Here is a 288358-nt window from a genome sequence, read left to right as displayed (position 1 = left end):
GATTGTAAATTATAAGGAAAAGGGGAGTGGGTAAGTCTGCCATTTAACCCTGAGCATAAATGTTTTAATTGATGAGGTAGCTAGGAATGTAAAGCTGACACAGATGTACTACTCAAAGAGAATGGAAAGGGGTGTACAAGAGACTAAAAAGGCAGGAATTTTTAGTCCTCTTCAGATTCAAGCCAAAGAACGTCTCTAAAATTTGTAATAGGGATATGGGCTCTAAAAAACCTCAGTAGTTACTCAGAAGCATTAAGTTCAATGATCAAATTGGAAGCCATAAAAACCAAACCAGAAATCAAAAGCAAACATCAGTAATAGTTCAACCATCTTGACAGAAAAGGGAACATGGCAAATTCCTCCTATTCTTGAATTTTTAAATCATGACATAATATGCTTGTTTGTTCCAAGTTTCTGGACTGTGGGTGCTGACCCCCTCTCTTTCCCCAGTGTCAGAGAATGCAATCAGGGAGTTGTGAAGCATTGAAAATTTACTGTGCTCTTCCCTACTCTTTGCACACCTTTTACCTTCAAGGTCAAGTGACTTCCATCCACCTCTTAAACTCTCCCACATTATATAGATTTACTGTCACCAATAATTCTTACACTATTTTATAAAAAAATTGGGAAAATCTAACTTAAATGAGAAACTTCAACTTAAGAAACTCTAAAAGGGCTTATCTAGTTCTGGTCACTATATTTAGTGATAGAACAGGGAAGCAAATACATAATTATACAGATTAGCTAATAATGTATAGAGCTGTGAATCTTATGTTTTAAGTAACTACCTGTAAAGAAAATGAAGCACAGAAGTATTTTCATGAGGAATAAAAACTTACATTTGGTTAGGAAGGAATTTTGTACTTGGCTGTTTCTGTAGCAATGTATAACTTCTACCATGGCCAAGTTTTGTGGGTACTGACTGCTTTTGCTGCTTCTGTCTTCATCTCTGCTTTGACAATAAGTTATGTTTCCTGTGCTGTTTGGATTACTTTTGTGTTAAGACACTTAAATCAGGCTGTAGGTACCACTTGAGCCATTTGTTAGAGATTCAAATAGTAGTTTATTTTAGAAACCTCTTAACTAAATTCACTGACGTGTTAAATGTGCATGATAAAGTCTTAAATTATCTTGTATATATTGCAGCTAAATGTAACAGGCCTCATAAAGTTTAAATATCATATCTTAATCCAGACAGTGAAAACTTGTAATTACATTGTGTATCCTGGGAGCTTGTTTATTACAAGTTCACTAATGTCTTTGTACTGATTAGGAGCAAGTAGTTTTTCCAGAAAATCCTCCTTTTTGTCTGACATACTGTTTTCCAGGACACTAAGTTCAAGATCAGACACGTTAGATGGCAAGTAAGAGCTAACTTTAGTTACTGACTTTTCTTCTGCAGAGGTCTGCCCCTTTCCTATGATCAGATCAGTAGCAGATTTAACTTGTTTGCTTGTCGATATTTGTTTAATATGCTGATCACCCCTACTCTCTTCCTTACTGATCTGTTGGGCTTTCTCCTCTTCATCTAATAATGATGCCTCCATCTGAGCAAGGTTAAGTGAGTCAGAGGATTCAGCACTAGTTCTTTTGCTGGTTTTAAAGTCACGGTTTGTCCTCGAAGACTGGACTGGAGATGAAGCTGAAGCAACTGGCACGAGATCTGAAGTACTTTCAGCTTTTTGACTTGTCTTTGAAATTCTAGACCTGCAGGATTCTGGCTCTGTATCTGACCTACCTCGCATTGGGCTTTCAAGACACAGAGGTTCAGGACTGCTGTCAAGAGCTTCTGAGTCTGTACACTCAGCACTGGTGAAATCTTCGGAATAAACTGTGTTTTCAGGACTAGCAACAAAGTCATCCGAGTATATGAATTCAGAATTGTTTTCAACACTCCTGCTGAGGCTGGGTTTATGAGCACTTATAACAGATGTGTCATCATGCTCTGTAGTTTCATGATGGATTAAGTGTATTGCTTCCTCGTTACTTCCCTTTGCATTAGCATCTGATGGGAACGCTGCTAGGAGTTGAGCTTTTGCATACTTTTCCTCCTGAACAGATTTTAACACAGTTTCCTCCGGTAAGCAGGCTGTAGTTACTTTGTATGGATGCTCCTTGCTTGCAATTGCATCGTTCCTCTGTAAATTTGCAATAGTCTGTTCCTGCAGGTCTGGGGACACATCTACTGTCACAGAAATGGACTCTGAGAGAACACTGTTTTCTAATGAAGTCTGGACAGTTTTATCCAACTGATTATTCCGCTTTGAACTGTCTCTCTTGCTACAGTGCCTGCAAGAAACCACATGCTGTTCTCCGGCATTTCTGAGCAGCTTTCTGTTGAGTAAGGGGCTTCTCTCCTTCAGCATCTCCATTTGCTTTTTTCTGTACTTCTCCCTCCTTTCATGAATTATCAGCTTATCGGGGTTGGTCTGCTGCAGCCGTAGCCTCAACGTATTTGTCAGCCCATACAATAATTTCTTTCTGGGAGGTCTGTTCTCCTTGGCTTTGCAGTTCCTTTCAGCAGCTGGCTGTCCCTGGAGCACAGCTTTCTTAGGTCCTCTCCCAGCACCAGAAGATACTGGTGGGGTGGCCTCTTGCCTGCCTGGTTTGAATCGGGGGCTCACAGCTCCACTGCTCCCACCAGGCCCCACAGGTGCCTCTGCAGGCTTGAGGGCAGCAGAGGGGCTGGGAGGCCGGGACGCCCTTTCACCATTCCCCGGGGCCTGGTAAAACCAGGCAAGATGTGGGTGGACAGCAGCAGCAGGCACAGCGCTGTGGGTGAGCACCGACAGCTCCGCCAGCAAGGCCCTGAGTAGCGGCAGCTGCCCCAGGGTGTTGGGGAGCTGTCGAGAGCTGGCGGGGTGCAGCAACGAGGGCCCGGCACTGGGACGCGGGGGACTCTGGCCTTTGTCTTTCTCCTGCGATCTCCTGACCTCGACGCGCTCCCATTGCGCCGCGGCCGCCGCTGCTGGGGGCCGCTGAGGCTCAGCCGGCTCACGGCTGTAATAAAGCAGCGGAGGGCAAAAGACGTTGCCTTCCAGCTCCTCACTCTCCTCCTCCTCCTCATTCGCCTTCTCCTTCTCCTCTTCCTCGTCCCCCGGCTCAGGGGAGGTGGCAGACGGCGGCGTGGCAGCGCGGGGGCTTGCGGGGCTCGCCGGGGGCGGCTCCTTGCCGGCCTCCAGGCAGGTGAGGCGGTAGCCCAGGACCAGCTCCCCGACGGGGCGGCCCGCGGTGTCTCGCAGCGCGAAGCGGCCGCGGCGGCCGCACGAAACGGGCGCTCCGGGCCGGTGCAGCAGCTCGGCGGCGGCAGGGGCCAGGGGGACGGCGCAGCTGCCGAGGAGCCGGGGGGGCCCAGGGGCGAGCCCGGCGGGCAGCGCCAGAAGCAGGGCGCGGAGCGGGCGGCGGCGAAGCGCGGCGCTGAGCGAGCCCCGGCGCCAGCGGAACAGGCAGCGCTTGCCGCGGCCGAAGGGGAAGGGCTGCCCCGGCCGCAGGGGCGGCGCGGTGGCGGCGGGGCGCAGCACCAGGGTAGGGAATTCCAAGAGGCGCAGCGCCACGGCCGGGTGCTCCGCGGGGGCTGGGTGCTCCGCGGGGGCTGGGTGCTCCGCGGGGGCTGGGTGCTCCGCGGGTCCCGGCCCCGCCACCCGCACCGCCTCCACCAGCAGCTCCAGCGCGAACAGCCCCTCCATGCCGGCCCGCGGGCACAGCTCTCGCGAGAGCTCTGTCTGTGTAGTGTGAGGCGCGTAGGCGAGGAGGTCGTTCTCTCGCGAGAGTTGCGCCGCGGGGGCTCAGCTTTCGAGGGCGGTCGTTCTCCGTCGCCGCTCTCTGTCCGGCGCGGGCTGTGCCGTGGACGCCCGTCTCCTGGTCACCCCGCAGCGCAAGGGGAGACCGTTGAGATCATCGAGTCCAACCTGTGACCCAACGCCACTAAGTCATTTAGACCATGGCACCCAGTGCCACGTCCAGTCTTTCCTTAAACACCTCCAGGGACGGTGACTCAGCCACCCCCCTGGGCTGCCCATTCCAACGTTTAATCACCCCGTCTGTGAAGAAATTCTTCCTAATGTCTCACCTAAACCTCCATGGCACAATTAAGACTATACCCTGGTCACGGGAGTATATTTCTTTTCAAAACAAACCCCAACATTTTGGGTTTCAGTTGCAACTCAGAAATTAAAAAAGCGTTTTACTTTACAACAATCCTGGTTTCTACTAGCCACCGTTTAAAGGAGACTGGTGATAAAGACTTCAGGTTGCATATTACAGAAGACTAATTTAGGAAACAGGCATGGTGCACAGGCAGGGTTATGGAGCCGTGTTTCGTTACCTGCTACCACCCCAAATACCACAGATATGTATTTGGATCTCCATTAGTTACATTTAGTATTCTTTTTAAAATAGCTCTGGTCCTTCTCAGTCTTCCTTTCTTAGAAACAGACTTCAAATTTTTTGCCTTTTTTTTTCAAAGACTGGAAGACGGAGGAATTTTGCTGATTCAGTGAAGTCTTTCACTGACTTTGTTCATACCTTGAAGTACTGACATTTTGTCTCAAAAAATCCCAACCCAGACAATTGGTATCATTAGCAGCAACTCAGCAACTTTGGTTTAAATCTATCTTTTGAAGGCTCTGAAATGCCTTTTTTCCTCCCTTAATTCCTGTACAATTTCAGATTTATCAATGTCTCAACACAAAGAGATATGTCTGTACAGTTTCATGCCTGTTTATAGATGAAGTATGACAAAAAAAGGAGATCTTGGAAAAACATGGATTTTTCTGGATTCACAATTAAATCTATTTATTCTAGTGTTGTTCTAATGATTGCATTTTTTACAGCTCAAATGCTGGAGTAAAGAGCTGTTGTTCACCTGGATATAAAATTGATCTTCTCTGTGAAGAATGTGCAGGGCGATGCTTGGAATTTGTGCAAATATTTGGCCTGGTGGCACTCTGATTCAGAAAGGAGTCAGACAGTCTGTTGGAATATTCAGCTGCAACATAATAGCAGTTCTTAAAATACTCCAGCTTAAAATGCCACCCAGAGAAAACTTATTTAGTCTTTTCTCAGTTGTCTGTTGAGTCAGCCACTTGTGAAAAGGCAATAAACAGGAAGAAATTCAGGAATTAGCATGGCAGCCTTCGATAACTCTCTTCTTCAGTTCAGAAAAAAATGAAAATTTATGAAATACAGAGGCAAGGCATTTGAGGGTTTTTGCAATATATTTAGATTTCTCTGTTGAAGACTCTAGAAAAGGTTTTGAAAAGGAATAAAGTCAAATAAGAAACCTAAATCTCTTCAGAAATTACTGTTTACATATGTTTCTGTATATTGTGCAGAGTTTTGCAGGGAACTTTGCTGTTTCCTGTGTTCAGATTCTACTTTATGATCCTTAGTTTCGTGCTGACCCAGATCTAGTGATGTATGGAGCAGTCTAGGAACAGTTGCAATGGTATTGTTGGCATAGGCATTTTGATATCTATCAAAATGAAGGATACTGTGCTTTTTCCCTGCTTCTCAGGGTGTACCTTCCTATCCACAAAGTGCCCCATCAGTTGGGTGGTCAGAGCAGCTGGTACAGAACCTACTCAGACACACAGCTCCAAAATTCCTCCATGTTGCCATCATAAAGATGCTTGTTAACTCCTCTTACTTCAGTGTGATAGCTCTCACGTTTATTTTCATTCTCTACTATCTTTAGCAGACTTCAGGACTGTTAAAATAAACATTCTTTGCCTAGTAATGTGGCGCTTCTCCATTTGGCAGACATTTGGCAAACAAAATTTCATTGCTGTCCCTAGTATTTTATTTTTTCAGAGTGATGAGAATTACAGCTTATGGCTGAACTATGTCTACAAAGTCAGCAGGGGTAGCACACAGGGTTGTTTTCTCATTACCTCGTGGAGGGATGAGGGAAATTGTTGGCCTTCGAGATGCATGTGAATCTGTGGCTTTCACAGCCAGCTTAAAAATATAACCTGTGCCAGCTTGTCTTCTGATTCCAAATTTCTTCAAGGATTAATGGGACTGCGGCAAAACACAGCTTCTCCTTCTGTACTGAGCTGTCATCATCATCTTTCTTAGATCCAGTGAAACTCGGTGAAACTCGGTGAAACCTAAAAGAAACATGGGAAAATCTGGCAAATACTTGAGAGAGAATGATACTGTGAGACCCAACAGGAAGCAGAATGTCACAGATACAGGAGCTCAGACAACTGTATTGAACATAATAATGAGACATATCCATAAGGGTCACATATGAGGTCATTTCCTTTATTTAGAAAAGTTCTTATTAAAGGCAATAGATGATTTTGCTTAAAACAATAGTGAAGGGTCAAACTCAGGATTCAGCTTATTGAATTTTCTTTGCATAATACCCAAAAACATGCAAAGCCAATTTCCTTAAATAACTAGGTGTCTTGAGCACATGCGAGGCTTTTCTATCAGTTTTTTATTTTATATAAACCATCGTGAACTCATTTGGTATTAATGGAAATCCCATGTGTTCACATGCTGTCATTTATCATTAATTAACATGTCATTGTTTAAATTGTGTTACTCCCCATCCAATATCTGTGGAGCTCTCAAAAGTTCTCAAAAGGAATAGATTTATTTTCTTTGGCTCCATGGTTGCAGCCTGTACTTGTCATGCACATATATACTGAATGAGGAAAGGATTCCAGGTGCTTAGCCATCCAAAGAAGACAGCTTAATCACACAGCAGCACATATGCCTGTATATGTTTGAGAAGCAGACAAAACCTGCAGCAGAAGTTTTCATCAAGGTATAGGGATCCTTACAATTCCTGTTGTAACTGCAGAGGAGGAGAGGTCCTTGGCCCCTCTCACAGACATTCTGTCTCTAGGCAGTGATTTTTCAGACTCATCTCCTAAAAGGCTATGTTTACAGCATTCCTCTAGTTAAAGCTGGGAACCATTGGGGGCAAATTGCAGTTCAAATATCTGACAGAGCTTCTGACAACAAAGGCTCTTTTGAGCCTCAGGATGGTTCTTAAAGTCAATTCAATAGTTAGATGAGATTTCATTAAAATAAAAATTGAAGATATCTGCAAATATTTGAGTAGGAAACAGCTAGTGTTGTGTGCATTGTACCATCACACTGATGACACTCATTGTTTAATCTGTCACAATTACCATTGTAAAGTATGTTTTTTCAGAGGTTTTTTTTTCAGTACAGCTGTTTTGTTCGGTGCCCACTTTCAACCTTTATGCTGTTTCTCTTTTTCCCTTTAAAAACAAATTAAAACTAATTTGACTGTTTTGAGAGCTCTCCTTTAGAGAGAGCAAAACAAAAGAGCCAGGAATGTTGCTATTCAGAGCGGGACCAGATTCTCCTCACGGATGTGCACAAGGCTGAGTGACAGCCAAGTGCCTTTGCCCAGTATAAAGGAGACAGAAAATTTCTATCCCACTTAGTGATATGAAGGTATGAAGGTATGAAGCAGGTATGAACCTGCTTGTTGAGGCTGCAAAAAGAGGTATCAATTAGCCCTGTATTTTTCATGTCCCTTCTTGTTTTCCAGGGAGACGTGGTTGAAGTCCCATGGTTCAGTAAGGCAGACTGGGAGAGAGATGGCTCTCTAATGAATGCCTGACTTGCCTGGCAGTGGAATTTCCACTCAAAAGTTGAGGTCCTTTTCTTGGTTAACAGCTGTGTTTCTGGGATCTCAACAGTGATGTCCCTCTTTCATGCTTTATCCCTTAAAGCTTCTGTCCTTACTCTCGTTCTGCCAGGCAGCAAGCATGGTGTACTTCCCACTGGTGTCCTGCTAATGTCTATAACTTGCTGACTTACCATGGTGGTGGCTGTGATGTGACACTTGAATATATGGGGACAGGACAAAATCATGGCCTGTTACATGACTTGAGTGATTAGAAGGAAAAAATAAACTGTATTTTAGGATGATAAATGTGGGAATCTGGAGATCTAGCTTCAACTCTCTCTTTTGACATAGATTTCTTTAGGAAGATTTCTGTGCCTGAATTCCTCTCATAAGACATGACCAATGTTTCACAAAGATGCTGAGTGGATAAGTACTCCCTGGAAGGGAACAAATATCTGATTTGCAGCACTCCTGCCAGCCCTGCAGGCCCCTTCCCTGGAAAGTGGTGGCAAGTGGCTATCATCTGGATGGTTTTGCTTGCCTCTGAAATGCAGTACCACAGCCCAGAGTGAGACCACCAGCCCTTCACAAGCAGTGAAGACTAGCTGGAAGTGAGCAATTCCTTATGGCAAGACCCAACCAGCTCTTTCCCACTTCAGAAGTGGGCACTGCAGCACAAGGGAGCACTGAGAGGCCAGTGCCTCTACAAGGTTCCCCGTGGTTCCATGCAGGGCTGTTAGGCCCTGAAAATGTGGCATCCTGTCTGAGCTAATTATCTCCCTGGCTCTTGAGAGGGCGAGTCCAGGCACGGCACTGTGCTGACACAACTGTCCTGCTGCTGGTTCCTTGGCTGGTGCTGTCTGGGGGATCCCAGCGCTGCACTCCATTGCAGAGTGTAGCTGTGCCTGTAGGAACTTTTCACAGGTAATCATGGTGCTGGAAAAGTATTTAATTCACTGCAATGCGAAGAGCCCTGTGGGCTACAGCTAGGGAGGAAAATAGGCTTGTTTCTCTTGTGCTACACCATGTATTCTGCATGGGCAGGAAGACACAGTGCTGTCTGTTGTAAGCCCCTGACACATGGTCAGATGAGAGCTGTGCCATTGCAGAGGCCTGGCTGGCCAAACTTCCTTGTTGCTAACTCCACTGACCTTTAGTGAGCTGATTCAGGGGTGTCTTTGGCCAAGTAAGTTCAGCTAAAGCATCTGTGATTGCCCTAACACAAAGCTTCCTGGTTTCACGGGTATATATTTTAAGCTTATTGCTATTTTAGTGCAGTTTCTTGCACTTCCTATTTGAACAGTTCCTGTCGGAAGCATGTATTGTTTGGAAAGACATGGCATTAATTACTGTGTGAATTATTTGTTGTGAGGGTACCATGGAAGAAATAGATGGGAACTATTCCAAAGGGTCTTTAATGAGTTCAGTCATCCAAGATCCTGATTTCCATCTCATAAATAATAAACTCTCCTCACTATGCTAATTCAAATTTGCCTTTAAATTGCTTATTTTAATTTTGCAGGGGAAATAATCATGAAAAAAAAGTTCTGAAAATGCAAGCCTGCCCTGTTTCTGTGCTAGGTCGCTCAGAGGTGCAGTGACTTGTCCTCTTCTTGATGGTAAGTCTTGAGACAGTGAACGTGTGACTAGGCTGGTAATGGTTTCATGTCGTGAAGAATGAAATTTGAAACACGATGAATGAAAATATATATGAAATCTTTGCTCCATAAAGGAAGGGTCCTTAATATAACCTTATGAAGCAAGCTCTTTGACATCTTCTTTTGATGGGATCTCCGATCTCAATTTCCACTGTGATCATTTGCGGTCGGGCCAATGGAGGCTAGAAGTGTCGCTCTCACAATACACTCACCCTCTGGCAAGGTAATAATGTGTGCTCAGCAGTGACCTATCTACTTCATCAAATGCAACATCAACAGACTTTTAGACAAGTCTCATCTAGTCTTGCATTAGGGGGTGAAGGTTTTTCAAAAAGCCTTCTTATATTTGCGGGCACTTGTACCAAGGCATGAATGTACCAGTAACTGGACTAATGATTTCCCACTCTGCTGACTATAAATAAAAATATTTCTGCTCCAGGAAAGCACATCATTACACTCAGAGGGTTTGGTATCAATATGACAGTTACCCAGGAGATTTTTCTGTTCTGAAAACATCCTCTTCATTCTCTTTTTTCTTTTTCTCTCCGCTCAGCATTTTATCTTAAGTAAACACATATGATTTTACATGAACTTGTGGTCTCTGGGCTGTCTGTAAGTTCAGACTAAACAGTAGTGCACAACATAGCAAAAATACTTCAAGAAAAGAAAAATAAGTGTATTTTTAACATGTATTAACTGATCGCACATCATTCAGTTTTGTTAAGGTTCAATACCAGATAAATAGACAGGAATAGGTTTGGATGGTTGTGCAGGCACGTCTTACTGGAAACACAGTTACCAAAATTTCATTTCTAGAAACAAACCAGTGAAAAAGCCCAAACAGGTTACTCTGTTTCCTGTGCTGGAAGGAACAGGAGCTTTTTGAAAACATTAATATCCTCAGTCAGGCATCACAAATATTAGTTCTCAGTTCCTTCAAGGGGTAAGAAGAGATAAAAATAAAAGGCACTCTGAAACCTCCCAGAGGCTGACAAATGCATTCATTCATTTCTTTATAATGACATCTTTCATGAAGGCCTTAACACTGGAAATTCTCAGAGGAAGATTCCTTCCCCCCAATATTTTCGCACTTCTGTTGAAAGATATCTGTATCATTGCAAGCAGGCGGGGGTAAAATACTTTCTGAAAAATCAGCTGTGTTTCTGTAGGCTGATCTTAAATAGGAAAAAGGTTTATTCTACTGAGTGCACCGAGCAGATGGTGCTGTGACCCGAAATGGTGTGAGTGCCTGGCTCTGATGGGACAGCCCACGAGAGAGGGCACGAGGGCACGTCTGCGTGTGATTCTTAGCAAGGGGTGAGCAAACTGCTACACCTGTACCTCACATTTGTGTGTGAGAAACCTGCTGCACAAAACAGATGTTAACTTTGCAGCAGCTTTCATTTCACTCTCTACACCTCTCATTTTTATGTCTTTCCTGTTCATCTCTGCTCTAAGGCCTGCATTTATCTTGCTTAGTGGAGGCAACCTAGTCACATTAGCCCTCTGCTGCAGGGAAAGAGAGATTCTTCCAAAGGTGTCAGATCTTCAGATGAACAGACTCCCTCTCTGAGGAGCCTCTTGTTGTCTGTTAGTTTTACAGGAACCAAGAAGACTTGTTTAGCTGGCTTGCTTAAATGTCTGCAATTGAGTGGGGTGACCTTGATCTCTACACTTCAGTTTTTTGTAAGGTTGGCAGGCAAACAGAGCAGTCAGTTGCTTTATTTTTCTTACACTAATTTAAAAGTCTTTTTCACAACCAGAGTGTAAAGCAAAGCCCAGCATATGGACACTGGGAATTCGAGATGGAGCCTGAAATGGTACTGTTATTGCAGGTGGTGCTTGTCTGACCAAACTCAGACTGAACATAGAGATGAAAAGATATGAACCCCGACAGATTCTGTTTCACTTGTCACACTATGAATGAACCTAGAGCCAATAGCTCAGGGGTGGTCATGTGCATATCTAGAGATATGTGGGTAAATTGCAATACCTGCAGAGCTCCCTCCATGGCAGTCATTCCAAAGCAAGGCATTAGGCACACAGGTGAACTAAAGATACAAGACTGAATGACACCACCTGAGTCATCCAGTCAGCGCCTCTCAAAATGCAGAAAGCCTTGCTGCAGATGCAGAGTTATGTGCTCTGTAGCTCATCTCACTCTGGGATGCTGTACATTTCCAGGCTTCTCTCAACAGACTCTAAGTCTGTGCTGGAAGACCAAATGCCACAATAATTGCGTCACAGGAGGAGAACAGGAGAGATCAAGGGCACTTCTAAGTCCTCCCAGCTAGCAGGAGATTTGCTGTGTGACATTTGCAGATGCTTCTGGACTCTGCACAATGCTGCAGAGAAAGACAAACAAAATCCAGCAGTCTCTGTGGAGCTAATCTGAAAGGGGTTGCTCTCCTGTTCCAAATCTGGTGATTAGATCAGCCCTGAGCATGTGAACAAGCACAGGCAGCTGATGGATGCTGATACCTCAAGGAGCAGCATGATGAACCTTGCATCTCTCAGTGACCATGTTTACACCCTCAACTGATCCAACATGTTAAATCCCTGTGAAAAAAAGATAAAGGGGATCAGGAAAGAGTTCAAGAAAAATGTCGGCCCTGCAAATATATCCTGAATTATTAAACTATACTACTCTAATTTTACTCCTATAGTTTTCCATGTACACAAGATCTCCAGTGGGGGGGTTATTTTTTCCTTTAATAAACAAGGGCTTTGCTTTGTAATGTACTGCTCGTTGGCACAGTCGCTGCATAATATACAAAGGCAGATCTTTAAACAATGTGCTGTGATCTTATCTGATCTGCAAGCTGGAGGATACATCAACAACATAATTTGTGGCAGGATAGTTGCGCAGAGTAAACTGTGTTAGAAACTCCTCTGAAATCACACAGGCAAAAAGGAGACAGTATTAGCTTAAATAAGCAAGGCTATCAGCTTAACAGCTCCGTGATTATATGTTCTTTCTAGAACAGGGAATCGCAGTTTGCAGGTACTTACACCAGCTAAGAGAAAACATGCTGATTATGATTTTTGGTCACTAACATGTTGGATCACACAGGGAACCAGTAACTACCTACAGAGATTTTCAGCTGTTGTTCACAGATTCACTTGTGGCTCTGTAGCTCCATCACTGGTATCAAAAGGCTGTTTTTGGCACCAGAGAAAGAAGGACTTGAAGGGCTTGGCCTCAGAGAAGGGGGGCTGCTGCTCTGAAGTTGTTAGTAGTCAAGAGGTGGCTTTCTGCAAACAGCCACTGCTGCCACAAAAAAAATAATTGGTTCCTCAGCTGGTATTCTTGAAAGGATGAATGAGCATTGCTGGTGCTGTTCAGAAGACCAGGCTAAATTATCATTATAGACCATGCTGGCCAAAAATTCTGTGCGTCACTGAGAGGTACTCCCTTTGTGTCAGGGTCAAAATGTATATTAGTATAATTTAGGCACCAAGTGCAGTTCATGGTGTCAGTGACTCTACTTATACTGTGGATGAAAATATACTTTAACTTTTGAAGCAGCGATTCCAGCCACTTTCACATACTCTGTGTTTGCTTGAAGGAAATAAAGTATGCTGTACTGTTCATAATAAAGGGCTTCTCTTTCCTAAACAGTACTTATAGTTGTAATCTAGTAAGAATACTAGGGAGGGTGGAAAAATCAACTTTGCCCAGAAAACCAAAACTTTCCTTTATATTGTGGAAGTGATTGTACCTTCTGGAGCCCTGATGCTGTAATGGGAGGTGTGAAGGCTAGAGATGAAGTCTGGATCTAGAATTGAAGCTTCCCCAGTGTGAGGAGTGTTGGTATTGGTTATGCTCCTTGTCTAGCTACTTTTTAAGTTACAAAAGATTTCCATGTCTTATATAACACAGTGTAAAAAAAGAGCATGCACTGACTTCTCTTGTTAAAATTCCTTTCAGTTTCTTAGGTTTTCTTCCCTCCTTTGTTAGTTAGGAATGGTAGAGATCAGTGGAGCTTTGTAAAGGACCATTTCATCAAGGGTGAAACATATTAGTCATGTTGCAAATCTTGCCTGCTGGCTGATAGGGTGCCTCTCTGTGCTGGTGTACAGACCTGTCAGAACGCTGGAGGAGCTGTATGTACACACAGGCATCTGATGTATGGGTTATCTTGCAGGGATGGAGAACAGCTGAAAGTTGACAGAGTGAAAAGCAACAAAGTTCTACCAGATGCAAAAAGTAAAAGAGTAGAAGGAAACACAAAACTACTAATTTTTTTTGTCACTTCCTTTGTTTGTTTCTTTGGACAAGTGTGATATCCAAGTTAACCACATTGCCTTTTTTTTCTTGTCCTTGACTGTATCTGTATCTTTGCATTTATTGTTAGGTTTTGTCATGTTATCAGCTTCTAAGAGTGGTACCCCAAATCAGACATTTCTGCTCAAAGCTGTAAGTCTGCAAATGAGACAAGTAACTTTGGTTTCTTTTGTGAAAGTTAAAAATGTCCTTGCTTGCTACTAGGGTCCTCCATGGACTGCTATTCTGGTTAAATTCAAGACTTTAGTTCTGGAGTCTTTGCTCCATGAGGGAGATCAGGCTTCTTTCTTTGAGAGCTTACTCCTGACCTGAATAACAAAGGAATTGAAACAAGGGCAGGATGAGGCTAGTGAAGGTTTGCTCAGTGATGTAACTCATTAGAGAGGACTTTGCTGCCTTGCTACTAAGCCTTTTGGTTCTGCCAAGTTTCTTGACAAGAGCTGCAGCAGTAACAATGGAAAAGTAGGTCAGGAGTAGATCTTGTAAATCTACTCAGAAGGCCAAGAGCACAGTTCATGTAGAAGAAGAAAAGGGAAAGGAAGAAAGAAACATTTTAGGGTGAAGGCAAGGACAGGAAGGTCAGAAGGTTAGGTAGGACTTCTTAAGTGAACCCTGATGTGTAATTATACATCTGATTACAGATAGCTTTCTAATAGTGTCTGAAATGTTCTTCAGTTTCTTCAGCAGGTCTTTCATTAGCACTTCAGAATCTGTTATTCTGCAATTGCTGTTAGCAGTAAGGCCAGCCTGCCTGCTTCCCTGCTGGGATTTTGACTGTACAGTGGGTGAGCAATGTGCTGGCCTGCTATATGCACATTTTAAGTGTGTAGCTGCACCCCTACTGAGACTCAGGGAAAAGCAACAGCAGAAAAACAAGAGCTTTTGCAGGATGGACAGTTTCCTTTGAAATGTGGTAGGCATGTGATTTCTTTAAAGGGAAGAAAAAAATCAATAGAAGGATTTTTTAGGTTGGAAGAAACACCATCACCATTGTTGTCTTTGGGAGTGAACTTCAAAACACATCTTGGTTTGGGCAATATGCACTGATTATCCAGCTCACACACAGCATACACTTCAACTTTTTATTCAGCTGAACTTCTTGCCATGCTGGCAAAATTTCTTATATATAGCTGGTGTCATGATTTTTTTCATTTAGCCCTAAAATCCTAGGAGGTTTCTGTAACACACAATTTAACCTGCAACACATTGAACAGTAATCTGATTTTAAGCAAAATCTGACTGTGACTTTTCCACCACATCCATAATTCCAGCTAGCTTCCAGCAAATATTGTATATATCTACATTATATGTGTATTTCTTCTACTTCATATTAGAACCCTTGTTGAGTGTTAGGGTTTTAGATGTCCATTTTTTTTTTAGTGCTTTTAACATTTCACTTTTGTCTTCCTAGCAGTTAGAATATGAGTTTATAAAGCATGCTAGTGCAATACACCATTTCAGCTCAAGTAAAAGCCCTTTAGTATAGGCATTTACTCAGAGAAAGTGGGACTGAGAGAGGAAGAGGATTTATTTTTACAAGTGTCATCCTTTGATGTAGAAATTTTGCCTTAAAAATGATTTTGCATTTGGGACAGCTTCCTATGAATCAGGCACTTTCTGCATTTGTTGTGAGAAGCCAGGATGTTTGCCTACCCTCAGTCTGAGTGCATTGCTGCCTGCTGATTTTCCCCTATCAATAATTAATACATCAGTTGATAGGCAATGAACATTTTATAAAGGCCATTTTAACAAAACAGAACAATGTCTTCCTTGCATCTATCGATGTGAGACTTTTCCATCTCTCTTCTACAAATTCTCTCGTTTCCCTTCAGAAAGTTGGAAACCTCTGCCAAGAAAACACAAACAGAAGACTCTTAATTATGCTCATAACACAGAGTTTTGAAGGAATGCTCTCGACTTAAGAAATCTATATTTCTGCCTGAAATGTTTTACCTCCTAGTGTTACAGGGATGGCATGAAATTCACTGAGAGTTTAGGGAGATAGATTTCTCCGTGTTTTCCACTTTTACTTCCTCCTTCTGACAATGGTTTTCTCACCACCTGGCCTCAAGGTTTGCCTACAGCCCAACACCTGTCCTTGTACAATAAGGGCACATGCCAGTTTTAAACATAGAGGTCCAGAGCTCCAATATGTGTGCAAGAATCACAGGTGTACAGCACTGAAGCTGTTTTGAAATTAGGACTGTTTTTTTGTTTCATTTTTTAGTTTATTTGAAAATCTTGGTGGTTACTTTTTAGACAACTCTTTACTTATCTGGAAAACAGGTCTGATGTGGGCAGGCATAGTTCTCACCCACAAATTCCCTCCTCCTGCAACTGCATGCTACAGTGTGACCTGAAGGCCTCTGTAAAGTCACAGATATACCATGGAAGGATCAGGGAAGTTCCTCAGGAAGATCACTGAGAATTTAATAGCCTGTACAGAGTGGTAGGATGGATAGGAGCTATTTATATTTTGGGCAGTGACCACAGAACGCCACACTGTAGAGGCCTGGGACCACTGGCTGTACTTGTTTCTGTGTTGAAAGAGACCTCAGGGAGAAGCACACTGTGAGTGACCTCACAGAGTTGGCAGAACGAACCAGCCTTGTGAAAATCTTCCTGCATATTCTCACTCTCGCTACCATGAGTGACAAAATGCATATTTACTCTACTGACAAAATGTTCTCTGCTAAGGTGAAAATTTGAAACACCAAATTTTTTTGTTTGGCCATCATCTGGACTTGTAGCATGGCCACAAAGGTGCTGTGTGCTCTTTCCAGACTGCTGGAGGTATCTGACCAACCTGCCTTTTGTTCCTGTTCCACATGCTCTTGGTGTAGAACTGTTTATGTGTTTTTTGGTCCACTCTCAGCATTCCCACGTGCAGTGCCAGTACCTGAGCTGAGTCACAGGTTTGTAAAATTCTCACTGGCTGAGTGTCTGGACCATCATGTGCTTCAGTGTCCTGGCAGAAAAATAAAAATAAATGCAGTATATAATCTGATCTTTGCAACAAAGGATTTAAGTAATTTATTTCTTGGCATTTTATGCTTAATTTTTGCATGCTTTTCAAATAAAATATAACAGTTTTTGAACTACATCAGATGCTTTTCCATTTTTGTTATGTTTTATGTCTTTTCCTCACACCATCTTCCAAGGGCTAGCATTTCCCAAGTGTTTTTTAAGGGAGCTGTAAAATCTTTTGATTATAATAGGTCTATAATGTTAATGCAGTTTTACATAACTTGCTATTTGTACTGTACATTAACTTAATGCTCCTTATGAGTTACAAAATGGTCTTTAATAATGAATTAGGTACCTTACTGGATCAGTTTTATTTCCAGGGAGCTCAATACTGGGTTTTAGTTAGAGAAAACCTTGAGTGTTCATTGTCTTTCTCGTTCTCTTTTGTTACTGTAATTTGTAGGTTGTTTTCAACCAAAACATCGTGGCAGGACAGTGAGCAGTTAAGAATTAGATAAAGCAGAACTGATAAACCAGCTTCTATTTTGGGGATAGGCACAGAAATATTTGGAATGCTATCAAGCAGTTGTTATGGTCTTTTAACCCCTCTAAGCTGGGAGTTATTTGCATAGGGGGAGAATATATTTTTTCCCCTGCAAGTGGGATAGTGCGTGTATACGGATTGCTTACTGATATGATTCAATTGTATGAGCAGAATAATAATGACCTTACTGTGTTCTCACAGGAGTATTCCTCAAAGATTTCCTATATACCTGAATTTTGTCCCCCATCCTATTGCTCAGTCTTTTAATTAAATTTTACCCTGAACTGATTACATCTAGATTTTCCCATGGGGCCATAGATGTGAATTTACTTTTCTTGTCCTATCTATAATGGTTGTTGTTTAAATCTTTTCTCTCTCTTTCTCTTTTTTTAAGAAGATTTGCTGATTGCAATTTGATTACCTGTTCACCATTTTACAAATTATGTTACTCTAATTGAAGCCTAGAAATAGAAATCAAATAAATGGCTCAATTCAGAAATGTTTGATTTCATATTATTTTATGATTCTATGTTAGAGTAGATGATGCTTTTTAAGCCTCTCTAGAAAATACTAAACTAAAAAAATAACAAAGCAGAATACTTGCATTTATTTGGTAGCTCTACTTAGAGATTGCAAATGCAGACAGATACTGAGTCCATTGTCATTTTCTAAAAAAGACAACTGTTATCTTGGTGAAAACTGGGACTTCTTAAGTCACATTTTCAAAACAACTCATAAGGAGTTTAGAGGCATGAGTTTCATTCAAAGGCAGATTTACGCCAGCTAGAAATTCCTCTTATATGAAGGGGGAGAGGGCAGAGGGAGGAAAAGCAAATACACTTTGTATATATCTCTGAGCAAATTTTGCTTGTGGGCAAATCTGGCTATGTACAACAGAAACGTGATGTTTTTAGTGCTCCAAGCTGTCCCAAATTCTCACTTCAACGTTAAGTTGTGCATAAACACTTGTCTGTCAGGAAAGGCTTTTCTTCACAGCATGCTTTCCCAGTGCAGTGGTATCAGCAGCACTGTCCCCAGGAGAGTGTGTCCCACATGTTTCACAGAGCATCATTTCCACATTAACCATGTGCTGTGGAATGCCACAGCATTGGCTGCTCTCTGGCTGTTCGCCTTTCAGTCCCATGCTCCTCCACCTTCTGATGCGTAGTACAGAATCCATGTACTTTGCTGCAGCTTAACTGAATTACTCTTCTGTCACCCAGGCTCCATAATGCTATAAAGGCTGGTTAACATATATATGAAAACCATGGCTCACCACTGCACTTTCATTGACACATGCTCTTGTCAAAGGCTTTCATCACACAAAACCATTAAAAAGTCATGACCGCTACTGAAAAGATCCAGAGACAGGACTGACAAGTTAAGAAGTCAAGAAATGGCCCCACCTTGGGTTTTGAATAGGGAGGGGAATCTCTTGTTTTAGTCACTTTATATTTTCTGTGCCCCCTCAGTGCACGGTGCTAAACCAGTTAATGCCTGACTGGATTCCTGCGGAAGGCCTCTTGCTGCCAAACACCTGCAATCAGTAGCTGACCATTTGGCTGGGAAGTCAAAGGCAAGACATATGCAAAGCTGAAGCTGCATCACCCCCTTCACCAAATGCCACAAAGCTGCAGGAGGGACACCCAGCAGTGCCTTGGGGTATGCAGTAAGTTATAGAGCACATGTTGGTATTGCATGCACTCAGCAGTTACGTACAGAGAGTCTCTGCGTAAAGTATTGCGTCCTTTAGGATCACAGGTAGCATACTACCTCTTGTGAGACTAGGATGATGACAACAATGCTGCTAAAGCACACCAGAGGGCCATTTACAATTATTGCTCTTATTGTTCTCTTGAGCAATTATTATAGTCCATTTGCCTGTAGATGTGCTTTCTGTTCTTATACCATTAACCTTAACAATGTCAATGTGCTTCCCATATGCGGTTCCATTATAAAACTTCACAGGGTTAGAGCACAGGACATGTCTCTTATAGGGAGGAGTGTTCACAGGCCCAACTTTGCTTGTGCCTGAGGAGAACAGCAAGTCCTGTGGATGAAGTCTGGCTGCGGAGAGGCACTTGCTTTGCTGCAAAGGGAAATGAGGAGCCATTTAATCTGACGCAGAGGAGGGAGGATTTTCTGCCAGAGGTATGAGTCTTGGTAAAAGGCCATATCCCCAGGGAGTGATGGTGCCCACAGGACAGTGGGGGCAGAGCAGCTGCAGCAGTATAAGGGAAATATTTCTTTCCTCTTGCACTCAACGGCATTACTCCCAGTTAGTACCTGTGGAAGTGAGAGAGGAGATGAACCATATTTTCAAGGTTTTGTGCTTTTCAGAGTGCTGTGCATGCAAAGTGGTTGTTTTAAGGCTGTTAACCACTTACAGATATAGTAGAAATAAAACAATGCAGACTAGGAACTTCAGACTATTCTTCACAGAGGTCCTGTATATATGGAGAGTCTTTACAATCAGCTAAAATGTAGCAAAAATATAATTTGTAAACATAAGCTTTTCTCACAGTTCACAATATTGCAATGAATTGTTGTGGTTTTTTTCGCTGAAGTAGGAAAAAGCTTAATACTGATTCTCTTACTCCCAGATAACCCCCCTCAAAATGGTTTCTATGTAAAGATGGCCATTATTTACTGTATTCAAGAGGTCTAAATAGATATAATACTTACTTACCTAAAGCGCTAGAGGACTCTGGCTCTTTTAACAAAAGCTGTGTGATCCTGAGGTATTTAAGAGATCACTGAGCAGATGTCTTTGGCTAATAGAGTAAGAAAAAGGATGAAATTGCTACCCAAAATGCAACAAGACTGCTTTGCTCCCAGTGTCTAGCTCACACTGCAGCAAATAGTGTGCTTTCATCAGCCATACTCTGACAGCCTCTGTTAACCGCACAGAATTTCACGTTGCACCTCTGGCTTGGGGCTTGTTTGCAAGTAAGTGCCTGCTGCAGGATGATGGGGGTAGTTGCAGTTGCTTCTTACACCATTAGTAGTAGGGATAGCCACTAGATATTCAAATACTGTGAAGATGGACTGCAGGCAGACCTGAGCACAATGCTCCACAGTTTCCTGCTTTCACCTCTTCCTCTAAGATGTTAATGATTTTTCTTGAAGTGTCTACATAATATTTCTGATATATGGGAGATCTGTTTGACCTCCTATGAGGGGTTTCCATACATCACCCATTCTCCATGGACTTCGTTAGAGAATTACTAGCCAAAAGCTGACTCTAGTCACAGCTTTTGTTAGATTTACTCTGATTTTGGACAAGATAGCCACAAACTTTGAGCAACAAACTCAGGGTGTGGTGGGGATTTGTTCTAAGACCACTCCATGCCTAACACATGTGCTCTGGTGTCCTTGTGTTTGCTTTATCTGGGTTGTTACTGTCCCAGGAGTCAGCCCCATTCCTCTGTCACTTACATCGCCAGCTAAAAAATGGTGATGGAGTAAACCAAGAGATCTGTAACTACATCAGGTGCTTGTGTAGGTGTTTCAGTGTGAACTGCTATTTGCTGCTGGTTTACTGTGCAGGGTAGCACAGGCCAGGTGCTCATCTGCCTGTTGCCATTGGCTGAGGTGAGGGGGTGTATGATGGAAGGGAAAGTTGAAGTGGTTTGCCTTGGCTTGGGGAAGACCCTGTCCTCTAGCCCAGACCTTGACTTTAGTCTCCGCACGGTTTCTATCTATCAGCTCACTCTCTTCTACCCAAATGCATGTGCAAAAATAGATTAAGAAGTTTTAACTGGCCTTTCAGAAGGCCAGTCACTTGGTGTTATCATCAGACAGTTGACCATGGACACATATGCTGGAGACCTGCAGGAGAGCTGAGTCATCTTTCTCTCTCTCTCATTTAGCCTCCTGCAGATAGATGCTTCAGCTTTCATGCGTGGTTGCTGCAGGTGTCTGGATGATGCATCTGAGTGCAGCACTACCTATGAGCAGGAGGACTGAAGGGCCTGAGCGAGGTGTCAGATCCCCCTCTGCTTAAACCCTGTCTGATGAGGAGGCACTGGAAGAGGTTGTCCAGAGAAGTTGTGGATGCTCCACCCCTTGAAGTGTTCAAGGAGAGGCTGGATGGAGCTCTGAGCAACCTGGTCTAGTGGAAGTTGTCCCCGCCCATGGCAGAGGTGTTGGAACTAAATGATCTTTAAGGTCCCTTCCAACCCAAACCATTCTATGATTCTATGATATTCTTAATCCCATGCTGTTTCTCTTGTCAGTGGCAAAGGGATTATTGATGAGATTCTCAGGGCTGACTAGAAGGCTGAGCTATTTAGCTGCCATTGAAATTAATGACAGTTGCAAGCCTGAACCTGCCAGCCGGCTTTGGGAAAGCCAGCTTCTCCCTGTCTGTTTACAGGAGAGCACTGATGTAAGAAGTTATAAAGTAGCAGAGGATGCAGTAGTGTTCAGTTGCTGCAGAAGCTAAAGAGAATTAGATGCTCTTTTTTTTTTTGGTCAGATTTCCCAGCTGCTGTAAACTGGCTGCTCTGCCGAAGTCAATAGAGCAATACCAGTTTGCTCCAGCTCAGGATTTGAGTCTTTCAGAGTATATGCCACTCCCTTTGCAGGAAAGTGAAACAGCAGTGAATAAGGAAAAAGATCTTGCAGGTAGGGAACTTTAATAAATAAAAATATATTAACAAAAATCAATGCAGGGCCTTGCCTCTGTCAGCATTTGTTCTGTGTTTGTGTGTCTGTCCTGACCCATTCCTTCTTTGTTCACCGAGATTGCATCTGCATCTCTATGGTAACTAATGAATGATTATTTAATTTACCAATCTCTGGATGCAGCAATTTAGTGTTTAAAATATTCCAACACTGTCTGTCATACATATATGCACAACCACATACAATCTGTCACACAGGAAATACTATAGGTGCTTGATATTCATATTTTAAGCTAAATCTGTTTACCTATCTCTCCAAATGGGACATGCGAGCTTTATCTGCTGTGGTGATGGCCACAAGCTAAACAGTATGTGCAGATAAATGTAGTTTTATTATTTCATGTTTGCTGTCTGTATGTGTCAGCTACCACCCAGTACACCTCAAATGAAGGCAGCACTGTGTACATCCCAGAGGATTTCTGCCCAACTCCCAGGTCTTAAGAGTTACTGAGTGTTCACAGGAAGTTTTCAGAAGAAAAATGGTATTTCATGTTTGTAAGAGCCAATCTAAAAATGTTATTTTGGAGGAATGGAAAGGAAAGGACAATTGTCAGTCACTAGCTTTTCAAAGGGATGGTGTGCCTTCAGCCATCTGAGGTCTTCAAGAAAAAGATAAGTAGTTGCTGGAGGAATGCTAGGGCAGCTACATGCTCTTCCTTGGGGCTGATGTAGGTGAGCACTGACTGGGAAAGATAGATCAGCATCTGCTTTCATTGTGTTTTCTCTCAGCTCTCTGCTGATTTCAGTCTTTGACGAGCTGGAGACTTTCAGAAGATCCCCAGACACCCAGGCACATTTTTACTTGAAGGGGACTTGGTTTTATTCTATCCTAAAGAATTGTGCAGCTGACTTTTAATCTGCAAAGGGAATACATTCTCAGTACAATATACTCCTGCTACAAGTGAAGCAGATAGTTTTAATGAAGTTACTGGTTTGGTTGTTTTTTGGTTTTTTTTAATCTTGACTGCTTGAGGAAATGGGCGCGGAAGGGTGAAGGGACAAGAGTCACAGTATACATCCAGGCATTATATGGTCTTATGTCTGCTGAGTGGCTGCAAAAGAAGTGACATTTCCCTCCTGGACCTGACCATTTCAGAGGCACTTTGCTCAGGGCCTGGGGAGGGACATTTGCCTGGGCTTGAGGAGAAGGAGGAGATTTCAGATACTCTGGGAAGAGCTGTGAGAAGTTTAATGCTACACAGTCCTCCAGCTCTGCTCAGGTGGGAAACCACAGCAAATTGGACTGCACAGATACCATGTTGCCCATGAGCTGCAGAAGGTAGCCTTCTTTTGACCATCTTTTGAGCAATCCTGGGATACTCACAGGTAAAAATTCCAGGCTGCAGGCAGTTGTTCCTACATCACTTAGCTGGATGTGTGTAGAAGTATGTATGCAGACTGTATTTGTAATGGCACAACTCAGAAACAGCTGGTTTGGATACGTGCAGCTGAAATCTTCTGGGTACACTCCACTTTGCGCAGCTAAGTGGCCCTAAGAGTAGCTTTTGGCATGGTGGATACACTTCATTGCAGTTTCATTTCTGAAACAGCAGGACCAAAGACTCCTATATCATGTTGATATATAAGTGTGCAGTGATCCAGACAGGTAGTTTTATTGCGGGTTACATGAAACAATAACTGGTTGTATGATGGCCCCCAGTTAACCTGTGGTACGGTGAAAGCAGGGGCACTAGAATAGAATGAACTGTTATATCCCAAGGTTGATTTAAGGTTAAAATGGAACCTAGATCCACCCAAACTGCAAAACTGTGTGGTCCCTCTGCAATAAATGTTTCATTTCATTGCCCATATCCAAAGCAGGCTGCTTTAAAAAACCCTCCTGTTCGTGAATCCTGATCCTCGCTGAGCATGAAGCAGTAGAGCTCTGGTAAAAAGATATGCAAAGTACAAACCTTGCAACTTCTCAGCTCCTGCAGCTTTCTCCAAGACTATATTAAACCTGTATGTCTGTTCCCAAACTCCAAGGAGCCTCATTTACTCTGGGCTTGCTTTAGAAGCCCCTACAGTTCAGGGCATGCCCATTATGTGCTGCACTGAAGCTGTGTGCTCACTTGGAAGCTATTGAGTGTCCCAAAAGAAAATTACAGCCATCTTACAGGGATGAGTCATCTCATACCGCTGTGTGAGACATGATTTTCTAGTTGTACACAACTTTGAAGTTTAAAAAAACCTCAAGCCCTTTTCTGTTCTGTATAGGGATGAAACCAAGATCTTTCTATTTTAATGGAAAAAAATGCAGAAACAAAGCAAGATCCTCACTTAGCATAGCAAACAGTTCATTAATCAACTCACTTCAGGTGAAAAAGATTCAACATTGCCCACCTCCCACATTCCAGAAAAATTCTGTGACCACAGAAATATTAAGGATCTCCTTCACAATCTTCAATTGTTTTTTAAATGCAAAATGGAACAGTGCCAACCTGTGAAAGTCAGAGGCTGATTTGGTAGGTAGTTAATAGCTTGGTGATTTATGGTACCTGCCTAGTACACGGGGGTCCTAAGTTCAAGTCTGTGAGAACCCAGGACTTCAGGCTATTGTCAATTCTAAGCCTCTCTTGAGTTTTGACCATAAATCACACCCTAGAGATGAAAAATCTTTCCTGGCAAAAGTTCTGGCAATGCTACTATGTTTGCCTGCAAAATGCACACTTGTTTCAGTCACTTTCTAGTTTCTGATTAAAAAACATTTCACTGAAAAACTTTATGAACTATCTCAAAGTGTTTGACAGCATTGGATCTTCCAAGAAACTCAGAAAAATTAAATGAATTTTACGGTATTTTGGATTTCAAAGTCTTTTGGTAGATGTTCATACACCCTTTTTTTTTCAGGGTGGTTAATTTTTTATGACTTGATAGTATTTGCACTGTGTAGGATAAAGAAAGAGAATTTCTGAATCATGAAAAATTTACACCTCTTTGTGGATTAAAAGTGAGAGGAAATAGCTATTTCCTCCCATTTTTAGTACAGCAAATTAAGAGAAATCTAATAGAGTACTTGATGCCACAAAAGCATCTCGGTGGGCTGATGATAATTTTGATGGCTTTACTAGCATTCACGTGGGCAGATTAAAAATTGCATCAACTATAAAAGCAGAGAGGCTGTTCTAGTGCCTGTGGTGACCTCTGGCATAGCAGAGACCAGGGGTTCTTGTGCTGACCTGGTTGGTAAAGGTCTACTGTAGCTCTTCTTGCTCCTAAGCGAGCTGCCCCACTCGTTTTCTGACCCAAAGGCTCTCCTCTGCCTTCAGAAGAGACATGTCTTCTCAGAGAGCTCCTGTTTGAGATTTCTCAGCTCTTAAACAAATAAGAAATGTTGATAAATCTTTAAAAAATCCTTCCCTTCAACTCTTTGTCAGACTGAAGACATAAATAACACTGGCAGCCCCATTCCAAGTGCTTTTGCCCAAGACAAGTCCTATCTCAGCTACTGAGAAGTGGCATTTTTCATTTTGCCCAAGGGAGTCACTTAACCCCTTCTCAGCTGCTGGCTGCAGCCTGTCACAGAGAATTTGTGGTCCTGATTTCAGCAGATCAACACAAAGCTGACTGAGGGCTGTAAGACAATGCTTGAGCCTTACTTTTATGAATAAGACTAGTAAGTGAAAAGCATAAAGAGAATTTAATCTGCCTGTCTGCTTGTGGATACTGTACCAATGGAGAGAAAATCAGTTCAGGTGGAACAGTGAAGATGCTGTAGTCAGGCTGAATCAAGGAGCAAGAAAGTGTGGTCTTGGCAGCAGTGCTGTAAGTGCTGGCTAGAAGGATATGTCAAAAGGACTGCCTGCATACAGTGGATTCAAAGTGGGAGCATTTCCTTCTCCCCACACTGAAGCTGTCTCTGTGCAGAACAGTAGCAAGGTGGTGCAGAGATGGCATGGTGGTGCCTCAGCCCTGCGCCTGAGAAACATGCACTTGGCTTGTGTCAACCAGGCACATTAGCACAGATGTTGCGTGCCCTGTACTCCCTGGGCCTTTGCTGCCTCTTGAGCTAGCTCAGGTATCTCTGCTGCACACCTCCCTGCACAATGGAGGCATTTCCTTGGGGCTAAAGGAAAACCCTTTGGGGACTGTAGCTTGCATTGATCAAGGAAATTGCCTGCATGTGGACGTGGGTATACGACTGTTGTGTGTGTAACTAATCTGTTCTGTGCCTTGAGATCATGCCTGAACTGTCATTTCTGTGCTTTTGGTTTCTTCCTGTGTTTGAGAGTGAGATCACTAGCTTATATTTTTATCTCTACTTAAATATCCTTAAAACAAATTTTTTACTTAACTGTCTTTACTCAAAACTCCAGTGTTCATGACTAGAGTCAGCATTTTTAGTTAGTTTTCCACTTAGGAAGCACTGATAAAATATGAACAAGGGCATAAGGGTCCTTTTGCTTTCTGAGTACGAGCTAGCAGAGCTAAGCTTTCTTTGTGAGCTTCTGAAGTAGCCAGGGACACAAGAGAGATGAATACACTTTAATGTTGTTCCTCTCAAGTGTCACCTTGGGGTGACTTCTTACTTATAAAACTGCTTGGGGTTCTCTCAAGCTAAGATCACTCCAAGGCAACACTTTTGATCAGGGATGACAGTGAAGTACATCCACTGAGGCATAATGTTATATGTGTCCTGCACAATAAATAGCAGGGGCAATCCACAGCAAATCACTATGGCTATCACACAGCACTGCTGTCTGTCCCATGGGCCTCCCACAGCAGTCAGGACGTGCTAGTGGCCTCCCCCAGTACCATTTGTCAAACTGGGGTTCAAGTTTCAAAGACAAAAAGAGCAGTGTCCTGAAATGCTGGTTGCGTTTTGTCTGTCTGTTGGACTTTCATTTATTTCCTAACACTCCAGCAATAAACAGCTTTGCTTTGTTTTTCCCTGTTTTCACTGGCTGTCTATTATTGCCTGGTATGAATATTTTCAATACTCTTTCCTTCTTCTTGCCAAGCACAGTCACAGGGGAGGTGGAACAGGCTTAGGCTGGTAGCAGTCTCTCTGTGCCTCTGCTTCTTTGCAGAATGGGGAAATGATGCCTCTTTCTTTTGCCATTTTTTGCCACATCATGTTGAATTGCTGCTCTATGCTGCGGAAAAAACAGACTCTCTTAATTTTCTCTTTTTCCACTGCTAGGCTGTAATACTGAAGTGTAAAAATCTGAGTCTGTTTCCAAGCTGATGGGAAGAGGAATGTACTGTCCACTCAGGATGGTGTATACTGAGCACAAATAAGGGTTGATATACAGTTTAAACAGTGTATTTAAACAATGAATCCTGTCTGAACATCAGAAAACACTTTTCTTTTACTGTGAGAATGACTGAGCACTGGCACAAGTTGCCCAGGGAGGTGGTGGAGTCTCCATCCTTGAAGATATCTAAATGCCATCTGGACATGGTCCTGGGCAATCAGCACTAGGTGGCCCTGCTTGAGCAGAGGAGTTGGACTAGGTGACCTCCAGAGGTCCCTTCCAACTTCAGCCCCTCTAGGATCCTGTGATTGCAGACTTCAGGTTATTTGTTATAGCCATAATTCTATCAGGTCAGAAGGGAGAAAAGGTTTGTGAGTAGAGAAGTTTTATTTTTAATAGACCAATAATGTTAGAAAAAAAATGGTCAGAATTTTGGATACATGCTTTCATCACCTTCTGTGCACCTAAAATATTGGACATTTTTATAAATACGGTATTTATTTTAACAAAACATACTAACTTAATCCACACAAAATTTTTAGCTTAATATAAGCACATGCCTACAGTGCAGATCCTGATAGCCCTCATAATTATGGAGAAAGGTGAATCCCTTCATAACTTAGGAACGTGAGCCATGTGCATCTGTGCCAGAGATACCTGTCCCTGATACCAATAGCTGCTTTTTCCAGAGGAAAACCCTCAACATTCAGATGTGGAAGTGGAAAGCCCTCAGGAAACAAAGGAAAAAAGAATGTTCACTGCCAGTTTGGGTCAGTTTATCAGAAAGTTGCTTCTGGTTAATATGTTCAGATATAAATGGTCTGAAGGAGTAGGGAAATTTTTAGCAGAATTGTTGGATTAGGCTTTTTGGATCATCTAAGATCCCTATGACATATGTGTGACCAGAAAGATATTCCAGTGAACAATATGAAATTACAAGCATGAAGCACTTGCAAGATATAAGCGAGTGAAAGGCTCAGTCATGAACTCTATAAAATACATAGCAAAGCAGGGGCTACATTATCCTTTTCAGATCAGTGTTACTGGAAATTGCCTCATCTACAGCCAGTCATTGGAGTCTCCTCTTCCTCAGCCTTGCTGTTTAGTCCCATACTGACCCAGTGTGTTTCTGACATATTTCCACAATGTTTAAATAGCACCTCCTCTCAAATATGAGCAGTTTACCAGAAAGTGATGCCCCTCTCCAGGAAAAGCTGTGACTTGATGCTAAAAAAGATTGACTTAGTGAAATGCACCGAGAGATGCAGAGGTGTGGAAGACAGGAAAAGAAGAAAAAGGTAGAGAGGCCATTTTGTGGCTTGCAGATTGACTTATTTAATGACATTTTCATTAACAGTTCTTTCTGCTAAATACCATGAGTTTCTCTCTTTAGAGCTGTCTACATTAATAATGAGTGACTCCACTGGGAAGTGATTTACATAAAACATGCTTCTCTTGTTATAGACAGGAGCTTTGTACTGGGCTAGAGAGACGAGGAGAGGAAGGTAAGTGCACTCTGAAAATGAAGGGCAGTTTCCTATGTTGAGTCATGAGCACCCATGAAAAATCACCATCCCCCATGCTACCACCTTGGCCCGAAATGTCTCCCAGCTCAGAGTCCTACTGCATCGAGGTGGATGTTTTTACACAGGTGTGACACAGAGTGCTGTGGTGGAAAGGTTGGGATCAGCCGATGCATATAAACTCTGCAGAGGAGCTGTAGACAGGAGTAAAATCAGCTTTCCCCGAAGAGCCTTTTCTGCACATTTTGTATTACTTCTGCAGTGCAAAGCGATTGGGGCCTCTGATCACAGCCTTCTGCATTTCTTCAGCCTTAAGTGTCAGAGAAATAGGTTCATATTTTGTGATCTGTCAAGTTCCAGACAGACACCAATGTGAAAATGTGACAACTAGAAAACAGAAAATGAAATACCACTTTTTTTTTTTTTAAATTCCTAAAAATTTATTTGTTCAATTTCTTCCTAAATGTGACTGAGACATTACGTTATGGCTTTTTCTCTAAGTTGGATACAAGACAGTCTGGACCATTTGTTGCTAAGTCATCCCTGATGTGTTTTTTCTTATGGATGAAACAGTCTATGTTGACTCATAAATAAAGAGATGTACAGCTTCTGAACTTCTTCCCCCAAAGTTACAATAAATTCATAGAAAACATATTGCTGAGACTGTACTCTCAAAGTGGATTCCAGTTAAAGTAGATAACAAGTGAGATCTCAGTTAAGTTGAGCTTTCTAAGAGTTAGTGACCTAAGCTGTTCAATGTATACTTTCTTAGAGGACAACCTACAAAATGGCTTAGCTCTCTTATCTAAGCCACCTATTTTAGGATGAAATTTGGGTTCTGAGGGTTCTTATCTCTCTCCATTGGCTATGAAGAAAGCTTGGTGACTTAGCTTAGAACCTGAAGAATTTCAAAGGCTATCTTGGTAGCTTGAGACATTTTTTAAAGAGAGGACAGAATAGTTTGGAAATGGAAGTATAGCTCCCATGAGTTTAGTTAAATTTTTTTATTTTTATTTATATACATATACAAGTAAACTATATACAAATAAGATATATACACTTAGCATGCTTTCAAGGGAAAAATAAGATTGCCCACAAAGAATCTTTGAAAAGGCAAAAATGATAATATGTTACCTGTGGTGAACATTTATGTCACTGAAATGATTTGTAGATACAGTCAAGAACCTTGATTTCTGCAAAAAGAACATCTTAGACCACTGGAAACCTACTTAGAGGAAAATAAGGCATCATTTGTACATAATTAAGTAAACATTTTCTATTCCTCACATCTCCATGGAAATAGATGTGTTGTTCATCTCATTTTTCTGGTGCTTCCAAGAGAAAGACTAGCCTGACAATGCCATTAAGAATCACAGAAGAAATCAAAGACTTTGGAAGGTAAGAACTTTTACTTCATGGACGCTGGTTAGTTTGATAGTTGGAAAATAATGACTGTTGATGAAAACTTATACTGGTACCTGGATTCATGTCACATAAATTGCCAATAAAAATTCAGTTTTTGCTTTTTAATTGATAAATTTCATTTTGGAGTAGTTAGGAGGGCAGTCTTGTGTTCTCAGTCATGATGTCTTCTGTGAAATTACATACAGACAAAAGAAATTTGTCCAAATATGTTTATTTGCTGAGTTTGAGCTTGTATTGAACCCAGACTATCCTTTCAGCAAAACAAATTACAAGAGCTGCCATTCAAATTGTTTTATACTTTACCTTCCTTTTCTTTCTAAATTCTATTCCAGCTAAAAGTCAAAAATCTAAAAAGTAAAGTATTCATGATTTTCGGGGGGGATTGTGCAGATCAACATTTCTGGTAAATTGACTGAAATGTAATGTAAGCTTCTGATTCTTTAAGTAGCCTCGATGAAATGTTAACAGTTCTTCTGTATTGTATCTGTAACGAAGTGGGAAGATTAGAAGTGAGGTTTGGCTTCAGCAGATCGTATTGTTGTCTTTTAAATTAGTTTTGCTCTGGGCACAGTGCCTGTAGTTTTCTTAATCTGTTAAACCTTTTTTGGTAAATTAATAATTTGGACAATGATGAATATAAATAATTTACATCTACAGCTTTCATGTCGTATGTTTGCTGAGCTGGATTTACAAAGGCATCAAGCCAGGATGTAATTCCTGACTTTATTAGGTTATGAAACAGAATCTAGCCAGAAGATATAATGTCCTTAAGCTGTAACATCAGCAGCAACAGACAGACCTTAATGTTGCTGGACCTAATGGAATTAAATTTCATGTATGCTTAATGAATGCAAATGCCACTTAATTTTTACAGCTCGAGTTGTAATACATTGCATGTGACACGTCTGCTCCTGAAAAAAATATTCAAATGTGTGATTCTTACACCCAGTGTCCAATTTCAGCACTGTAAAATGTATCCTCTTAGGGAAGAGGGACTGGAGAAACATGCCAGCAATATTACTGCATAATTTAAAGCAGCCACTAAAGAGAAATGTTAAAATATGCACCAGGCAATTACAAGTGTTGTATATGTTTTTATTCTCCTTTGCTGCTGTTCAACAAGGAGTAGTAAAAAGATTTAGAGCAAGTGGCAACCATAGCAACAAGAAATTTTTGGTCCAACCTGGTGCTGTATAATTTCTGGCAAAGAAACATTTCTGCATACTCTGTAAGGTGTTGATATCTGTAAGATATGTGCAGTGCTTTCAGTTCTGCCTCTCAGGAACTAGTCCCACAGAGGTACGTGAGAGCCAGTTTTGGTGCAAGCCCAAGCAGAAGTGATTTACAATTGGGTTTTACCAGAGCTGGTCGTGACACTTGTATGGTAGTCCCTTGGGTTTGTTAATTATTGATAGAGATAATAAGTCCCATTATGCTCCCTGTGAGAGAGAAGGGAAATAGATGTGAAGTGGAAGAAGGTTTCTATCCCTTACCAGTCCCCTTCTCCATCCAGCTGTGGCTGTGAGAAAACCCAAGCAGAGCTTTGTTCTTCAGACCTGATCACACCAACTACCCTGCTCTGGGGGGTATGAAGGCCCCGTCAAACACAGCTCCCCAGTAGTGGTAAATACCAGAGTGACTCTGTCTTTAAACTTTTTTGTTTGCTTGCAGACAGCTAAGTGGGCAATTACCCTAAAAACAAGTAAGTGAAAACTCAAGGGTGAGATGCAAACTCAATTTTATATGTGGAGAGCTCAGAAAATGTATTCAGTTGATTAGTTGCTGTGCATTTTATAAAACAAAGTGGGTGTCATGATATTGAAGATTATGGCAGACATAGTAGTCACAAAGAAGTCTAGCTACTGACTGTAAACTAAGCTGTGCAAAGTCAAAAGGATCTGAGATTCACACTCAGAGAATGTTGACCTTCACAGCTAGACACCAAAATTAAATATCCATCACTTCTCATGACAAAGAGTAAATTTGCACAGTTAATTCTGAAATAAAAATGGCGACAAGATTACCATACAATGAAGAGTATGCAATATGAAAGATGTTATTCTAGAGAACATGTTAGAAACAACTGTCATTAAATGTCAGGTTTTTTCTATCTCTTTTGGAGGCAATCCTTCTACTTTATAAGATAGAGCTGTTCTACACAGTGACTTAGAGTAGGCTGAGGGCTTTTTACTCCGATTTGATGGGACAAACACATCCTCCAGTAAAGGTACTGAGGTCTGTAAGCCTCTTTTGTTCATAGCCTTGTTTTCCTTAGCTTTTCCTCTTTCACATACCCCAGGTCTGCAGATCCCAGGCTGAAAGCAACTACATGATGAGGTGCCCCTTGAAAGTCCCTTAACCAGGTATTAATTCCTGCTATTTAGTAAGTTTTACAAGCTATTTGCCCATTGCTTTTTTCCAGACGTGGGAAATTGGGGATAGGTCCCAGAGATGGTGTACGTGAAATACACACCTGACCATTTTATCTAACATTCCTTTGAAGGTTACTTATCACAAAATGCTGTGATAGCACATAGACCTCCTCCACTTCATTACACCTTAATTTGGGATCCTGAGACTATAAAATTGTTTCGTAAATTATCTGGAAATAGCTATATATGACTCTGCATCCCAGGGGAAGAAACCTCTTGCCCTTTGGCAAGACATATGAAGTTACCTATGATCAAGGCAGCACATTTTTAAATACCTTATCTCTGTATTTGCAATCGCTGTATCAAGTTACAAGGGTAGGAAGCGGAAGAAAAGCATTGCCACTTTAGAATACAGATGTTTAGAAAGGAGTGAATTAAGTGAGACAGAAATCTAGGATCTTCTACTTTCATTTTTTTCACTAACACTATTTCTTTGATAGCCTGGGATAAAAAAGGCAGAAGGTGGGTAGTATTATTTGAACAAAGATCTCAGCAATTATTACATGTGGATAGCCTTTGTATTGTGCAGATTGTTTTCCTCCACACATATTTTGTTTCTTGCATTGAAGCACTTAAAACATATCCAGCAGAGTTATACATCTGTATAAATATTTGATAACTCTAATTGTGCAGCCTGAACCACACTTTCACCCTTGGGCATGTAGTGCAAGTAAATGTGCATAGCACCTGTATATAAGTTGTTAAGGTGATCAAGGAATGTGTGAGCTTGCCTGAAGCATCAATTTAAAGCAACAGCTCTATTTGTGCTATTTCAAAATCAAGGGAAAAGTATGTTCTTATTTTATAATTAAAGAGAATTACTGTTAATGATTGCACATTACTCGTTAAATTAACATGAAAATCATCAAGTTCTCATTGTCACTTCTATTATAAACACCTGTCCTGCTAGGAATCTTTCACATGCGAAAAAGTATCAGACATGTAACAGGGTAAGAAAGAGATTTCCGGCATAAGATCATCTAAATACCATTTTGGTTCTTAGAAAAAGAATTGTTAATCATGGATTTAATTTATTTTGGAGAGAGGTGAGCTATAATTATAGCTCTTAGAAATGCATATTGCAGGATTTCTGTCTTTTATTTTCTGCTAAATGTCATTTTTCATCTGAAAAAGAAAAGCTGGCTATTTTTATTTTGAAAAAGCTGCCTCTGACTGTATATCAATAGACTCTATTCTTCATGAATTGTTGACAAATTGAAATACTAATATAAGAAAGAAAAATCTCAGTTTTTTTCCTATCCATATCCATCTTAAATGCAGAAAACCTGAGGTTATTCTTGTAGGCAGGCATAAGACCAGGGTTTCCATCCTTTGAAAAATTCTGATACTGCTAATTTTAATTCCTCATGACTTGGAGTGAAAAGTTGAGGTAGTTTGGGGGAATCACAAACTCTCCAGTCTCACAATTAGTCATAGCACTTGTTTAGTGCTGAAAGAAAAGGCTTCTTGTAGTCTTTTCTTTGTTTGCTTGTTTATTTTTACCTTCAATGTGTCCAGAAGACTGAGAATATGGGTCTTGTGGGACATTTTCTTCCAGCTCCTCTGCTTTCAATTTTTCTCCCCAGGCTGAGTGTTTTGATTGGACTGAACCTTCTTGGCCACACCACAGCCATGCATTGCCCACCTATGTGTAATGTTTCAGCCAAAGGGGCAGCATGAAAAGTGTCCTTATGTGAATGCTTATGTTGTGCTGCAGTCTTGTGTGTAGCACTGCAGCAATTCAGTTGGACACAGCTTAGTGTTGAACTGACACTCCACAAATTCATCTGAGATGTTTCTATCAAGGCTGACATGATTCAAAGGCATTTCATTTCCGTGTCTGATGAAAAAGTGAAAAATTACTTTTACCCACAGAAATTTTGATTCACAAAGAGTTTCAGTTTTAAGGACAAAGACATTTTTCCCGAACAGCATAAATCAAAGTTGTTTTCCTGTTTACAAACATCCCAGCCTTGCTTACTGGATGCCCTCCTATATTTTAGTGTAACTGCTCACCCTCAGCTGTCCTTCTCAGCTTGGTTGAGGGTAATGGAAAAGGATCCACATTAAAAAATAATAATAACACTAATTTATTGCTTTTCAAAAAGAAAAAGAATGTATGTGACAAGTATAATCTGCTTCTTTACCATGACTCAGATAATCTAGGCCAAGCCCTTGGACTTCTGCTTGCATATCTTCTCCTTCAATCTGTCATAGCACCTGGGGCCATTACCAAAATGAAGGCAGCAGGTGCCCCCAGTGGGACTCTTCTTGCTGAACATGAAAATCTCCAGTTTCCGTGAGCTGAGCTGATCACCTTGAACACCTGTTATTGTTAAGGGAAGAAATAGGCCCTGTTATGGCTCAGGTTGTTTGCTCCATCCTGGCACCTGTATCAGGACAGCAACACCATGCCCTGCAAGTGTCCTTTTGCTCTGCTGCCTGTGCAGACTCAGGGCAGCTGTCACAAGGATAAAGATCTGCGTTTTGTTAAATCAGTCAAGGAGCCTGTGAAGATGTCTTCTAACTCCAGACATAAGGAAGTATGAGAGGTATTTTAAAACTGGTAACAATCTGTCATTATAAATGCTTCACTGAAATTGGTTTGTTAGTTGTTATGCCTTGTTACGTTGACATTGTTATACTCTTAATGACACACTCTAAGCTTGAGAAATGTTAATAGCTGTGAATAAGTGAGATTCAGATCCAGGAACCATCAGCTTATGAAAGTAAAACATCTGCTTTCAGCTTCAACAGAGCTTTTTTTATAGTAAGACTATCTGGATATACAAGGCTGGACACCCATACATATATATATTTTATATATATATATATATATATATATATATATTATACTGGGCACCCATAAGTAGTTTCGGCAAATGTCTAATTTCTTAATGGCCTGGCCTCTAAGAAATTGGATCCAAGACCCATCAGAACTCTTGCACATGCATCCGTAAATCTGAGAAGGTACATTTATAGGCAGTTATATCTCTGGGGTTGTTAAGATTTTTTATTTTTTTCTAAGGGTGAAGGCCTCAGTGGCAGCTCAGAACTAAATTATATGGGCTGAGGGGTTTTCAGGTTTTTGACACAAAAATGAACTTAGCAGCTAAGGAAATGTTCTTCTGTCCCTAGCATAAAATTGGCTTTAAAATGAAGCAGAGTGAGAGAGGGGTTGGTATGGAGTCTCCAGGGATAATTAGCAGAGATTTTTTTATACTAGGAAACTACCTGCTCTTCTTCACTGGAAGAAACAATATTTGTGAAACCATTCAGCAATTTTCAATCATCTAGAATCACCTGAGATACTTAACAGCATTCTGCTTAGCCTCCTACCTCTCTCTCCAGCAGGCAATGGTCTCCCAGAAGTCCTGCATCAGATGTGGCTTGGATGTCCTAGGAGGTCTCAAATGGTGTTAGAGATGTTTGAAATACTATACATCTCACTCCAACGGAAAAAGTCCAAACCTTTCTGCTTGAGACAAAGAAATGGCATTGTAGCATCTGTGAAATGCTTTTTTTAACCATTCACCATCCTTCATAGTATCAGTAATATTTTTCTTGTATTAAAAGAAAACCAGTAAAAGCAAATGGGATTTCGGTGAATTTTTATGCATATGAATTCTAAATCAAATATTCTGAGTACACCAAATGTGCATGTTTTACTTGAGAATGACAAATATATGAGGAAATGTTAGGTTTTCTGTGGCAGAGGAAGAAGGCAGACAAACCTCTGAAGTAAAACAAACCTTTAAAGACTTTTATTCTGTAACACCATGTTTGGCTTCCTATAAAAATTACTGTGAGGAGTGCAGTTGATAAGTAGGATGTTTCTAAAAGCATTCGCTGATGTACTGAAGCATAATTTGCTGGCATAGACTTCCAATTCAGCACCATGGTGCAGCCTGCAGTGCACTTGGGTGATATTTGCAGGCCAGGCTGCCTGCTGCTGGCTGGATGGGGAGGGTGAAGCAGAGGTAGGTGGGGGTCACTCCCAGTTGCCTCCCAGCTGGGTTTGTGATTGGAATCATCCAGGGTGCACTTAGCATCAGCTAGAGAGGAAACAGTTGAAAGAAATAAGAAATTTGGGCAGAGATTTAGGTACATGTTGTTCTGTGATGAAAATATTTGATTTGGGCAGACTGCAATAGAGGTTTACCACTGCTCTGTACTTTACTATATGATTATTCTGGCAGGTTGCCATAGCTGCAGGTGCCAAATAATCAGATTTTTTTGTTTTCCATGAGGACTCAAATTCTTTGTCTAAAGAAAGAAAATATTTTTTTTTTTTCTGTCACTTGCAGCAGTAGTTTACATCATCATTACTGAAGAGTACCTAGCAAGAAGTGATTCGCCAGTACCAAGTATAACAAATATAAAGACAGTCAAGAAAACTGTCTAAATTACATAGACTAATGGAGAGGTCTGATTTTACACTGCCTTGCTTCTACGCTGTATTGTTTGCAGGACAGAATTGTATAAAGATGAAAGGCCTTTTATTCTGTGTTATTTTCTCCATACAATGTTTTTTTTCCAGTTCCACGTTGCACTAGTTTAATAAATAGTTCTTGTTTCCGAAATTCATTTTGTTGGACAGTGACAGAGCCATAATGATAACAGCCTTCTTGAAATCATCACTCTGTCACAGTTGCCTCAAGGGAAACATTGCAGATCAGTGACTAAGGAGGGAGTTTTACCATCACGTTAACCAGAAAGTCACAACCAGTTTGAATTTACACTAATGTAAATCAGAAGTGAATCAGCTGTACAGCAGTGTGATTTCAGTGCCAAGCACATTGTTAATCTATGTTTCTCACATTGACTGCTCTAATATGCTCACTTATTTTCCTCCTGTAGTAAAATAAATCCACATTTCTCTGGGAAATCCTTTTGTATATACGGTTACCATGCATATTATGTTAACTCATTGCATGGATAAAATCAACAGCTAGTCTTTTGCAGTTTGTTTGCCCTGAGACAGGATGTATTTTTACCAGCATGTTCAAGATATGTTAAAGTAAGCAGTCTTGAGCAGATATAAGTCAAATCTGTGCTCCAAACCAATTCAAGAGATGGGTTTTTAACCCTTGGTATGATGTAGTTTGTTAAAAAGCAAACATAATGGTAAGCTTTAGGTGGATGGCTAGGAACATTTTGCTAAAGTAGAAATGATGGAGAAAATAACTGTTCAGTCTCTGAAAGTTTTGTAGAACAAACAATGGTAGAAATGCAGACATTTTATTTTCCTTTACTTGTTTCACTAGTTTTAGACAGCTGACTTAAATGAAGCCAACTTTTGTTAATATTCGTGAAAGAACAGGATCAAGCTAGATTTCTCTTGTAAAGTAAACTTGACTACTTCTAGACCAACAAAGCCAACAGGACTTAGTGTGGATGGTCATATAATAATCTAGCCCTGCAGAGATTATAAACCTAAAAAAACCCCAACCAACCAGCCAAAAAAACACAACTAAGATTCTAGTTCTTGCCACACTGAAATAAGGAATAAAAAAAACCCCATGAGCTGAAGGGGGAAATAATTTGCAATAAGAAAGCAATTTCAGTTTCAAAAGGTTTGTTTGTTTTGACTGAGTGGTCTAATTTCTTTTTAATTATGAAGATTGAATTGGTGAGTTTCTCCTAAGCTTTTTGCATCCTACAATGTATTTCAGATGGAAAGCTGAGTAATCTTATGTTGCTTATGTCTGAGGTGTGAACTTTCTGCCTTTCTTTTTGTTTGAATCAGCAAATGCTAAACACTAACTTACTAAGAGAGAGTTTCAGACTGGAGAAACCAGCCCCATCAGTCCCATGCTAATCAGGCATTGCCCCTGCTTGCTTGCCTCTTGCAGAGCCCTAGTGCTGCTTGCCTATGAGTGGGTGCAGGAGCCAAGCACTGCATGGGCTGTTCACATTCAGTAGTCAGTCACTCAGAGACTCACCCATGGAGGAGCTGAGCCCTTGCTTGGGTTTGAAATTCACCAGATTTCCGCACTTTTTTAAGTCTAGCCATGGTGGAGCTTGCTTCTTTTCAACTTTGACTTCACTGACTCTTTTTCTGGGTCCTGAAAAGTCTTGTATTTTGCTCAGTGATACTGACTGTTCTTCCAACTGCACTGCTGCTCCCTGCAACATTCCTTAAGATGCACTGCTTCTCTGGGTCTTTGATCACTGAGGCACTCCTCTCCCACTGCCTAAAGTCAAGTCTTCTCAGTGACCTGGCTACAATATCCTGCCCCTCGTTCAGCTGCCATCTTCCTCCAGTTTCTGCCTGTGACAAGTGTCTAATGCTCCCCTTTTCAGATGACTGAAATGGTACATTTTCTTCATGAACCAACTCATTGGTGCCAAATACCCCTGTCTGCACTCCCTAATTGTGAGTGTTACAGGCCTGTCAAGTCTTGCACATCTGAAACTTTGCACCTTGAGAGCTCTGAAGTGGAAAGAAGCAAGTTCGTTATTAATGGACTCTGCTTTCCCCTCCAGAGCTGATTCTTCTGGATGACCTACTGCGGCATTTCTCTAATCTTCTGGCTTGCCTTCACCGCTGCTTTTGAGACATGTGAGTCCATCAGTTTGACTGGTACATGTTTGAGAAACTATGGATATTTCTCATCAAGCCTGGAAAGGAGGACAAACAGGTAACGAGCTGCAAGGGTGTAGAAGGAGGAATAGAGAAGATATCTTAATAACTTCTTTTCATTGAAATGAGGAAAGGGTGTATTTTATCAACATACCTCTTATTGTTCACAGTCTGTGTTTTGAGATACAGAAATTTGTATGATATCATGTTGGCCCAGGTGTCATCAGGTGATAGCCTCATCCCGATGATCCCCTTTTTCTGTATGCATTTGCTAAGTCCTCCTGGTGAAGGTAAAAAGTTAAAGACCTTCTAAATTCAGAGGGGACTGACTACATAGCAACATGAATAGAGCATCATAAATCAATCTTTCTTCAGGAAAAAAAATCCCTGCAGACTTCAGCCTGCTTCAGGGGGAGCATAAATATCTTTTAAATACAGGAAGCAGATCACGTTTCTGGAAGAAACTTTACTCTCCAGAGTTTAAATGGTACGGATCTTCTTTCACATAAGCTAATGTAAAGCTGGGCTAAAATTGTTATAAGTGAGATCAGGCCCTTTGTTGTAGGTTGAGATATTTATAAACAGCTTTGTCTTCAAACAATGTGGGCCATCCATCATGTGTCTCAGCCTTAGAAAGTAGTGCACGGTTCTGAGGAGAGGGACTGGAGTTTAGTTTACTTTGAAGGAAGCAATGTTCAAAGAAAAATGTCTTCTTTGCTCAGCGAAATCATTCTGATTTCCATGGTACCACACCAAGCATGCTCTAAGGGGATTGTTTCTCTCCATTAACCTTAGCCAGTGCTGCTGCTTCATCAGCTGTGTGAGGGCTCTTATTGCCGCAAATATATTAAGCTACATATTTCTTCCTGGAAAGCCCAGGTCAGCTAAGAAAATCAAAGGAATTCAATAAGTTAAATTTTGGAAGGAAGTGTGTCATGGCCATAAAAAAAGAACTCCCTACAGAAATATACTTCCAGCAATAAATTCTGAATGAGCTATAAGAAGAGATATTATTTATTAAATGGATAAAGAAACAGTGAAAATTAGGTAGTGCCATGGGGTGCTTTCACTGGCAAAAACTGGTTAGAAAATAGAAATTCAAGTATTTGAAAATTGATATTCTAAATAGGAATCAAAGTTTTAAAAGTATTTAAAAGGAAATTCCTGCTTTAAAATAATTTGAAAGTATTTAATCATCTCCTTCTGGTCACATTGCAATAGTTTAATATCAATTATTAAACATAATGCTTTAGTATTTTTAATAGAAAGCCAAAATAATCAGGTTAAATGTAAACACTTTTGCAAAACAAAACCAATTTTGCATTGCCAAGATGGAATGGGCAAAGTAATTGCAAAGCTGTGGAAATTATTTGTTTAAGCTTTTGCTTATATGTAACTTGTTCCAAATCACTGCATTCCCTTTCAGAGTTTCACTTCTGGAGAAACTTTAAAGGAAAGTTTGGCCACCAAATATTTTATGACCGACACTAGGGTAATAATTGTGTCCTACCAGTGCACGGTAGACTTGGGGTGTTCTTACCACCAATCTGGCTGCTCACGATTACTCTGATTACAAATGGGCAAGTGTTAGGTGCCCTTTCACCAGTTTGAGATTCAGCCTCATGGCTGCCCCTCCAGAGCAGTAAATCATGGACCAAAATTGTTTTACTTTCTGCAAATAGAGGTTGTCTGTTCAGGCCTTCAAACTTGTCCACACTTGCAATAACTTAAAGTCTGACTTGGCTTGATTCTCTCTCAGAGCAAAACACAGGCTAAACAGCTTCCTTTCTGTTAGTTACAGTTCACTGTTTCCTATAAGTGTGACAATTACCAGCACTCACAGAAAGAAATCCTGCAGATTACTTGGACTTTAAATAGTAAATGTGATAATCCTTTCATATTTATACTTCTCTTTCTAAAAGGAGATCCTTGAATCTGTGGTAGTGTTCTCTTTTTCCACACAGAAAGTGCGAACAGTCAACTAACCTTCAAAGCCAGGTTCAGTGAAATGACCAAAATAGACTTCTGATGAAAGAATGGAGTAAAAAATAGTTTGCAACCCCCTCCTCAAACCTGCAAGTAAGAAAACTGAAGCCCTGGGATACATCTCCTCTGTTCTTCTCTGGGGAAGAAGATCTTTATGGGAGCAAAGCATGGGAGATGTAAAATAAGCAGATATACTGCCAGTATATGTTCTGTTGAATATTAATATGTGTCTTTTCACACGGATAATTTTCTCCAGGATTTTATGGAATTAAATATGCTTTATTTGCTTTTTTTCCTTTTTTTTCTTTCATTTTTTAACATGGCATAAAAAGTCATTTCAAGAACTTATTGCTTTAATAGATTTTATAGGAGCTTCTATAATGGAAATATTATTTCTTCTGTTGCATCATACAGTAAGCTTTAGCGTATTTTTATTTTCTTTTGCACTTTACTGCCTACAAAATGAAAATAGCATGTTACCTCCTATGAAAAGCAGTATACATGGAGCAATATAAAAGACCAAGATATTAGTTCTCTTCCTGTTTTTATCCTTTCTGACGCAAGTGTTCAGCTAAATATAAAGTACCATGATAGATTGTTTCCATAGCTGGAGAAAATGGTGATAGAATCAAGGGTTTCTTTTAATTTCTCCTTCTTTGTCAAGACAGAGTCTTATTTTTCTGACAGCACAGGGATTCCAGCTGGTTAGTGCCCTTGCCTGCAGTGTTGAGTCCCTTTAGGCTCAGCATGTAGATGTAGAAGTTTCTTTGTTTTAGTTTTTCTGAGGACAGTGCACCTAGTGTTGTCCTGACTCTGATCTGGTGTTTCTTGGCAGCCTTGTCCTTTAGCTTCTCTGTTTCTTTCCGTGTTTGTAATTGATATTCAAGTCTTTGCAAATAGAGAAACTTTTCTGCACCCGTGTCTGTTTAGGGAGACCTGAGTTTGCCTGTGGGACAGGGGATACCTTGTGCTCTCTGATTCCATAAAGGCTCTCCTGGAACTCTCTCTGAACTCTGTGGTAAATGATGGGCAACAATTACAAGCATTCTTTAGCATGATTTTAAGGGGATAATTATACCTATTGTAAAAAAAATAATTATCAATGATACCAGTGCAGCATTTGATCACCTAATTGCATATTTCATCTTCTGCTTATATAAATAGCAGCCATGAATGAAGTATAATTAATACTGCAACTAGGAAAATGTTCTAGTGGTTGTAATTAGGGCTGGATAAATCATTAACTGTGAATAAATAGTCCAAAGCATTCTTGATCCTTTGGGTTTGTGAATCAATTAGGGAGTTCTAATTTCTCTCTTTTCCTCTCTTTCTCTTTCTTTTTTCCCCTAAATGCAGCTCTTAATAGTATGGCAGAAAATATCACATTTTCATGGTGTTCAAATTAGCTACTTCATGGGGTAGAGTTGTTTAACAAAACTGCATGGTGCTGATGGGTAAAACTTTCTGAAGAGCGTAAGAAATCAAAAAACACCAGTAATGGGAGGGCATGGGTGCAAATCCTCATGAGGTATGATTTTTCAAGGCAACTGAAGATGTAACTTCAGGTGTCATTGGTGTCTTTGCCAGCATAGAAGAGTGAGCACTGGTCAATTTTTCCAGGGCTTCCCAAGCTTTGAGGTGAAATGGACTCTATCGTAAGTAGTAGTTAACAGCAGAGATGTGTGTGGTCAAGATGAGCTATGTTTGGAGTTCAGGTGAACAGCCATCACTGCAACTGGCCTGGATTGCTACTGCTCTATATTTTATGTTGGTATTTTTACTGGCATAGAAGGGATCCTGTATGATGTTGCAAAGTGGGAGAGTCATTTTAAAATTTTTTCCTTGGCATTAGTATCTCTGTAAAGTCCAGGACAGTGAAGAATTTGGCTGCACCACCATAACATTTAGTTTAGGTCTGGTGCACCCAGATTGCACATGGGCACTGCACCATGTTGGAATTTGAAACTCAGTTTACTCTTTTTTCTCTACTTTTTTCTTTAAAACTATCTAGATCACCAGTTTTTTAGAGGAAAGACACACAGAAGGGTACTCAAAATTTACCGAAACTTACTGAAAATGCTTCCTAAACTGTTATTGTTCTGCCACAGTGAACCCATCCCACCAGTGACTGAGTAGGTGACTGGAACCACTTAAAAGCAGATGTTGCTTCAGAAAAAATTTAGTCTGCTAATAGTCAGTCACGAGTCCCTCCTTTCCTCCAGTTTCCCACAAAGGTGAGATTTCAAACAACCTGCAAATAACATTGGCAGAAAAGTCATAGAAGTTCTGGCTGTCAGTTGGGAGCACTGGTTTGTCAGCAGTCAACCTTGAATTTTGCTGTTGTTAAGTACCAATTGGTCCAGCAAGATGCAGAAAGCATACTGCAGCATTCTGTTTGTTGTTGCAATTGCTGATATAAATTGGCTAAACTTCTAATTACCCAAATATCAGGACTAATAATTTACTCTATTTTCCACTCAGTAAAATTTATTTGAGACCCAGAGGAGTACAAACTCTAGCTACTTAAGTGCAATTTTGAAAGCCAGAGGCTAACTACAAGTACTTCAACATATGTATGGGGGTGTCAGAAGCATTCAGGCTCAGCCTTGAGCTGACTACTCTGACTTTGCAATTTAGCCTAGAGCTTATCTCCTAGTTTTGGCAGAGGCGACAAAATTTATGATCTGTCCTGGTGACATTGGAAACAGCCTCATGAACATGTCTGAGTTGTTTTGTTAGCTTTGCAAATTCATGGCTGAAAAGATCGGGTCTCACCTTGAAGAAAGACCTGAACAGATCACATTTCAAGGTTCTGTAAAAATATCAAGAGAGTAATCATATTTTTTTATGAGAGACTTTAGGCAGGCTATTCTGCAGAGATAGGAAGGATATTACTATGGTGGTGGGACAGGTGGTGAGAGATGCTAGTTGTATTGATCAAAGACATTGTGACAAAGAAAACCAATAGAGCTGTCTCTTTGCCTGACCTGTGTTCCTTCCTCCTTAATCTAAACCACCAGCACTGCTACATTTGGTATTCAGATATGAATGTTTATTGACTCTGACGTGATTACGAGGAAGGGAATGGTTTAAGATGTGACCTTCGCTACAAAGACTGCTGGGTAGTTCAGTCTGAGAGATCCATCATGTGTGCTTTTAAGACTCAGCTACCCTGCCACTCACAGTGAGGAAACTCAATGAAACAAATGAAAACAAAATCAAAGCAGGTGCAGAGAGGATAGTTGATATCATCTTGGCTTCCTTCACATTGGCATGTTTAACATTTTTACATAAACATGCATTTGTTGACATATTCTAAATAACATATGAAAAATGTCTGCTGGGTGGGTGGTGAGCTGTACTGTGCAAACAGAAGGGTGGCAAAACACAATACTTAAATGTTGTTCAATTGCTCATCTTGTCCTTCTGAGGTGTCTTGTCTTTGCCTTTACTTGTAATGGGGTGATTGTTTCATGTACCATCTAGCACAGCATTACTATTGGCAGGAAACGGGTTAAAAAATACCACTGCTGACAGTTTTTAGCCATTACTGTGATATGAATATCTAATATGCTTTCATGGGAGCTTTGGGGGTGTGATGCCCCATATACTTAAAGGTGAGTGTGTGTATGTCAATGAAATTACATTGCTAATCAGATAGGATTTTGGTCTTGATGGTTCCTGGACTACTATAGCATCACAGTCTAGGCTCCTACCTATTCTTTCTGTCCAACAAGTCAGACATTTCTTGAATCAACCTTATATCTTTCCAGATTAAAATTTCTTGCAACACTCTGAAAAGAATGTGTATCAGACAGTAGATGTGATTTTCTGCAGAGGGACTCTCCAATGTTTACTGATTTTTTTCTGAGTCTATGATAAAAGTTTTCCTGCCTCACTTCCAGCTTTCAAACTGAACCAAGAGAAAATTCAATATGGTTGAATGTTTATGACTTTTCTATATAAAAAAGTTCCAGAGCTGACATAAGAAAAAGCACAGTTATGAACAGGAAGAGAGAGTCTGTATAACTGAAGGTAGAGGCACCGCTGTTAAATTTCAGCCTATGCAAACAGTAGCTATATTGGAAATCAATAGCAAAACCCTTATAGACTTTGATAGGAGAACAATTAGGTCACTGTTGGTTGTCTTTGAATTCCCACACTGGGTATATCTATTGTTTCCTTGGCTGGCATTGTCTTGAGAAAACAGATGCATTTTCTTTGTTCTGGGTTGCTTACATATGTAACTGCAGTAATTATTATTCTAAAGCCTACTTGTAGTGGGCTGGAATAGGCCAACTTTTAAATTGTATAGGACTTGTTTGCTGGCCCTACTGTGGTTCAAAAGACTGCTAGCACAGCAAAGTGTTCATGAAATACCTTGCCCAGAGTTAATAAGCACAGTTATTTAAACCTTACTGTGCTTTCCTGTATGATTATTGTGAAAAGAAGAAAGATAATAGCAGTGTGCCATGAAGATATGAAATAACCCTCCTTTGAGACACTTTTAACACTATCTAGTGGTGACTTGCACCTGCTTATGTTATCCTCACAGGTTCCTCAGGTGTGGGTAAGAAATGGACCAAGGGTTGTGGATTTGCTCATCTGCTGTAAAGCAGGGTGTGTGGACTAGGGCAGGTCCCAGAGACTGCGCTGTGTCAGCATAAGAACCTCAGCACTATGAGTTGGATTGGGGAATTGAAAGAGTTTACAACTATTTCATTTTATTTTATTTTATTTTATTTTATTTTATTTTATTTTATTTTATTTTATTTTATTTATTTGATTTTTCTCAGCTGGATCTGCCTGTTTCCTTGGTTGCCCTGCAGCCAGATGATCACAAATGGCAGAGCAGAGGAGAGAGTGGGGTGTTTGGTGAGGTGGGAAGGAAGGTAGGCTCACCCCCTTTCACAGCAGCCTTAAAGCTAAAGTAGGGTTTATCAAGGGTGTAGGAGTCTGGGCACCGCATGGGAGGGTGCAGAAGGACCCTGGTCCCCAGTGGAGTGGTCCCAGCTTAAGAGGACTGCTGGGATGGCCAGAGGCTGGGCTTGGGCTTGGGCTGCTTGGGCTCCTCCCTTGGTGTTTGGTGCCTCTTTATGGCTGTGTGAAACTCAGCACTGCTGAGCAGCAGGGGGAAGTGTGCAAGAGAGGGGTGGTGGCCACTCTTGCATGGGTGGAAGGCACATTTTCACATGTGGGATTCCCGCTTTGCTGATCTGATCTAACTGGGCCCTTTGAGCGGGGGGTAAACTGCAATGCCTTCATGTTTTATCAAGGCAAGGCTTTGTGGTTGGCACTGTGGGTGCAGTTCCATGGGGGTGAGACTGAATGTAACAGTGTGGCTAGGCTACTGGGCTCTCATCTCTCTAATGTGCATGTATTTATTGTTTTCCTTTGTGCCTCATGTTTTTTGCATGTCCCGAGTGTTTTTTAAAGCTCACACAAAGCCTTGCTCTGACACTGCCCTGGAATTAGGAAAGAAGATAAGAGAGCTTCCTCTTCAAAGATATGGACAAATGTGTCTTGGTGTTTTTTATTGCACAACACCCTCTTTCTGTGTGCTTGTTTGGAGAAGCTGTTCTTCACTTCTCCTCTAAAATGCATTGCTGATGCAGAATGGTTACCACGTCCCCTGCGGAGGGGCTGATTGATCCCTACATATACACGTATATAATTTGTTGAGTGATTCTTCACAATAAGAGGCACTTTGCAGAAGTAAATTATTATTACTATCGTACCATTACTTCACTCCTTTGGAATAAGGCCATTTTCCCCCCACAAACTATCAGCATTCCCTGCTAGACAAATAGTAGTGCAGATACTCTCAGTATGAGTCACTGGACTGTTGCAATAGAAAGGCAGCTCATCCTCAGATAAGAAGCACATTACCAGCCCAGTGTGTCCAGTCACCACTGACTCAGAAACTGGAATTCCAAGGTTGCTTTTGAGTCCACATTGGTATGTTTTTGTCACTACGCTGCCTTAGCTTGCCTGAGTTTTTCACTTACGATGATGTCAAAGCAGGACCTGTGTGTCTCCAGTGGACTCTGAATGACTACTCTAACCCCATTATCTTAGTGAAAATAATTCTAGTCTAGGAGCTTCCTAAGTTCTCTTGGTACAGAGCCACCCCATGGGTGAAATGGCAACCTGAGAGTCATGCTATAAAAATTAATCTTGGAAGTCATACTTTTACGTCTGATTATATAAATAAGTGTTTGTCCTGAAGGCACCAGTCTCGGCAATGGGATGTCCATGGCAGCAGCTTGGTGTTCTCACCTCAGATATCCCTTGCTGTCCCCTGGAGCCTCTACAGAGTCCTGATAAAACCCCTAAGGAGTTATCTGCAAACCATCATCAGTCGTCCAGTTCTCTCAAGGATAAGCACAACTCATAAACAATTTCTGGGCCTCATTCAAAAACTCCACTGGCTCCTAGTAGCTTGCAAGCAGCTCTTTTGGAAGAATTTGGAGTGGGGATGTGTTTCTCAAGTAATCCTGTAGCAGTAGTATCTGCTTTAATGTATACTGAGGAATATCTTTAGATCTTTACTTCCTCTTGACTTGCAATGACCAGGGCTTGGAGTGTCATTAATTTTCAGGTACCTTTTGTACTTGGAAAAACTATGGATTGAGCTAAACTGGGAGAGCAAAAATACTTCTCTGAGGGGTGCCTACCTTTCTCATTGTATTCTCTTTAGTCACGGTGGCATATGAGAGGGTGCACTGGGTCCTGTAATGGCAGGATTCAGTGCAGTTCAGTGAGCTGTGGTGTCTGAGCCATAGGTGGCAGTAATCAATCTGTACCCAAAGGCCTTGGCAGACAGCAGTATGAAGACTGAGTGCAGGTAGGTACCTGTGCATGTTTGCCTCCTTTGGGATGTGATAAAGGACCACATCTCTATATCCAGAGCCTTGTACAAGTATGTAATGGAAATTACCACAGTGTATAGAACAAGCCTGTTCTAAGGTGTATGACACACTGCTTCTTGCCATCCAAACTGCTGAAAGGTTTGAAAAAGCTCTTGAAAACCATATGCAGAAACCAGTAATAAATATGAAACCTGCTTGCCCTTAGGAATTTGGCTCATTTCAGTACCTTGATTTAAGAATCAGCAATAAAATAGAAGAGGCTAGACCCGCAAGGTGGCACAAGTCAGTGCAATTTCACTGAACTAAATGTAGCTGTGGCAATGTGCACCACTGAGCCATCCAGTTCAAGGCCTTAAAAGCTTTAAGTTGATGGATATTCCCTGCTGATGACTGATTATTATTGGTACACATTGGTACAATGCCTCTGAAGTGCAGTACTCTATCAGTTCAGCACATTACGTGAGCTTCAGGCTTGCTTCACTTTTTTCAACTTTTTTTGGGCACGAGAATTCACTCTCATTTCATGGTAATGTAAGTCTGGAATAAAGCCACAACACACTGCCAATGCTACTTCAGGTACCAGTTTGTGCAAACAAGCATTTGTCCCAGTCTAAAAGTACTTGCTAGTTTGAGAAGTTGGATGCTTTTCAGATTATTTTTCTTTCTTTTCTTATTGCTCACTCGTTACAGCAAGAGGGCTAGCCACACTTAGAGTATATACAGATGTACATGCCTTCATCTCAGATTCACTGCAGGCAAATGATGATAAATGTGGAGGAAAAGAAAGATGGCTTTTAGAGAATGACCTTAGGAAACAAAATCTGCAAAAAGTAGTTGCTGTGCCTCGTGTATTTCATCTGTGAATACCCAGGGAAATAACTGAAATGCAAGTGGGAAATGCATCCATACCTTTGAGTAGAAGAAACTGAATAGTTTTTGCACAGCAGCTGGTTCTTTGGGGCCAGTCTTCTACTGATGCATCCATGGGTTTCTCCATTGAAAAGAGAAAGAGGTCATTGCTGGAAGATAATCTAAATGAAATATTGTGGTGGGTTGACCCTGGCCAGATACCAGGTACCCACTAAAGCCTCTCTCTCACTCTCCCTCTGCAACTGGACAGAGGAGAGAGAAAAAAAACAGCTAAGAATTTATGAGTAGAGATAAGACCAGGGAGAGGTCAGTGACTGATTACCTTCACAGGCAAAACAAGACTTAAAGTGGGAATAGTACTTATATTTATTACTAACAGGATAAGAGCTAAAGAGTGAGAAATAAAACAGTCTTAAAAACACCTTCCCCCCACCCCTCCTTCCTTCCACGTTCTCCCTCCTCCCCCCCAGCACTGCAGCGGGACAGGGAATGGGGGTTACGGTCAGTTGTTGTTTCTGCCACTGCCCAGAGAGAAGAGTCCTTCCCCTGGTCCCGTGGGGTCCCTCCCACAGGAGACAGTTCTTGATGGACCTCTCCAATGTGAGTCCATCCCTCGGACAGCAGTTCTTCCCAAACTGCTGTCCCGTGGGTCACTCCTCCATGGGATACAGTCCTTCATGAATGAGCTGTACCGTCGTGGGTTCCCCACAGGGGCCACAAGTCCTACCCGGGAAAAACCTGCTCCAGCGTGGGCTTCCCTCTCCACAGGCTGCAAGTCTCTGGCAGGACCCTGCTCCATCTTGGGCCTCCCACGGGGTCACAGCCTCCTTCATGCATCCACCTGTTCCAGCATGGGCTCCTCCATGGGCTGCAGGTGGGTCTCTGCACCCCGATAGTCCCCCATGGGCTGCAGGGGCCCAGCTGCTCCACCATGGTCTGCACCACGGGCTGCAGGGGCCTCAGCTCCGGCGCCTGGAGCATCTCCTGCCCCTCCTTCTGCACTGACCTTGGTGTCTACGTTGTTATTCCCATGTTCTTACACCGCTCTTCCCTGGCTGGAATTTCTTCTGCGCAACAGTCTTCTTTTCTTAAATATGTTATCACAGAGGCATTACCATTACTCCTAATTGACTCGGCCTTGGCCAGCGGCAGGAAGTCCATCCTGGAACTGGCTGGCATTGGCTCCATGGAATAGGGGAAGCTTCTAGCAGCTTCTAACAGAAGCCACCCCTGTAGCACCCCCTACTACCAAAACCCGGTCACAGAAACCCACTACAAATATCAAATGTGTAGTAACTCTTTTATTGCCTAGTAGTCCTCATTTTTCTTATTACTTGATCTCCCCTTGGCTTCAGAAGCAAGTATCTTCTGAGGTCAGTCTCCATTACACAGCACTTGGATTGTTTGGTTAACTGTTTTCAAGACTTACCTCTTCTTTTTCTTTCTGTAAAACACCTTTACATTGTATTTGGCCTGATTGCCTTTGGCATTGATTCTGAATGGTACTTGATCTAGCAGGATGGTTGCATTATTGAATATTCATATAAAGAATTGATATTTGTTTCATTAGTTCCCCAACTGACTTTGGGATTCTGGAGTAAACCTATTGTTGCCTTCCAGAGTTTTTTCTAGAACATTTTTTTGCACACAATTTCTGAGACTCTCCTTGTCAAATAGAAGAATGAAAAAGTGAAATAACTACTGACAAAAGCCTAACAGAACTTTCAGTTTGAAAACTCACTTTTATTTAGGAGGACAGTTGTTCAATGGAGGTTAGCTATGCACACAAGGAGATAATTTTGCCTTGCTCTTAGCAATGGAGGTAGAGATGCCATCATTTTCCTGTGCTCCCTTTGATCTCCGGTGTCACCTGAACATTTCAAATTTCTGCAAGCTCTGCCATTTTCTAACTGCCATTTCTTTCTGAGGCTGAGAATTCTGCTGAGGCAAAAGCACATTTGAATCATGGAAACTTCGGCTTTTTCAGAAGGCAAAGAAGGAGGGCCTGAAAGTCATGCTGAGGGGTCTTGAAAGTAGGAGAGAGAGAAATAGTAGGCAATATAATGAAAGCTGTTTCTGACCTTCTTTTTAGCTTGTTTTTAGTTACCTTGACTGGATATAATCTTGCTTGCTGTTGGTCTTATAGACTGGATGCTTGTCTTCTTTGAATCTATGTCACTTTACATGTGTCTATAGGAAAGTAAATTCCATCTTCTAGGTAATAAATCTCAGCTTGTGCTGGGCTATGAGAAATCAATAAAGGTAGTTCATAAATTAAACTAGGGAATAGCTATTCTGAATAGGTATCTCTGAGTTAGTAACCTTAACTTCTCTTTAAAGTCAAAGAAGAAGAGTTTTCCTTTAATATATCCAAAACGGATTGGATGACTCATTCCCTAAAACTATTTATTTCTCTCCAAAGCTTATGAAGAGAACCTAGCTTAGCTTAGCCCAGTTGTAAATGTATGTTGACAGATGCCTTAAGGTCTGGTGAATCCCACTCTTGATAGCTCTAAGGATGCAAAGGGGAGCTGAGGATACTTACAGTTTGTAGGAAGTGCCAAAACCAGATTTAGAACAAGGGAATAGCTGTTGAAATTAGATACAACTGACAAATCAGCCTTAATTCAGCAAATTGCTAGTAACATCACATTCAGTACTAAAAGAACACGATGTTTCCTGTACTCCATAGGCTTTTTTAGACATGGGAAAAATTCTGATATAGCATAAAATTGCCACAGAAGACTGCATATGGCTGATACCTTATATAGTTTTAAAGGAAATTCCCATGACTGCATTTGACCCTCTTTTTTTTAAAAAAAACCACAATCAGCATCCATATAGTTGTGCATCTGTGTATTATCATGTGCTTTGCATATGATGAAGCTGATGAGTTATGTTAAAATTGGCAGGATGCAACTTAATATCCCCACCAAGGCAGGAGTAAAAATAAGTTGTCTGTAAAATATATGCCTTCACTCTAACAGACTTGGTTCAGCGATGGCATAACAACCCATCAGACTACTGAATAAAATGGTAATTTCAGTGAATACAGAAAGAGTACCAGAGTGTAGTACCCTTGCTTACTACTTTCTTCTGGGAAATAAACATTGTCGTGCATGGTTTGTTTTGCTAGCAATTCATTTCATTTATTCACCTGAGTTTCATACAGTTCAGTTTTAATTCTGCAGAAGGAAAATATTACCATATAAAGGATGGAATCTAAGCTACTGTTTGACTACACTGCAAATCATACTATACCTCAAATAACAGATTTTTTTGTACTTATTAGTTCTTTATACTTCAGTGAAAAGAGTAGACTACATGAATAGTTCTCTTGATTGATAAACTAGGGCCAGAAGGCCAGAACCTTGTGGAGTTGAGTATCTAGACCCAATCTGACAAGATTCATACCCACAATTAACATCAGGCACTGTGTACAATCTTATTGACATCTCTGGAGACGGATGCCCAGCATACAGTGAAGAACCTGTAAAAGTCTTTGGCCAGCCAGAGTTTTAAGCTTTCAAGTTGATAAATGTATATTTTAAAAGCGGCACTGAACCCCACAAAGGCTGGGTTCTTGTTTCCATTCAGCTCTAGATCAGATGTTACCTCACCTGGGAAATGAATCATATCTCAGAAGGAAAGTATGCTGTTTGACTAAATTGAGCAAATTGAATGTCTAGGATAAATTATACTCAAAATACAATAGACGCTTCTATAAATGTTTTGAATTTAAGTAGGAATAAATCACATGAAATCAATTGGCCATTTATTTGTTTATTTATTTATTGACAGGATTGTATTTTTGGTAGTGAAGAGTAATCCATACAAGTAATGCAGCACTTCATTGCATTTGACAATTATTTTCTTTCTAAATGTTTTACCAAGTCTTCTTGCAGCTGCAGAATTTCTAGCTGAACACTGGGGACACATCTGGTCTCAGCTGCTGCAGTTAGTAGTGTCATTGTCACAAAAGAAACAGTGATCAAGTACACGTTGCCAGTGTCAGGCTCACATTTTGATATCTTTAACAGCATGGGATCAGAGGAAGGATCCTAAGAAGGATGGATGACTAGAGACAAAAGTAGGATCTGAAACTATATCAAGGAAAAGACAAATGTGATTCCAGGTCTTTGTGTAAGAGTTTCCTCCTGGAGAGAAAAAGAGTATCTAATCTTACCTAATGTTAGACAACTGCAGTGTAGGTATCTGCCTTTGGGATAACCTCCTTCGTAAGTAGAGAGAAAGAGGGGTCTAAGGGTCATAATTGATTTTCCCTGTCCTATCATCTGTCTTAGGATGAGATTGATCACAGCTGCACTTACAAAAACCTGTTTCTCCATTGACTACAGAGAGACCTTGAAGGATAGTTGAGATGTACATGTCTACACTGCAATACTCCGCAGTTAAGGGAGGTGCACCTCTTGTCTCAGGACCCTTCCCTATCCCTGCACCTGAGTAAGATAGCAATGTTCATCTGCTATGAAGTACTTTCCTACAATTTTCTCAGTCCTTCTGCTGAATTTTCTCTAGCCAGCAGGTGACATGAAAATATGCTTTCAAGAGGCCCAGTTTGAATCAGGTACGTAACTTAAAGCCAGGCATATATTTAAATTACGTGTTGAAGTGATATCTCATTGATTTAGACATGACTTATTCACCTTTAAGCAGACTGTGGAACAAAACACTCAGACCAACCTATCAAACATTCATAGATATTAAATAGTACATTGTAGGTAGAATGATTTCAAATTGTTACAAGCAGTAATTGGACAGTAGTTCTATCTATTATTATGGAGAAACTGTTGGAACCAATTGTCCAAAGCCTTTGTTGTAACCACATTACACTATTATTTTCTCAGAAGGTGGTAATGAGGATGAATAAGACAATAATGCAAACCCCTTTGAAAATGAAAAATAACACATAAGATCATTGATTCTATGCCCTTTATTTTAGCCTTTGCAACAAGGGATCTAAATCTTCTTCCTCTTCTTTCCAGTAGCCTGTCTCTTTGCACCCTTAGATTTATTAGTTCCTCAAGTTCATAAATATCATGCAAGTGGTAAGGATTGTAAGAGAAAAATCACTCCATCAGGTGAGTTTACATCATTCCTCCTTGTTGCCCTTGTGTTCAATTATTTTCATCCTTAATGGTCTTGTTTTCCCTATATATAAATCAAGCTACACAGACATATAAAATTAAGTAGGAGAATAAGCTGTTTGCTTTATTGCCTCATAAGGATAGGATACAGAGGTATTTGATGCTACTAGAATCCAGGGAAAAGTACCTGAAAAAGAGTTAACTGTGCAAAATTTTCTTGATACTGTTTGCGCCTTCTAAGCTACATCTTTAAAAAGAAGGTCAGTGTGATCTTGTTGCTGTTGTATTGGTGTGCATATTAGTGGGTACCTTGAACATGCCAGGGGAAGCTGACAGATATTAGTCAAAATTCCTTAACTTCTGTGTCTCTTTCCCATCGAAACACTTGCCTTTTAAAAGATCCTCATGTTTCACACCAGTAGGACTTCCTATTTTGAGCTATAATTATTTTACTTTGCCATTTTTCATAAGAAACTTAATGGGCAATCCTGGAGAGAAAGGACATCTTAATTTATCCTTTTTACACATGAGTTTTCTACTCAGTAAGTTGAGTTGGAGTGTAAAGTTCTGCTTTTGGGGTTAGTGGATATGATTGCTTAAAAGAACTGGCAGGTTTTCCTACTCCTTTACATTTTACCAAGTGGAATGGTGTTTCAAACTTAGCCTGAAAACTGTTGGTATGCTTCCCAGTTCACTCGTTTGAACAGCCTGATGGTGTTGCCTACTCATTTGATTGTAAGCTTTTTGTGACCCATTTCCTTTTCTTGTGCATTTAAAAGCACTAAAAAGAGCAGGATCCTGATTCTGGTAGAGGCCCTTGGGCATTGCTACATTAAAATCACAATAAATGTTCAACTGCTGCAATCCTTCAGACTGCAACAGAGTAGGTCATGTATTTGAACAGAGGTAGGAAATGTTAAACGACACATTGATTTAGAAATGGTATTTGATAGTCTCAAAACATAAGACTGTGTTTCAACTGCTATAAGTCATACCTTTTTTTAGGTCAATGAGTCTCATACTGTTTTAACTATTGCTATCCATTTGGATAGTAATGGCAGCTAAACATTTTTCTACTATAGATGATATCTCTTCTACATGATTTGAAAAGGACCAAAGCTTAGAAGGAAGGAAGGGCAGAGAAAATACAATAATATAGGCATGAGAAATCAAAGCACACATCTCAGAAGGAAAACAAGATTTGTGCTCAGGTTTGGGACAATCTAATTAGAGGAAGACAAAAGCATGACTGTTTAACTTTGTGCAAATCACTGGATATTTTGTATACAGAGATCTTGACAGCAGCATTCAAAGAATATTTGTTTGATTTTTAAGAAATTAATCCTTTTTTTGCATTGTTAGTGCCAAACTATCATTGCATGCAGTTCTCTTGGGAAGCTCATTCAGCTTTGTCACTCACTGGCTTTGATTTGCCTTCTTTGGTTTGTTTATTTAAATTCTTCAATTTTCCTTTTTCTGCTGGGGTGAACTTCATGCTTGTGCTTCCTGGTCCATGATACTGATCTTTTATTTATGCACAGAAAGCTGTGACACTGGCCACATAGGTGCAGGCTTCCATGTTCCATCTTAGCATTTTGGTTTTGGTCACCACTTTCCATTAACCACACACCTCTGTCCTCTTAAGTGACCATTTGACAGTGCCAGGGAGCACCTGTTGTGACAGTAGTTTCTGCATCTTGACCACCTATCTACTTTGTATTGGATTGACACTACCAGTTTATTTAGGGCAGAGCTTCATATAGGCACACAGCAGTAAAAATGTGTTCAGTTTATTTTTCTGGAGCTGTGACACTGGATAAAATAATCTGTAAGCCCATAGAGTCATCCATACGGTCCTCTTCTGATTGAGAGGTGCTGGTACAGTCAGCACCTGGGAGGCTGACATTCACTATTCTCTCTCCATACTTCACTGCTCTGATTATTTACTAGAGTTCTGTGGATAAAACACTGCACTGAGATCCAAGAGAGACAAAGTAACTCCTGCCTCAGCCATAGAGGTTCCTTCTGATCTTGGAGAAGTTGTCAGTGTCTCTGTGACTGTTGTGAGCAAGAACTCTGCCCTGACTTACAGGAGTGTTCACAGAGGGTAACTCGTTTCCAGCAAATAGATCCTGCTGAAATTGTGTATTGGTTGAAGTGCAGGAGGCAATAAATAAGAGGGAAGGCAGAAAAACTGCTATAAGGGATAAGATGAACACAAAGGCCCAAGTCAACCAGACTACATCACTTGGTTTTGTAAAGATAAATTAATTAATCCTTATGAGGTGCCGAGATATTTAAAATCCATAGAAAATCCCAAATATAAATACACTGAATAATGGAATATCTGCTTGCACTTCTATGAAAATCCCTGCCAGTTTTGGTGGTTTCTTTTTTTTTCATTTTTTTTTTTTTAACGAAACCTTGTGCTTACTGAAAAAATTTTTAATCTGCAGAATTACACAACGCAATATTCAGAGATGGGGAAAAAAGATTAAATTTAAATAAACCTCAGGATTGAATTTTGGCTATAAAGCAGACTGAGGTGAAACTTAATTGCATCCTTGGAAGCTAATCTAATGGCCATTTGCAGTGTGAGGCACATTAGGGAGTTTTTCCCATTCACAGCTTTTTTTCCTAATATATATTCAAATGAAAGAGCAACTTCTCACTTTAGAAATGCATCCATAAATAAATAAATCCTATTTCACCAGTGCAGTAACAGAGCAAGGTCTGGGGAGTGAGGAGTTACACTTGCAGTTCTCCATTTGCTGCTTTTGAAGGTGTCACCTTCACACAAAGCATCAATCTGTTCCACACTGCAGAGGCCAGACTGGCCTTTGCTACCTGCAAAACACACCATGCTTCTGATGATCCCCTGTTTCTGCACTAATCAAAGTTCTTGGCATTGACTTCTTTAATTGCACATGAAATTTGAATTGAAATGGATGTCTCATTAGTTCCAATCTGACTGATTTAGCCTACAATAAGATTCTCTCGATTTTTGAAAGCACTCAGTGTCCTTTAGGGTCTTAAATGAATGAGTCATTTTTCCACAAGTACTCTTCAATTAGAAAGCACAGTGATGGGGTGAGGGTTGTCTGCATTTTTCTGAACATCCAGCTAGAGACATACATGAAAAAAGTCATCTTCCTGACTGATGAAGAAAGCAACTCCCCCCACCTACTTAGTTTATACTTTTGATGGTGTTTCTGGGAGGTGATGTACATAGCGTGGCATGCTAATGAGTTGCATCAGTAACTTAGCTCTGGGGCTCTGCAAATGTGCCAAAGCTTTTGTAGCATGGGAACAGGTGGCTCACAGTCCATGAGCACCTCTCACCTGGAACAGATAAGCCTACTGCACTTATTCCTTTTATCTGTGTCCTGATCATACTAGCATGAAAATTCCATGCATTGGTTTTTTTTAGTGAAAAGAGGCCAGTTTTAATTGCCATCTTAAACATAGCTGCAAATTCCAGCTGAACATTTGAATACCTGTTTGAGACCGGTTTTCGTAAGTGAAGAGAATTTCACAGCCTTGATTTCTACTGTTTTGACACTTTCTTTTATGAAAGTGTCGGTCTCTGACTTGTATATTATTGCCATGACACCAACACCTGTATATTGGTGCTATTAGCACTTCCATTTCATGTCCTCTAGATAAGGGCTGGCTCTTGGAAATCCTTCATTTGAGTTATTTGCCTCAGGATGTGCCTGCAATGCAAAGATAAATAAACCATAGGATTCCTGGCTTTTTAAAGTTGAAATTAAAATCTTAGTTATCTTTATATGTGACACATTCCATGCACACCAATTTTCAGTTGAAACTGCATTTGCTATAGGTGTTATTTAATATGTGGTGTTGTTTGAGAGACACAGAAGACTAGAATAGTTCATATTAAATTCCTGCAGGAAATTCCTCTTTAAAATACAAGAATCAGTTCGGATTGTGGCAGTGGGTACAGAATTTGGCAATGGCACTTTCTGGCTGACTAGCTCTATGAATTTGTGGTCTGTCAGCCAGAACTGGGAGGGAGAAGTTGAAAGACTGTCATGAGATTCATTGGCATTTTCCCCACTAAAATGGCACAACACAAGCAGCTGTCCTGGAGGGGAGCAGAAGAAATGCCCTTGCTGCGGAACTTCCAAACAGGGAGGAATTTCTCAGTCTCTCTAGGACACTATGTGAACTATAGCAATAGAAGTTGTCTTAAAAGCTAATTAAAAAGAAAAAAGTTTAGATTTCACTGAACATGTTGCTTTAAATGGTCACTTTAATCTGACATGAACTTGTGCTGCCATTTGTGCTGCCATATGGGCTGCCATGGGGTCATGTTTCACCTTGTAACCCTTACTAACTACCTGTGCTTGCTGATACCTCCTTTGTGGTGACATGATCGTTGATATGATTCATGATGAATCAGGTGAGAGAACAGATGGAATGGAAAAGTGCCTCACCTGAAAGTATGATCTGCCGGGTCACTTGCATGTGCTTGCCCAACACTGGTGTTGGTACAAGGGAGGGACCGAGAGCAAGGAGACATAAAGAAACTGACTGGCCTTGGCCTTGGTTCTGCATCACAGAGAATAAAGAAAGTGTGCCTCTGTCACAAATATTATCAGAAAGAGTTTAACTGGTCCTGTTGCAGAGAGCAGTTTGAGTACAAGCTTGGTTTTTCTAGTCAGAAGAGTGGGTGAGGAAGAGTCAAGGATCCTCAAGTCCTGATTCTCATGCCAGTTCATGACTCAGATACACAGAGGTGTACCAAGAGCAACAGCAAGCTCAGACCTTGTCATGATGCTCATCATGATTCTCACTAAGTGCTTAGTTCAGTCTGAATCAGAAGCAACTCTTTCATAGTCAGCAGTTATGCTATCATAAAGCCATCATGACAGGACAATCAAGTCTTATGTTGATAATTATCTGGTTTTTTTACTTTGAGCATTCCCAACCATTTTAGCAATGCTTTCCACATCTTCCTCATGTCTTGTTATCTTGTCTGGCAGACTGAGGTGGTTTGATTTTCCCCTGACACCAACCATTGGTCTCAACATCGCTTTTGTGGCTTTGTTTGAGGAGCAGAGGGCTGCTAGTGCTGCAGGACGGGTTGGCATCCTCCCCCATGTGTAGCCCATGAGAATAGACAGATGATACCCTAACCATGATATGGACAAGGAGGCCTGGTGCTCACTCCTCTGCCCTGACAGGCACTCCAGTGGAAGTCTCTAATGTCCTCCCATCTGAGTTGTCCTTTTGAACTCCAATTCCATGAGTTTGAAAATGGTTTCTGTACTAATTAGTTGTTTGCTCCTCTTGAAATTTTCAAATCAAACAATTGACAACAAACACACATGCAAACAGAAAGGCATCTATGCTTACTCATTGCTATTAATAATTTTTTAAAAAAATATCCTGGGTAGACTGCAGTTTATGAACCTACATAATGTACCATAAAAAGAGGATAAAGTAGGAGTCCTAATATAAATCTCTTTTGCAGAAAAGTACATTCCTTGAGGCTGAGAGCTGCTGAACTGGCAAGTTTTGATAAGCTTGCATCCACAATTTTTTTATATATGTCTTCCTCTTTCCACAGTGCTGGTTGTGAAGTTTATTTAACAAAATATAGCGTGTACACATTATTCTCCACTCCTCACAGCCTCCTGTCAAAAGAGTCAGTGTTCATCTCAGAAAATTCAGAGGTGCGTAATCAGAGTTGCTATGGGGTTTTTAGTCAACTTTTTTGAGAGTTCATTGAACAAATTTTTTTTACCTGGAGGAATCATCAGATGCAACATAGCAGATGGCCAGATATTAGTGTCATCTGCTGCTTTGCCTCAGAATGCTTTAGAGACAAAATACAGTGCCTAGCTTTTTCTTAATTTTTCTTTTCCTTTTTTGGGCAGCTTAAGCTACATGAGAAGATTGTACCCACCATAGCTTCCCATTGCTGCCAGAAGACTGAAAAAGAAAAGCTGAAGCTAAATTTGGGTGTGCTCGCTCTTTTAGAATACATTTTCTTTCTCAATTCAAGCATAGATTCTAAAGCATATCTGTGAATCACACTTAAAGCATCAGCCATGTCCATTTCAAAGCATTAGCTCCTTAACAAATTCAAAGCAGATTGACCTGTTTCCCTATGCTAAAGCAGTTTAACTGATTTGTTAATTTTAATTTCCAGACAGAAGCTTTCTTACCTCTAGAGCCTGATGGATCTGATTTTGATGCCCTCAAGTCAGTAATATTTTTCCCTACATATACTAACGTACCATTAAGGTTGAATAAGAGTATCACCATCAAGCCTTATGTAAACTTGTTTCAGGCTCACTCAGTACATTTTATTCTGTGCTCTCCTCATTCTCATTTCTCTATTCCCCTTTGATTTTCTGATAGCCCTGTTAGTTGTTTGAACAGTAGATCCTGTCCTCTAGAACAGCTTTCTGTTACTGCTCTTTGCCTTTCCAAATCATTCCAGATGGAGCCTTATAGTAGCGAAACGTCTTGTCAGTCAGGTGTACATTTAGGTACTATTAGAGAAGCAACACCTGTTAGTTTTACATCACCTCGAGGTTCCTCAGTGCTGGCTGGTGTTCCAGAATCCAGAGCCTACAGATGTGAAGCTGGTAGAGAGCTGCAGGAGGTTGCTTATGCAGTTACACTATGATAGAAATAAAAATAGCCAGGAAACTATTGTAGGTACTGAAAACAACATAATGTAAAAAAAAAAATGCCAGCACAGAGCTGGTCTGCTGCCTAGAGCCACAGGAAACTTCACTGTGTAGAGCAGTGTGTCTCAGCAGCTTTGTGCAGCTTTCTCTGCCCAGCCCTCCTTCTGCAGAGAAGGTCCTTACTGGATCCCAACACTGCAGTCTGAGAGAGGGAGGAAGCAAGGTGAGGCACGGAGACCTGTGTTAAGTTCTCAGCTGTATCAGGGATTTACTTGTCACCTTAAATATGTCCTTTACTATCTTCTGTTACTATTTTCATCTATAAAATAGGGAGAACATGTTTCAGCTCCTCATAGAATAATTGTGAAAGTAAATCCAAGAAAACATTCAAATACTATTATAAGTGTTATATATATAAGTACTTATGATTAAATATATTATGAGTAATAATGCCAGTAATGCAATTTATGAATGTGGTAGAGCAGAAGTTCCTATTTCTAAAGAGGGCAAAGCTTATAGAACAAGATCTCTGCAGGCCTGTCTTGAGGAGATGCTCTCTGCTCAAGAGGTCCTTGCACTTTCCTGCTTCGAGTGGAATGCCTTGGGCCAACTTGTGAGTAAGGCTTGCCACTGTGTTTGACTTCCTCAGGAGCAGCCCATGCAGAAAAGGGTGCTGGCTCACACTTTTTCTTCACCAGTGTGCAAAGCAAATGGGCGCCTGGGTTGTCACATTGCATCCAGTGAAAGGAACTGTGTTCCAGGAGCGAGACAGAGATGGCAGAGCTAAACCTGGGTTAACCAAGGTGAGCCTAAGTTTGCATGAGGAAAGACAGATCTGCTCAGGAGTATTTAGGAGTATGCACAGCAGCATTATCTCATGTTACTGTGTCTTCATTATTTCAACAGTGGCCTGTTTCAACCAGCTGTAAGACAGCACTTCATGAGGCATTAGGCATAATTAAAATTACGTTTCAACTGCCAAAACAAACAGTCAGACTAAATGCATTTTCCTTTCCATTTTTTTTTTTTTTTGAGTTGTCTTTGTTCCTTTACTGAGTGGTACAGTGGCCCTTCATAACAGTTTTCCCAGTCCTTCTCAAGTTTGGAGTAACCTGAAGTAAAGAACATGTGATCATTTCTCCATTATCTGGGCTTAACTCCATCCACAATAAGAGTCGATGCAAAATGAGGTGGGAGTTCCTGTTTGGGGAAGAGTGAAAGGCACAGTGCAAAAACAAAAGCCAATTTACAGCTTTTCTATAACTCACCATGGAGGGACATTGTTTTGACAGGTGAGAGGCAGTATAGCTCACTGTATCGAGGAAGATATTTCTGAGTAGCGAGAATATCCCTTTGTAATGTGTGTGTGAAAAGGAAAGTAGGCCAGCAGAAGAAACAGTTCTCTCCTAGTACAGTCATTCTTGCTCAACAAAACTTAGAAGATAGTATCTACAGAAATACCAGCCTTTCAAAAGCAACAATAATTAGGAGATTACCTGAATGTCACTACCTCATTTACTGAATCTGTGGAAAACTGTCTGGAAACTTGATCCACATGCTTGCTCATTTTTGGCTTTTATGCTGAAAGTAATTACATTACCAACCAACCAGTAAAACAGGCAAAACCCCATGGTGAATGCTACCATTCCACTGATCTATTTAATGGATGAATGACCTTTTCATTTCATCTGCATCTGACTTGGAAAATAGAGTAAAAGCAGAAAAAACATGAAAAAAGGGGATGGAGATGTTTGCATTGTTCTGTGAGGTGACATGCACTTTTGACGAAGTTTGCACTGATAAATGTATGTGACTAAATATAGCCCTGCATGGACCTCTGTGCCCTGAAAGCAGCACAGCCCTGTGATTGTTACCCTACCAGAACTCCACAGACCTACCCCTCAGCAGGGCTTGCTATTTTGGGTACTGCACTGCACTGCTTGGCTGGCAGATCTCCTGTGCTGGCTCTTGGGCAGCCTCCCTGAGTTTACACCAACTCCATGGTGATTTGTAAATGTACCCAAACTCTGAACCAGTGTGACATTTTTCATGCAGGGAAGAGTAGAGAGAGGAAAGACCTATAATGTCTGGCGTTTGAAAGCTGTGTACCTTACATCTTTTTCCTTTTCTGTCTACAAGCCTCTTGCTGTAAGACTCCAACAGAAAATGCACTGAGGAAAACTAAAAGATTCCTACAACATCAATAAGCTTTCAAACAAGCCAAAAGAACAGGTTATGTGATTGTCTGGCTGCTCCAGTTCTCCGATGTGCACAGTGGCAGGCTGTCAAATGTAATAATCCACATAAAATAAGCTTCTAGAATAAAATGGAACAAGCAAAAGGAACAAATGATAAAACTGAGGGGGAAAAAAACCCTCACAACTTGATTTGTTCTTAAGTTTCTCGATTACCCACGTAGTTAAAGATCACGTAGCTACAACTGAAAGTATCAAGGCTCAACTAAGACCTTGTGTGTCTGTCATAACCCTCCTGTGGTGCCCCACCAGTGTGATCAACCAGCCCAGAGAACCTCTTTTCCAGTCCTGACAGAGTGAGTGTGTCTCCTAGCGACTGGATCATTTTTCACACTCTAGCCACCTGAGTAGCTTGTGGGTAGCAGAGCTGCTCCAGCTGCTCTTGGGTTGACTAACTTGGACTTTTACTGTTCAAGCCTGTTGTTGCCTCTGCTCAGAAAGTCTGTCCAGAACAGGCATACAACTGAGCAAAGCTGCTGTTGCCCTGGCTCTCCTCTGCCAAGCCTTGCTGCCAGAGTAGTGCAAATAACTCATTGGTGTGCAACAAAATCAGATCTGAAGCACTTATAACTTAAGCTCAAAGAAGCTGGAGGGTATTTGCAATGTTTCTTCTGTGGCCTGCTCATTTCTGAAGCAAAGTACTCAGTGAATTCACAAGTTTTAATGCAGTGTCAGGTAGTATATTACTCCAAGTACCAGGTGAAGAGTCATAGCAGAAAAACAAACCTCACCGGACTGTTAGATGTCTCATGATAGATGAGTCAGAAACTCTTTGTTTCCTGCTATAGTGTTACCAATTTAGCAGGCTGCAAAACGAGAAAATGAATCTGTGGATGACAAAGAAGAGATAATTTGTGAAAAAATGCCCACAGCTTGTGGGCTAGATGAAAGACAAGATACAACAATTAAAAAATACCAGGAGACACACTGTATGGGTACAGGGAGTGTCCAGGTTCCTCAAGCATTTACAAAACTGAAATCGAAGTTATCATTCTTTCCAGTAGTTTTCAGTGAGCAGAAGCAGGTGCCTTCTCCAAAGATCACTAGTAGATACATCAGATATAAGCAGCGTTCGGCACCGAATTACAGACAAACATTGAGGCTTTAGTGATCCTCAGTGTGCATACTTAATAAATTCTGATGGGAGAAAGTGTTTTCTGCTAGGAAAGTGTAGAAAACAGTGCTATCAGTGGGATGTCACAGCACGGAATGAGAGCAGAAGTTCAGAGGTTATTAGGAGGCCCAGGTTCAAGAATATTCACATTTGCTTCTCTCGTGTGAGCCAGATTTACCAGTGAAATGCATTTCATGTATGTGTGATCCAAGAAAGGCTTCATTATCTACCACATAACCACAAAGATAAAGAGTTAAATACTGCTTTGAGCCATGTGTGAACCATCAAAAGTAAGTGAATTTGCATTTTGATTACACTAGACAGAGTTCGGTGGACTAAAACTATAAGGTTTGTGAATCCTCCTGTGAATTAAAATGTTCCGTATTTCCACTCCAAATGGTGGTCAGCAGAGCAATGCTATATAATAGGCCCACACTATAAATTGAGGTTGTTTCCTGTTATTCTGCTGTTTCAAATAGAATGCTTTAAAATGAGAATCGGGAGATGTGAGATAAAATGGAGCTTAGATTCTAATGGCACAATTTGAAAAGTAATGGAAACAGTTCAATAGCAACTTAACAAAGATCCTTGCTTGAGGAAGGCATCTCCCTGCGGGTCTTGACAGTATGGCTTCTACATTCTCCTGTATTTCAGGAAGGAATTTAGAACGAGCTCAGGGGGAAAACAATTCAGAGAAAAGCCATGAGACTTATTATGGGAAATGAAAAACAGATCATAGCGAAAAACTCTCATTGCTCTATCTATCTCCTTCATAAAAGAACTTATTGAGGAGTAACAGAGATACTGTCTGTATGTACCAGCCATGAGCACACAGCATGAATGAACTTTTCAGTAAAGTGGACAAAAGTATAACAAGATACATTAACTGAAAGGCAGACAGTTCAAACTAGCAATAAGGCACACATTTTTAACAGTGAAAGTAACTGAAACAATGTACCAAGGACTTCAGTGAATTTTCCATTAGTGAGAATATGTATAGAATGAGTGGAAATTTGTCTAGAAGACACCTAGTTGAAACAAAAATTAATTAATGGAAGTTCAATGGCATGTCATATATGGTAGGTCAGACTAGATTATCAAAAATGGGCCTTTAGAGCTTTAAAGTCTAAGAATTAATGGAACATTGAAAAGGTATTAAGAAATTTTCTTCCAGTAGAATGTGCTTAACTAAGATCAATTTCTCTATTAATGGATTTTTCATACTTTTCAGCACTGTCTTAGGTCTTTCCCAAATAAATTAGTTTGGTGTAGTGGGGTCAATAGTGATTTTATAGTGCCTTCTCTTTTTCAGCCTGCCTCAGTTATTGAAAGAACTATCTAGTGTAAATAAATACAATCTTCTATTCCATTTGAGAAACATCCTACCCAATTATATCTCATTACATCATCTTAAAATGGAAGTTTAACAAACATAGTAAAACTGCCAACTAAGAAATGCCAAAACTTTAAAACTTCTTAAAAAATTAGCTCTGAACATTTTTCTATCAAGAGCTAAGTATTTTTACCAAATAATTTTGTTTACAGTTTCTAATTTCAGATTTTTCTGAGTTAGTCAAGTGCAAAAGTTCTGGTCAAGCCATGTGGAAAATAATCTTTGCATGCTTTAACAGCTCTGCTGATTTTCTTTCATCTTTCAAAACTTGTCATGTGCTAATACCAAGTCTGGAAAATGTCAGTCCCAGAAAACAAGCCTGTCAAATTAATGGCTACAAAAAAAAAAAAAAAAAAAAAAAAGAGAGGAGTGGTCATGTTAAAAACTGAACTCAGTGATAATTGTAATGGAATTTTGGTGCATATTATCAGTTTGCCTGACCTAAGATGCAGACATTAAGAGACCTGCCAGCAGAAGTTGCCCTGGAGATGTGCTGAAGCAGCCTGTCTTTTGATGCCTAGTCTGTCATTTCTCGCTGGCTGACTTCATTCACACGCCTCATCATGCCAATTTCCTCCAGTCCTTTCCCCTCCTTTCTCAGCAGTTTGATGTTGCAACCTATTTACAGTGAAGAGATTCCCTTACTGGTTGAACTTTCTGTTACCTGGCAGAAGAAATTCCTTGGAAATTAATACAGTCTCAGTATCTGTGAAACAGCTAAGTGATTAGAGATGTCTTTTCAAGAGACTGAAGGTTTCTGATAAAGACCACAGCAGCATTTTGCCAGAAGTGCAGAAGAGTACTGATGCCATAAAAAACTAAGGAAGATATTTTGCAAGTAGAAACTGAGCATCTGTGTTAGGTATTGGTTAATATTGCCCCAGTCCCAGTGAAAAGTGGTGTATGCACTGGCTGCAAATTTCATAGGCTTTATGCAAGTTTACCTACACTGCTGCAGGTGGCTTATGTGTTACCCAGAATGACAAGGCATAAAGAATTCAGACTGGGAATATCCATGGTACAGTGAGATCAGCTGTGCAAGAAGAAAACACCTTTTTTCCTGCTTCGGTCTGCCTCTCTTCTTTCTCATTTATACTCTTGAGGTTTTGTGTCCCCTGAAAGACCCTCAGGTGGAAACTGTGGTAGAAAGGTATGGAGCCACACTCTTGTCTCACTGCCACTAGAAAGAAGCCACTTGGTGACTTTCTGATAGCTCCTCAGAAGAGCAGAACCTACAGCTGCCTTGCTCTACCATAGTCTTACCCTTGGAGATACATCCACTCCCAGGACACCCTGCTTCTGCTTTCTTTTACATTCAGCTAGAGTGAACCTAAGTTATTGTCTGAAGTGCATTTCAGTGAAAAAAATAAAATAAAATAAAATGGCCTGTCACAAGTGAAATACTTCAGGAATATTAGTGAAATATTTTGGACTCAAAAGAATGGCTTCTTGCCACAGTGAATGAAGCCCAAAACGTCTGTGAATCTCATTTCAGCATCTAGCATAAAAGCTGTCAGCCTGGTTATAGTAAAGATGATAATATTATGTTGTTTAATCTTATCTGGATATGTCCCCTCCAGTGGTTTCCTGCTGGTAAACCACAGAGAAGAGAGGCAGTAGTAAGTAAACTAGAGGAAGTGAGATGAATTATAGTATGCTCCTTTGGTTAATAAGGGATTCATGTGAAGGATATTGCTAATTAAAACCAATAGTATTTTCCGCCATCTGGGCTTTCAAAATCAGTTTCAGAGGATACAAAGGATGTTTTGTTTCACTGAATTGCTCCTATCTTAGGAAAACCACTGGGATGAAATATTAGTATTGCAGTGAACTATGCTTGTGCTTGAACATGTGAAATAGGCACTTTACAGAGTGTGGGTACATAGTTTCACCCACGCAAAGTTCAAATGAAAAGGTAGCTTGGTGTTAGAAGAACAAAATCCACCCTCAGCCTACTTCGAGGTACAAGAAACTGCCAAACTGTAGTGGTTACTGGTATAGGAGCTCTTGTGTCCCCAGGCTATGCATGTGTGGCTCCAGGGCTGCTGAATCTACAGAAGCACAGAGTCTGGGGATTTACTTGCAGCACTGACCTTTGCACCAGCCTGTGGGTAGCATGGTAATTCACTGTGTGTGAAGACAGTGACTACCTTGCTGCTGCTACTCACAGGTTTCCTCTGGTGTGACCAGAGGGAGCTGAAGTTGCTGCAAAAATCTAGCCAGAATTCCCTTATAGAGCACCTCACCTCATTAACTGCATCAGGACACACTGAGCAATGTCAGCAAAAAGATTTGTGAGTGAGATGACATCTTCATGCATTGGTGAGATCTTGTGCTCAGCCCTCGCTTACTTCATCTGGATTCTAGGCTTGTGCCCAAGACTGAGGAAACAAACCTAAACTTTCTTCAGCTTACCTATTTGTGAGTGCCTTGTGTCAGCAAAACGAGCCTCGTCATGTGGCTACTGAATGCATTCTCCACCTCCTGCACCGCTTCCAAGGATCCCACTCAGACCTACTTCCCTAACAATGAATGGAAAAGTCCACTTTTTTTGTTAGAGTTGTCTTTATGTTTTTGGAAACAGTTTGTAGGTGATGTTGGAATAATTCCTTGTGTATTAACATTGTCTGAAGACTAGCTTCAAATGTGGCTGAGCTAGATACTTTGAAAGTAAGTATGGACAGGAGAAGTGAAGAAAAGATACCAAAGGAAAAAGCTGGCACCCATCTTAATCAGAGCTCCCCAACCTGTGGCCTGTGGAATGTCTTACATATAATTTTGCTTGTATGTTATTTGGACTGTAGCTGAAGTGTTGCAATATGCATACCACAATATGTGTCCATATTGTCAAAGGCTGAACTGTCCTGCTGTGACTTATCCTAAATCTGTGGCAAGTGAGTGTCCTTCAATAGATAACTCAAATAAAATACATGCATACTGGAAGAGTTAGAAGCTGAAGGGAAAGTCAGTTTCCTCCTTTCTTCCCATCCTTTTCCATTATATCTTTATTGGTTTCTAGTTTGGGCAAGGGATTCCTCTTGCTTCATTTGCTCTTGTGTGCTTGAGGCTTGAATATCCCTTTATTAATGCAAGAAGCTCCTATTTACCTCTTTTCACCTGTGTTCTGGTTTCTGGCCCTTGTTATTCTCTTGTTGACTCCTTAAGGATACACAGATGGTAGCCTGGAAGCCAAAAAGAACGATACTGGAGGAGTGAGAGAGTGAGAAGGAAAAAAAGTAAGAGAGAAAGAAAAAAATAAGAAGTAAAAACAAAACAAAACAAAAAAACCAAACAAAACCAAAAAACCCCCCTGTGATCACAGTGAAATTCCAGATTGTCCTAACAGCAAAACCCTAATACATGTTGGTGTGTTGGATTTTGTCAAGATGCAGGTAATAATTATTTTTGGGAATGAAACCTAAACAATATTTAGTGTGTTGGCTGTAAATGTTTAGACCTGTTAAGTAAGGTGTCACAGTTCTATCACAGAGTACATTCTGTCAGCTGAGAAATAATTTCTTTTATTCACAGCCAATACCATAGTTAGTCTGTTCTTTAATAGTGCACATCAGCCTTGGAGGTACCATACAGCAGAATGCCTAAAAATTTCTCACATCCAAATTAAGCCCATTCAGACAGAATAGTATGCAGAGGGCTGAATTCACCCTATGTGCAGGAAGGAGTTAATCTCACCACTGCAGTCGGTAGAGACTGAGTAGCATTTTTTCAGAGGATAAGGAAATGCCATGACTTACAGATAAGTTGTCAGGTTCTTTTAAGCATAGTGTTCTTTAGGATAGTAGGTGAAACACCGAAATATTCTTGGAGGAAGCTGATTTGCATCCAAAGTGCTTTATAAAACGAGTCTTTAAAAGAAAACAGAGTTAGTATATGCAAATATTGTTCTTAGCATACAAAATATTACAGCTGTGTTAGCTATTAGTATAGTGCGCAACCACCTTCCTAAGTTTGCACATGAAACGTAGCTAAGCTTATAAAAGAACCATTTAGCTTCACTGACGGTGCGGGCAGCAGAAAATCAGCCGCATCAGAGGTGGGTCGGGCGCTACACGGGCAAGTTTAGCAAAGCGGGGTGAGAGCGCGGCCCCGGGGCGGCGGCCCCGCGCTGCTGCCAGAGGACACCTGGCGGCGGCTCTCGCTGAGCCTCGCTCCGTCCTGACAGGGGCTGGAGAGCAACGGCTCCGGTCATCCAGCTTTCCTTCGGCGCAAGAGATGCAGCATGCTAGAGGAATGACAGCAAGGAGGGGAAATTCAGCGATTGCTGCAGAGTCTGAACTCCCGAAAGGCAGCCTACCCTCGGAGTGAGAGAGACTTACTAGAACAAGCAGCCAGAGCCCACCAATACTGAGGACTCTGCCAGCATAGAAATCAGAGGCAAGCACTGGCTACCGTATTCTGTGCCCGCTTACACCTGTCCTGATTCCTTCTGTTTCCATCAACATTTTCTGTCGTACCGTCAGAACAGTGAAAAATACACTGCTCCTTTCATTTGTGGTGTTTTTTTTCTGAGGCTCTTTGTCAGGACCATAGTAATATTATTCCTGTGGTCATGCTTTGGTAGAGAGACAGTCTGCTCCCTAACTGAACTAGTGATTTTGGGTAGAAAAGATAACATTCTAAAATATAATTTTAACCAAAACAATAACCCTCAATCAGGCATCCAAAACCTAACTAGTGAATGTAATGTTTGCTAGTGCTTTTAGAGTAAATGTTGACATCTTTAAGTTTGTTCTAATAAGTGTGTATGAACCAATGCTTAAATTTATGATTGTGGACCGTATTTCTTGATGTAAAATGTGCATTAAAGGACCAGTTAAGTGCAATAACTCAAATTTTGGCCTGCCCTGGGTGTTCTGGATCTTTGGCATATTTGTGGCAGTTCCTTTCCATTAAAGCCTTCTGCTCTATTTCCATCAAAAGGTAGGCAGTGAGGAGAAGTTTACTAGACAGCAGAATACTTGTAAATGTCGACATTCAGCCTGCTCACCAGAGCTGAGCAAACTGGTACAACCAGAAAGTTACATACCCATGACAGGTAGGTATGGGCGGAGGGGAAAGCAAGCGAGAGACGACTGGAAAAACATAAAAGAATCTTGAATTGTTTCTGTAGGGTTCTGTAGGAGTAGACTTTATTCCAAGGATATTGCAGGCCTCGTAATTTGGGGTAGCAGATGGGACCAGCCACATCAGTTCTGATAACATCTCCTATTTTGCAACCTCTATGTAGAAATGAGCCCTATGATTACAGATATGGTTCTTTACAAAACTAGCTCGCAGAGTAAAATAGGGAAATTCAAATTCTAAAACCAGCCTTTGGTTTGCTTACCAGAACACGTGGAGGAGGTGGAGGAAACGTGGATACCTAGCCATGGCTTATTTGGCAGGCAAACTAAACCTGCTCAGGGCTGCACAACACAGAGGGAAAGCACCACGCTCCTGATCATGTGCAACTTAAGAGTGGTACAGAGGAGACAGAGCACGCAATCCCAAGGACTCCACTGCCATGTGTTTCATCGCTATTAGGTATTTCCACTTTAAACCTGTGTTAAAGCACAGGCACTGCCGGGATGCGGACACAGCATCCCCGCCATAAGCCCGGAGGGTCTCAGATGGGCATTCACTGAGACAATATAGAGCCTGGCAGGATGAGTCCTGGTCACCCCGCTGCTCGCCACTCCCTAGCTTCCCGTGGGAAGGAGCCGGGGGGCTCAGGAGCCCGGGGGCGGCAGAGAGGCAAGGGCCGGGGGCCCGGGGCTGAGAGGCGTTGTCCAGGGTCTTGAAAGCGAAGAGGAGCGCCCGTGCAGGGCAGGGGGAGGGGCAGGTGCCAGGGCGCTCCGCCTCGGCTCCGCTCCGCCGGGGCTCACCTGGGCACGAGGGGCTGGGGGGCCCGATCCCGCTAAAGGACCGGGTGCTCAGCAGCTCGTTGCGGAGAGGGCCCCTCCCGGGGACCCCTCACTCTCTGCCTCGCTCCGTCCTTCACCCCACCTGTTGCTCGCTCCCCATCCCAAACCGGCCGCCTGTCCCGGAACACCCCGTGATCCCCCCCCCGCGCCGGGCCGGGCCAAGGGCGGGGGCGGGGGGGGCGGTGTCTCGGCGGGGGGCGGGGCCTGGGCCTTGCTGGGAGCGCGACAGCGCGAGCGGCCAATGCGGAACTGGCGCTCCCCCGGGGCCTCGCCGGCCCCGCCAATGGGGGCGGGGCCGGCGGCAGGGGCGGGGCCTGCGGGCGCGCGGGGGCCGGCGCGCTCGGGTGCGAGTGTCGGGGCTGCGCCCGCCCCGCCCGCCGCTCCCGCCTCCCCGTCCGGCCGCGGAGCCGCACTCCAGAGCCAGCGCCGGGCAGAGCGCGGGGCAGCGCGGGGGAGAGAGGAGGACGGGCACGAGCGGCACCCGCAGCCGGCCCGCAGTACCCCAGCGGACGCCCCCCGGTTCCGTGCAGGGCTCCGGCTCCCCGCGGGTGGCGTGTCCCGCGGGAGGGAAGAGGAGAGGAGAGGATTGCTCGCCGCTGGCGGAGAGCGGAGCGCAGCCCGTGTGCGCGTGGGGGGGGGCATGGGGGTCCCGCGACTGGAGCAGCCGGAGCGCGGGCAGCGGCGGCCGCGGCAGCGGCGGCACCAGGTAAGGAGCGCCCGGCACCGCGTCCGTGCCCCGGGGGCGTGCGAGTGCTCTCCGTGCCGGGAAGGGCTCGGGGGCAGCTTGGGGAAGGGCGTGAAGGACCCACGTCCTCTCCCCTCAGGTGCCGTCGGGAGGGAGGCTCGGCTGCTCCGGGCTCCGCGGAAGGACGGAGCGCTGGTGCAGGGAGCGGGGAAGCGGCGAGGAGCCGCGGGCCCCCCTTCCCCGCCAGCCCGCCGTCCTCGCCCCGGCCGCCGCTCTGTGCCCGCCGCGCCGGGGCGGAGTGGCTGCGCTCGGGATGGGTCGCTCCCGCACGTCGCCTTTATAAATAGCGCTCGGATCTGGCTCCCGAGTAATGGCCGCGGGGGCGGCGGGGGTGTCCCCCGGGTCGCCGGTCACCTGCGGGGCGGCTCTGCCACCGGCTGCGGCAGCCGGGGCTCGCCGCTCCCCTCTCCCGGTCTCGCTTCGACAATAATGGCAATTACGGAGTAAGTTTGCTTGGATCGGACATCCGTGGGGTAGAGCTGCTGTTCAGAGCTGAGACGGTTCAGTGGGGATCGCCGAGCGCTCGGGGTGGCGGAGGGAAAGGATCTTCAGCCCGTGCAGTTTCCTTAAATGATTTTAATGCTGTTTATTTAGTTACTGGATACAAGGCGCAACCTGCATCCTTTTGCACTCTTTGTTATATTGTAATATTCTGATAGCTGTTCAGTGGTCCGTTCTCCAAACTTAGCGTTCGAGTTCATTAAATGGTAGATAGCTGGGCTCAACTTTGCTTTAGATTTTATGTTCCTGGCTCCGCACCCCTTCGATGTTCCGCTGCAGCGCCTTGCTGGGCTGGTGAGAGCCCCTGTGAATGGGGAAGTAGCGTTATGCAGGCTTGACAAAGGCAACTCCGGAGTCGACAAGTTTCAGATATGGCTGTTAAGGTTCACAAAGTAGGTCAGTAAACTACCTTAGTACTTGGTGCTGCATTATTTCAATACATCAGTAGTTTGAATACTTGCTTTCAACCTGGCTTTTCTAGAGGAAACGAGTTCTATTTTTTATGATGCAAAAGATATGCAAAGTTGAAGAGAATTGCACATGTAAATTTCCGTGAGCTCTTTTGTGCGCAATTTTCACTTCTAAAAGTTAACACTAGATGGCTTTCTTATATCAGCTATCCTACAGGGAAGGAAAGCATGTAATCTGGCTCTGCAGCCTGCTATTTCTGTATTTGTCTATTTTTTTTTTCTTCACGTAAATAGTAAACTATGTTCTGGTCAGTTCTGCACTGATTAGACCCGAGCAAAATTTGAAGTTTGCTTACTAGCTGACATAATTTATTGTTTTGATCAGCTTATCTTGCTGCTTAGGCATTATTTTACATATGTGTCACTGATATCTAAAGAAAGTTTTAGTTGAAAGGTAACTCTGCAAAATATTTACGATGCTTTAAAGGAAGGCAACTGCATAAGGCAGGATGTTTGAAAATTGAGAAAAGCCAATAATTCGGTCTTATTTGTTACTTAGTTTCATGGGCTTATTTTAAAAAGGACCATCGTGCATTGATATTGTCCAACTATTTTTTCCCAGATTCTGTACCTGACTATCTTAGACTGAAACATTTTGGAATTGGATTCAGAAAGGTAGTGCATCACAGCCTGCTGGATATAGGAATGCCTGGCCTTGATGCCGTATTACTCTATTTCTTGTGGGTTTTTTTCCATAACTGTGCCTGTTGTCAGTGGAATGTGTTATTTGCCCTCCATTCACTTTTTCGGTGGCAGCTCTGAAATACTTCAATCTTAAATTTGATCTTTGAAATATCTTTTATTATTAATGCAAACATGTTTAAATCATCAAGAGCTCTAATGCATTATAGATATTTAAACATCACTTAGGGTCCACAACAGTTGATTTATAATTTATGTAGCATTCATATAAAGCTAGATTTAGAGAGGTCTCTGAATGTATTGTCTTGGTTTTGCATGCCCAGTGGGTTACCTTACCAGGTCATGCAGCACTTCGATGTAACAAGAAGGAATACTTACTTGTAAGGATGCCAGACTGTTTCACCAATCCTGTTGTATCAGTTAAAGATCATTTCGTTTGTATATGCCAAGGATATAATGCAAAGCCTAGAACTAAATAAAACCTCAGTTCCTTCTAGCTGGTATCTGCTTATTGTGCATACAGTATTTTTAAAGGTTTATATTTCATTTTCCTGAAAGAGAGATAATGTGGTCTTCTTTTTGTAGACATACACTGACATGCCATTACTCAAGTGCATTGTGAAATACTCTTGCAAATGAAGAGAGTCAAATGAGGAACTAGGCAAAGCAGTGGTCAAACAGGCAAAACCATCCCTTTTGCTGTTTTTGACCTTTACAACTGAACGAAGGCAGTTCATTTTTTCACTTTCAGCTTCATAGGCATTGTACATAAGCTTTTTATCTGCAGATCACCAGTTCGAACTGCAGGAGAAAGTAAATATTTTCTCCTTGCCTTGGCTGGAGCTAAGATCATATTTAAACGGTTGGAAGTTAAAATATTTTGAGTAGGTTCATACCTTTTACTGCTTAGAGATCTGATTTGGTAATATTGAGTGAGAAATGCTATGTTATTATGATAATATAAGTTACAGATTGTGGAAAGAGGGTGGGGCACTGGGTTATCTAGTTTCTCACGTTAGTCATCCAAAATTACCAACAGTAGCTGTTTTGACAGCTTGAAATGAAATCAGGGTTTTCTCTTTCCATGCAATTTTTGCTTTACAATTTAAAATGCTTTGCAATTTTAAAATGTTTGGATAATCTGGGTTGTAGATCAGTGAAGTGAAGATGGCTGTTGTTTTATATATGTTGCAATATTGTACTCAAAGTAGAAAATTTTCTTATATTAGGAGACATAATTTATATCAAATTCTTGAAACCCTTATCACTTGCTAAGTCAAGACCAACTTCAGTTTATCTCTTTATTTTCAAGAGATTTTTCATCCTCATAAATCTGAACAGGAAGTTTAAGGTAGAGGTGTCTTGACAGTCTTTTTCTACCCTGGTTTTTCTACCTGAATTTTGAGGAAATACTGTGAAGGCTGTCTACCATATCCAAGAATCCAGTAAGAAGAATTTATGAGGGAATTTGTATTTAGTAATTGAAAAGTATGTTTCAAAGTTGTTTGTTTACTTATTTGTTAAACATTAGTTGTTCACATAAATGGCATTAAGAATAACAGTAATTCCTCATGACATTCAGTGATGATGCCATATGACTGGTTAGATTTTTAAGAATTGCCAGGACTTCACATGACTAGCTGTATTTTTTACTTTGTTTTGAAAGGGCAGACTTCATGTTAAACATCTGATTTATCATGACAGAAGTAAATGAGAGAGAACCTGTCTTCCTTTGTAGTAAAGCACTGACCCCAGATTTAAAGCCACTTTCATGCATAATTGAATGAACGGAAGATTGAAAAGGATTATTATAATTGGTGATGCTCTTCTAGTTTTTAGTTAGACAGGACAGCAATAGGCAGAAATGTCATTGTGAATATTTTGCACCATAGTTCTTACTAAAAGGATGTGTAAGCTCTTGTTTGGATCATGAAACTGTAATTACATCAGCAGTTAGCTACTCAAGATTTATAAGTGGATTCTTCTGGTTTTCTAGAACTTCTTAAATAATGAGCAGTCTATACATAATTAAAGGTTTTGTTTAAAAAAAGTCTTGAATCCTTATGGAGGTAGTCTTCTGAACATGTAATAAATGTAAGCAGCTGCCATCCTGTCTTTTTGGATCTGCAAGCAAACAGCTTTATTGGATCTGATGCTTGTAAAACATTTTAAGAATAGTAAATGTTTGAATGAAGTAGACATTTGTTTTAGTTACTGTTAACTGGGGATTCTGTTTTCCTTACAAAAATGACCTGTACTAAATTTTTTTTTTTAAAGTTACGACATGTAATGTAGAAAGATACCATCACTGTTTTGAAAGTGAGGGAGTCTAGAAGGAGGCTAGGTAGAGGAGAGATAGTAAATTGGCTTGTAGTAGGTAGGAGGCTGGAAGATAGCAGTAGCTGAAGTTGTCATGACTGCCCCTCCCCCTCAACAGCTTAAATAAAATTCTGAGCACAGGACTTGGAGTTTTGCCATTGAGTTTGAATCTTTTCTTATATAATGCCTTCATTTGTTGTCCTCAGTCCTGCAAAGTCCCATATTCAGCTCTGCAGATATTTGTCTGTATTATTTGCTCTTTCTTCTTTCCTTCCCCTCTCCCTTCACTGCTCAAATTCTCGCCTACATAGTGGCTGTGGATTGTGATAATGCGTGCCTTTATTTATGTGTAATATGTGTCCTCTAACATAAATCCCATCAAATCATTTTCATATAATTTCAGACTGAAAATTCATATTGTGAAATACCTATGATTCAAAAGCTAAAAGATGAGACTTATAAAGCTCTCATAAAACTCAACAATTTGCTCTTCCATTTCCCTTTAGGTTCACTAACTTTTATTTTAAACCTGATACAATCTGTGATGAAATTATAGAACTGCTTTACGTATTACAGAAGCAACACATTATGGTACTTGAAATGTTTTTATATGGAAAGGTACTCTGAGAACACTAGAGGTTCTGTGGCAGGTTAATTCAAATGCAGCAAAATGTGTTTTAATATTTTCATAAAATTTTTCTACTGGTTTGATTTGTTTGTTTGTTTTGTTTTCAGGGTTTTTTTGCTGACACTTGTTTTACTCTATCTATATGAGAGGGAGAGGAGATTCTGGGCCACCTTGTATTTAATTTTGGATTTTTACAGTCACTTCAGTCAAATTGATAAATTGTGAAATGATATGAGACTAAAACAGCAATTAAGATGAGTGGGGACAGAGTAAAACTTTCTATAGGTGTTAGTAATGTACATACTGTTAAAATATGTTTTGGTATTTTTTTCCCTTTCATGTAGGGGATTAAAAAGAAATACTGCAATTAATGCGTACTTAGCAAAACTGTCACTGCAAAAAGGAGTTCTGTCTCCTCTATTTTATGAAGAAGGTATTTGTGAAAGATGGGAACTTTCAGTCTGTTGGTTTTTTTCCTTTTTTTTTTTCTTTCCACCTCAGTGTTACAAATTATTTAATCATGCTTCTCTGACTGTTTTCATTTCTGGTTTCTGTTCAAAGCTAATTATTTCCTATTTTTAGGTACATTCAAGGAAAAGAGCACTCCTAAGTGTTTTCCTGGCCTCTCAGCACTAAATATGAATACCTGGCATGTTTTAGAATGAAATCTCATTGTAATATTTGTGTGACACAAAGTGGGGGAAAAAAGATCAGAACACTGTGGCTGTGTATATTCATACGTCCTCACGCCTAATGTGCACATAATCTACAACGTGTAAGCAAGCATATGTATTTTGCTGTGCTGATCTTCCTTATTGCAGTGGCTGTCTGCTGTTGAAGAATTAGGAGCAGTTTACAGTGATCAGGTTGTCCTTGCTGTTCTGCTGTAGTAAAGTAAGCCTTGGTTTTACTTTGTAAGGTTGTCAGGACAACAGCTTATTATTATTGCTCCTCGTGGTTTTTCTCTGTAGCAATGAAGGGAGCTGTTTCAAAGACAGTGGCTGCCTTGCCACATTGGGCTGCAGGATTGCCAGCTGTGATTTGAGTTCAGCAGGATGCTCTGGGTTTGTCATGTAAAAATTCTAATTGATGATGAATGTGAGGATAATTTTGTTCATTGGTCTAATGCAAAACAACCCATTGTATTTACAAACCCATGGCCTATTTTCTCCACAGGATTGTCATTACTCCTCTATTCTCTTCCATTTGAGACTCAGAGAAAAATGTTTGAAGTTTGACAATATGGAACCTATGATATAAGCTGATACAAGGCAGGAATTAGTTTAAAGCTATGTTATGTCAGCGTGCTACAGTCTGACACTGGAGCTAACAAGTGAAACCACTGGGGATTTCTGTTAGGTTTAGTTTGTGATGTCTTTGACAAAAATATTGTATGAAGTTGGTGTTCAGTGATAAGCCTCATAAATACTAGAGGTGTTGTCATTTTGAAGAGCTACTTTACTTGTTACATGGTAAATGAGAAAAATAATGCAAGTTGTTACATACAACAAACTAAATGACTACAAAGGTGCTTCTCTGAGTGTGGTCATTATATGCAAGAGGTGCAGTATTTTCAACTGCAATAATTTTTAGATTGTTGGGATGTTCAGGGATGGGAAGATGTTCAATGTGCAGCAGGGAGAATTATATGAGGAAAACCTTCAAATAACTGAGGATTTTTTTTTTTAATTTCATGAAATACACCAACATGGGACTTGTTTTGGCATTTCCATAGATTCTTTTATATTGCTAATATAGAGATATTCCTTAGTTTGATCTTCAGATTATTCAATCTGGGTTGAGCTGTAGTAGCCAATCAAGTGCTGTCCAGGTAGTTAAAATCCTTTCATCAAAACAGTAACCTTCTATGTCAAATTCCCTTTTCAGACAACTGAAACAACAGTCTATTCACAGAGTAATTTGGCAGAGATACATAGGCATGGGTTGCAGCTGTAGGTATAATACTAATCAGTTAAATTGATAAATAAATTCAGTTTTCATTTAAGTAGGTGTTTGTATTGCTTTGTTTCTTATAGTGTGAAGTCTTTCCCATTTCATGATTCATGAAATGGTGTAAGGTGGGTAATGACTTTAGGTTCCCTTGGTTGGGTGATGAAATTAGTTTTTATTTTCATGGACTACATTTACAGATTCTGAAACTTAAAACCCTTCTATTTCATACATAAACACATTTTTCGTTAGTCCTATGTTTTATTCCTTAATAGGAAGAAATCTAATGCAGTTGTTTTGATTTCGGTCTTGTTTTTGTGTTTAGTTTTGGTTTTTTTTTTTTCCCCTAAGCAGAAATTAAAATGGCCTTGTTTGAAGTTCCTGAGTATCTTTTATATACTTATTCATAGTCCTGGCACCTTTATATATACACTAAGTATATATACTAAGACCTTAAATGCCATCAGATGAGATTTAATATTGTTTATGGCAGTTTGCCCATCATTTATCTTGAGTTTATCCAGGCTTTGAGATTGGTTTTGATAGCATCTTTCTTATAAAGTTGCAATGTTATGGTTTGGATGGGAGGACTGGCTTGATTGTCAGGCTCAAAACGTAGCAGTTAATGGTTTGTATTTCACCTGGAGACCAGTTAGAAGTGAAGTACTGTACTGGGACCTATTGTGTTTAGTACTGTGATCAGTGACCTGGAGGAGGAGATGAAGTGTTTCCTCATCAAATTTGCATGTGACATCACATTGTGAGAGTAGTTGACATGTTTGAGGACAGTACTCTGCAATTTAGAGAGGCTGGTGGCATGGACCATGATGAACCTTGTGACATTCAACAAGGATAAATGCATGTTCTTATGCCTTGCCACAGCAGCGGGTGGGGAGTGATTGCCTGGGAAACAGCTCTGCTGAAAGGGACCTACGCATTCTGACAGACAGGAGTCAGCATGTCAGTCTTCACTCACATAAAAAAATGCCAGCAGCATACTAGACTTCATGAACAGAAGCATAGCCAGTGGATTGCCAATATTCAGTATTCCTTAGACTATACAGGATATACCCCATTCCAGTTTTGGTTCCCCCAATACATAAGAAATATTAAGTAAACTGAAGCTAGTTCAGTGAAAAGCCAGCAAAATGAGGGGCTTGTGGCACAGAAGGGGAGGCTGAGAGAAACGGCTTTGCATAGCCTGGGCATCAGAAAGCTCAGGAGATACTTAATAGCTGCCTCACAAGGTGATACCTAAGAGATTATTAAGAAGACAGCCAGGCCCTTTACAGAGGTATGTGACAAGAGGAAGAGACACAGCAGTCACAATCTAAAATAGATGAGGTTCTGATTTGGCACTTGCAAATAAAAATCACCCTAAGGACACTGAGGAATTGGAACAGGTAACACAGGCAGGTTGTCAAATCTACATTCTTTCCATTTTTTTTAAGACTAGACTGGACAAAGCCCTAAGCAAGTTGGTCTAAATAAAGTGCTATGGTGGCTTCCTGTGTGAATTAATCTATGAAATATGACAAGCTTTTTATGGTATCAGTTGCTCTGATAATTGAGAATTTTAGTTGATATTCCAGTGTACTATTATTCCACTTTATTATAGTACAGAATTTGTACAGAATATTTCCCTATGATAATATTGGGAAGATCTTTTTACAAGACTAAGAAATAATTACTATGAGCTCCTATTATATATTCTTTGTTTAAACCAGTTGACAAGAATTCCCAAATAAATTATTAGCACTTAAATATTTTATTACTATAGTACTTAACAAAAGAATAAGTGCTTAAAGACAATAGTGTCCTCTCAGGTTTGGCTTCAGATATACTTTGCTCACCTTGTCACTGAATTTTAAAACATGATTAGCAATACTGGAATTTCAGTGTGTGAATTTCTGTTGAGTGGTTCTGTTGGATCTCTTCCAAAAGATTGTTTTACTGTTAAAGAGCAGGATGCAAGTTTGAAACTGGCTCTCAGCAAGTCAAACTTACATTTGTATTTAGTTCTTTTGCTTTGACTACTAATTTTAGTCCTGTGGAACTCCTGATAACCTAAGCTAGAGTTACTCAGACAAATCACAGCCTTTTTTTCCAGCCACATGGGTATTTAAAAATCCAAATTGAAATGGTTCGGTTCTGAAAACAGGTGCTGTTTGCACTTCTTTATATTGTCTTAACCTCTTAGTTTAATTAGCTATAAACAAGAGCCTGCAGAACCTCAGAAGCTTGAGATGATTCCTATTCTTGCTCATCCAACTTCATAGTTGTTACACTTTTAAGTATTTCTATGTTTACCAAAGCATGAATCAGACATATTAAGTGTTTAAAATTTCAGGGGTTTGTATAACATTTGGCTTCAGTATGAAAGAGGTTGCAAATGCATGCTGAGATAATCATAACAAACAGGAAAGGGAATGGAAAGAATTTCCTTTAGGGTAAAATTCCTTAAAGTGGAAATAACCCTGATAGATAGTACTTGTCAGTTCGCAGAGAGGGTTATGACTTGCCTTCTGAAGATATTTTCGCTGAAGGTGAAAGGATGTGGAGAAGCTCAGTCAGATGTCCTATCAAACCATCTTTTCAAAAAAAGGAGTTAAACCACTAATTTTGTTAAACTAATGGATCTCCAAAATTCTTGAATTAAGACTGTTGATAGGTACAGATAAACAGCCCAAGCCCGAAACCTCCTTTGCCCTGAACTGAACTACTTGTTTCTTTTATGATCCAGTTGCTATAGAAAATAACTACATCATTGATCTTTCTCATAAATCAGTTGCACTAAATTTTGATTACTGATGGGTTGCTGTTTTGGTGTTTTGTTGTGGTTTTTTTGTTTTGTTTTGTTCTGCACCCTTCCCTCCCCCCCCTTGTAGTAGGAGACTGTTCAGGGACTCAGTTCACTGAGGACTAAAATTTTCTACTAATCTGTATGTGAAGCACGTGCTGAGGTTGCAGCCACTTGTTTGATTCTACCAATATCCTTGTTTAACCTAAATAGTTTGTCTTTCTTCCTGATACTTATGGACAGCTTGCTTTGTCATAGCTCGGTTTTCTGAGTTTGATCCAGTTAAAGTTTTAGTCAGTCTTTAAACAAGACAAACACTTAGATGCTTCTTGTAGAGTATGGTACAAACACAGTGGCTGAGGAACAGAAGTCCCTTCTCTATACTTGTTTCATTTCCATGTTTTCTTATGGCTAATAAGAATTTAAGTAACATTCTACACAAATCAAAATTGTATTCTGTATATCTTGAAAGAGTGATTCCAAACATAAAAGGGGAAGTAAATTGTTCATCAAAACTTACTTTGTTCTTTCTCAGTTATATTTTTTACCTTCTTTTGCAATGCCAGTGCTTCTCAACATGGTGTTGTATTCAGATTCATTAGTAACCTTTACTTTGTGTCAAGGTCCTTACTGAAAATATGAGATGAAACTGATTCCAAGATTGACCTTAGACTTCATCTAATAAACTGCTTTAGGTGTTTTTTTTTCAGGAGAGTCAATTGTCTCTTTACTTGTTCTCTTTTCAGTATGGTACTGTATCAGGTACTTCCTTAATTTCGGGTTGTACCTTAAGGATTTTTCTTGAATACCATTGATGAGCTGATCTAGGGAATCTTTCTTCTGTGTAGAGCTGCAGCTCTTGAACCAGCTTGTCCCTGATGCTTGTGGGAACCCAGCTGAAGCAGTAGCTCTTGCTGAGTTCCTAAATAGGTTGACTATGGTTTATGTACCAAGCAGTGACAGTAATTTAAAATACAATCTGCATAGAATTTTCATAGCTGTGATATGTGAGCTTCCTTACTCTAAATTGCGTTCTTTCATGCAGTCCAACATTAGCACAGTTGCTAATGGCATATGCAGGAGAAAGCAGACCTTCTTGGAACCTTATGTCGAACCAAGTTCTGTAGCTGGCCAGTTCTCAAATGAGACAGTGTAGATTTCCTGCTTTTTGTAAGTAAATGTGTCTTATAAACCCTTGAGAACTAAATAATTCATTAGTGAGTTTAAAAAGTCTGTTCACTGGCATTTTATTTTCAGAGCAGGACTCAGCTTTTGAAATTATTCTCCTGATCTTCCCACTTAAAAATATTTTGTTAGCATGATAAAGTAGTTTCAGATAACGTAAATTATATTTCTTTGTAATGAAACTAACCCAAATAAGATATTGACCGTAACATAAACTTCATTTCTAATTCTGAATGCTATACAATGTGACTGAGTAATTGAGACATGGAAGTTAAAAACAACAGTGCTGAAGGTGATGTGCTGTACAAAAATTTCAGGTGAATATGTGAGAAGAAGGCAAATAGCAAAATGAAACAAAGTTTGTGGAGTAAACTCTTATTTCTCAGTATTCAGAAAGTAAATATTTTCTCTAACTTGTTATGACTTGGACAGAATTATAAAAATATTGTGTCAGTTTTGTCAAGCTCACTCAAATTGAGTTTAGTCATCTGAGATATGTTAACTCAGTGGGGAAGGGTACTTTAACAAAATAAACAAAACAAGCCAACAAACCCGCATTATTAAGGAAAGTGATCGAGAACTGTTGTTCCGGAGGTTTAAAAGCATTACATCAGCAGCTCCTACTTTTTGAGGTGGTTGTGTTTTTTTTGTTTGTTTTTGTTTTTTTTTTGATGTTGGTCTGGAGGTGGAAAAAAATATGTATTCCTCAGGCTGTCCCCCCATTTATCTTCCCTTTTCTCCTCAGGAAGGCACTATGGCTGTTATTTAAAGTTTTAATAGAAAGATCACAGATCACTATCTTGTAGTGGTTACTTTTTTCAGTGTTTATAATAGTTTGACTCACAGATTTGATCACATACCAGTGTTTTGGTTACATGCACCAAAATAAACACAGAGCTTGCTATATTTGCTTTGTATTTTTCTATTTCTTTATTGGGTTTTTTAGTTCATTTAAAGTAGATTTCAACAAAATTGCAACTAATTGCCAGTAGCCCAGCTGATTTATAGGAACAGTATAAAGATTCTCATAGCTGAACTGACCACAGTAAAACCTTGCAGTTATGTTATGAAACCTAGAATCTGAGCTTCTAATAAAATGTTTATGGCCTTCAACCTCTTTGGCAATAAATTAAAAAGAGAAATCTGTTTCAAGTGCATTTTTTCCTTAAACTGTAATGACATAACTTCTACTCTAATGCTTTTCTCCTCCCACATGCAGTCTTTCATTCTACAGTAAAAGTTTTCATGCCCTTCACTCGTGCTCTATTCTGTCTCCCACACCCCTCTACTGACTTGCCATTACCCACTTCTGGAACAAAAAATGACTTTTCTATGTTTAAAAAGCGTAGGCCTGTGGCACAACTGCATAACCCACTTAAACCCTGGGTGGTTTACTGTGGCCAAGGGGGCCCAGTGTGTGGTTTGTCTCTCTAGAGGCTGGAGGCAGAGCATAGCTCTGATGAAAGACAGCTGACTGTCAGCTCTTGTGCACCTTCTGGATGGGAAGTGTGTGGTCAGATTTGCTTCCTGCCCATGATGTTTTGAGGTTTATTGCTGCCAAGAGGACATGCTCTCAGCACCTGAGTAAGACCAGAGCACAGGTTGCCCCTTCACCACTGGCAAATTAGTGGAATTCCTTTTCCAGCTATGTGTTTTAAAGGACATGTACAGTATGGAGTAGAGGAGTAGATGGACTATGTTTTTTCTAAATTTATGGAGAACGTTCTGTCCTTTCAAACCAGTTAGGCTTTAAATGACTTTATCTCATCAGTTAGAGGAAATAAAAACATTGCAAGAGGTTCTAAAGACCAAAAGTCTGTATATGGTTCACAAAGATGATGGGGGGGTAGGTGTGGGTTGGTACACTTTTCAGGATACAAATCTTGGCCTTCTCTTTGTTGTTTTTCCTGTTTAATACCTATAAGATTAGCACCTTTTGTCATACTGATGAAGTATTAAAATAAATAAACAGTGTGACATTCAGTTAAGGCAGCAATGAAAGCCTCTTGAGCTCTGTGTGTGGTCAATATTTTGAATAATTTGACAGAAGGGTTTTGTTTCAGGTAGAATCATGGTTCTTTACTTTTTTCTTATTTTAACATCTTGCCTGAAACATACAGTAAGTATGTACACTCTGGAGGTTATTCATTAGTTTAATGATAACTCTGCTATCCTTGACAGAGATACCTTTTTCCCCTCTCCTTTGTGACTACCATAGCCACTGGTATGTTTTAATATTATTTTTATAATCAAAGATGAACAATTGGTAAAACTTAGCTTCTCCACGTTGAGTAGTTTCTAAGTTAATAAAGATTCCATTATCTTATTAGAAGAGTTGAAAACATGTTTAAGAGGTAAGAAGGTATAAGGTTGTGTTTTCTGGGAAGTTAATATATTAACAGCAGTTTCTCTCCACAAACCGATGAGCTGTAGAATAGGTGGATATATGTTACCTTCATGATGCTCCTAATTAGAGGGGGAGTTAGAAGACCAAGTGAATGAAAACACAAGAGGAATATGAAAATATTTATTATGAATACCCTCCATTTGTACGAAATGGTCTCAATTTTTCTGTTAAAGAATTGTTCATCTGAAAGAAAATAAATCACTTCAAGCTTCATTGTTAGATATTAAGCACTAGATTATATGAATTTATATAGTGGTTTTGGTTTTTATTTTCCTTGTATCACAACAATCTCATTCAGCTTTTTCCTGACTGCTCTTTGACAAATACAGATGGGAGTACAGATCTATATTTTGTGATCATTTATATTTTGAGTAGAATACTTGAGAATTTGGGCTGTATATTAAGTAAATCTCAAGTTTTCCTTCTTTGTCTTTCCCTATATTTTCCTGTGGTGGGGTCAGAGAAAATTCTGGAACACAAATATTCTGCTCTCTTCATAGTCCAAAGTATACAAGATGATCTTTTATGTTCCCTTTGTTTGTTTGTTTTTGTCTGTACTTCTTAAAAGTAGTTTAACTTGAAAATACTTCTGTTTTTTTTCAAAAAGCAGTTGTGTACCTGTTTCGTTCTTAAAAGTATGAGATGCTTTAAAATACTACAGATGATAATCATGACTGAAACAAGAAATACTCTCCCTTCGTGGGAGGGGGAAAGAAATGCTGGGTGATACTTAAAATATTTGTGATAGCTGCAAAGCATGTATACTGCAATTGTACAGTTGTCTCAAGGATTTTTGTCCTTCTGAAAAGAAATAAACCAGCAGTAATGATCTTGGGTTGGGGAGTGGGGAAATCTTTGACAGATGGGAGAGGAGTGAGTGAATCAATGGAGTATGTATGTTTGCATGCCTGTGCACATATCTGAAATGTAGAAAGAGAAAGAAAACATAAGTGAGTAACTGTTTGTTTCAGGGGGAGGGTGTCGGGTTTTTGTTTGGTTGGTTTTGGGTTTTTTTGTTGATCTTGGCTTTATAAATCAGTAGAAAGAGACAGTTTATCCTTAGTCTGTGATGTTTATGATTTAGAGCTTTTTTTTTTTTTGATTGCTAAATGTCTGTTCCTGCTGGAAATGCTATGGTGTTTGACTGCTAATTTTCATTACTCTTTTATTCTACTGCAGTTTTTAGAATGAAATACATTGTGTATCCTTAATGGGTATGAATTGTTACATAAGTGCATTATTGAGATAAAACTGTGGGAAGGCACATGCAATTTCAAAATGTGTTATAAATCAGTATTTTACTCCAACCTTCTTCTTAGTAGCAATTGAAGCTTTATAAGAGAAGGGTTTGTCTTGGTTTAGTTTTGATTCAACAGCTGAGATAAAGGATGTGTTTCTAGAACTTTAACAACCTTGAAAGTTTGTTTTGGATTAGGTTAAATTCCTCTAAGTTACTAAGAATTTTTTCACAAGAATAAAAGTCTGTGTTCACAGCAACATGGAAGGTTGTGAATGAGGCACTGAATGTATAAGGGAGACTTACTTTTGAGGCAGAAGATGTGGCATGCAATGGTGCCAAAGCTGTGCTCAACCTGCACTAACTAGCAGAATGCATGGAGATGCAGAGCCTTGCTGTCTTTCTTAAATAAGATGTTTAGGTATAAAAGACAGCAAGAAACTTGGTGTCTTTTTAAGTCCCAATCACTCATTACTTTAATTTGCATTCTTTCCTTTGAACGGACTAGGAGCGTGAACCTCAAATGAGAGCCATTATAACTAATGTTTGGGGAAAAATATTAAAAATTGTGCATTAGAAAACATACATTGAGAGAATGAGTTGCTCTCGTTAAAAAAAGTGTGTTAATTTAAATTTTTTTTCAGAAAAAACTTAAATGAATATATAAAACTATATTATCTTGATGTAGTCTCCTAGTTGTATATTTACATTTATTTTGACTCTCTTAAATAAATATGTTCAAAATCTTGCTTTATTTAGAAGTGGATTAAGTTTTATCTGAATCATGTTAAAATCTGTTAAGTCTTAACTGGTGGAGTTTTAAATTAAGATTGTAAAGGCCTTTGTAGCACTTTTTATTTCTGTGATATGTGATGATACCTAAACTGTGTAACTGTGTGCAGAAATAAGGGGAATGGACTTGTCTCCTGGCCAACTGTTTGTTTGGATTTTTTTTTTTTCCTGATCTCAGGTGGCTATTACTCCAGTTTCACAAATACTGACTATCTGTAACTACTCCACACTTAAGGACATTTTTGTAAGTTCAGCCTTTTTAAATACACAAACCCAGGGCCTGTGCTACTGAAGAAGAAGATAAAATTACTCTGTATGGCAGATGGCAAAGTGAAACTGTTATCCCTGCTAATTTTTCACTAATTTAGATATGTTGTATTTTTTCTTTTCCTCAGACACTGAAGTCTAAAAAAGTCCATGAAAAATACTGCTTCACATATTTCTGGTACAGCAAACATACCTTGTTTTGAGTAATTTTTTGTTTTACAAGAGGCAGGCCTTTCTGTGCCTTTCCTCATTTCTCTTCTCATGCAATAGAGCCTTTGGGATGCTTCCAGTTTGATTGGCAGGCTGGCATATTTAGGCATGGTGGAAATACAAACTGTGTGTTTTTCATTCAGAACCACACAAACTATGCCGTATTTGAAGTAAGTTATTGAAGCTCCATCTGCAAGAATAATGGCCTTAAGAATTTGAACTGGTGTTAGTTTTTTTTTAAATACAAGAGAAAAAGTATCTGTCAAATATAAATGTAAAAGGAATCAAAAGGAGGCAATCCTGACCAGAAACCAAGCTTTACTTTTAAGTTAATTCACTGACTAGTCTTCTGATTTGCCATTCAGTAAAGAACAAAGGGCTGGGAAACAGCAGTAGAGGTGGTAATTGTAATTGCCTGTATTAAAAATGCATTGTGAAGGAGCCTTCTCTGCAGCTATATCAGGGAGATGGGGGATGGAGAGGAACGAAAACAAACAAAACCCCCACAACTGAAACAAACAACTTCCCCAGCCCCCTAACAGGTAAGATTAATTATTTATTTAGTAACAGTTCAGAAACACTGGATGAGTGGAAGTGTGGTGAGCAAATTTTTTTGGGGGAGGTCAGGCAAACAGAATATACCCTAGGCTGTAGTGTAACTATACTGGGCTCTAGTTGCAATGGGAATTAAAAATAATGTAAAAACATTTCCTTAGTCAAAGTAATCAAAGAAGAATTAGTTTATAATTTTGTAAAGTATGTAAAGATCTATGATCTCATTTCAGCTTCCCAAAAATGTTTATTTATATCAATGTTATTATTTTAAATTTACACTTAAATGACTTCAAGTTTTTTTAATATAAGACAGCTACCATATCCTGAAACATCTGGTATTACAACCTTCAAAAAAGGTATTCTTTTCCCCAGTTCACTTAATGGGTGAAATCATAGTGATTTTTGTCTATGACAAACTTTCTTTGACTTCAGTGAAACTAGAATGAACATATACCCAAAAATCTGTCACCAAATCCTGTTGACCTATGGATGTGGATTAATGTTATTTGGGATGCTGAAAGCTTTGGGCTGCTCCCAAGTTAGTCCCTCTTGACTTAAAAAAGGGATAGTGTTCTTGTTACAGTATGTTGTAGTGTACTTATCAGCTCAGATGATGGCTCAGGTCTCCGTACTTCTCAAAAGGATCACCATTAATTCTTTATTTTCTGTTGGGTATTTGCCTTGTATTCCTCTTTGTTTTGTGTGTGTTTAATCTGGTTTATTTCACTTAACTGTTACACCATGTTGACTATGGTTGTTGACTATAAAAGCAATGGTAAATTATCCAACTCATATTCTTGTAATGAATTTGATGACCAATTATACTATTTTTGTCTCTGATATTTGAAGGGAAATGGGAGACATTCAAATGCAATTCTGAGCATTGTCAAGCTTTTCAGTGTTGTTTCAAAGTAAGAGAAAGAGGACTACAGAATTTTCAATAGGGTTCAGTGTGTATGGAAAGCACTAAGAGATTATAAGTGTAACGAAGAATTAATTTCTAAATTCTGCACATTTATTTAAATTACTAGATATTTCAGTAGGAGAGCTGGATGAAATGTTAAAAATCTTGATTTATGTTAAATATCTAATTTTGTTTCGTGTATTTCAAGAGGGATGTTGATAAACTGGGGAACATCAATAAGATGGGTGGAAGGCCCTTACTTGGAGCAAAAGACCTGTTGGAAGATGCTGCAAAGCTTGTTCAGTCTGACAGAGAGGCAGCTACTGAGTGACATAAGAGAACCCCATAGCTTCTTGAAGGGTAGTTTCAAAAATGATAGAGGTGATTTTTTTTCTAAGTCACCAAATTGGCCACAAACTATGATATGGTGTATGTTTGGGTTAGACGTGAGGAAGAGCACTACTCAATAGTGGTGGAGGGAGGCCTGCTGGTGGAACAGACTGCCTGGAGAATTTTCCATCTTTGGAGGTCTTGAAGACTCAGCAAGACATTGCTGAGTCAAGCATGAAATGGTCATGCCTGACCATTTCCAGCTGATGACAGTCCTGCTCTGAGCAGAAGATTGGACTGCATGACTTCCAGAAGTGTCTCTCAACCTAAACTGATTATGTTTTTGTTCATCTTCTAGCCCCTTTCTTTTATTACCTCATTCTAAAATGAAATGCAGCTCATGTTTGTTTGAAAAAGCAAACAACACTGTCAAAAAGCATATCCCTTCACTGATGTTGTTTGAAAACCATCTTACTTTTCACTCTAGAGGAAAACAGAGCTGATAAAGGAATGTTCTAGGGTTTTCTGTAGTACTTAATATCTTGCTTTCCTCTCAAAAAATTACAAAAAGTATTTTTTCACCCCAGACAAATGTTAATGGTAAATAAAATATTACACAGACCCATGGGAGCAATATAAAAAAATATTCATCTTATTTCTGTGAATAGCATTCACAACACTGTAATTTAGTTATGGTTTTTTCGCACACATTTTATGACCTGTGAGTAATTTTTGTATCTTTCTTGCTTTTAAGCAATTGCCTTAAGTCAGTTGCCATGTTCCACTTATCTTTAATTGAAATGGTCAGGTACTACCTCATTGTCTAGCTGATTTTTTTTCTTCTTATCTGCTTTTCTGCAATGATTTCTGCCTTGTTTAGTAGCTTTGGTTCCAGGCTGATAACTCACCTTTATCATTAGTATTTTCACCATTGATATTTTCATGAGATTTCTCTTTTTTTGTGTTCAGGTGATATCAAAAGCACTGCAAATGTCTTACTGCTGTACTCTGAAAATGCAGGGAATTTGAGGCCCTATCTCTTTGATTGTGGGGTGTGGTACTCAACTTTGCTGTAGTTATACCAAACCACTCACATTTAAGCTCTTTATCTCTTCTGTGATGAAGTCCGGCATTGTACAAATTTAAAAAAAAAGGGGGGGGGGGGGCATGAGGACTAAATGTTGAGCTATTCCTGGTAGAAAAGAGAAAAACAATAAAACCAAGGATTGGAAAGTAGCTATACTGTTTACTCTATATTATTTACTGTATTTTCTATAATTTGTGGTCCAAGCATGATATTTTGCAGTGCCAGAATTGGTATTATTTTGTGCTCTCTTTGTGATCTTGCTTATTACATACTTTTGCTGTGTTGTCAAAATGAGGTGTTGCAAAGGGAGAAAACAATGCCTGGAGCTGAGTATGGTTTCATGGAAGAAAAATAAAGGTAGAAATGAAGATGATGTGTTCACATTATGTATGTGAATGGCAGTTTGCAAAGTGTCATGTTGAAAATATAAATTATAAATATTTAGCTCTTTATTACCTATTATTAAAGATACTTACATTCCATATTAATTGTAGATTTATTGTAGGTTAAAAGACATTATTGAAATAATGGGCAATGCAGACAAAATTTCTGACAAAATCATTTTGATGTAAAATTCGCACTCTTTCCCAAATGAAAAGCAAGTATGGTAGAGCTATCTCTGTCTTACCTTTTCTGTTTTCATAATGAAGAATATTCATTACTTATTCAAAATGTGATAGAACTCTTCCAGGTCAGAGCATGGTTAGTTTATTTCATATTCAGGATAAAGCTATAGTTACCTCTGCACATGTATAAGAAGATTCTGATGGCCTAAGGATAGGCCTATTTACATTGCTGCTTATATTAGAGAGTGTGGCAATAGTGCATATTTCACTGTTCGCTTTGTGTGTCTTACCATGTGCTCTGTGTTATTTTTTTCAGAGAAAGCATCATCCAAAGTTGCAGTAAATCTGAGACTTAAGCAGACAAAAGATAAATGAATATTGCTTTTAACATTAGTAACTGCTGTGTAATTAATTGCACTCAATTAGCAAATCTTTAAGTATTCACACTGCAGGAATGTAATTTGTTTTCCCAGGTAGCTGATCACAAAATAGGCAAAGCTGCTTTTAACAAACTCGAGTAATTGCATATTTCATTGAAAAGGTTTTGATTGAAACAGTGGTGACTTACCTGATGATCCTCAATCTCTCTTGAGCCCATTCAGTTTTTCCAGCTGGCTTACTGTTGCTTTAAGACATGAGATGGGTGTTTGGATGGTGTGCTCCCTGATAATTGAATGCTGTTCCCTCTGCTAGTCAACTAGATACTGAGAGTTTGGAAGTGCATCCACTGGGGAGACATCCCTTCTTGGTTGCATGCGCAGGGACTGGTATGTAAAATTAGGAACAGTGTTTACTGTGATGAAATACCTGTAAACTGACCTGTATCTGGTGAGGTTCAGCCACCCTGGATCAAATACGATATCCCTTCTATAGGGGCAAATTTAACTTTGTGATAGTATTTTTATATTGTACATAATTTTATATTGTGACAGCAGTTGTGATAAATATACTGTGAACGTATGTAATAGTGATAAAGTTCTCAAATTCCTTTTAAACTGAGTGGTATGTGTAGCCTACAACATGATTAGTGCCCTCATCTGCTTGACTTCTTTTAGACTTTGAATTTTCCACATGCCACTAGGCTATAGAGGATTACAGATCTTAGACAGATGAATGTAATCCTTACTATGATGGATGTTAGTATTTAGTGAAGCTCACAAACAAGTGTACAAACTGAGGTGTCAGGCATCCTGAACCAACATGAGTTATTTTTTATTGTTTGTGTGGCTTTGGTTCAGAATGTGGAGTCCAAGAAAAATCTGTAACTGGGGAATTCCACTTTGGGTTTTAAATAGACATTGTAACATTGCAGCCAGCATTGGTATTAAAAACAACCACCTTGTCAAATAAGGGAGAAGTTTGAAGGTTTTTTGTTGTGTTTTTATTTGTGTTCTTTTGCTGGGTTTGGGTGTTTGTTTTTTTGTGTGTGTTTTTTGTTTGTTTGTTTGTTTTGTTTTGTTTTTTGCAATGATGATATCTGGAACATTGATCTATACATGTTTAGCTGGGCAGCATAAAATTAAGAAAGAACTTACTGATTTAGAAGGAAAACCCAGTTTACAAATCAATGTGTAAAATACGTGCTGTCCAAAACCAGGGATTTCACAAGTTTTAAAGCAATGGTTATTGTATATCTCTGTTTTGTTTCACAGTAAAGCATGCTGCTTCTTTTTGAAATACAGACTGAGAAATAGAAAACAATAAGGCTAAGGAAGTAGCAGCATGCTTTCTCTCTGAAATGAAGAATTACAATGAATTTCTTGTATGAAACACCTGCACAGTAGGAAGTGAAACAGAACTTTTTAGCTCTCACTGTTTTATGGCAAGATTTCTGTTCCTTTTCCTTCCTGTAAACAAAAGAAGTCACTTAGAGAGTGGGGAAATAGGCTGTTTACAGGATATTTTCTGTATGAAAGGAAGGAAAAGTGCCTTTACAGAGATCAGCCTATTGTGTTGGCAATATGGAAAGTTATATGGAGTTAAATTGAATTTAGTATCTGGAGGGGAAATACATGGCAAAATACATGTAATCATTTCAGTCTTGATGGTGAAAAGTGCTAGATGCCCCCATTAGTTGCTGAAATCAAAGCAGGAGTTAGGACATGGAGTGCTGTGGTTTGGTCCCAAATCCTGTGTGTATCCTATGATCTTTGTAAGAAGTAAATCAGAGACAGATTACACTTTGCATAATCTCTTAGCTTTTGTTTTAATGTGGCTTTTATTTATAAACAAGCGCCTTTGATACTTGTACTTTTAGATACATGTTCAAGTTACTTTTGTACATCTGTCTTCCAGCTGTCTGTCTTTGGAAACCATTACTTCCATACAATTATGACACTTGTCTAGCAAAGACAACTGTATTTCAGTGTGTATATATTTTCAAAGTTTTGCTTCAAATGTGAAATGTATTAACTATAATTCTGGCGTAAATCAGGTTATCTTATTCTTGCCTGTATTATAAAATTAATTACTGTGAATAGCTACTAAATTTTCATTTACCTTCTGTAGCACCAGCAAGAACCTTTATTATCAGTAAGAAATGTGGATTAGGTATTTAACTCCAAATTCTGCTTAAGCATTATGGAACAATATTGCTTTCTTGAAACCTCACGTGTATGAGATGATAGGACTGACAATAGCTTTGCCACTAAAACTGAGCAGGTAGGGAAAAATCTGAATACAAAGATACTTGTCATTAGCTGTATCTCTTTTATCTGTAGTTCTTGTACTTAAGTCACACTTGAAAATTTATTGTAGCAGTTTTTTGTGGTTTCTTTTGTTATATATTAAGTTCAAGTTGATTCCTAATACTTGAATATCATGAAAAGGCAATTGTAAGTATGGCAAGTAAAGAATCTTGTTTGCTTAATGGGTACTGAACTCCATTTTTGTGGTACTTAAGTACAAAAAGCTTTAACAGCAGTGTTACCTGTTAAAGAAGTGATTTTTTTTTTTCCCCTGCATGATGGATCCAATTCCTCACACAGAAATCCTAATGTCTGGGTATTTCAGCCTAATTTGGCAAATAAGGCCGGAGTATGTGCAAGTGTGTGTGTGTAAATGGCTACTGAGAGTGATCTGTCTTCTGGTATGTCTTGGCAAATCATAGAATCGTAGAATCAGCCGGGTTGGAAAAGACCTCTGAGATCATCAAGTTCTGTAAGTTGAGTGTGCCCAGGGTACATCAGACTTACTGTGTAGATTGAACATGGCAAGTTGATATTCTGGACACACTGAACTTGCTGTGGAGCTTAGCTGTGCAGTGACCATCTGTGCAGAGTTTTTAGAGCAGTAGGAAGCCTGCTACTCAGGAAAGCTAGGCTTTCCCTGACTAGGATGCTGCCTATCTGCTCATTCTTTCTGGAATCAATTTCTTCTGCATAGCCAAAACTTTTTGGGGAGAGAAAGAAAATTTGCCCAGAGAAAATCAGATATCAGATACTGATATTATCCTCTCTTTCTGCTTTTCCTACAACAACAAAATAGGAATAAAAATATTGAAAGATTTCAACATAAGTAATACCGACTATTCATGCAGAAGATGAATTTTTAGTTGAAAATGAGGTGCAGTGTAGGGCAGGCCACAGTTATGATGTCTGAGCTTTGGCCAAACAGGACTACTAACAAAGATTGACTTTCCTATTCAGGAATTATTTCTACCTTCATTTCAGGTATCTTTTAATGTGAACTCTTCTTTACCTTATCATTGGCCAGCTTGACTTCCTCAGTGACAATCTCTGTCAAAACAAGGTTCTAGTTTTCAATTCCGGTGGACATTTAGATAAAGATTAAGGAAGCAGCGAATGAAATGCATATATTACTTCTGGGAGAACAAAGCAACCCAGATGTGACTGTAGGATCAGTTAAAGATGAGGCGTCCAGGAGAAACAGATCTATGATACTCGCCTAATGCACAGCTGTCTTATGATGTATAATACTACAAATAAGTTTTAAAGTACGTGTAAGAAAATAGGCATAGTTACTTCTGGTTTATAATTTGTTACTTTGTGTGAGTTTAAAGGAGCATACATTACATGAAGTTGTGAGCTTTTTCCATTTGTAGATCTTCATGAATGTACGAGCAAGATGTTATCAAGAAAATTTTTTGAATGCTGGTAAAATAATAAATTATGTTTAAAATATATTAAATTATGTTTCTTCTCAAATCTTAAATATTTTTTTTCCTGATGCAGTGTTCTATATAAGACCTTCGGATTAAAGAAAAAAATTAGTATGTGGACAAGGCCTAATGTTTTTCCATTTGGCTGCCTCACAAAAAAGCAACGTAATCCTCTAAATCCTACTTTACTCTGAGGATCAATTGATTCTACTTTTTACTACCGTAAATAGACAGTCCAGAAATTGTCTTTGAGGCAGATATTTTGAAGCTTGGTCTTCCAGTGATTTGAAAGTATGAAGACATTTTTTTTATGAGAAAGACAATGTTAATAAGGATAATATTCTCATGAACTTATTTATAGAAAATTGAAAGCAGTTTCTTTTCAAAAATTGACCAGATTCCGCAGCCATTCTAAAACAATTATTTTCCATTTTTGCAGTTGCTTTCTTTTGCAGTTGCATTCTTCTCATGTTTTTACTTTTGATCTTTGGCATTTACTGTTGCTTTAGTTTCAGATTTTACTAGAATGACATTCATGTGTGAAATTTATCATCATCAGGTGTAATTTTTAGGTTAGGAATGAGAAATTTCTGTTTAATGTCTTGGGTTTTTTTAATTGTGTCTTCTGTTGGCAAACAGATCAGTTATCTAATGATATTGGTCAACGCTTCTACTGATACAGTTTTGTTTTAGTTCTCCCATGAAAGCCTCACTGGTGAAAGCATTTACTCCAGTTTTTGGTTATAACTACACCAGGAGGTTTTTTGCTACTGTGAGCAGACTGGTAAAGTAGATTCAAGCATTTGCCTAGTTTTGACTAGGCCTAGAATGAGGGAAAAATAGTAAACTGTCCTGCATTCCGTCTTTATGGGCTTTTTGTTTGTTTATGTTACTGGTGTCTATCAACCTTGATTTGCAGTTGACGTAGGATTTTGAGACTTTTTGTTCTTTTCCATTGTATACACTATTCTGTAAAATACTTACAATTATTATTTTTATCCCTATGGTGGTGATTTAGTACAGGAAATAACATCTGTTCCTGCTCTATGTGTGTCCTTTTTCCTTTCTTTCAGTATGAATACAACATTGTGTATTTTCCAGCTAGATTTTACTATCCAAGATTATGCTAAAATGAACTCCTTTTGAAACTTTGTTAAGGCTGATATAAAATAGAAAGCCAAATCACCTTATTGGTACGTGATAGTTTTATGATTTATCTCTCTGTAATGGTGATCACGCAGACCTAGCTAAAATATTTTTATTTTATATATGTTTTTATTTGCCTTCACTGAGAAGTAAATGTAAAAATGTCAAATGTAAATTTTGCACTGTTAGGTACTTTCTTGACTGTAAGTCATCCCACAGATTCTCAGAGCATGCTTCTAAATTTTTTTGGATGAACTTACTACTATCTTCTTTCAAAGCATTTTATGGAACTTCATGAATTTTTCTCATCCTTGTAATTGAAAATATTATTAAGCTACTTACCTTTTATAATACAGTTCAAGGAATAGCTGTGGACCCTTTATTGTGACCTTTGAAGCAGGTCCATAATGAAACAGTCTGTTGGTTCAGCACCTACTGGTTCATGACCTCTTGCCCCTAGCAATGCTTTTTTTTCCAGTTATTGGCAGGAACTTGCACAGATAACACCTCTAAATTCTCTTTTGCAACACGTACATATGGTATGTGTTACACTGTGCTGAATTTTAAAGCCAATGAGTTGTTCTTGATATTTTATTTGCATGTACAAAGCAGTAGATTTTTATTTTACACAAGTGTTCATTTAAAACTTCTTTTCTTATGCCTTAGTATCATAAGTGGATATGTTCATCTAAAAATAAAACCCACAAACATTTCTCATTTGACTTGCAGGTATCTCCATTTTGCTGATATCAGAAAAAGAGTGACTTAAGTTGGCATCCTTGGGAATCCTTCTAGCCAAAGGTAAGCATATTTTGTAACCAGTGGAAAATATATTTTTAGTGTGTTTGTAGTATTTTTAAATACTTTTAAAATAAAAAGGCAGCTCTGCTGCTCTGTTTCTTGATGTTTGACATCTCACAAATTATATTTCTTTGGGATACCTAAAGCACCTTAACAAACCCATAAGAGAATCCTTTATATGGTTTGGCATACAAGTTAGTCCTAGAATGATAGAATGTTTTGAGTTGGAAGGGACCTTGAGGATCATCTAGTTCCAATCCTCCTGCCATTGGCAGGGACACCTTCCACTAGACTGTGTTGCTCAGGACCTCATCCAACCTGGTATTGAGCAATTCCACCCACAACTTCTCTGGTCAACCTGTTCCAGTGCCTCACCAGTCTCACAGTAAAGAATTTCTTCCTAGTATCTGATCTAATTCTACACTCTTTGAGTTTAAAGCCATTACCCCCTCATCCTATCACTACATGCCCTTGTAAGAAGCCTCTCCCCAGCTCTCTTGTAAGCCCCTTTTAGCTACTGTGAGGCTGCTATGAGGTGTTCCCAGAGCCTTCTCTTCTCCACGCTGAACAAAATCAACTCTCTCAGCCGGCGTTCAGAGGAAGTTCAGCAGTTTTCTTAAGTCTGCCACTTGACAGATTGCCTCTCATTAGTATTGAAGTGTATGGTACCACCACTTTGAGGCAATGTTTATTATACAGCTGTTATTATGCAGAATGATGATTGTGTTCCTCAATGCATCAGATAAGCCAAAAATAAAGTCACAGTTTTGATGATCTGGAAGTTCTTAGCTTGGTCCTCCTCTAGAGAAGAGCTAATATGATCAGAAATAGGCACTAACATAATACAAAGAAAGAATGGTCTTTGTAAGGGCTAATTAGGCTGCGTGTAGAAATTCCCAAGCCCCCAGTTGTAAAAAATCATGGCATTTTCATATTTTCTGCACCAGGAATTGAGGTGAACTCATCCTCCTATATCTCCTGCCTTTACAAACTTCTTCATCTGGTCCAGCTGGATTGTTTATGGTTTTAGTGTATGGCTCATGTTTAGAAATACTTTATGTTGACTGAACACAATCTGTCATCTAAAGACATTTAGTGTAGTAGGTTTTTTTGCATGTCATATTAATGACACCAGTAAAACTTTTAACTTTCATTTCTGACTACATATTGTTTCCAGGAGGAAAAAAAATTCTGAATCCAGAATTTTTTAAGTTTTTATTTTAAGTTTATTTTGCATTAGATATTTGTATGAAGTAAGATAACTGCTTTTGGATTCTTTACAGGCTTGTCAATCTATTCAAAGAATCAAATTTAGGAGAGTCTGAATAACATTGACATTCCTTGCCATGTTTGCCATATGCTTTGATGCAAGAAACCAAATTGAACTTTCTGTCCAGCTACCTGAGCCCCTCTGCCCTCCCTGTGCTACAGCAGTTAAACTAGGTGGATGTTTAATAGCTACATATTATCATTTATCAGATTTTAAGTAGCTTCCTTTGCTTACATCAAGTTAATAGTTTCTTTCCCCTTCTCATCTGAGACTCCATTTCTCAATAAATAGTTCTGTAATACAAAAGATCACTAGACTCCTGTGTTACTGAGCCTGATGAAGTTCTGCTATATTAAAGGCAGTGTATAACATACCTCTGAAAATTTTGCCTGCTACTTTTCATACAAACAGTGTGTTTTGCTTCAGAAGTACTCTGATTGAGAGGACAATATTGTAACATATTTTGTATTGTGTGTTGTCAGGAATATCTGCATTTGAATAATGCTAATGTAGTACAAGAGAGCTTAACACTGGTAAATCTTGTCTAGAGTAGTGTGCTAACCACTTCTAATATTGCGTTTGCTTTATCTTTTGGCTGTATAGTTAGCCAAGGCATAGTAGATGTTTAAAGAAGTCTGGAAGAAACTGAAAAATACAATTTTTAATTTTCTTTTGCTCTCTTTCTGTAGTTCAGAGTAATAGTAGTTGTAATATAATAATGCTGCAAAAAGAATGAGGGTTGCAGATGTTCAATCTTTAATGATGTGCGTTGTTTATCTACTGATAAACTGAACTACAAGCTAGTGAACTACTATTCCTTTTATATTTCTGATAGTTATTGTATAGGGACATGTGTACATGGGATACCCTATCCAATCTTGTGGTTTGGTGTTTTGGAAGTATGTTTGTGACCTTGTGATGAACCAGCTTCTAAAGGCTTATATATTCACGTGAATTAATGAAAACCTAATCTATTGACAGTTTGTATATGGTATTGATAGTTATGATATGGGGGTAGATAGAAGAGTGTAGTTTGTGCATAAACATACCATATATTCAGAAACTAATGCAAACAAAAATGTATAGCAGTAAATTTGATCTAATAGTATATTTACAGTGTGACACGACTTATGGAAAACATGGCATGCATTTGATACAAAGAAAATTGTTTTCAGAACCTGAACTGTATTGGACAAATCATAAAATTTCTGAGTAGGACAGGCACCTCTTGAGATCAAGCAGTCTAACCCTCCTGCTAAAGGATGATCAGCTAGAGCAGGTTGCTCAGGGTTAAGTCCAGTCAGGTTTTAAATATCTTCAAGGGTAGAGACTCCACAACCTCTCTCAGCAACCCGTTCTATTGTCTGACTCTCAGTCAAAAAATATTTTCTTATGTTTAAATGGAGGTTCATGTGTTTCCTGTCTTATTGCCTCTTATCCTGTCATTGAACACCAATGAGAAGAGTCTGGCTTCCTTTTCACTGCCCCCAGTTAGGCACTTGTAAGATCCCATCTGAGCCTTCTCTTCTCCAGTATGAACAGTCCCAGCTCCCTTAGCCTTTCCTCACATGAAAGATGCTCCAATCCCTCAATCTTTTTAGTGGCACTTTTCTGGGTTTGCTCCTATCATTCCATGTTGGGAATCCAGAACACAATACTCCAGATGTGATGAGGGAATAATGATGGAATTTTAGCTCTAACCAGTAAGTGAAAAACAACTAGCTAGAAATGCAGATAGGCACATACCAGTTTTGTCAGTAGCAATGCACTATGTTCAATAATGCTGTATGGTCTTCTTAATCTCCAAACTGGTATCCTTTAGTTCCTCTGTGAGAAGTATTTATGCCACAGTCCAGGGGGAAGGAATGGGACCGAGACAGCAATAAGAGTCACAACACAAAGTAGAAGGTCGAAGCTATCTCCCTTTATTGAGGGTGGACATGGGTTTATATAGGGTTTGGGTAGAAGGAGCTGGAAAACTGGGAGGAACATGGGATAGACAACCAGGGGAACAAATGAGGGAAAGAATTTGGGAGAAGAGGGAGGAGTTTGGGAGGAACTGGGGAAGACCGAGGACCAATGGGAGCTCACTCCAAACTGCGGCATATTCCAGCCAATCAAAGGGAGGAACAGGGAAACAGGGAACAAACAACTCAGGGCAAGTTTGGACATGCCCAAACAATGCACATGAATGGGGTGTTATATTAAGTTTTTAAATTCCTTTGAAACTTCGAAAGTCCATGTAATAAATTCTTCTCAACCATCAAAAATTCTGTGTCCTCCACATCTTCATACTTAAGTATAAATAAAATATCAAGCTGCTTAATTTTTCAAGGCATGTATGCTTTAGTCTTGGAGAGGTCCATAGTCTTAATAGTTGTTTCGTCTACCATCTGGGTGGAAAGGTCATAGGATAAGTGAACCAATATTTTTTAAAAAAGTTAATCACATACTGCAGAATACTAGTAATGCTGTGCATTATTTCTGTTTTTGTAAAATCATACCATTCTGCAGAGTTGGTCTTCCTAGTCTGGGTCCCTTCTGACTGTCATAAATGTAGCAGGACTTACCAGTTGAGGCAGAGGACTATTTTGGTTCCTAAAGGCAGTGAGCCAAAAAAAATACCTGTGCTATGTTCTGTCTTTCTGCACTGTGCTCTATGAAGTGTGTGGTTCTGGGAAGATTTGTTAGTTTGGCTGGATCTTTCCATTTAGCCTACTGGAGTTTGGAAAGAAGTAGGATTCTCTCACCTCTACAAATGCTGTATCACTCTAAATAACAAAGAGATAACAGTAAGAAGCACTAGTTGACTAAGCATGCATTATTTGTGAGTTCCACCAAAGTAGAAGTCAAGGTAACGTAACATGCATGTTAATAAAACAGAAGAGCTTACTAATGTGCATTTCATGTTAGCTGTTTTGGAGAGGGCATGGGGGAAAAAAAGAGGCAGTGTTGGCAGGTTGGGTGGGAGAGTTAGGGTCAAGAACTAGAGAGTGATGAGTCTTAGAAGGGAAAGAGACAGCTAATTAAAAATAAAAATAAGAGAAGCTAGTGCTAAACTTCCTTTCCCTAGCTCTTAGCAAATGTTATATATATTTTCTCTTTGAGGAAGAAGCTGATGTACCACTGGTGCTAACTAAAGAGATGTAAGAAAAAACAACAGATGTCTTAATAAGCAAATAAAAAGAATGAAAGAAAGTTGTTCGGAGGGAGGGCAGAAAGGACACACACTATCCTGATCTCTTAATATAATCTAATTTATTTCAGCAAAATGATTTATATGTTGTTCTTGTATACAAAGTGAAGGATTACAATAAATTATCTTAATTGAAATCCTTTGTTTCTGCCTCATGCAGAAAAAGACTTCTAATGAAATATTTGAAATAATTAAGAATTAATGCAAATACTTTTGAAGATAAAGTGCAAAATGGGTAAAAAACATCCGATGAGCTTGTTTCTGGTTGTTACTAGAATTATGCAGGATGAGTGGGAAGGTTGGAAAAAAAGAGCTATGCATTTGTGAGGGAGAGACTTCTCAGAGAAAATTTGAGAAACAGAACATGGAATGACATGGGAAAGATGAGAAATGAAAAAAAAAATACAAAAATTTGAAAATAGTTCAGGGAGAGCCAAAACCCTTCTGGAATTAAAGCTGGTGAAAGACGTGAAGGGCAACAAAAATTCCCTGTTGCAAGTACATAAGCAATAGAAGGAATGCTAGGGAAAATGTGAGTCCACTGATAGTGGGATAGGGAATCTGGTGACAACAGGCGCAGAAAAAACTGAAGAGTTCAATAGGTTTTTCACTTCAGTCTTCACTGGTAAGACTGGCCTTCTGGAACCCCAGACAGTGCGGAGCAAGCAAGATTTACCATCAGTGGAGGGTGATTAAATTAAGGGATATTTAAACAAACTGATCATAAAGAAGTCCATGGGACTAAATAGAGGGTGCACCCATAAATGCTGATGGAGCTGACTGATGTCGGTGTGAGGGCACTCTTGATTTTCTTCAGAGGGCCATGCGATTTGGAGAGGTTCCCGAGGACTGAAAAAAAGCCTGTTTAAGAAGAATCTGGGGAAGTACAGGTCAATAAGGCTTGCCTGTCCTTGTGAAGGTGACAGAGCAAGTAATCCTGGAAGGTATTTCCAGATACAAAACTAGGAGGAGTGCGGTTGGGCTGCCATCCAGAGGGACCTCAAGAAGACGAACAGGTAGAGGAGAACGTCCCTAGTTCAAAAAAGTGCCAATTCCTGCAGCTGGGGAGAAATAACCCAGCAAAGTGTCCTTGTGGCAGCGCTGGTGAAGCCACACCTGTAATACTATGTGCAGTTCTGGGTTTCTCAATACAAGAGAGAGATGGACATGCTGGAAAGTGTCCAGACCACAAAGAAGGTTAAGGGACTGGAACATTTCTCATACTGGGAAAAGCTGGGTGAGCTGGAGCTTATTGACCTAGAGAAGGCTAAGGAGGATCTCATCAATGTATAAGTACTCGAAGGGAGGATGTAAAGAGGAGTTAGGCCATTTTCAGTGGTGCCCAGTGACAGCACAAGAGGCCATGGGCATAATTTGAAATATATGAAATTCCGTCTGAACATAAGAAAAGACTTCTCCTATGAGGGTGGTTGGGCAGTGGAACAGGCTTCTGGGAGAGGTTGTGGATTTTCCATCCTTGAAGGTATTTAAAACCTAACTAGACATGGCCATGAGCAGCTAATCTGTCTGACCCAGGAGAGTTGGGCTAGATAATCTCCAGTAGTCTCTTCCAACTTTTGAAGACTCTGTGTGGTTCTGAGAAAATAGCAAAAGGAGAGAAATTGATGTCTATTTTTCAAGCAGGAAAAAACCTAGAACATATTGATAAATTCCATTAATTAAAAAGATGAAGTCAAGGTCACTTGCAGCTTTTTCTTAATCTAGTTGCAGCGAAAATGCTTGGGTTGTTCGTTCCTTGGTTCATGAGCTTAGGTAGCAGGGTAATAGACATCAGAATATTTTTCAGGCTCAGTTAATTAGGAGGCAGAAAGATTTAATGAGGTTTTAGAAGCATTTTCCAGGGTCAAAATGGATTGTCTGAAAGATATATGAGAACTTTGAATTTTGTGAAACTGGCTAAGCTGTAATATTTTTTACCCTGTGTATGCAATGTCTAAATTTTTGTTTTCAGTAAATTTTAGTCTTACGATATTGATTTTTATGATACAGATGACCTCTTCTGTATTTGATACATTTGATATTTGATCTTCTCTGGGGTAGCCTATCTCATCCACTCCTATCTAAAAAATGCAGACAGCTTAAAATAATCTCTTGCAGGCTGACCTGGTCTGGTTATTAACCCAGCACACTCTGAGCCCTGTCTGTTTGCAAAGCTGAGAGGGGAGGAGAGGGCAAGAGGCGAGGAAAATTAGAAATTAGAAATCTCACAAGTAGTCTATTTGTCTTTCATGGTTCTCTAAAAAGTTATTCATTTGCTGTGAACGATACTTCGTAGTTCTCATCTATTAGACTTCTTGCAATTTTTTTTCTTTGCCTTACCATCTCACTCCTGTTATTTAGCCTAGTAACCTGATTTGCTGCCTTGTCAAATTCCTCCTTGTGAACGAAGTGTGTACTCTTGTCTGGCATGGCAGCCTGTGAGAAGGGGGAAGGAGGGACACAAAATTTTCCCAGATCCTCCACTTCATCTAATGTCTGCTTGTACACAGTTTTTCTGTTTTATCTCATTGCAAATATGAGAGACTGATATGGATGGAAAGAAATAATATTTAAAAATAAATAAACAGAAAGGTTTTTTCTTTAAATTTCTTGAGATTTTTCTATTTTATTTAAGACTAGTGACATTAAGCACTCTAGACAGTTTCAGGAAGGGCAGGACTAAATGCCATCAAATGCTGAAGATCAAAGTCCACTGCAGCAAGAAAGTTTTCTCAAAAATATAAACTAAATTTTCAAACATTTTTTGAAGTGGTTGTTTCTAAGAGGGACAGAAACACATGCTTTCATTTCATGTACTTTTTTTAAGCATATATGCTGACTGTCTCTTTAGAAGAAAAGAGAAGCGCAGGCATATCTGTATGTAATGTCCTTCCTTTTGTTATTTGTCTTTTGTAGACTATAGAAAAGTGATCTTTATTGTTGTTAATTATGATAACAGCTAATTATGTTTGGGTGACTGACAGATTCGGTAGATTGTCTATTTATACTTTGCCTTTCTTTATTTTTCACTTGGCTCCAAAGCACCATTCACAGATATTTAGTTAATTTCTCTGACTTAGTGATGGATGTTATTGTTGTACCATGTTTAGAAACCAGATACAAAGAATATGACTTTGATTTTTGACTCTGATTGTTTTCATCCTTCACTAAAGTAGGATTTTTTTTTTTTTTAAGAAGACCATACTTAGAAATATCTTCCTGTGCCTTTTTAAAAAGTAGAATATACCTGTAAATAGACTTCTTTGTGGGGTTTGGGTTTTTTTTTCTGTTTTGTTCCTATTGACAAGCCTTTTTTGTTTTAGAATTTTCAAGGTTAGAGTGGGCTGCAGGTTTCATTCAAAACTATTTTCTAAGGAGCTGATAAACTGATGGCATAGTCTAGCCCTTTTGCTTTACATATGCTAATTATTGATAGCATTTGGCAGTTGGTAGCTTTGTCTGAGCAGGAGGAAGAATGTCAATTATATGACAGCTGTATGCATGTCAGCTAACTTTGTCTCCAGGGCAGCCAGCACTTACAGTACTTTTAGATTTAGCAAGATAATTTTAGGATCTTCCTTACTTTGTGTTTGATATAGTTTGACTTAGAAACAGTGTTCTTAAACAGTGTTCTTAAATTAGAAATAAGTGTTTGAAATACTATGTTATTCTCAATGGGTTAGTATATGGAACTATGATAGATTTCAAGTTGCTGAGGTGTGGTATTACCGGATGAAGTAGAAGGAAACTTGCTCTATCATAGGATTATTGCCACTCTAAGGAGTTGTTGGGATTGATATTTTTTATCAAGATAATGAAGTGATGTAGCTAGAAAGTTAATATTAAGGCTATTTTTAAATTTAAGCTCCTTTTTTGGGGTGGTGAGGGGGTTGAATGCCATTTTAAAGAAGTAACTATGAAAATACAGAAGTTGACAAACTGCATATTGAAATCATGTTGTAGTTGACAAGTGTGTTTAATTAAGATGATTTTTGTCTTGAACCTCCGTGTTTGTATTCCAGTTGCCCTTGTATTTTTTTTATTAATAAGCTCACATAGGACACTAAAGTAGAATTCTCCATTGTGTTAAGTGTGTGGGGCTTAATATGAGATGTGTGCACAGCTTCTAGAACTATGTACTAAAGTAATTATTTCATCGTTGGAAGCTTCAGGTTTCCTGGTCTCTCATCTTATCTCTCTTCTTTGTGAATATCAAACTGAAGTAGATGGTGTAGTATTAATGCTTTACTCCTCTGGTTGATTTAAAGTTATTTTGGCTTCTTTTCATATATTACTGTAGTGCTGGGTGAAAAATCTTTATGAAACTGGATTGGGATTTCTGTTTGTTTGGCTGTCTTTTGCCAGAAAAATCAGTCCCTCACACTAACCTCCCAGCTTTGGCTATAAGATCAACGGATGGGTGATGACAGACTGCATTCTGCTGGGACATGTATTCTACTATGTGCCCCTCAGCACCCACATACTCCCTTTTCTGGAACTTTCTCATACACTTTCCTTCTCTTTGTTTCATGCAGTATTGCAATAGTGCCCCCTCTCTTATATCCCTTTCTTAAAATAATAAAATAGCCCAACATCATCTTTCCTTTTGCTTTAGTTAAGCCACCAGGTTATGTGCCTGTGATCCACGTAGTTGCTGAAGAGAAGAGACCTGAGCTTAGTTAGTACCTGCAAGCCTCCTGGCCCTACTGGTGCATACATTTATATCTTGTATGTACTTCAGGCTATGTGTTCGTATGCTTCATAACCTGAGGGATCAAGCAATTCAATCTTGCTCAGGCCATGGGTAGGACTGCAAAACTGATTTTAGATGTTGTATAGACTTAGAGGTAGAGAGAAACACTGGTAAGAAAATAGTAATTTTAGTTACAATGTATTAGTAGTGCTTAATTAAATTATCCAGTCCTATTAAAAATATTTTGTCCAGCAGTTCTCTTTGTAGTTAATTTACTTTCTTCTTCTACTTTTCCCCTCCTTCTCCCAACTCCATACCTGGAATGTTAACATAGGACTTAAGTTTTCTAACTGACAGATTTATTTTTTTTATTGCTCTTAATGGCTTCCAAGTGTCAACTTTGACTAGAATATACTTACTGTCTCCTTTCAACCCTCAGTAATTGTGCTGATCTGCATGCAGTGAGCAATCCCCATTTTTTTTGTTTCAGTTATTCCCACCTAGATGCTCTGTTCTTTTTACAGGGTATATTCCCTTAAGTATTCAGCCCAGCAACTGCCCAGCTATGTTGGGCATACTGCTCAGTGAAAATTTTACTAAATTTTTTTGTACTTATCTTTTGTTGTCTAGTTAGCAGAAGCAGAGCTAAGCACAGTGTAAAGAGATGTTTCTGTATTTATGTTTAAATTACAGAATGTTGTAATAGGATGTTGTTTCATAGCATGGAAGGAGATCTTACTGAGGCATCCCATACCTTCTCTGAAGGCTATTTCAGGGGGTCGATGGTTGAGGTTTTTTGTTGGTTTTTTTGTTTGTTTGTTTGTTTTTTGGTTTGGTTTTTGTTGTTGTTGTTTGATTGGTTGGTTGTTTTTTTGCACACTTTTAGTTCTTGTACTCCCTTATAAAAATGCCTTTACAAAAATGCAGGACAGAAGTGTCTGTATGTATTCTATGGGTGAATCTTTGCAATGTGTCATTCACACTTAATTCCATAACGTACATGCTACCTTCTTTATTCAATTGTTAGGAAATCTGCTTATTAATTGAATCAGAAAACATCTGGTTTTGATACTGATCCATGTTTTAAAAAATCTTTCAATTGACCACATATGTGGTCTATCAAGTGGTATTCATTCATTCTCTGGAAGCAAACATTTCCAGTGAAGTACCGCCTACATGTCCATTGCCCAGACTCAGCATCTACTTCCATTGTCTAGTCTACAAATATTAGAGGTTGATGATAGCTAGAGCTGTGAAGAATTTTTTTTTTTCCTGTTACATGAATAGTTTGGTTTCTAAGTGTTTCTGTGTTTGCTGAAGATGGAGATCTGCAAACTTTCCTCTACATGCCTTCCGACTTTATACTAGCCAGTTGCTTGGTAGTTTCAGTATTTCACTGGGGCATTGATGGCTGAGCTTCCATTTTTTACACTTGTTGCAATAAGATTTAATTTCCTTTCCTGTATTAAGTAGAGAAGTGAGAATTTATTTCTTACTGGGATCTAAAGGATATTGCAACACAATAGGAATACATAGTTAGAAATGTTACTTGGAAAGCAAGCTGTATATTGAAGACTGTACTAATTTTTTAATTAATAAAATAACTTTCCTCTAAAAACAAAAATCAAACACCTCTCCTCCCCAAAAGACCCAAACCAACCAACCCACAAACAAAAAACCTGAACACAAACACTATCAAGACAAATCAAACTCAAATTTGTTTCCTTCTTGGAGTATTTCAGGGTAGGAAGATGTTTACTGTGTTGGATATTTTTTTCTGTATTTGTATTTCAGTTCTGCAGTTTCCACAAAGCTACTTTTCTCCAGTAGACTTAGAATTTTTATGTTAATGTGTGCTCTTTCCCCAGTTACTGCACTCTGTCACTGGGGTTCTGTAGAGTTCAATGGAAATAATGCCTGTCTTGTTTAGCTTAAGCACAATATGCTACTATAGTAGTTTCACTCAACTTTTTTCTATGTGCAAAGCAGCTTGCATGGTGCATTGAATTTTGTCTCATTTGAATGTAGAGTCATTGTGTATGTAGGAACAATTAATTGTATATCAGTACATTGTGTTAAATTTTTGTGTGTTTGTTTAAAAATGTGCTTTTTTCGAACTTACAAATGTTGTTGCCAATATCTGCTTTAAAAAATTAACATTTATTAACATTTATTAAAAATTTAGACATTCAACAAATACTCCTTTCAGTTATAACTTGTTTGAGAAACAAATATGAAAAGAACTTTTGCATTAAGATACATTGTCCTGCCTTAATTGGGTGCAGGGGGAAACATAGTGACAAAGAATGGGGTACTTAATGCCTTCTTTGTCTTTAATAGTTTTTAATAATGAGACCGATTGTTCTTCAGGTACACAGCTCCTTGAGCTTGAAGACAGAGACAGGGAGCAGAATGAAGCCCCTGTAATCCAAGGGGAAGTGGTCAGCAACCTGCTACTCCACTTGGTCACCTACAAGTTCATGGGGTTGGATGGGGTCCATCCAAGGGTACTGAGGACTCAGGTGCTCACCAAACCATTTTCCATCATTGACCATGGTGCAATGACTTCTAAATTTCTCCCTTGAGTGGTTCCTGCATACAAGGTCACATTTTATTTGCACTTGATCCGACACTAAGTCCGTTCCAATAGGAGACACTTTCATCTGAAATTGGGGAGTGGGGTCAAACTGGGGAGATGGGGAAGGGTCAGTGTTTTACTTGAGAAATCTGACTACAGATTTACTTTTAATTTTCTGCAAAGACTAACAAATTGTTCTGCTACCTCTCATTATGACTAATTCTGTTAGTTCTATCTAGCTGGCATTTTTGGGCAAGGAATAATATTTAGCTTAGTTTCGAATACTTTAGGATTTCCACATTGAATATTAGAATGGAAGAACTAATTGGCTCATGAGTTGATAGGCCTTTGGTTCTTTCATGAAGAGTTTTATTAGTGAACACAGAGACCCATTGTCTTTTAATCTGTGGAAGAATTGCTTTAACTGGAACAGTAAGTCTAATCTCTATTATTAAAAGGTATTTTTGAAGTGTCTTAGCAAGAAGAAACTAATTCCAGTTAGTATATGACTCCTTTTATGCAACACAGTCTTCCAGGAAGATGTGACAAAATAATATGGCATTCCCAATTCATATTCAAAATGAGTTCTTGTATTCATGAAGTACTCTGATCAAGAACAGGTATTTCAGTTATTCTCTTGATAGAAGTCTTAGGTTTTTTTTTCCTTCATACATGTTCTGTTTGTTTGAATTATTTTGTGGCTTTGATATGCATTTTTGAGGTTTATAAGTACTAATCTCAATGTTTAAACTCAGATATTAACTGAACACTTTCCAAGTAACTTTAATCAGTTTATGAAGTGTTTAATTATTAATTTTTTAAAGGAAAGGCTAAATATTTCTATCATATTTCCTCTAAAATAATAACTGAAAAGTGAAATAGATCATTAAAAAATATTCTAGTTTTAAAAAGTGTGATATAGTAGCACAGAGGCTACTATATATTTTCTTTTTTCCATATTCTGGTCTTGTTTTGGTTTATCTATTCTAAAAATATGTAATTCATGATCTTTTAAGATTTTATTTGTTTACATATTTTTGTAATTGACAAAGGGTTGATGACAGTGTTCTCTGAAGGACTTTGTTCCTTGGAATCCTCTCTAGGCTATTGTTTGAAGTAGATCATTTGCTGACTTTAAGAACATATTGAAGTACATATTTGTTTTGACTTGATTTTGACAGGAGGTGGAGGGATGGATTAGCACCTAGGAGTAACACATGCTATTAACTGTTGATTGTAGGTATATACCCTTCTTATTCAAAGGAAAAGAAGCATTTAAATAATCATGCAGCATAGTGGACATTTTAAAAAATCCCATAGCTTCCCTACTCTCCTGGAAAGGATAAAGGCAACCAAGGTAACTGATACTAGTAGTGTTTTACAGCGTTTCATCTGACTGTCTTTGATACTAAAAAGATTTATCTTGGGAAAAAAGAAAGGACTGATGAATGATACTTTAGGAAGATGCTAATGAGAAGGAAAAATATTGAGATAAAGGAAGTGACAATAGAAGAACAGCAGTGAAATTAAAGAAAACAAACAATTCAGTGCAGAAATGACTGGTAAAACTAAAGAATTAAATGGAAGTATTTCTAGATAAGGAGGCTAAAGCAAAGACATGCTTTCAAAGTCAACTGAATTTAAATGCTATGTTGGAAAGCTGGACTTTTGTCAGAGTACTAGACCTTGGAAAGAACAAGGAAAAGGATATTTATAAAAGAGGAAGAAATGGGCTTGGGTGAAGACAATGATATAGGATGTTTTTTTCCTTCCATGATGTTATAGGAGTCGGAACTTGCCAGGAAGAAACAGATCACTTCTTGAAAACAGATTATTTTGAACAAGGAGTTGGATTAATTCTGAGTTTTTCAGGATGGTTTTCGGCATCATGGACAGAAACCAATTGATTTGGGTGGAAAACAGATAGCATGAATGTGTGGGAGCTTTTGACTGATGATTAGCAAAGCTGCTAGCTTTTGCCATCTCTGTAATTGCGTGCAAATTAAATAAATGGTTGATGACAACCATTACCATCCTAACTTTGCCTGGCATCTTAATTTACCTTATTGGCCTGTTTACATGCTGAATAGCTATGCTTGAGTAACAATTAGCTGTGAATACTCTCATTCCAGACCAAAGGGTGTCATGGTCTAACACAAATTCGTTGTCTGATTTGTGCTCCTTGAAAAGAAGATGATATACATATAGATTGAGATGGAAAATATTGCATGAATTTGGTATGATTTGTCGATTACATGGATTCTAGTGTATGGAAATAGAGAAAAGAGGAAGTGAGGAAGCACACTGGAATAAATATAGATGGGAACCACATCATGAGAGGCAAAGAATTCCTGGCGTATGAGGCAAATATGGCATGCGGATGCACACCATTACTTTTATAGAAAGTTAACAAATCCTTGAAAGGAAGGAAAAGTATACCCATGCTATTTATTTTGTAAATATAAATATGCATAACAAAATCTTCCCAGTGAAATGCGGACAGTCTGGTTAATGATTTGATGATATGCTGAAAGAGCTATTCATGAGACTTTGGCACTGGTTTTTTTTTTTTTTCTCAAGACTTGGCATTTTGGATAGAAAATCGGAGTGAATTCCTGAGTAAGAGTAATAGGAAAAACAATACTGAAACTGTGCAACTTAATTTTAAGCAGAATGACATGGTTCCTTAAAACATAATTTTACTGAATGTCCCCTACACTCCTATTCTAGGAGGAGTCTGCTACAGTTTACTAATTTAAATTTGTTTCACTGCCTGTGTAGGTCTCATGTAATGAAGCCTTCTGAAGTGCAAGTAGCCTTTTAATTTTTCTTAATATGGTTTTAGATGATTACTTAGCAAGTTTATACCCCTCTGTTTTGGCCCAGATTGCTGCCAAAGCTTTTTATTTTAATATAGTTCTCTAGCTAAGGGAAAGGAGGGGAAGTCTTTCTTCATATGAAATCAAAACTGTTGACCAGAAATATAGTCTGCATTTTCAGAAAGCTGTTTATCATCTAGGAAGAAGAGGTGTTTTTCCTCATAGATACCATGGTCTGAAAAAGTATTATTTTATCTATATTAAAATATTGAAATATTCTTGAGTCTATAGAGTTTCTGTTTAATTCAGTTTAAGCCTATAAAGCAGAGTTCAGAGTATTTAAAAAACAAGATGAGAGGGAAATTGTGATTTTATTTAAGTTTAAAGATGGTACGACAGTTTGCAAAAACTTTTTTCTCAAAATTGTTTTCAACATGGGCTTACAGACTAATGGGAGTATGGATGCATTTGTATGCAAAAGCATTTTTCTTTATGCACACACTTGAGGAATGCAACCTTCAACCTGCACTAAGATTTGCTCCCATGGAATGTGTCTGGAAGACATTCAAAGAACTGAAATATACACTTGATAGAAACAAAAGTATTTATCAAAATTCTTGGTATCTTTGTGCTTGGTCTATTATTGTTGTTTTGAGGGAGTTTTTAAAGTAAAAAATAGTATATCACCACTGATGCTTAGTAAGTCCCAGACTATTTTGATTTTATTGCCTTTGGCATTGCAAAAGACTACTGATCATACTTCATTCAAGACAGTAGAAATTCACATGAGCTTACTGTATGGATAGTTCAGTGCATCTTTAATTGCCTTGGTTGGTTGGTAGGTTTTTTAATTCTCATGTACATTTATTGGTTTTAGAAAAGCTAGCCTAGCAGATTCTGTAGAACATTATTTAAAATCACATTATGAATTGCCCTAGGTAAGCATATTTTTATTAAAGGGTCATACATAATGTTGACATGAATAGCTGAGACCTTTTGTAAGCAATTTATAATTGTTGACAAACATACAGTCAGAGGTATAAAGGTTATCTGGGTAATAAAGAAAATAAGATTTATTTGATAATGTCCTGAATTTTGGGGTAAAAGAACCTGTTGATTTTACTGATAAGTAAGTAGTTGAGTATGTATGGGGAAGGAGAAGGAATGCCATTTATGTTTATATCTTATAATCTGAGCCTTTTAAGAGTCAGAGACACAGCAAATGTGATTGTTGCTTTCTAAATCTGGATTTTGAAATACATCTCGGGTTTCTGTAATGCAAATAAGCTGCAAAAAAAGAGGGAGATAGGCACTGACAGCAAGTAAAAACACAGTTCCAGAAATGTGCGGTCTGTATGAATGATATACAGTTTGTTGGCTGACCCAAAACTTTGTGCTAAATCAAAGCCAATAATGAAATTCAGAGGCAGATTTTTTACAATGCCTACACTGCATTACTATGCCTGTGTGTGAACACTTTGGATATGTTAATTATACCCTCCTATTTGAACATTTTCATTTACATAAGGAGTAGAACTTGATAAATCAAATATAAAATTCAGTGTCTGATTTATTGGATGGGGTGTTATGTAATCAGAATTTTAAAAGCAAAAGTTAAAATAAAATTGGCCCTATAAAAGCAAACCATTCCAGATGAATACGAATTTATAATTAACATTCCCCATGCCTCCCAAAAGTGGACCACAGTCCATCACGGTCCCAGTTATGATGATGACTTTGATGACTTTGTCTGGAAAATTCATATATCTGACAAAAAGTCTCCTTTCCAGTCTAGAAAAATGAGGTCTTGTCTCTCTGACTCAAAGTTTTTGAAAGATGTGTTTCCACACTATATTTTTGAAGACTGCTATTTTTTTTTTCCTTTTAAAATGTATTTATATAGCTTATTTTCTCAGCAAGACAATTCCAGAAAATTCTCTGATGTGTGCTTTAACCTAGTAAACTAAAGGAAAACTGTAGAGCAATGATTATGTTATCTTATTTTTTGCAGTGGTTTTGGTTGTTGGGTTTTTTTTGACGTCTTTTTTTTTAATATATATTTGGGGGGTAGCAGAAGGAAGTGTTCCATAAAGCTTTAACAAAATTATTTTCAATTACAACCCTCCTAAGTCTCATTGATAACAAGGTTTTTAGCCTAACAACAATTTGATTCTAGATGATATATCAAATGATCACTGAACAGATGGCAGTGACTTTTTATTGCTATCAAGTGGTGCCAAATTTGAGTGGACTGATGAAAAATGAAGAACAATATTCTGCTAACAACCCTCCCACTCCTGCTACTGTTCTTCTCTTTGTGTCTAGAATTATGTGAAAAGGTTTTATTAATCAGAAAAGAACTCTTACTCTACAGAGCTGTAGAATAACCAGCCTAGAGGCTGACTTTCACAGAGACTCTTGTTTGCCTGAGCTTTATTGTTCAGGGCCAAGTGGTCCACACATGTGCTTAGAAATGTCAGGTGGGCACAAGTTACCAAGTTCTTAATGTATTTTGTTAATATTATGAAATCTGTTTTCCAGATTATGCTGTAAAATTAAGAATAAAATAGTTTTTATGTAGTACCACTGTATGAATTAAGTGTATTATGGTCTCCATATATTTCAGCGTATTTTCTTTCTGTTTGGACTTCTTGCTCTTTTGATTTAGAGAAGAAGGATAAAAAAAGTGAAATTTCTGTTCTCAAAATATAGCTTTTAAAAAAGATCTTGATGCACAGTGATATGAAATGATACTTTATAGCTCTAAAGAGATGCAGAAGTACCTGAGGAGTTACTTGCTGACATCTGAATCTGCAGATCCACCATCAGCTTGAAGCTAAGATTCCGAAAACTGGCCAGTAATATTATCAGTTTATGCTACCTCACAATTCATGCCAGCTGATAAAGAACCAAGGTCAAACTGAAACAGTTTCCGTAAAAGACAATGAAGAGAAATAGTCATGTTTCCTTTTTCTTTAAAACTTATTTTACTTTAATCAACCATTTCATTAATATGAAAAATAATTCAGAAGTGTGATATATCCATTCTACTGCCAAATGACATGGCATAAAACTTATTTCCTGTTTCATTTTCTTGAAAACACAAGATAGAGAAACAAAGCTAGTATTTCCAATTTTTTCCATAAAATGTGCTTCTGTACCTTCTTAGTGTGTAGTTAGAGATCTCTTCCATGCTAGAATGTTTTGAGTTTTGAATGTTCTCTCTGTTGTCATAGGCAGTGTATTTAGGTTTTTTTCATTGTTGTGAACTTCTGTGATGGGAGAAGTTATTCAAATACTTCTCCTTTTACTTTAGCAATAAAGCGGACTTAAGGCATTTATTTCCTTTAGAAATGAATTAATTTGGTCTTCTAAGACTGTATTTATCCACTTTGTGGTTCCCTCTTTGCTCAGAGGTTGCAAAGTGTTAGAAAAAGCGGTGTTAGCTGCAGCAGCTCACTTTCTATAGAGTGTGTAGGTGAATGTCTGCAGTTACCTTTAATAATCACAGACTGTTTTTATCCACCCTGGAGGAATGTGGCTGGTCAAGATGGCACAGAGGAAGGACTTTTAACAGGAGCCACACTCCGAAAAATTTTGAAAGACACTGTGTTCATTATGGTGTTCACTTGGTAAGAACTAGGTAGTAGCCGTATGAGACTGTAGAAGAACCAGCCCCTCAGCTGGCTGTCTCAGAGTTGCTTTTTGCTCAACCTGTATTGTTCAGTGCCAGGTGGTGTTTGGAAATGTGAGGTCAGTGTGATAGGCCTAGCGGAAGGAGGGAAGGCAATCAACATGTTGCCTTTGTGTCTATCTTCGGGAAACTGCAGAAAGTTTGACGAATCTCTGGATGACACTGAATATATGCATTTGTGATTTGCATAGTCACATGGAGAACCCTCTGCTGTCAGAGGCCTACAGTTGTAAGGCCTCTCTGTAGAAATTCTTTAGAGCATCACCCAGATAGTGTTTTTCTGAAGCAGTATTTTTTCCCAAAGGAAGCTGGAACAATTAACTTTATGTGAGCCTTTCTAATAGATAGACTCCAATAGAAATTGGAGTCCTGTGGTAAACAAACTTGAATATCATCATAGTGTTATTACAGGAAAACTCCCAAAGACAATGCACATATCTTTGATATTGGGTGGGAAATACAATAATAAGTATAAACAAAAGGTATGTTTAGCAAAGTTTCTTAAAGCTTACTTTAATGGTTGCAGTTTTCTCTCAAATTTCTGTGTACAACAGGAAATGGGATAAAATAGTGTGTGTAACAAAATATTGTAATCTTGTAGGCACTGAGTATTAATGTCATATCCAGATGTTCCCTGGTACTCCAAGTTTTATGCAGTTGATGGATCTTTGAGAGGTTGTCTGAGAAACATATTCTTATACATAAGGCTATAATGCAAAAGTCTGATTATTTTGAGCCAGCGAGCTCTGCTGCATGTAAATATATGGAGACCTGTTGGATGACATAACCGTTTCTCATGAACATGAGCAGAATGAGTGTTCAACCTTTTGTCAGTTATTATTTAGAGTCCTTACATTTTATACCACTCTGGAATGCCTGTTTCCATTGGGTAATAAGTCTTCTGATAATTTGTCAAAACAGAAGATTTTTGGAATGAAATAGGGAGTTTGTTTCTCAAACTCAAGCTGTTGTGTACCCGTGACTAAAATCCATGCACCCTCCTTTGACCGTCTCTTCCAACGATGGATGTATTGGGTGTGTCTTTTGCTTTAGGGAGGCTCTTTCTTTCTACTTCAAAAAATTTGATACCCTTAAAAACTGTATGCATTGGAGTATTTCTTATGGGAGTAGCATTAGTATTGTTCTAGTACTGAGCGGTTTGCTATTTGGAAGAATTTGGTGATCTCTGGAGATGATGTCCAATGTATGGGTTTGTAAGCTCATATCATAGAATCCGACAATGCAAATAGTCTGACATCACCAATGTGAACATGGCAGGCTTAATCTGTCCTCCTCCCTGAGGCAGCATTTTTACTATCAAACGCAGTTATAATAAAGAACTTTCTTGTTCTGGCTAAAAATGGCTTTGTGTATTTCAAAGGCTCTCTTGAGTACTGTGTCAGCATCTGAAACCTACTTCGTGGAATAGGCAGCCTCAGCTGTTTAATAGATGTATTGTTTTATCTTTTCACTGAGTGGATGAAAAAGCTTTATTTTGGGCCTCACCGTACTAGACTTATGAAAAGTGGAATTGCCTCATGAATTTTTGTGACATATTGACTCAGAAAAGTCAAAGCTTGCAACTTGTTCTCTCTTCCTGAACAGTATCTTGTCTTGCAGTACTTGACTCCTTATTCAACTTCACTGCAGCTTCTGAACCTGCTTCCAAATTTCTACCTTGGAGTGTGAAATCGCAATCAAAATCTTAGCACATCTCTACTTTCCTTTCAACTTTTAATTAAAAACCATTTCTTCAGATAGCCAGGGAGGTGCCAAGTCCAGTATTCCTATTATTTTTTCAGAATAATCAAAAGCAATTGTATGCACTATGTTGAAACTAGCACATATCCCAAAAACCTTTGAGATAATTTTTCTAGAAAATACAGAGCTACTGCATTCAGTTAGAAGTTTTTCAATTAGAAATCTCCCTCTATTCACGAAGCTTTAAATTTTTGAAGATTGGTAAGTAAGAAAATGATGTTACTTAATTATTTCTAATTTTTGATCACATGATTCCATCTATAGCAATTTGTTATATGTTGTAAGGACAAAAATTCTTACAATATGACTTTTTTCTTTAAATGAAATTGACATTTTGTAGTATTATATGGGTTGTTCGTTGTGATTTTTCCCCCTGGTTTTACCTAGGCCTGCTCTTGGGCAGAGTGCTTTTCAATTGCAATTTCAATAACCATTTGTGTGCTGAGCTAGAATTTTAACAGAAAAGATAGTTTCTGATGTCACTAATTCTGGGAAAAGGTAGAATATGTTATTTTCTTCGTTTTAAAATGATACAATACTCTTTTAAAACACTGAGTTGCTTTATGTGTCTGCCAGTATTTTATAAGAACTACATGACAGACTTAGCATTTTTAGTATTTGTATATGTGTATTAAGAACATGAAGGTAAAAATTTGACTTGAAATGAAGCACATGTAATATGTTCCTTTCTCAATATACAATATGAATATTCCCCTTTCTGTATAGACTTCCGTTAGTTGGTTTACAGATGCTGTATTTCTCTTTCAGTGTTATCCCAATTCAAATACAATTGGTTGTCCTTTTCCTTGTCTTTGAATGATTTGAATGTGGTGCACAGGTCCAATCTTTATCTTTCTAAGCTTTGCCTCTGACAGTGACTTCATACACTTTTTGTTTACCAACTGGATTATTGTAGTATTTAGCATCCTGTACAGTGGGGTCCTTGTATGAGGATACTGTTCCAACAGGACAAAGGAATAGTCCCTGACTTGTCTATTATGCAATTTGAATGAGAATACATGCATTCAAGCAGGGAAGGGCAATTCAAGAATCAGCAGACTTTTGACAATTTCTGAGCCTGTATACAGTACTATTTCTACTGAGGTTTCAGAGGTTGTCCAGCTTGCTTGAGAAGACCACTAAAAATTGCTTTTTTGTTGGTTTTGAGTGGAACTTGCTTCAATGCAATGTTTCTGTATTATAATGAATCATCTTTACCCTTTCAGAATAATTCATGCTTTGTCTAATCTGAACTTCCTTACTGAATAGGTTCTACTGGCTGAGGAAAAGTACATGCCATGCAAACAGGTTTTTGCTCCATTCTTTTTAGGATCTTGATCTACACTGAATATATAAAGTATTATAAAAAATTTATTTGTGTTTATCTGCTGACTGATATTTCATACTGATATGTGTGAATCTTGTTTATGACATATCTGTGTCATTATGGGTTGAAGACTCTTCAATCTGAAAGATGAAACTAGAATTAAAATTCTGCATTATCAGTATTTTATGGATAAATCCATTTCTGAGGAGACTGTAATTAATATGAAGTGTTGGGGCACAGACATAAGTACATCTAAATTCTTTAAGGTGGGGAAATATCTTAGAATCATCCAGTCTGACATACTATGTAAAATATGTTCTGGATGTCTTTTTAGTCTCCATGTAGAGAACAGATTACTTAATATTCAGTAAATTGGGTTCTTTTTTGTTATTCTTGCCCATTGACACCTAGATTCTTGATCAGAAAGAATGAAAGGAGAAAAAGAGAGTTTGGATTCTGGTTTGTTTTTTTTTTCTAAATTTTCAGTGATACCAGAACTTGACTGACAGGTATAAAATTTCTGTTTGCAATTATTGGAGGCTTTCAAAAAATGGCATCTGTTAATAATGATAATCTATGAGGAATTTGATGTCTTCCCCGTGTGCTCCCTCCCCTTGGGATAGTAAGTGGTCAGAGCTTTTATTCAACCCTTCTCTGAAAAAATTCTTTGGTCTAAGACTTCAATGTTAAAATTTTTCCTTTTTACCTCATTAATTGCATTATGTTGTAGGTGTTACTGTATTTTAAGTTTCATCATTTCAGTTAAAAATAACTGAACTGAATTGGAAGAATGCAAACAAAAGATTCGCAGTGTGTGTGTCAGTGGTAGTTTTGCTATTGATTTAACTTTACTACTTTACACAGTTTGACCTGAATAAGATATAACTTCTGTTCCAGTTTCATAGTTAAACTCTGCATAGGCTGCATAATTGTGCTGTTTATAATAGGCCTGTAAGAATAGGAGGATATCCAGTTTGTTCTGGAAATCAAATTAGCCTTAATGCATCTTGGTGTCAAAAGTTGTGCTAATGGAACAATAGAATATTGGTATAAATATTCTAAGAAAATTAAGTGCTAAAACAATCACAAATTTATCAAACTTATTTTTCAGTAACAGAAGGTTATTTCTAACAGAAGGTTTAAAATCAATGACAGTAAGGTTAGAGTCAGTAATAGCTCTGTATAAAACACTGATATTCACTGAGAGATAACCTAGGTTGCCTGATGAAAAACTTAGTGTCTTAATTAAACAAAGCATGAATCGAGATACAATATGTAGGACCAAATATTCAGGAAAAGTAATAGAAGATAGGTTAAAGAGAAGCTGCTGGAACTTTGTGATAGATATTTTTTGGTATTCTGTGGTATAATGAGATACACCAAGAAAGTGTATCTTTTGTAATTCCTTTTCACTGAATGGATGTAGGATATTTTAAAAAAAACAGACCAACTCATAGTATTGAGTATTGTTTTTAGCAGTTGAAAGGTATCATATATATTTTCTCTGGAAAAGTCAAGATGACAGGTGGGGGATCTTGACCATAAGTTAAAGAAGTCTAGCATTTTTAAGGGATCTGTTTAATGTTCTATCTTACACAGTTATTTCTGTAGATGGTCATGAGGTTTTTCTCAGCCTGTTAATGAAAGAGAACAGTTATGATTGGCGGGATCTCTCAAAAATAAAACACTTTTCATTGAAGAGCACTGAACAGATGTGGAATTCAAAGTTCTGTTGCATCTGTCTCAATATTTATGTGCATCTGCCATTTTCTTTGTTGGGGAAGGGAACTGTGTTTTAAGAACAGAGTATGTTATTTCTTTTTTACCCTAAATCTTGCACCAGTCCCAAACTAGTGCAATTACACTTTTTTATAAGAAATGTGATGGTCATAGCACTGAGAATCATGTGGGCTGTTGTCATTCTTAGCTATGGCTCCTTCCCCCCCACTCCCCATGATTGTAGGTGGATACATTTCTGTAACTAGGCTATTTCAACAAAAGATTCTTTTCAGTTTTTACTCTGATATTTCTCTCACGAGCAGAGACTGTAAATGTAAAGAAATACAACATAGCTAAGGAAATGTACCACAAATATTCACTACACAGGAGCTCATCTATAATTCCATTTGTCAAATGAGGGTCTTCCCATCCTCCTTCTACCTTTTGTCTATGTCTGCATATTATTCAAGTAAGTGAAATATGCATATGAGAATTAACTATTTATACTATAGTAGTTATAGCTTTAGTTGTAAATTTGATGTATAATAATTCAAAGCATTTTTTTATGAGCTGTGCTCATAATTTGTTCATTGTATTATTTCCAATCCATTTTCCACAGCTGCAATCTGAATAAGTGCCTCAATTATAGTTAGTGTTATTCTGTAATATTCACTGAGCCTCATGGAAAACTTTGAAAGAAATATTCTATTTAAAGACAATTATGCTTAAATATCATGGTTTTCTAAATACATTTGCATGAAAAAATCCCGCCAAAAACATGAAGAACTCATTTTTCTCTTTCATACTACTATCTGCAGTAATAATTATCCCATGTGACATCATAATCAACTGTCATATGATATCACAGTTTAGTGTGACCAGAATTTTCTGACTTGAACACACAAGTAAGTAGCATTGGTTGAAAACCAGACATAGCTGTCACTTTGCTTCTGCAAATTGGATAGTTCTCATTTAGGAATCATTAAGAAATAATAGTTATATTAAAGATATGTAAATCTAAAACCATTTGCTAATGTAGTGTGCTTTTAGAAATTTGCATTAAAAAACCCTTTTTTTGCATTATTTTGTATTTTTTCAAAAATTACTTTTTTTTCTGGTGGCAATCTTAGTTTTAGGAAATAATACCTTGTGACAGATTTGTTCAGTAAGTTATCTAGTCCAGAACTTGTAAAAATACAGGCAGCTTAGAAACCATGTTCATTTCTCTTTTGCACACTCCTTTTTCATTGCACTTTCAAGTATGGGCTGGAAGGCAGAATTTTCTTGCAGACTTTAGATTCTCATGAAGTAGCCATTGTGCAACTGCTACTCTGCTACTACACTGGCCAAATACATAACGCTACTATGTGTCTCTTTGAAGAGTGGGAACTCACTGGAGTGAGCTCGCAGAAAATGCTGTGTAGAATCCATTGAATGCAAATTAAATGTCTCATCTTCAGCTTTTGGCATATTATTCCAGCCTATACTCCTACTTTATCAAATTGCACTTCCCATTTTCTAAGATTAGTAGAGCTTGAGAGTCATGGTTTATGGAATTGTCATCTTGATAAATAGTAGAGATTAATGCTTTCATCCAAATTATGCATTCTTTTTAGGATGATAACATTACATAATAATAGGGGCAGATTTCCAAAGTCTTGATCAACAAAATGATCACAGAAAGACTTCTTAAATAATTCATTTCCATCTATCAAGGCTGACATGAGGCAACGTTACCAAACAACCTCCTTTTGACAGGATAGTCCAATAGTACAGTTCTTATTCATTGCTCTGCTACTGGCACGGGAACATTTGTGGGCAAGTATCCAGGTCCCCAGGAAACTTGGATTCATTCCATGTTAAAGAACTGTAACTGTAGCTAACAAACCAGCTGCTGTATTGAGCTCAGAAGGAAGGCTTTGTAGCTGTGTGGAAGGAACTTAAGTTATTTGCATAACATCCAGCAGTCTTAGTGGGAAGGATTGGCAGGAGCACAACAGCAGGGTAGGCATCCAGCTTTTCTTTTTTGACCTTATCTGTCGCTGATTCCATTCTCCAGTGCTAGGATGAGATGAAAAGAGAGGGAAGTGAAGAGCTTGACCAAGAGAGCTGTACAGGTCTGAAGAGAAGGATATGCATGATCATATTGGCAGCTTTCTTTGAGAAAGTAATAGTTTATTACCTTCAGCAAACAAAATTTGATTTACAATAAATAGTATCAACATCTGTAGGGCAATATTTGTGAGTTGGTAAATTCTTACTATAGAGAGAGACAAATCTTAACAGCAAATACAGGAGAATATAGTGCTATCCATAAGCATAAGTCAGCTGTCAGACAGAACATGCTGTTGTACCGAGTTAACAGAATTTACCGAAATGGTCAGTCATATTAAAAACAGGAGCTATTCAATTAGACCAACTCTAGATTAAGAAAAAGAAATAACAGTATATCTTAAATATACTGCATCACTTCTTCAAACATTAATTTTTCCAATAAAATACTAATCTACAGTTCCAAACAGGCATTTCTTTGGTCTTGTCACCCCAGCTTTACACTGTAAAGAAAACAAATTCTGTCTTTAAATACTGTCTTTTGCAATGTACCTTTTTTTTAAAATACTCAGACCATACTTCCTCTAGTATTTAAGCTACCACCACCAAAGAAAAAGGAGTCTTGCTTTCCTGTGACCATCAGGCTCTCTCCTTGCCTTCCACAAATACAGCTGTTTGTGAGGCCAAACAGTAAATCACATTGTGGATTTGAATGCAAAATAAATGGGGTGGTAGTCTCACTCTTCCCTTCTGCCTTCCACCACCTCATCCCCAATTTAATTTCAACCTGCATTATGTTTCTGGTCCAATTCACTACTTTTGCACAAATGCTTATCACAGAAAAAGGGTTAAGAGAAGAAAATAATGAAATTTTTGCAAGATAGCCTTTTCTTACCTTATATGTATTTTTTTATTCTGTAAGAGATTGTTTTTTATTTAAAAATGCATAAACTAATGACTTCATTAATAGTTTTTCTGTAGGAAAGGACAGGAAGGCTAGAAGACATATTTCACTGTAATTTCAAAGAAAATTGAATCAACCTTCAATAAGAAGTTAAATTTCTTTCCCAGTATGTGAAATTGAACTTTGTGTGTTCTCACTCTTTTATATACTTGCAGAAACAGAAAAGATGATTCTGGAATAGTTTAATTTTCCTTCAGTGTTTCTATTTAGCAAAGGTTTCTCACACTTCTATGATTGTATAAAGAACAATCTAAGAGATGATTAAAAAGCTGTGAGCTCTTCATGTTAATGTGTATCACACAGAAATTACTTGTATATCACCTTTGTAATATTTCTTGTGCTCCAAAAATGTTAAGCATATTGATGTATCTGAGAGGAGCCCTACAAAAAAAGTCTTTGGGTTATTGGGGGAAGAAAAGCTGGACATGATTGAGCAATGTGCACTTGCAGCCCAGAAAGCCAGTTGTATCCTGGGCTGCATCAAAACCAGTGTGGCCGGCAGGTTGATGGAGGGGATTCTGCCCCTCTACTCTCTACTCTGATGAGACCCCACCTGGAGTGCTACATCCAGCTCTGGGGCCCCAGCACAGGAAGGGCAAGACCTGTTGGAGCAAGTCCAGAGGAAGGCCATGAAGATGATTAAAGAGGTGGAACACCTGCTGTGAGGAAAGGCTGAGAGAGCTGGGGTTGTTCAGCTTGGAGAAGAGAAGGCTCCAGGGAAACCTAATTGTGGCCTCCCTACAAGAGAGCCAAGAGGGACTTCATATAGGACATATAGTGACTAGATGAGGGTTAATAATTTTAAACCGAAAGAGAGTAGGTTTAGAGCACCATCCCATGCCAGGATGGTTGGAACTAGATGATCTTTAAGATCCCCTTCCAACCCGAACTGTTCTATGATTCTATGACCAACATTTTTCTTTTTGTGTTGTATTTGCATATTAAAAAATCCTATATACCACTTCTCAAATAGTGTCTCTCTGAACATGTAGGTTGTCTTTTGGACTCCTGTAAGGAACCCAAAACATTATTTTAATAGTCTTCATTGACCATCAGGGAATTCGTATGTAATGAAAGTAAGCTGCAATGCTGTATTGTTATTGTCACCAATTTCTACTACCAGTCACATACAAACCATATCAACATGACACTACTGTAAGTCTAAAATGTTTATTAACCCATTACTGTAGAAGACTGCTAAAGGTTTCTGTACCAAACACGACTTTGTGTTGACTTCTGACAAGCAGAAGAAAATAAGCTGTCACATTTTAATTTATTATTATCCCTTTGCCCATCATCCACCTTCTATTTCAGGCTAATTTGTCTTTTTCTTAATCTCTGGTAAATGCATATTAGCTTTATTTTGCAGCATCTCAAAAGACCATTATGTTGGCATTTTTGTTCGAGGAACAAAATCTGTAAAAGAAGTACATAACATTCTGTCTTGATTCTTATTTTAGTCTGCTTTTATGCAACAGATTATGGGCTCTGTCTGCAAATGAATCTTCACAGCATGAGTCATGGACATTCTTAAGACCATTAAAGCCATTGAAGAATATTTTTATATCCTAACAGTTCCGATTTTGTTATCAAAATGTGACTTGTCAATAGAGCTACTGTCTTTTCTTATTTGTGGAAGAAAACAGACACGTTCTTTAGCATAATAACCAGAGGAGTATAATATAACAGAAACAACTCTAACTGTTTTACACAACTAAATAATAGTTTGCACTTCAAAGGAAGGAATGTGAGTAAATCTCTCTTTGGGAAGAGAGAGGGGGAAAGAAATGAAGTACATTAACTCACTGATTTCATCATAGTGGAGAAATTACTTCTCTTTAAAATGTTGTTTTCAATGGGACAAAACACATTTCTCTGTCTAAGGCCCTGTCTGCTTTATATGTTTTACTTATATTTCGTACCAGTCTTGCCCCAACACTCCTGTGTGTATTGACCATTTTCAAGAAAACTTGGATAAAAGTGTCTTAAATGTTATGTAAACAAACCCCAGTGATTAGACAAAGAATAGGTGTCTAAGTTGCTGTCAGTATTGCAGGAATGCAGAGAGATTTGTCTGTGGCTGTTCTGCTTGGCAAAACGTGCTGTGTTATTCAGTGTGCGTGTACTGGTGTGTCCATGAGAGATGCAGGTTCAAACTGCTCACATCCTGTGGAATCCCACTGAAAACTGCGATTATTGCATTTATTGGGTTTTAAGGAATCAGAGCATAGAAAAAGATACAAAACATGTCTCATTAGTTTCATGGGCTGTTATGTATATACAAGTAACATTGGAGCTTACTGTTATTGACTATAAACATTTTAATACATTTTCTTTTTTCTTTTTTTTTTTTTTTTTTTTTTTTTTTTTTTATGAACAGCTATAAGAAATTTGTCTGGATTAATACTGAACTGAATGCATCTGAACTGAAGGAAATATTTTGAGATTGCTCTCCTGACAGAAGCTGTGCAAAAATGGTACACTGAGGTTCCTGCCGGCACTTCTGGGAAGACTGTAACTGTATTTTTATATTGTAGTTTATTGGCCCATAAAAGACAATGTAATAACAAATGTAACAGTACATTTATGCAATAGTGGTGGTTCCCCTCCCACTGACTGGACATGAGTGATCAAAGGTCTTTGCAAGAAGATAAGCACAAAGTAAGCAGAACTTCCTCAAAGTTCAGGGAGTCTTCAAGAAGCATGCAATCTGATGATTATTTCGCTAGAAAACTTAAAGCCTTGAATGGTAGCATGGGTCCTCCTGTGTCTTCAAATGCATCTAGCAAAGCTGAAAATAATCAAGCAAATGGTACACCAGCTGTGCCTAAAATGGGTGTTCGAGCAAGGGTATCTGAATGGCCTCCTAAAAAGGATTGCTCTAAGGAATTGAGTAAAGCTGCTTGGGAAAACAGACCTCCAGCTGGTTATGAAGGTGTTGGCTCAGTACTTCCAAATGGACAAAATGACCAAAGTGATGGACAGCAAGAAGAACTAGAATTGGAATTTACGGAGGGAAAATATTCAATTGGAGATCTTTTTGTTCATTCCCCTCAAAGGGGACTTCATCCCATAAGGCAAAGAAGCAACAGTGATGTGACAATAAGTGATATTGATGCTGAAGATGTTTTAGACCAAAACGCTGTTAACCCAAATACTGGAGCAGCTCTTCATAGGGAATATGGCAGTACTTCTTCAATTGATAGACAAGGCTTGTCTGGAGAAAATTTTTTTGCAATGCTAAGAGGATATCGAGTGGAAAATTTTGAACATAAAACCCTTGCTCCTTTTGGATTTTCTGAGTTTTTCCACTGTGATCCTACTGTTTCTCCGAGTCTACATGCTGCTGCGCAGATTTCCAGGGGAGAATTTGTCAGGATTTCTGGGTTGGATTATATGGATAGTGCCCTGCTTATTGGTCGAGACAGGGAGAAGTCTTTCAAGAGGAGACTAAAATCAGAAGGGGTAGAAACATCTCTGTTTAGAAAATTGCGAACAGTTAAAAGTGAGCATGACACTTTCAAGTTTTCATCAGACCTGGATGATAGACTTGACAGAAATGTTCGTTCTTGGAACTGTCAGAAATGTTTTGCACATTATGATGTTCAGAGCGTTTTGTTTAACATAAATGAAGCAATGGCTACCAGAGTAAATGTAGGAAAAAGGAAAAATATAACCACTGGGGCTTCAGCTGCATCACAGACTCAGATGCCAGCAGGCCAGACAGGAAACTGTGAATCTCCTTTGGGAAGCAAAGAGGACCTCAATTCAAAAGAGAATTTAGATGCTGATGAGGGTGATGGGAAAAGCAATGATTTAGTATTGAGTTGCCCTTACTTCAGGAATGAAACTGGTGGGGAAGGAGACAGACGGATTGCACTTTCTAGGGCAAATTCAGCATCTTTTTCTTCAGGTGAAAGTTGTTCTTTTGAGTCCTCTCTAAGTTCCCATTGCACAAATGCTGGTGTCTCAGTACTGGAAGTACCAAGAGAAAACCAGTCAATTCACAGAGAGAAAGTGAAGCGTTACATCATAGAACACATTGATCTTGGAGCATATTATTACCGCAAGTTCTTCTATGGAAAAGGTAAATTTTTTTAATGCAACTGTTCTGACATAGCAATGCACTAGATTTAAGTTGTTTAGTAAAGATTATTTTTTGGGTTTTTTTCTCTATAGAGAGATTTAAGTATTCCAGAGGATCCTGAAACTCTTTACTAGAATTAAACCTGTGTTCTTGCCCTTTTATAGAGATATTGGACAACCAGTGGGTTATATGTAAAATTGGGCAATACTTGTGTGAGTTCATTAAGCGATTTAAGGAAAGGTTAAAATAGCGCGTAAACTAACTTCTCCAAACCAAACTGTCTTGATCAGCAAGAGGAAAAAATGACAGTTGTATCTGGTAAATGCACTGGAAATACTGATACCCAGAATGAAAATCATTATTTCCTAGAAGGTGCTTCCAAAGAAGAAGGTTTTATTATTGAGTCTTCTGACTCCCTTCTAGATTCTACTGTCTTCAAGTGTCTTTTGGGGCCTTTCATACTGTATGCATGCATACATACTCCTTAAACAAAGAGCTTCTGATGCTGTTTAGTTTTTCAGCTTAAAGAAGGATGTTTTATGCCTTTCTGCTTGCCTTATACCCTTTTGTTTTAGGATGTGTTCACACTGCAAAAATGCCAGGATACTCTTCTCAGCAGAGTAATTATCTTGGCTTGAATCGTTATTCAGATAAACTGTTTCCACTTTGTGATGGACTTTGACAGTCTGTGTTCAGTACTGAATTTTGAATTGTGTATGAAATCTCTGGCTTTGTGGGGAGAACCCCAAAATACCTACCTCTGTCCTCTCTGAATCATGAATTACAGCTAGATCTTTTTTGCTGTTATTAAAAGAAAAGAAGAAAAAAGGTATACTGCTGTTTTTAAAAGACTGTTATAGCCTGAGTCTTCTTGAAATCATACTTCCTCTGCTTTCTAACTATATTTGAACATCAGGAAATAAGCACTGTACTCTACTCCTTCCTTCTGTAACCCTTTACAAGACACTCAAAAGAGGATCCAGTACAGTATTTTTCACAATATGATAGACACTAAGAACATAGTTACTGTAAAAACACTGTTTTTAAAAGGCAAGGAAGAAAAGAATCTGAATCTCTCATGAAAGAGGAAGAAAAAGACCCATAGCTAAGAAAGGAATGGGCAGTAATTTTAGAGGATCAAAAAGCCTTTCAAGCTAAGCAGGTTGTAAAGTATAAGAAAAGTGTTGAGGGAGGGAGAGTACAAGAGAATGAAGGGAAAGTTATAACAGAAGGATAGCATATTTTTTGAGGGGCAGAGAGAAGAAAGGATTGGCATAGACAGAAATGAAAGGAAGATTATCGGTGGATAAAGGTGGTGGCAGGATGAGGGGGGAATGATGGAAGACAATGAAAGAGGACTTATTTGTGAAGTGCTTTTATCTTGGATGAGTTACAAGTGCTGAAGTGGGGTAGATTTTTTGTGAAGAAAAATCGTGTCATAGAAATTAAAAAAAGGAAATGCAAAGAGTACTCAAAGCCACTTTAAATAATATAATATAAACAAACCTAATGACCTTTCTGGAAAATTGATGTGAGTGTAATTAGTTTTAATTGATTTCTGAGTTTTATTCGACATAGTATAATACTGGGAAACTTGAATTGTTACTAATTATTCTCTAGGTAGAGTTCTTCAAAAGTAAATATGATGTGATGTATTTAATATCCAGTAATAAATTGTTACCCTCTCACTTTTACAATGATATATAAGCCATACCCTGTTGTGCATTATCTTTCTATAGACCTGTAACAGAAATTACATGAGAGAAACCTGTATCAGATGGCTCTTATGAGACAGATAGTAAGTCAGGACAAACATGCTGATGAAACTAAAACCATAATTTTGAATATCTATTATCTTAAGGGATCTCCAGATTACTTCCAACTGAACACAGTTCTCACCTAAGCAAAGTTTATTGTTTTTAGAGGAAATAAACCAGACATTTTGCCTTGGGCACCCAGATGTCTTGCTGCTGTCCTGACCATCCATATAAGAAAAAGTGACATTTATATGCATACTGGGTCTACTTGATGCTCTTCCATGACAGTGAGCTTTCCTAGCTGATTGTTCATTGAATTGTAGATTTAATAGCACAGTTGAATTTAGCAAAATAATTGTGGAAAGATGAAAAAAAAAAATAGCAATCAATAGTCACTTGTACATAATGCACCAATTTTCTTTGCCTTTAAGAAAATATATATGAAAAAGAAATAACTTTCTGAATATTTGATTTAGTTCACAGTTTTATAATTGGCACTTGTCAGCGTACAAGTTTTATTTCTGTTTTAAGATGCATGGAAGAAACACCCGGGCATGTGTAGCACTAATTATTCCATTCCCTTTCAAGAAATACGAGATTCAAAATTCAGTGTTTTCTGAAATGAGCTGTGGTTTTATACTGCATATTTATAAGCTTTGTAACTATTGTTAAAATCAAATCCGACATGACTGATGTAAAATATGTTATGTTTATTGAAGATATCTTCTCAGTTTTCAGTTAAGATTTGCAAAAGCTAGAATATATTATTTTATCTTATGGTTTTGATTGTCATTGATTTGTCCTTTTCCCTTGTGCAATTATCCTCATAATACCTCGAGACTTGATTTTTATTACCATGCTTTTTATTTGAGGGAGGCTTGCAACCATTTTCTAATGTTACTGTGTCTGCTGATATGGAGCTGAAAAAATGTCCTAGAAAAAATGTAAAGGCTTAGCAAACTGGTATTAATTCAGCTTTGTACAAGGAAGACTTTTGTATTAGAACAAAAATGACAAGTATTCCTTAAAATGAAAAAGGAAAAAATGACAAATATTTTAACATCTCTCTTTAAACAGCTAGAAAACAGCTCTTATTTTCTTCTTTTATCCCCAGCTGATACTTTTAAATCTACAAAAATACATTTAAATGAGCTTTAATGAGTTTGTACTTTATGAAATTTAAAAAACCCGGTGCTTTGAATTAAAAATGTTTTCCCCAAATCCTATAATATCACTTGCCATGCTATTCTTTAGTTTACTTCAGCTTCTTTACTTCCCATTCCTGAAACTGTTTTGTCTGTTTTATTTTTAATGCACATAAATAGTGTCCTTGGTTTTGTGTCTTTCATATTGTACAAGAAATTAGCAGGTATCTACCAAGCTTGCATTTTTTGGCTCAGTAATACTCCAGCCAAGGAACCTAGTAACTCTGTAATATCCTTTTCTAGATTTACATCAGAATAGAAGGCTATAGAAATCCTGAGAAGTTTGTCTTTTGTCAAAGCCTGAATTATGCAACTGTGGGGAGATTTTATGTCCTTGGAGGTGTTTGACCTCTGAATTTCTCTCTCTCTCTCTCTCCTTCTCTCTGTCTTGTCTGTAAAATCCAGTTCCATTTGAGAAATTTTCCCATTAAGGCTCAAAGTTTTAATTTAAAAATCCTGGGAAATCCATGACATATTTATTCATGCAGGTAGAATGCTCCGACTGGGGAAGGAATGTAGCTGGTGAGCATAAGCAAATAATTTAATGTCCATGCCACTTTGATTCCAGGTGTTCCTTCCAAAAAAAGGATGCTAGTTGTAATGTGCTGCTGCTCATTTTCCTTCCACTGGGAGATAGATTGTAGCCACCAGCATACTTTATAGATAGATTTTTGAAAGGCTGCTGGAAACCTAATTTAAACTTCATTTGAGAAATAAGACTGTCATTTATGTAGACATGACTTCATCTTTTTGTATTCATTCTGAGAGTATAGATAACTCCTTAGTGAAAGACATTCTGCAAAAGACTTCTTTACATATTTCTATAAATACATTGTAAAAAAAACCCAAAAGTATCAAACTAGCTCAACAATACTAGCAAAATGTTTTTTAATCCAGATAATCTTTAAAGAGAAATTACTCTATTACTTCATCACTATTTGAAATATGGGATTATAGCGTAAATTGGATTGGAAGTTGTTTCTGGAGGTCATCCAGTCTCATTCTCTGTTTAAATCTCCTTTTGAACGTGGGTTCTGAATACATTGCTCAGAACCTATTCCCCTCTAGCTGTCCCTGTAGCTTTTTTACTATCTCTAAAGATGGAGATTTCACAAACTCTTCTGGCAACCTGTTTCTGTGTTGGATTCCCCATGATGAGGGGCTGCATCTTGTGATGGTTGCATCGTGTCCTTTTGTTGTGTACCTTGGAGAAGCCTCTGTTTCTCCATTCTCTATAACCCCCATCAGTTAGTGGGATCCTGCAGTTGTTTCCCCCCATTAACCTACTCTTCTCTAGGCTGCACAAGTCCACCTCATTCAGTCTCTCCTCATCTGTTCTATGTTCCAGCTCCCTGATTGTCTTGGTAGTTGTCTGCTGCCCTTGTCCCACTCTGTCCAAAACTGGACACTGGCCTCGAGAGTGCCAAATACACTGGTATAATGTCTTCTCCTGAGCTGCTGGTATGCTCTTGCTGGACACTCCTTTACCTCTGCTGGGGGGTTCTGCTGGCTGCTGGGCAGCATGTTGTTCAGTCCTTTCTGCAGAGCTGCTCCTGAGGCCACTGGTCCCCAGCCTGTGCTATTGTATGAGCTTGTTCTGTTCTATATACAGGTCTTGGTTTTTGTCAGTCAGCTTTTTCAGATTGTCAAAGTGAGGGTTTGTTTTAATATGTGAGGTTGAAAACTTCAGTGGTTTTTGAGTTGTTCCACATGCAGCTCAGATGTCCCAGCTCAGCAGCAGCTGCTGCCTGGGGAAGGGGAGAATGGGAAGTGAAGCACAGACACCCTACAGCTGTAGGACTCTACCTGCGTGGCTTTTCCTTTGTCTGCTTTTGTAAAACAGTGCAAGGTTTATGTATTTCAGTATTTGCCCTGTGTACATATTACTGCTTTTTTAAAAGCCTACCAGTTAGTCCTCTTCATCCGTTACACCCAACTGTGGTCCTAACCTCCAATACATGAGCTGTTCTCCTTGAGCTTGATCACGTAGATAAATGTGTTGAGGATGCACTCCATTCCATCATTTAGATAACGTAAAAAAACCTGTTAAACAGTAACAGCTCCAGTATCAAATTTTGATAAATCTTTTAGTAACTGGCCACTAATTGTAATTCATATTACTGATTACAGTCCTTTGAGGCCAACTGTCCAACCAGTTTCTGTCCACCTTGTAAATTTGCATGTCCAAACCATGTCCTTTAAGTTTAGCTACACAGATAGTATGGGAGACTGTGTGAAAAGCATTGCTAAAGTGCAAGTAGATGACATTCATTGCTCCTTCCTCATCCATAAAACCAGTCTTGTCATTGTAGAAAACAACTGGATTGGTCATGCATGATTTGCATTTTTTAAATCTGTGCAGGCTGTTTCCAAGCGTCTTTTTGTCCTTCATGTGCCTGGAAATGTCTTGCATGAGAATTTGTTCCTTAATCTCCCTGGGAAGTAAAGTTTATGGAGACTGGTCTATGGCTTCCCAGACCCTTTTTCTTGCCCATTTTTAAAGGTGACTGTAACTATTCACTGTGACCTTTCAAAGGTGTTAAAGAGTAGCTTTACAGTGGCATGGGCTAGTTCCCTCAGCATGTGTCCTGTTTGGTTACACGGACTGGAGTATGTCTAGTCTCCTTAAATGGTCTCTAATGTGATCTTTCTCTTCTGTCGATAGTGTTTTAGTCTCCCAGGCTGGAATGGTTGGCTCAAGGATGAATTTAACTATTTATCAAAGACTGAAGAGTTACTAGCCTTAGTTTTCCCTTATTGAGGCTGAGTTGCTGTTTTGAATGTTAAGTTGTGAATAAGAATAAACTGAAGGAGATGAAGGAAGCTACATAGCACCTTATTTGTTTGAAAACTCTTAGCTTTTATTGAAGATTTTATGTAGATACAGTTTCTCCAAACTAGTCAAGCAAAATGATTAATTTCATAGTAAAAAAAAAAAAAAGAAAAAATATGTTGCAGTAGCAGCAATTGCAGTAATTTATGTGATGAGTGACCATTCTGCTTATCAAAATTATCATTTTGTCATTTATGTACTTGTTGTACATTTCAGAGGTTAACAAACCATGTATTTACGAATCTCATAGCTCAATTAAAAATAATCTTTTTTTTTATTTTGCTGTGGAAATATTTTGAGATTTGATAAACGTTTTCTAAGCAACTCATACTTTACTATTCTCTCATCTCTTCATTCATTCTTGTGCAAAAGAGCATCAGAACTACTTTGGAATAGATGAAAACCTTGGACCTGTAGCAGTCAGCATCCGGAGGGAAAAGGTTGAAGATGCTAAGGAGAAAGAAGGATCTCAATTCAACTATCGTATAGTTTTCAGGACAAGTGAGGTAATATTCATTCAGTAATTCTGCAAAGGAATGGAGAAGTTAACTTAGAGCTTAGTATACTGTTTACGTACTGTGGATATGTTTCTAACTTTGAAAGTAAATCTGCTAAGGGGAAAGGATGTTCTACCATTCGTAAATGTAGTTGCTCTTGAACAAAGGTTTCCTCTTCTGTACTGCATAAAATTTTTGTCTTTTTGAGCAAGCACCTAAAAGGAGGTAAGTTGGCTGAAGAGAACTGCAAGATACAAGCAAGGGAACAGCTGAAGATAGGTGTGAATCAGGCTACTTGATATGTTCCTAATGACAGAAATAAAAGATCAAGAAATGTAGGGGAAAAGGGAGGTGTTAAATATGAAAACTAGTATAATGACTTATTTGTATTTTTTGTTTTGCTTCAAAATACTTTCTTAGAAGCTTTTTTGTGAGATGTTTTTATATACTTCTACATACATGATTTGCAGAAGGAACATTAATACATTAAAAAAAATGGTCTTATTTGAAAGAATAATTTACTTACGGTTGTTGTGGAGGGGCATGTTTCATAACTTCTATTTGAAGCAATTTAATATCTCTTGCTAACTAATTTCTTTATCACAGCAACTACCTTAGATTTCTATGAAAACACAATGTTATTATTGTAGCAAGCAACTGTAAATTTTCATAGTCATTAGGACTATTGGTTTTATTTTGATTAGGGCATAGAGAGGTGTTAGCTAGGCTTCCTGATATCACTGGGCTCTTGTGCTTTTGTAAACAGATATATAAATAGATACATAAATTTTTTTTTTGTCTAGGTTTTTATTTTATAGCCAAAAAAGGGATGTCCATGTATGTATGTGTGGAGAGGTGATCCAGGTGACTCAGTTTTAAGAAATCACTCTCTTTTTGCCAAATCCAATGAAGAAAAAGCAGGATGGATTAAAAAATAGGTGAATGGGTGAAGTGAAGGTGCTACTAGCTGTACCTTACCTCACCTGTCCAACCTCACATTTGACTACTGTGTTTGCTAGGTAGTATGGCATTAAATTGACTATTTTTAATTTTCCTGGTGTAAAAATATGCCCCCCCCCCCCCCCCAAAAAAAGTAATGTTCGTATGAATTGGAATAAATTAATAAGATGCTTAGTGAATTTCTTTAAGCAAAAAATATATTTGTCCCTGAGATAGCAAAAGCTTGTGTGCTCTTTAAAAGTTATTTAGTAATCCTTTTACTATTTAGAAAAAAATTAAAATGGGAAGTTTTTTCTTCCCATTAATCTTTCCATGCTTTTTCTAAAATCTGAAGTTTATGTCTTTAAGAGTCATTGTCTTATTAGAGCTAAAAATGTTTTGTGTGTTTCACCTTTACTGCAGCTTACTACACTTAGAGGAGCAATTTTAGAAGATGCTATACCATCCACTGCTCGTCATGGCACGGCAAGAGGTCTACCTCTCAAAGAGGTACTAGAGTATGTAATACCAGAGCTGAGCATTCAGTGCCTGAGACAGGCTTCCAACTCACCCAAAGTATCCGAACAACTGCTTAAGCTGGATGAACAAGGGGTATGTAGCATGTGACTTCTTTTTTGAAGACTATTCCTTAGATAAATAGAATAAAAAAATTATTAAATATTTTGCAGACAGTGTTAAAAAATGTGGATTTTTAATGCAAACCATTCAGTTTCTTGGTTTTAGAGATACTTGTCTATTTTCACTGACAAAATGAGGTTTGCTTATCTAAGCAAATTCTTTTCAGAATACATTTCAGCTGAAGGAAATAAATATTGGTCTATGAAGATTGTCTTTAAATAACTGAGTGAGAGAAAGATTATTAACTTTGAACAGCAGTAAGAGGGGATTTTCACAGTCTATTTGCACTTTAATGTGTGCAAATCACAGAATATTCTGAATTGGAAGGGACTCACAGTGATCACTGAGTCCAGCTCCTAAGTGAACGGCATGTTGAATGCACACGAAAATACATCTAACACTTTATTAATATTGTGCATAGGTAAAGAGGCAAAAGCATATTAAGTCTCTACGTCTAAAATTTTTGGTTGTTTTTTAAAATAACAGGGTTAACTTGTTGTAGTCTTACTAGAATAGAATGCTTCTGGGTTCGTACAACTGAAATTGCGATTGAGACTAATGAATTAACTGCATGGCAATGAAATATTCATATGGCTTAAATTTTGACAGAAAATGGTGACGTTTATTGGGTTCAATGGAGTGAATCTGCTTCGTTCAAAGCCAGTGATTAAATTTATATTGTCTGAATATTTTGTGAAGGACAGGCTTATGATGGTTTTTAAATCAATTTTTAAAACCGTTTTTTTAAGCAATGATCATTTAAATTGAAGGTTTTACCTTCTAGACAAAAGTCAGTATCTATCTGTTGAAATCCAATCAAAGGATGGAACCAGGTGATTATGATGTTGGTATAATTAATTTTTTAACGCTAATTTATTTTCAAATGTAGTGGTTGCATCTAACATTGGTGGTGTCTACCAGAGTTCTTCTGTCTTTTCTTGTGGCTGTAACAATTGCTCAAAACCAAGTACATGTAGTCAAAGGAAGAGAATTGGTTTTTTTGGATGGATTGTTAAACTAGTTTTTGTATGTTTGTTATAGTACTTTTGTTCACTCTCATCTTTGAGGAGGACTTTTAATTGAAAGTTCATTTTAACAAATGTCCTTTTCTCCTGTGTTAGTCAGTTCTTCTGGTAAAACAATACAGGGAAATCAGAAGCACTCAACTCTGAATCCAAGAGCTCCCGGTGTGCTGTTGCTCTCTTTTTGCTGTTTGAACTTCGGAGTGAGTTTAGGTTAATCTAATAAATAATATTCACTCTCAGAGGGGCAGTATGTTCTAGGGAGTATTGTGTATGACTGTGTTTGACCTGACCTGAATATTTTCCAGACTCTTTAAAAATATTTCTCCAAAATTGGAAATGTAAACTGTCCATTGAACTTCCCAAAGTGATTCTTTAACCATGAATTCCTCATTTTGAGAAACAGCGGTACATAGCGCTTTGTTTTATTTTGTGTGATCAATTCTGAAAATTCAGTCCTATTGTGAAATGGGCTGTCACCTGACAAAATGTTATGTATCTTATTTGCTGCTTAATACGAGGTAATTACTTCAACATAGACAGAAAGCTGCGAAAGGAACTGGCATGAGATCCATTTTTGTTTTTAATCCTCTTATGTACTTCATGCTTTCAGTTTAATAATCAAATAAATACAAAAAGAGATGCTTGGCGACTGAAGATGATGACTGGCTGAAATATCATTAATTAAAAAATATGGATTGTGATCTAGAAGATAATTACTGTCACCAGAGTAATATTAATTTTGTGTAATGGTGTATTAAATGTTTGCATAGTTATGTAGCAGATTGAAGACTGTTTTGATGTTTTGATTTCATTTTCTACCTATTTCATAATTTTTCAGTGAAATCTAACATGGATTATGGAGGAAACGTGGCTAAAATTTGTCTCTGAAAATGACAGTAGAAACTAGATGTAAATTGTATGCTTGACTTCCTGCATTTTTCCTTATTTTGGCATATGATGATCAGCATTAAATTTGGCTGTAAATTTACAAGGAAAGCCAACTCTTTATCTACTACTGTAGTTGTTTTTTTAAACCTTTCTCCAATTTTCCCCTAGTATGGTTTTCCAATTTCTGCTAATGGTTGTTTATTGTTTATATGCTTTCTGGTTCCCCTTGCATCCCTATAGGAATGTTTACTTCTCTCTAGGCCATAGGATGAGGTTTAAAAAAGACCAAAGAACTTAGAAGCTTTGGATGCAGTGATATTTAGTGGCTATTGAGTGTCTAATCTCTTGAGGTTTCCTGCTATTAAAAGATATAAAATCTTCACATGAAAGTCAACAAGTTGTTGCATGATAAAGAATTTGTACAAAAAGTTGACAAAATGCCAAGATTCAGTAGTGTGGGTTTCTATCATTTTCAATCAGGAAGGACTGCTATGCACCTTTAATACGTCATATACCCAAGTAGCTAAATGGGTTTAAAAGTTATTTTGTGATGTCACGTTATTAGATTGTTGTCAGTGTTACATTAAATGTAAAACTTCTGATTTGGAAATAATGAAATCAGAACCATATTTGCAATTATTTACTTAAAAAGATTAAGCATGTGGTACCATTTCAAAACTGGCAAACTGTATCAGTTTTAAATATTCTGATAGTTCTTCATGCCAGTTAAATGCACTGCATCAGAAGATCCTGCCAAAGCTCATTTACATACTTCTTTCTTAGACATTGACATTCTAAATGTACCTCAATTTCTACTTCTGCACAGCCCCCATGATCTTGGCTGAGAGTTCTTTTACTCAAGTCTTCTAATTTCATAACTGTGAGTAGTCCTAGAACACAGGTAGAAGGTTCAGATTACTGCAAATGAGCTTGCAGCTGCTGCCTTGTTTAGCAATAGTGGTATTGGTAGAATCCACTTTGTACAAAATTGCCTAGTATTTACAATACTTGTCCATGAAGTGAAATCCCAGGATTAATTCATGTCTTGGGCTGGTGAGTTTCAGATCCTCATCTTCAACGTCTCTTTGCACAATGTTTAAACCATGAGATGCTAGGTTGTTTTTTAAGACAGAGATATACTTTACTTCTGTTTGGAATTATATTGATATTCATGAACAAATACAGGAATGGAGCATTTATTGAAGAAGGAAAGTCAAGGATGATGAATTGTGGAATGATATTTTTGACACTTTCTGCTTTCATGTATGTATGTTTCATTGCTCCATCTTTTAGTATTCTCATCTTGTAGCTTTTCCTCAAAATTGCTGTAGTAAAACACAGGTGCATTAGCATGTCTATGGATTTGAGTTTTACAATAGATTTACCATGGCAGACTATGTGTTACATATGACTAAGGAGAAGCAGACTGTTGTCACCTTTGCTCTAACAGAAATATATACAGTCTTTGCATAACACACATTTTGGACACTAATCCTGATGTTTGATTAGGAGACATCTACAGCTTGAGAGTTGATTTGAGTCATGAATGCCTGAAGGGAATCTGGTGTTACTGATGGTCTCTGTAAGTTTATGAAGCTCTTGAAAGTGTCAGTTAAGAATAATAGGACTAATCCTTTCACATGGTGGTTTCCTGTTTGTCAGTTTAAGTATGCATAAAACCTAAGAAGACAACAATCTGCTCAAGGACTTTTTATACTTAATGGTTCATAGTTTTTATACTTTACTTTTGTATAGAAGTAATTTATCTCTTCAATCTTCCATAATTGAGAACCTGTTTAACAAAACTATTTCACTGCAGCCTGATTTCTAGCTTGAAGTGTAGTTTTGAAAATGGGAAGTAATGTTTAACAATGGACGATTTTATGGGGAAGGCAAAACATATAACAGAAATTACTATTCTGAGGGCCTGTTTTAACTGAACTACACTGAACTTTAAAGGGTAGAAATGAGGGGCAGTAAATCTGAGAAAAAAGACCGTTATACAAATATTGCCAATTAAAGTTCTCATACTGTAGCGTGCAGTGTAGTGTGCTTTTATAGATGACAAAGTGAAAACTCTTCATGTACTGCTTTTATCTGTGTTTGGGTAGTGCCAATCCAGTTTTCTTTGAAGAGTTGAAGGCTTTTTTTCTTTGGTTTTGGTTTTTTCTTTCTTTTGTTTTATGATAATTTAATTTCCCAAGTCAGAACACTTACTTTTTCACTTTCAGATGACTTCATCCAGGGGTTATAGCAGTGTCAATGTTTTACTTGTTAATATTTATTCTAGTATCGGTTTTCCTTTGTTTCTGTAATTTTTCCTTTATTTATTTATTTTTTTAATTTCAGCTGAGTTTTCAACATAAGATTGGTATCCTTTACTGCAAAGCAGGCCAAAGCACAGAGGAAGAAATGTATAACAATGAGATGGCAGGACCAGCTTTTGAAGAGTTCCTTGATCTACTGGGCCAGAGAGTACGGCTAAAAGGATTCAGTAAATACAGGGCTCAGCTAGATAATAAAAGTAAGTTATGCTTCCAACCTGTAGTAGAAGTGGTAATTATGCAGTTGATCTTCTGCAAAACATGTTGTCTTTTCATACTCTTCACTTTGGGTTTTGATTAGTAAGATTATATGGTAAATGAGGGAGATGAAGCATATGATAAGAGCATGTATCTTGTCTGAAAAGTTATTTACTTTTTCAGGGGCATTACTAGAACTGAAAATCAGAGAAACTTATTTCATTTGTTTACACTACTTTAAAATCATACTATGTGCGTGATATTTCAGAATTCCCCAGTTACACTTTATTATCATTTTTAAAAAGGCAAAAGAAAAATATGTTTCAAAATATGGAGTCATGACAAGGGACCATTTTCCTTATTTCAACTAAACTTTTGTGCTTCCCTTTAATCAACATACACATTTATGTTTATATATGTGGAGCAATCAAGTTTTCTCAGCTTTCTAGTTTTTCACACATGCAGAGTAAGCATGTTATCATTCCTCGGTTGTGAATTATTCATCTACCTCAGTGCTGTGTTATTAGTGCCATTTCCTCAGGTCTTTCAGTTTCTCTGACTTTAACAGTATAAGGATTTAATTGTACAAATTTGTTGAGTTTTGTGGCAAAAATAGGAACTGAAATATTGCTGTTAAAAAAAGCACGCTTCTTTATTAGCACTGTTTTCACTGGTCTTAACTCATTCTGAGTTTAACGATATTTTAACAGGATTTTGATAACTGATCACTGTGAGCTGTGATCTAAGGATATCTAGTTTTTCATCAGCTTCATTTTAACATAGTATCAACCTGTATAAGCACCACATTTATTTCTAATAACATTATTGCCTTTTTGCTTAAATCCATGTTTGTTTCACTTTAATACTTCAGGCTTGATAAAGACTATTGCATCCTATTTCACTACAGAATAATAACTAATTTTTCAAATTAATGTGTAGAAATATTTATTAACATGCTGTGAATGTCAGACTTCTAGAATGAATTGATAAGTAAAGATGAAGTATTGAAAGGAGTAAGGGGTGTTTTGGTTTTCCTCCCCCCCCAATCAGAGCACGACTGAATATCACCTAGTAATTTGTGCATATGAAAATATATGCTGGTCTGTCAAACAAATCCAGTTTCTGTATTTGCTGTGCTTCAGTATTTGCTGTGCTTCAGTATGAACTTGCATTGGTGATCAGCACTGTGTATGTATCAGTCAGTAACATGATTTTAATGTTTTATTAGGTCTGTGTGCCATTAATGATATCATTCTGTCATAGTATGTTCTCATAGTTTGGAACAAGCAGAATGGAATTAAGAGAGTTCACAAAGATATAGTCTTCAGTATTATATTAAATGTAAAATACTGACCTTATTATCATATTTTCTGTGTTATACTTTTAAAATACAATTATGCAACAAGTATTACTGTGTGTTGTATTTATAATTGGATAATACATTGTTCTGACTGCCTACATGTTCAGAATAGTGGAATAATTTAATCTCTAGGAGCTACATTTTTGGTAGGCACAATGTTTCAGTAATACTTCTTGCTCAGTTTTTATAGGATTCACATTTATTAAATCTTTCTGTTCTCAAATGCTTGACTAGCTGTGGATTTTTCTTTAAAAAGTTCTCCTTTATAAATTTGTTTATTTAATATTTTGGTAAGTAATTGGTCCCTTTCTTATGAAATACAGAAAGTAGAATGTTGCCAGACCTGTCTGGCAGACAAGTCCCCATTCTTGCTTGCTCACTCAACCTCCAATTTGTGAGTTAAGACAGTTCAATGAGTGAGTGGAAGAAAGGAAAAAAACACCCCCAAAAACCCCCAAACAAACAAAAAACCAAAACCAAAACAGAAAACCCCAACCAACCAAAAAAATCAACCCACCACTACAAAGATCAGCCGACAACACAAGTGATGCAAAGGCACTTGCCACCTCCCATTAGCTGACTGATGCCCAGCCAGTCTCTGAGCAACAGCTACCTTGCAAAAAAACCCTCTCCCTGCTCCAGTTTTACTGCAAAGCTTGACTTTATATGGTATGGAATATGTCTTTGGTCAATTTGATTGGCTGTCCTAGCTGTCTCTCCTCCCAAATTCTTAACTACTCCTAACATACTTCCCTGTATAGGGAACAGTGTGAGAAACAGAGAAAGCCCTGATGCTGTGTAAGCACTGTTTAGCAATTCCTAAAACACTAGCGTGTTATCAACACTGTTTTGATCACAAACAGAAAACACAGCACCATATGGGCTGCTGTGAAGAAAGTTAGCTCCATCTAAGCCAGACCAAGCAACTGTGAAGAACATGTGGAATATATTAACTATAAACTCTTTTCTGCCCTTCTGTATTAGTGGCATGCAGTTCCAAATCCCAGGATCAAGAAATAAGAAAATTAAGTGAAACTTTACCAATTCAGTAGTATATAATTTGTTTTAAAACATATCAGTCTAATGGAAATGAGAAATTAAAGAATTTTTCCAATATTATTGAAACATTAATGTTCTCATTTGTAATCTTCAGAATATAATCATGGATTATTTAATAGATAAATTGGATTATGTATCAGTTTAATTGCCTTATACCTGTAAACAGAGAAATGACAATGAAAGAAATTGAGGAAATGTTGTAATTTTATATCTACAGAGGAATAGTACTGTTTCACTTTTGTTTAATAAATATGCTTTTCTGCAAAAGATCTCATAATTAAAAGAAGATCTAGACAATTTTCTCAAACATTGTGAAATAGAACAAATGTTCAGAAAGGAATGAGGTGCAAAAATGTCAGCCCAGACATAATTCTTTTTTCACTAAAATTGTCAGCAGAGTACTGTTTATAGTAGCAACTATTATGTAAATTTAATCACAGTGTGCCTTAGTAGGTGTTTCAGTAGAGCATGTGTTGAGTTAGAAGATTTCAGCTTTGTGTAATGGACTAAATTTCAGAAGAAAAATTTGTTATCTCATTTCAAAAGTCAAGGTGCTGAATCAAAAGTATTCAACTAGCAGGATGTTGTATTAGGAAAGCATTGATTTTAAGGCTAAGAAACTGTATAGGTTCTTAATATATATTTAAATAGATGGCTCCGTAGTAAGTATTTAAAGGGATTGTTTTTTGCAATAGTTGTTCAAGACAATTTGACTTTATTATCTAATTACAAATGGAGTCAGAGTGTAGGATTGCTGACATCAGTGTAGGTTAGACAGATTTTTTTTTTTTATATTTCACAGTATAAATTATTTCCTCTTTCTGTCTCTTCAAAACTGACTTTCTAAAATGCCACTGAAAGGTTATAATGGAATTAGCTTTTCAACTGATTTTCAAATAGAGGAGTGCAATAATATTTCCTTTTTTTGGCAGCTTTTAAGTAAGAAACTTCAGAGAAAATGATGCTTCCTATTTCTTATGCAACTGTAATTTGTATTGCATAGATATTAAAAAATGAAGCAAATTTTATTATTGTGCAGACATACCTGATGAACCCAGTTATAATATGAATGTGCTAATAATTACATACACACAAAACTAGTTTTAGATCTGAGGCTGCAGATAGAGTATGGTTGCTGCCAAATTTTACCCTTAAGTGTAAATTTATATACTACTAACTGGAGAACTAACATGACCAATCGATTTATTTGTGGAATACAGTTACTATTTAAAACAAAGCAAAACCTTAAACAGTGTGTGAAAGAATGTGCTGGAGAATGTTTATTGGTGTAGAGAACATAAAATTATGTTAAAAAATGAGTGAACGTGGAATAAAACAAGAAAAATTGGTAGTTGCCTTGACTCAATAAGGTGTTCATTAAAGTAAAAAGTTAAACTTTTTAAAAGTTCACTGTATTTACTTAAATAGTCTGCACATATTGAAGAAGGGGAGAATAAAAAAGATTACTTTATGATTGCAGTGTAAAACTCATCTAATTTGCTGTAAACACTGTGAAATGCTAGCTCAATGCACTTTCTAAATAAAAGAAACAAAAGTATTAATATCTTATATGAAGTGCATTTAAATAATTTCCAAATATGTGAAAATTCCCATGAAAATTTTAATGTATTACATACGTATTTTGTGTTTTAAAAATGTCTGATATTCAATATGTATTTTAATGTCCGATTTCAAGTAGCCAATTCCTTTTTGGTAAAGTATAGGTTTCATTAATTGTCCTTATTAACCACTAAATAATGAAAATACATAGTATATAAAACTATATTCAAGTAGCTAGGTTGTTGTTCCTTTTTCATGAAGTGCCAATATATTCAAAATTAGATCATTTAGGTCTCAGAGACAGCAAACTCTTTGGGCATTTTTCTGCAGGACCCTTCATGTCATAATATGAAACTAAAGAGTAGATATTTAGCTGATGTAAGCTGATTTTGTTCTATTGAAACAAAGACTTAAATTGCTTAAATAGATTTAAATCATAGCATGTGAAGAATAGTGCCCTAAAAAGTGGTATGAATGTTCTCATTTACTGACCTTCTTGCGATTAAATTAATTTTCAGCTGATTCAACAGGAACTCATTCCCTCTATACTACCTATAAAGATTATGAGTTAATGTTTCATGTATCAACAATGCTTCCATACATGCCCAGTAACAGGCAACAGGTATGTTTTTTTAGCTTTTCTTTGTAATTTTACATCATAAATCTTTGACATTGAGTGTTGGGGTTCTTTAATATAACTGATTGAAAACTGAATTGTTTTCATCTAGGTATGTCTCAGTTGTATTATTTTTCTTGAAATATTCTAAGACATTAGAAATCTCATAGGATTTTTATTCTGTATAATTCAGTAAACTTATCCCATCTGCCCCAGTTCATTATATTATTAAAAGGCAACATTGCCTGTGGTGAATGAGTTATTTTCAGTTTGGACTGGATTTACATCTTACTTATGTTTTAAACATTGAATGGAAAATAGTTTTATGGTTAAAATATGCATGTAATAAGATTTTTAAAAGTATTCCTTCCACTTAATCCTTATATTACAGCTCTTGAAATGTTTACTAATATGTCAGTTTAGTAATAACTGGTTAACTGTATCCTTCAAGGTGTCTGAAGTCGGAAAACTACAGTGTATTTATCTTATTTCTAGAGAATTCCCTTTGCTTATGTAATAATTCAGAATATCTTCAATGCATTAAGGATGGCTAAAAACCAGCACAGCATCCAAAGTGTGCCGTGCACCAGTAAGGTTACTCTGTCTTGCCTGTCTAAGATAATTCTTGTTACTTAATTAAAAAGTACAAGCACATTTGGTATAATATATCGGTATTAATGCTTAAAAGAAAAGCAGTAGAATTGCTCATACGTCAGACTGATGGTAGTTCATAACTTTCTGTGCTGCTACTCTATGTTTGTCTAGGTCTGTGGAATTAAGTGTTGATTTATTTAGTTAGTTTTGGAATAATCTGGCGTTGTCATGCAAGATCCAAAAATTTCATCCATTTTGAAGGGTTGTCACGAAATAAGGATGCTATCTCACTTTGGTTTTGAACAGCACACAAAAAATGCTTACTGATTGGTAAACCATATTTGAGTTGTATCCTTCATGCCTACCCTATCAATAGGTCTTGTATGAGGAAAAAGATGTGTCAAGGCAGCAAGAAAAAGAAAAAAGAAAATGATTTCAATTCTTCAGAAGGGATAAATAATAATCAAAATGGAAGAAAGTATATCATGTATTTATATATTTTAAATAAGCGTCAGTGCATAAAACTCCAAAAAGTTTTAAGAACTGTAGCAAGTCAACAGTTAAGACAACTTTTATTCCATTACACTTAGGGTTTACATGTGGTTTAAAGAAACTAAATAAGGAATCAAAAGACAGAAACTTTTCACCATATGAATAATATGAAGTTTAGATGACTCACTTCCCGAAATGTGTGGAATTCAGGAGACAGAACGTTCAGCTTTATTAGACACTCAACTGTGGCAATAGCTAGTAGTCAAGGTATTGGATCTTCATTACTGATTTCAGATTTTTCCACTTTTCTAAACTTTTGCTTATGCTTTATTACAATACAGGATTAATTTAGTAAATGCACTAGAAGTTTGTAACCAGTCATAACAATTTTTGACTAGAAAGTGCATGTGAATGGGGAAAACTGTACCCTATTAAGAAGATATAATACACTGAATGAGCTTGCCTGAAAAGAATAAAATGAATATTTTCATAGCAAATCACAGGCACTGACAGTAAATGTAGCCTTACTTGGAGTTTATTACTTTTGTTGTTGTCTTTCATGAATTTCCCTTGTTTGTGAGAACAGGATATTCTCTTGCCATGATCCACTAATTTTCATAGTTTTGCAGTTTGTCGGCTTCACTGCTGTGTTGCTCAGCCACCCCCTATTACTGTCCTTTCACTTCTTCCTGTGCCTTCCTTTCATTCTTATCATTTCCTTATGTGTCTCTCTTTATAGTCAGGTGATGATTCTTGTGTACAGAATTTCAATTTTAACTCCATGGTTTTTCCCAGCAACAAACACTCCTTTCCGCAATGTTTTAGTAAGCTCTCATCATTGTCCCTTTAACAGGTTCAGTATTTAGCAGAAGCACTATGTTGTTATTCATGGCTTTCTTGGGATCAAAATAATGTGGCAGTTTTCCAAGTTCAAGCAGTATGCCTATCTGAAGACCCACCACATTATTTTTCAGGTGATGAGATCTATCAGTGTTTGCACAGCATGGACACTGTCTTAATGAAATGTGACAAGTGCACCCAAATGACCAGAATTTAGCCAGCCTTAATGTTCAAAAGGGATCTATAATAATTGTTTATTTTTCTTCTCTTACTGTTTAGTTCCAAAGTACATAATGAAGTATGCAATGCATCGACAGTGTCACTTCTCACAAGCTAGGATAAAATTTGATTAGGTCTTCTTCCTTGAGACCTTTTAGATGCTGAAGACCACCAGTGCACTTGCATCAGCTGTGCTTGAAACAGAGAGAGGCTTTCGGGTGCTGTGGAATATGAATGTTGTTTGTCTCTTCAAGGTTTGGCTCACTAACTACATACCCAAGTAAGGGAAAGTTAGGGACCACGGTAATTTTCTTTTTAGGTTATGTTAGCAATGAAGGCCTCCATTCAATAGTTATTTTCTGCTAGCATAGTATGTATGTACTGGCTGAGGTTGTTGCACCCTATCCCTATGTCCCTTGTTTGGTAATGACTGGGCAAGGTATTCAGTCACTCTTCATAATCTACGATGGTGACCTTCAATGAGCAAGCACTGAGCATTGCTTATATTCCAAATACCTGTGAGCCAAAAATAGGCCGCACCAGAACTGTTTGTTGCTTCTTCCAGGATATAACTACGCCCTGCTTGGTCCCTGATCAGGACATCCCTCTAGTTTTAGAGCCAGCAGGAGATCCAAAGAGCAAGGTAATTTTCACTTTGACTGCAACATAGGCTGGGAACTTTGAAGTCAGCTGCTCCTTCCCTAGGACAGAAAAGACTACCAGCCCTGGTGTGGCCAGTTCCTTTTCCTTTACTGGCCTTTTCTTCAAATCATAGTTCAAGGTTTTCCCCTTTAAACTTAACCTTTGCAATGCCCCTTTCCAACTCATTCCCTTGCAAGTTTCCCATTCACACATTTGCAGTGTGCTTGATCGGACCTGATTAATCCAAATCAGTTCAAAAAATCAGTTTTCACCCAGTTTAATGAAAACTTAAAAATGAAACAGATATGCAATAATGAAATAAACTTGTTCCATTTGAACTACTGTTAAAATTGCTGGGTAACAAGACCTTTGGTTATACCAAACTCAGTTTAACCAGATCTGTTGAAAGTTCTGTTGCTACTCATTTCTGGTTTTGGTACTGACTAAGATCACAAATTGAAAATAAAACTTTTGAAACCACTTATTTTAGAAATGTACTAAAATAAGTTTGGAGATTTTCTTAATTGACTCAACACTTTGTCATTTAATTGAATGAAGAGTATATTTCACTGCTATTTCAACAAGAATTCCTTGTTGTTTTGCAGTTTAACAAGGCAAATAATTCTACAGAACTCGGTAGATTTTTAAGGCTTAGCATATGCTAAGTTTTAAGGCAGTTCTTTTCTTCATAGATACATATCTGAAAATTCAGAATTGAGTTGTTAAAATCTGAGAATTCATATAATAATTATTATTTGGTGCAAATTATTTTAATCTAATGGATTCTGCTTTTCTAACATATTTTCCTTACTGGACTCCCCTTTGCGCGTTTTGTACTCTTACATAATATTTAACTGATTTCCTTTTGAGTGTCTGTTGTACTTGATTAGGTTCATTTTCAAATTCTAACATATCAGTCTAGTCTGATACTGGAATGATGTCAAAATATGTTTGATATCTCCTTACTGTAAGTAATTCCCTGTCATCTGTGCACCCTATTGAGAGTTCCTAATGTAGGAACTCTCTACATTGGCATGAGACTTTTTTGAGTATGTTAGAAAGGCAGATTAAAAGAAAAATAATCATGATACAATATACAAAAACACCAAACCTGAGCAGACCTCAAAATGGGAGAGGAAGGGGAAACTGAGAACCTGGGGGAAAAAAAATGTAGGAGGTAAATGTTGGGAAGAAAATTTAGATTATAGAATGCAAAACTAGAGAAGGGTTTCTTATAGATCTTTTTGCTTAGTTCCAGTTTCCTTCAATTCCTTTTTCATTTTCAGTATGCTATCCTTATCTCACGTTTCCCAGAGAAGTATGTGTTCCCTCTTTCTTCTCCATTCAATACTTTATTCTTCTCCTGTTCCTTTATCCTATCCAGAGCACTTCTTTCCATGTTCCAGATCACCCCAGTTTACTTCTCTTCCCTTTTGAAGTTCTTTGCCTTATGATACTCTGTGCACAGCCACAACTGTGCTTCGCTTTGCTTTGTGTTGAAGTTGACTGGCCACTTATGCATGACAATTATTTGTGTTACACTGGCTTTATTTTAAATTGTTGAAGAAGTCACTGAGATCTCTACAAGCTTGGTAAGGTTCTTAAAAATAATGACCTGTCTTCCTGTTTCTGTTTTTGGACCTTGTAGAGGTTTCAGCTCTTCAAAAATAGTTTAGGGATAGAATATGGGAACTGCTATAATTTTAAAAAGGCATTTGCTAGTAAAATTTCAAACACTTCTAAATCTTACCTCTTACTAAATGACTGCTATTCTTGCTTAAGCTACCTATGAGAGCAAGTAGAACCTCCTAAAGGGGTTTTCAAAAACAGAAGATATTCTTGAAAACAGTGATTGTTTCAAATAAAAATTTAAAGAGGATTGCATTATAATTTTTATAATTTGCTCTGTGGAAATGTATAGGCATGAACCACTATAGCAAGAAATAGTAATCGAGCACTTAGTGATATAAGACAGAAATTAATCACCCTATACCCTTCAGTTGGAAGGTTCCTTACAAATTAAACAGAGGTGTAAATTCCAATCTGTGAGATAGTAATAACTTCTAAACATGAACGTGTGCTGCAGTACTATGGTCTAATTGTATGGCTCATCGGTTCAGCAAGTTACCTGGCACACTAAACTCTGTGATCAGTTCCACATTGTGTACTTCTACTGTAATTTGTACACAAAAAGTTGTATATGTTAATTGGCTCAAATAGTCAGTTATTATGATTTTAGTCTTAAAAACCTGAGAACTTGACTGAGCCACATGACTTAAACCAAATACTATTTTCTGTTCTTATATCTGTTGTGAAGTTTCATAAGAAGTCCTATTTCTTTAATCTGTATTTGATTATGTATAAAATAATCTGGATTTTGATTATGTTTAAAATAATATAGCTATACTGAATGCTTTAAAATTGTGGCTTTGGCCCTTCTTACCACCTTTAGAATATCATCTTTTGTGTTATTTTAAGAAACATACTTATGGGTTTTAGGCTTTAGCATATGCAACTTTGTGCTTTTTTTTTGGTAGCTGAAATACTAACTTAATGGAACTGAGAAAATATAAGAAAATACTAGAAAATATTAGAAAGATTACATTCTGTAAAATCAGCGTGATAGAGAAGTTACTTGCTCTGTCATAAAGTTTTCAAATAAATTTGTTCTTATATCATTTTTAGTTACACATGAGCTAAGGTACATCCTTAAGTGTCTGTATGCTGTTAGTTGACAATGCAAGGTCTGTGGCAGACTTTCGGTAAATATTTTAAATGTAGCATGTGGTAGACTACTTTTTTCCTGTCTTTAATATATATGGATGTTTTATAAGCAAAAGTATTTAAGAAAAATATGTAAAAAAATTGAAAGTTACAATATACTTCTGTGAGGAAAGTGAACATTATTCTACTGGGTTGTTCTGTTGAGTTTTCTTGGGGAGGGAATATAATGCTCCCTTATTGCTGGACATGTTCTATAGTTTTTACCATGTTTTGGCCTGTAACAGTAATTTAATACTTTAAATTATTCCTTAAATATATTTTGATGATAAAAGCTACCAATTATACAAGAATAATTTTTTAATTTATGAGTCTTTAATAGCTATTGTTTCTCCTTGAGTCTTAGCTTTGTTCCTTGGGTATGCAGTTCTTAAAATAAGTGATGAGTATTCATGATAATCTGTTTTTTTTTAAATAAGATCATAATGATAAGGACAATATTTAATAGAATTGCAACATGGAAAAAAGAGGTTCTATTGAGAAATAGAAGCAATATTATATTTTTAATGTAGGCAAATATTACACCATAAAGAGGGAATTGGTATACAGTTCTCTGGATAGTGAGAAATGTCAGGTAATGTAACTTTTTTTATTACTGAAGGGACACACTAAAGAGAAATACATTTTTCTTATAAAATAAAACAGAAGTGAGCAGAAACTATGCAGAACTAGTGGGGGGATGCAAGAGAACTCACTAGTATTTTTGTGAACTTAGCCCAATTTCCTTTCCTGATCTTTTTGTAGTTCAGTTCAATGTCCTTTATCTGTAGTTATCCAGGATATGATTAATTATTTCTGAAAAATTATGCTTAATTTATTTTGGTTTGGGTTTTTTTCTGAGATGAAGAAATTGTGATTATTTTTTTATAACTAATTTTTAATGCATGTTTCTTGTCTAGCTGCTAAGGAAAAGGCATATAGGAAATGACATAGTTACCATTGTCTTCCAAGAGCCAGGAGCACTTCCTTTTACTCCAAAAAATATTCGTTCCCACTTTCAACATGTATTTGTCATAGTCAAAGTACATAATCCTTGCACGGAAAATGTGTGTTATAGGTGAGTAGAGCCTTATAACTATTTAAGTTTGTTACTAAGACTACAGTGGAACTGTCTTCTAACAGTTGTGTATTTCTTGAAGATATTATGTATATAATTTTAAAACTTTTGCTACATGTCATGTGAGTTAGAAATCCCAGTGTCTCCCTTGCACATATCTAGAGTTACAGGGCACAGTTTGTAGACTTAAATGGGTATATGCAGAACTCTGTGTTATGGACACAAAATTGGGATATAACAAGTTAGTGAAAATAAAATTTGCGGACATAGCAATAGAAATTTATTTAGAATTTGTATTGTACACTTTTTACTTTTCACAAATAGAGTAATTTAAAATAAAGTATTTCAGAAGGCTATTAACCTTTGTAATCCCTGAATATGACAATATGACATTAGCATGGGTCGTGGCCTTTAAACATAAGAATGAGGACTTCTGGTGAATATAAAAACATCTCAAATTTCAGGTGACCTTAACTCTCACATTTAAGTCACTGCATCATGAATGTTAGCACGGTAACCAAGGTGGGAATATAGTTGTGAACTGATTGAGAATTGTGCAAATGATAAGGACATGAAGTGTAATGACACAGGTTTAGCATGTATACCTGTTATTTATTCATTGTTTAGAATGAGATTAAAATACATCATGAGGTTGGGTAATATTATTGTCTTTTAGCTGTCCGCTAGAATGTAAACTATCTTTTAGAACTTGTGGGTTTTTTTCAGTAACTATTTTATGTTTAATAATACATGACATTTCCTAAATTACATTTTTCTTACTACTTAATGATGTTTGTCATCCCAAATGTGATTGCATTTCAGTCAAACCAGTAGTAGTTATACGTAGTTTGCACAGTATTTTGAAATTCTTTTCCGGCTGTAATACATTATGTATATAACAATTAGAGATATAATTGTATCAATTAAAAAATATCCCTATTTCTCTTACATCTTGCTGTGAACTGCCTATATCAAGATTTGCAGGTATCTTCAAATTTTTTTATGAACATAGAGTAGCCAGCTTAGACAGGTGAAGAATACTCCATTATATTCACTTTGGACTATAGTCACTCTTGGACATCAATACTTTTTCTTTGTCTTCACACTTAATTGTAACAAAATATCTGAGGATTAAAATAAATTGTTTATATATTTCGTAATTTTAAGATGATGCAACTGAGTGGCAGCTGAAAATTATAGACCTACATAAAAATAATTTTTAAAAATACTTCTCTCATGTCCCACAATGCATTTTTATATTTACTCAAATTAAAGAAAGGAGACAGTGATACCTAGGAAGTCATATTTGATATTTTTTGTGTTAGTAAATAATGTCCTTTATTAATAATATCCTTTATGTATTTAAAAGAAGAAAACCATTTCAGAACAGTTTTGTTTGATGAGTCTGAAATGTCCAGAAAAAAATTGATGTGTCAAAGTTGAACTCAACTGTGTAAATGAACTGCACAGATCACAGTTCTGCTTATCATCTGATTATTTTTGTTTTAGGGAATTAACCATTTTGATTTTTTTTCTTCTATTTCCAGTGTTGGTGTTTCACGATCAAAGGATGTACCCCCATTCGGTCCACCAATTCCCAAAGGAGTAACTTTCCCCAAATCAGCAGTCTTTAGGGACTTCCTTTTAGCCAAAGTTATTAATGCTGAAAATGCAGCACATAAGTCAGAAAAATTTCGAGCCATGGCCACACGGACACGTCAAGAATACTTGAAAGATCTGGCAGAAAACTTTGTTACCACAGCTACAGTGGATACTTCAGCAAAGTTTAGCTTCATTACTTTAGGAGCAAAAAAGAAGGAAAAAGTGAAACCAAGGAAAGATGCACATCTATTCAGTGTTGGAGCAATTATGTGGAATGTGATTGCCCGAGATTTTGGCCAGTCTGCTGACATCGAATGTCTGCTTGGAATCTCCAATGAGTTTATCATGTTGATTGAAAAGGAATCAAAAAATGTTGTGTTTAACTGCTCCTGTAGAGATGTTATTGGATGGACGTCTGGATTAATGAGCATCAAAATATTTTATGAAAGAGGAGAATGTATTCTTCTGTCTGCAGCAGATAATTGTACTGAGGACATCAGAGAGATTGTTCAAAGACTTGAAGTAAGTACAGTTTCTAAACTGGAATTCCAGTTTTTTTATTAAGATTTATTTGTCTAGATCTCGTTTGAGCTGTAATTAAAAATGTCCTATGTTTATACTTCAGGAGTGTTTTCAGTCTTCAGAGAGCATTATAAATAGTAATCCTCACAACAGCATATGAGAGAAGCACTATCAATCCATTTTTCAGGAATAAGGGTTCAGATACCATTGGTCTGATTACTTGCCCAAGGCCATGGATGGTGCCAGTGACTGAAAAGCTGAGCTTTTGCTTTCTCTTGCTGTAGCCTATACTCAAATCACACCTTTGTAGGTCAAAGCATCCATTAATTTAAAAGATACAAAATATAAATGTGTAAAATATACTCACTTTGACATCTTGTAATAATTCATGTGAATATTAGCAGAAAATTTTGTTCAAGTGATTCTGCTGATTTGTTCCTCTATAGTAAGCAACTGCGGGAAATAAACTAGACCAATTAATGCCAGTTTTTACAGCTGACTGGATAAAGTTTTTCAGACACTTGATGACCCTGTCAGTACTATTGTCCTGTAACTATTTCAGTCAGTACCAATGAAATGACAGGAACTCCAAGGTAAAAGTGCTGATGCATCTACATCACATGGTTGCACTTCACCATTTGAACTTAAGTGATTTAGATGGTCTTGGTTTTTTTTCTGTTAGAAAGCCCAGCACTGAAAAGAAATTAGTATGCTTACAGTTTTCACACTGGAACAGTTGGGTTGCAGCTGATGTTTTAGGGCCTCTGTAGCACTGCAGTCATTTGTAGCATAATAATAATAACTTTCTTCTAAAGTACAATTACTCTTTCAACAGGGGAATGTCAACTCTTCTTGCCACTGTTGTATTATCCTTTTCAATTGAACTCTTCAGTTTCGCTTTCCTTAGACAGATATTTCCCTTTTGAAAAATAGTGGTCCCATTCAGTATTGTTAAATGAACAATATAAATTGCTTAACACATATGGAAAAGAAAATTTAAAGTTCTAGTGAAAACTTCTGCTGTCATAAGTGATGATTTCTTTTTCTGTTTTTCACTTACTTGGTTTGGTAAAACATGGAAATGCCGCAGTTGCTGAAGATAGATCTTTAAAATTCAGTAGTTAAAAACACAAAATGAAATGTTTATCTACATTTACTTGAATACTTCCTCTTTTTTATGATCAGATTTTTGGGTTAAATAATGACAAATTGGTTTTATACCTCAAATTTAGCATTGGTTACTGCAAAGTTCACCCAAATATTAACTTCAGTTATCTGTTCCAATGAACTCTGGCTGCATTCTCTCTTTCACTGCCGCCTATCCAACTTTCACATTGATTAAGAGAATTAACTGTCAATAATTGTTTTAAAAGATTTTTCATCCGTGTTTCTTGCCTCATATTTTTCTCCTTTTCCCCTGCATCTTCTTCTTTTGAAAGCTGCATATTAGTGTTATTTCCTGGCTGTTTTATAATGTTGAATGCTTTCTACAGTCCTTATATAGATTTGATATGAAACCATTGTTGCCTAAGATTGAAGAAAAGAGCTTTCTGGACAATATCAATATAGATAAAGTAGACAGCAGTCTTTAATTAAAGCACTTTAAGGCACACTACACACAAAAAGTGTGCTATAGTGTACAATGTAGCATTGGGCTTTCACAATTTTATAGCTCTGATTAATTATCCTATCTAATAGATGTGTCCAACCTGAAAATTATCCACCCCCCAGAACCTCCCATAGGGCTGCCCCTCAGCACACCTTCCTGGAATTGAGTTGGAGGTCTCAAGACCCCTTCTTTCACCATCATCACCATCCTCATGTTATGCGTGTCATATCCGTTCTTTGGAGCTCCTCCAAGGTGTCCCAGCCTTCTAGGTTGCTTTGTCTACAATGATATCTTTCTAGGTACATGTCACAAACAAGATGTACTCGCTAAGGCCTTTTCCTTGAAGAGAACATTAAACAAAACTGGAATAATTTTGGGAATTTGATATGAAGCATGAGAAAGGAGATTCAGTTAACTGCTATTCTCAAGTGTTAGAAACTATACAGCTGTGTTAAAGATCTATATGCTACAAATCTTAAGAATTCTAAGGCATCACCATTACAGCCACTAAAAAGTATTTAAACCTCTGATACCGCACTTTAAATGCATACTTTAAAAACCTTTTAAGTGACTCAGAACACAGTTAAGGTCAACAAGCACATGTGCCAGCAGATGCTAAAGATGACAGTTCAATCTGTGATGTAATATCAGTCTTCAATGACCAGATGATTAACCCTTTTCAGTCATGAGTAAAAGCATTTCTTAAAACGAGTGAGTAAAATGTTGCAGTTACTAAATGAGATTGTCAAAGAAATAAATACCTTTTATTGCCTGGATTTGTATCACCCAGGTGAATAAGAAACCTATCTGAATATCCAGATTAAGAAAAGATGTGAAAAACTGAGACCATGATTTTGGTTTGAACTGAAACAATGATTTAGGACGGAAAAAAGACTGAGATTTGTCAGTCTAAACAAATTTGTATTTGTGGGGGAGAGTATCTAGTTATATAAAGTAGAAAACTATAGATTAACTTGGAGGGGTGTGTTTGAAGGCTTTAAGTGGTTTTGAGCTTTAAGATAACAGAGAATGGCAGAGTGATACAAGATTAAATGGAAACACCAAATGTATCTTTAGACAAGAACCTGAGTTGACAAAATTTCTTTAATATCCTGTATATTAAAAAAACTCTTCACTTTCTTCATGGCACTTGGAGGATCTCTATATTTTAGCTTCATCTGTGTTAAGTCCATTCAGAGGAGCTGGCTCTTTGTTCATTAGCAGCCACAAGATCAGTGAAATGGCAACCAAGTAAGCAGAATGACCTGTTTTGAAGTGGAACAGCACTATGTTTAATGTGCCATTACTATGCAGCATGCAGTGTTACCTTTTAGGGGATATACACTTATAGAGGAGTAGATCTTCTGGAATATTTTCTATTGAGAATAGATGAATCTTTGGCAGGAATGTTTATTTTATCTTTTAACTTTGGAATATTTAACTAGCTTGAAGAAGATACTTTGAGTGCTCTGAGTTGGGAAAATCTGTATACTTTAGCTGGTGCATTCCTTTTGCAGTATTTTATAATTGTGACATAATGATAAAGAGGTGTCTGCCCCCTCAAAAGAATATTATGTAGTTTCATAGGGATAGAATTCAATCCCTCAGCTGGGCTCCTGACTGCAATAACATATTCTTTTCACTACATGACTAAATATGTTTTAGAAACTTGTCACAGAACTGTAGCTAACAAAGAGCTGAAAATTTCATTTTCACTTATCTAGTTCACAAATTATGAAATTCTTTTTGAAAATTATTCATAACTGGAGAGCTGGGAAAAAAAAAGAATTCAACCACATGCTATACGGTTCTAATACTATATGCACAGTTCTAAACACAACAGAAAGTTTGATTTAAAAAGGAAAGTTTCTAAAATATACCAAAAACTCAGAGCTGAATAATGACAAAGGAAATAGCTGCTTTTATTTTGTTAGTAAAACCCAGAATGTAGTTTTGTAAACAAAACCTTCAGAGTACATTTTGGACATCTCAAGAATGACTTTCACATTTTGATTTTGAAACCAACATCTTCAAAAATAACTGGAAAGAATATGAATAGAAGTGCTACAGTTCAAGTAGCCTAAACTTTCCAGGCAATAATTCTCAGAATATCAGATCCTTGCATCAGATCTTTCTCCAGTATTTCACAGGTCATGGATTACCCCTTAATGAATGAGGGCAATTTGTATTTCATTACCTTGAGTTTATCACAGGTTAAAAGCATGAGCATGCACCAGCTTCCTCAGATCAGCAACCTTGAAGTACCTCATGGTTTCTTAGCACTTTGTTGTCATTTGTACAAGTTCTGATTTTTTTCTGCTGAGTGACAGATATCCATATGGAAATATTCTAAAAAGACAATAGTGCTTTTAAACTTAATAAGATATTGAAAATTGTGACTTTCAGTCACTCACCAAGGTATTTCCAGTCAGCCATGGAGTTGGGAGGGGAGACTTTAGGACTTTAGGACTTTCATCCCTGACTCTATAATAATTGTGGGCAAAAGATCAGTCTAAACAGGAAGTGTAAAAAGGAAGCTACAAAAGTAACTTACGGCTCAATGTTTGCTATGTGTTAAGTTGCTTTTTCAGTGATGGGGACGTACTTTCATAATTGTTGTGACTGAAGGAGACAGTCCCATCCATTCCCTGCCTGCCAGCTCTCTGGAGCACTATTTTAAAAAGCACCCTGTTGTTCAGCTGTATCTTTCCTCTGATCTGTCTGCATGGCCGCACAAGTGCTAATGTGATACAGACACAGCATAGGGGCACTGGGGTCTTAGATCAGTCTAAACCTCCCATAAAACTGCCCCAAGTCAACTGCCTTCAACTTGGGTAGTGAAAGGAGCAGTTTTGTGACAGCTGTACCCAATCACAGTGCCAACATCTCACTATCTGCACAGTCCCACTCCCTTGCCATGCAACCCAGAATTAGGTTGGACCATTCTTCTGTGGGAAGCACACAATAAACTAGGAAGCCAACCTGTGCAGATTCTGGCTCAAAAGGCAATGGAGAGTGAGAATGACTCTTCCAAAATAGCCTCCTGAATTAAACTCAAGCTATAAAACAACCTTTGCAAAGATCTGTCCTGCACACCTGCAAATAAAGGACACTAGCCTCCTAAGTTGAGCACATGAAATCAAATGCCTAAAGTTGAGTAATGTGTGTATCTTTGTGATGCACACTAAAAGCAACCATAATCATCATGAACACCTTTGTGGAACAAGATGTGCTGAGGAATTGCTCTTAGTGCAGCATGGGAAAATGTTGGGAAGATTCCTTGATCTGTGTAGTAACATATGCATCTCTAAAGGGCAGATATTTGCCTTGCTGGATTGTTATAAAGGACTGTGAGGTCTTTGATATGCATTACAAACAAAGATCTCTGATAATGTTGTTTCACAGTGGTGAAGTTTTTGTTCCAACTGTACTAATGGATCTAAAATGCATACTAGTTCTGTGACACTGACAAAAGGGAGTGCTAGGGTAACTCTCAAACTTGCCTTTTAATGTGGGGTAGAATTTCGTCTTCTTAGTCTGATGCAGTATCCCAGCTTACAGGCTGTTGTATGATTATGTTTTACACAGTAAAACTGTTGAGGACTTGTTTCACAGTATATAGAAATGAACCTGGTTAGCAAAATGTGAATTTTGAAGGATTTTGGTTATTCTGTATAATGACAGAATTACTTTTCATTGAATATGAGGAAAATAATTCTTTTGTTTCTAAGTTTCCTAGTAACATGAAAACTCTTATCCCATTTTAGTGATGTCCACTTCTGGAGATGGCGATATTTAGGAACCTGGCTGTGAAGCAAAATAAATCAATATTGCTATTTTCTTGAGGAGGGAAAGCTTCTAGAACTGAAGCACTTCACTCAATTTGGCTCATGTTATATCTCAAGTTTAATACTGAATAAAAATGCCTGCATACCTGCAGTCAGCCAACAAAAATGAAATAACTGACAGGGCAGTGTTTTTCTTGCTTAGTGTTTTGAAACTAAACCAACTGTTAAGTTTTCAATAAGATATAAATGGTATTGTGTTAATGTTGGGCAAGGGGGGAAGAGCTTGACATGGGTCAGGTGCTTGCTCTGGGGATGTAAGATTTTTAGCGTTGTGAAATGTTTTGTTCATTTTGTTTTATGCAGAAACCTTCATGCAAACATAAATGTTAAAATAATTTCATATTAGTATACTAAAGATAGTTAATGTCAAGCCATACATGGCTTAATAGCATTTGAAAGCAGATCTGGTTTTGAGTCTAAAGAAGTGTGTCCTGACAATAAATAGCATAACAATCTGATCCTTCCTTAGATAGTGACCAGAGGATGTGAAACCACGGAAATGACCCTACGGAGGAATGGGTTGGGCCAGCTTGGATTCCACGTGAACTTTGAAGGGATAGTGGCAGATGTGGAGCCCTTTGGTTTTGCTTGGAAGGCAGGCCTACGGCAAGGGAGCCGCCTGGTTGAGATCTGTAAAGTGGCTGTGGCAACTTTGACTCATGAGCAAATGATTGACCTTTTACGTACATCGGTGACAGTAAAAGTGGTGATTATTCAGCCACACGAGGATGGAGCACCTAGAAGGTAATGAGCAACAGTTCTCAATGTGACATTTGTATCTGTTTGGTTTTTTTCTCTGCTACTACTTAAATGATGGTTCTTTTATTGGAGGTCTTCAGGAAGTGGATATTGTCTGTCATGTTTGGTGATAACATTATTGAGGCTCTTAAAGCAATCTTTTCCCCAAAAGCCATATTGACATGTAATAGAAGATAAAATGAGATACTAGAAGAAATTTAATGGAAAATTTACTTTTGTGTGACTTTGAAAGGGTAAGAAGTAAACCTTAGTGCAACATGACTGAGCTGTTCTGAAAGCTGATGCTACTTTTTTTCATCCATAGGAGAGTTTTATGTTTTAGCACTGAATTTAAAAATATAGAATCCTTTTCATAAAATTGTATCTTGTCTGTCTTTGAGATTTTGCCAATTCCTGACCATTAAAAACCTTTGGTTTATTTTTTCTTATGTTGAAATTTTAATGAAAGTAGTGAAATACTGGGTTCTGGACATACATAGGATTAAGTCCTAGAGACCTCCTCACTTTTTACAGATATCTAATTTAGTCATATTAAATAGTGAATTACATCAACGAGGTCATCAGTTAAAGGAAAGAAATCTTGTTGCAGCATGAAATATATACTCACATCTATCGCTATCTCTGAGGCTTCTCGTCAGGAGCTGCCTCTGGCTCTCCAGCCTGAGCACCTCTTTGGTCTCCCACACTCACACTCAGGAAAAGACTGTAATAAAAATCAGTATAGTGATTGTAATAAAAATCAGTATAGTGTCATTGTTTTCAAGGATGAAGTGCGTTTTTCTTTCGTCAGTGTTCCTTTTTTGGTGAAGAAGACTTTTATTCTTCTCTCAATTTTTGAGTATTATGAGACAGAGAAATGGGGAAAAATTGGAACTTTATAGCAGTGTGACTTTATTTCTCGCATACCTTGTCTAGTCACTGTTAATTTGGCTCATTCTAAATGAGAACTGTACCAGAGTATTTAATTACTTCTCTTTTTGTAGCAGGCCAACTTTAAATCTCTTGTTGGTTTTTAAGTTAGCTGAAAAAACATTAGATGTGTTGCTTTTGGCAAGACAACAAGCAATAAAATTTTACGTAGCATGCAGCACTGTGAAGTCAATGCCAACTGTATACGAATACTGTTTAATTGGTGGCAATTCTCCAAGTAGTCATTGGCCTGATGTATGACACAGAAGTGCTGTCCCCTGCCTCAACCTGCATGTTGATGCATTCAGTTCCTTTCTGAAGAAAATGCCTGCGAATGTAGAATAGCACCGTTTTCCTTAGTTGGATAGAATTTGCAATTAAACCCCTCTTTGCTTAGCTTTGCTATTCTCACCATCTGCTTCTGGGTATGAATTTTCACTGACTTGTTTGGTATACATTTCCAAGCTGTTTACAGAATATGAGCCTAATGAGCTGATCCTATTATATTGAAGGTAAAAATGTGTATTTTATAGGCCTGGATAGAAAAATACACAATGTGTGAATTGTTTGTATCCTCTTTGATACATTTCTAGAAATAAAATGTTAAAATCTCAGATCAGTGTGATACATAGCACTCAGTCTGTGTGTAGGAGGAGTTTCAACTGAGTGCCACCACACTGGGAAAAATCTGCAAAAGCCGCTCCTCTTTTTAATTTTTTTAGCATTTTTAAAACTGCAACTAATTACTAAGGAAAATGAACTTTTTAAAAAACGATGTGGATATTCTAAAATTTAGAAAAAGCATCTATGTTTAAGTTCTTTTCAGCTTCACCTTTCTAATATAAAAAAAGTCTCTTTCTCTCAAATACCACTTCTCACTGAAGCAGAAAGCTCCTAATTTTCCATTTATATCCCTAAAATATGAATAGTGATTTTGATTGTCTAATCTCTAAAGACTTTTGATGTTACCTTTTCTCAATGTTTATAATCTAAACAGAGCAGACAGAAAGCAATATAGGAATTAGGTGAGAAGACTGAGAGTTTCAGTTGACAAAGATGATCTATGACATTGTTTGTAAAATATATTAATGAATGAGGGAAATTAAGAGAAGGCAGAAAGGAATAAATTACCAGAAGTTTAGAGAAAGAAGATAGCCTATTGCTGCTACTTACTAGTTAAAACTTATTCAAATCCATCTCTCTGTCTCCTACTCAATTGCTTGTTTTAACCTTCTGCAATGTCTTATCTTACAGAATCATAGAAACAGAGAATATGTGAGGTTAGAAAGGCTGTTGACTCCAATCCCATTGCTCAAAGCAGGGTCAGCTAGAGCAGATTGCTCAGGGACATGTTCACTGGGTTTTATATATCTCCAAGGATGGAGATTCAACAATTCAGTATTTCAGTTTCAGTATGCAATCATTCTTTCAGTAAGAAATGTTTTTACATATACTTAAATGGAATTTCCTGTGTTTCAGTTTTGTACCTAGCCTTCTGTGCTAGAAGGAATGATGGTTCAAAAGCAGGTGAAAGCTTGACATCTATGCTTCAGTAATTATTGCTTTTCTTCACAGCTGTTTTTAGAGGTTTTCTTTTAAGAAGTGATACATCAGACTATCTGACATATGTAGAAAAGTTGATTTGGAGGCTGAAATAAGTACCTTGAAAGTTTGACTCATCCTACAGAATATATGATCTTCTGGCAGTTGGTTAAGGTTTTTTTCTCTGAATTTCAGCCTGATTTCTCGGGGTAGAAATTGGTAGTTTGTCAATACTTTTTTACTTTAGGTGCCATAACCTGAGGTTTCAATTTTTTGCTCACAGTGCATAGATATAAAGATACACATATTTGTTTCTACAAGAATCTGTTGCATTAAAAGTTTACATACATTTACAGGAATATAAATATAATTCTAGGAAAAAAAGTATTCATAGTTTCATGAAAAAATCCACATGTATCATTTTATTAACGCCTGTCTTTTGTTTTCTGAGATAATCAGCTGATTTTCACTACTTGAACGAGTAGTTTCTGCTTAGCTCTGTCTGCTGGGTTTTAGGAATATGAAGCACTGAGGAATTTCTCTATGGGTTGCTTATTAGCATTGGTTCCTTGCTGGGATTGAGTTCTGAAGTGAGTTTACACTGATTTGACATGAGTGCCATGGAGTATCTTGGGAATTGTACCCTTCAAGTGAAAATGAGATCCAAGTGTGCAAGGGTGTTTTCAAAGAAGTCTCAGTCCCTTGGAAAAAAAACCAGCTGAAGTGGAGATCTTGAGTGAAGTTCTTAACTCGATCTTTTTTTTACCTTTTAACTTACCCACAAATCATCCTCAATACATCAGCCTTTTATATTCTAAAAGAAAAGCAACAAAATGTAAGTGTGCACATACAAAGAATGCTAGCAGTAAACTATTAACAAGGTGCGTTTTTTTTCTGCAAACTGTCTTGTATTCATTTATTTCACCATTTATTTCAACTATTTGAATGCTGAATTTGCTCACAAAGAAATGTCATGGAGTGATTAGGAAATTACAAAGGAAAATTCTGCTCGATAAATACCTTCCATTACTTAATGTAGACCCTTCTGCCTATAGTCTTGATAGCAGTATATGCAAAACCAAAAATGCAATAAGGCTTTTAATTTACCATCCTGTAAAAATTAATGTACTTGAGACAAAACTCCTGATGTTTTCACTTTGCTCTGGCAATTAAATAAGCATGTACAAATTGAGAAATCATAATTATTTGTGTGGTGCCAGGCTGATGTTTAGATAGAAAGAAGAATTTGCTATTTGAAACAGAATTAAGTTTGCAAAGCAGCATTAGAACAAACCTACTAGTCATTGTATTCAGATCTAAATAAGCATCCTTGAGTCATATATTTGTTTCTGTGCTATGTCTATCTCTTCAGAATTATTAATTTGTTCTTCTGGTGTTGTCAATATTATGTAGTACTGCAGCACAGTAATTAGAATTGTATGCATTCTGACAGAAGAATAATGATGTTCATTCTAGTTTACTTTCACTGGTGGTGTCACAGTAGTGCTAAGGGCATTATGTCCTTAATCAGTTAAATGAAAGTAAGGAAATCAAGTACTTCTAAATCCATTTTAAACTGTAGATTCTGCTAGAATCTTTTTTACTGCATTGAAGCCTATGTGTCTGTCTTAGTTCAACTACCATTGTGTATAAAAAGAAACTGCTGAAGAAACAACTTCTAGAAAATTTAGAAAACAAACAAAACTTTAAAACAAAATCTCCCAGGATGGGCTAGAAAAAGCTGAAGAGGTATAGCAGGAGTAGTTTCCACTGTTGGCCAGAACAAGTAAGAGACTCTTTTCCTTCTTGTAGGTAATTTTGAAAATTGAAATATTTTAGTAACTATGACTGAAACTGCCCATGGGCCATTTTTAAGTACTACTGCATTTCTTTTGAGGTCGTTTTATTCTCTTGAACTTTGCAAACTCTTTCTTACAAATAAAATAGATGTTTTCCAGTCCTGATGCTTATTCCCCTTAAATGATTGTGATCTGATTAGACAGTTGTGTTTCTGGGGCTTTTTTTAAGTAGCATATAACCAACAGAGTATACAATGTTGTGAAAAATAGTTTTAGGAAGTGGAAGAATTTACTGTGTGGTAGAGTTCAAATCTTCTCACAGGGGTCTTTACCATAAGCTGGTTGGATAGTTCATAGGGCCTTCAGATTCTTTGTTTTTTTCTAATTATTATTTTTTAATTACCCACCTGTGCTAGAAGGGAACCAGGTTTAGAACTGCTAACAACACCTGAGGCAGGTTAAAGCAGAAAAACCTGAAACTAAACATTTGATTTTTAAAGTAGAATTTGAATGTACCAAAGCTTATAATTCCACCCCTGCTACTAATCTAAGAAGGCTGAAAATACCTGAAAACTCTATACTATGATGTTTTTTAGAGGTAACTGAACGAACTATCACTAAGAAAGTGTAATTATACTAATTGGAAGCTGTACCACTTGCAAAAAGTTAATCCTCTTTACCCAACAAAAAAATAAAATGGTAGCAAATGCTTAACTTTCTTTACCATCAGATTTACTATACTTCATATAACATTATTAGATGCAGGGATTGAGACATAAACACTGTGGTTTAGCCTGATGGAGACTCTTAGCAAAACCAAACTCTATCAGAACTCTGATGAGCACCACTGACTCTGACCTAGGCTGTTACATTTTAAGTGCAAGTCTTAATAGATGGTTAATGTCACCGTAAGAAGTTTGGCTCTTCTGCTCACTGCGATGTCTCTGCCACTCCTCCTGCCTTTGGAAGGGTGGTAGCACCAGCAAACCACAAAGCTTAGGCATAAGGTACAGATTGCCCTCTTCCCCATCTTTAGTATGTCCTGCACTGTGTGCTGTGTCTCTTCCTTAAATAAGCAAAACATTGTGGTTTTCCTCTACACAAAAGAAAAAAAATTGTTTAAAAATGTAGTTTTCTGTCACTTTTTATACATTCTTTTGAGCTTTATTCTTCCCAATATAGTTTCCAAAGAAAAGGATGTGTAAACTTGGCCTTTGCCAGTATATGTAAGGTTAAGTATGCAGCATTTCTGTCATCCTTGGGAAGCCGAAACGTTATTGTACAGGCATCTTTTTCTATTGCATCAAAACAAAGGAAAACTAGGCAATGTGTGAAACATATGGTCACCACCCAGAAATAGTCTAACAAAAGAACTATAAACTAAAAAGGTACAGAGTTGAAAACAATTCTCTGGCACTTACTGTATTTCTTATCCAATTAAAAAGACTTCAATTTTTTTTTTACGTTGAGTTATGATTGAACTTATAGCAGGAGTTAATTATAATTGCTAAAGTTTATTATGTGTACAGTTGTTACAGTCAAGCAGGAAAAAATGCCCAGCAAAGCTCTGATTGTCTCTATGGAGAGATGCAAAGAAGAGCTCCAGACTCTTGTTTTTGGTTTGTGGGTTTTTTTGTTTTTTTTTTTTTTTGTTTGGTTTGGGTTTTTTTTGTTTTGTTTTTTTTTCTATCTTTGCTCTAATCATAGAATCACAGAATGTTGTGCGTTAGAAAGGACCTTAAAGATCATCTAGTTCCTTTCTGTATTTCTCTTTTTCATACAACAGTACAGGTGTAGAGCTCTTAGGAGACCTCTGAATTGTTTGTCAGCTTATCCACACAAAGGTTCTGGTTAAAACTAAATAGTAACAAAGATCAGAAGGGCTATGAGTGTATCTTCATAAAGGAGGGATTGGCAACTTCAACTCTTTGGCTCTATGGAGGGACTGCCAGAGAGTTAGCACTTATCTTAAACCAGGAGTGATAAAGTCAGCAGCAGTCTTACCTGAGGTTGCCATAAACAATGTCATACGTCTGTTGTGGTATGAAATTATTTTAAAATACAATTGATTTACTTTTTTTCAAATTACTTTTTTTTTTAATGCAGCTCACTACTGTTAATAGGTTGCTGAGATGTCAGAACTTGAAATTTTTGTCTTGACTTTTTAACTAAAGTTTTCTTACACCATTTCAGTATTATGCAGTGTCTTGGACTTGTGCTGTAGCTAATATAGGGAGTCAGTGGAGTTGAGAGGTTACCTCCAGGAGGCACTTCTGAATGTCAGGGAAGGGGAAATTGTGTTTGACTAACTTAACTACATCCTGGGTCTAAGCAAAACTAAGCTACTAAATTCTGATTTTCAATTAAGTCCCTACAATTAGGAGAAATTAATCTATGTTTTATTATGTGGATTTAATAGATTGCACAATGAGTCATCAGTCTCATTGTGACACTTCAGGCACTGCTGTAGTGTAAGAACAAACATGCACTGTAATAGAAGTGATTGGTTTCAAAGGCAAAGTTTAAGTGAGCAGAATGCAATTACTTATTGTACTGCTAGATATAGATAAGGACTCCTTATTGAGCAAGATTAAATGTTTTGAATTGAAATGGTGATAGTAAGGGATAATTTGTCGGTGTCATATAACTAATGCACACCATTACTTACCATCCCTCTGTGATACACTGAACTTAAGTTAAATTGTAACCAGGTGTTCTAGTTTTGTCGTTACTCGGACAAATCATTCATAATGTGTGAAATCTGTAGATAGCTGGGGTCCAAATACCAAAGTCATATCCAGTAGTTGATAGTCATAGGACATAGCAGAAAAAAGAGACTTTTGTGTAGTTATGAAGGTGGCAAGCTGCTGATCATGGTATATGAAAGCTTTTAACTTTTCCGTGGAGGTGAATATTTACCTTTTTTAACTAACATCCTTGCCTAATATAGGCCCTTCACAGAGCCTATTACAGAACCTCTGTATGGAATCTGAAATTAATACTGAAAGATTTGGTTAATGTACTTTGAAAAATTTAATGGACTGCTTGATAATTGTTTCAGAACATAATGCTCCTTGCAGGAACATTTGAATATTGCAGATTTTTATAGTGGGCTCTTAGATTTTAATATGCAGCCATGACCTGCTTGTTGTATCATAGAGTCATGCTCTCTGTAATTGCGGAGAAGGTTTAATAAACTAAATTTTTTATAGCATAATATGGCTCTTGAACCAAAGATATTAGTAGGAGTCTGTGCTTTATGTTGAAGGATTGATTTAATTAATAACAAACTATAGCTAAGGAAGTGCTATCATTTTTGATGTGTGGCTAAAACTTGGTCACATTTACGTGTTAAATAACATGAGTCTGTTTTTCAAATGTTATATAGGATATAATTGCAAAAGATGTTTGATATCCTATATTTGTTTAACATAAATTTAAGTATCTTTTTAAGACCATAAAATAGAGATTTGTCTTTACATATCCTTTCAAGTTAATTTAAAAAATGTGTAAAATTAAAATTAAAAAGAGAATGAAAACCCATCATTCAATACCAGTGCCAATGTATATTCTTTCTTCAGTGGAATAAGTAACACTGTTATAACTAGAAGTTAGATAATGGTCAAATTAAATATTTAGGAGGAAACTGCATTTAGTTTTGTGGGTTTTTTTCATGCAAGATCACTTGCAGTTTGATCCATGGTGGGGAGTGAGATAGGGATGCTTACTGGATTGCAGGAATGAAGTAACTGATATTCTTTCTTTCTGATATAGGGGGTAGCTACAATTATGACTTTACCTGTCTCAGTATGCTGCAGTATCTGTTCTTTACGCAGTGCTTGTGAAGCAGTGAAGCATATTTTTTTTTCTGTATAAATGTTGAAGTGATTGGTTTGGTAGTTTTAAATTAAAATCTAAAACTCTTATGTGACAAAAGAAGCCATATAAAATCATGGATTTTTTTTTTTTCTGAACCAGTTCAACAGACGTGTTGGGGCTGTGTTTTGAATTCATAAGTAAGACTGAATGTGTACAGTGATTTGAAACAGGGTTGTTTTGTAAGCCTTTTTCTGCAGGAACTAAGTCCTGAATATTTTTTTTTTCACTTGTAGGAGACTATGTTTTCCTGATGCAAGCAAACACGATATTTTACAAAATTTTTAATTCTTACTCATTGTGGCAAAGCTTCTTGTTTCCTGTTTTTATATCATGCTTTAGTTAATCAGTTAGCAAGCTGAGTCAAACTAAATAGTAGTAGCAATCCCTTTTGCCTTTAAAACTCATGACTATTTTTACAACAGTTAGAGTACTTTATGGGGAGTATCTAATGAGGGATACAATGACAATTACATGCTATAACTTTCTCAATTACCAAGATGAACTGTGAAATTGATATCTTAATAATAAAAACTGGGGAAGGGTTATCTTGTTTCTAATGCCTAAAGCCTATAGGAATGAAGAAGGGAGTTAAACAATTCTGAGAAATTAGTGGAAGGGTGATTGAAATTTTAGCCTACATAATTGTTCAACTTCCTAGTCAAACAATGGATAACTGTATATATGGTCACATGAAAAAATATGCGGTGGATTAAACTAATATTGGTGTTGCTAGATCATCTCTGTATTCTTTGATTCAATGCTACAGGATGAAAAATTTACCTGTTTCATACTACAAAATATAACAGACTGAAGCATTTGGCTGGATCAGACTGGGCATACACAGAATATCTAGAATGCAATTGTTACAGTTGCTCATGTGTCTTCTCTTCAACAACCTTGAATAATAGCATTTTTCTAATTTTTTTCTTAATCTGTCTACCTGAAGACTGATAATGAAAATATTCTTTGGAGGTTTGATTCAGTAATTAGGGCACAGTAATTTAATGTGTGAGAATTTATACAATTTATTTGAACTGCACATTTATGTTAAGTCATTTGTGCCAAGATATTTTCAGGATTAAGACTGTGAACTCCTTACACACACTATTCTATTTTCTCTAGGTGATTTTAGTTTAGTTGGAAATGGTAGATATTGAGTTCTCAACAAAAGCAAAGCTCCATCAAGACTCAGCTTAAGGAATGGAGCAGAACTGTAGTTGAGACAGAGGAGCAAATTTTCACTATTTCCTACTTAACGTTAATGTATTGCTTTAGAGTTATTTAGGGTGTTTTCTTTGTAGATGTTGATTTAGTACACACTGCCTATCAGACAATTAATGGAAACAGAATGTTCAGAATATAAAATATCTACAATGATAATAAGAGCTGATTTAAAGCAGATGTGAAGCTGCTATTAAGCAATTTCTGAAACAGTAACCCTTAATTATTAAGTCCAGTCTGAGTCTGTCAGTACTTTTACACTGTCAGTATTTTACCTGAGTTTACACTGTCTGGGAATACTGTCAGTATTTAACCACATTGTACACTTCAAGCAGAGGTGGTAAGCCAGACTGTTTCTGCTTTGTCTCTTCCTTCTACTTCCTTAATTCTCTTCCAAGCCTAGAGATCCCCGGGAAGAGAGACATTAGAAAGTACACTTTGAAAACACGGAGAAAAATATTTAAGTGCCACTTAATCATTTTGCATTGTGCATTTTGCATTTTGCATTGACATGCTCTGTCATTCAGTAGAGACAAGGTGGGATTCTAACGGAGAGTTCTCAACCCCACTAAAAAAACATTTCTGAATTTTAAACAAACCAAAGCTGTTTTAGAAGAACTTGATGTTTCATGACTTCTGAATGCCTTGTTTCTAAAATTTTTTGTTATGTAAAATTCAAGCTGCAGATTAATTTATAAAATGTTAATATGTTTTCCTTTTTGAAGGGTGAGGAGACAGTTCAAAGATCTTTGAGCACATGACAGCAACTCCTTTGTTTTGAAACATTTCTTACTTGCTTGGCCTGATATGTTTAAAGTGTTTCAACCACAATGCTATATGAACACCTTTGAGCACCTGGAATCAAAATATGTATATAATTCTGACTGTGAAACAGGATTTCTTTCTTTATTCTCTCCAGTGACGCTGATCAGCATTTTTATTTGTCCCACCACAGGGGTTGTTCAGAACTTTGTCGTATACCCATGGTGGAATACAAACTTGACAGTGAAGGCACCCCATGTGAGTATAAAACCCCTTTCAGAAGGAATACCACTTGGCATCGGGTGCCGACTCCCGCTGGGCAGCCTCTCTCTCGTGCCTCTCCAATCCTAGGAACATCTGACAGACTGCAGTGCCAGCAGCTTCTCCAGCAGGCTCAGACAGCCATTCCTCGCAGCACTTCCTTTGATAGAAAACTGCCAGATGGTGCAAGGTAATATACTCTCTGGTTAATGCCTGTCATTTTCCTAATGTGCCTTACTTTAGAAATCTCTGCTTTCTAGAACTTTGGTATCTTATTTTTTAGACCTTACTTTGTTGAGTTTTGACAGTAATTTTAATTCTGAAGTTGTATTAAAGAGCATTCACTGGACCAGTCTTCTTTAAACAAGTGACTTTGTGATGGAAGTGGACTGTACTGAGGATCTGAATGCTGAGGACAGCTGATCTTTCCTTTTAGTCCCAAATCAGTGAAGTGGGAAACTACCTTATGACTTTTGGATCTAAATAATGTCCTGTCCCCCACCTGTTGGAAGCCTATTTAAAAAAATAACAAGTGTAAATAAAATGAACTCATCCCTTTAAAAATTAATGACTTAATCTTGTTACCAAGCTATTGGCATAGTTTCAAAGGGTTCTGCAAGTCATTGCCAGTCCTTATGTCTTGCTTTGCCTTTAATTAAACAAAGCAGAGCATGTAATTTGAAAATAACACCTTTTAAATGATACGATGGTATCCTTAAATGTTAACTCTGTTCTAATTTAATCATAATTCTTCATTAAGATAAAAACAGAATTACTTTTAAGGGTAAAAATTTGTAAATACATTTGACCTTTGAATTATTTAGGAGAACCATATGTCTTGAGCAGAACTTTCTGTCCTTTATTGTTTACAATCATTTAAACTTATACCCTTATTCTGTGGGGTTATGTGATTCTAATTTTGAAGGAAGAAATAATGAAATAAAGAAATAATTTCTGTGTGAAATAATGAAATACATCTATTGCTACATTGCCTATCTTATTTAGTAGAAAAGAATTAGTGACTTTTTACATTGAAATGTATAGAGGTAACAGTAGTACATATGTGAAAATGTCTGTATCATTGTCTGGGGAAGGCAGACTCCCAGTATTCTTCTCCCCATCCACTTCCTCACCTCCTTAAAAACTGAGAGATGCAATTCTGTAAGCGTGTATATACCATTATAGAACTTAAGCTTTTCCTGATGTTTTGTTAATGAAATTCTTGCTAACATCTAGCATAAGGAGACAATGTAACAAATGTCTAGAAATACTTCAGGATTTATGAAGCCTTATTAAGCATACTGTATACTTATTCTTAGAATGAAAGAAAAGCTTTCTGACATGCTACTCGTTTCCAAAAAAACTTTACAAACATAAGTTGCACTTCTGCTAACACTCAGTGAAGAATGTGAAAAAATGCTAAGACAGAGGCTATCTTTTATCATGAAGAAATTCCTGTATCACTTAAACAAAACATGTGCAATGCTGAAGTGCTGTTCCGGGGAAGACATGATGCAGAGGATAAATAATGAAAAGAGAGGAAAATGATGTACTGTGACATGTAGGTCTTGAAACATTCAAAGAAAGGTACCTAATTGGCAAGGTCTTTTCACATGGGAAGAGGCATAGTTGATGATTTGGCAGAGAGATGGGCTTAAAAATAGAAGAGTTTGAAGTGGATTAGTGCCTATAAGTAGTCCTCTAAGGGTGAAAATATATACCCAGGCTAGGAAAATAATGGAGAGATTTTAGAGAGTCAGAAACTCGGTATCGGTTTAGGCAAATTGAAGAGTGAAAGCAGGGAGAAGCAGGTTGATAGAACAGGGAAGGTTTAACAGCTGCTCAGAAAATAAGCTGAGTGAAGTCAGTAATAAAACAGTTGATTTTAGAGTCAAAAAGAGGAAGAAGCAACAGAAATGTGGGCTAGATATAGTAAAAGAGTTAAGCAGCAACAATTTAACCACTGTGCTATGTAATATTTAGGTGCCCAGTCCCTGGAGTGAAATTAAAACCTGAGAGCTGAATTCTTATTCTCCTAATACAGTTCCTGAGGAAAATTTAAGTGCTTTGAGAAGGTGGTCCAAGTGGTTTTGTGTTGTTCAAGGAGTTTCCTCTAATTAGAAATCACTAAGAAATACAAGGATGAGTTTGAGCTCTACTCCTGTTTTCATAAAATGCCTAATTCTGTGACAGCTGCTAATAGCATGTGCCTGAGTGAAGCTTCAATCAGACTCACTCTTCTGGTTTTTGCACCAAGAAGTGTCTGTGTACTTTAGTCCTTGAGTCACACTTGTAGGCTAGTGCATCCTATCACCTGGAGTCTGGAATCCATTCCTGAGAATAGTCAGCTGGAACTTTTGTATGAAGGAGCTTCATGAGGCGTTTATTGATCGGATTTCTGTGGTTCGCCTTTTGTAGCCACTCTTTGTTTAGTAGGCTAAAGGCTTTGCTCTTGTCCATCGAATAGGAGGCTTGGGATCTAGACATACATCAGCCTTGGGATGGCACAAACCAGTGTCCTGGTTTTGAGGACAATGTCCTAAACATCAGTCTTGAGGCTGGAAACACATGGGATCATAACTTACCTATTCCTTAATGCTGGTTCACTTAAGCTGATTAAGAAATGCAAAATTCTTAGTGGTAAGAAGCAAGTCCATGGAACTGAATTAAACTGTAGCCTATAGACTAGTTCACTTGATTACAAGAGGCTCAGTCTTGTCTATACTTGTCAGAGACAAACATGCTGAAAAATTAGGCACTACACTATCTATGTATTGTGTATGTATTTGGCTGTTAGACAAAATATAATAGGTAATGTCTTCAAAATTTTCAAGCTAAACTGTAAAGTTGCTAGTTGAAGGTCAAGTCCTTGGGAAAGTGTTGTTTATAAACACAAAACTACCTCTTATCAGCTCCTCTGAGTACAGACATTCATTTCTACATGTAAAAAAAAATAAAAAAGAGAGGGAGAGAACAGAAAAAAAGATAAATACAGGGAATTAAATTCAAGATAATATCACCAAAGGAAATCGTATTGTAGTTATGGAATGATATGCACAGAAGTGAAGAAAAGGACAGTGATCAAAACCAAATTTAAGCATTGAATTTCAACTGTCTGGAAATACAACAAAACTGCTTAGAGACATTGTTTAAACATGAGGCTCAAAAGTTTAAATAGTAAGTACAAAATAATACTATTCATGGAAACATTTTCTTAGTGCTTTTCCATTTAAAAGAATTAATAAAATAAAATTTAAAAAGTATTGCTCTTACCTTTTCTGAATTTACTATGTTGAAAATTGGAATATGCACCTAGGAACTAACAGTTGTTTCTGATCCACCATGAGATCTTCCCACATGTAAATTTAGAGACCTAATCCAGCTGCCCTGACTCCTGAGTAATCCCACTTGTTCAGAAGTAAAGCCAGAACTAAGGAAAATAGGATTTTGCGCTTAGTCTGTTTCTTCTTGTACCTTTTTTATATATTCAGTTGGAAGTATTTTATTAGTAATGGAATAAATACTATACCTTTAAAATTCTTGTTTAAGTTTTATGAAACTGAGATAAAACTCTGAATTCCCAAAATGAATGTGACAAAGTGTTCATACTGCATCTGTATTATTCATAAAAATGAATGTATTTGATAAAAGAAACCCAGCCAACTTCAAATCTGAAACCCCACAAATACCTCAGTGCATTGTTAATGACTCTAGCAAACATTACAGAAGTTCTCCGAGCAACCAATCCTCGTCCAGTGACCCGGGACCCAGCGGGAGCAGCCACTGGAGACAGCAAGTGGGATATGACGGGTATGGGTGATTTTTTAAAATTTTTATGTAAATCTTGCAATAGCTCCTATGCATCTTCTTTCTTTAGCAAAATTTATATGCATGTTCTATATCATAGATTTATTTTCAAACACTTTTAGTATCTTTTAAGATGTACAAGTTTACTGATCTTTGATGTAACGTCCATGGAAATACAATTTTAAAGTCATGCTAATTTAATTCTTTAGGACCAAATTTTTACTTTACAATTCAGGTAAATTACAAATGATTCTTGGGTTTACTCTCCCAGAAATAAGCCAGAAATCAGCTAGTAACTCAGAACTGGAATAAAATAATAATAATACCTTCTCCTTTTGCTTCAGTAGAAAGGCATTTGATTAAAAAAATATCTTTATGGTCTTCAAAATGTTTGTTTCAGTGATGTCCATTCCCTTGCATCTCTTCTCAAAAACGTAGCAATTTCAGAGGTCTCCCTGAAAGGCTGTTGCAGTGTATGGATGCTTCTTTAATCCCTTGTTAATACCTTGGTGCTGAAGTTTCAGAAGTTAGCTATCTGTATATAAAAGACCACCCCAGTATAACTCATGTTATAAGACTATTATGTGACATCTGTTCTAAACTACTTTAAATTTATGACTTTGTTGTATACATACAGCTGCCAAAAACACTCCTGTTATAAAAAATTGAGCAATGATAGTATCTACACAGAGTAATATAAAAGCATTCCAGATTTGCCAAGTGGCTGTCAGAAGTTACTTTTCAGAAAAAAATGTGAATATTGAAAATATCATCTTGACTTCTTCTCTGGAAGCTTATTAATGCTTTGGCATGATTGATTGTGGATAAGATACTCCATGTAGCAGATATATATGCCATATCTTGGAGACTCTTCGAGGAATCTCAGATAACTCAGTGAAATCATTGACAGCTAAAGAGATGCTAATAATTCAATTAAACGGTAGCTTTTTTTGTTTCCTTTGACAACAAAACACATCAAAATGCATCTTGTGTAAACTTTTCCAGCACAGTTATTTCTAACAGCAACCTAGGTTTTAGTGTGTTGCTTTGTGAAATGTTTTAGCTTTTGCAACAAAACAATGGATCTAGTACTAGCTTACATGTTGTGAGTGTGAAAACCTGTGATGCCTAACCAGAGTTACTTTCTGTGGGGCTTAGATCACGAAGCTGTAAAGAACCATATTATCATGGTTCTTCGTTACAAAAACCTTTTGGGTATATAGCCCCAAGAATGCATTTCTTCTTGAAGTTCCATGTCTTTTTGGCCTATTCACACTTAAGATATAACAGTATGCTGTTGAAAAATTTGCACATATATATTTCCATGAAGAGTTTGGAAATGTTTGGGAATGATTGTTTAAAAAAATCACTCACGAAGTATTTGGTTTTAAGATTAAAAAGTGTTATTGTTCGTCGTGTAACTAGTCTTGCAGGATAAAAACCCTAACAGCTTAATTTTCTGCTTATGTTAAAAGATGCCAGTCCCCTTTACTCCACGAACATCACCAAGGTTCAGGCTCGCTGGAGTGTGAAGGAGGCAGAGAACGAGAGGAAACTTTGGAAGGAACTAGGCATTCTGGTAATAAAACCCACTATATCTTAAAAATAAGTGTTCTTTGCAATGCAATGCCTGTTGAAATGCAGTCACCTTCTGATGCAGAGGCTTGATACACTAAGAGCAATGTAATATGACAGTGAAAGTAGGGACTGTTACAGACAATCTAACAGAATATGATGTGGGATATTTAGATAATACTTGAAGCAAACTCATCCTGAACTTCAAAAAGCCTCATGAATGATGAAAAGCAGGTTGAATTTCATTTAGTTATAATTGAAAAGCTGGATCTTAGGAAATTCTACAAAGATACATGCCTGTGATTCCAAAGAGTGTACAGGTTTGAAACCTGATGCTGAGTCGTGTGCCTTTTTCCTTTCTACAGTATACTTGTCTTTTTAGCATTCAGAAATTAAAACACAATTATGTATTGCAGAAACCAAGTGGCATACACCATCAACCAAAGTCCTGAGCTCCTACAAAGACCGAGCTTTACAGAAAGAAGGCAGTGGCAAGGAGTCACCGAACAAGCTTTCACATGTAAGTCTTTTACTTGGATGTCATTCAAAACTCTGCAAAAACTAAACCGCAAAACAACAACAAAAAAACCCCCACTCTGGACTTAAAGAAATACATCTTAAAAATACATTTTAGTAATTTATGAGGACCACTGTATGTTTTGGGAGGCAAAGAGTCACCTACATGTGGGTTGAATTGAGTATGCTTAAACTGTGTTTATAAACTCAGAATTCCAAGAGGGCTTGGGGTCTGGGGCACTGAAGAGATAAAACCAGTATAGTTTATATTCAGCTGCGTATTTACAGCTACATTTATACTGGCTTGTTTCATCTGTGACATATTTAATTATCCTTTAAAAGAGAATAAAATTATATCTACCATACCACTTTTTATCTTGTGTGAAATACCCATGTAGTGTAATTATCATAAGCACTATAAAAATGTAATTTGTAGGCTAGGAATGCTGGACAGATTTCTAGTCTACCTAGTTTAGTGGCTTGTCTTCAGTAATGGCAAAATCCTCAACAACCTAGTGATGGAAAATACACTAATGATAATGTGTGTTACCTTGAAAATCCTGCTATATGTTCTAGGAGTCTGTATGCTCTTTGTAAATTTATACTAGTGAGTATACGAGGCCAGTTTCCCATCTAACATACATTGATAACTAATGAGAATCTAGCTTGATAGTTCTTGGTAAGGAAGTATTGTCGTAAACGGAATTATGGTGTAGAATTATGCACATGAAGACAAAAATATGTTCTTTTACCTTAAGCTAAAATTGACAGGAAGCTAGGATCAGTGTATGTAACAATCAGTATTAAACAACACCAATACCAACGTCCCTCTCCCTGGAAAAACTGCTTATTGTATTTTTATCAATTGTTCCATCATTTTTAAGGCAACAACCATCTTGTAAAGGTTAGAATGAGTGCAAATGTGACCCCTCCTTTTTTTTCTAAACTGATTTTCTCAAAATTTGAGACCTGTTAATTTCTGTAGGGAATAGAAGTATCATTTCTGGAAAGGCTACCTTGTCTAGCTGCTTTTATGTGTGAGCAACAGCATCTCCTAGCATCTGTAGGAGAGGGATCTCATAAAAAAGTTAGTTACCCTTCCCGCTTATATTCTACCTAATAGAAGTCCATCTACCCAAGTAGAAGTCCATCTGCCTTTATTCTGGCTACTCTGTCATAGAGATAAGTTAATCCATCTCTCTATAAAATTTATTTAAAAAAATAAATTACAAACCCCCCCAACTTTATTGACACAAATGCCTGACATAATTATTCCGCTTCAATAGCCATGCATAGTTCAGGGCCCTGTGTCTTAAGTTACTTTCATCTGGTACACATACATCACAATTGGTTTCAATTTAACTAGCCACACATCCAATTGGATTTGATCCAATGAGCTGCATATTTCACCTACACTGAGAAAAAGCCAACAATAATTCAGTCTTTGGTGTTTTTCAGATTTGCAGTAGAGCTTGCTTAAACAAATAATTACCAAGGCTTCTAACTTTAACAAAATGCTTATTTAACTGTTCAGAAATGCAATTTTATGGATGTTAAGCAGGTCCTATAATCAGAAAATTCATGTCTAATGTTAAGATTTGTGATAGAAGATGGAACTAGAGCCTTTTTATTTGCAGTGACATCAACCTTTAATGTGTCTAGCCAGCTGTGCAATTCATTTCACAGAAACTGGTGGTATAATTGGCTCTTTTCATACTTCGCAGTTATATTATAGCATAGTGAAAAAAAATAATAAAATGGTTTTTGAATGGCACAAATTCAGTAATTTATATGAAAATAAATCTCTCACTATTTAACTTGTGGGGTGTCTTTTTTGATTTGTTTTATTGTTAAGATTGGGGACAAAAGCTGTTCAAGCCACTCAAGCAGCAACACCCTATCCAGTAATACATCCAGCAACAGTGATGAAAAACACTTTGGTTCTGGAGATCTGATGGATCCTGAGCTGCTTGGATTAACATACATAAAGGGGGCTTCTACTGACAGTGGAATTGATACAGCTCCCTGTATGCCGGCTCCTCTGCTGGCCCCTTTGCACCTTGCTGGGAACAGGTCTGGAGTACACTGTCGTACTGAGCAGTGGACCGAGTCTTCTGAAACTCCTGGCCCAGATGATGATCCAGCTAAAATCTATGCTGTTCATAGCTATGCCTCTGCTATTTCGACCAGTCACACAGCTGAAGGCAGTATGGGAGACCTAAGCGAAATCTCCTCTCATTCCAGGTATGTGTTTCTTACAAATTAGGGCTTAAGGATTATAGATTAACATAGAGATAACTATTTATCATTCTTTTTATTCTGTTTACCTTTCTTTGAAAGTGCACTGAACGGATTTTGATATTTTTATTGTGTTCAAATGCCTATGTGATCAATTTTCAGGCAATTTTTGATGAGTCTGCCTGAAAAGCATAGCCAGACCACCTTCCAGCTCTGATGGAGGCTTTATATGTGACCTTGTGCACATTGCTTAGGTTTTTAAAGTTGGGAAACATCCTTGAGTAAAAGATAAATTTGCACCTAGAACTTACTTCACATGCTTTTGTTTTTTTAGTACAGTGCAACAAATTACCTTGGAGTTAATGCTGAGGGAAATCAGAAAAACTGCAATGGTCAATTTTTACGTTTAGTGAAACTGCATCGTGTACCATCCTCCCTAATTTACATTACTGTGATGTGTGCTTTACGGTTTTGTTTGTTGAATTGAATTTCTGATTGTTTTTCAGCTCTTCTTTTTGCTACTAAAGAAATGTGTTCATGGTACATCTGTTGTAAAGCGAGCTTTGAAAGTACACTTGTACAACTGGTTACCTTTGTCTCCCAGTTCCCATTTTATGGTGACTTTGAAGTTGAAGCTTTGGTCTATCTGTTAAGGTTTTTACTCTATAAAGGATGGAAGGAAATTGTTTGTTCTTCTTTCCCTCTGATTTTCCTGTTTTCAGTGTCAATCAGTACAGGAAAATAACTTGTATCTTCATTTCTTTATATGCTTGACATGAATGAATTTGTCTTGTATAATTACTCTGAAGAAATTTATTCTTCAAGGAAGTGTTTAGTTTATTTTAAATAATTTTGAGAATCTTGACTAAAAGGTTTTGTTAGTGTCTACTAGTGCTATTATTCATAATAAGAAGGGCTGTTAAAATTATCCAGAGGACTGTTTTGTTGAGCTGAAATTTCCTTCTGTTAAATTTGTTGATAATTTAATATTAATGTGTCTGAGTGAAAGACACAGCTTAATCTGGCATGAACTGGCAAAATTAATGTGAAATAGAAAAGCACATAAGTTTTATAATTAGAGAGATATTTGGGTAATTCCCTATGTAGTTCTTGATGTACATGTGCTTGTACATATTTACTTTAAATTGCACACACAAATTAAATATATATATCTTGAACTTTTTTATTTTGATTCGTATCAGTTTTCAGTGGCATTTCTGTAAGTTGAATTCTATGCATTATTTGTTCTAGAAACCCATCACAATTCTCTCAATTCTCTTCTCAAAGAGCTTTAGTATATATGCAGTTTGTATGTAGAAAATTACTGTGCCCATATTGCTTCCTTGATTTTAACCTTGAGAAAAACTTAACATCAAGAAGTATTGCTGTGTACCAGGTGAAGCGTTTATTTGTTGTTGTATTGCAGATTTAATTTCTACTTTTGTGCATTTTCTTCACTTTTTCAGTGGGTCACATCACTCAGGAAGCCCATCAACACATTGCTCTAAAAAGAGTGGCTCCCTAGATACCTCCAAAGTCTATATAGTGTCTCAGAATAGCAGTCAACAGATGTCTGGGTCGGTTTCAAAACCATACCACAGACAAGGAGCAGTCAGTAAATATGTCATTGGATGGAAAAAATCAGAAGGAAGTCCTACACCTGAAGAATCTGAAGTTTCTGAATGCCATGAGTAAGCACTCTGTTCTTCTTTGTTGGGGGAAGAAGGGTAGTGAAAATAAAATTTAAAATAGCATAGAAAAAAAAATTACAAATCCTGTTTTGCATTTTAATGTTTGGGGTTTTTTTTTCTGTATGTTTATGTATCAAAGGTACATCTAAAACCAGGAAATAAGTCAGTAACTGCATAGGATAGTGTGTTCTCTTCTGTTCTAGCCAGCTGCATCTTTTTCCCATATGTCAAAGCAAAACTGACAGAAATTGCCAATAGTGTGTGTAGCTAAAAATATATGGCTATGTCAGACACTCTGAGTTTCCATTTGGAATCTCTAGGAAGCAATTGGGAAGGTACAATTTTATTATTGTCTTACACAGTTTTTCTTCAAATCTTCAGGAACCTTAGTTAGTTGTAAAAAAGCTTTCTTTCTCATGCTTTTGTATTAAACCTTACTACTTATTGCCTGTTACATCAGCTGATACAATTGATGGAGATGACTGTAAATTCATTGGTGATCTATAGTAGATAATTTTTTAAAAACTAGTGCCTATTGGAGATATTTTAGAGGTCCTTTGGTATCTTTTTCTGACTTTGTTTTTAATGAACGAGTATGAAGGGGTGATTAGGATCCCACAAGAAAAAGATTAAGTGGAGATACGACCCTCTCTTCATGAGATTTCTGAAAAGTACAGTCATCCATAAAACTGCATATTTGTCTAGCAAGTGACATTTAGGTAAAAATATTCCTATGTACAGGTTAACACTGGAATACCTCATGAGAAATTAGTTGTTCTTAGGTGGAAGAAAAAGCTTGCACTCCAAGGAAAATATGCGGTATCTCAAATACAGAAAGATGCTACTTTTGGAGTGTTGCATCAGTAATAAGTAATGTTTGAATCTGCTGTTTAACATTTAAATTCCTGTTAGCTTCAAAATCATCTTCTTGGATAACGTCCTTGCTTCTTTTTTGTGCATGCTATTGGGTGCTATCTCTCATTAAACCGTATTCAGCCCTATAAATCTTGATAAATTGACAAGATGATATGCAGTATCTGATTTCAAATGTTTAATATGGGATTATTCTTTGTTTAATGGAAGTTGGTTATTAACATCTTATATCTCATGTTGCATATTTGTGCATCTCTATGAGAAAAGTCATAATTAAAAATATATGCTAGAAAATACATACTATGAAATATGACCCTGAAGTTAAGCTCCTAAATTCCTAATTTTAGGAAGTAGAAGATGTTATAATCATCCTGTCCTGGTTATTTGTGTTTCTTGGTGTTATTGTTAAGTGATTTTATTTCCACTCCCCTTCTCCATGTTTTAATTACTTCATTTGTAGTGTTATTTAAACTTATAAAGTGGTAACATCAGTGATTCCCACAAGTTTTCGCATTTTGAAGTTGATGAACTCCTGAAACAATTTCTCTTTAGTTTGAATGACACCCTTAAAATAAAATTGGATAATGAATCATGGTATTTAGACTGAAACAATGGCAATTTAGACAATTATTTTCAAAAGATAGTTCTATTCAAGAACTATTAATTGAATATGACAGCATTTCATATATCAGAAAATATTGTCAGATTTTTCCATGGCATACAGTGTTGCCTCTCCTTGTTCTTTCTAGGAAAGCTCTCTATATATCACGGAGAGGAAATATCTCTCTGAGGATAATTATGTTGAAATAAAATAACATCTCTAATTAGCAATGATGAAAATCAGGTCAATTGCTGAATGTTGTGCCACTATAGGATATAATTCACTGAGAATTACACTTTAACATAGTGAAGTCTGTTTCCTCTCTGCTGAAGACAGAGTCACTGATTATGCTGCACTTGACAGTAAGCGATGGCTTTCAATGTGTGTTCTCTGTGACTGGGAATCTCTAGTTCCTTCAATTACATTTTCAGAGTAAACCTGTTAAAATTCTGTCTCTCCTTTCTCACTGGAAGGAAGCTGAAGGATAATAACTCAGTTTGACAATCTATTGTTGATTGTAAATAGATTTTTATGTGCTGATGATTAAGGAAGACAGCTGTTTTATTTATCTAAAGAACTTTATGAAGTTGCTGATAATAAAATACACGTAGCACACTACACAGTTGATTACCAATACACTTCAAACATTGCCAACGTTGACCACAGTAATTTTTGCAGATTGTGAAGCTGGATGCAATATCACACTATAAAATATTGATTTTCTGATTTGCCATGGAAGTAAAAGTTCAACATTTTTGTGATGAACCTTTGGAAATTTTGACATAAATACAGCTTTTATATTGATAGAGAAGTGTGGTGTATAAAAAAGAGAGGCAGGCTAGGAGAAACCAGGATTATGCTCTTTAGCATTGTTCTTTAGGATTCCTAAACTTGATTTTTCAGTGGTTTAAGAATTTCCTTTTGCACCCACAGTTTCATAAATGTAAAGTGATCAAAAAAATGTTCTAAATAGAGTGTGCTGGGTCAGGAGATAATTCTAACCATTTTCACTTTGTGACAGAAAATGATTGCAGCCTTTCAAATCCAATTTCTTGCTAAAAACACCAATTGTCTCAACAGAGTGTATGATGATATTGATGCTGTGTCTGCATCGAGTCCAATCCAAACTTCTGTGAGGAATGCCATTGTTGAAAGCCAACAAATCTTGTCCAAAGAAGATTTTCTGAAGTTGATGCTGCCAGATAGCCTCTCTATGGAGGAAGGGAGAAGAAAGGTTGGCTACTTTCTTTGTCTCTATCTATCTCAGCCACAGTTACCTTAGAAATGGATTTGTGGTATTGCCAAGATTGCTGTAGGGAAGGCAATAACATTTTGTACAATCTAATTTTATTCCATGGGGATTCTAGAAATATTGACCATAAATTCCAAAGTATCATTTCCCATAAAGATGGGAAATTTGTTTGATTATGTATGAAATACAGTATTTGTTGAAGTCAGTCTTTGCTTAGCTTGAGCAGAGATGAGTGCAGGTTGAACAACTTAATTATAATTTGAAAGGTTAAGTGACATTTTCAATGTAGGATGCCTGAATTTATACACTTTGTGTGATATTAAGGCACATGAATAAAAGTAGCCCACTTTCCCCTGCCCTGCAATAGTCGGTACCAACAATTCCATCTGAAATCTGAACCACAATTTCATGTAGGTATCAGTGGCAACTTCTCAGAAGACATAATTGTCAGTGCCAGTGGAGAGCTCATCTAATTTTTACTGTATGAAGACAATCTAATATTTAATAGTTCTCAAAAAGTGCATAGAGAACTCAAAATTTGCTACTCCCCAAAGTATAAATCGTTCTGAATTCTGTGCCTAATGTGGAATAAAGAACAAAGCAATTAAGTTACTTCTGATAATTGTCATACTTCCATATTAACTCAATGCTCTCTTAACCCATGGTGTTTAAACAGTATGCTGAATAGCATAATCATCATGTCTGAATAAAACTAACACATAGGAATCCTCTAAGTACAGAGTTGAATTTAAAATTCAGATTGTATATATTTCTAACATGTAGTATGTTAAGTGTGCATTATATGTGTTTGAATTTTCATAAGTAATGTGCTAGAGGTTTTTATCATTTATGATTGATACAATAATTGGGGTTTTGTGATGATTTCAAGAACTACCAGTGTTTCTGGAAACCTAAATAAGAATCAAAAAAGACTGAGGAGGTGTGACCGTCCTTAGGTAAATTATTGCTATCCCCTTCACCTCCCAAGACAAGTAAACAGTAAGAGAAACCATGGGACCTGACTTACAAGAGGTCCTGGCCATAGGACTTGGCAGTATACAGTCTTTGGTTATGCCTTCACAGAGGGTAGTAATCTTGATATTGGTGAACCAGTTACCTTTGACAGTGAAGTCAGAAAGGAATTTTCTGAATATGTGAGATTCTACACAACCAAGTCACATTTTTTGTTTGGTTTGGCTTTACCTTCTTCATAGATCAGGGAATAATGAGCCCTCTAGGTAATGTTTAATTTTCGTTGCACCCTGAAAGGAGACTGTAAAACTCCAACTATTAACATTCAACATGTTTCGATAGCTGGTGAACAACTTTTATAGATAGAAGATGCAGTATAAGGTTAAGGAGACTTGAATAGCAGCCAAGAATTGCAACAAGACACTTTCTGAGAATCATCTTGAGTGCAGGGGAGAGGGAGAGAGACCCTTCAGTTCAGAGGATGAAGGCTTTTAACCCTCTGCCCGATGTGGTTCCTAATTAAGCTCAGGGTCTTTTCATATTCCTTAGCTACTGCTTACAGAAGAATACTGTATATCCATTCATTTAAGAATGCTGCATATGTCCTCTATCCATTCATTTAGGGATGCTGCTTATGTCTGTTGTGACCATGTTATGTGTATGTTAAAATTTTTAATGATGTTTATTTCCATGGCCCATATCTGTTTCAGGCAGATCTCTAGAACCAGTGTAGTATTTTGATGCTTTCCTAGATTAGAATCTGAATGTCTCCCTCATATTTCTCAGGGATGTAGTTAAGCATTGCAACAATTGAACATATTCTGTATTGTCATCAAGATAAATGCTTTCCTAAACTAGCACTATGAAATGTCTTTAAGTATTTTGTAAAGACTGTGTCTTGTGGCATGGACATGGGGGAATTGATTCAAAATGATTAGGTTTAGATTAGATATTAGGAGGAATTTCTTTATTGTGAGGGTGCTGACGCACTGGAACAGATTGCCCAGGGAAGTTGTGGATGCCCCACTCCCTGGCAGTGTTCCAGGTCAAGTTGGAAGGAGCACTGAGCAACCTTGTCTAGTGGAAGGTGTCCCTGCCCATGACAGGGGAGTTGGAACTAGATGATCTTTAAGGTTCCTTCCAACCCAAACCATTCTATGATTCTATGATTCTCTCTGCGTATTCCTTTTAGAGCCATTCATCAGTAAGCAACTTTTATCAGAAGTGCAATAATGTAGATGTCGTTAATTCTGTACTATATTCATGCTTTTCAAAAGCTATTCCTCTTAAGCAGTTGTTCTGCATAGGGAATGTGCGACTCGTAATTAACTACAAAGAAAACTAGACATTTAGTTGTTTTATGCAGGACAAACTAGTTAAAATAATTAAAGTGTTAACTGGCCTTTGTAGATGTAAAGAAACCTGGGCTTTCACTGCTGAAGAATGACTTATGAAACAGAATGATCCAGTTATACAGTACAGTAATATCTTGTTTTTCTGTAGATATTTGGGTTGTGGTTTAGGTAGCCTTTTGAAATGCATAACCAGTTTTCACTGCACTCTGTTACCCTCTTTTCTAAGCCTATTTTGTGATATCTGGAGAGATGCAGCATCTCAAATCACTTTTATCATCCAATGAATTATGTGGCAGCATATATCAGTTGAGAATATTTAACATTAAAGTGTAGTCATTTCAAATTAAAATCAAACAGTTCTATGTATAGTCTTGCATAGATGTTGAGTCAGAATCACAGAATATGTTGCCAGAGTTGGTAACTTTATACACATTTCTGTAAAACATCGCTGTCATAAGGCTCTGGAGTTTTCATTTAGCATTTCAAAATTAATAAAACTGCACAATATCTGATTATTCACTGGTGATATGTTCCAAAATATTGAGGAAGTACGAAAATCCAATTCAGTAACTCTTTTGAGGCCTCAGTAGATCTGATAGGGTGGAACAAATCTCTGATCTTCTATATTAGTTCAAGAATTCCAGACTGCCTGCCCAGAAAAATACTCCCAAGAACTGATGATGGGATATGATCGTATGAATTATTTTAACCAGTAATATATGTTCTTACTTTTATATGTTCTTACTTTTATGTTTAGTTTTCATTTTATGGAAACCTTTCCCCACGGAGGACACTTTATCGCACCCTGTCAGATGAAAGTATATGTAGTAATCGAAGAGGATCTTCCTATGCTAGTTCTCGAAGTTCAATGCTAGACCAGGCCTTGCCAAATGATATCTTGTTCAGCACTACTCCACCATATCACAGCACACTGCCTCCCAGAATGGGCCTGACTCCTGGACTTGGAAATCTGAGAAGTAAGTAATTGTTGCTGTCATTGGTGAGTCTGCAATATTTGTAATAAACAAATCACCAAGTATTAAGTTAGATTTTGCTTTTAAGGTGAAATTAAGAAATGTCAAATCAGTGTTCCAGTTATCCTAGTAAAAGAATATTTCGTCAGCAGTACATGTCCATGCTTGCCTTTAGTGATTAATTCATATTTATCATGTTTAGAGGCAGCATTCACTTTAATTCCCAAAGAATTTTCATGAGACCAGTGATAGGCAACAAACATTTATCTGAAGATATTTCTTGTCATTTTATTTTCCAGTAGCAACCTAATTAAGGGAAACTGACCTGATTCTATTTTAATATTTTTATTTATTTTTTTATGTGCATTCAAATTACTGAAATATTCAAAGATATATTTGAAATAACAGCTAAAAGGAACAGCTTATATTTAGATGATCCTTTTAGTAACATCTTGAAATGTGCAATAAATGTTGACTTCAATTTCCAAATTGAATTTGCTGATAACTCTTTTTTAACATGTTAGTAAAAACTTTGCAAATGACACTTCATTTTTAATGGCAGCTAAATAATAGTCTGAGGTGTTAAATTAAAACTGTTCTACGAATATGTCTTTTTACTTGTAAGGTTTTCATAAGTGAGACCTTTATTATATGCTTAGCTTGCAATAATTCCAGAGTGAACTATTAAGTTTGCAGTCATTTTTTTTGGAAAAAAAAATGGAAGGAAAAGTTCCGATCTACACAGACGGATATGTATATTTAGACTACGTATCCATTCTTGTTTATTTAGTAAGAGTCAATTGTTTTTTAAAAAATGCTGAATGTATATGCTTTTCAATTAGTTTAGGCGTCTGACCTATAGTGGGCACCTATAGTGGACACCCAAATTAGAAAAAAAAAAAAAACCCTTTTTTATTTATCTGCTTTAATAATGCATCACAGTTGACTGAAATTTAAAAAAAATGTGGACTCTCAACTCCATAATTAAGAAACTGTGGGTGGGTTTCTTGAAAACATTAAGGACGTTTGTAGGTGCATGTTCAGATGACTTAAAAGTAGTAATAAAAGGGGTTCTGTCATTCATCATGTCCTTCTGGAACTAGCAGTCATTTGCTAAGTTTCAGAGATGAGCTTTATGTACAAAACTCTTGTCTACACTTGTCTAGTTAGAGTGGCCTCAGCTGAGACTGAGTTTTAGTGACTAAGTACTGGTTAATTTTAAACTGGTATCTCAAACGAGTGCTAAATTCCGTCTTCAGATGGGAATGCATGCTTGGTGTACCTTTTGCCATTCTAAAAATACTCTTCTGTCAGAGTGAAACTCTTACTACAAATTTAATCTGAAAAGATCTTATTATTTTACAGATAGTGAAGGGAGATCCATTTTGTTTAACTAGAGATGAATTCAGTAGATTTAGTCTCTGAAGGAGCTATAGAGTACAGAGTTAGGCATCCTGATTGTATTTTGGTTTTTTCTTTTTCCTTTTTTTTTTTTGTTACTTTATTAGGCCTGTTTTTTAGAGTCATTTCTTACAAAGCTTAATGTGCAATGGGATCAAACCTTCACCATGCTTTTCTTATGGAGATTGACACAAGGCAATTAACGGTGTACATTCAAGCTTTATACTGCTCCTCCAGCAGTGATATTTTAGTGGTTTGTGTATTATTTCTGTCTTAGACACTTAGTTTTTCATTCTTGCTACTTCTTAGATACAGAAAGATACACACAGCTGGAAAAAAAAACCCACGAAATTGGTATCCTGTCAGTCATAAACTGATTGCTGATATCCAAGGCAGTTCATACTGTTTTCTTATGTAACCTCTATTTTCTGCTTCTGGTTCTGTATTTTAAAAATGCTTATCAATACCAGCTATATAAGATCTTTTATGATGACTGTTTCAAGGAAGATTTAATTGGTTATCTGAAATTACACTCTGAAAAAACCCCACATCATGACTTGCCCATCTATGTTTCCAAAACATAGAATATATATAATAATATAAGAAACTAACTTTGGCTCTTGTTAGGAAGATTTTTTGTAATCAGTGTTTGCATTCTATGTCAATGAGAGGTTTCTTTTGCATTTATAATTTTAGCATAAGGTTCTAGTATCAGATATTAGGAGTCTTAGCTGTCATAGTAATGTCTTTTGTATGCAGTCTCAAAGCATTTGATATTTAATGTTTACAGAAATTAGTGGAAATAGCGTGATTTTAGCTGAAGTTAATTTTAGAAAGGTATGTTCTTGCATGTTATTACTCAGCATGAAATACTGTGGCAGCACCAAATCTCGTGAGAACCCTCTAGCAAGGAAAAGAGTATGATTAATAGGTAAGCAAGGCAGCACCAAAACCAAAGCATAATAAACAACCTGAGGTGTTTCAGTGTACTGGGAAATCAGAATTATCAGACAGAATGACCATGCAAATACAGAACCAGAAACTTCATCTGTGTATGATGTTGACTATAAAAAGATAATGAGAAAAGTGAAGCTACAGGATTTTTTTCATTATTATTTTATCACTGGGGGAAGTGAAGTGAAAAAAAGAGTTAAAGTACACTGACAGATTCTGAAAGTTCTCAGATTATACACATTATAGGCAAAAGGCTGCCAGAAGTACAGTAGCTGTATCTGCAGCTATGTTAGTAGGTGAATATCTGTCTTGAAACTGACTTACTAAACTTCAGTCCAAAACTAACCTCCTTAATAAGAAGCAGTATTAAAATGGAAGAGCATCACTGTGTGTTGATGATGTACAATGTTAGCAATTTGGAAAACAGTTTTTCAGTAAGCAAATACAGGCAATTGATTAATTCACACAAACAAAGGAATATATGTGTTTGCTGTTACAGGCTCTCACATAATGAATAGTTCATCACACTAGAAGAACATAAGACTATCTTCAATAAGAAAAGGAAGGAAAAAGTAGTTATTAGGAGCACATGTCCACGAGAAGGTTTACTAGCAGGCTGACATCTTTGGAGGTAGACTTTCAGCAACCCTTGGCAATACAGAAGAAGGGAAGGGTTCAGCAGACAGGAGCTGTTGTTTAAGAGGACTGTAGAGTTATAATTACTGATTGCATGAAAGAAAAACAAACATCCCACAGACAGTGGAGTTTATATCTGCATATAATTTGATAGGTTCTTTCACCTGCAGCATCTTTTGAGATAATCTACTTGATAAACGATATGTCTAGTTTGAGCACAGTAAGCGGATAGTTTTTTCATGATCTAGTCTCTGCATAAAAGTAGCAGTTCCAACTGAAGCAGGATAATTGCCTTGGAAGTAGAAAAGGTTAAGTCAGGTGAATCTTTCTTTTTCTGTATAACTAGTTACTCTCTAAATACAGTCATATGTGGGACTGATAACCATCCATTTCAGGAGCTCTGTCAGAAACTGAACTGACCGCATAATTTTGGTGAAAATACGGACTCTTTTGACAATGATTTATACTTTTATGCATCAATAATAAAAATAAATAAAATTCCTAATTAGAGGAAGTGACGTAACTGAAAGGACCAGAAACTACAGGATCAATTATTTTTGTACCAAAAAGGAGTAGAAGAAATAAAATTGTCTTTAAAACTGAAAGATAACACTGAAAATGTTTCCTCGAAGGAAATAAGGGATAAATCTGTGTTGCCTCAAAGTCAGTCTTGTGTGCAGTGAGGATAGTGGCCTATGAGATCAGGCATATCTTCCTGGGCATGCAGAGGTGGGTATGCTCAAGTATCACTTATCACCTTTGCCCAAATCAAACAGGGAGACAACAGGTAACAGCTGCTGATGTGGCAGTCATAGAGGGAAAGAATGGAGGCAACAGTAAGGTAAGGGGAGCAGGAAAGAAATGCAAATACAGGAAGCTAGAAATAATTTATCTCACCCAGAACATTCCTGAAATACAACCAATATTCTCTGAAATTCAAAGGCACCAAGGCCTATATAATTAGAAGTCTTTTTTTTATTCCCTTCCTTCCCCCCTCCCCATTGCAGAAGAACACAATTTATATCCTGAAAATGAATTATTCTGTGGTGGCTTACTCATGCCCATTCAGTTATTCCACTTGAAATTTCAGCCATCAGCATGAGCACTTGCATTTCCAGAGCTATCAATGTTCAAATCTCTACTCTGGCAGGCTTTCTGCAGTTGAGCGACTCTGTCAGGGCTTATGCAGGACTGAATAGGATCCACCCTAAGGTGAACTGAGGTTCTCACAAAGACAATGCATAATGAAGGATGACTACTGGTGAATATATCACTCCTACACTTTAATTTGGAAAGCCAGCAGAATCGTACTGGGAGCAGGCTTATTCCTGACAGGTTTCACAATCAGCCTCTGTAGGCTGATCACACAAAAGCAAGGACTGTCCCTTAGGGCCTACCTGCTGGTCTAGAACCAAAAGCTGGCTTGCCAGCCTTTCAAATAAAGTATTCTGTCTATTTTCCACAACAGGGATGTATAAAACATTTGTACTTGAATAAATAAGGTTCTTATAATTTCTAAGTCATATACAAAAGTTCAGAGACTGCTCTGACTTTCAACTTCCAGTGTATTTGCACCAAGGTAACCTTAGGTGAGAGTTTATGTATGTTTATAAGGAACTGAAAATAAAATCTCAGTACAGATATATGAGTAGAATATGTGTCTATATTGCATTTTCCATTTCATATAATGTCCACTTTTGCATACTGAAGAGTAGTATTGAGAAAGATATTTCTACAGAGTTTTTTCAAGCCACTTCGAAGTGTAATGTAACAATACTGCACCTTTCATATAAGTGTAGAACAAGATAAATTCCACAGTAAATAGGATTTGTACCTCTTCTGCAGGGACTCCTAATTTCTGACAGAGGATTGTAAGCCTCCTTCACTTTCCTTTTCCTGATATTCTATATTTTTTTAAGCAAGGTTTCTCTGTAACAGCGTACTCTTTTTGGATTTTTGGGTCAGAAATCTTTAATTCAAATGAACACTGGTATCAGGACAATGACAACATGCCATTTTCTTAAACTATAATGTTTCTTCCATTTGTATGCATGCATTTCTTCATTTTTTTTTGTTTGATCTTTTTCTGGGAAAAAATACTGCTCTTATGTATTATATTTTGAATAACTGGAATAACTAGATGGAAATCTCCTTCTGAAATATTTGAGGAAAAATTACTATTTTTACCTTTTTTTAAATTTAAGTGAATACTTTTGAAGCAAAATTTCTTTCTTCCCGACAATATTATGGGATAAAAGTAGTATATTCCATTGCTAGCTTTATGGTTAGGACAAACTGTGTTTATAAATAATGGTTTTGGTTTATGTTCAGTTTTAGGAATATAAAACTTTGTATGCCTGTTCAGCAGTATTCTTTTTAATGTGTTCATATTGATCAGAGTAAAGTTTGCTATGGAGAGATAAGGAAAATATAAAACTATTTAATGTAATTATGAAAATTAGCATCTTCTCTACTAAAATGTATGTTTGCGGCACCTTTCCACTAGACTGCATAACTGAAAGCTGTGTTTGAACCAACTTTGTAGTGTATACATTTAATTTAATATATGATCTGTGTACAGCATATAGTTTGTTACAGCTCCCTCTAGAATTCCACACAAGCCTTACATCCTCAGAGATACAGCTAAAAATATTAAACTAACACGGTAGTATTTTCAGTGTGAAAACTAGTATTAAAAGAAAGGCAGGTTATGTTTTTAATTGGTTCTGGAACTAAAGTATTTTAAGTTTTGGAGTAAAACCTTGCATGTAAGTATCTTGTATGTTGTTTCACAGGCACCTTAAAAATATAACTTTGTGTATCTGGCAACTTTTCTGCTCAGTGCTCAGATTTAATTTGCTATGCTTTAAGAATGGATGTTGCCTCCTCACATAGTGTTCACATGAAAATGCAAAGAACACATCATGTGCAAAGTGGCACAAAAAAAACCCTTTAGAAACTCTTCCCTTGTGTTCTGCCAACATGTAGAAATTGTTCCACCCATACTAAGTATTGAACAGGAAAAACAGAGTAACGAAGATAAGCACTCTTTGCTTATACATTTTTTACAGGTCATTTTACAGCTTCAAAATTAATTGTGCATAATTGTTACAGGAAGACTAATTACTGTGTTTATTGTTTAGATGAATTCTGGTTCTCAGATGGGTCCTTATCTGATAAAGCCAAATTCAATGATCCTGGCCTGATGCCCCTGCCAGACACTGCCACAGGGCTAGACTGGTCTCATCTGGTAGATGCTGCACGAGCGTTTGAAGGTAACAGGAACATTTGAATAAAAATCAATGTTCAGTACACAAACTTTTTAAAATATATATATATTGTACAACCATATTTTGAATTACAAAAACCCAGTGTTTGCCTCCATAGCCCTTTAGTTCTTTTGGCAGTATCACTTCTCACTGTGGAAGGTTGTCACTGAAAATTTGGGGTATTTATGATACTTTCAATATCCATTTTAGATGCAATTCATCCACTTGGTTGCCCAAGTTCTTTCTCTAATCAAGTGGAAAAATCAGGTTCTTTGAAGGAGAGATTCAAAGCATTTATGTTAGATGTTTGAAATGAAACTGGGAGTAACAGTTTCCTGTGTCTGTCGTGTTGTGTTTATAAACTGGTATGTGTAGTCCAAATGATGTTGCAGTCCCTCTCAGTTTTCATAAGCCCTTGACGACCAGCAAAAATGTACAGTTTATTTTCCAATAGCAGAACTTGAGGTGCAGGATATAGACCAGGTTTGCTTTATTTAAATTATAAAATGAGATTAGAAAAAAACTTTGTCCACCTTTGGAAGCTAAACCTATACATAATGTATAAATACAGAAAGATGGATGTTGGTTTGAGTATATATATGAATATATACAGTGGAGTGTTTGTGTTTTGTTGTTTCTGAAGGGTGTTTTGGCTAAGTTGCTGTGCTGTCATAAAATTTCTGACATCTCTTAAATGGTGTTGCTTGCACTGGTGAATGTACGGAAAGTCAAGGGTATCTAATGAATAAGGATGATGTTACCACAGTCATCATTGTATAAGATACAGGTCTTAAGTTTATGAGAAGAATTGCCTGTCAAGTTAGTGATTTGGGTTTTGTAACTAAAAGCAACCATGGGAGTCAGTTTTCTGGTACCTGGTTCCTTCCCAAAATATGAAGTGATTAAATTTCATTTTGACCAAAAGCTCTTCAGAACTACTTATTATACTAATTTAAATGGCACTGTGAAAACCTGAACTAACAGTGATTATTAGGAGTTTGAAGAATTATATTGTTTCCTAACCTGATTAGCTGTATATGCATTCAATACTACTCCAACATGGCTGTGATAGCTGGCAGGAAATACTGTGATACTGAGAATCTTGACAGCTGTTCCCATACATTTCTATATTTGATTGCTCAGGGAACACCCTGCTGTTTGTTATTGAAAGCTTAAGCTACTGCAAGAAAGATATGGATCAGTAAGTGACTAGTTCTATAACTTTGTACTTGAAGAATATTTTTAAATGCTAATAAAATTTTTGAGTTCAACTGACTGAAAGATCATTCTATACCAGTTATGCTTCTGTATTTTTAGCTTTCTTTGAGAACGAATAGCTTTTCATTCTGTTTACTACTTAGTATTGTGATGAAAATAATTTCACTTTGGAAAGTGTTATGTGAGTGTAATTCCATTTGAATTTGAGAGGGAGAAGTAGAACAACGTAAGTACCCCACAGTGCTCTATCCTAGGGAGGAAGGGTATTCACTTCTTGGGTTTTAATTGTAAAAACCTTGGATATATCTGTAGATAATGCTGAAGAACTGAAGGTCTGAGTTGTAAGACAGAAACTGTTTATCAGAGTTTTTTTGAATTATTGAAAGAATTTGAGTAGTAAATAATCATCTATTTTTCTCTGAAGGAATGTAATTCTTTTCTTTTTAGGACTCTGCAGCAGAGACATCTGTGTATATCTTAGATGATTTATACAGTGTTTTGACTAAATTTGTAGTACTGCAATAGAAACTTTTGTAAAGAGTGGAATTTTTAAACCTTTGTTCAGTTTTCTGTACGTGAAAAAGAGAGTGGATGATTCTAAAGTTTTTCCACTTCTGAATATAAAACTGCTTTGATCTTTTTATTAAACTGGGTGGAAATTGGATCACATTGCATATAGGACCATCTCAGAAAACCACCAAAACAAACCTCCCCCACACACTTTCGATGGAAAGGATCACAAGACAGATAAGAATTTTTTAATACTGAATCAGAAATTAACGCTAGAGTTGTTCTCTAGTTTGGCTTTGCGAACCTGATATTTTAAAGTTATGTTCTGTTCCACAACCTAGATACTAGACTTAATTTTAGTTTTTTCTTTGTACAAGGTCTTTTGTTAATATCAGTTTATTAGAATTACCAATTTCATTTCAAGGTCAGGATTTTTCTCCTGTGATCTCTCCAAATTGTATGTTGACAACTTACACAATTTGATCAGTTCAATGTTCCTAATGTGGCCCTCACTATCCTTCATCTGTCTGTCTTAAAAAGCAATTGTATCTCAATTATGTTAGCTCTAGCCTTTTTAGGTGCTTATAATGTTGGCATCAATTGGATTAAGAATTAAATATAGTAGCAAGATTTTTGCTATCATCATCTGTACTCAGAGTTTACTTCTGAGTGTTACAAGAACAACAGTCTCATTTTTAGCTTTCTTCTCTCCCCTCAAATGAGAAGTGGACAGGGTTGTTTATTAGTATTAGCTTTTATTCAGCTGAAGCCTTCATCCTATGTAGAACAGTAGGTTTTAAACTGTGGTCTATGAGAGTGGGAGAAGCCATTACTTTTTTTATTTTAAATTGAAACTATGATGATAACGCTTTTCACTTTGTGAAGATTTAATTTCACTGCTTTTGCTTGGCAAGAACTTTTGTGGGAAACTGAATACCTAGTTCAAACTTTTCCTGAAAATCTTCTGTTATTCCTAAGACAGGTCTTCACAGTGTAATGGAGAGCTGTGCAGACATTAACTCCAGAGGCTCCAGAAGATGCAGTGAAAGGGTTTTTGCTTGAGCTGCCTCTGTTGAGGGTCAGTGTTGATAAGCTGTGTGTGGCATTGTTTTAACTTTTCACACTGCCTTCCTTTGCAAGACACAGTTTTGACTCTCATATTTATCCGGAGATAATATTTAGCATGCATGCTAAAGTCAACCCAGTCAGTAGCAAGGGGCATCCTTCCATTTCTGTCATACATGGATATGCTACTTTCAGTTACTTTCTCTTATTTTGTTGGGAGCTGCAGAGAGAGTAACCAGGTGGCAGCTGACATCATAGAAATACACTGTTGTAATGTTTTTGGATCCATCCCTGAAGCAAACAATAAAAAATCGATAGGACTGGATGTGACTGTAAAGCAAAAGAGGTAGGGTTTTAGAGAGGGTAGTTGGGCTAAAAAAGGAGAGGTTATAAAAAAAAAAGAAAGAGCATGGTCAACTGAGTAAAGATAAAGATATGGGGATTTATAGAACAAATTGGAAAGATCAATTTGAAAAAGGAGAACAAAGAAATCTCAGAAAAGACTAAGGGAAAGTAAGATAATTAATTTTTTAATTCTTTCCTTCTAATAGATCTCCAAGTTAGGGAAAAAGGACTGGCTTTCAGCATGTGTATTGTCTTGCTAATGGCTTTTTTTGGATCTTTTCAATGTTTTGGGGAGCAAAAGGAGAAGCCTTTTTGGATGTCCATACCTGATACTGTAATTATAGAAAAGAACTGACACAAATATAAATATTGAATACTATTAAGAATAAAACTTTGTACTATTTGTGCTACTTCAACCTGGGTTTATTATGCTTTAAAATGCTGTTTAGTGTTTGATAAATCATACTGTGGGCTTAAGAAAGTCCTTCTAATGTCTCTGGTTTAGTTCATTAGAATCGGTGGTTTCAACTGTTTTCCAGGTGATTTTTATGAACGCCTACTAGTGCCAATCAGAATGCAATGTTTCTTAATGCCAATTTATCTTTGCAAAAACATCTGTGCTACTATAATTAATGCTATTTTAATACTTTGATTTAAAATCTTCATAGCTTAATGCAAGTAATGCTACACATAGCATAATGAGAAAGAAGTGAAGCATTCAGTGTGACAGATAATTATTTTAATCAAAGTAGTGCATTAAAGTGCTAGAAAAAGAAAAAATGAAAATATTTAACATTTGGTCATTTCTAGTGCATGTAATTCTTTTTGCTTCAGTGCATATGTAAGTGTATGTTTGTGGGTAGACTTTACCTTAACAATGAGAGAGTGGTTTCATGCACTTTACTCACTTTAGCCTTTTCTGCTTTCCAGTACCTCAAAATTGCCTAGTTTTTTCTGTTAGTGGTCTGCAACAATGGAAATTCAGCTTCAAATTCTTAGTAGTTACAGCTGTATGACTCTGTTACTGTAAATTAAGATATGATTTTTTGTCTCATCATCATTGGTCTTGCTAAGTCAACTATTGCTTAAACTTTTGATATCAAGACCAGTATATTTTTTGCAAATAGTTTTCTATGTATGGGTTCTGTTTGGAATTTGGCAGGGACATCCCAGTTAAAAATAAGAACTCTGAGATTTACATGTATTTTCTTCTGTTAGTATGTACATATCTCTTCAACTGAATAGGAGGGGTCCCTGTAGGAAGCAGAACTTAGGTCTACAGTATCATACCCATAGATTTTTCTTTATAAAAAGAACTGGTTTTCGAGGTAACTTTGATTTCATTTTCATTAATAAAGGCTCAAGCCAATTCTGTTGAAAAAAAATAAACCAAAAATCAATAGGAAGATTTTACTCTTCAAAGCACAAGTTCAGTCTTCACCACAATTCAGATTTAAATAGTAAATTGGTGAAGCTGTTGCTTAGCTTGACTACTTATAGTGAGATTTTTATATAGTTACTGAAAATAAAAATGTGTCTTTAAAAGTACTTGAGAAGTTTTCAAAGGCAAAATAGTTTACTTGTCCAGGAACTAGTTGTTGGACTAATTATTACAGAGATTTATTGGCTTACTAACTTGTTCAGAGAATTATTTTGCCACTAACCTGGCTTTGGAAAATTAAAGAACTAATGTTTGAAGAGTAGCACAGGAATTTATGTAGTATGTTATGTAATTGGAGACTTTGGATTATTAGTGGCCATGTAGTGACTTTTTTCCTCACCTTGGGAATGTTAGAATATGGTTTCATATTTTATAAAGATATGAATATTGGAAAATATGTCTAAGTTATACTAGAAAAACAGAAAAGGTGTAACAAATTATTTCCTACTCCTAATTATTAATAGTTTTTAAATTATGTGAAATTGAACTTCACTAGGGATTATACAAGGAAGGAGAAGTTAATCCACACATTATACTTCATTGCAAACATATTTTTGTTGTGTTTTGAAATAATACAAAAATATTTTAAAAGATTGTGTTTTAAAATGCCATAATGTGATTTCGTTAACAGTTGCATGTACCTGGTTTTGCACCTACTTTTATCCATCAAGAAAAAGATGCTCTAAGATACTGTTGAGGAGATCAAACTGACAAAACACTTTCTCAGCTGACAAATAAACCAGTCAAGTGGTCAGTTTCTTTAATTAAGCTTAGTCAGCAGAGGGAAAAAATGCAGATTATTTTTTTATATTGCAGTAGAATTTCCTCTGAGACACAATGTCACATTCTGTTGGCCATACTAAAAATAGTAACAGCATAACATTTGTTACTGGCTTTGTTTCTATTAAGTGGTAATGAACATGTGAATAGTATAAAAGTGAAATCAATAATTAACTATGTACTTGCAACTGCTTGTTTATACTCTCTTGTTTCTGGCCTACATACTGTGTTTGACCTGGGAAATTAATTTTAGTTTATCCATGCTAAGTAAATCTATTTAACTTAGTAGTTGTCAAATCTGTAAATTATGTCATTGATTATGTGTTTAAAATTATATTCTTACCTTATTATCAGGAGATATGGAAAAGACATTCATATTTGCTGAGATCTATTACTAGTCAGAAATAAGGATAAAAGGAGGAGAAATAATGAGCTGCAGTCTTTAAAATTGGACAAAATAAGACATGTAACTTTTCTTCATTGTATTAGAAAATGAATTGACAATCTCTGGTATTCCTTAAGACTGAAGGAATTTTTTTAAATCAGTAGAGATTTTTAGTGATTTCCTATGTTTGACTGATAAAACTTTTAAACTAAAATGTCTTTCCTAGTTGAAAAGATCTGGCCTATGTTCACTGTTTGTGTCCTTAGAGATTGAAGGATTGTCCTGTTACGTATCATGCCAGGTTGTCATGCTGTGTTGCAACACTGGGTATTACTATTAGAGACATGGGGTGTGACACCTTTTGCTTTACTGTGATGTTGGTATTGTGTAAAAATGACCTGACGAGGCTGAGAATGAGCACCAGCATGAGCTGCACTGGGAACATCCCACTGTGTGCGCTGTACACAAGGGCCACAGCTGCTCCAGTGGAGTTGGACTGTCTTGTTTATAGGAACGTTCTAAATCTTATTCCAGGTTTTGACTCAGATGAAGAATTTGGGCCGTTCTGTCATCACACGCCGTTTCTAGGTGATGGTCTGAAATTGATGACTTTTGCCTTCTGTAAACTTTCTTTAATATTTCCTATGTTTTGCACGTTTGCATGACAATGCAAGCTTTGGGCCTTGTGGGGTGGTAGAGCAAGGGGAGAAAGGGCAAGGCAGGCATGTTGTCAGCAGAATTCATACAAGCCTACAGACATGGATTTTGTTTGGCAGAAATAAGTTAAATCAATCTCCACAGAATATGGATTTTGGTTTTTTAAAGAAGAGAAATTAAATCCTAATGAATGCATCATTTATTCCTGTTCTGTGCAATGATGATCTGCATGGCATACTTCTATTATGTGGTGACTGATATATTTTGGCAACCACACTGTATATCCATAGGTAATTACATCTGTGCTTGTTAGATTATGTTCTACTCGAATTTAATGCAGATAATAGCTTGCCTTAGTAATATATGTTCTGAAAACTCAATTGATAAAAATAGTGTAAATTTATTGTTTTTCAAGTATGCAGATTGCCCTTAGGTTCTGCAAATGCTTGAGACAGTAAAGCAGTACGAAATAAACATTGCAGATTTCTGAGGAATCTGAGAGCTTTAAGTCCATGGAAAAATGCAGACCTGTTTGCTGAATTATTATTGTCATCCGTTGTGGCCCTGAATTCTGAAATGGTTTTCTGCAGAGTTCATTAAGACCAATTTACTGTTCATATCAGCATTAAATGGTCCAGACAAAACTGTCATACTGCTGATAGACATAAAAAATTGATTTGGGGTTGCCTTTGGATGCAGGTGTGGGGAAGCCAACTAGTTGGAACATACATCTGCTGATTATCTTCAAAACTGAGATATAGAAACCTACAGCCATTTCGCTAACTGAACTGGGATAATGGCAGTAATATAGCCCTTTATTTTGTCCAGATTTAGATGTATCCTTATGTTGCTTTTTACAGATCAGGGAGTAGCATCTTTTTGCACCTTGAATGATATGCAGCAAGCACAGGGCTTGGAAGGAACACAGGAGTTACCTTTGGATGAGAGTCCCCCAGATGGAAAAGATTTCCTTGAGGCTGCTGGGTATGTCAGAGTTAAAGCATATTTCTTACGAAAGTATTTTAAGGAAAGATTTTGTCTTTATGTTCCGAGTCAGGTTTTCTGTATGCATGTTTCACGGCTGTTTGATGGCAGACCTGTTACCTTGACTGATCAAATTGTCTCTGATTTTGAAAAATGTTGTTTCTTGGAATCAAATTCTGAGCAGTTCTGTCTAGAAAATTTCTAGTGTAGTCAAATAAAGCTCTCTCACTGTAATAGACCTCTAATGCAGAGCACAGTTAGATGCAGAGTTTCAGATAATCAAATTTTTCACTGTATTCCTCCTTACAAGAATAATTTATGTTATTCTTATTTTAGATTTCATTTGATTAGAACCAATAACAGGAGCTCAACTCTGTAGTATGTCACAACTTTATCTGCAGCAAATGTCTCAGATCTTGAAACAGGTGTTCCTACCTATCTTTGCAACTATTTGCTACTTGTAAACCCATCATTTTTCATTTATACAAAGGTAAATTATTAAGAGAACGTGTAACTGAGGACTGCAGGAAAATTGTAGGCCAAACTACCCAATTCTTCAAATTCTTTGCAGTATTCTGGGAGAAATTATTCTTCCCCCCCATCTTTCCTGCTTTGAGGAATATACTTGTTAAAAGCACAAATTCAACAGTATAATCTGTCCAGTAGCACGCTTTAAAAGACAAACACATCTTTGATTAATTTTACTCTTCAGTTACAGGAGTGGAAGAATGGGAAATGGAGGGAAAAGTCTTCTTGCATGTTAGATTATTACATTTTAATTTGAACCAATTTTACACAAATTAGCGTGCCTACACGGTAAAGCGCATTTATTGTAATGACTTCCAAGTCCATATCTTTCCCTAGTCTAATGATCAGTAAGGACTGGAAAAGACTGTTAAAGATGTTCCCCTTTTAGGGTCGGCAAATCTGTTGGATTTGTGCAGTTACATGAAGCAGCTGATTCAGCTTTGCACGTAAAGCTTTTCTCTTCACCATCTCTCTTTTAGACACAATTATTCACGTGATGGCTAATTGCATCTATAATGTAAATGAAACTATCTCCCACAGTGCTTATTGTCATTCAGAAAGCAGAAGCTATTCTCAGTATTTTCCCTCAGTCATGCGTTTGCTCAACCTGTGGCAATATTTCATATGTTTTGACCTTTAAACAAAATATTTGTCTCCATAAAGCCATAGGTTTATCCTTTACTGAAATGACACTACTGCACACCAGACAAAAGAACTCTTAACAGCTCTTTTGGTTTGCAGTAATCACTGCTGCAGCTTGCTTCAGATTAGTACAGTCCTTATCAGAAAGCAGCTTGTTAACTAATGTCCCTGCACACCATTTCGCAGTGAGTGTGACTTGCATTGTCAGGGTATGTGCATATAAGTCCTAAAACATTCCTTCTTAAAATCATTATAACTTCTGCCTGATTTGCATAAGAGGCAGTGTCATATTTCAGATATTGCAGGATTGGATTTATGTTCTTATAATAGTCTTTTGCTCATTTTGTAATAGTCTGTACTAGTAATTGATGCTGGTTTTGTCTCTGTTTTCATAACTGATCGGTTTCATTTGCTATTACTAAAAGTTTTACTCTGCAAAAACTGAGAAGAAAATATTTTTAACTAACTCAGAGTGAAGGTAGTGGTTTACTTTACAGGGAACATGCTCCGAGTACTCTGACTGGAAAAGTAAACCAGCTAGAAGTCATCCTCCGGCAACTACAAACCGACCTGAGAAAGGTAAGAGACCGTTAGCAATATAACTACTCTCCAGTCTTAATAGTTTTATTTTTACACATAGTTCATCAAGGGCTTGAAATAAGTACATCAGTTAAATTACACTGCAGTTGCTGAATGTTCAGTAAGAACACTGAGGTGCAGAAGGTCCTGTGGGAATGTTTATGTAAACAAACTGGCAAGGCTAACTAGTGTATGGGTCTTTACTCCAGAATAAATGTTCTACATTTAGGCATACCTCAGAAAGAGTGAGGCACTTTATGTTCATTTATGGTACTTTGGATTAAACAAAGGATAGGGATATGGTTAGCACTCCAGATTTCTCATCCTTGTTGCCTTCTTGGTCATGTAGCAATTACTTGCTTTGTGCCTCAATTTGCTGTCTAATTTCTGAGCTGGACACAGTACCAGGACTGATAGAAATGAGACTGCTTTGGTGAGAAAATAATCATGTAAGGGAAAATTTTGAAATTAGATATTTTTCTTCCTTAACATGTGCTTGAAATCAATTCCTTACAACTTGGGCTCTCTCATGTCATTTATTATGGCTAAAACCTTCTTATGCTTTTAGTGCTTGATTTTTTATTTTTTTTTGTTAAATGGAGTAAACTCCTATAATTTTTCTACTAATGTAACATCTAGTTTTCTTTTTAGCTTGCAGTATTTTCTTAAAGTGAAAGAGGTAGTTGGAGCATATTTGGGGAATTAATTTGCAGTTAGTAGTTGTCTTAATGGATTAGGGAGCTCAACAAAATATGTCTGTATGACTTGTGTAGAAATATTAACAAAAATAAATGCTGTCATCACAACTACTCACTTTACTCAACTTGTATCTTTGTTAACCAGGAAAAACAGGACAAGGCAGTTCTCCAAGCAGAGGTACAGCACCTGAGACAAGATAACATGAGACTTCAGGAGGAGTCTCAAACAGCAGCTGCTCAACTGAGGAAATTTACAGAATGGTTTTTCAATACGATAGACAAAAAATCCTAATTGGCAAGCCCCTGGAAAATACTTATTTAAACAATGTAACAGCTGTATTTTTTGAATTAGCGGGGTAATAATTTCACTGTGTTCACAATCCATTTTAGGTGTTTCTGCTACATTCTCTATCCAGCTTTATTTGTTTGAAAAGGAGAGAGAACTGTGGTAATCTGTCTTTAAATCCATATGAAGAAAGCAGAGAATAGCAGATATTTGTTTGTGTGCAGATGAATGTAAAAAATCCTTAGTGTCATTTTAGACATTTTTAGAAGTTGCTCTGGCTGGGGCTTGCCTGAAGAGGAATATTTAGGGTTTTAGTTCCTGCATTTCAGGTGCGCTGGTGAAGATGTTAAAGCAATTTACATTAGCTTGGGCTTCAGTATTGTAAGATAAAAAGAATAACCAGACATATACTTTAATGTTTAAAAGGTGCTCTATTTTTTTGTATGTACAGTAGTTTTATTTCCACAGTCCACATTGTCATAGCAATAAGAATGGAGGTATAGTGAATAGTCACAGAGCTGTGTTTATAAAATGTTAGCACTGATGTGTTTAACACTAGTTTGGATGCAGATACATTAGAGATTATTTATTTGCAGGAACAAATGGTGCCTGAATATAAACAGTGTTCTGATTTTCTAAAAATACACATGCCTTGTAAATGGCTCACTGGGGTTAGCCCTCTCCCAACTTCAGTTACTTTTTTATAGTTGATGTTCAGCTAAACAGTTACACTGCTTAACTATTGAAATCATGTATGGTGTGAGCCAGCCAATCAATTGTACAATGCCAAATTTGTTTATCTTTGTACAGAAGCTTTGATCAAGTGTCTTGTATTTAACACCTTTATTTAAGCTTATTTAACCTTAAATTGTTGTTTTTATAAAGTTTGTTTTATCTGCACTATGGTGAGGTCAGTTGGTTGCAAGTTGTAATATTTTTAGCTTGCCAAGACTGTACTGAGGAGTTCTAGAAAATTCTAACAATTGGATGCTGCTAGTACACAATTGATTTGTTTGTATGCTTTAACATTTTTAACTGTTTAATTTGAAATGAACATACATCCTGCTTTTTTAATAAATGTTAAAAATCTAAACCTGAATTATTTTATCTTGTATTATCTGTAATCACTGTTACCAGTAATAGCTCAGGTTTCTATTCAGCCCAATCTCTAGGCTGATCATCCAGAGACAGTCCAACCGCCCAGAGCTCTCATGATCCCTTGTTACCAATGAGGGGTTGTCAGTGTTATTGCAGTTAACTTCTTTGGTGTGTCCTGTCCTGGAACTGAGGAGGTAACTTCACCAGTCAATGAACAAAAGCTGTTTTGGCTGTTCATAGGCATTGATTTTCAAAAGGGGTCTAGTTTTCTCATAATACCTTATATTAGCTGTAGCAGGAAATAGCTTGCCATTTTCTTGTGCAACTGAGATCTGAGGATTGCAGTGTAAGCGTATGTGAGATGCATTGTGTACAATACTGAGTTTAAAGTTTACATCAAAAAAGGACACTTTTACAAAATGAAATGAAGGTAATAAGCACATTTGACTTGTCCTGAGATAAAAAATAAGATATCCCAGTTGTATCCCAGTTTCCTTTCAGCCACTGATTGCATTCAGGCAAACCTATAGAAAATTGTTGAATAATTAAAAAATTTATTCAACTCATGCAAGTAAATTTCTGTGTCCACTGTTAGTGCATATTGGCTGAGAAATGTTTTGTAAGTTGAACAAATGTCTGCCACTGCTGTAACAATTGTTTTGAGAGACTCCTTTTAGAAAAAGTTATACATGGGCAGATAATCAAGGCTTTGGTATCCTCACATTGAAATTAAAAAGACCATTTTGTCTTTGATATGTAAAAGTCAGAGGTTTCGATGAAAAATACAAACAGTATCCACTAAGCTGCATTAACAGAGTAATTAAACATGGCAGTCATGGTTACACTAGCTTCCGATTTAAGCACCTTACAGAAGTCATTAGCAAACCCATCTGGCTGGAGACCTTGCCAAATAACTGTGTTGAACAACTTGGGCAATTTGTCTGTGAACATGTTTCTTTGGGGATTGGTCTGTCCCCTTTGAAAAGCTGTGCTAACTGAAATAAACTCGAGGATAAGCTTGTTCTGAAGGGCCACTATTAGGTTTGTATAAGAGTTTATAGTCTAATATTCATTTTAGTTCTTTATCTTACAGTTGTTGAAAACCAGCATTTATAACTAACTATGTGCAGAAAAAGGACTTTCAGTAGTTATCTTTGCTGTTTTTCTCATCCAACTGAAAATGCTTGATTTCCAAAAGCGACAGAAAACTTTGTCTACAAATCTCCTATTTCTTTTGCTGACAAAAGCACTTTTGTGTCAGTAGCACATAGTTCTTCCTTAATTAACCCTCATCATGGGGAAAAGTTTTTAGTCTGGCTGTTACTGTTTTAATGACATGGGAATACAATATTTATCCGAGAGCGTAATACAGTTATGGCATAGGTAAAGGACATTTAATTGAACATTTTAATTAACTGGTTTTTTTAAGAATAATCCTCTTGGAAGCATTTGGCTCACAAAACTTCTTGTTTTATACACATGAAGGCAAAGACTAAGTCTACATAAGCAACTAGTGTGAAGCGCTAAGAAAATTTAGAGTGTTGCTAACCTAGGTTTTGGGGGTGGAAGGAGATCCTTCAGGCTCTTCCTTGTTCCATGACCAGTCCAGCCTTTTAGTGGCTGAAATTGTGTTAGGTGGGCTCTGGCTTAGCTTTATCTGAAAGCTTTGTGCTCTTAAACCGTTTTGTATGATCCTAAACCAAGTAAGTGGCAGTGATTGGGAAATTGACTTCAAAGATGTGTTTGTTGTGATCTGAATTAAAACAACAAGTTATAAGTGTCAACAAAGTCCTCCCAGCACAGCAGGCCATGCTGTTAAGTACTGAGATGCAGAAATCAAACATGAGCCAATGCAGATGTTTACTTCTGTAAAAGGGACAAACACCAATCATGGCAAAATTACAAAATGTTCTTCTTCTGCCCCAGAAGTGACATATCAAGATTTATATGCAGATCTCTGTTGAAGGGATCCTTACTGAGACATTTATCACAATGTAGACTGTACTATGTACAGTTTTTTCTGACACCCCCTATTACTAACATAAGGGATAATTTCTAGTATTTTTTCTGTTCCTGAGAGGGTAGTCATACTTGGCTTAGGCATCTGATAGCTTTATACAGAAGCTATTTATATCCTCTGTATATTATCCAATATAAATTCTCAAAATAGTTCATCTTCTTTTGTGCATAAAATCCAGTTATGTGGGAAAATGTTCAGAATATTTGTAATATAAACTAGCTAATTGTAGAGCAGTTATTTAGGAAAACAACTTTCAATAGAGAAAAAAAGACAATTGCTATGTGCATTATGTTGTTGCAGCACTTCTTGAGCTCTGTGCTGAGCTTCTAATATATAAGGAAGTCACTGAACTCAGGAATTGTTGTACAATTCGAAACCATCAGAACCATTAATTATTGCCAAAACAAGGTATTCTTCATCCCATCTTCTTTCTTCCACAGCAACGACTACAAGAAAAATAATGTCTTTCAACTCAAAAGTAAATATAAATCTTGATCTCAGCTCTTTTATCTATCCTCACAGGTTGTATTTTTCATTTGATTCCTTGCACTTCCTTGATTTCTCTCCCTCACCATGTTTCCTTGGATTTCCCTCAAGGAGAATGCAATGTCAGAAGGAAAAGTTTTGCAGTAGGTGCCTAGTCTGGCCAGCCAGGGAGAGGTCTGGGTGGGTTTAGACAAAGCCATAGAGCAGCAGGGCCTAAGCATTTTGCTGTCTGTGCTCCTGCATTGTTTGCTCCAGTGGCTACAAAACAGAGAGCAAGGCTGGTACAATTTCATCCAGCCTTGCCAATGTAAATCTTTGCTATTTTGCAGACTCTGCAGTCACTCACTGTCTTACACAATGCTAGCTTTCTGAAGACATTTTTGACTCATGGGTAAAGCAATCAGGCAAAAACGTGTATTTCCAAAGTAACTATATCTAGCAGGTTTCCAAAAAATTCACCAGGGAAACACTTGAAGGAAAAAAAAAAAGAAAAAAGCAAAAAAAGGGGTGCAGGATAGAGAGTATTTTTTTTTATTTTGATTCTCCTTTCAGACAACCAACTGATGAAAGTGTGTGACTATTTGAGTGACTAGGGCTGTTAATAAAGGAACAAATAAGTGACCCCGGGGTTGTCCAGTAGTAAATAGTAGTCTGGTCATCCAAGATTCATGTTACCACTAACACTCTAGTTCTGCTTTCATCTCAGGCATAAATTTGATAGGTAATATTTTCTGAAGGATTTTTTTTTTTTTTTTTTTGGAAACCTGAGCTATCTACATTCTCATCAGTGCTGTGTTTTTCTCTCTACATAGACATTTTACTCAAGATGATGGATATTCCTTTCCCAAACCCAAGACACGATGTTTCTTTACAACAAAAAATGTCTCTCGTGTGTAAGAGCAGTGCTTCAGGAAGCATATTCTAGCACTAGTGCAACTTTAGGCTGTTTGTGCTGAAGGTTGACTGTCTGTCTTCTACCATACAGCTCTTGGATTCTTGGTCTTCCTTTCATTTGCTAAGAGCTGAGTTTCTCAGTAGGGGTTTCAGTAAAAACAAGCACAAAACAAAAAGCTCCTTCAGATTTGCAATATCTTCATTTTTTAGGAAATACATGGGGTTTTGTAAAGGTACAAATTTGTTCTTTTCTGTACCTGTCAGAAAGCTTAAAAAGGAACTTCAGGGTGGCTCAGTACTTGAACAGTTCAAAGCCTGTTTGCTGAAATGCTTGTGTATGAGTAGGTTATTTTAAACATAAGCTCTAATTAATGTATAAATATGTTCAGCATGCTTTCAGCCTGTATACAGACCAGAGGCAACCTTGTTTCCAGTGAGGGAAATGCTGTTCCATCAGTTACAGTCTACCTTGTCTTGGAGGCTGAGGAATGAGTAATCTGCCATTCAAAGGAGAAAGCAAACAATGGGCTCCTTCCTACGTGTTTTAATGTCACATAGACAACAGAAGCTGCATATCATGTAGCCAGAAAAACTCCAAATGGCACCATTAAATCAGACTGTGCTTTGTGAGCTGGGTGGCTGATTTCTTTAAAAATATCAGAAAATGTATTCAGTTCCTCGGGTGTAAATCAGATTTAATATAATAGAAATGACTGAAGAGAGTAAAACTGGGAAAAATAATCAGTCTCTTTGTGTGGAATGGTGAGTTACATCCAGACCATGTTTTAAAATGAGGTCAAGTGATTAGACCAAAAACAGGATATGAAAATAAAATTGAAGTCGTTCTTTATTAACCGTGACCTCAGTAGTCCACAGTGGTTTGGCACATTGATTTCTAATGTTAATGTGGTTTAAACTTCTTGCTAAGCTCTGAAGAATGTTCTTTCAACAGAACCATATCTATTAAATGAGTCATTTGCTCTTTAAATCTAGATAGCTTTACAGCACAGCACGCCATAAGCCTCCTAATGTCTCGCCAATTGTCCAGCAGGATTGTTGATATTTATATGGAGAAACTCTAAAGGGATGCTGACAGTAGAGTTTCATCATCTGTAAATAGCCTTATTAAGGATCATGCATAAAATCCTCTTGCATTTTTACAGTGTGAATTCTTGTTAAGAGTGTGTCAGTACCTTCCTTCCCAGTCTGTCCTAGTTTGTTATTGCAGAACAACCCAGAGTTGTTCAGCCACTGATTTTTTTTTTAAAATATGAAATAGAGAGTCTGAAAGAAACCTGAGAGAAATCAATCTGCAGAGTAGCATATAGGAGCATCGGTTTTGAATGTTTTTATAATGTCATAGAGATGCTTTAGTAATCCTCTTAGAGTGAAAAAGAGAGAAATGACTAGGCTTGCATATGTAACAGGTCAGTGTATAATTCCTGAATGCACCACAGGTTCTCTGTCAAGCCATGCATACAGCAAACCCCATTGCAGTGAATGGCTAACCATATGGTAATAATGACTTGTCCACATGTTTTACGAGAAATGCTACAAATTCCCTCCACAGAAATCATGATTTTTCATCTCTAGGAAAGTTCTCAGAAATAGCCAAGCTGCATTTTTTAAATTATGTGGAAATGCTCACTTACTGTTAATGGCATGAACACCTTAGTAAGCATTGTGACTGAGAGTGAGCATTCTAAGCTGTGCTGACATGAAATGCAGATGCTCAGAGGCATCAGAGGTGCAGATATCACCCGCACCTTGTCCTTGAAGAGAATATGCCTGAAATATCAAAAGGCCATCTAGTCTCTAATACTTGATTTGGTGAGAATACAGATGAGAGCAAGGTAACTGCCGACAGAGATACTCTGATCTTTTTATGTTAACAGGTTTTTTAACGAAGGTTCACAGAAAAATCTTTCCTCCCTGCCCATGAGGTCTGTTGTTTTCCCTCTTGCTCCTGTTGTGGAGCTTTGAGCCGCTTGCATGGTCCCTTCTGGCACTTGAGGAAAGTGTCATTTTCCCTAGCACCCTGCAGGTTATTTTGTGAGTCCTTTTGCTACAGACAAGTCTCCCATTCTTTTTGTGAGTCCTCAGCCAGCCCAAAGGCCCCCCGCTCTCTATTGCTCCGCTTCCTCACTTGCACACTGGAGAAAAGCAGCCAGCCTCTCTGCTATCCTCCTGTAGCCTTTTAAACTGTCCATAACACACAGCACACATGTAGTAAACAGTGAACAAACACTGGGTGCCAGGTCATCTTGTGTAGACTATGCTTTTGCCAAGAAAGGTTGAACCAGATGATCCTTGATGTTCCTTTCTAAACTAGTATTCTATGAAATACAAGAAATACTGTCCTTCCCACTTACCTACATGTCTTTGAAACATTTGGTTATGGTTGTATAACGATAACTCTGGGCAATCCCACGTTACCACTGAACACAAACTGTGGATTGCATCTGGAAATGCAGGAAATAGCATGGGTTTGAAAAAATGTAAACATGTCTCATTAAAGTCATCTACAGGGAGAAGTGGCACAAGAAACTTCAGATATTTTAAGGAAAAACTGTATTTCTTGGCCAGCTAAATGGGATTATTTTTTCATTTTTTCACTTTTTTTTAAACAAACTTTCTCAGAAACCCTGAGATGATTTAAATTTGATTGTACAACTTTGCCTAGTGGCAGACAAATAAATTCAGGGTTCCTAGATTATTTTGGAAGTAACCATAGGTGTTATAGTCCAAGTGACTGAAGTATCTTTTGTGGTGTTCAAAGCAATTGCCTGTGTAGCTCAAAAGCCATCCCTTTGAAAGCATACTTAACCCCCAGTATATGTTAGGTATTGTACCATGTAAAAAATCCCTTCTCTATGAACCTTGTACAACTGGGGCTTTAGATTCCAACTCTGAGCAGGAAATATGGAAAACTGCATTTTTTAATGAGGCTGCTTTTTGTTCTCTTAAAATTATCTAATGACTTTAAACTTCCTAAGGCAACACTACCAGTAAAGAAACTCTCTCTTTCATCTCTAAGTGCATTTTCTTCATTTGGTGTGTATGCATTTGGAGGGTCTAGAGTACATTTTTCATAATTGCGTAGACATTTTTTCATCCCCTGTGAGCAACTACATTTCCTTTTGAAGCTGTTTCAGTTACTGTCAATTAACAAGACTTATAGTTTGTGACAGAGTTGTTGTCTGGAAGGAATGTCTGGAGGTCATCCTGTCCAACCTCCTGAACCAGCACTGCCATTTTGCCAGGTTAGGTATGGCTTTGTCTTACCAAGTCTTACAAACCTCCAAGGATGGCGGTTCCACAGCCTCTCTGGGTAACTGTACTATCCCACAGTAATGCTGGGGTTTGTTTCTAATACCCATCCAAGCCACAACCTGTAGTTGTTGCCTCTTGCTTCACTTGGCAGTACCAAGGTTTTGGCTTATTTTATGTGTGTAAAAACCCCAAAAATAGTTGTAGACTACTATTAAATCATCCCTTAGTCTTTTTTTTATCAGATGGAACAATTCAGTTCTGACACTTTTTGCCCATATACTTAAGACCCCTGACCATCTTAGCAGTTCTCTGCTGCTCTCTCTCCAGTTTATTACTGTCCATCTTATACTGGGAGTCCAAAACTGAACAAAATATTCCAGTTGAAGCCATACCAGTACAGTTAATTAGCCCATATATCAAGGGACATGCAGCATGACTGCCCCTTTCCTTCTCTTTCCTATCGACCCCAATGCTCTTGGGAGATGCAGTAATGGGTTTTTTTTTCTTTTTGTTACATCTGAGATTTTGTCTGGCTATGGTTTGAGGACAGGAGATGCTTTGCTATTGATGTCATCTGTGGAGGTGGCGACAAGGGTAAAGGCGTTTGCAAATGGACACATAGCCCTGATAGACACAGTCAGGAATGTGAGTGTTGGGCAGAAGTTGAAGTAAGTGTGTACATACATACATATTCTGTGAGATGCACATTAGTGGAAACCCCCCAGAGGAGTGTGGCTACTGAAAGGAAAATAAAATTCTCCTGCTTAAGGCTGTTTTCAAACATACTGTTGCTGATTGTTGCAAATTCAAGAACGGCTTTGGGTAGCAATCCTCTCGCTTATGTTTCTGCTACAGATTCTCAGGTAAGATCTGTCCAGATGAGACTTCCTACATCAGAACTCATTGTGTACATTTTCTTAATAGCTGGAGAAGGAAAACAAAGGTTTGCAGAATGTGGTTCAGCTGGACAATATCACAGAGCTCTTCTGTAGTGAGTCACCCACTAACAGGCCCTCTTTCTCTCTTTTTTTGCACAAGAGGAGAACCAAAAAAGGAGCACAGGTGTGAAGTTCAGCAGTATAGTATGTTTTCTGGAGTTTTTCACTGTTTGTTGCTTTTGCTGCCTTTAATGTTTAAATGAATGTTTATGAAGATCTTGAACAAAATGCAAAACACTGCCCTGCTTTAGCTAGAAAGCAAGATCAGTGTTCGGATTATTTGAAGTCAACCCTGTTTTGTGTTCAATTCAAAGTATTACCCCTCAAAGGTGATTTTTTATTTTGAATAAATGAGAACAGGAGATGTGAGATACACTCACCCAACTTATCTTGGCTGAGACAATTTCAAAGCATCGTTGGATGCCTCAGTAAATGATATATGATCATCTGGAAACGGATTTTTATAAATCAGGTTTTCTGTCCTTTTCAGACAGGTTATTATGAGGAACAGAGTTCAGCTGGATTCAAGCTGGTGTTAAAGTAAAATCTAGTAGAGGCTCTAATAGAGCATCTAATAAACAAAGTGACTTTGAGCCTGATCTACCAGTGTGCTACTCTAGTTTACTTCTAGAGAAACTCTGTTCACTTAATCTTACCGTACTTTATATTACCTTCAAACTGCAACTGTTCATTGTTGAATTGAGTCCTGTGTTTTGGTCAAGATACAGAGAACTGTGTTTTTAAAAGTGCTGAGTCTTTGTTTGTTTTGGAAGATGTTAAAACATGTTAAAGAAAATTAGTTCTAGGCTGAGTATTTGCATGACAAGTTCTGCCTAAAGCAAATCTCTATGACTGAGCTGCAGATCTCTAAAAATAAGATTTCAAATTGGAATGTTTATGCAAGTCTTAACACTTGTGGTACCAGAGAGTGCTGCCATAATAATAAGTGGATTAACAGAGAGTTTTCACACTGCATTGAATTTTGACCTCTCTTTCATTGTAAGACAAATTGATCCTCTAACATTAAGCCCATAAAGGATTATCTGAATAGAAGTGTTTTCTGGATACTTGTAATGAAACTCAATATGCTGCATGATTCAAGTAACCAGTAAATGAATTAATTATTGTGATCAGTTTGTAAATCACAGTGCAAAAGCAAAGTGCAAAGCAGAAGCATCACCAAACAAAACTGAAGGGAATAACAGGGATTTTTTTACCTATGCCTTTGTCTTACACTCCACAGATGAAAGTTTTTAAAGAGCAAAAATATACACAACCCAATAACTTTGTGTAGAAATTAAATCCTCCGGTTCCAGAAGATGTTATTTCTAATTCACAGCAATGTGAAACAGTGGAGCATTTCTGGGTTTGCCTTCTCTAAAGGGAGCTATTAGTGGCCAAAAACAGCAGTTATAGAAAATATTTTAAGGGGAGTTATGCTTTCTCTGTTACTACAAGGCAGGGTGGCACTCAGAGCCCCTCTGGCTGCACAGGAACTGGAGAGAACAGGAACTACTGAGAAACACCAATACATTTATGCCTCCATGACACCAACATATTGAATCACCTCTGGCTCTTTCTCTTACTCTGTTGATCATGTTACTGGAGTCATTTGGATCATTCTTCAAGGTAATGGAAATTATGCTTCGGAACAATGCCAGGATCACAAGAGCCAGAGTAGCTGAAAGAGCAACAGCTCTGCTTGCCTCTCCCTCTTCATGCCCTGGGCTTCCTTGCTGCAGCCTGGGATAAGCGCCATAGATTTGAATCCCAGAAGGCTGGAATGACTCACGCAGTGACCTGTAGAAAGGTTTAAGACTTGCCCTCCCTCTCATTTATACCTATAGAAGAATTTGTCTGGGAACGTAGTTATTTTGACTTACTAACATGGGGCTGTGCTTGGGGCAGGCCAGGCTGCTGCTCTGGTTGAGTTTAGTCTCCTTTCTCCAGAGCATGGAGAGAACTAAATGTATTGCTTGAACAGAAACAGGCATCGAAAAGGCATTGCCTTCAATCTGGCAGGAGACACCATCATGCCTTTGATGTAAACTGGTGCTGTAGCAGGAAAACTAGCCCAGCTCTGTGGAGCCTGACTTCTGTCAATCCGTCTAGAAAACAGAAGGCAGAGCATCACTGGTTTTGCTGATAAGGCCCATTACCCCACAGGTGAATGTACTGGTGCCAGGCACTGGTTTGAGGGGTACAAATGATCCATAAGCCAACAGCAGTTATGGTAACAGTGCGTGTGATATCCCTTTTGAAGAGACCATATTTGTTTCTCCAAAATGAGTTGCTTCTTGCAAGACTACCCTTAGCCTATAAGTGTTCCTTCTTTTATGATTATTTCTTCAGTAGCTTACCCAGAGCAGGGGTTATGAGAGAATGCAGTAATTTATATGTCAAACCTCACAGGAGAACCTCGTTTTGGAGCTATCCTGTATTTCAGATCATTTGACCTTCCTTCCATGTGCTCCACAGATTCAGAGATGAAAGCCCTTTTGGATTTACAGATTTCAGCACCTAAATCTGATAAACAATGTAGGGAAGGTAACCTTGTATGAGCTGAATTTACTGAAGGGAAAATTTACAACATTTTAAGCAACAACTCAACTAGCTGCTGAAAGAACTACAGGATCTGTTGCTCTCTGTTTTCTCTGATAATGTCCAAGGTGGAACTGAGAGTTTCAAAACCAGAGGAGTCTTTCTTTGCCTTTCTGCTCAACACTCCACAGAAAAACTTTCACCTTTTGTCCTTACCCCTCAAATGAAATCCCAGCACTCTCGGTCAGGTGATCTACTTTGATTCACTTGCAAAGTGAAATCAATAATCTCATTTAAAAATCTTGCTGGAGGCAGGCAATCGCCCTTGTATTGGACATGCTATCAGAGAAGAATCTTCCATTCTGGGTGCAACCTGACCTCCATCCTGTAAGGATAACTAGCCTGAGAAAGCATGAGGGATTTAGTGGCAAAATCAAATGCGTGAAGAGATTGTGTTAAGAGCTATGTATGGTTACCTAGGAGCTATTAGGATTATAGCACATTTCAGTTACTCAGTCACACACTTTTTCCACAGATTTTCTAAATAATTGTGTTTGAGCAAATATACACAGGATGATGTAAGGTATAGATAGGTGAATATGTTGACATACTGAAAGCATAAGTAGCAAAAGACATGGTCTTTCTATAGCTTGCCTCATTATACACAGATGACAGCCAAAGTCACAGTGTCTCTGTGAAATCATGGGTTTCTTTGATTATCACTGAGAAAATGTCCATTTCCCTTTTTCAGAAGGCTATTTCAATAACTACTGCAGAAGAAAACCAAACCAGGGGAAGCCTGAATGCTATATTTTGGGTTCCTAGTGCAGAAACCTACCTCCCTCTCCCCACCCACCTCTCTGATTGTGTTGTTAAGTAGAAATACACACAGCCAGTTTTGTGGCAGAGGAGACCGGTTTTCACAATGGGAAACCACACTGTACCTGATTTCTAGTCTGTATCTGATTCTCATGCTTTAGGGAAGAAATACAGGAGTTTTCCAAAGCTAGAGTTGAGACCAGACATGTATATTTTATAATAAACCCTAGCAATATATCAAGTGTCCTTTTAGATTTAAAGAGTGTATGATTTCATAGAGTGACTTCATCTCCTGAGGCCTTAAGAAGTGCTCATCGATAGTCTTGGAGGAAGTGGCACCCCTGCTGAGGGACATATGACACTCAAAGATAAAGGAGAGTGCCCTATGAATCTGCAAATGATCTGATTTACTGAGGTGCAATCTCCACCTCTCCAATTACTATCTAGTGGGAGGATTCAGGGTCCCATGTACTTCCGATGCTGCAATTAAAGCCACACAGCCCAAGCGGATCCAGGAGAGTGACTTCGCCACATTTGTCAGCTACCAGATCTGAGGAGCCCCTTGCTGATCCTGAGGAGTCATGTGAAGCCTCATAGCACATGATACAGCAGGAGCATTTGAACTCTGTGGTCCTCACTGCCTAATCCCCTTGAGGGTAGCGGAGCTGGATACCTCCCTGTCTGCTTGATTTTGAGATCCTTCATACACAACAGTTCTTGAGATAGGGAGTCAAGCCAGCAGCTGATGTAAACCCATAGAGCCACTGATAGGCAATGAGAGCAGATTCCTCAGCACAGTCATGGTTACATGTTCTCTGGATGTTCTGCAATGCAAACACCCTGCCTTCCCTTTGCCTGTTTGTAGAGTGTCCATCTGGTTTTTCAGTGAGCTGATGTTAACTTCATCATTGCAGGCACCAGCAAGAGTTGTGCACATAGGGGAAGGTCAGGGAAGCTTCAAAGGCAGCTGACTCTGAATGTCCAGAGCTTTTTTAAAAACAAAAGGTAAGGGCTAGGGGGATGTGAGTGCAGCTACAGCAACAGGGAGGCAATGGAGGCATGGAAGTGACAGGGTCTGTTCAGTTTTTCCTCCTGGAGCTCTGGCCTGATATATTTTTACATCTGCTCGGGGTCCCATGTGGCTTGTTATCCCAGGTGGAGGAGGCTGTGGCCCAAAATGCAGATTGCAGGGGCACCCAAAATGCAGATTGCCAGATGTGACTCAAGCACCATCACTGTGCATAAAGGCTTACCAATTTTTGTTTTAAAACTTAAAAATGCAGTGACTTGACTCATTAATGTCAGACATCTGACTTGTTCCCAGAGGTATACCTCTTTCCTCAACAGCTGATTTCTGCTGCTTGAAGCTACAAACAGCTGGAGTAGCAGTGGTCTTAAAATTAGTGTTTTCTCAGTGTTGTCTCTGCTTGTGCCAGAGCCCTGGACAGCCAGACCTGGGAGTAGAAATTGGATTAAAATGAGCAGAAGGTGGGGAGACCATCCTGGAGGCCAGAGCTACTGCCATTCCCACCATATATTCTGTTGACAGCCTACTCCAACCCTGAAGAAACATTGAGTCAGATTTGGGTGGTTCCATTGGTCTAAGAACGTCATTAGATCTCAACGTGTTAGGATGTTCAGTGGCACTTTAATATGAATTGGAGCGAGGGAAATGTTAAATTGAAATCTGTTTATTTCTCTTCTATAATGATAAAAGATTAACAACGCATAAAACTTTGTTCCCTCTCTAGTGCAGGAGGTGAACAAACAATTTCACCCGAGAGCAACCAAGAAAAAGGAGCTGATTTTGTCTTTGAAGCCTAAGCATTGATCATAAAATATATGATACTATTACAGTGCGTACTTTCTTCAGGTGCATGGAGGGAGTCTTTGTAGCCACAAAGTAAGAGACATCCTGTTGTTCTTGATTATTTCATGTTGTACAAGGCAACTACTCCTATTTATAACACGTGAAATGTTCAGCCACCGGAGTTTTCTGCCTGGCTGATTCTGCATTAATTTACAGTGAACATTAGTCTTGTGATTTACAGACTGCCAGATTCCCTGAGTAGGATAACTGCCTTGAAGAAAGCTTCTCACCCACAGGATGGCTCAGACAAGTTTCACTTGTCTCTGCCAGCTTCAGTCTGGGATCTTGAAAGAAAGAAAGGGCAGGGAGGTAGGATGTGGCAGGCAAAGCAGCAGTTTTGGCACCACAGACAGCATTTGCTTTGGGTGAAAGGTCTAACATGGAACATAGGCTTATTCGTCTCTCTTGTTACTTCCAGATGCCTCCCTTGAACACATGGGTTCTGTCCGTCCCTAAAGGGAAATTGAAACTTTTGTATGGGAAAATTCATCAAATGGTTTGTACTTTTATAGCTCAAGGGCTTGTGCCTACTCCTCTTAGGAGCTGAGGTGGAATGTCTCCATTTGGGAGCCCAGATTTATGGCCGCTTAGGCATTACACAAGGATATAAAAGCAGAGTCAGATCCAACAGCCTGCAAATCCTTGGGAACTAGTTCTCTAATTTGGTTACCTGGTGTGGTGTCAGCACTGTGCTTTGAGGAGACAGTGGCTCCAGAAGAGCATCACCCAAAGGAACTCTATCTTCAGTGAGTAATTTGGCAGGTACAAAACCTTTGATGATTTAGCATCGTGCTCAAAAAGACAGTAACTACTTCTGGCTCAAGAATAAAGTAAAGGACAGGGAAAGGGGAGGATTCAAGTGTTTGATTGTACCTTACATGCTTAGAGCAACAGTCCTTCCTCCTCCTCCCTGTCCCACTCCCTGCACTCTTCCCTGAGGTGCAGGGAGCAAGGAAAGAAGCAAGTTTTTTGGTAACCTTGATATGGTGAGACAATATGTTATCATACTCCAACTAGGCACTTAGAAATGCCTCTACAAGGTGTCAATATCACAACCAATGCTAGTGGGCGTTTATGTTGTCAGTCTTGAAAGAGAGGCAAAAGGCTGAGTTACAGACAGGAAACCCAACCCAAATGTGCTTGTCCAGTTCAGATGTGAAATGCTGCACAGAGTGAGGGAATTCATACTCTGGCTGCTCAAGCTTCATGTGTCCTGTGCAACTATACAGAGTGCTGCTGTGTCAGGGCTGGAAGTGGGGAGGCTCTCACAAGCTCCAAGTCCATGTCAGTAAAACAAAACAAAAACAGAAGTGAAGGCTACTGGTGAGTTTACCAGTCTGAATTCCCATAGCATCCGGAATTGTAGGCTCTGATCACTTGCTTATGGTAGTTCATTGTAAGTGCATGTAAATAGGTGAACATCACATGTGGCAAGAGAGCTTATCTGGGATAGCTTCTCTTACTAATCCAGCTGGATGCAATTAGATTATGAGAATTTCTTCCAAAGCAAATTGCCAGGGCTATGGCAGACACCCAGGGTTCACAGGACTACTTTGTGGAAGAAAAGTCCTTGCCATTTAAACACTTCAGGAAATGATCTCGCTTCCTGCTGGAAATTTTCAAGACTGAAGGGCAGTTATATTTTTTTGGCCAACTTACATGTGCTCCATTTCCAGGTGTTTGAACATCTCATGATACTCAGCTGCATGGTCTGCCAGGCTCTCTCTTGGGAAAAATGGTTCATAATGGTCTTTTGCCAGATTCCTAAGAACTTGAAGTCTCAGAAAACATGGCTATAGACCTGGATGCTGATTGGGCTAAAATGCAAGGACACCAAAATGGGAGGCAGAAAAACTGAGAATATTCTCACTGCTTTGTTATTCAAATCAGGTAAAAAATGCTGTGAGTCTTGGAGGAAATTTTATTTAGAATACTTTTTCTATATCAAGGTGATGGGCATACCTTGAAAGAATTTAGTAGCCAATCTTTAGAAATTTCATCCATCGCTTTAGCTTGTGCTTCAACTGTGTTTTCATTGTCTGGGCAAGGTTTCATATCACAGAAACTAGGATCTATTAGAATAACTGGTTCATCCATATGAACCATCTCTTGCCAGTGGATTAGACTTCGATAAGCATAAGAAATATGCTATTTTACAGGAGAAGCCTAAAGACATGTCTTGCGTTGCCTATTGCTCGGAGATTTTTTTCTCCAAGTGCCAATTATGAATTTATTTTCATTAGTGTAAGAATGTCTTGGTTAAAAACAGTTTTCCAACAGGGGTCTTCTCCTGGCTGAGGTAGCATCAAATGAACAGATCTCTGCAAAGTGCTCTTTCTAGCCTGTATGTATAAAGTACCCAGAGGTTTGAAACAAAGCAATCAGTCCCACACATAAACCTGTTTTGGGGGACTTCAGCCAGGCCGTTAACATAACAAAGAAAATATTTGCTTATTCAGATTCTATTCATGACCCTTATTTCATAATTTCTAATGAGGGAGTTGCTTGAATAATTGCAGTAATAATATATTAGCAAGGTTACTTGTTGTAATCTTCAATGTGATCTCATAACAGGAAAATACAGTATGCTGTCCAGTGTCTTGAAATGCATGTACGTATGCGTTGGGGGGGATATACAGAAAGGTGTATCTGCCACAGACATCATAGGAACCCTTGCTAAAAATACTGTTAAGTGCTCAGTGATGTACAGTTCAGAAGAATATTTTCCTTTTTTTTTTTCTTCTTTTACTTCTCTTTTATTTTTTTGGCCTTCTTCACGGCTGGCCTGAAAAGCTCCTCTCCAGTTTTCCAGTTCATCACTGTGGTCTCTGTCCTCAGACGTCTCTGCAACAGTGAAAGCCCTATAGAACACATGATGGTTTTGCCACCACTCCCATAAGGGTGCTGCCTTTATAGGATTTGTGTGGATTACTGCCCACCACTTAGTGCATAGCCATGGAGGTAATTCAAAAAAAGGCTACTAAAAAAAGCCAGTGGGCTGCAATAAAAAAGGTTCAAATCTAGGTGACAGTGCCTGGGAATAATGTCTGTATGCCGGCAAAGACAACACATTCACTAGCTTGATTTGCATTTTTTAAAAATAAATATCCAAGTAACTTTTTACTGACAGGTTTTCATATCATTCTTCTGCCTTGTATTGGAAACTCAAATAAAGCTAGAGCTCTGTTAGGTGCTTTCCTCTTCAGTCTCCTATGTTTTGTTTAAATAGTACAGCTTGAGGTTTGCTGATATCTACCTAAATAGTTGAGCTGCTGCATGTTTTCCTGTACAAGAGATTACTCTTTTTTGTAAGTATTTTTTTTTTGTCATTGCCTATAGCAGATGATTAGAATTTGGCATCCGGGAAGATGTTGATCCAGATATATACTTTGCCTTGACCCACAACAATCTATTTTAGAATTAGCTCACTTACGAACTGCTACAGATGTTGTTTTCCTTCATTAACCTTCTCCAAAGTTGGCAGCATCTCAAAATAATAAGCAAACATGGCCATTTTGAGGTGCAGGTTTCAGCACCTGTAGGTACAAGAGGTGGTGAGGGATGGAGAGAGAGCTAAGCCTGTGCATGTCTCTCAAACATTCCAGGCAGCTGGGTTGTGGTTTGGGCATCTGGACTGACTTCCAGAGGCAGCAGCCTTTTCTGCCGTGGGCCACTGCTGTCAGTGGGCTGGTCTGGAGAGCACCACTCTGCCTTCAAATAGAGGAGCACAGCCCCACAGAGGCAGATGGGGGGCGTGGAAGGGGAGGCTCACTGCCATTCACTTAAGAGTGAGACTCTGTGATCCTTGTGGATCCCTTCCAACTCAATACACTATGTTTCTGTGAATATAGTCACTGCAAGTGATTTACCTTACAGGTAAAATTCATCATTCACCTTAATAAATTTAAAGGCCTTCTTTTTGTTCTTTCACTGATTCAGAACATTATTTTCTTAATCTATGAGGCATTATTCACCCTTGCACACTGTGCTGCTTTCTTAGATTGGTCAAGTCCCAGGGACTAGGTCTTCTGCTGGACTAGAAAAACTTCTCCATATGTTTTAGATTGTACAGAATCTTTTCAATTGTCCCTTTGTTAGAGAGAGAAGGGCAGAGCACAGGGCTTGGGATGAAGTTTGAAACAGGGGTCAAAGTAGGGATTAGTAAGGATGAAAACAGAGTAACTTAAAAACACCACCTTAGAACCTGAAGTACCCCAAAATAAAAAAACCAGGAGACTGTTTTCAGGACACTGGTGACCATGCTTTTTTGCCACCTGGTGTAATGGATACACAAAAATGGACATGTGGAAAAAAGAGTGTTTGGTGAAAGGATTTTTGCTTTATTTTCAGAATAGAAGTGGTGAACTTATAAACATGTACCAAGATTAGATGGGCTAGACTTAGGCTCTGATTCAATCCTACCCTGCATTACAGAGGCAGAAGACATGCAGATATAGTTGCACTGTAAGGTCTGGCGTTTCTCCCTAGGAGCATCCAGACAATGACCTTTGGTGAACTTAGGGCTTTCCTCAGTACTGCATTCTCAGCAGGAATGAATCATCTCTCATAAGTCACTTGTGTTGCTCTCCCTCTGCAGACTGACCAGGTCTGGCTGTCCTTAGGGAAAGACAGCTGATTCATAAGTGGCCAGACTCAAATGGAGCGCAGCAGCTGCCACATTTGACCTCCAGTGTCAAACAGGGCCAAAGACGTTCTCTTGCCTCGGGTTTGATGACTTGTGGTCAGTTAAAGCCTCTTCTGTGCTAACAGGCTGAGATGATATGGCCACATCTTTTCCAAATTTGTACAGGCATCTTCAATTTCTGATATGTGGTATGACAAAGCATGTGTATGTATGGCCAGGCTTGCAGAGTGGGCAGAAGTGCTCCAAGCATTATGCCTGAAGGCATACCCCATCCACAGCAATTACTTAATTACTGAGGAAATCATGTGTACCAAGTCCATGTAATACACACTGAAAACTATGGCTGGATTTGAACCATAAATAATATAATCAACTCCATATGATGAGACAGAAAGAAGGTTATGAAAAAAAATTGAGTAATTTATTAAAAATGCTACTGTGGATGTAATAAATTCATCAGAAAACACAGAGCACAGATGATAAGCATTGCTGCTCTGGAAAGAGCAAACAAATTCCTTTGCACTCAGGGTTTTGATAAAGAGAACTCAAAACTTAGAAGGTCAAGTTCTGGGCTGGTTATTTTGCAGCAAGCCAAGAACTTCTTTTTGATCCTAGTCGCATTTAATGAAGAACAGGATCAGAAACACAATTTAGATCACCCTTCCACTACATAGTTTGTATTAGGGTTATACATTGCTGCTATTACTCAGTTCCCTGAATATTGCAGTTTAGTGAGTGCATTAGAGCATAAGAAGCATTGCATTCAGAACCATGTTGTTCCTGTCCAAATTAAAACTGATTAAGGAATATGACAACATTCTTCAAGGCAAAGATAACGGGAAGGATTAAAATGTTTAGTTATTGCAGCCTCAGTTGTGAGGCATCACAAAACCAAAAATGTTTTTTTCTATCTTCTAAGAAGCTCTCAGTGTCATCAGTTGTGGAGCTGATATTCCTGCGCACGTGGGAAAGGGAACACTGTGCAGACGAGTGATCGACTCCACTTTGCTAAACTGTTGCTGGTGGAAATTCAAGAGCATCTGCCACCCCTTTGCTAACATAACGAGAAATAAAGGATCTGGGCACTATTTTTCTGGAAGGAAAAGGTGCCCAGTCTAGCTGAGAAAAACAGGTCCATCTCTAAATGAAGTATCTCCCCAAAGCAAAGGTCTGGATTGGTTCAACCATTCCCAAAAAGGCAGAGCAGCTGGCCACACAGGTATGCAGCACTCCCTAAGTCTGATACCATCATCTCTGCTGAGGTTAGCAGTCAGCAGGGTGAGGTCAGGTCTTTCTGGTGATATCTTTCTAGCGGTTTTGGGTAAATAGAGCTCTGTATGATGACTAGCGACCAATGAACAATAACCGAGAGTATATTTTTATTGACTAATTAATTAATTACACACCTCTCACTCAGAAGAGTTCTCAGGCTGAGTATGTGAGAAGGCTGGTGTGTGCATTTGAGCTGGCTGAGGTTTACACTGTAGCAGCTGCAGCAGCATGCTGATGCCTGCATTACTTTCCTCCCATCCCTGCACGTACCTTCTCCTGATCCAAGTGCTTTGACATTCCAGTGCACTGCCTCAAAGCCAACCAAAGCTGACACCGCTGACGAGATGATATGTTTGACCCCACTGGCTGCAGAACATGCACCACCCCAGGCGTGGGGAGGCTTTCATTCCTGTACTCCTGCATTCCTCCTTGTATGCCCAGGGTGAGTGCCTGGGATAAAGAAGCCTTTACTCAATCAAAACTTATTCAGAGCACAGTGTGGACTGAAAATTAGTTCCTCTAAGTCTCTGATTTAAGCCCAATATAAAACAGGTGTATTTTTGATGAGAAGGAGATTGTGGAAAGAATAAAATGTTCGTGCTTAATATCTGAGTGCTTTGCACTTCATAAGCATAGGCATGGTAACTGTATATGGTAAAGGGCTGCCATACACAAATATATCAGACTACAGTGGTGTTTTCTCTCTCTGTTAACCCTCTGGATTTACTATCATGCATCCTTATCACTTTTTGCTGTCAGAAGGGGTCAGAGTGGTAGTATCAGAGCCACCCACTCAGACTGTGGCTGTACATCTGACAGTAGATTGCCATCAGCTCCATCAGTGCATCTGGCAAGACATGTTTTACACAAATGGGTAGTATAAGTCAAAATTTTAAATAGGCAAGCAGGAATGGAGCTTCAGTCCCTGTAATGGGGGGCGGGAGCTCATGTCCCACCTAGGACTAATTGGCACTTCTTGTCTTCCACTCTCTCTCCTCAACACCATGATAGTGAAGCACTGATTAATGACCCCAGTGGAAGTGTGGGACCCTGTGTGGCATGAAGCCGAATGCTGTAGAGAGCCCCTGGGTGCCAGAGTTGAGGCCTGCTGGAGTAGGTTTTCTGCTGCCCTCAAAGAACAAAAATGTGATTCTTTGAGTCTCTTGATTGGATCTCTGTGCGTATGTATGCAAATAAGTTGATAAGAACTAATGATTGGCCACTTTTTGGCTTTAGCAATAGAGGAGAGTATGTGCATTGCATGTGAGGTTGGTATCTGCTGAGACAACTGTCTCGTTTTTTGTATTTCTTAAGAATTTTCAGTGTCTCCTGCTGATAATGTTAATAAACCAGAAGGGAATTGCACAGGCAGTGCTGCCAGACATACAAATGGAGATGTTACTTTGCATGAAAAATGTGTGATGCTGGGACACATTTGCACATTCTGTCAGTCATTTTGCCCACCTTCACATGCAATACTAACCTGGTAAAAGACTACACATAGCCATAGGAAAATAGAAATTGGAAGAGGTGTGGATGACAGCAAATTGTGGTGGTGGGGAAAGATCACCTACTTGGACATTAGGACTGTCATTCAGAGGGGCTTCAACAATCCAAGAAAATTACTGATAAAAACTTTATGAAGACCAACACAGGCCTATATGTAGAACAGAACCAACTCACACAACAACACAGGCTGGGGGTCAAATGCCTCAGGAGCAGCTCTGTGGAAAAGGAGTGGAGAATCTGTGAGCAACAGGCTGTGCAGCAGCTAGCAGAACCCCCCCAGCAGAGGCAAAGGGCTGCCCCAGCAAGACCGTACCAGCAGCTCAGGTGAAGACATTAGGCCTTTCTATTTGGCACTTACAAGGCTACATAAGGAGCAGAGTCCAGTTTTGGACAGAGTGGGACAAGGCCAGCAGACAACTACCAAGATAGGAGATGCAACAGATGAGGAGACGCTTAGAGAGAAGGGCTTGTAGAGTCTGGGGAAGAGCAGTTTAAGATGGAGAAATAATTGCAGGATCCCATTAGCTGATGGGAGGTTATAGAGAAGGGAGAGCTAGACTCCTCTACAAGGTATAGAAAGGACAAGATGCAACCATCACAAGATACAACAAGGGACATCTGAGTTAAGTATCAGCAAAGAGAATTGCAGTGAGAGTGGTTCATCACTGGAACATGTCCCTGGTGGTGGCTGGACCTCCATCTCTGGAGGAGATCATAGAATGACTTGGGTTGGAAAAGACCTTAATGATCATCTAGTTGCAAGCCCTCTACCATAGGCAGGGATGTCTCCCATTAGATCAGGTTGCTCAGGGCCCCATCTAACCTGGTCTTGAACACTTCCAGGGATGGGTCATTAAAAACTTCTCTGATCAAGCTGTTCCAATCCCTCACCACCCTCACAGTAAAGAATTTCTTCCTAGGATCTAATCTAAATCTCTTTTAGTTAAAAAACATTCCTCCTTGTCCTATCAAGTCACTCTCTCTCTTTTTTATAAGCCCCCTTTAAGTACTGGAAGGCTGCTATAAGGTCTCCTGTCCCTGGAGCCTTCTCTTCTCCAGGCTAAACAACTCCAGCTTTCTTATCCGGTCTTCCTTCAAGTGGTGTTCCATTCTTTGATCATCTTTGTGGCCCTTCTCTGGACATGCTCCAACAGGTCCATGTTCTTTTTTGTGTTGAGGCGACCAGACCTGGATGCAGTGGAGTCGCAAGAGACTGGAGTAGAGGGTCAGAATTACCTCCCTTTACTGGCTGGCCTTGCTGCTTTTGTTTCAGCCCAGGACACGGTTGGCTCTCTGGACTGTGAGCACCCGTTGTTGGCTCATGTCCAGCTTTTCCTCCATGAGAACACCTAAGTCCTTCTCCGAGGGCTGCTCTGAATGGATTCTTCACCCTTTTGCTGTGTCAGCTGCACATGTTGAACTGAGATGTTCAGAGATCAGCTTGTCAAGGCCCTAAGAAACCTGCTCTCGCTTTGAAGTGGTGCCTGTTTTGAGAGGCGGGTGAACTCCAGAGGCTCCTTCCAGGAAAAATTACTCCATGGATGTGCTGTTTGGACTGTCATTTCCCGTTCCACTCAAAGCCTGCATAACTCAGTCTTTTCTCCTTCCTCTAGCTCATCTTTATGTGTTAGGAGTACCTTGGCTTGTATGCCTTGGCCTTGGGATATAAAATTCAGTTTAGTCTTCAGTCAGGTCTGCATCTTCACACTGCTGCACATCTGGTCAGACATTTATGTGTGGGGGTCATGTAGTTCTGTCCACTTGCCACCATTACTGCAAGGATAACTTGAACTGAGGAGCTGCTTCTGACAGCCAGATTGTAGCCACTGATGGAAACCTGGTACTAGGCAGACAGTTGGATCTTCAAGTTGCTCACAGAAACTGCTGTGAGTTATAAAGTATGATTGATTTCAATCACTTTGTCCCTCAGAAGGTGTCAACATCTGTTCTCAAAGCCCAGATTCTCATTTCAAGTAGATTAATATGCTTTTCTGTCATCTTCAAGATAATATCAATAAATCAGGACCTGGCCATTCTGGCAGAAAAGATAACAAATGTTCCTGCTGTCTTTCCAAACAGAATGTCAGCTACTGTTAAAATTGTTACTGTTTTTCTCCAAAATTGCTATTGCCTATCCTTCTTCCGTCTGTGTTTCCTTCTCTCTTAGCATCTGTATTAACCCTCACCCTCTCTTGGTTTCCAAAGGCATTTCAGTGATATCCACTATGGGATGAAGATGCACAGAAATACACATATAAAAGCATGCACAAAGTAACATCTTCAACCAGCTGTCCATAACTGGTCACTCCAGCTGCTGGCAAGCTTTGAGCCTCTGCAGAGCTGCAAAACTGCTGGGTTCTGGAGGAAGATAGTGGTGGCGTTTACAGCAGCATTAAGTTCATTGCAGGCCTCCCAGGAATGAGTCTTGGGTCTCCCAAAAAGAAGAGGTCCCAGTGTCAGAGGGGCAGGGATGGCAAGCCTGAAGTTTTCCACACTGCTCCGTCATGCAGGTGCTGCCATCTCCTCAGACCCAAACCACCACAGGAAGCCAGCACAGTTCTGCTCACCACCATCCTCAGGAGCTGCATGCAGCCCACTTGCAAAGGTGCATTTTCAGCTGTAGGCAAAAGCTGCAATAACCAACAGTGTGAAGCTTTTTAACAGCTTGCAGAGACCTGAATATTTCAAATGCAGCACTACAGATGTAACAAATATGTTTTAAACAGAGTGTGAGAAAATATCTGCTTTTCCCAAGCTCTTCTCAAGCCATTCTCCTCTCTCCTTCCTAATGGTGCTGCCCCCACTGAGGTGCCAGGCACCTTCTAGGTCAGTGCTTCTGCTCTCCACTTGCTGTTTTCTCAGCTATTTCTTTGAAGTGAGACCCAGAGGGACCTTCCTCCTCAGACCTGATGGCTGGACTGTCACTCACACCTTTGCTTTCTTGTCTGCCTCTCCTCTGCGAAAAAACTCTTGTCCCCTGAGAGCTTTCAGGCATGGCTTGTTGCTTGCCCCTGGAAAGCACAGCATCCTTTTGTGCTTATAAGTAAATGGCACTTCTAAATTCAGCAAAGATAGTCCTCAGGAAAGGGATGATTCAGAGTGCTAATTCAGCAGAGTTTGAATGGCTCTCTGCTTTAACCTCTGCACCAGCAGTGAAGAGTGGGTGAGCATCACTGGGACTCTTCAGGGGATCTTAAAGCATTTGAAGGAACTGCCATCGTGCAGAGCTGGAGATACAGGCCAGCTCCTTGGGTAACTAACACCACTGTGCCATGTCAGGCTCTGGCTCCGTGAATATAGATGTCCTGGAAACAGCAGAAAAATGGTAAAGTTTTCCCTAGTTATTTTCTTTGAAATCACCATTAACTGACGACTACACCCAAAAAGCTGTTTATGCAGTTTTTCCCACTCATCCCCGGGATGGAGAGTCCTGATGGGAGTCAAAGGCTGTCTGCTCACAGCTGCAGCCTCTCTGTGCCTTCCTGCATGGGGAAACTGGGGAAACACTGCACCTGTCCTTCCAAATGCTGTCCTTGCCCTGCCATCCTCCCCTCTGGGGACATTCCCACAGCCAGCACTTACCCTGAGCTCTGTTGTGGTGAGCTCACCTCTCATTTATGGTGTTAAAAGCTTTCTAAATCTGGGTGGTTTTTTTTTTTTTCTTGCAGTTTTCCCTAAGGTAAACACCTCAATTTCAGTCTGACTCATATCTCCTTACACCACTTGTTCTGACATGGCTGGGCTAAGTGGTGTGAAGTACCTGTCTCCGGCTGGATGCTGCAGCCCAGCATCCCACAAGTGTGAGAGCCTCAAAAGTGATATAACAGCCCAGGAACTGAAACTATTCAGTATTTTTAACACTGAGATGCAAGCAACAGCTCATCATTAGAGAAGAGAAGGCTCCAGGGAGAACTTACTGTGGCCTTTCAGTACTTAGAAGGGTGGCCTATAAGAAAGATGGGGACGGACTTCTTTTCAAGGCCTGTTGCAATAGGAAAGAGGTAGTGGTTTTCAACTGAAGGAAGGTTGATTTAGATTCAATAGAAGCAAGAAGCTCTTTACAATGAGGGTGGTAAAACACTGGAACAGGTTGCCCAGAGAAGCTGTGGGTGCCCCATCCCCGGAAACATTCAAGGTCAGGCTGGACAGGGCTCTGAGTAACTTGATCTAATTAAAGATGTCCCTGCTCATTGCAAGGGGATTGGACTAGATGATCTTTAAAGGTCCCTTCCAACCCAAATCATTCTATGATTAAAATTGCAGTGATGAAGAAATGCCACAGTGACTTCCACAATGCCACAGGATAGCGCTCCCACCCTGCTCTTTCTGCCTGACAGCGGGGACATCACTCTCAGAGTTTCCTCTTTTTTTTTTTCTTTTCTGTAACATCTGCTCTAGCTGCTTTATGGGAATATTGGCAGCCTACACTAAATTATAGCAGCCTTCAGGTAGTTCTAACTTCTGACAGGGCATTGCTTTTGTCTTGACAGCATGGGATCAAGGGTGCACGAGTCAGGTGGTGGCCTCTGACTGCAGCCTGAATTTTCTTGCTCATCTCTATATCACTGGTTTTGTCCAACAATCAGCTCTTCCTTCCTTGATTTCTCTTGTTTTAACTTTTCTTAGTCAAAAGCTACTTCCTGCAAAGTCAAAGTGTGTTGCACTTGGGCCCCTCATGGAGGAGGTTGAAGGAAAAGTGACCAGGACGCAGGAGCTGCCCTGAGTGCAGCGCCACAGAGGGTGGTGAGACAGAGCATGGGCTGCTCCTTCCACTGGAGGGAAAGCCCAAGTATCCTGCACCACTGACCCTTAGAAGTGTGCAGAAGAGGGAAACTCACAATGAAAGAAATACAGCAAAGGGAAGGGAAGGCCATGTCACCACCAAGAAAGTCAGGTGGCCTTTTGTGCTTAGGTGTCTACACTCAGCAGTGGTCCAGTGAGAGCAATACTTGATATAGCCAAACTCACTATAAAGTGAGTATTAGGAGTCCAAAGTCAGAAGATCAGAGCATCTTCTTCTGCCTTGCCATCTTCCAGGTGACAAGAATTTACTGCATCTGTGAACTCAGAGCCTTGCTTTTCTCATCTCTGGTTCCTCAGACAGTTCTTTGCAGGACTGCCTTGGTAGTGTGCAGACCACGAGCCGGTCCATGCTGTGTCTTGTGACAGCTGTGGACTCACAGCAGTTATTTTCTAGTCCCATGCACAGCCATCTCTGGCTATAGCTGCCCAGAAGCAGCAATAGTATTACATTAGATCAGTATCATACAGATTAACTCTGTTTCCAAGATCTTATATAGAGAAGGATTGAGAAGATTTTCATATTGGCTTGTGTTTCTCACAGCTGATCCCTCACAATCTGGTGTTTCTCTTGATTTCTTTGCTTTCCTTGTGCAGCTGACAGGTTTTCTGAGCTACTTCAGAAGCTAATTGGCCTGGATTTTACCTTTCTCCCCTTAAGTAGACTTACTCATGACTTTCTTCTCTGTGCATGCCAGTGTGACTTCAATGGCAATGCTAAGTCCACATATGTTGGTTTTTTTTCTGTTGTGTGATGCCATTTTCACAAGGCAAATAGAAAATATTTTGGCCTGTCACTAATGCAGCAGGTGTCCTGGGGTTTCCAGCAAGCAGAACAAATTGAAACTTCTTCTGTTTTCCTTGCGATTTATTTGATTTTGCAGTCATTCAATTGTTCTTCCTTAATTTAGAGGAGGTGGAGAAAAGAGTCCAATATATAGTCCAATATTGTTACTGTATACTCACATTCCAATGACACTGCTTTTGGTCAGTGATAAACTGAGTGGAGGTCTCAGAGATAAACCCATATTTGGTCTTTTATTTACAGAGGCCCTTTAGCTTCTTGGATTTATTTTCTCAAGCTCATTGTCTCATCAGTGCACCCAGAGTCATCTTCATAAAATAGGTCATCAAAATAGGTGGCATATATTGACTTTTACAAGTCTTTGTCTGTTGTTCTCCCATGACTTTTAAAGGCACCCATGCAGACTGAAGCTTAAAACCCCCAAAAAGAGAGAGATAAATTCCAGCCTCAAGTGCTGAAACCTGAGTGTTACTCCTGGCCCAAGAGGCGGCCGTGCTACCTCCAAGACATGGAGGAAAATACAGAAACAGGCACAACTGGTGAAGGACTGGTGTTTTCCCCATCTTTTTGTCCCCATTTGGTGACCCTACCACTTCTCCCTTTGCTGTACTACTAAATATGTAGCCTCAGGGGAGCTGTAGCCTACAAGCCAGATCCTTGGAAAACTTTCAGCCCAAGGGATCTGTTTTCCTGTCAGGAGTCACATTGCAGAAATCCTTCCTAAATAACTTCTAGTTCAAGGAGTTATGGGCTACAGTACCATGTCCTTCCAGCCTTCCAGCAATCTTGGATCTTTCTGTAGCTGGGCACTAGAAAAACTATATAGTAATTTGATTCTGTGAGGTTTCAGTGGTGTTTTGTCTGAGATCATAACGAGGAGCATCATTATCCAAACAGCAGATTTACTGCCTGTTTTTGAGTTATGCACATCAGATACTTGCTGTCCTGGGCCCCTACTCAACTCAGTTCTCACACTCCCATGGGAAACTTGGTGGCTGCATGGGGTGCTCAGTGGCTAATGGTACATCCCAGGAGCATTGTGTGTGTGGAGACATGGAAGCAGGTCTGTGGTTGTTGGAAGCCGGATGCGGGGGCCACACAGTGGGTGTAACACATAAACAAAACCTAGATAGCGAAAAATAAATAAGAAAAATTAAACAAAAAGTTCATCCTAAGGAGGTGCCATGACAGAACACTGATTTTACTCCGAATTTTTTCTCTTCTAGGAAACAATTCAATTCCTTTGTCCTTACCCTGCCAGGACTGGAAGAGATGCATTTTCCATGCAGTGGCTCCTGTGGAGTTTGGAAACATACCCTGTTTCTCTGCTCCCTTTCTGCCTCTCAGCACTTCCCATGGGCCTGATCCTGTGCCATGCTGTGCATCTGGGGGTGAAAGACAGGGTCTGAGTAGCAGCAAGACAATATAGGAACACTGATGTGTACCTTTAATGAATGGTGAGACAGAAGTAGCATTTCCTAGGAATAGTCTTGTGACATATATTTTTGGTGTATATTTGGCTCATATCTGTTACAATAGTTTGAAAGATATTTGCCATTAATATATAAAAAAAAAAGAAAAAGAAATAAGAAGAGATCATTCTTAGGAGAAAATCTGACAGTTTTCTACACTTTTCCACCAGCCACTTTATTTTGAACTCAATGAGACAGTGATCTTGCTGAAGCTGTGATGCTGGCCCATTTGTGAGGCCAGCTACAGCTGCAGCCTCCCAGAAACAAACACCTTGTGGGGGGTGGGTAAAAATGAGCCTGCCCACCCCTTTGAGCCACCATCAAGCTGTGAGTGGGGCAAGAGCAAGGCCACGCAGCACTGCTGAGCTCATCCTGTAGGGCAGTGGTGGGACCTAGGGGCAGAGGGCCTCAGCAGGACTCTCAAGGACACTGTTACCTGGATATTTTCTCAGCAAACCTGGTGTCTTTATTAACAGCCCCACAATGTGCCAAGCCTGTTCAAGAAGCAGAGATGTGGTCATGCAGTGGACTCACAGAATAGTCCAGACCCTTGCAGGGGCCTGGCTGTCCATGATAAACATTGATGCCAGCGTGTAAGTGTCAGTCGCACACAGGAGAAGCAATGGATCAGCAATTTCACTGCATACCCTAGTTGCACGAGGGTCTATGTAATGGATGTTCCTGTAAGCACAGTGCTGTCTGGATCCTGCCATTTCCCTAGCAAAAATGAAAAGAAAAAGAAAAGAGGAGCAGAATATCATTACATTGCACTGTAATGTAAGGTCAACCTTTCTGCAAAGACAGGGGAAAGCAAAACACCCTTTTCTCACTTCACTCTGGTGTTAAGGGATCTCACTTGCCCTGCCTGACTTCTCTGTCTGCTTGTCTCTCTGTTGGCTTAAAGGAATACAGTTTTCCTGGTTAAAAACCATGCTCTCATAGTACCTCTTGGAGGATCAGTAAACACAGCTGGATCCTGCCAGTTTTATGCACATATATACCTATGCACACACACATTTGCCTGGCTGTGTTTGGAGATATGGTCTCCTCTTGAGAATATTTTTCCCATGTTCCCCTCCTCCTCCCCACCCTCTCACATGAAATGTGTGGCATGTGAGATGACCTCCACTTTATTATATGATGAAAACCTCCTTCACATCAGCTTACCTTCTCCTGTTGTAACTTAAAAACTCATAAAATACTTGGCGGGGGGGGGAGGGGGGCGAGGAGGGGAGGGGGAGAGGAATGTCCTTTTTGTATGAGATACACAAATTTCAGCCTGTAACTAAAAGAGCAATCACATCTGTGCCATTTGCACATGACCTAACCCAGAGTGTCTATGTTGCCAAAACAGGCTTTGCTGTGACTGATGTTCTCAGCTGCTGTTTTGTTTCCTTAAAAATCTGAGTCCGGGCAATGTATTTCAGTCTATGTGGAAGCTACCAAGGAGCAGTTTGAGAAATGTCTGAGAGCTAGTTAGGGTAGCAGGAGGTTTGCTGCTGTTGTTTAAATATCTCTGGGCCAATATTGCCAAAAGCATCTAGAAACCTAAGGGTTTAGAGCAGGTAGATACCTAATGGATTTTTAAGAAAGCCTGCACTTCTTATCTGCAAATTGCAATCTTTAACTATTTCTGAAAATCCATCCCTAAGTCATGAAGCAGCACCATCTCGACAGGTATTGACAGAATTCTCAGTGATGCCTGGGTGCAGCACCATGAGGCATGCCAGCAAAATTTTTTCCCTGTGGAGTCGCACAGCTGACTGTGCCTTGGTTTGCCAGGACAAAGCACCATATCAAGGCAGGTAGAGAGTGAGGAACTGTGAAGGAAGGGCTTTTTGTTGATAATCTGGAGGGGCAAAAGCATTTGGGGTGAGGTCAGAGCTATTGTGTTCCTTTACATAAGGCTGCACAAGAAGGGCAACTGTGTATTTTTTAAGATAAACAGCCAGGTCACCAATTAAGCTGGTGCTTTAGCAGAGCAAGCACAGCTGTCTGTAGGTGGTTGCTTGAGAGAAGCATAGAGATCCCTGCACAAGGGGAGAGAGCCCTGTCTGCTGCTTCTGTTTTCCTGGTCTCGTTGTGGAGGGAAGGCAGCTCTTCCTGCCTGGCAGTCTTACTCCTCCCAAATCCACAGTACAGTCACTGCATGCAACCCAATAAATATGGGAGCCTCTCTAGTTTCTGGATCCATCTGAAGTTGTGATGCTTGGCAGTTTCTCTCTCCTTCTGCTTAGTACCCTTGCTTGTGTTGCAATATTACCAAATTCCATCCCACCTGCTGTGTCCCACTGAGGTGTAGCTCCTGGTGCTTGCTGTCTTTCCATTCTTTTTTGGGGGGAGGGGCCAGCAGCTCCTTGTGTGCCCCAACTTACTCTTCTCTCCAATGCAATAACTCTCACGCCATCAGCCTCTGGGAGCTGCAGACAAAATGTTTCCACTTCAGAGCATGCTCAGGCTCTTGAAAAGCCTGTTTGTCTGGGGCTTTGTTTGGAGGAGACTCTTGGGAGGACGAGGAGCATGGGGGAAAATAATCGCCCCAAGTATTATGTGAGGAGCCCCTTGCTGGGCTGTGCACTCAGGATGTGCTCCACAAAATGGAAAATTATTTGGATATTATTATCATTCCCAAAGGCCAAAAGCCTGTACTCGGCACTGGTGCCGAGTTAAGCTGTACATAGAGAGGAAGGAGTCTTGCTACCGGGTGGAAAAGAAATTGCTTCACCACTGTTAGAACAGCCTGGGGACAAGGGAGAAAAACAGGTGCCCTATTTAAGCACTGCCAAGAAGTGGAAGGGAAAGCAGTGATTCAGTTCACAGCATTCTTATCCAAGCCTAGGCCCTGAGAGCACCTCTGGGCCAGCAGGTATCCAGCCGCTTTCTGCCAAGGGATGAGTTGCTCCACCATCCCTCAGCTGTAGGATTTTTCCTTGGTCTGAAGCACAATGCTGCTATGAGACACATCCTGCTCTTTTTGCTAATGAAAAGCAAAGTTTCCCTGTGAGCTACTTGAGAGCAGAGAGGTTTATCACACATGTACTGTCCTGTGCTGGGTATGTAGGCAGAGGAAGATGCGGCTCTCCTTCCCCTGAACTGCTCAGTGCTGAGCAAATAGAGCATAACATTCCACATTGCCTGAGTGAGCATCCTAGGGAGAGTGTGTCAGGGAACAACTCTGCTACATAGCATCTTTTTCAGCAAAGAAAGCTAATCCTTAGGCCACCTATAGCTGTTCCAGAAGAGTGCTGGCAAGAAAGGCAGGTTGGGCGAGCACTTTGTGGCACTTGGCAGGAGTGGGCAGGAGGGCACCCTGCATGCAAGGAGAAGGGAAACTCTGGACTGGGTAGGCAAATGGACTTGTAGAAACACACTCACAGGCAGTAGGGAGACAGAGTGGAGGGGGGGGCAGGGAATAGGTTATTGAATGTGACAGGAGTCAACAGCAAGTAGCACAGGACAGAAAAATTCAAAGCCTCACCTCCTCCTCTCTCGCTCTCTTCTCTCCTTAGTGTACGAGAAAGCTGGAGAGGGGTTGTAAAGCATTTTTTGACCTAGCTTGGGTCTTTCTGGCATGAACATGTCCTCTTGGCTGAACAAGGGGAGAGAGGTGGTAACACAGCTCCTGTGAAGAGCATGGGCTCTTTTGTGTACCTGGCCACTGCCCGTGACAGCCCAGTTTATGCATGAAGACAGACAGGCTGCAGGAAACTGGGAGAAACAATGAGGTTCTGCTTTGCTGGTGCAACAGCTTGTGGAGCAGTGGAGAGGAAATGCTTTGATAACAAGGGCAGAGTGAGCCAGAGGCCAGAGGGCACGTTTTTCAGGCTGTGAGGGCTTTTTGGTGTCAGCACTGCTCTCGCATAATAAAGCTCAGCACAGGGCAGCGCTTGGCAGAGGGGTCAGTGCCTCTCAGTGTGGGGGGTAGTCAGGGGGGTTCCCAGTCTGAGAACCGGGAAAGACTGCAGGAAAAAAAAGCCTTAGAAGTTGTCCCTGAGAAGGGTCAAGCGGTCCCTGTGAGAGGTGGCAATGCTGCCTCCTTGTGCAAATCTGAGCTGGAATCAAATAATCAGTCCCAGAGGTCATCTTCTAGCAGAGTAAAGGAGGCACTGCTGAAGCCCTGCTGCAGGTCTGCAGCTGCATTCAGCGCCTATCTCAAAATCTGATTTGTGATGAGGCATTTCAGAGGGAACTAAATGCTTTAGAAACTCTCGCATCAATTACAAGTACCCGGCTCCTTCAGTTCTGCCCTTACTGAGCCTTTAACTTCCTCACCCTGCTTGGGGTGGTATTATGAGGGTGAAATGGTTGACATTTATGAAGTGCTTTGAAGATAAAAAGAGATGTTAAGTTTTACTAGGCCAAGATCTGAGGCTCTCATTTAATCTTCCTCAAGCTCTCAGACTGAAATTTCGCTCCAGGAGTTTACTGCATGCTGCTTGTAAGCAGTGCAAGGAGCTGTCCCCACTCCCATGCCCACTCTGCCCTGCTGCAGCCCTGTGCCCTGCCAGGTCTCCCATCACAACTCTTTCCTGGGCTGGCTGTGAGCCAGAGTGCTAAGTTGATCTGAGCTACAACATTGCAGGACTGCAGAGCTGTATCAACACAGGCCATCCCTTGCCCCACCCCTGTCCCAAAAGTGGTGGACAAGTCAAACGATGGATCTGAATATGAGAGGGAGAGGAAGAGGAGGAAAGCTCGGCAAGCAAGCCAAGAGTTTAGAGGACCAGCCTCCTTATCGCTGTCAAATTTCCTGCAGACCTTGCAAAGAAGAGAAATTTTAAATTGCTTTTACACACCCCTGCCTGCTTGAGTGCACAGGAAAGACAGAAGTGGTCTCAGAAGGAACTAGCTGCTATTTTGTGCAATACATGGCCCCCTGCCTTATTTGCAGTTTGCTGTGTAAGCACTGTTGTCAAACAGGAGCTATTTGCTTCCTCCTGGTTTTTCTATGGCACTCATCAGTATGACATAGGAGGACTTCAGACATCAATTAAATTATTTTCAGAACAGCTCTGTGAGACTAAGGAAGAGAATTGATAGGAGAGAGTTTGTGGCTCTGAAGGCTCATCTCTGCTGGAAACCAGGCCCAAATTTAAAGTTAGGTACACAGAAAACAATAATGTATGATGACCTTTGCTTTGCGTGGGAATCTTGTAGCAAATAGAGGACTAATGTCTGTATTTGAGTACTGCTCCTGGGCAGTATTCAAAGCAGTTAAACTCCATTAAATTGCTTCTTCTCCTCTTGAAGTCCCTTTCCTCACTCAGTTACTGCACAACTTCTTCACCAAGAGACTCCCTCTCTACATAGCCATGATGCATCCACAAGGTGTTCATATATTGTGTGCTATGGAGACTGAATAAATGTCTCTAAAGATTGTATGTTATGAGAGAACAAAAAGGAAAAAACAGGTTCACACAGGGATCTTCTAGTCTCTGAGTACCTGGAAATTATGCTACAAATCCCCTTTTCTGCACTGAGGAATGTATGTGGGATGTGTGTAGGGAACATATGTGGCAGATTGTGCAACGTTTTTAATTTTCCTGCCTTCCCTACTTCTTCTCCCAAGGATCTTTCCTGGCCCATTTTACCTGGAGTTGGGCAGAACCCTTGCATCGTCTACACTCAGCAGTGATACCACTGAAGTTTCAGCTATGCAACCTGGCGTCATTTCCCTGTGCCTGAATCTGAGGATACAGCACAGCTTGCATTGTCCACCAAAGCTTTCTCTTGCCACCGGGAAGGTTTGCAAGTGGGCAGCCACCTGAACATGCCCAGAGACTGTGGGTTGTGGACCAGTCAGTATCTGAGCATATACTCTGGCCTTGATTCATACACGAGTATGAAGGTAGTTGGAGAGGCCAGGAGAGGCAGGCTTCTCATTTCTAGTGGCCATGACCCAAAGAAGGATTCTATGGGGGAAAATAGGGCTTGTAGGGGAGGAGGGTCATCTGCAACAGCCCAGCCAGCTGTTTCTGCTCTCAACACCAAGGATGTGTTGAGGTCTTTGAGGCACCACGGGGTCTTGCAAACTCTTCCAGATTCTCAGAGGTGCAGAAGTTCCACACTAAAACCTGGTATGCAGGACCTCTGCTCCATCAGCCCTCTGAGGCCACATGGAGCAGGGCAGGGGACTTGGTGTAGAGCATAATACTTGCCATAAGGCAGCCAGATGCTCTGGGGGAGGACAAGGCTCATTACTGTTTCCCAAAGCTGCCGTGAGCACAGATCCACCACCGTGGGAATGTCACACTGTCCCTGGACCAGACCCTCCCACAGCTAACCAAGACCTAGCAGTCTTTAATAAGCTTCAGCAAACTGACATTATGGTCAAATTGAGGCAGCTTTTGATGGAAATGATAAAATGAAAATTGTCCCTGACAAAAGGCAACTCCTGCTGCAGGTTTTAGGCTTCGACTTTGAACTATGATGCTGTGAGTTCTTTAAACCAAACCAAAAATAGGTAATTTTTTAGCCAAATATATTAGCTTGGCTATGTTCTTTTGGGTTTTGGGGTTTTTTTTGAAAAAACAGAGAAGAGTTTTTTGCTGAATCTCTCCTTCACTGTGGAAAGGACACGGGTGTGGAAAATTTCAGGACTTAGAGTGTTTGTCAAAGTTTTAATCAGCAGACAAAAAGGGCTTATACCGTGAAGCAGGAGGTGGTCTCAACAATAAATGATGCTACCAGTTCAGCTTAAAATACACCTAAAATACATTTTATAAGGCCTCATATACTCTGCTAGATTAAGTTGCTACAGTTCTAATGTACTTTACCTTTGAGAGAAGTGTGGAGGCTTCTGTCAGGAGAGGAAGTAAGAGTTAGGAGGAGAGGATGTTGGCTCACTTTTCAGTCATCCAGCTCTCCCTGGTCCCTGCAGCTGCCAAGAACTTTTGTAAGACAATAGCAATAACACAAAAACCTGTTAAATGTAGATTCAACTGAATTTAAATTGAGGAGAAGCATCTATAGTAATGAATATTTGGTGGATGTGTCTCAAATATGGTGGTGTTCTTAATTATTGAGCTCTGCACACCTGCAGCAAATATATTAAAAGAAAATTTTTGCAGTCTACTACTGCTTGCTAAGTGAAATGAAGGCATGACAGCTCTGTGCGGTTTTGCTTTTACAAACTCAAGACAGAGAAACTTTACCAGTTCGGTCCCTAGTGTTTTATTTTCCAAGTGCACAGGTTTCCAACATATTCCAGGCTCTTTTGTCCTCTGTCTTTAAGAAACCTTTATGAGGAGGGGCACAATGGTGGTGGGGTACTGCCTGAGCAGGAGTCACCTGTGTCCAAGGTGCCCCTTCTTCCCAATGGAAGCAAGGCCTCCCATTCACACACGCTGAGCAGGGCAGCACTGCCTGCCCCAATTTGCCAGGAATACCGCAGCAGGTGAAGCCTCTATTGATACCCAGCACTGTCCAACTGCAACCCCTCAGCCAAGAGCAGAGAGCTTTCAGCAGTTTTGGAGTCATTTTGAGGGCAGAAACAAGCTCCTTGGAGGCTCAGCCACTGCTAGCAGTTTGAAGGGCACTGATGGATGTCCTGGCCAGAACTGAACTGGGAGAGGCAAGAGCTGAGCAGAGCTAAACGCTACCTCTCTAGTAGCCTGAGGGTAGTGGCCCCAGCTGCTTGCCACTGTGCTGACAGCAAATATGAGGCTTGGGACCGAATCCTGCCTCCCTATCTCCCTTGAGCAGCATCTGATGGAGCAGAGAGGGGAGTCACTATTTAAAAGCCTTATTAAACTATCCGGAGTCACAGTCTGTAACAACATGAGGGGTTAGGAGTCACATAAATTTCTAATCCCAAGGCTTTTAAAGGCCTGGCACAAGGGAGAAGCCCTTCATTTCGTGGTGCTTCATGGAATAAAATATCAGTGCAACAACAGCTCCAAATTCTTTGTATATCTTTGCTAATCTTTCTTTTCTGAAATGAAGCAAAACTAAAGGGCAGTAACTTTCGCTGTTTGGCTTGCTCAACATCCAGTTACGTGTCAGAAATATCCATAGGTGAGCCAAATCACACTTATACAGGAGGAGACACCCTCACTGTCTGTGCTGTTTTATAGGCATAGGATCTTGGTCCTGAGAGGGAGGATTTTATGCCTTGCATAACACACTGTTAATAATCAACAAGGTTGAATGTTCTACTAGGACAGGGCTGTGGATTAATCATGGCCTTCCGTAGCCAGGTTTCAAGAGGACTAACACTGCCCTCCATCCCTTCTGTTGCCCTGAAGGAAATGTGTGTGGATGGAGAGGAGAGAACAAGAAGAAGGACAAGGGGTCTCAGTTTGTAAAGGATCTGAATCTGCCACACCTTTTCCAGGATTTAGCCCACTCTGAAATGGACCGTGGGCAGGTTTGATGCTGTCGTTCAATGGTTTGGACTTCAGAGGATCTGTCTGCTGAGAGCTACCCTGGGAGCTTCCTTCAGATGGTTTAATTCCTGACTTCAGGACAAGAAACAAAAACTGAGTGTTCAGCTCCACCACTGATGGTTGCAATGGCATGTTGTCTTGGGTGACTTTTGTCTGGCCCACTGTCTTCCAGAGCTTCACGTTGTGTTCAGTGATGGCAACTGCAAATAATTTCTTCTTCCATGTAGCTTTTCCCTGTGGGACTCAGGGAATAGGATCATCATAAAGAAGAGCAGAGTGGTCACCACCTTTCCTTTTAACTTGTGGAAAAGTTCTTGCACACTTCATTGCCCTTAAGTGTCCATGATGAAAGTAAATATATGAAGCTTTGCAGCCGTGGAGGTGCCCTGGTACCATAAACTGGGTACTCATGAACACAAATTTCAGTTCCTCTGTTTCCAGGAACCACACACAGAAATCAGACAAATGACAGCTGTGCCAGCCTCTGGCTTTATATTTCTTCTCCATAAATGCATCCAAACAGGTTAACAACACAGCCTAGCAGAAGCTTTTCAGCACTACCTGTAAATAACCTGGAATTACCAAATTGTCCCACTGTACTCTTTCCTCACTTGGCAAAACAGAGACCTTTGCAGTTCCTCACACTGCCACTATGATATATTTGTATGCGGTTATTGTATCTGCATTGCCCATCAGCTCCTCATGAGTCCCACATTGTTAGCATCATATGGATATAAAATAAAACATCTGGCGTACAGATGGAAATAAAAGGGGCAATCACAGGTGAAAAGTCTGCTGTATGGATAAAACAGAAATAGGGTGCTGAGGTGAAAGCAATCACTGATGGAGTTGTCCTTGCCCAGTCTTCATATCTGCTGCCCCACAGTCCAGGTGGAATCAGAAGCGATGCTTGTGCCTTTGGCCAGAATGACAGGACCAGCCATCACTGCTTTTCCATTCGCCTGCATTTCATTCTGCTTTGGTTTGAGAACTTCCTTGTCCCCTGGAAGGTCCTACTCCACCTGCCTCAGACACCGTGTTGGAACTTCTAATTTAACCATGCTCAGACAAATGGTTGTAGCACATTTCTTCACCATGCTCAGTAGAGACGACTGAGGCACTGCTGGTGCTCTGTGGAGGAGGTAAGGGAGGAAAGAGGGTGATTTCCATGCATTTTTCTCCTAGGAGCTTTCTTCTAGGCCTCATCAAAGCAGCAACCACTGGATATCAGCACGTTTGCCTGTGGTCAGAGGCAGCCACCAGATCTGGAAAGCAGATATGGGCAATTACCTTGGCGCTTCCTTGCTAAGCAGCACCAGTATGTCCCATATGCCAGGGCCACTCACACCACCATGAAATGCTGCATGATCAACTGTCTCATGCTGCAAGGTAGAACAAGAGGGCACACATCATGCTTTGCAGCACACAGTTCAAGTGGGCCTGCCTCCTGCTGTGCATAGGCTGTTTTTTGAAATCCAGTTCTTGCTACATAACCAATGATTTTTGTACCTTTGTGTCAAATAAATCTGGTGCCTGGTTTGAGTTTTGAGGTCACTGTAAATTGCAGAGCCCTGGAAAGAAACATGGTGGTTCAGCTTGGGAGCAATAAACAGCTGGCTTGGCTGGTTGAACTCAACAAGACCCCAGAGCACCAGCCTCAGACACTTAGCTCAGCTGTTGTCCATGGCGCTCCTTATTTCATGGCCAAGCCCCAGGCCCACAACGCAGGAGTCCAAGTACAGTGAGGCAAATTTGAAGAGGTTGCTTTGAGAAACCCCGGGCTTGCAGTGAACCGCTAAGTGAGCTGGCAGCCCACATCAAAACAGCTCTTCCAGAGGTTACATGCATTTGGCATCCTCTGGCAGAACCTTGCTTTACAGCTTTTACAGTGGAAGTCAGATGCCTTTTTCTCCTAGCATTTGGTATTAAACACATTTAACAAGGTGTTGCCCTTCTCTTTTCCCACATGGTGCTCTTTGCAGCACAGCCCTTTCACCCTCCTGCCAGCTCACAGACTGACAGCAGTAAGGACATCATCACCCAAATGGCACAGGAGGAGAAACTGGGCTGTTAACCATGCTTGTGTTTCTCATTGCAAAGCCTAGGGCTTTGGTATTATCGTTTCTTTCCTCTGCTCCTGGTCTTTACATTTCCCTCCCTCCCCAACTTCAATATAAACCAGCATTGCTTCCCATGGTGCAAATCAGCCTCACTTAAGTCACAGTCATCTTGCACAACCATTCCAAGGCACAATGCTGAGTTGTGGGGAATCATGGCTGAGCTCTGCAGGAAGTAAAGGTCTGAGTGTGTTGCTGCAGCAGAATAATACCAAATACAATGATTTAAGGAGAAAAGATGGGTTCTGACAGGTGATCTGAGCTCAGGCGGTGAGTCAGACTCTCCTGTCATTGTGGAGACAGAGCACCATATGACCAAAATCAATGTTCTGGACTTTCTGATATAGTTACTGGGATTATTAAGATGACTGTATTTGCCTATTGGAGTGTACAGGATGAAACATATGGTACTAAACAAGCCAGTGAAGCAGTCAAGGGGCTGCTACATGAAGGGATTTGTACATAAACATAACAGGGACATGGAAAAAGCCCTGCTCCTGTAAGTTAATTTAGCTGTGTTTGCTGTAATGACAATGTGATTATAGGAGTGCAATTCAGGAGATTTATCTTTTTAATTAGTAAACTCCCATGTCCTTCAGAAATCTCCTTTCACAGCTACAGAGCCACCTGCGTCAAAGTGCAGCGGGGAACCCTTGCTTACTCACTACTCCTGTGCTCCGGCTCACCCCATGCTGCAGAACTGCCACAGCTCCGAGCAGATGGTCCCCCATCAAACGCTTCCTTCCCATGTCACTTACCATTAATAAATTGGATCATTGTTAGTGTGCATCATAATTTCCTTGGACATTTTCCTCATGTCAGTATATTTGCTTTCAGTGGTACCTTAAATACATATACATATAAACCTATATACCCTGGCAGCAGAAGTTTCCTAGTGGTAATTTCAGCTGAAAAGATTTTTTTCCCTGAAAAAAATCAGCTCTCCTTGAGCTTGCTATGCAGAAGCAAGCCAAACTCAATGAGCTTTGCCAAGAGCCAGAGCCCACACCTATAAAAGGCAGATTATGCCCAAGCAGTACATACCTACTCTCACAGAGAAGTGGATGCTCTCTCAGACCAGCCCTATCACACACATACAGGGGAAGCCAAGAGACACATAGACTATATGAGCCCTATCCTGGCCATTTCTTATGACCCTTCACTGCTGTTGGTTTAATTACATTGTGTGGGACCTACTGGAAGAAAAGCCTAACAAAACCCTCAGAAGTAGCATAATGTTATAATTTAATTTTCAAATAGTGGTTATAAACTTTTCTTATCCTGGAGTTACAAAAGAGTAAAAGTTTGTGACCCCACCCTTGCTGTGTTTCTGGTAGCACCCATACCCAAGGCACCAGAGGAACCAGTGTGGATTCTCTGCATGCAGTGAAGGATCCAGCTCAGTGGCTATATCATAACAAGCTAACAATAGGGATGACGATAAAACTTGGTACCAACATAGAATTACCTTGGTTAAAAACATGATACTTTCATTTTCCTTCTTTTTAAGTGCTGGGGAGGAGAAAGGAGCTTCACCACACACAAAGGTCCAGACAGACCCTGTGCCAGGGCAAAGCATCACTCACCTGCCCTCAGGGAGCAGAGGACCTGGACACCTTGCATAAGGCACATGTTGCCTTCGTCCCCTTGGGAGACCTTGGCACTCACCAATGAATGGGTTTGGGTTCAGCATGTCCCAGCTGGTCGCTCGGAAGGTAGGCAGCCACTGGCATCCCATGGCTCCCTGTGTGGCAACTGAAGTCCCATTTCCCATGTTAGAAGGAAAAACCCCTGGACTGGAAGGCAGGGAAAGGTGCATGAGCTGGAGTGACTGAAGCAGGTGCTTCTCCTGACTTCACCAGTTGCCAGTGTGCCCATGTTCCTATCACCAAACACAGCAAAAAAAGAAACATGTGCAAATGCTTCCTGACACTAACACTTCCTCTGGGGCATTGCTGGAAGTGTCCTACTGCTGCCAACCTGCTGACAGCACCGGGCCCTTAGAGGCTATTAGAGTGAAAGCATTGCTTAGGTGTTGCTGGCACTCAGACAGTCCCTGGGATGGCAGTGGGAGAGCACAACAAGCTGAAAAGATGAAGATATAGCAAGAAAAAGGACACTCCTCAGACAAAATCAACTTTCAGGGAAAACCTCTATGCCTCAACACACACAGACTGCAACACTAAAAATGCAAATGAGAGACCAGTCCAGAAAGCTCTTTTGTTTTTCTTCTTGAAATGTTTTTACTTATGGCTGAGATCTCAAGGCAAGCAGAAGTAATAACATGAATGTTTATGAGGAATGAGCATACTCTGTATACCAAAAGAGAAATATGGTTTTTTAGGTGATGCAAGATTTTTCACTCCTGCTGAGTTTAGCACTGGTTTGAGCACAATATTTCCTCTAAAACTTGATCATTCAGAGGCGCATCATAACAAAGGGTAGGTGAGCTAACCTGACCTTATGCATACTCGCTAATTTCCTACCCTTCAGGAATCTCAAAGCCATTTACAAGAGGAGTGAGCAGATGAATGGATGAATTAAATCTTGCAAAACCTTTGGGAAGTGGAGACATGGAACAGTATTTTCCCATTTTGAAGGTGGCAATTAAAGCAGTAACCTGTCACCAATGGTTTGTTTCAAAGGTGTCAACAAGCAGAAGCAGTGAATGCTTAGCTAACCTAAAATGGATCTTTCTTTCCCTGGGCCATAAAGTGAGTTGAGGGCAACTAGCTCAGATGTATCCAACTCCAGCAATTTTTTGGTCGATTTTGTATCATGGCCCAAAACAGCAGCAAGATGAGTAGAGGCTGATTTCATAAATGCCCTTTTCAGTTTTGATTAGAAAAAATGGGCTTCCAGGCCTGGCTGGGTAATGACAGCTATTTATGAAGTGACAACAGGCAGTTGGTGCCTGTAATTAAATAAATCTGCTTCTTGCGTGAAACCAGCTTACCAACCGTTTGGGAGCGGCAGGCCTGGGTGTATCTGTGGCCCATCCACCTCATGGCTTGTAGCTCTCCAGCTGTGTGTTGTACCGCTCTCTCATGTATCATCAGCACCAGCACAAAATCTATTTCTGATTCACACAGGAACACAAGATGAAGGTAGAAGTGCAAGAGCTACCCAGCACCTTCGTCATGTTCTGAGCCGTGATACTAAATGGACTGGTATCACAGGTTTCTTCTTGGACTAAAGTCCACAGATCTGTGTTGGAGGAGGCAAATGGAGAGAAAGCAGAGACAGAGCCCATGGTCACACTTCTTAATTGACAACCGTTTTGGTTTGCTTGTGCCATAGGAGTTGTTGTTTTGCTCTCCCCCAACACTCCCAGTTCTTACTAAGACATGGATATACCTTTCAGCAGAAGCATGGCCAGTCTCAGTATTATGCCTGAATTAGACATAATCATCTTTTGTTTGACCACCATCTATTTGAAATTACATTTGAACTATAAGCTATGACTACTGTGTTTTTAAAAGGCCTTCAAACGAAATGATGCTTAAATTTAGTGTGCTTTTGATCTGGATGAGAATCTAAATTTCCCCTCCCCGCCCCCTTTTCTTTTTAATCTATTTAAATTGGACTGACATTAACAAAGTGCTGTTTGGGGGCTGTACTTTGCCTTATGGTTAACTCTAAGCAAGACTCAGTCAGCAAATATTTATTTTAAATGTGAAATTCCTGAGGTCTGTGCACCTTTAGTAGCTAGAATCATTTGCAGTATACTGGATCACTGCATGACACTGAGAAAGGCCTTATTCATTGCTTCCAAAAAGCTATTAAAAATATCCCATAAGAAGATAAGTTGCTTAGAAGGTGTCTGTGTAGCAGAAGATTAAACTTACCTCAGTCAGACAATGTTTCATGGTTAGACCACCAGGCACTGCTCTTCTCTTCATAAACCCCATTCCACTACATCATTTCTTATTTAATGTACTCTACCTGGCTTCCTGCTGAGGATGATCTATGTGCTTTGTGGAGGCAAAAACTAATATTATTCAGGGGAGGGGAATAGGAAATAAAACTTAAGCTGATTATTTAATTTTTGTCCAGAAAATTTTGAAGAGTGAGCAGCCTTTTTATTTTTTCTGAAGAAATTGGGCCTTTTTCCCTTTACTTTTACTGAGAACAAGATAAATACACATTTTCTAAGCTATATTTTGCATAAGGGGATATTTCAAAGGATAAAACCCAATGAACGAAATTTGCTTCTGGGAAGGTCATGTGTAACTCCAGGAAAGTATGTGGAGATAAAATACACCTGTGGTTAAATTATCTGTGGAGAGGATTGAAGTGCTTACTGAAATCAATGAAGCAGCCTTTTACAGCAGGAGAGGCTGTGGTCTGCAGGCTGCTAAGTGAATCATATAGCTATTTGTGAGTGGTGAAGCAGAGGAGCTCCTTTGCCAGGGTATTGCAGTTGCTTTTACCTTGGCACCATACTAGGTGTGAACCAGAGAAATGTGGCAGTTAGTCTGTCCTCTGTGGCTGCACCATCCTCCCATCAGCTGTGAGCAGAGGAGGTTCAGTAAAGGTGACACAGGGGAGCAGTGGCATCTGCCCCTCAGCCACAAGTCCAACTGTCATTATCAGTGTTCTGCAGCTTATGGCAGGCAGATTAGAGGACTGAGGTTCAGGCCTGCAGACCTCCCTACAGGGAGTTAAAGTTCTCACTGGCTTTAATTGCATAAAGCCAACAGTGCCCAACTCTTCCCTCAGTTTTTTTTTAAATCCATGTTATTTAAAAAAAGCCAAACCAACCAACCAAACACAAACACTCCCACTATTTCCCCTCCCCCCCCAAACTAGCAAACAAACAAAAACCTACCAAATTAGAAAACCATACAATGAAAATAACCCTTGTCTCTGAAAAAGAAATTAAGCCAAGTGGAAGAGAAGAATAAGGGAGGAAGAGTAAATGCTTGCAGTGCTTTAATTTATTTGCCAAGGTTAGATACTTGTTCCTAGACTCTGTCTATGGTGAGAGAGGTGAGAGGATTTCTTCAAAAAAAAGATCCAAAGCCCTCCCACTAGCTGCCTGTGGTTAGAGAGTGTGGTCATCCTGAAGCCGGTCAGCTCCCAGCTCTGTGCCATAATCAAGGACCACATCCATGCTACCTACTGCATCTTCCTGAAAAGGTCAGGACTTTGCCTTGCTCTTCCTTGCCTTCCCTTCCATTCCCTTCCCTTCCCCTCTCCCTGCATGCAGAGCACTCTTTGGGACTTCAGGGATCTGAGTTAAAGTAGGACACATAAGAGCTCTCTGATCTATCAATCATTATTATATATGTGTGTATACTATCACCAAAATAATAGTCTTTCCAGGCCACCTGCATCCTTACTAGGCTGTAAAGAAAAATGTTATTGTTTTGGCTGCTGTGATTAAGCACCCACATGAGCAAAGGCAGATGCTTTTGCCAGCCTCCCCAGTCCTGGAGGAGATAATCCTGCTGCACATCTGTTGGACTTTTATGCACTCTCCATTTTAGGTGCTGTCTAACTTACTTACTCCTTCACTGACACGGGGCAAGCAGGTCCTGTTTGTAACAAGTATTTCCACCCAGGGTCAAAAAGTTATCACACTAAGTTTATTTTTCACCTGAAAATCAATTTCTTCTTCCTGGGGGAGGGGGACAAGGAGTAAGGAAAAAGAGAAGATGCCAAAGAGACAGAGAATGATGGGCAGCTGGTAGATAAGGGAAGCAGTGAAGTGGAAATGAAAGCTTCCATATCATTGCAAACGGATAAATTCATGCACTGCACTTGGATGTCACAGGCCGTAATCATAAAAAGAATCAAAGATACATAATAGCACCATTACTGGAAAATATGAGAAAGACTTGAAAGATAAGGTATCATCAAAACTCTCTTACGCTGAATATTTTGCCTCTGATTCGTGCAAAAATAGGCAGGGAAATTGTTCTTTCTGCCCCCTATTATAGGCAAGTTATTGCCCTTCCTCCACATATCCTCCAGTTTAAAGCACAAATAAACGCTGTACCTAAGAAAAAACTATATGACAAATGAAGTCATAAAACACCATACCAAAAATCCAATATTAGAAGAACATTTAGATTTTCAAGGCTGTGAAGCCAGCTGCAGGGAAATGACTGTGGTTAAGTTGCCCTTGGAGTTTTCACACCAGTAATCCTGTTCATGCTTGTGCCTGTGTATGTACCTGTAATAAATACAAACTTTTACTGCATCCTCACATAATTGTTTTACCTTTACCTCTACCTTTGGAAAGATGGCCACTGTGCAGCTGTGCAATGAGCAGTGTACCCGTTCTGGTTTTCTTTCTAGCCTTGTCAAAAAATGCATAGACTGGTGTCTTATGCAGAGCATAATGAAATGCCTGTTTCAGTCATCAGAAACTTCTGTGTAACCTTGAACATGTCCCAGGTCATGTCCTCTATTTTTATTCTGGGAGTTTCCGTCCTCCTTCCAGCACCTGAGGCACCTTAAAGAGCTTTATATGTGGGTCTGTTTTCCCCATTTTCCAGCCACAGAGCTGAAGAAGAGAGATAAAGCGAGCTGCTCAGATCTGCCATGATTCAGCCAGAAAGTTTAATGACTGAGAAAGTTTACTTTTTTTTAATGGAAATGCCTGGGCAGCATTTTCAGCAATAGAGAAAGCTGTACGTGTAGGTACACTTACATGTGTAGCTTTGTGTGTGTAGGTGTCTCTCTGTGATTATACATATGCTACAAAATCCTGGCAAACATGAAGAGACAGACTTTTGGAATAGAGGACCGTTAATAAACAATATAAACCAGCAGCAAAAGTAGGAGATTATCTGTGCCCGCAATCCTCCCACATTTAGCAAAATACATTCTTGCACTGAGTGGATCTACTTTTCCACAGCAATAAAGCTTTTCTGTATTGACAGATTTAGTGAATTAGGCTTTAACTGAGAATTATTAAAACATTTCTGACAGATTTACTAACTCCTGGGCTTCTTGGAGATGGACAGAAATGTTGAACAGGAATGCTGCAATATGAATCTTTTGCTTTTGCTTCATTACTTTCCAAAATCCAGATCTTTAAAGTAACTCCGGTCTCTGAATAGGCTGACTTTTAACCCTCAGCAAAGACTTGTTGTATTCTTGGGTTCACAAGATCTGAAATTAGAAATGCTTGGCCAGTAGCCCCTTCCCTTCCTTACCAGTGATCCAGGGTTGCTTCCTGACTTTAAAGACTCCTCTGTGAAACAGTCCTAACAACCTGATGGAGAAGCCAGATGGCTGGCTGGGTCCCTTCAGCATTTCTCAGTTAAGGTAAGGATGAACCATGTCCTTGACTCCTTTTGCAGCTTGAGGTCTGTGTTTCCTCCCTGAAGGGATGGAGTCAAGAGGAGAAAGAAGCAGGATGGCTCCCATGGACCATCTGCAGTATAGTCCATGGGACAGGAGCTCCATCAGAGCTGGTGATGCATGGCATGGAGTTGGAGATCAGTGGCTTAGGCAACAGATGGGGTTATAACCCCCAGGCATGGGAAAGGGCATTTACATTCGGACTTTCACCGCTTCATGACTTCCCAGAGATGTGAAACCTACTGACACAGCAAACATCGCCTGAGTTCCAGACATACCCTCAAGGCTCCACTTTGCTTTCTGTGAAATGCTTGTGCAAAAGATTAATGTTTCCCCAGCAAAAATACTATAATAGATAAACAGTGAGGAAACAGTTAACAGTGAAGAGAACAAAAGCCAGTGTTTTAGAAACTGGAGGCTAAATGACAGGTAAGGAGGATGCTTGATTTCTTCTTTCTAGATTACAAACAGAGTAAGAGGGCCACAGCCCACATCATGAAAAATAGTGTGGGTTTGGCAGTGGATAGTTATAATTTAAGAAAGCTCATCTCTCTTTTCAGACCCAAAGACTTCCAACAAGAATAAGGCCTAGGAACAATGCCCCTGGCTGATGTATGGCAAGTTATTCTTATGACAGTCCCTTGTGCGTCATTAAAGGGAATGCGCTTAATACCATGTGCCACACACTGCTGTGGTTGGGTACATTTCTTTCATTTTGCTTTTTATGAGGACACTTCACAAACAAGTAGGTGCTGGTGGGAAATAATCATGATGATTCATGCTAAAGTATTAAATCAATAAGCCCAGGGGCAATAGGGATCCCTGTGTCTGGTGTTGCTCTTTGTCAGTGGAGCTGCAGGGCAGTGGTGTGGGAACCATCACTGGTGGTACTCCTTTCACATTACAGCAGTGTAACCCTTTGTCTTGGAGACCCAATTGGACTCTTCAAAGATCTCACTGTAAAATCATGTAAGATTACTTCTGTGTCCCTGCTACCCATCTCGATTTCTTCCCCCTCTCCCTGCTTGAGGGTTGTAAAAGGTTAGCCAAATGTATCTTAAGAGAACTGCTACAGATTTTCAGGGAGGTTACATTAGCTACATCTCAGAGCTACACCCAAGAGCATGAGAAGCGCCAATCATTGCTATTTCAGTGCCTTTGAAGGCACCAAAAAATGCCTTATCTGTGCTAAACTGAACCACCCTGCCCTAATACTGAGACCATAGTATGAAAACCTGTAAGTCCGTGTCCTCGTTCGCTTTTCTGTTTCTCCCTGGGTTTGGCATGAAATACTTAGTTGGATTTTTTCCACTGCCCAAAGAAAGAGGAACCAGGACTTCCCCTTAGTGTCTCCTAGAATAACTTGTCATACAACAGGATGCATAGGGACTGTATGGCCCAACTGAACAAGAGACCAGCTCGCTGAAAAACCTATACTATACTGGAAGCAGAAGAGCTGTTTCAGCTGTGACTCCTCTCTCCTCCTCAATGCAGGTATCTGGAGCTTTTATGGTCCTCCCCATTATATTTGGTAATTTGGGCTTTGCTGTATAACTATATATAATAATACTCTGTTCAGAACTTCTCACTTGATTCAAAAGAAATTTTGTCTGGAAAAGAAAGGGTTAAAGAAGGCTTGGTCAGAAAGACCATGAATTGAAGTTACACATCCTCCTAACTCCAACCTGCCCATGGTAAGATAGAAAGTAATACCTTCGAAAGCAAACTGCCTTCAGGTTTTTTTACCACTTCTCAAACTAAAAGACCTTGCACACACAGTAACAACTGCCAGTGTCTGCACTGAAGGCTGTGTCAGCAATACTTATGTTATAAAGCCTCCTTTTCCCCATCAGCCTACAGCTCAGCTCTGAAATTTCCTCCAGGCTCAAGCTTCCTTTCAAAGTGCTAGCTAGGAAGTGATTTTATTTTCATTTATTTTTACAATGTAAACAGGAAGGTGAGTGTATGTAAATTATACAGGCAAAACAAACAAACAAACAAAGATCCTTTCAATCTACTTTGTTTCTCTCACTTTCTCACACTTTGTAAGATTTACATTTAAAATAATATGCCACAGGAGTTGATCACATGTAGAGATCTTGTCTTTAACCACTGGTAGAAAAAAGATAGAAATCTAAAAGGCTATATCCAATTTTGATCGCACAAAACTGACTTCAAATATTTGGCTTAGTGAGGGTTCTCTTGGTAAATAAAATCAGAACAGACTTTTCCGTCTTGCAGAAAACAGCAGTTCTCTTTTTTGTAGCATATTTAACCTTCAGCCCCTAATTGGTCTAATGATTAAGTACCACATTATTTTCAGACACCCAAGCTCTTACAGATAAATCTTAAAAAGACATTATTTGATTTAAAATCAGTAGTGATTTGATGGCTAATGACTTGCTATTAAGTTCCACTGGCACAGAGACAATACAACCTACCTCAGTAACAAAGCATCATATATGAGTGTCTCATAGACTTTTAATTATGATTATCAATTTTCTTTTCTGTCTCATTCTTCTTCTCTTGAGTCCAAGTGTCATTTTCCAAACAATTGGGTCAAATCCTAAGGAAGTTGCTGTGATTTTCCACAAGGCCAAGGATCTGTAGAAGCCAACTCACTTTTGAACTGGGGATGGGTGCTCTTTTGAATGTTGCGACCAGGCTGCATGGCATCTCAGCCATGCTGTAGGAAGCAGGGCACAAAGATGGAAGTGAAGGCAGGCCCTGTTCCCCTCTAACCCTTCATTACTATGCTCCAGCACCAAGTCCTTGCAGTTGTTGTCTTTCTGTGTGAGTGAGCAGCCGCATGGCCCTGCACCGCGTCCTGCAGGGTGTGTGGACATGTCAGACTCCACCTGACAAGGAAGCCTTGCAAATGCACCCATGCTTTGCAGATGCTGCTCTACAACACACCCCTGAACTTCCTGAGGGGTCCTCACTCACTCTATGGTACTCTGATTTACTAGTACAGTGTCGATGAAGCTTAATCAGTTTTTTGGATCCTTCTGAAATGTCTCAGAAATCCTGAAAAGCAAAACATCTTCCGGTGAGTCCTGGTGGTTAAAAGACAAGACAGGTGAAGCAGGACATTTCCTGTTTGTTTTCTGGGTCTCATCTGCTCTCTTTACCCCTCATTCTTTTCTGCTGGTCAGTGGCTTTCTCTCCCAGTTGCACTTACAGGTACTTTTCACAGACAGAGAATAACCACAGACATTTAAATATACACTGGAAAAACATATGTGCATCAGAATAGCATTAATTTGCAGTTAATCACTAGATGCTGCAAATTAGGAAGTGACTAAATGCAGTATAAGAGCAAAAATCATGCATTATAAAACATACTCTTTTCATTTATTTGGAGAGTTGTAATTCAGGTTTTAATTATTGATGGTAATACTCCTTAATGTGCTAGTAAATGTGCTGGTTTATATTTAGAAAAAAATGAAGTCTTAGTAAAGCATAAAGTCATTACAGCACTCAGCTGTTAATTATTGCTTAGGGATAGAGGGAAGACTACAAATTTTGTGCAGGTTAATGAAGCATGAATCAGCTGGCTCCTGCTGCAAGGAATAGCTGAATATCTTACATGCTGCTGCAGACGCACTCATTCCGTTGTCTTTGTTTTTACAGTGGCTTGAACATCGGCACCTGAAATCAAGCCTTTAGAGATACATTTCAGAACTGTGAAAGGCTGTTGATAGCAGGAAAAATCTGAATTTATCCAGCTCCCACTAAATTCAATGAGACTTTGATGGAGATTTCACAATGTCCAAGTTGCAACAGTGACAAGAGTCACTGACATTTCTCTTGTGCTGTTTGGAGAAGTAAAAAGTGTGGATTGTCTTCATTGAATCCAGTCAGTTTTACCAGGAGAACTGTCAAAGCAGTGTGCAACTGTCTCCTCCATGTTTGTGTGCATATATGGGGGAGTGTGCCCAACCATCAAGAGCCCTAGGAGGTGAAGCAACAAAGTTTGAATCCCCTCTGTTGACCCATTCATACCTCAGGTAGTGGACGGAAATTTCAGAGAGACATTCACTTTGCAGTGCTATCTGAAGTTCCCACAAAAGATTTTGAGTACACTCCTGACTTGGCCATCTGCTTGGAGAGCTTTTTCATACAGACTCTTTGACAGTATTTCCTCTACGATACAACTTTCCATCTTTTGTTTAGCTGGCAAAGAGAGACCCCTTGGTTAATATAACTAACGAGTATTCACAAATGTCCGTAAAAATAAAAGCTGCTGACTCACGTTGCCAGTGCCTCTAGTTCTCTTTTATTACCTTTTGTAGGCATGAATGTGTTCTGACTTGCAGAATTACTTGTAGGAATCAAAACATCATAAATACCAGCAGTGAAAATGAGCTATGCCCATGTAACACCCTGTGTCTATTTTTAAAAAAACTCCAAAAATCATGGTAGATTTACTCAGCGATTGTAAAAGGGAGAGAATGTAAGTCCTAGTTGCAATTCTTTGATTGTCCCAACCAAAGAAGAAGTTGGATGGCAGCTTGGTCACAGGTTGCACAGCAAATGACTGCTAATGCTCAGAGCTATTAGGTCTAAAACAAAGCATGAACTAATGCAAACTCTTGTAAGAAAGCACATGCTTGTAAAAGGCACTTCCTCTTTGTGGAGACTTCATGAATGAGAACAAAAAGTTGCATTCATTTTATAAATTAGTAACAGTAAATAATTCAAGGCATTCTAGTCCTGAGCATTCATGTTAGAATGAATTCCCTGCAGGAAGCTAGTCAGGCACCTTAACTGGCAGCCTGGGTCTGGAGGCAAAAAGGAAGTGAGACCTCTCTTCTCCTCCAGCAGAGAGAGGTAGGCTAGGGTGGGTAGAAGGACCACAAATCTGAAAGGTTTTGTGGGAACAGCTGACTGCTTACCTATACACAATAGGATTCTCTGCTATTAAGAAGCACTTTTCAGCTCTTTGTTATTCTATCAAACCAGGCTGTTCATTGAAAGTTAAATGTTTCTTTGTGTACTTACTTAGCAGGCACAGAGGAAAACTTACCACAGGAAGTTTTGCCACAGGAAGGTTTACCCCTCTCAATCCCGTCTCTGCTGAAATGAGCTGGTCTCTTAACCCAAGCTGCTGGTAGTGAGGTTTGTGCAGGAAGACAAACTGCTTTTCATTATTGTCATTGTTAGCTGGCAATATCACCACTAGACCTTGGTCCAAACAGAAATCAAAGAATTTTTTTCCAAATATTCTGCATTTGTTTTCCCATGGAGGGTTTAAGCAATTTAGGAGGGACAGTACCTCAGAAGGGAGGGTGTCCTGTGAAATCAAGCAGCGATTGTTAAATATGTAAATTACTTATATCAGCTGGCATTTTCCTAATATTTTTCTGCTCTGTGAATGTGTTGTTAATGACATTTCCAGTGGACAGAGGGATGCTATGAAGAAACCTGAACTGCAATGACTGAAGCCCCTCAGGCCAGCCTGAACATAGGTGGATCATGCCTGTCATGCATGGCAGCACCCTCACAAGCTGGTAGTACCCTTGCCACATCACCTGAACATCTTTTGACCGCCAAGGAGAGATTTAGCCCCTGAGGACGGCATCTGCCCCAGCAGTGATTCTCATTGTGATTCCTGTAAAGGGTTTTGTTGGAGTTTGTGTGCTGCAAAGACTTAGCTCCCATCAGGATGGGAACCGCCTGTCAGGATGGGAACAGCCTGGCTTCCCTCTTCTCTCTGCTTTTCTGCTTTTTGGTATGCAGAAAACCAGCCCTCCTGATCTGGGACAGAGCTTAGAATCTGCCAATGGTGCAAGTCAAAATGAGATGTTCCTGAGGTTCTTTATTTAATTTGGCCTCTCCAGGGACACCGCCTCTTGCATACCATGTGTCTGCCTTCTCCTGAGGATCAAGGGGTCATCTTAGACAAAAACATATTAAAATAGTACTGCCCTCTCCAAGCAGCCATCTGGCAGCCATCAGTCATGGAGATGCGACACATCTGGAACACTCTCTGGAGTAATCATATCGGGTCACATTGCAGAGCTTTCCTCAGGTTTGACAATATCCATCATCAGATAAAAGTCTGGCATCACTTTCCAAGTGAAAGGCAAAGTAAAACCTGAGTAAGAGCACTTGTGTTGCACATGATCATGGCTGTTAACCAAACTACATCTTTACTAATTCCTTGTGCCACATGAAAGTGCTGCTTAACACAGAGGTGAGACAGACTATGAGAAAAAAGACATGACTCTGGTCTTATGTTATTTATGTACCCAAAATAGGACAATTTGCAGAGCCTGGTTAGACCTTGCAGGATCTTAAAGACCACTGTACGAAAGCTGGCATTGCTAGCAGTTAATTTGTGGGAGTCATTGCAGAGACTGAGTTCATAAATGAGAAGAGGTAGGGAAACATTTGTCTGGAATGTGTTCAGGAAGAGACACAATGACAAAACAAGGTTTCTTCCCCCATCATTACCTCTGCTTCAGCTGAGTAGGCAGGGTGTTGTCTGTGCTGCCTGCCACTGGTGTGCAGAATCTAATTCATCAGCTTCAGTGCAGATGGTGCCATCCCCTGGGAACTCAGAGGGCTCCTGATCAGTGCCAGGAAACTCATGGGGAGAGGGGAGGGGAGCAGGGAGGCTGGGAGAAACCGTGCAAGTGCTCCTGACCGGGAATGCCACGTCGTGCTGCCATCCCCCTTTACCTTTTCTCCACTGAGCTGAAAATGGCAAAGGCAAGGGTGCCATTCCCAAAGACTGTGAGGGCAACAGTACTTTAAAATTAAAGTGAACTTTTAGACAGTTATTGCTGTGCCTTCCTCAGAGCAAGAAAGTGCGCTGGTGGTGGAACATCAAGCCTAGGTGTTGTATCTGCTTCTCATTTGCTAAAGCCTTTGTTCCCTCTGGCAGCTACTGCAACACCACCTGGCTGTGAGAACTGAGCTGTAGGATCTAGGACAGCAATGGCCATGCTGCCTATTAATGGTGTGGGCACTGCTTGGTGAGTCAGGCATTTCCCCTTCATGCTCACTCTGTATTAGGAAAAGGATTACCTTTTATATGCCAATACAAGTAGGACTGGGAGTCAATGGATTGATTGTATTAGAATGTATTAGAAATAAATACAAAAACAAACAACAAAAGTGGACAGTGAAGACTGTTAGGCAGATTTCACTGCCAGATTTCCCATCTGTGTCTAATACAGGCTCTAATGTAACTGGCAGATTTCTGGGTGTTGCAGAAGTCTGGGGGCACTGTGGGGTATCAGTTCCTCCCAGGGTTCTGCTGTCCTGTCAGGAGGACTCTCCTCCTCAGATACACATCATTCACACTGTATACAAATTTAATATATGTATGAGCAAAGAAGTAGTCCCAAGTTTGCTTTCCTCATAAGCTCCCATGGGAAAAAAGTATTGTGAAAAGGAAGAAAGTTTCAAGTAAGTTATTATATTTATGGGAATAAATGCATGCCTCATCCTTGTAAAGAAATATTTCCTCCACCCCTTCCTTGCCTTTGAAAGGAATCAAATAGCTATTAAAAAGTACCTTCCTTTTTAAAAGGACAATGAACATTTTGATTAAAAGGAGCTTTTAAGTATTTATATGATTACTTCTTTTGTCCCCCTGGCAGCATCTGTCTTGTTGACTGCTCAGCATCTGGCGTGTGCTGCCTCATGTCAAGAAGGCTCTGATTTCTCATTCAGACAAGGGGTGGGTGAGAGAACAGGCATGTGTATACATGGAGAGACTTTTGCCAAAAGAATAAGGCCATTTCCCTGACTGCTACTGCTGCTGGTTGTTTGGCCATAGTGCTGCTGGAACACAACACCCCTTTCTTCCACTGCAGCATGCTGTGTGTACCAGATGGCTGGCTCGTTGGGGTCAGCTCTCATCAGTGCTTCTGCCTACAGTGTGGCCAGGTGGGGCATTTTAGGTTAGTATTCCCAAAATTTCCTCTGCTTATGGAGGAGATGCCTTTTTACTCCTCCAGGTTTTCTTGGTTTTCCACAGGTCGTGGCGGGACATCCACAGCACTCATCTTTGGCTTGGCAGTCGGCGTTTTCCCTCTTGAGGCAGCAGGCTGGAGCAGGCTGTCATGGAGTGCTTGGGAAAATCCCAGCATTCTGTTTGATGTGCTCTCATCCACTGCACACACAGCAGGAGATCTTTGAAATTTGCAGGATCAGCCTTATTTTGTGCATATTCATTTCTCTAAAACTATCTCTGGTAATACCATCGATGACTCACACAAACATTAGTCATACTTTGCACTGTGTATAATTCCTTGCCTTGCAGAATTTCAAAGAGTGTTTCAAAGATGATTTAAAATATCCATGATAAATGAAAGACTGAGTGGTATAGGTCCATTTCAAATGTAGCTACTTAATGAAGGCTGAGAGAACAGTGACTTGCCTGAGTAGGACAGAAGGCAACTGTCAAGGCATGAGTCCTGAACCTCCAACTGCTGGGCAATATAAATACTTTTTCTGCATTGAATGTCTTCCTATTTTCATTTTAAGACATGCTATGTACCAGCAACCCTAGCGAGAAGTCAGAAAAAATAGTAAGAGAAACCTTTTTGACTCCTACTCCATCATCCCCACGCTCATGAAGTACTGCTTCCAAACTAAGAATTGCACTTCTATGTGTTTTCCCTCTGCCAAGTCCCCAAGCACAGAAGCTGCTCGTTATGGGGATGGTTGTGCCTTCTTGAATCACCCTTCAATATCTAAAGTACACTGCTTCTTTCATTCTAATTATTAAAACATTACTTCTAGTGGCTTCCTCAAGATTCGGAAAGAACCCTGTCACATGCTGAAATACAATAGATTTTCTTGTTCTGGGTGGGACAAAGGCTTTGACCTGTAATTGATTATAGAAGCCTTGCGGTGTGAAGAAGTTGACAACTAATGAGGTAACAAGTTAAAGCAGAAGTATTTTGCCTGGCCCACTACTGTGTGACTCTTCTATGTGACTGGGAACCCATGTAATCTTGGTTGCATCTGTTGCAGCTCAGGGAAACACAATAGAGTGAGGAACCTTTTTGAACTCTTCTGTTTTCACACAACAGCCCAATTAACAAGCAACAGCCAGAGACAGTCTGTGAGTTTTGCATGTGGTCTCTGTGTGTGAAAAAAATAGAAGGAAACTCCTGGAGGGTCCAGCTGGTGAAGGAACAGGTGGCAAAGCTAATGTTTTTGGTGTCATTCACTGACCATGTTGTAATGGATACTTCAGCTGGAAACTGGTTTTTTTTTTAACCATAAGTTTGCAAGAAAGCTTAGGGTTGATTCTGTTCTATTATACAGCAAAACTACTGAAAGCAGGAAGAAGAAAATCTTGGGTCAGACTTGAAAAACAGGTTAAAATGAGGACAGTTGTTATTTTTTATTATATCTCAAGTACTTTTTATTTGTGTTTGCCCTTTTTTCTTTGTATAGCACACTAAGTTCATGCTTTTTTTACTCTTGTTTTCCAGATGACTAGAAGCATAAACTTTTGATTTATATTAAAAAAGGAAGATGGTATTCTCATTTGTTTTCAATGCCCAAGGCTTCAAGAAACAGAACATATTGTGAGACACCAGCAATAAGATACAAACAGTTGGCAATATTGCATCAGTGATTTAGATGTCTCTTCTCATTTTACCTGCTGTATTAGAGAGCAGTGATTCACCTATCAGAACAAATAGCACAGCTGGAAAACAAATAATAGAGTGATTTTATTTTACTGAGGTGAGGAATAGTCTCTCTTTTCAAATAATGTGCAATCATTAGCCTTCCCCATTACGGTGCAACACAAGGAGGGATTACTTTAACCTAATTTTACTCACTCAGAAATTAAGCCTCTGACCTAAGTTAGTTTCTTAATTCTTTCTGCAGTCAATGGAGGTGGTGCCAGACAATGATTCATCCCACCTACCCATATACCTGGCTTAAAAGGGGATGAATCAGCCAGAGCTGCCTCCCTCTGTTGCTGCTGTCTACAGAGGCGGTGCAGACACCAGTTTGGCTGAGACTTCACTGCTGGCTGGGTATATTTAGGTGAGATGAAGCTCTTTGTTTGCAGGCTGAGGGGCCATACTCCCCCCAGCTCATGGGAACACCTACCTAGGATCCTTGAGCTTGGATATCTCCTCTGACTAAAGCAGAAGCAGAGGGAGCTGAGCAAACCCATTTGTCCACCTAATGTGTAGGCTGATATGTCTGCCTGTGACACTCTGGGCCAATTCCCTACATGCCTGGGAAACAGAGCTGGATCCTGATATGAAAAGCAAAATAGGCTTAAGAGTGTTTCCCAGGGGAAGCGCAAGCTACATGGGAGCAGAAGCCACATGAGGCTGCACATGGAGAAATACAGCATTGCAGGTTAATAGAGGCAAGCAGTCCCTAAACCAGCAAAGCCTGGAGGTCCTTGATGACAAAGGATATCACCATTCTTGCTCTCTTGGATTTCAGGCACAATGGGGGCAGTTCTTGTACTCTGATTGAACTGTATCTTCATAATAGAACTTATCCACTGAAGCATAAAGCTGTGTATTCCTGCTTAAAAAACTCCAAACTTATCTTAATTAACTGTGAGTGGTTTTGTTTCTATATACACATCTAGACACTTTTTCTTTAAAAATGAAGGTCTCAGTGGTATTGTGTGACTAGATCTCTATCAAGTTATTATGCATACTGCAAAACTAATGCTTGGTACAGCAGCTTCATATGTCCTATTCATCCCATATCACGGAAAACTAAAGAGAAATCCCTAGTTTGCCTTCTAGTTATCCTTAATTGTTACCTAAATTGTATTTCTACGAAATCTGTGCCCTGTGCCCAGATTTACCACATTTAACCACGCTTTGAGTAACTGCAATGGGATATCTATGAAACAGGTACTTTTCTGGAGCAAGGACATGTAACAGAATTGGTACTGACTCTCTCTGCTCCTCTGTGTAGGAATCTGTGCCCCAGGTGTACATTCTGACTGTCAATAAATCCATTCCTGGGATTTCAGAGTGGTTTGCTCCATTTTACTAATGCAGATGCTAACTGCACCTCTAGAGACTTCTTAGCCAAATACGAAGTAGACATTTTTCAATTTCCATAACTCTTCAGGTTGGAAGCAAGTTAATGAGTGAAGAGAACAGCACCGGGTAGGACACAGAAAATAAAACAGATCTTGAAAAAGATGCAGAGGAAATAATGGAAAAGTCAAATAAGGCGGTTGCAGAGGTCAAGAGATGTGAATCCAAAGACTGGGATTAGAGTACTGGAAGAGAGATACATTGCAGAAGCATCCAGTAGAGTAGATGCATGAAAACTTTGCAAGCTAAGGAACACCCAGGGAAAAAGTCAGACATATGAACATATGACAAAATGACAGTGGATATATGGACATATACACAAATATATAAGAATCTCAGCTTATGAAGAAAAAAAGGTGTAAGTAGAAATGAAGGCTAATACTGCCATGCATCCTGGTTGGTGAGAAGGTTCTAGGAAGAAGAAAACAGGAGAAAGCTCTTCTGGTGGTGATAAACCTCAGTCTAGGCAGTACTACTTGTAATTAGGTCTCAGAAAGAAATTTACCACGAGCAATTAATAAGAATTTGTAATGATATCCTGAACAGGCCAAACCAAAGCAAGTTTTGGAAGGGGGTTATTAGTTTAAAAGGAAATAGTTATGGTGATTACCCAATTTGACCCCTACTGAGTGGAACACAAATGAGTAACTGACTTGTTTATGGGACAGCATCTCCACCAGAAAGACATGAGGTAGCTGACTGGATCCTTTGGGGTGTAGCATTGGATTCCCTTTAGTGACTGTTACCCTGTTGCTGACATTCAGTTAATGAGGAGGAGCTTTTTAATATGTTTTCATGGGCTATTTTAATTCACTCTTATAATAATTTCCAGTGTGATTCATGTACTGGCACAGGAAGCTGGAATCCCAGAGTAGCAAGTTTTGCCTGTTTCAAGTTAGGGGCAACCATGGTGAAGAGACCAGAGCTTGGACAGCTGGGAGCAGCTGGCCTTTTACTTGCATAATACCAGAGTGGGAAAGAGGCAGAGAAGTGGATGACACTGTTTAGAATGTATTTCTATTTAAAAGAATAAATCAGCATTATGGAAGATGACTTTTTGAAGAGTAAGAGACAAAGTGTCTCAGCTTTCCATGTGCTGAAGGGAAAGAACAGCAGAGAAAAGAGCAACACTCCCCTCCCAGGCACCCACCCACAGCTGCTGGCTGCAGACCAGCCGCAGTGACCGCATCCTTGGAGTGAGCACAAGGTGGTCTAAGTGGTAATAAAGGGAAACACTAGCAGTTGAGTTCTAACAAGCTCATTCATTCTGTGGCTTGATTATCCACAACTTAGAAACAAGTGCAACTAAGAAAGTGTGAACGAATAGTGTATGTTCCCCTTAGGAATTTGAGAAAATTTAATTTAAACTTTAACAATCTCAGGCTTTCAAAAGAGAGGAGGTTTTCCTGGTTTTTTTTTTTCAATTTTGTTTCCAATCCTTTGATAATTAAAATGTAAATGCTTACAGTGGCTACAAGTTTCAAAGCTCCTAATTCTGCTCTCACTAGAGGCTGTTACACACTACAGGAGTTTTGCCAACTCATTAGCTTTCTCAACCAAGGGTGTTACTCTCCCATCTCTCCTCACTACCCTGCCAAAAGCTAATGCAGACATGAGTCCTCCAGCAAAAACACTTTTGACAACATGTTAAGACTAAATTCTGGGAACTGATTTAAGTTCTACCTGAAAGGGACTGTTTGTACCTGAGTGTGTGGGTGCATGCAGGAGAGGGGCCTGCATTAGTTTTTCTGCTGACTTTGTCAGTTCATCAAGACATGCTGTTCCATAACAAAGAGCCAGTCCAGGCCTGTGTCCAGATGCTCTTCAGTTTCATGGAGTTTAAAAACTAAATACAGACCTCCCTTTTAGGACTGTCTGTAATCTGCATTCACACCTGCTATTGCTAAAACAGAACCCAATTCACACAGTCCCTCCATGGGAGCAGAACTGTGTCCAAGGTGGCAAGCGGAGCGAGCATGGATATTCTATGGCAGTGTGAGTAAAGCGGGGGCAGAAGTGGCTCGTAGTGACAGCTCAGCCACCTGCATCCTTTACCCAGAAAATTCAGCATTAAACAGTGAAGTCCTAATGTTGAGTCTGGAGTGAAATGAGGAATGCAAAGGCACACTGCTATGAGCTGACACTTTAGATTATGAAAAATGTCTTCCATGAACTCTAAGTCTTGATCTTCAGGAAACACTGAATATGGCAGTGGGAAAGTATTATTAAAAAGTAAAATGGAAAACATTCTGTATTGTCCTAGTAACCATATAAGCTTTGAAAAAACCATCATGGGAATAAGTGACCTTCTGTCACTCCTTAGCCAGAAGTTAAATTTGCAAAATAACAGAGCATCCCATAAGGATGAGATAGGAGGTAGAGAGGCATTCTGCATTCTGCCTTGGTTTTGCCCTTTCTTCATTCTTTCTCCTTTGTGTTTCCATGAAGAGGATATCGATTCCAGAAGTAACAGAGACAAGGTAAGTCAAAGCTACTCTGTGATTTTTCTGTAGGGAGGAGGTCAGGCTTGTTTCAAATCTAGTGCTCCTGGTGTGCTTTCCTCCTCCTCATGCTGCCTGGGAAGTCAGAGTTAGCTGCTGGTTGCATTTACGGTAATGATTGTTTTTTCTCCCTCTGCCTCCCTCTCAAAGCTTACTAAGCTTTTTCTTTCAGCATGACCAATAAAGCATGAATGCAAATAGGCCTGAAGTTTTTTTCTTCTCCTTTCATTTTTATTTTGCCACTTTTAGAAGTTACTGAAGAAAATAGTGTCATTCTGTTCCAAAGAGCTTTTATACCAAGCTGACACTGTACATTTAAATATGTATTGCTTCCTCTATCATTTGCATTTTAATGTTCCAAACCAATAATCATGAAGTCTTGTGTGAAAATGTGAAATAATAAGGATGGGAAGAAGCTTGGATCAGATTCTGAACCTTGTTGAATTACACCTAGAGGTGGCAATTCAGTGAGAGACCCCTCTAAGAATTTATTTAGATAAATGTAGATCTTCAGCAAGAGGCTGTGCTGAATTGCCCTGGGTGTTTGTACTCTTGTCTTTAATACTGAGCCAACACAGCCTAGCAGGCTTTTTCTTGTGCAGTTGGTGCTCTGGTAATGTGTCTTCACTCTGTTTTGGAGTAGTCACCCTCCAGATATGCTGAGAATAGACTTCTTCATTATTTGGCCAATTAGTATCTATGCCATTAATGTGGTGACATTTCACATATATGCCACCAACCCAAAGTAAGTCAAAACCCAGCACATTTGGTTAATGTTGCAAAAACAAACAAACTTTGTTGCCTACCAAAGTTATGGTCATAACATTTTTGTATACTGCTTCATAATTACCGTCATTTAGCTCCATAGTATAGAAAAGAAGAACAGAACATCCAATTCAGAATTTGCCCTGTTGACTTAAGAATTTTGTTTTATGTGCAAAGTCGTTCATTTGCAAGAAATTGGTATATTGGAAGTATTGTGCAATGTAAGAAAAGGTTTTTTCCGTGCTTCTGTTGAATAGTCTCTGCAACTCAAGGCTTAGCTTGGAAGAAATAGCCACCGGTGGCCCAGTTCTAGCAAAACATTTTTATCTGCAATTTACTCTGCTTTTTCTTTTTTCTTTTGCTTTCAGGAGAAAAAGAAATTCAGCTATAAAAGCAAAATAAATTTCTTGTATCACATCTTTCATGAATTTAAATTCCCTCTAGGATCCTTAGCACACAGTGTATCTTCACTGCAACATTTTGCTTCTTTTATAAATATCAGGTGCTGAAGAACAAGATATTGAATATTTGAGATGTAAATATGACAGCATAGTTTTCTTCTTAGCCATAGGATGGAACCAGAAAAAATGCACAAGAGTGGACTCCTCAGATAGCATAAGAACCAGTATGGATGTCTACTTAAAGCTGGAATGATGCTCAAGATATTTCTCTTACACTTTTAACTGGTTTACTGATTCTTTATCTGATTTAGCCTGTTTTCCTTCCAGGCTTTCCTCCAGGTAACAGATTAGCACTTTCACTAAGACCAACCTTCATACGAAGCTAAACAGAGGTTATGAGGGATCTATCGTTCTTCAGCATTTTTCCCTCTCTCCCTTTCATCTTGGTAACAACGCAATTAGTTTCAAGAGAAGGTGAAGGTGAGGAGAGCAAGTAAGGGGAAGAATGAAAAGAGTTGGAATAAGAAAGGAGTGGATACCTAAAATTTCCCCTGCTTTACTCCTACAGATTTACTTTTCCTATCCTTTTTATTGTATTTCATTTCCAGTAAGGTTTCCCAGACATTTTGAAAAGCTGCTATATTATAATTAATTAAATTAAGTCTCTGTATTTGCTACTAACAAGATGTTATCTTCATCCTTCTTGGAAGTTTGTCTTTGGTTGTGGGTTGATGTGGATTTGCCTCCAGCACAGAAACATTTCCTGCATAAACACAAATTGCTAAAGCTCCCCAGTTTCTTGGCTCAGTGTGACATACTACTCCTTATGTTTAGATAATAGGATTAAATGCAGGGATCCATCAGATGGGCTGTGTGTTGGCTGATAGCGATCTTGGCAGAAATAAGGGTTTAGCTTGAGTGAGTGGTTGGGCTCCCTACTGTAACCTCAGGTGCCCTGCTAGAATTCACGGCTGGGATGTAGGGACCCGGCAAGGGTCAGGCCCTGAGCCTTATCCACCCTTGCAGCTCTATCTGGGATCACATCTCACCCTGTCTGCAGCACTGTGCTGTGCCCTGGCTCCTGCTCTGTGCCCATGGCACAGCTTCTTGTACTGGAAAGGAAGCTTGGTGAGAGGTCTGAACTCATGGAGTGAGGCGGGCACCTGCAAATGCCACTGATCGGGCACTGCCTGAAATAGATGATAGGAAACAAAATGCAAAAGTGGGTGGATCTGGAGTGAAACTTACTTGTGAGCTGAATCCTGAGCTAGAATCAGCCCCTTCTTGCAGAAAGTGGTGGTGTTTGTCTCCCTGTGAAACACTCTATTCAGGAAAAAATATGTGCTTCCAAATCCCCCAGTGCCACAGTCTCACTTTTACCAGGTAATCCTTGTCTGATCTCACCTCTCACAAGCATGGGATGTTTTCAGGATCTATCTTTGGATCTGTACTAGTCTTCACTGTTTCATACACCCATGGGATCAGGGCTGACTCTCCCATGTCCCTAGTGGATTTTCTGATCAGGTGAATGGAGCAAAGTGGTGTTGCTACCATGGGGTCTTCAGCACCAAGTAACTCAAGGAGCCATGTGAAGCTGTGGCCAGGCACTGCTTAGGAAGAGAGGATGCACTTGTCCAAACACCTGATCCCACGTGCCCAGAAGGCGGCAACCATGTAGAAGGTATTTCTCAGCACTCCATGAGGACTTTGACCTCCCAAGGGTGTGTTTACCAGTCTTGTTTGTGCCAAAAAAATTAGGGAAGGGATATTAGCTTGTGAAAACAGCCAGGACTGAGACATTGGACATGTTTTGAGACTCTGGCTTTGGGAGGTAGATGACGGAAACATCAGTGAGACACCTGAATCCCATTTGTGACTCTAGGCTCAAACATTGTAGCAGCACACCTGAATGTTGCACCATCATATAACCCTTCTGTTGCATACAGAGTCCATGCCTTGCTTTCTGTCTCCTTTCAGGGACTGGAAACACATTCTCTGACTCTCCACTTTTATTGGGAAGTGCTTTGACATATTTGTTATTTATGGAATATTTTTGTCCCACGTGTTGATGTACATTGAACTTATACCTCTCTGCAAAAAAGGGAGACTACAGTATATTCTTAAGCAGAAAAGTTAAAAGTCTTTTGCTGTGGTTCTTGGGGTGTCCATCTGGCCTTCCAAGAGAGCTGGTAGGAAATTGCACACTTGAAGTCCTGCCTGCAGTAGCAAACCCAGCAGTAGACATAGTCTTGCACACTTCCTTATCTGTCATGACCAGGCAGTTATTCTGTGTACCCAGGAATATGAACTTCTTTATTCACATCTCTGTGAATGCTTCTGTCTGCGTGTTATTTTACCATAGTCAGCGTAAGACTGAAATGATCTAATATGTTTGGAGAATAAAGGGATCTGCTAAAAAAAGGGCCTGGGACGAACTACAAATATCTGTGACTCACATGTGAACCAAGAACAGCCAGAGCAGTCATACAGAAATAGGAAGTCTTGCCCCATTTTCCGTATAGACAGGAGGAAAGAAGATGAACAAAAGGGTAGTGAATATGGTAAGTATATTTAGGCTTTAAGGACACTGCCTTATTGTGAAAGGTCAAAGTATGTAAACATTGATGCTGTGCAGGGTGAATGTCTTCTTAACACTGTCTTCTGACTGCCTGTGTTGATAGCTACTATAAGAAAAATGACACTTGAGCAATACTATTCTGCATGCTTCTTATGTCTGTTGTGCTTGTTCCTGGTTTCCTTGTATATACCAGGGATAAGAAAAAAAAAATTATGCTCCTCAAGCTGCTGTCTCTCAACTAGTTTGTCTGTTTCCTTTCATGCCATTTCCACTGAATTTGAAGATGGTTCAACACTGTGGCTACACATAAACATGACCCTTGTGTGCTGGTTTTTGATCCCCCAGGTCATGGTCATCACTCTGATTGTCTTGAAGAGGAAGAAAATAAAATATGTGAACAAGAATATTGGTGTTGCTGAGTTTCAGGGATAAAAGATGAGGGAATTGTTAAGTTAGTACATTAAGGATTTGTTTCTGACACCCTTAAAAGTCTCAGGGAGGATTTCTGTGGAAGAAGGTGTTTCTCAGTATGAGCCAAGACTGCAGATCTTCCTATGCAAATTATATTTATCTTCTTTGAGAGTACACATACAGGATCAAAATCTGGTCTTCAGAGAAATCCATCTGGTAAAAGAACACATCACTCCGTAGTAATGCAATTGTAAAGTTATAATGGAGGTCTAAAAAGATCCAAATAGAGTAATTTAGAAAACTTCTATTCCAATTTTAGCCATTTTATCTTCAGCTTTTCTTTAATTTCTCTTTACATTTTCCAGGTAGGACTCAGTTTGAACAGGAAACAAAGCAGAATCTTTTATTCAAAAATGAAACAATTTCAGTGTTTTGAAGTTTCCCCTCTCCCGAGTATTTTCTCATGTGGCAGTAGATAGAGCACAACAGACCCACAGTAATAAGTTGGAGATTCAAGGAATTAGTCTTTTCAATTAGTAGTATATAATTTTAACTAAATTTATTTTAAACCGTTATTAAAAAATACAGTGATTAATAAGCTGGAAGACTGCAAGCAATACTCAACCATGATGTTGAAAGTATCAGTTCTTTTGTCCATTGCTATTCCTATGTGATGTGGCCAAAAAATTTATAGGATACAGAATTTGGTTAGTCTTTTTCTGTGGTTACTGCCTACGTCTAGCTGTTCTGTAATTATTATAATATACAATAATTAAACAATATTTTCATTCCTTCTATATAATGCACTCTACCAGCTTTAATTAAACCTAACAACCTCATTACTGAATATCATTATACTGGCTTTAGGGAGGCAATACTATCTAGTGAATAAAGGATTATTACACGACTTTGGAGATCTGGTGTACCAGATGTGCCACTGGGCTGCTGTTTGACCTTGGACAATTGGTTCAAAGTCTCTGAGCCTCCTTTTACCCACTGGCCAAGTGAGAACCATGGTATTCCATGTCCTTTGTAAAATGTTCTGCATTACATGGATTACAAATATCCTGTTTGAGCATCATGTGTTTGCTAACGAACTAACAGAGACACAGAGAAGTCCTGCCAAGGATTCACAAGATAAGACATGTTCGGTTCCTGGAATAGGAATCCCCAGGTGCTCAGTAACGTCAGTAAAAATTATTTTTCCATTAATTAAAAGAACATTCATTCTGCACCATCTTTCTTACTTCTTGCTGGTAAGCACCCTGTGCAGACACCCAGAGCTCTTCCGGTGCTCAGGTGCCCACATGGAAGCATGGCCTAAGTTCATATGCCCACTCACCAGTGGAAGAGGTGCCACTGCCCACTTCTTCATGTATGCTTGTAAAAGGGACTGGGCTGAGCTCTGTCTCCTCTTGCAATTGAATTAACTTTGTGACCCTTGCCGAAACTGCACCAGGGGGCTATGCCTGGGTGGCTGGATGCTTGTGTTGGACAACACAAAAGACTCCAAAACTGGAGAATTTTGACCAAAAGATGTTGTTAAGACTTCAGATCTGTAACTGGAGTCACCTCCCTGATGAGAGCAGCTCCTAGATGATTGCTTCCCAAAAGAAAAGGGACATGTTTTTTAAAAGGAAAGGCAAACAGGGCAGGAGAAGTTCACATCAGGCTGGAAGTAGGTGCTGGGGATCATGAGGCATCAAGGCAGCAGTAGATGAAAAGGCCTTGAAGGAGGGCAGCAGCAGGTTTATACAGCAGCAGGAGTTAATAATACTTGAGCTACTGGAACTCACTTTTCCCTCAAATGTTACATATTTTGTATTGTTACTAGCAGCTGGGAGCCTGGTTTAACAGAAATTATTTTTCTAGTTGCCTCCTTATTTCACCTCTCTCACTGCAGACTGCAGAGGGTACATCTTGAGATACTTGGGTACTGCAGAGCCCCAGTTTTGCTATGCTCTTTCCGAGATGGAAGATGCTTCAAATCCATGTCTGTGGGGCACAAAATACTAAGTTCTGCTGGGCATGGTTCCCAGTGAAGCAGGTTATGGCATGTCATAGAGACAAGTGGGACAGGGCTTCTGAAGTTCAAACCACTGACCAGGGTACAAAGACATTTACACATACTGCCATTTCTGGCAGCCTTAATGTGAGAAGAAGAGCCAGCTGGGGTATAAAGAATATTGACATGCTTGGTGCTTGCAAAGAAGATGCTACCTGGTTGGTGGTTGCAGCAAACTGGTCATTCGCTGCTACTGACTGACTATAATGGCAGGAGAGCAGCACAGAAGTGCAGATTTGTCAGAAATGCACAGCCATAAATTTCAGGTTATGAAAAAATGCTTGTCACATGTGAATTGGTTTGTGGAAAAATTAACATAACATGTTTGCACATCAGTATATTTAAGATGATGTGGTTCTGACTTTCTCTTATTTATAGAAGATTAAATCCAAATATACATTAAAGTTAAAATCATACCACCAGTGTGAAACTGTAGTGAATTTAAGGTCTGTGCTTTCAGTCTCAAGGGGGTTAGCAGTGGAAAAGTGTGGATGATTGCAAGTTGCAACATAAAGTTGCAATCTTTTCTGATTTACCCTCTAGCAATTTGAAGTTATTCATTCATCATGTTGGCTCAGTCCCTGGTTTCTTCTAAAGGAAGAACATACCAAAACAGAGATCGTGTGAGCATTTATCTACTTTCAAACACGAACCATCACATTTTTCCAGTAAGTTGCAAGCTTTATCCAGTTTTGACTTTGTTATCCAACCTGGCTATCTGTGCTCCCAACTGAACCTATGAAATGAAGATAGTGACATTATCTCTGTTATTATTAGATGTTATTAATATTCATATTTTGTGTAAAGTAGCTGTGACCCATGAGGGGTAGCCAAAGATACTGAATTGAGACAAATTGCCACTAAAGAATTCCAATGTCCAACCCTCCAGATTTTCCCCTTGCTGGACTTCACACAAATAGTTTTGTATCACAAAGTGTACAACCAGCAGACTGAATGTCAGGATACACTTTCCACGGAGCAAGATGTCTAAGCCTCAGCCTTGGTCTTAGGGGTTGATTTCCATGCTGACAGTGTAGCTCTGCCTTGCTGTCCATGTCAGTCTTGCTCTCAAGTGGGCCACCAGGCAGCTCCTGGACACAGGACCTGCACCCTGGGTGGGTACCTTGTGTGGCCTGGGCTATAAGCACTCTGTGTGCAGGAAGCAGCTTCCTTCTGTCCCATCTATGCCCACAGCGTGAGCTGGCAATGAACACCTATCTGATGGCCATCTGTGGCAACTGCTGACATGCTGATTGGAGACTCCAAGGGAGCTAACTCAGGGAAAACTACAAGCATTCGTGGCAGCATATCTCCATACAGCTCTGTCCTCCACCTCTTGCAGCAAGTCACAATTTTGTTGCCACTACATCCATCACTGGTCTCTGCCAACCTGTACAGAGTTCAGATTCGCAAGCAAGGTTTTTGAAGCTCCCACTCAGAAATAAATATTCATTTGCTGATGTGTACATATTTGACTAGTGTTTATGAACAGTTTTGTCTCAATGTTAGCTTGGTTTTCTAAGAAAATAGATGAATGAGTTTGCAGCATTCATCCACATATGTGTCCACCTGTATGCCCATCTGTACAACTGTCTATTATTTACTCTCCCCAAAAAGTTAAACAGTTTTTAGCTGCCTTAGATGAAACTTTAGATATCTCTGAACTGTATTGTGGAAATCAGTGGGAGAATGCAAAAGCAAGATGAATAAAGGCCCACTGGCATCATGCAGCTGTAATCGGGGCTCCCATCCCTCCAGAGGAGCAGCTGTCATCTGGCCCGGCACACAGGTGCTGGCCCTACAACAATGCCATCAACAGCACCATTGCCACCACTGTGTGCTGGCCATCACCCAGTCAAGAGCACTTGCTGGGAGGAAGGAAACACTGGGAATAGTGGAGGAACCGGGGACTATAAAAAAGTGGGATGGGATTTAAGAAAAAGTAGGACAAAGATTCACAGGAACTAGGGAAAAAAGCCTTCCCTTGTTCCTCTGTGAAGAAGGAAATCTGATAGTTGTTAATTTTACTACGTATTTCACTTCAAAGTAATAGAATTAATTGAATTAGCCCTTTAGATAGTAAGCTGTATTTGTCTAATGTTTTCTATAAAGCACTGAAATCCGGAATGCTTTTCTGGGTAATGCTTTCATTACCAGGGCAAAGATTGCAGTTGTATGTCTATGTACAAGATGCCCAGAAACATTATTTATAATTACTGGTGAAGTCTGTTATTTATCTTCCTGAAACATTAACTTTGCTTTTCCCTAAGATATATGATTGATGCACAGATGCCTCATACATCCATACAGTTCCAGAAAATGAAAACACATTCACAGGCAGTCCAGACTGGGAATTGAGAAGGTCACCAGCAAATTATACAATAGGCGTTTTCATTTAACAGTTGCTGGTGCTGGAGTCAGTGTGTAGGTGCTGAGAGAGCCCTCTGGTCTCCAGCCTGTCCCAAAGCACTGGAAACATTAATGAGATCATGCTCACAGCACATCTGCATTATGTTTTTTTCTTTAGGAGAAAACTGAGGCACAAGAAAAAGAAGCCCTGAGCAAGAAGGCATTTAGCAAAATTGGGTATCACCATTTACTTGTGAAGATCTTACTGTTTACTCTTAATTCTGAGATCATCCTGCCATGATGCTGGAACTGTTTCATCACAAATATGCAGGGGGTGAAAGAGAAACAGTGCAATGCTAAGATTTCAGCTGTGACTGCAGCCTGAATTGTCCACAGCTTCTTGTGCTAGAGGTCATTAGTTTGACGGGTTGCTGCTGTACAAATCCCACAGCAGTACAGAAGCAAAAACCAGATGATTTCCATCAACTTCTTATAATTGTAAACAAAAGACAATGAGAAACATCAGGGAGTCACATTTCACTGGAGCATAGAAACAGTGGGGGGGCATAATTAGCATTGGAATCACATCTGCATCAAATTCAAAATTAGTAAAAATAAAGAAAATCCTTCACTTCTCAGACGAAAAGCAGCAATTCTTCTATGCATTGAATTTTTTATTAAAATTGCTTTCTTACTACTTGTAAGATTTAAATAAAAGATCCGTAAAAATAGACTATTTTTCCAGCCATCTGAGAGGGTATATTCCCCACGTGTGCTATTCAGGCTTTTAACAAAGAAGAGTGGATAGATACCTAATTGTTTCTGGATTATCATCTTTCAGCAGCAGCCACATCAGCTTTTTTTGCTCCTTTCTATTAGATTATGATCCCTTTATGAAATATGATGCAGGTACAAGTCACACTTCAGAGAGATATGATGGAAAGCAGGAATTTGCAGATCCCCTGTTTACCTTCTGGCCTTTGCAACGCAGACAGAATGAACAGGGCTTGGATGTTTGCATCAAATTGGCTTTGGCGGAAGATGTGCTCTCATGCACAGAGCCCTGCCCTGAGTTTCAGTGAACTAGTAGCACTTCTACCTCTGCCCCTTGCTCGTGGGTGACCTTGGGGAAAAAATTAAGTTCCTTGACCCTGCTTTCTCTCTACTGTAAAATGAGGTCAATGATGTCAAAGTCTTATATGACTAGTATGGATGAAAGGGTGTCATAAGAGCTACCTATGCGTTATCATTTCCTGAGATGATGGGCTTCAGCCTCCTTCCTCAAAGGTGTCTTTGGACCCAGGTGAGGTGCAGAGTGCCTCCTTAGAAACAACCATCATAGACATGGGAATACCTAAATTATTGACCCCTATCCCTGTTAGGGACCTCCCATGGTAGCTGGCTGGTAGGACAATGCAAAAACTATGTATCCTGGCACAGCTTTGCCTAATGGCACTTGGCAAGGACACAAGGCTCAGGGACATCCCTAGTCACCTCTGCCATGTCTGGCTCAAGGTAGTGTGTTTGTTTCCTCAAGACATTGACATGGGGAACAAAAAGCACAGGGGCTGAGCTAAGTGGAGCTTCAATGTGAATTGTAATTTAAACCCTTTATCTAAGTATTTTTTGCTAGCATAGATCAAACAGTGGAAGCTGAGCTGACAGGTTAATCCTATTGTGAGCAGATTTTAGTGTTTCCAAAGCAGGTTTTGTCCAGATTTGGAGTGAAACTCCCAAGGCTGCTGTACATCCTGGGAAGAAGCAGAGTCCCTGTGGGCAGAGGAGCTGGTGGAAAATGAGACAGGGTTCAGACAGATCTGTGCTGTGCCAGAACTGTTTCTAAAACTAGTGAATCATGGAACATTTTGACCTTGTCAGCTGGCATTTCTGACAGTAAAAACACTCATTTTTTTTTTTCCTCTTTCCAGAGTAACTGTATACTCACAATATGCAATACTCATTTGTCCAAAAAAGATATCTTCAAACCACTAAGCTTGCAAGCATACCCTTAAAGACTCAAAAGCTTCATGATCTTTGAATATTTGAACCTTTTTATTTATCTGCTCTTCTGAAAATGTAGAGAAAAGCCCAGATGAGAATAGCTGTCCTTAAAACAGTTCTCAACACAGCTGAGATGATTTTAGCATTGCAGTTGAGCACTCATCCTGCATACTCCCTCTGATTCCAGGTCTGATCTGTACCCACAAAAACATGAGGCCAACCTCTGGCTAAGGTTTGAATGCCACTGAAAAAACACAAGAAATAATTGCTCTTCCTGAGAAGAACTTGCCCCAACAAGCAGAAATCACTTCATAATAGCTTGTAAGATTATAATTCTTCAGTCTCCAAGTCCCAGTGATACAATAGGATAATAAATCTCACTGAAGAGTCAAGTGTGCTGTAATTGATGGGAATATGTAGACAGAGAACGTAAATCTCAAAGTACATCTGGAGCATCTGAATAGGTGATATGTGCACAGTGAAGATGAAAAAACTGGGCATTTTGCACTTGACATAATTAAAATTTGTTTGTCAAGCTTAATTATAAATGTGAACTCTAATCTCAGTTTTCCGTCCTTCATTTGAATGCAGTCTGATAATTTCAGTGGTGCTGCTGATGATCTGTGTGGTTGAAAAGTAACATTAGGTCACAATCCTGCCTTCTCAATTTGGTGCAAACATGGACAGCTTCTCTAGATCATCACTGTATCTCTCCAGAAGTCACTGTATACGTGACACTGCACAAAGTCTGTGTTGTCTCCATGACATATATACAGGCACACCCTGGCTTGGGGAACATTTCAGCAGTTTCTGCTTGGTCAGCTGAAAAAAGTTTACACTCCTTCATGGACAATGAAACATGACAATGAAACAAAGTAACAAAACTCCACTGGTAATCAGTGGTGAATAGTTGTTAATAAATGCAGAAGCACTTGAAGAGATTAGTAAACAATAAATACATAATTACAAAAAATATTTAGACTTTCCTTTGTAAAAAATGTTCTAAGTTTCCTGGGTTTTGTAATGTCCATTTTAACATATTTTCTTATTTGAGAGCATATTATTAATTATTCCTTACAAAAACATTACATAAAAAGCCATCATTTGTATCTGTAAATGAACAGCAAATCACAGCTTAAATAAGATGGAAAAAAAAATCTGCTGCATTTATGAGGCTTTCTCTAAATATCACCTTTTAATTTTATAAAAGGAAATCTTTTGCATCCAATAAAAGTATGTTTTGCAGCTAATGAGATTGATTTGAATATTGTTGTGTGAAAAAAAGAAAACAATCTCATTTCCCTTGGTGGAAGGAATGGCTGGAGGTTGAGTGCCTTAGCAACACCAATCCTTTCCTGCTTTTACTTTCTGTTTTCAGGTATTTTCTCTCTCTTATTTTTTTTTTTCCTTAATGTTTTCCACACAACCTTACAGAAACTGTCTCCTGTGTTACTTAAAATATTCTTATGGCCTTCAGACTCATCCTTCCCTGAGCTGAAGGTTGAATTTAATACAGATAGAAAGAAGGACTGTCAGTTTGCAATAATGTCTGAGACACTGGGGCACATGGGTCCATGAAAATGTCACTGATTTGTGTTTCTTTCCTTCTCTGGGTAACTCAAGAAATTCTTTATCAATCATGCCTAGTCCTATGAGCACTGGAAACTCATGTGGTAGAGCTTTAAAACACTGTACTTCACTTCCCTATGTTCTTAGTAGAAAGAGTTGGAAATGTATTCATGGATGTCTTAAGGTTTGAAAAAGTAGGGACTTTTGAGCCTTTGGCTTAATTATATGCTGTGAAGTCTCTTCTGTGGTAGATTCTGGGGGGAATCTTGATTTTTCTCACTGTAGTTGCATGCTGCTTTTTCTTCCTGGAAGCTGCATGTGGGATAAACACACCATTGGCCATAGTGTTGGCAGCTCCAGATTCAGCCTGCAGTTTAACAGCTGGACTTGAAAATAATAAATCATATTATGATAAAATAATTACTTAATTTCTTTAAAATTAAAAAAAATTACATACGTTGTGTTTGCAAGAGGAAAAGCCTTATCATCAACTATGGCATATAATCTGTTTTAGATGAACTGTTTAGGTGCTCTTTGAAGGTGAATATGTTATTATGCTTTCAAAACACTATGAGAGTTTATAATCTATCACAAATGTGCAAATCAGGTTTCTATGCGTGTATCCTTGGCTTCACAGCTTACTTTCCTTCCCTTTAAATATATCTGCATTCAAAGGATCCACATTGCAACATCAAGCTGTGGGAAATGAGTTTACAAATTGAGGCTGGTTTTCAAGGAGTGTTTGCATACTTATTGTTTTTCAGAGGGTTATTTTTAATCTTTTAATCTATTTAATTTTTAATCCCATGCAATTGGGATAAAATAACAGATAATCAGATATTCTGAGGTTGTTTCAGTTCCTGGAGAGGAGAGTCCTGGCAGAACACTCTATCTTGCTTTGAATGGCACAGAGGACTCCATGCAGAGGAGGAAGAGAAGTTACTGTATGTAAACAAGCATGAGTGCTCAGTTCCCGGGCTCCAATTGCACTGGAATGCTCAGAATCACTGCCTGTAGCACTGATGGTTGACTTCATATGGACACAGTGATTTATGAAGGGAAAGTTTCTATAAACAAGCAAACAGTATCATTTACTGATTTATGTCTTAACTTGGAAGAAAGAAAATAATTGGAAAGAACAGAAGTTAGGTCTCAATGTAAAAGAACACAGCATGTTTCCACTGGATGAACGCTTCAGCAGCTCCAAGGACAAAACAGGTGATCTGTTGTGTTGTACAGTCATGATCTTAGCAATATAGCAATGCAAGTACACAGGAAACAAAAGACATCACAGTTTGAAGCTACAACTCATCTCTGAATCACAGGAAAGGCTTCTCACCTGGTATAAGTCTGATTGCAAGCATAACACTGCATCTAATTAGATGTGTCAAAAAAGTAAAGCTTGCAAAAATCATTTCACAGCTGTTCTGTTCTTTGAGGAGAAGAAATTCTTACTTCAAATGTGTTACAGTCCTTCTAAGGGTGCACATGCAAACACATACAAAATGCCCTGCCTGGGGATTTTGAAGCTTCAGTGTTTTGATTTCTCCTTTACATTATTCTTCTGTGGGTGCAGCTGAACGGAGGGAAATAAAGGCAAACTCTAATAATGGAAAATTAAGAAAAAAGGAACTGTTGACCCTCTAGCCAGTTAGTAAATAGAACCTGCCCTGGGCATATCAGGGAAGCACATTTTCCAGCCAGGTTTTAGTTCTTCAAGGACATTAATGTGGGCTGATTTTCATGCAGTAACAGTTTGCTCTTGCCAGTGCATGTCTAACAGCTTACCCTGTGGCTCTGCTCTATTAGCAGTGATGAATTCCAGTCAAGGGAAGCAAGTTAAGCTGCAGTATCTCTTGAACTTTAAAACATGACAGAGCATTAATGAGGAACATCACTGGCTTATCTCCATAGAGTGGTGCCTGATAGTTCCTCTGTTTCCATGTCCCCCTACCAGTAGTGATTTGCAAGAATTTCTCTAGAAATCAAACTCTCCTTTTCCCAGTACTGCCCACTGGTCACAACAGCCCCTGCATGTTTCTGGGAATTCCTTTTTTGTTGGCTGCATCTGCACTAGTAGCCACCCAGAGAAGGAGAGCATAGAGCCCAGAAAGAGTATCCTACCAGGACTGGTCATCAATTCACTAGCATGCTCTGGTTTAACTGTCAAGGCTGCACTCTCCACACTGCCACAGTAGTGGGCTGTAGTGAACCACTTGCTTTCTGCTTGGAGTGCTTTATCTCGTATTTGCATTCCCAATCCTTCTGAGAAATGTTTGGATAGGTTTTCTGGTTGGTGGATGAGCTGCAGTATACATGTGTGTCCATAGAGCTGGCAAGGAACAAAGACATGCTGAAAACTTATTAGAATACAAAACCAGTAACATACTCAACATAAAAGCCAGCAGTAAAGGTTTAAACCCACCACAAAAGGTGAGAAACTGCATGGTAAGGCACAGTACCCTATGCTTAGCCCACATCACCCTGCCTTGGGGCTGTGCTGTGCAGTGCACCAGAGAGCTGCAGCATGCCTGTGGGAATGAACCAGCACTGGTAACATGATCTTCAGGTCCTATTTGGTGAGTGGCTAGAGGGTTTGGGTTTTCTCTCATGCTTCTTGTCCCACTGGAGAAGCTCTTTGTAAATACCTACAAAGCCCCTCCATTTGTCCTTTTTCCAATCTGCCCTCATGCCCCTCCTCAGGCACAGGAGCATCAGGGCCAGAGGTGAGCCTGGTAGCCCAGGCTGATGTGCAGCTGATGTGCAGCTGATGTGCAGCAACCAGTCCTTCCTCCTGGGATTGGCATAGCTGTTGCTTCCTGCCTGGCAGTTTGTTTACCTGTTGTGGCTGTCTTTTGTTTCGTTTGTGCAGTAGCTGGCACAATGGGGTCCTGGCATAGCATTTTTAAATACTGGCATCATGCAAATGGGAAGATACACCCCCATTTGCCTTCCAACAGAGCAGCTGGTTTGGAGCCACCTCTCCAGTAAAATGGAATGAATCTTCACATTTTTCATATTGAGGCATGTGCTATTTACTAAGCAACTGGGCACTCCTTGCAATGGTCACATCTTCAGGAAGGTTGCACCACCTTTGCCTAGGGCAGAAGAACTCACACTGAGGTGCTGATTTGTGCTATTCATCAGCTTCTTTTACTCATGCCCAGGGAAGTGGGTCTGTAACACCAGAATTATTTGAGATGGATGAACCAACACAAGTGGTGGCAAGGCTGTTGCTCAGAGCTTTACTGTTGTCATCTGGAGCATTAGAAGCATTTAGCTATCCTTTCTCTTTAACGTTTTACCACTTTTGCAGTCCCTTGGGAGCTACAATTTTTCAAGCCAAGCTAAATGCAATTTCCAAGTGAGCCTAGAAAGTTGTGCTTCATGGTGTTGTATAGTAGTAGAGCTCCTAATTGTGCTGTGGACCTATGGTGCTTGATATGAGTAACAACAAATGAACTCTTTATTCCAAATGCTGCTGCCCCAAAGACTTTAAGAAATCTGTGAGCAGGATGATGAGTATCACTTGAGTTACTTGTACCCTTTGCTGAAATTTCCTTTAACATTGGCTGTCTCCCTGCAATGTTGGGCTTGATTCAGAAACCATAGGAATTAGCCCGACTTCAATGAGCTTTGCATTCCTTTCTGGGGAACTGGAATATAAGAGGGGAAGAGAATCAATTTTAGCTGATGTTAGCTGTATAAAAGATAAAGCAACTCTTCTGGATCAGTCATTCAATCTGGATCAGTCATTCAATCACTCATCTATGGAAAGCCACTTCTGAAAAGTGTTTTAGATGAATACTACAGAAGACACTCAAGGCTCATAGCAATGTCCTCTGGATGTGCTTGTCTCCCTCCATGCACTGTGGAGGAAGTCTGGTTGATATGATTCTACTAAATAGCTCACTTTTAGATCACTCAAGTTCCCCTTTGAGTTCCCGAACCCTGTGCCTACAGTGGAGCCAAAGAGGGCTGTTGCATCAGTTCAGTGTTGCTGGTTGCCTATTCAAAGGATGGCTGGAAAAGAAGCTCTGCATCCAGAGCCTGGACTGAGCCAGTCAAGATCAGGATTCTACTTCTCAAAAGCTGAAGTTCTCTGTTTAGCTCCTGTTGTTTTTTTCAGCATACAATAACTATCTGAACTGTGGAAATGCTTGCTACTAGCATCTGATCAGCTCCTTTGGAGCTACATAGAGTGTAGAATATGCTTGCTGTGTCCATAGGGCACAGTAGGACAGGGGGCTTTTGTGGTAAGTATGATGAAAAGGTAGGTTTAGTAGGAGGATTGTGCTCTCAGCACAATGGAATCTCTGTGAGGAAGAGCAAACTTCTCCTGGGTAACCCCTTTGCTCCTAAGGTAGCTACAAATCACTTGAAAAATCTTACATTTGAATCAGAACTCAGGTCTTACTGCTATGGACAGACATTAGCCTTGTGCCTTGCTCATCTTGTTACCACCTCTGACAGCGCAAGGGCCTCAGGCTCACTAAGCACTCATGCTGACTGATCCCTCTCCTAGCTGCTTTGTTCCATACACAGCAGAAGTCAGTAGTGAAAAACTTAGATGTCCTCTTCTCCTTGACACAAGGGAAGGATTATTCCTCCCTAGAATATATGCATTTGGCTCCTCAAAGGCCAAAGATTCAAGTAATGTTACTTTTGCAGCTCCCTGAGCAAGCATTCAAAGATGTAATAGATCTCACTGCTAGTGCATTTTCACTGATGTCTCCCCTGCATTCTTTTCATGCCAGTAGCTCACTTGTTTTTCTATGTCTAGAAAATAATTATTATACTAAAAATTATTATTTTAGTATAATAATTTGACAATAACTGTTTATAATGGGAATCATAACAGATACAAAGCTCTGAAAACCTTTGCAGTGAAAGGAATGCAATAGTAGATTCCTCTACTCAGGCCAAACCCTCAGCTGGCATAGTTAAGCATGGTTTCACTGCCAAGCATAAAGTTTGCACTTATTACGTCAGCAACAATACCTCCCTAAGAACTTCAGTCCCCTCTATAACAAGGTTAAATTTTTCTCTCTTGTTTCTGAAACCATGCTGAATTTTAAGCTTTCTTAAATCCACTCCAGTAATTCTCATTTCTTTGAGTCAGAACTATTGACAATCAAATTTATCTGTAATGAACAAGAAGGGATCTTGAAGAAAGGTTTTCTATTTTGGATATTTTTTTTTTGTGTGTCCTTTTCAGTGTCCTTACTCGGTCCTAACTCCCTCCCTCCCTTGCCTGAAATCCTTCAAGCCAGTGCCTCTGAAAAAATTGGAAAAGAGAGTATGTTCTTTTGGTTTTGCTATTTTTTTTCCCCAGCCTTATTAGTTAGACCTGTATACATCATCATAACTGTGGTAAGACACTGTCAACATCACTGCCTAGTGTCACAGATTGCTCTGACTGCTTTCCAAGCATCCTTAAGAATAGCTCAAGACAGTGATGTATGATGGCGAGTAGAAAGCAGTCATTATAATGGCTCCTCTTTTCTCATGGACCTCTATTGGGAATCACAAACATGCTAGACTGGAGAACCTCCTTTGAAAGTTTGGGGTGGAAGTGGTAGGGAAGAGGAAACTGAGGTGCATATTCTGTGTTCCTTATATCCTCTGACTCTGAGTAACACTGAACACAGGTATCATCTAAAGCTGGTTATCAGTGCACTGTTTGTTCATTCTGAGCAGGTAGATTATTTGTAATTGTTAATCTGTGTTGTTGTACTACCCAAAAATCAAAGCAGAGGACACTTGCTGGAATAATGACCTTGTACAGAAAAGTAGCATGTTAAAGCTGCTGCTTCTTGTGAAGGGTTCAAAAATGGGTATTTCATACAACATTTTTTGTACCTTGCACTTCTTACAGGGACAAATGTAGAACCAAACATACATATGTGCACACTCTTAAAGGTCTGCTGTCAACAAATTCAAGTTTTAGAGTCACAGACAGTTCTTTAAAAGTGTGCAAAAGCTTGCTTATTTTTCCATTTGTTTGACTTTAATGCCTATTAGTAGGAACACAGATAATTAACTGTGGACTAGCCGTTCCACTGATGAAATCTGCAAACCTGCCACACAGCTATAAAGGAAGATAGCACTTTTGGAAACAAGAAAAGTATAGACTTTTTTCCCCAAACCTTCTTTTGTAAAAGCAAGCAGACCAAGACCATCACTCTACCAATATTTTTAAGCCTTTACTGATCTGTCCAAAACTTTTCTTTAGGACAACAGGCTGAAGAATTCATGATAGAGTTCAGATAACTATTTAGAGTTCAGAAAACTATTTTTTTCTTTCTCTTTCTTTTTCTTTTCCCTGTAGAAAGGTACCCAGTCAGTGCCCTGTTGCTTCTTGGCCTTCACTGGAGCAGAATGGCGGGCATAGGCTGGGACTGGCACACCTGGAAGACTGCCTTTATGTCCAGCCTGATTGGGTTTGTCCCTGGTAAAAGTGTACTGGAGGTTTGTGTCTTGAACAGATATAGGGGAAGGCAACTGAGTTATGTCTGGTCCCAGGCAAAGATGGTCTGGGCTCTGTTCCCAGTTCTGCCGTGCTGTCCTTCTGGCACACATTTCTCTGTACATCATTTTCCTCAGAAACAGTGAATAAGAAAGGGTCCAGCTGAACCTGAGAGCTGATCACACAGAGGTGGTGCCTCCAGTGCTCAGCCCCACTGGCCGGCATGGGACAGCAGGGAGACCCCAAAGCTGCAGAGATGGTGTCCAGAAGCCAATGTCCTCTCTGCAGCGGTGGGTGACTCTGGAGCAGGTTGAGCTTCCCTCAGCAACTGGTATGTGTCTTCTGGTTTCATTTCATCCCAAAGGACCCCAGTCCATGCACTTGGAGGCTCCCCTGCCATGTGAGCAACAAGCACGGAGAGAGTGAGCACTTAGGAGACCCAATCTAAGACGGGAGTACAGAGGCACTGCGCTGGTCTGTCCAAAGCAGCTCTGGCTATCATTTCTTTCCTTGTAATATGGCTCTCAGCAAGCTTTTCCTTAACCAAACACCCTGCTTTGATTCCCAGGAGCGACCCCTCCTTGCAGAGAGAGCAGATGCCATTGATTGCTATAGCTCTGATGCTGCTGGAGTTGGACTGGGAGTCCCATCAAACAGCTGTACAGAGAAGATGGGGACGGTTAACTGCTATGAACTAAACTCATGTCTGTAATACTGCGTGTAACCTCAGTGCCAAACCACCCCCTTCCACTCAGAAGCTTGTGAAAGAAGCTTAGGAAGGCAGGGATGCCTCTAGAGGTTCCTGTACACTGCCTCCAGTCAGGAGCCGAGGCACAGCCTGTCATGAATTTTGGAAGGCTCCTAGCCCACACATCCTGCAATAAGGAAGACCCACTTCCACCGGGTCCCTGGAGGCAGTTGCAGTCTGCTGTTTCTCTGGAACGAAACTTGTAATTTTCCTCCATAAGTGCTCCCAGTTGTACCAACAATTTTTAAGTCCCTTCATGTTTTACTAACTTTGCATGCCTTTTATATCAAGTGGTTATCAAAGGCATGCATATGTCTTGATTCAAAGTTATTCAAGATGCAGACCCTCTGGATTTTATCAATGAAAAAGGATATGTTCACCTATGAAACTTTTTTTAAAAATGCATCACTTAAAATTCATTTGCAAAGGCGCAGAGATGCTCAGGTGTGCCACTACCTAATGCTTGGTTTAAATGACTGCAGCTTTAAAAATGCTGAACTCCACTGTCTTCAAAACTAGCTTTTGCTCTCTATGAAATCTACAAGCAAAACAAAATCCTTTCAAGTTTAAAACATCTGGCCCCAGTCACTGCCAATTCACGTGCCCACGATTTTTGGTTTGAACTTCTGTGAGGGTAGACTGCTTCCTTCTCCACCCCAGACAGGCAGGGCTCAAGGGCAGCCTGGGCTGGTTTGGCTTAGAGTCTCTAAACTGAATTTCATGCACAAGGAAAAGGTCCCTCCTAAAATAGTTTCTTTGATAAAACTGTGTTTGCCTGAAAAGTGGAAAGGGCCATGGGCCTCCACTAATGCTATCAGGGTTCAAACCCACCTCCTTCACATGCAGGTCTCATTAGGCAGCATCACACTGTGGCTTCAAGAAGGTATTGCTGAAGGGTGTGTGAGGAAATGTAGCTGACCCAGCCAGTGCCTTCCTAGGGTGTCCAGGGCAGCAGCTGCCAGGGTCCAGGGCTGCCATGTGTGGAAGGATGCCTCTGTGAGAGGCCAGCCACGGTGGGTGGCATGGCTGTGGCTGTGACTTCAAGGAGGATGCAGCAATGCAGCTCAGTCCAGCGTAGCCATTGATGTGGCTCTTGGCACCACATCTGAGGAGATTGCTGCACGGCAATTATTTCACCTCAGGCATTTTGCACTTGAAACAGCCAAAATTTCATTTGGTGTTGAACTAAAAATATCCTGGTTCTGTGCAACTGGAGCCCCTCTGAGATCTGTTTACCCCAGAGCAGTAGATTGGTAAAACACCCAGAGGAAAGTATTACTTTGAGTCTAGGAGCGTGCAGCAGACGAACTTTGCATCCTGAGAACATCCTTCATTTCTCTAAATTATCTAAGATATACCTGTAAATCTGATGGAAGAATACAGCCTGAAGAAATAAAGCCAAGTGAACAGAAGTGAAATGGAGGATTAGCTTTATTTTATACTGTATAGCAGGAGACCTGTCTGCAAAAATGTACTTTTGAGATAATCCTTTTCCCCTCTCTGTCCTATTTCTACTTTGGAAAATTTCCTATGTCCTGTCCAACTTTATGGTATTTTTAAGAGATAAGCATGTCATCATCCACTCTGCAGTAAAGGGTATGGAAGGTGGAACAGTCAATACGTTTAATAGAGCCTCACTAAAGTGAATCAATTTTATTTTTGATGATAACAATGTGTTTAATATACTATACAGTGAGGTATTTTGTATATGAGGATCAGAAGCATAGTTAATGGGAAACAAAAGCTTATACCAGGAGCTGTAACTGTGTAAAAGTCTTTCTCCCAGCCAGCTCCTCAATCACATATTGAAATCTTGCCCCAAACTTTACCCTGCAATTTCTACCACTTTTGTTTTTCCATGGACACACGCCACTCTGGCCACCAGATGTCAGGGACACAGGGGTGCCAAGGAGCCTATGCAACCTCCCCATGTGCTAGAAGAAAAGTAAGGACCGTGGTCCTGCAGACCCTCCCCTTGCCATCTGGGCAGGCAGGGAGCCTTCAGAGAGAAGGTGGGTGGGCTCTTGTTTTTGATCTTTGCAAAAACACACGTGGGTTGATTACAAATGCCAATCTTTAGATCAGAGGAAGGCCATGTACCAATGCAGAGCAACTCACTCCTACCTGCATACAGCTAGTGGCAAATGCACAGCCTGATCTGGTTGTCTTTGGTGCAAGATACCAGCTGAGGTGCTGGATTGCACTGATCCATATTACAAAAATCTAAGGTGGCTTTGGATGGAGTACAATAAATTGCCAGAAATAACAGAGAAAAGAGTAAAAGCTGAGATATCTTAAATTATTCCACTCTAATAAGTGAGCAATTGGTGAACTGCACAGAAAAAATACCATACTTGCTTTTGCCAAGCAGCTGTTCTCCCAAGGCTTTCAAATCAGCAGCTTGTGCTCTTTCATCCCTTACATGGTCCTGAAAATATCTAAGTGGAAATATCAGTCAATCAAAGAACCAATGGTAAATGCATAGAAGAGCATATCTAGCCTTTGTGGAACCAGTCCTTCTCCATATACTGAGTAGTTCCCCATCTAATATGGACTCACGTTCTTAGATGCGTTTCATTTTTCAGATTTCAGGGAAAGGATATAAGTCTCTGAAAGAGTTATGTTACCCCTAAAGCTCTGGGACAAGGCAGTGATTTATGTTCTGTTCCTCCAGCCCAGTGGAACTTGCCACAACCAAGAGAAAACCTACTCTTGTGGGAGACAGATTTCACAGGAGTTAGCCCAAAATGGTAGTAAGAAGCTTCCCTGGAAAATGAAGACATTTCAAGCCCTCATTCTGTGCCATGGTTACAGGCACGGCACATTTCTGTGCTGTTTTCTTCTTTCATATAAATGCAAGGCCAATATGCGTGTTCTCATATATGAATAGATACATATATATTTACATAGAAGAGCATGCATAGACATGTATATATACAAATATATGTACATCTATACATACACAGAGTTAAACAATCTCAAAAGCAAACATCGTGTTGTGCACACATCTTCCTGTGGGGAGAGGATGAGAGAGAAAGCACACGACAGATGTTGGTTGTATTGCTTAATGAACCACCTTGAAGTATTACACTGCTTGGAGTGGTATAATCAGCACAAAATAAACTACAATCAAGTAGGCGGGACTGCATGCTGAGGAGGGAGAGACAAGGAGCCTAGGGCCTGGGTGTTGGCTGGGGAGGAAAACAGGTGTGGAAAATGGTGTGTCACAGCCGCTGGAGTGGAGTTTGGGAGTGCTTAAGGAAGGTGGTAGGTTGGATAGAAAGATAAGGTAGTAGGGAAGTGGGATGCAGTATTCAAGAGATAAGGTGGAATATTTTGGGCAGCTGATTGGAAATAGGTAATTCAGTCAAAAAGACTTATGCGTAAAGAAAGTAAAGTGAAGGAAGGGAAGCTTTGCATTTACTGTGGAATTTGTCAGATCATATTTAAAACTGTCTCCTTTAAATCACTAATCTGTAATTGCATAGCAGGGTTGTCCAACCATATTGGAGAACCTGAGATTGGGTCTCTAATAGAGGTAAAGAAGCAACCTATGTGACTGCTCTGAGAAGAGACCTCCAGAAGCTCAAAAAAAGCCTGCCGTTCTCCACCACCACTCGCTCTTTACTCTTGCTCCAAGCTCAGTCACGAAACAAGAAAATGTTTCCTGCAAACTATTTTAGACAGAAGCAAAAGAATTGCTGGTTATAAATGGAACAGCATGTCTTTTTTCATCTGTGTATTCACAACGCTAGAAACAAGCAAGAGCTGAAGATGTAGTTATTGAAGCAGATGAACAGACATCATCATCTGAGTTCTGCACATGAATATGGATGAGGAATTAAATCATGGGCAGTGTGTGATATTTTAACCCAAAACTCCAACTTGTGCAGAACATTTTCTTACAAGTTTGTGCTCAAAGAGGTTCCTAAACTACCATCAATCAGACTATTCAGATTTCAAGAAAGCCAGAATAACAGCACGAACTTGAAAAATCAGATCAGAATGACCTTGTTAATGTTGTTCTCAGTCACATTGGGGTCTGCTGCATAATGTGAATTTCATTTTAGTAGCAGTCTGTTTTGCTATCCATCACTGAGCATGATGGAGTTACTTCCTAAAAGGAATCCTGGTCATTTTAGAAGCATCACACAGAGTAATCAACTATCTCCTATAAGAAGTATCTCTTATTGGTAGCAACCTACTTTTATTTCCAATCAATATGATTTACAGGCATGAACAGCAATGCGAGTATGGAGCACTTGGGAGTTTTTGTTTCCAGCTTCATACATGGCTAGACAAGTGTCAACGTCCCACAAAGACAATACACAGAGAGGCTACAGATTAATCAGGTGAGGTCCTGAGATGGCACTGTTTGGGTGATAAAATACACTCAGTGTGACGTGATGTGTGTGACATTAACTATATCATAAGGCAGAGAGAGAGAAAAATTGGCTATAGAAAAATGACACTATGACATTCCATATTCCTGCACTCATTCTCCCTGATTTTCAGATGAAACCCAATGGCAAACTAAAAAACAATTTTATTCATCACTGCTAGTCCTGTAAACTGAAATAGGGAACCCCAACATGAAATAGGGATCTGTAACCTACCGAGTCCCAGGGACTTTTTCCACTGACTTCAATAGAAACAGAATTTCCCCAAAGCTTTCTGGAAAGGTATACATTTGGCAAAACAGAGAGTTTGTATCAGTCTCAAACTCAGCCTTCTCTGACCACCTCATTTGATGAAGAACTATATGCCCTGTGTCTCAGGGATGGCAATAGATTATGACCGCCAGCAAGTCTGCAACTGGTTAGTGTTACTGTTTGTTATCACTCTAGGACCTAGGGGACCCAGTTAAAACAAAAGCCACACATTTTAGGAACTGAACACATAAACACACTTGAAATTCAAAATAGACAAGCTAATACCACCACTGCAGTAGCAGGAGAGGGAAATAAGAGCTTAGCCTGTAGGAGAGCTGGGGTTCACACCTCAGTGTCTGAATGCAGGCTGCCTCTCTCCCTGGAGAGGAGTTGTGGTCCACCGAGAGACAGCAGAGCTCGCTGGTGCAGTGCATCCCCAGGCATTTTCTGAGTATAGCTATAATTCAAACTGATGGGATTTTTGAAAAATGTTTTACCACCTCATCTATCTAGGTCTCATTTGATTCCATCAACGAAGTAGCTGAGTTTTCTTTTTTTCCCCCCCAACATGAATGCAAACTCTGTAAGTTGCAAGTGTCAGGAAATCTTAACATAATGTTGTGATGGGATGGGAAGGAAAATACATACTTCTGCAGCTCCTACATATTTAATAATAATAAAAAGATACCACAAGGTAGAGCCTATAATACTGATTTACTGCAACCCCATCTGCATGTATGCATGAATATACACTTTTATTTGGACTTTATGATTTATTCATTATATACATAAAGAGATAATTAACAACTCATTTGAATGCTATGAATCCAGGTTTCATTGATGCTTTTTATTGACAAAAGAGACACAGAATTGCTGAGGATGAACCTTCTCCTCTCTTCCTAGTGTACTGTATTTGGGAAGTCAGGAGTCTTTTAAGTTAGTCTTTTATTTAAAATAAATACACAGACATCATAAGATCAAGCATACTATCACACAGAGAGACAGACGGACTATATCTTCAAGTTAAGAAAACACATTTTTAACATGAATTGTACACCTGCTTTGTTTTTTCCTGTTACTAGGAAAATCAGACAAAACAGGAATTCACTCATTAAGCTGCAGTTTTGCAGACGCCTCTGCATGACAATGACTTTAAACAGTGGAAAAAACATTGAGAAGTACAACTGCTCAAAACCTCACAAAAGGTAGTGATGATGTATTGCTGTTGGACATTATAATTTTCACATCAACTTTTAGTTATACTTTTTTTAAATCCTTCTGTAGTGCAAACAAAATATTACGGGTTTTCCAGCAACCAAAAAATGGAAAGCCTGTTGGGTTTGGGAAAAAAACCCTCAACCAACAAAGCCAAAACATCCTTCACCCCAATATACTGGTTTTCTAAAATGCAAAATTGTAAAAACCAGTTACCTTTATTTCTTTTCAGTAAGAACTTACAATATCAAACCCAGGTGTAGAAGCGGTACTCCTGGAGGAAGTGTACACAAGTCATTTTTGTATAACACAGGTGCGTGAAAAATTTTTTCCATCTCATGAAAATTTAAAACTTTTACTGAGATTTCAGCACTGCTTTGAACTCCCATGAATATAACACTTGATTGCCTAACACTTCCAGCTACAAAGCTCTGGTAGGTCATTAACTGTGATGCCTATACCAGTGGATGATATAATTTCCATGAACCCTGTGAGTGTGGCTGCAGAAGGTGTATCACTCAAAAGCATGCTTTCTCAGGTCGTAAGATACACCAAATGTGAAAGTCAGCAAAAACTCCTATGATTTCTGTTTCTAATGAATCTGTTTGTCCTATCCCCTTTCTCTGTAGTTTGGTAAAACTACAGAGGTTACTCTGTAGGTAAAAATGATGTATTCCCTGTTAAATTTTGTAATTTAGCCATAGATTCTACATGAAAAAGTTGTACATATGCAGCGTATTCTGTATATTTATATGGAAATAAGAACACACTACTTAGAACCTATTGGTCCACACAGCTGAAGCAGCCTGGGATCCATCTTTTGTGGAATGATGGACCAGATGACCTCCAGAGAATGCTTCCAACCTCAGCCATTATGTTTCCAGTGTATTTATGCAAAATAAGCTCTCAGTGTATTAAACTTAGTCCCATGAAAGCTGCAGTCTGCTCAAAGGGCTGTATATAAAGCCAGCGGAGTGTAGAAAAAGTATGTTATCCCAGCAGGCCTGCATCAGCCCCTGTGCTTTTACTGTGGCCCTGGATACTTAGAAAATAAAATGTCAAGGGTGTACAGTTTAGGAGAAACATTACGATCTTTGAAATACAGATATATAAATAATTCTTCAAATTTGGCTACAACTGAAAAAGACCCAGTTCATATGAAAGGATCTATCCTAGGTCTGTCTTGGCTGATGGTGTCAACTCACTAGCAGAACAGATTCAGCATGTCCTGCAGTGCTGCAGGTCGCTGAGAAATCTGGTTCAGGAAAGTCTTTGCCTGTGCAGACATAAGGGGACAGGGACCACAGAAGAACTTGGGATACCTAGGCTATCACTGCTGCCTCTGTTTCTCTCTGAACACTTTCCTTCAGCTTCCCTGTTCCCACGAGCTTTCATAGCTTTGGCTGTCTGAACTAGTTCCATTTGTTATCTATATTGTTTCTATTATATATAAGTCTCTTTAATAATCACAGACAGTTTCGGCTTTGAGAAGAATATATCAACCCCCAAAAACAACCCCCAGAAAACCAAGGGAGAGCACAGGCCCTTGTACAGTGGTTTTTTTTAATCTCTGGCCCCTCCTGCTCCTCAAGGACAGTGATCCCATAGATTGCAGGCAGAAAAAAAACCTCTGAGACATCTTCAGCCTGTCATCTGGTTTCTCTCCCTGCAACCTTTTCCTTTTCCAATGCTATGGTAATTTTCATGCAAGGGGACCGGGGTGAAGGAACAGATGCTGCTCCTATTTCCTCCCTGTTATCATCCCAGTCCCAGTGATGCTCCCTGTAATCGTTCCATTGTATGGCTGCTTTCCTATAAAGCTGAACAATGAATAATGGATGCAAAAACTAAGTGGTGTTTCGGGTTCATTAGTATGCATATTGTTATAAATTCATTTCAGTTGGT

General features: G+C 38.9%; 2 protein-coding genes and 1 long non-coding RNA gene across 6 annotated transcripts in view; 2 read left to right on the top strand and 1 right to left on the bottom strand.

Annotated features, from left to right (window-relative positions):
- The window catches only part of MAP10 (microtubule associated protein 10), a 6864-nt gene extending 3178 nt beyond the window's left edge, over positions 1-3686 (bottom strand). The window contains exon 1 of the mRNA XM_027657283.1: positions 840-3686. Coding sequence (XP_027513084.1) covers positions 1212-3686 — 2475 coding nt within the window. The 3' untranslated portion in view covers positions 840-1211. The remainder of the gene's footprint in view (positions 1-839) is intronic.
- A 24692-nt stretch (positions 3687-28378) lies between these two features.
- LOC113953772 lies at positions 28379-35890 on the top strand. Of its 2 annotated transcripts, none has more exons than XR_003530009.1 (3): positions 28379-28466; positions 29788-29882; positions 35693-35890. It is a non-coding gene; the product is annotated as an uncharacterized LOC113953772 (long non-coding RNA). The 2 variants fall into 2 exon arrangements; XR_003530010.1 differs by lacking the exons at positions 28379-28466; positions 29788-29882 and adding exons at positions 31429-31532; positions 34499-34893.
- A 35631-nt stretch (positions 35891-71521) lies between these two features.
- Positions 71522-202508, top strand: SIPA1L2 (signal induced proliferation associated 1 like 2). Of its 3 annotated transcripts, XM_027657299.1 has the most exons (23): positions 71522-71823; positions 96708-96779; positions 125233-126939; positions 133107-133240; positions 134594-134782; positions 139072-139246; positions 143742-143845; positions 150307-150464; positions 152012-152588; positions 158515-158789; positions 169110-169367; positions 172904-172987; positions 174460-174563; positions 174976-175079; positions 176931-177319; positions 178780-179004; positions 181559-181712; positions 184815-185034; positions 191166-191297; positions 197570-197623; positions 198553-198676; positions 200344-200425; positions 201269-202508. In XM_027657299.1, the coding sequence occupies exons 3-23, from the start codon at positions 125475-125477 to the stop codon at positions 201413-201415; spliced, it is 5154 nt and encodes a 1717-aa protein (XP_027513100.1). In that variant the 5' UTR covers positions 71522-71823; positions 96708-96779; positions 125233-125474; the 3' UTR covers positions 201416-202508. The 3 variants fall into 3 exon arrangements, with proteins under 3 accessions (XP_027513100.1, XP_027513102.1, XP_027513101.1); XM_027657300.1 differs by lacking the exon at positions 197570-197623 and having other exon boundaries at positions 71523-71823; XM_027657301.1 differs by lacking the exons at positions 191166-191297; positions 197570-197623.
- The last annotated feature ends 85850 nt before the right edge of the window (positions 202509-288358 follow it).

The sequence above is a fragment of the Corapipo altera genome, unplaced genomic scaffold (genome assembly GCF_003945725.1).
Source record: "Corapipo altera isolate COAL_440 unplaced genomic scaffold, ASM394572v1 2c, whole genome shotgun sequence".
NCBI lineage: Eukaryota > Metazoa > Chordata > Aves > Passeriformes > Pipridae > Corapipo > Corapipo altera.
Note: the sequence above shows the minus strand (reverse complement) of the source record. Positions and strands in the feature narration are given on the sequence as shown.

Excerpts from the sequence above, each read along its gene's own strand:
- SIPA1L2 (XM_027657299.1), top strand. The coding sequence starts at position 125,475 with ATGAGTGATCAAAGGTCTTTGCAAGAAGATAAGCACAAAGTAAGCAGA. Across the intron at positions 179,005-181,558 it reads GAAGTTTCTGAATGCCATGA|AGTGTATGATGATATTGATG; the intron begins GTAAGCACTCTG and ends TTGTCTCAACAG. Across the intron at positions 198,677-200,343 it reads GATTTCCTTGAGGCTGCTGG|GGAACATGCTCCGAGTACTC; the intron begins GTATGTCAGAGT and ends TTTACTTTACAG.